At 44.1% G+C, this 288,358-nt stretch overlaps 1 protein-coding gene across 5 annotated transcripts; it reads left to right on the forward strand.

Annotated features, from left to right (window-relative positions):
• Positions 1-6,217: 6,217 nt before the first annotated feature.
• GRIN2B (glutamate ionotropic receptor NMDA type subunit 2B) lies at positions 6,218-214,160 on the forward strand. Of its 5 annotated transcripts, none has more exons than XM_066319846.1 (14): positions 6,218-6,309; positions 7,173-7,623; positions 43,376-43,804; positions 92,999-93,597; positions 137,318-137,432; positions 183,182-183,390; positions 183,708-183,879; positions 184,541-184,694; positions 186,219-186,344; positions 189,173-189,402; positions 205,161-205,321; positions 208,207-208,394; positions 210,165-210,403; positions 212,258-214,160. In XM_066319846.1, exons 3-14 carry the CDS (start codon positions 43,394-43,396, stop codon positions 214,154-214,156), a joined length of 4,503 nt encoding a protein of 1,500 aa, XP_066175943.1. In that variant the 5' UTR covers positions 6,218-6,309; positions 7,173-7,623; positions 43,376-43,393; the 3' UTR covers positions 214,157-214,160. The 5 variants fall into 5 exon arrangements, with proteins under 5 accessions (XP_066175943.1, XP_066175942.1, XP_066175947.1 ...); XM_066319845.1 differs by lacking the exon at positions 6,218-6,309 and adding an exon at positions 6,547-6,626; XM_066319849.1 differs by lacking the exon at positions 6,218-6,309 and adding an exon at positions 6,685-6,756.
• The last annotated feature ends 74,198 nt before the right edge of the window (positions 214,161-288,358 follow it).

Genomic DNA, 288,358 nt, shown 5'->3' on the forward strand with positions numbered 1-288,358 from the left:
GATAGCAGCAATACTGTAGAACTTTGACCCAACTTGAACACATAGAGCGAGGAAGTGGCCTGTTATTAACTATTATATTAACTACAGTGAAGCAAATTAAAAGGTGAAAGCCAGGGAACTTAAGTGACTGAAACTTACTGCTCTGTATATTTGTAGTGGACAGTTTCCCTTTTCCTACTGAAGGCTGGGAAGTTTCTTGGCATGTGACGAGTTGAGCTTTTGCCTTTGTATGGATATTGCGTTAAAGATGAGGCCATCTAGGTAAAGCAGATCCCTGAGGATGTTTGCAGCAGCTCTCAATGGCATGAGCAGTAAACTAGATAATTGGTGTGTTGGTTCTCATCCAATAATAACTTATTTCCTGGGAGCAACTTCAAAGCTTAATCCTAGAATTAAATCCCCTATTCCTCCTTGTGATTTTAATTTAGTTTTGAATGCTCTGATGGATCGTCTGCTAGAACATTAAAGACAGCTTTCAGACATAAAGGTGATTTTTCTGGCTGCTGCATGCCCTGTATGGAGAATAGGTGAATGCAGGTACTTTTCTGAAGAAACTCTTTAGTTTTTCATCATGATAAGCTGGCAGAAGGCACAGTTTATCTTTTACTGAAAGCAGTTTTTCAGTTTCCTTTAAACCATGAAGGCAATCTGCCTAATCCATTTTGCAGCTCTTCCAGTGAAGAGAGTCATCACTTGAATCTGGAAAGAACTAATATGATTTTCATCAACCAGAAAGTTGATTTTAGAAAAAAACCCAAACAAGAAACCAAAACCAAAAAACAGGTAATCTGTTTGTCTTGTTAGGATTGGAGCAGGATGGAGATGACTGCCAGGAGGGTTGTGGTTTCCCATTCATTCAAGTATATCAGGAAACTGTATCTTGTTAAGACCAGTGAGATGGAGTGAAATCTCCAGCCACTGGAATGATCTTTACACCCCAGAGGTGGAGAAGAAAAGCATCTTCCTCAGAGTAATGCAAGGCAGTGAGTGCTTCAGCTTTTCCTTTCTGCTTCAGAATGGCAGGATCAAAGGGATGGCATCTATTGCTAATGTTTGTGCCATGCTTTGATGAAATACCATACAGCCTCTGATGATAATTACTGTTTATTATTAGATAAATGTGGTGCCTGTTGACAGATAGGTTCTTCAGTCTGGGTGTGTTATAGGTAGAAGAGCCATATATCGTTTTAGAAAAGTAATGACATTTTGAAATCCTGTCATTGTTTGAAATCAGTTTGTACTTCTGCTGTTCAAAAAGAACACATTTCCATCTGAAAGAACAAACTCCACAGTTTCTTAGTTTAATGTGCCTGTATTTCATAATTAAATGACCATCTAGGAAAACCAATTTCAGTGAGCTGGACATTCCATACTCAGAAGAACAAAACAAGTCTATATAAAGACACAGAGAAAGCTATTTCTCCTTTAATCTACTTCGCTTTTTTTCTTTTGATTCTTCATGACAAAAAAACAGTCTGCTAGTTGTTAGGATTTCTGGGGACAGACTGACCATAGCAGAGACAGTAGGGGATGCTGCAATTATTGCAATATAAAATGATGGGAGCTCAGCTGAGTGTCCTGATGTGAAAACTGAGACAACATGTGTAACATTTCAAAGCAACTGCAATAGTGTTCACAATTTGTTTCTGCTGGGCTGCTGGCAGGATGAGTGTTCTTCAGTAGTAGTAGACTGATCACTAAGTGGTCAGTTTCCTCTTGCCCAGGGGTCCTTGCAAAAGACTAAAGAGACCTCCTCACCCAGTGGCTTCTGGCTCAGTCTTGCTCTAGCATCTCTTGGTCCTGAACCACGTGGAAAAGAAAGGAAAACAGGTTTTATGCCAAAATTTAGCTGAGTCCTTCAGCCAGATGGTTGTACTATTGTCAGATGTGTATGCTTGTTTCTCCATTTGCTTTCCCTTTAATTAGCTGATAAAATTTCTTCCATGCTGTTCTTAATGCATATGACATGGCATCCTTGTTTGTGGACCTCTGTGGCCAGTGTTATGGTCATCTTCCAAAACTGACACAGGCCTGGTATCTGAACACCAGGACATGGGTGTATGTCACAGTGTGTCTTTTCAGAGTGCAGCTACAGCCTTTCTAAATCCCAGTCAGCCTCTCTGTAGAGAAACTGCTTAAGAAGTATTCAGGCAGCAATCAAGCTCACACAACCTCACATTACCAGGCTGGCTCAACAAGAGAGGCAGAAGGCTCCCAGCCCCAAATAAATTTCCAGCAATTGTTTATTCCAGTGTGCTGACGGTGAATCCAGAGGTCAAGAGAGGGACCATGTGGTTTTCCTTAGTTATATAGGGTCTCAGGTTCGTGGGTGGTACAAGGGGCAGGGCAGGGGGCAAGTGACCATAGGGAAGGAACAGGACACCAACCCCCATAGCCACTGGAGAAGCAGGGAAAGGGGATGCCATGGGGTGGATGATGGACTTGTGAAACCCAGAGAGAAGATTGCACAATGTCTGCAAGGATCCATAGGAGAGAAGCCTTTTTTTTTTTTTTTTCCTACAATCTGAGGTATCTTAAACTTTTCCAGGGAAGGGCAGTTGGAAATTCCTTTAATGGTGTGAGGGTCTCCACAGGTGTGTTCAGCCACTTTATAATCAGACTGGCTGAGTAGAGCAGGGCACAGAGCACCATATAAAAGCAACTGGAGTCTTGGTTACCATGCTCTGCAGCCTATGTGCAAACTGCCAAAGGAATACTACTATGAAAAACTACTATGTAAATTATCCAAAACAATTCATCCATTTTCATTGATTATAAGAAATTGTTTTTCATAGACATGGCTTTTCTTCTACTAATGCAGGAGCATCTGTTTTTGGACAGAGGACCTATGAAATGGCAGTCTTTTCCTTTAGCTGCAGACCCTATTTATCTAGAGCCCTGGAAATAGGCTCTGATTTTATGAACTCAGCAGGGCATTTACTAAGGGTCAAAGCTACTATTGGGCCTCTGGTCCCTGTCAGTGCTGGCAGAGGCTATTATAGAAGCTTCTCACAATAGGAGAGGTTCTATTGTGACAGTATGGCCGTGCTGTATTGCATCCTCCCCAACATCATCACTGCCACATCCAGCCCTGGTTGCTCTTGAGAACTTCCATTTACAATTTTTTTTATCTAAGGCAGGACAAAAATAATATAGTCCTTAATTTATAGTAAACATGACCTGTTTTAAAAAAACCCCTTCAATTTGTCTTACAAATGACATTTAAGTGTTTTTGAATTGAAGAGGCTTGAAAAAATGTTTCCTATCGGAGATGCTATTTGTTTCATTTCATGCAGTTCATTCATCTTACTTGATTGGAGAAAAAATAAAAGCCTACCCCAGCTAGTGAGAGCAAACCTGACACAGTATTGTGCTGCTGCAGATTTTGCAACATTTTTTATTTGGAGGCAACCTCGACACGCATTATTTACAATAACTATTACATCTTAACATACATATATAAAAAGAGGGTTAGATGCTGTGCAAAATCTTGAGAAGATAATTCTGAATCAATTGGCATTTTTATGTGCCTGATTTCAAACTTGTAATTGAGCCTTATTTCTTTGGTCAAGGGGAATGCACACATTTTGTCTGAAAAATAAGGGTTGAATTGGACACTGAGGCCCCTAATCACTATAGGGAACTTAGCCCTTATGATTTATTTAAGAAAGAATTATAAATATACATATGTATTATGTTTATATAAGATGTGCATAGACATCTATCAAATAGAAAGACAACTAGTCTCATCCTTAAAAGTAAACAAGGCTTTCAGGTACCATGTAACTGTGGAGTTGTGTAGTTTTATAAAGAAAAATAGTTGATGAATTCCTTCATCTTAAGATCACAGAGAATGGTAACCTTAAATATTGCTGACTTACCTAAAATGATTGCAGCCTCTTGTCAGAAATTGTTCCTAGAGATACTTCTTAACCCTCCATTTTGTGTTTCTAAGTAATATGCTGGATGAAAACCACTCCCTCTCTGTTTGTCAAACTCCTTGTTCGCTTGTTTCATTCAGAAGAATGCAGGAGGACTTGCACAGTCATAGTTTATCCCTTCTTGCCCTACAGAAAGGAAAAAACATCCCTTGGCCAAATCATATCTGTTATTCCTGCATCACTATTATCAGTGAGAGGATGGCAAAGTCAAATGACTAATCTCTTCAGCTATTAGCAGCTTCTGTATGTAAGTATCAGTCTACAGTTCTTTCCTCCAAATGTTCTGAGATAATTTCAGATTACTTTAGGCTTTGGCTAATATGTCTTCCATTTTTACTGAAATTAGAATGAAAAATATCAGAGTCACTTTTTTTAAGCATGCCTAAAAATGTTAGGAAAATCTTTCTAACAGGAGAATCGCCTTCACCAGCACCCTCAGGAAGATCCAGGCTGTCAAAATGAAAATACTGGTGTCCGCTTTTGTCAAAGAACTCAAGCACAGATTGGTATTGCTTGTGGTCACTACAGCTACATGAAAAATATCACTGTACACACACTGCACATGGAAACAGAAATTCATTCAAGCTCCAGATGGCATATTGATATATATGCATGCAGTGCTACAGCCACATTACTGTCCATAACCTTCTCTACAGACCAGCAAACTCTATTTGGACCACGTGGATCAATTCTGAGGTACAAACTGAGAGAGGACCTGGGGGTAAAGAGAGAGTCCACAGCTGCTTTTAGGAGGCTCCTCCCTCAGAAATCTTGGCCAGATGCATGTTTAATCCTTGCAAATCCATACCTGCAACAAAGGTCCAGCATTGAGTGCTGGTATGCTCGCTGGAACACAATTCTTTGGCATATGGGATCCAGTCCTCCTTGCCTGTCTTTTGAGCAGCATGTTCCTCACTGCTCCTGGATACAGAGTGTGCTAGGTAGGTCCCAGAAACTGTGTATTCCTTGGAAGGTGCTTTCAGTGAGAGGGATGCAAAGGCTGGACAATGCAGTCTGCATCAGCACTGAAGTGGAGCATGTGATGTTTGGCCTGGGGTCTGATTTCCTGCAAGGACAAGTGTAGCTGGTAGGGAAGCATGGGGAAGGAAACAAGAGGGAGTGCTCTGGTTTCTAGGGGGTCATCAAGAACCATCTGAGCTCCTTCAAATCTCCTACCAACACTCAGACGTTGGCAGGGTGGGCGTTTGCAACCATAGAGTGACTACACGTCTTGAAGGCTGCACTTGACACTTCACCTGGAAAGGGGTCTGCTTTGTTACCCATTCTGGCTTTTCCTGGTAGTGGGCAAGACTTACCCTTAGGGCTGTTCTCCGGTGCTGAGGAGGGTAGGTGGGCACACTCTGCTCAGGCCGCCCACGGCACAGGAGGGGACAGGGATGGATCTGTGACCAGAGAGTGGATCGCCCTGCCGCAGTGAGGCTGAGAGCACCAGGGGCAGCTAGAGTGCAGGCATCCGTGGGCAGGGCAGGATGAGGATGAAGACACGTGTTCCTTTCTGTTCAGGCTGATTTCACATTGCTTAGCTTCCGAGGAGCTCTGAGAATACCAATTAAAGCACGGGGCTTAATTGTAGAGTATCCAATTTGGATATTAGCGTTATCTTTGCTCTCACCGCTTTCTTTTTGTTCGGATTCAATTCTGCTGCCTTGCCTGCTGGCTGGGTTCCTGTTCCTTTTTCCCTCGTTATTACTATTTTATGGTTATTGTTAATATATATATGTATAATTTTATGCATTCCTTCTCTCGGTTGCTTCCAAACAGGCGGGTCCGGGAGGGCACCGGACGCCGGGAGCCCGGGGTGGTCACGGCGGGGCTGCATGGGCAGCCCCGGGCCCGGCTCGGCCGGAGGCACAGGTGCCTCCCGGGCACGGGCTCTCCCTTCGCCCCCTCCAGAGGCTGAGACCTGCTTCCTCCGGCAGCGGGCAGGGGTTGGGCTCCCGTTGCCCGTACTGTCCTTGCTGCTCGTCTTCTCCCCCCGTTTCCCCCACTGCTCGCTGGCACAGCTTCCCCTCCCCGCCCCTCGATACTTCCCCCTCCCCACCATTTTCCGCGGGTATATTTAATTATTATTAATTATTAAGCTGCCTTATTAATTCACCTTCCCATGCTTTTCCCACCTCCGGGAAGCATTCTCGGGGCTTTTATGTTGCAGAGAATTTTTTTAAAAAATGTATTTTTAGGGTGATGCTCTGAGCACTTCCCCCTCCCCGCCTCGCATCTCCCACCCGGGCAGTGGCAGAGCAGAGAATGAAGAAGTTGAGCATGTCTGAGGCGGATCAGCCTTGCAGGCAGAGAGGGGGGCAGTAGCTACTGAGAGCAGCCCGAGTGCTTGAAGCAGGATTTGCCGGTATGTATGTGGGTCTGGATTTTATGACAGCTCTTAAGTGTGAATCTTTTACCGAGCGAGAAAGGAGGGGAAAAGAAATAAATATCTTCGGCTTCATTAAATAAATGCCTGCATAGCTGTAAGCCTTGTCCGGCTGTGCTGGAGGAGGTGGAGGTGCGGACACTCCCAACCATCCACCCACCCCTAGGAAGGAAAAAAAAAAAAAAAAAAAAAAAAAAAAAAAAAAAAAAAAAAAAAAGCCCAAGCGAAGCCCGGAGAGCCGAGGGTTGTGTTGCCGGGGGCGAAGGAGCGCGTAGAGCAACCCGGCCCCGTGGCAGGTGAAGCAGCTCCCCCGGGCCTCCCCACCCCCGTGGCGGTGCGTGTGTGTGTGTGTGTGCGGCCAGCGCGCCCTGCGCTGCCCGTGGAGCCGAGCGCGGCGGGCAGCGGTGCCGGCAGCACTGCAGAGGGGTGGGCACGGCCCTCGCCAGCCCTCGGGGGCTGGGCCCGGGGGTGGGCGAAATGCTGTGCGTGCATGGGGAGGGGGCTGCGGGGGGGGGGGAGTCGCTTTCTCTCCGCGATTCACATCGCGCCAGCTTTCGCCTCTCGTATGCATGCCTATCCCGGGAATGGTGTAGTCAGCCCGTATCTGAATTATTTATAGACTCGTGCCAGCTGGGTTTTTATTATTATTATTATTATTATTATTATTTTGTTGGTTTTTTCTTTTTTCAATTTTTTTTTTTTTTAAATTCCGCTTGTGTGCACTATTGGGAAATGCGTTTTGCCTTCCTTTCTTCTCAATATATTAATGTCTTTGTTGGGGAGCGTTTTCTATCCCCTTCAGATTCCTCTAATACAAAATTGATGCTTATTTTTCCCTTCAGGAAGGGGACGCTTTGAGGATAATCATGCTTCACAGAAGAACAGCACCGACCTCCAGTTGCATTAAACACAACCTCCTCCACTAGGGCTCCAGGAAAAAAAAAAAAAAAAAAAAAAAAAAAGAATAATCATAAGAATAATCATTAAAAAGGCAAAAGGAATGCTTACTCTGGAACCTGCATTTGACGATCTTCACCACTCGCGCTGAATATCCTCTGAAGTGATTCTCTCCAGCTTTTGAATTTGCACCACTTCAAGACGCAAGATTGCCACAAAGAAACCTCTATTCTTTTTACAGCCAAATAGGATTGTTTTTTAACTCATTCCCCCACGTTTGCCCCCGACCCTTATTCTTCTTATGTGGATATGCAAGCAAGAAGAGGAGACTGGACATTCCCAACATGCTCTCTCCCTTGATCTGTCCGTCTAGAGGTTCTGCTTCTACAAACCAAGGTAGGGAAATTCCTGTTTCTGCGGTTTTGCTTGCAGCGTATTTTAGTACACGGGTTTGCCCAGGGAAGATTACTCACGGTAGAACAAAAGGTTTAGAGATGCTGCTTTTAGAAGCAGATAGAGGGGAAAAAAGCTCCCCAACATTCACCAGACATGTTGATTCCCTCTTGGCCCATCAAATAGGACATGAAGAGAAGGGGAAAGGGTTTGAGTTAGGTACAACGTTGTGAATCACAAGTCCCTTGTGATTTTTTTAGCGGGCGGGGCTGGACAGGTGGGGTCGGGGGAGACACGGGAGGAGGGACACGGCTTTGGAAAGGGGCGAAAACGAAAATAATTTTCATCTATCCACCCGCAAACTGCCTCCTCCTTTTCACTGGTCCCGCGGCTCCTTGCCATGCTTTGATGTGAAAGCAGAGCTGGTCAGGAACAACAGGACGTAGAAACCCGCTTGTTGCCGGGGAGGGTGGTGCATTACTGAAAACCCACGCCGGCCTCTCGATCGTGAGCGGCCTAACGCGGGGGCCGGGGCCGGGGCCCGGGGAGTGGCCGGGGCCGCCCCTGGCACCGCGGCAGGAGTCCGCCCAGCGCCGGGGCGAGTGCGCCTGCTTGCGTGGAGGTGGAGGGCTATTTTAAGTCCAAGCACGTCAAGCGACTTAGCCTGAACCTACGAGGCGCTGTATTCGGGCGACTTCACGTGTTTTAATTTATGCCCGTCCCCCTTGGTGCTATCAGCGGGCATCGTGGCCCCTCTCCGCCTCGCCCCATCCCTCCCCGCCTCTCCCCATCCTTCCCCCTCCCCATCCACCGCGCCTTGCAGCCCCTTCCCCAGCCCACTCGGGAGGGATGCAAAATGGCTATCGAGCTGTTCGGCTGTAGATACGCGAGAGATACCGGTGCATCCCGACCGTAACGTGACATGTGAGTCTTTCCGTAAGATGGTGGCAAGACAAAGGGAGCGGAGCCGCCGCGGGGGTGCGGGAGCGCCGGGCACAAGGTGTTGCGCGTCTCGGGGTTATTTTAAGCCTCAGCCCGTGCCCGCCGCGCCGCTTCGCCCGTCACGCGTGGGTCTGCGCGCCCCCACGCCGGGAGAGGCGGGGGCAGGGGTGAGCTCCCGCACAGCCCCCCCCGGGGGCGGACCCCCAGCGCCCTCACCCGCATCGCCAGCCCCCCGCCCGGGCTCCCCCCAAGCCGCCTCTCCCTCCCACACCGGGAGCCTGGCAGTGGGCGGGGGGCGGCAAAGAGGAGCGGGAGGCGCACCCCTCACAGCAGAGGGAGGGAGAAGGGTGGTCATCCTCCAGCCCTGCTGCGGGGCGAGGAACAGCCTTGAGGAACTCTCAGCCCTCGATGCATCCGGAGCGTGCCGAGGCGGGGGCGCGCCTTCCCTACCACCTCCTTCGACCGCATCCTTCCAGCAGCTCATTGCCACATTTCTGAGGGGGTTTTGTCGGCCTGTTGTTAAAAACCAGGAGGGGTTCCGCGTGAAGGGGTTGAGAGCCACCTTTCCTGACATATTCTGGCTGTGCTTCTATAAATATCTAAGGCTTCCCAGGGTATCCGCGCCTGGATCCTCCCTGCTTGAGCTCTCCCTCCCTCGCCGCGAGTGGGAGTTGAAAGTTTACCTGTGCGGAGAGGAGGGCGTGTGGGAGCCTTTCCCCCGTTTTCCGAAGGATTTTCTCAGGCCTCGCAGCTCCCGGATTTCCCAGGACCCCGGCGCCGAATTGGTGGGGGATTGTAGCCCCCTTCGTCGGCCATCGCTTACCCCTGAGAGCCCCTAAAAGCACAAACTCCAGAGGGGATGCACGGAAAGGGGAGGGTGTGCTCAGTCCCTGCCCCTCCGCCCCCTACTCTGGGTTTTGCAGGCACACCGGGCGGCAGAGGGGAAGGTTATCTCGGGTGCCTGGCCAGGGTGGCAGCCGTCGGCAGCGGGGCCAGGCTGCCTGCTCCCTTAGAGAGAGCTGTGCCCTGTCTGCCCGCTGCCTGCCACCGCCGCCAGCAGGGCACCCGGCCCGGGCGGGTGCCGCATCCCTGCCACAGCCCTTCCTTGCCATCACCAGCGCCAGGCTCGTGCAAAGCTGGAGCAGGGCAGGTGGGGCTTGGGGAGGGGTCTTAAAGCTTTGGTGCTCAGCCGTGGGAGCCGGGAGCACCGGCCCTCATCCTCACTCCTCTTTACTGCCCAGCCTCTCTGGCTGCTACCTTTGCCTGTGACATTTCCTCATCTTCTCTGCAAGCTCCAGTATGGGCGAAAGGAGATGCCCACTAACATGGCTTTCCCTACCATCAAGCACAGCTACGTCAGGCTTTGCAAGCAGTGTATGGAGGCAGCTGATCCCTCCTGTGCTGCCCCTTGGGCAGGCAGGAAGGGCTGGGTATGCAACACCCCCAGCTCGTGGGTTGCTGGTGCTGTCGCACACCCCAAGGCCCTGGGGAGCAGAGCAGGGACACAGCACCCTGCTGTGTTGGGTGACCTGATGTGCCCCAGTGGCAGCTCTGTAGAGAGCAGCAGTTTGTTCGTGGGTGCAAGGTGCTCTTCAAGAGGGGAGGTGTGGGTATGGGCAATTTTCAACTGCTCACCCACGCCACCCCAAAGCAGCAGCTCGTGTTGCCTTGGTAGAACCTGCTTTTCTTTGGTCCCTCACCACACCAGCTTGTCTCCCAGTCCTGGGTGGAGGTCTCAGAGGGTTGAGACATGACAGAATAGGTTGAGGGCAGAGTCCAGAAACAGCCCAGGGATGGTGAGAGCTGCTTCAGCGTTCTCTTGGCCCCACCATTGTTATACAGAGGCAGATCTCAGCAGAGAAAAGGAAGGAAGCATGGTCAAAGCCACAGCTCTTCTTCCCAGGGACCGTGGGCTCTGATCTGTTGGCATACACCTGCTGCACCAGCCAGTTCAGCCTGTGTCAGTCCTGGTGCCTCTTGTGATCCCTGTGCCAGTGAGACCATTGCTGAGCAAAGGAAGGTAGCAGCAGCAGCACCCAGCCATCCTGTTCTGGGCAAGGGTTTCAGGATACCAGCACAATGGCAGAGTACTATGTTGCACCTGTACGTGCCAGAACATCATGCAAAGAGATCACGGAGATCAGGGGCAAATCAGGGGCAAAAATCCCAAGCTGCCCTCCCCATTTAATAACTGATGCTTTAACTTGTATTATCCTCATTTCAGATTACTAACTGTCCCTGTAGAAAAAGTCTTATCAACCTATGAACCAGCACCTGATCCCCAAACCCTAACCTACAGGGGGAAAAGGTGATGGAATTGATTTGTTTTTCATCTTATTGGGGCTGTTTCTTGTGCTTGGTTTGGAAAAGGGCAGGTGGACCTCACTTCCAGTGCCAGAGCTGTGGAGCTGCACTTTGATTCCCTCATTGGATGCACATTGCCTGGGTTGGCACCAGGAATCAGTCTCTCTGCAGTACCATGTGGGAGGTCTGGATTTGATTCCTGGTGCTGTTTTTTCATTCCTCCAATCTGGCAGAGGGTGGGAGCACTGTACAGATAGCACTGCTTGTATCTGCAGTGGGCTCCATTCCACATTCACATCTTTAGGATGCACAAAAATTGCCTATGAGATAGTCCAGACCGAGGACTGGTCCCTAGAGGTTTAATCTTGGCCTTTAGGGAGACTGCAGCTCTACCCTGCCTGTACTCACTCTGCTTAGCAGCGGGGTTTGGTGAGCAGGGGTGAAAAACAGCTACCTTGCAGCTGGAGAACATGCAGAGTTTTTTTTAAAAATTTTTTAAAATTTTCTTCGTGTAAGCTGCAATTAATCACAAAAAAATGGATTAGTTAATAGGAAAGATGGACTAGATGATCTTTCTGAGCATGATGGCTCAGTGTATTGTGATTGCCTAATCCACCGTGGAATGCTTGTAGTATCCACTCTGCCTGACATCAGGGCTCTAGGCCTGCCTGACTCTTCTGCATTTCTGTGATTAGCTTTCTTTGATATTTATTTACACTTGAGAGAAAAAGCACGAAGTGGTTGGGAGAAGCATGGCTGGTCAGTTACCTGCTGTTGCCCTGATCTGTCCTCTGTCCACCCATCCACAAGAACTCTTTACACCAAAGTGAGTCAACTTATTAATTGTCGCTTTGCTGCAGTCAGACTCGCTGCTACCTCGGGTACCTCCCTGCGTAAAATGAAATGGCAGTTTGAAGATCACAGCACTGAAATATGTAGAAAGGGAATCAGAGGAAAATAAGATATTTGAAGCTAAGCATGGCCCGCCTGCTACTGCTGCCTCGTCCCTTCTTATGAGTTTTGTTTTTCTGCTTCCGCAGAGTGCCTTGTAACACGAACTAAAAAACCTATTTCTCCAACAACAAAGGGGGCTCCACCATCTTTCTGACCTAGCTTTCTTGCTTCTCTGTTTATCTAAAGACAGGAAAGAAGGTTCCTAATAGGTATGGACTGGCAGTAGCTTTGGCAAAATTAGTGGCACAGTGCTAAGTGCCTGGGAACTAGGAGATTGACCTGATCAGGTTGAATGTTAAAGCTACCTTTCATGTTGGAAAAAAAAAATTCCAAGCAAACCCATCCCTTATTGCTCAGGAGTTCACAGCTTCCTAAAGCTGCAAACCACAAGCTCCCAGCTAGAACTGTACATCAGAGTGTGAACTGGTGTGTGCAAAAGTTGACCAAGTGCAGGGTGGTGATCTGTGCAAACCAAGTGGTGTATCTCCATGTGCCTGAAGTCACTGAAGAGAAAAAAATATCTCGTCTCTATGCACTCACAAACGAATGTGTGGCACAAGGCAATGTGCAAACTGTGCAAATTCAAATTCAATTCAAACCATGGCTAATTTGGACCTCTCGAGGCAAGGATGTCTTTTATTCAGTGTTTTCTTGGAAACAGAAGAGAACACTGACTCTGGGCAGGAAAAGGAACAGACTTCTCTTTATAAATTTTTTACATATACATTGAATATGCTTTATGTGAAAGCATATTCTTTTTCTGTACCCCCAAAAAGTGAAGCGTGAAAGGGTATGTGTTCTGAGACTCACTGCCAGCTCATTCTTCCCAATACAGCTGGTATTTTTAGACTGCAAAATATGCTGGGTGGCTCTCTTCCCTTTCTAACACAAGCAGTCAAAGACTATGTTTTATATCTGTATATATAATCTAGATATATCAATGGAGATGAATTGATTAAACATCTGGGGAAAAAGAAAATTTGAATGAGAGTGGTTATTGGCTCAAAGTGAAAGGGATACTAGCCTGAGATCTCTGCAGCATTAACTCTCTATACCTCAAACCCCATCCACAAGGAAGGTTCAGAACTGAAAAGACTCACTGAAAGTAGCTCAGGTAAAAGGTTATGTTGCTAGCTCTGAATACTGAAGATTTCTGTATTCCCAAAGCATGTACAGTATTACTAACATTGGTGTGCAAGGCTGTGCTGAAACATTTATAGGAAAGAAACACTCCAGGGAGAAAAATGTGAATTTGATCTTCAAGTTTGGTGGCTTATCTGTACTGATTGCTCCTCCACTAAAACAGGCGCAAGGCCACCGGGTTATCTGGCCTAAATAATCTATGGGATGTTATTCTGTCACACCTGCACACCCCGGGGGTTGTAGGCTGGGGTTGTAGGAGCTCACCTTCAATTAACTGTCCATGTGACAAGATCTTAAGTTGCTTCTCAAGATAGCAGTCAGCCTACACTACTTTGTCTGCAGGTAGCTATTCAGCTATGGAACAGTTCTTGCTTACTGTACTTTCAGTCTGGATTTTCAACCACAGATCAAGAAATGAAGCAATGTAGATACCACCATCCTCCTCCAAACCCACTGTCCAACCCATGTGTGAGCTCTGTATAAAAAAAAAAAATCCTTGTTTGTTCAAAATAGTGAAATGATCTGTATAGAACATGTTTACAAATGTGTTTTAGCTCTACTTGGGTAACTGTGTTCTGTTTGAGGGTAGCACTTCTAAGAGAGGGAAGGACTGGGGGAAGTGTGCGGGAGTGAACTAAGACAATGATCACAGAGCAGAGAAAACAAGACCTGAAAAGAAAGAATGAGAGAGACCCAGGGAAGCTCAGTCTGGAGAAAAGACAACTGTGGGTGGATTCTTAGCTGTCTGCAAATACATAAAAGACTGTTACAGAAAGAGGACAGGGGCCAATTATTCTCATTAGTCACAGAGGACAGATCAGGAAATAAATGACTTTAAGATGAAGCAGAGAGAATGCAGATTAAACATCAAATTAAATGTTTACTCACTAATGTTTTAGTGACAGTAGAAGAGCTGATAAATTTGGCAGATTAGCTGCGACTGACAATATTTAAAGCTAGATGTAGGTGCTGAACTATCAGGATTTTGTATCTAATAAAGTTTGTCTCCAGTGAACCTCAGATCATGATATTTGCACGCCTTACCAAACAACTTTGGAAGAAAGATAATGAGGTTGATTTATTCTGTGGGCAGGAGGGAGAGACTGTTCTACTGGAAGAACCTGATTTGGTTTGGCTCTATGCAACAAATACCATATGGTACCTGTAGAAGTCAAAATGATGGTATCAACTGGTGGCACAGCTTGCATGTATCAGGGGCTCCCCAAAGATGCCTGGTTTTCAAAACCTCTGGTACATTGTGACAACTCATACTGTCCAGGGGACTGGCAAGAGCTGCAGCATAGAAAATTGGGCGGAAGACGCTTACAAACATGTCCTGTGTGAATGATGCGTTAGCATTTGCAAGCACAGTTCTTGAATCCTGGGATAAGTTGGGCTGTTTAGATTAAGACCATGTTTCTCTCATTCAGAATCTTTACCTGTCTGCAGCCACTGCTTTCAAGGCTTTACACTCTCACAGCATCTGAATGGTTACTGTGCCAAAGCCTGATACTGCAAGGGGAGGGGAGGTGAGGTTTACCGGCACACACTGAATGATGTGAAAATTCACACCTTGAATGCATGATGTCATTCTTTTGTCTTGCAAGATGAGATAGTTTAAAAATACCTCCTGTTTACTCCTCTTTGCTGCTTCCAGAAGATAAAATGGGATACGGGCAGCCACGAGCATTGCGGTTTCTGAAGATCATCGCTTCACTAGCCAGCCTTCACAGTCACATCTCTTTGTGCTCTGACTTGGGGGAGCTTCCTGTACATGTTTGGGGTTTGGATGAGCAGCTCCGGCAGTGGGTTGTGTGAGGGATCTTCCTGCCTCGGGTCAGTAAAGATTCCCGTGTCAGTAGCTGAGATGGCTGAAGGGGCTGTTTTGAAATTGTGAATTTGGCCAGCATCGGGAACGTGTGTGCGGTCTAAGTCCTGTACCAGTGTAAATCCTCCTGTGCATCAGCTGAAATGGTCACTCTGTGCAGCCTTGCTGGTGGATTACACTATTTTAAAAAAGAGTAACAAGCATGTAATCCTGACCTCTGATGTTTTTTGTGGGAATCAGGAACTTTCTATAGAGATGTCCAGGACACATGCAGACTCAAATGGAGGAAAGACACAATATGCTCTCTTATTATACTTGGATTTCACATTTTCATTTAGCTTCTTCACCTGATCTCTTAGTCAGGGTTACCATGCACTGTTGGGAGATAATACACACAACTCTCTCACATGGATGTAGTTTCTTGCATGTATGACCTCTGAAGAATTTGGAGTATTTTTCAAGAGGAAACAAATGTAAAACTACTAAATTCACTACTTCAAAACAGACTAGGAGGTGAGATAGCTACTTAAAGCCAGCTGAGGAAGATAAAATCTGGTGTCACCAACCTGAAGATAATTTACTAGGGTAAATGCCGTGATTGCCATAGCTGATTGCCTAATGAACAGAAAATTGTTTTCAGGTGATAGGCATAAGAGCCTCATGGATACCCTAAGATTGCAGTAGTCTCCTGTTGTTGCCTCTGCCTGTGGACCATGAACCACAGGATACAGTGGGACATGAGTAAGTTAGAGATTGAAGTCTGTTGTAACAAGGGGCTGTGGTTTCCCTGTGTCAGGAGACTTCTGCCACTCCCAGCTGGAAATGAGGTACTAGAGATACACAGCTGTTTGGAATGGGAAAGGTGAAGGACCTGAATCAATACCACCTGGAAGTGAATTGCAGAAAAAACTGCCAGGAGCCTAAAGCCGAGGGCAATCCCAACTCTTCACAGCAGTGGTTTTGAAGCCTGTGCAGTGAGAAGAATGGCTCCACTGCTGCATGGAAGGCGTCAGGATGCTGCCACCTGCTCCAGGAGGAGGATGGAGAGGGGGTTGCTGCTGTAAATCTCGTTGTGCCAGGTAAAGCAGGATGTTGCTTAATTGTAACACAGCTGGATTGCTGGGGAATTTCTGTCACAGGGCTCTGCTTAGAAATACATTTGAAGTGCATTTTGGCAGAGGAAATGCACTAGAACGCACTAACTCGCGGCTGCTTGCACGTAGGCATACGCTTGTGTGGAGAGCACGTGGGAAGGATCTGCATATCCCTGCACCCCTCTCTCTCCTCTATATTTCTCTATTATTTCTGGCTGCTGTAGTCAGTGGCCTAAGTATCTCAGGGGAGATTCCCTCTTGTCAGACGTGTGTTTCAGCAGAGGCAAGCTGAAACATCAGAGGCTGACAATCCCCAAGGGAGAGTCTAATGAAAGCGACAGAATGACATAATCTGTTCTCATAGCCTCTCCCTTTCAGCTCTCCACGTTTTTGGTGCAACTGGAAATTACCCTCTAATTTATTACTGAAAAGGTGACTATCATATATAATTGAAATTATATAGATAGTGTCCTGAAATGTTGAAAGTCAAAGTATAAAATCAGCGTGGATGTAGTCTGCAGTACTATCTTTCTGGAAGGAAGCTTCTAAGACTCAGTCTGAAAGTAATAGTGGTAAACGCCATGGAAGTATAAATAGAATCTCAGAAAAGACATTGCAGTAATGTCATTAAGTGATGGGGCACCAGTACCCTAAACAGGAGACAAAAATTAAGTAGCTTAGAAAAATTGGATAGCTGTGGGATGGATGCCTTGAAAGATACAGTGGCTCTTGCAGAAAGCTCTTTGAATCCCTGGTTTGAAAGTTTTTGAACTTTCTAACCAGGGATTTAGAAAATGAGACAGGGATCATACATTAACTATTATTAATTTGCACTATTTCTACGTAGAGTAAAGGGGCTCCAAGGTTCTCTGAACTTCAGGATTCAGAGAACTTTGCAGGAGCTGACTGCCCATACCTTGGAGCTCTCTGAAGCAGTGGCTGTATGTCACAGAGGGTATCATACATGAGCAACCCTTTCTGTGCAATGGCCTTTTCTCTTACTGGAGAGCATAACTTTCAGAAACCAGGAGATGCATAGGAGATGAGTGTTGTTTGATGACATACCTTGCCTTAATAGTCTTGTATGTTTTTTTTTGTTTTGATGATTTTTGTTAGGACAGATTAATTCCTGACTTCAGCTTTTGACGTTAGAGGAGACGATTAATATTTTTGACAGAAGAGGTTTGGAAATGGGTTAACTGTCCCACAAAAAAAAAAAGAAAAAAAAAAGAAAAAAAAGGCACAGAGGTTTTGCTAGTTCTGTACTGAGCTTAATTAGAATGTTTGATGTGTTTTCATGAAAAAGCAGAGAATAGAATAGCTAGCAGCCTGGTGGGCAGAAAACTAACAGGGTTTTGTGTGACGCATCCTTATTCTGCATACTTTGAAGTGGGGTCTTGTCCCTGAGGTTGTCCTAGCCAAGATGAGGGCTGCAGTAATGCTTTCTCAGTTGGAACTTTTCCAGTTGGAAACTGTTCTACTTTATATAAATGCCTATTCATTGTGCTGGAGAGGGAGTGCTCTAACGACTAGGCTGTGGAGGTAGTTTGTTTCTTTGGCCCAATACAAAGTAATTACTTATAAAAAGAGAAATTACTTCAGCATGAAAGAAATGGAGGTACAGGCTCTGTAGCCCAGAGGCAGTGGAGTCCTCTGAGACATGGGAGCTAATTCTTCCTCCAAATTAGTCAATGTAGGTTTGTTCTTGTTCTGCTTTGGATGCATTTGTTTTTTTCCCAGTGACATGACCACAAAATGTTTCATTTAGCATTGAACTCCAGTGCTGATTCCAGGTGGGGAATAAAGTGACAGGAGGAGATGAATTCCTGGAAAACAAAGATCTGTTCCTCAAGCAAGTGCTCTTAAATGAAAATGAGGGATGAGAACTATGGACTCAGGAAACCAGAGTTACTGCTCCAATGAAAATTTTTATCGTTTCCTATAATGTGCAGGTAGCTCTTTACAGTTGTCTCCAGATCTTTAAAATCACTTGAGATTTTTTATTCCTGCAGTTCATATCCCTTGGTATATCCCCTTTTATTGTTTATTATACATTTGCTTTTATAAGCTTGGTGAGATGTTTGAGTTTTGTATGCTTCCAGAAGTGAACAGGCTGTGGGAGACTTGTTTCCAAAAGAGTTCCAGGGAGTCATATCCCTTGGTATATCCCCTTTTATTGTTTATTATACATTTGCTTTTATAAGCTTGGTGAGATGTTTGAGTTTTGTATGCTTCCAGAAGTGAACAGGCTGTGGGAGACTTGTTTCCAAAAGAGTTCCAGGGAGTCAGTGGAGAAAGACCTGGTTCTTCAAAGGGCAGTGTAGAGCAGGAGCCCCATGGATATGCTCCAGCTTGCCCTCTAGAAAAGCTAATCCCTATTGACTACAAAGGTAGCCTACATAGATGAGCTTTCTAAAGATGAGCTTTTTAATTATCTCTTTTGTTCTGCGTGTATGCATTTTAAGGATGTACTTCTAGCTGGGAGCTAGAAAAGACATTAGGTATATTAAATTATTACTCTTTTACCACCCAGTTTGGAAAACAGTCACGCTCCATGAGGAATCCAAAATCTCCTAATCGCCTGGTCCTCTGTCTTGTGTTTTTTCCTCTGTAAGAAAACTGGATACCTGACAGTTCATCTCATTTTGAGCACTAAGGTCTGGAGATTCCTTAGTCTGTGTCCAATGTAAATGGTTCTCAAATGTGATTTGAATTTGCAAGTAACACTAATATCCCATTAGGTGAGCTGAGCTGTGATTTTATGGATTTCTCAGACCTTGCTTTCAAACCAGACAGTGGCAAGTTGGTGCATGAGGTCTGTTGACATGACCAGGTACAGGGCTGGTCTGTGGCACATCACAGAGACCTGTTTCTCTGGATGTTACAGGATAGGGAGAGACGGCCAGGGCTTGCTGCTTCTATCACCACTGTGTCCCAGGAGGGAGCTAGTTTAAGAATGATAATTTTTTATTATATGTCTTTGTATATTTTTTCCTGCATGCATTTAGAAGCATTGCCCATCTTCATCAAGGCACATCTTTCCTAAGAAAATACTTCCTGCATGAAGAAGCGTAAAAATCAAACAAAAACAAAATTAGAGAGAAGGTTTGCCCTGACGGTCTGGGTTCTTTTAAGTGCACAGGGATATACAGAAATACAGAAATCTGTGTGTCCTCTGAAGTGACAGTCCTCTGTGATAGTGCAGTTTGGCAAGACAAATTGCAATGTGTACCTGTACAAGGGTGCAGCTGCAGCCCAGAGACTGGCTCCACTGTCTCTTAGAAATGGGGAGTCTTGGCACTGGTTGTGGATTCAGCATCAGACTGGATTGACTTTGGATGACTGCTCTGTGGTACGAGATTGCAAGGGCTTCCAGTATTTATTTGAATCGGCTGCATTTCGAAGTATTTTTGTTTATACACTTGTTCACTTTTGTCACTGGAGGAACGTCATAAAGGGCTATTTAGGTACTGCCTAGGCTGCTTTTTAGTGCCTGCTTTAAATGCTGCATTAATGCTTCATGTGAAGGCAAAAGGTGCTATTTTTTATCTTTGTGTTTGATGATTTCCGTGTTTCTTGTATGTTAAATAGCATAATGATAAGGATCCAACAGATTCTTAACCACTTCTTTTCCATGTAAGTTTTCAGGTGTTTTCTTGATTGTGTAATGTATTGCTTTTCCTGCAGTATGAAACAGGAGTAGGTGTGGAATCTAGTTGATATTCAATCTGGGATCACACTAAGTGGTGTTAGGTTTGCTCCTCCAAATCCTCATGGACTGTGCCTGGGGAAGAAAAAAATCAATGGTCTCTGGTGGAACTGCTTAAAATGACTGTATTTGGCATAGTTTAAATTTTCATTTGAACAAAATTTGAGACTTTTAAAGCATATTAATTGTGTTTTCTCATAATCCAAACTGCTTTGAAAGAGTAATATAAAATGGCTTTAAAGTTGCAGAACAAAACTTGATGGAAAAATCATATAACTTGGTTTTACTGTCAGAGATCCAGAGGGAGAGGGGAAAAAATTCAAGACTTAAATTGTCTTTAAAATTTCTGATTCCCTTATAGGGTGTCTAAATGTTTAGTGGCAAAAAGGCAGTATTTGGTCCAATGCTCCTCCTCCATAGGACAAATCTATGTGTGTTATTTAGTTGAAACCTTAGGATTTAAAGCGTTTGTATGCAACAGACTCAGCCTGAACCTTGGCTTCACTGAAATGCCACATATATTACACCAGCCAAAGAAATACAGAACTTGGATAAAATAATCGGAAGATTGCATGTTCCATGAAAGACTGGAATAGCCATGTAAAGAGAAGGGCCCAGAGATACAGTCAGGTGGTTTGGATGGAACTCTTCTGCTTTAGATATATGCAGAGGTCTGGTCTTTCTTTTCGACTAGAAGCACACCGGTCTCCTGCAGGAGGATCTTTGGGCTTCAAGTAAGTGCAAAGTGTGGGAGAGGTGTATGTGTGTATCTGTGCCATCTAATGTTTTCTGAACATACAAAGGACGGACACAGTTTTGTATTTTTGTGCAATCCACTTTGTTTTCTCTCTCTGCTGAGACAGATTCTGTTATAAATATCTTTGTCATGGTGCTAACGACTGTCGTGAATCCAGCCAATTCACACGTGTGGCTTTTCAAGTGACTTGAGTTGTGCTAAACTTCCTTTGTCCCTTCTGAGTCTTGAAAGCTAATCAGAAAACCTTCTCTTGATACTGGTGAGGAGGAGGTGAGCTGACAGGGGTTATGAGAATAGGGTGTGCCCAGAAGAGAGGCTTATACACCTTGTTGGACTTTCACTGGCTGTAAATTCTCACTCTGGTCCTGCTAAAACCTGGACCATGAAGGACTGAGAGAGGGTGGGTGGGAGTAGCTGTTGCTTTGTTTTGGACTTCTTCTCTTTGAAGAGGGAAGCTGGTGCTACAACCCACTTGGTGTGGTAGATGTGGCCCCTTCATCTGAGTCCCAGAGCAGAAGGGGAGCAGGCACAGTCAGAGATACAGTGTCAAGGACTGCCCCATTTAATTTAGACGCTGCTGAGCCACAGCTGCCTTGTGGCTATCAGAAGCTGAGCTGGGCTGAGCAGCATCTCCTCCATGGAGCTGAGCAGACATGGAGGCAGTGAATCATGCTGTCCAGGGTAGGCTCCCCACCCACTCCCACCTTTCCCTTGTTCTTCCACTTTCTTTTCTCCTCCTACAGCCTGGACAAGCCCAACTTGACATCATTCTGTAAGGCACAGCTCTGAGCCAGGGCAGTGGCTTAGTGTGGCTGGGGAGACAAAGCCGCTGTGTCTCAGTGCCTTTGAACTACTTTGGGAGCTGTTGGAGGCTCTGGTGTCTGGGAGCTCTAGGGGCAGGGGAAGAGTTTTGAAGGAGAAGTTTTGGAGAAGGGAAAGGGCTTTTTCCCTTTTGCATCCTAAAAACCACTCTTTGCACCCAAGTCCTGCTTCTATGACTACTCACTGCTCAGGCAACATCTGGTGTGCTTTGCACAAATGTGATGTCTCATGGAAAGGTTTTGAAGTAGCCTCCCAGCTCCCCACTCTTTGGAATGAAGGAGGAGGGAAGGCTTAGGTACCACTCTTTGGAGGAAGTTGGTGTTCAGACTATTGGGAAGGTGCCATGCCCACTTTGAGGGTGTGCACAGGGAAAGGCAGTGTACAGAAATGTACCTTGGAGTGATGCTCAAGCAGCACCTGCTCAGTGCTCCCAATTGTCACGGGGCCTTGCCTGGGTCTCCAGGGCCCCCTGCTTTTTCTGAGAGGAGCAAAGCTGTCACACGGCAGCCCAACGTTGGTCACCACCAAAGCAAACTGAAGCCCTTGAAAACCTTCTGGCAGTTTTTGGTGAGGGACTGATGATGGTGACCTGTCTGTGAAGAATCCATATTGTCTTGTAAGTTTAGGGATATGCCTTGACTTTACTCTGATGACAAACCCCATGCCTTGCTTTGTGAGAGTATTTCCACTGGAAATCAAAGAGATTTGAGATACGTAGCAAGCTAAGCAGTCATACCTCAGAATAGGATTTGGGGATTAACAGAGTGGATAGTAAATTGAATAGTAGGAGTTAAAATCAGACCGTGCTTGGAAATGTGAAAAATGGAATTCACTTTCCTGGTAAATTTTAAGAAATAGGTTTAAGAATAAAAAATAAGACAATTAGGAAACAGATTAAGCAAAAAGAAGTACAGCTGGCCGCAACCTGCTATTTCAGAGGCCACCTTTAAATACCTCTTCTATTGCATCAGTGTGTTGAATATTCATATTTTTCCATAAACTAATTTCCATATCCCAGGAGCTGTTTTGCATGGTCCCTCCTTGGGTCTGCCTTTTTAGAGCAAGTGTGTTTCTGGGCTGTGTCTTCATTATCACCTCCAGATTGGGCCTTGGTCCGTGCTTTCTTCAGATGGGAGATGCTGATAGTTGGTGTATCAATAGCAGAGTCTTCTTTACATGTTCACTGGATGTTATCCCAGCCAAACAGACAGTTTAGACATACTGTATCAACTACTACCACTATACCTAATTATCTTTACTAACAGCAGAAATAAAAACTTATATCCTTACCACAAAGTTATTAATCATACAGCACACATCTTGTGAAAAGCCAACTTTATAACCTACACTTGTAACAGAAAGAAAGCAGAGATGAGAGGTACACCCCTGCAAAGCAGTAATGCTAGAAATGACACTGGGGTCACACCGGTTAGCAAATGACATATGCACCCACAGTATCATGTGGCAGCAAAGAGGCTGATGTGATTTCTGGATTGTATAAACACAACTTGTGTCTTGAAGTAAGGAAATGCTTTCTGCACGTTTCTAGTGATGTTTTCTTAATGTGCCTGTTCTAAGTGTACCTAGTCTAATTTCTGGAGAACTCAGTGCCCCAAAGATGGCAGCATATTAGAAAAAAAAAAATCAGTGGAGCAACAAAAATCATTAAGATGCTGGATGAATTGATCTAAGAGGGAAGATTAAAGTAACTAATTACATTTAGCTTGGCCAAATGACAATTGAAAGAGAGATGTGATGACTGCCTTAAAATGTGTGCTTAAGAATGTAAACAGAGAGGAGAGAGAAATAGAATGAGGGATTGTTGAGTGCTGTCAGAGTGGCTGTTGGTTAGATGCCTGCTCTGCACTGCTACTGGAGTTATGTAGGAGCCCAGCCAGAGACTGAATGGTAGCTGTAGCCAAGCAATAGCAGCAAATGAACAAAAGAAAGTGCTGAATAGACAGCACAATTCCTGCTGTGAAATGTGGCAGAGGCTAAAGTACTGTTTCCAGGGAAGTGACGGAAGACTCTTGAAGCTTTGCTACAAGTACTGTCCAGAATTCTCCTGGGGAGGAGAAGGGTGTGGTGTTCCCACAGAAGTCCTTTCCCTCTGATTTGCAAGACCCATAGGTAAATTCTCCCCTGTCCTTTTGTCTGTGAATGTGTAGTGTTGCATTCATGTCAGGGTGTCGTGTTTTCAAAAAGATAGCTTGCAGTCTGAAGTGGGAGCAAGCACGAGGGTGGGGTAGATGACAGTAGACACTCAACCCTTTAAGAAATGCTGAGAGAGCCAAACGTGTTCAGTCTAGAGGAAAGATAACTGTGGGTGGAAACCAAACAGCAATTCTGTAAAGGACTGTTACAAAGAGAGGACAGGGGCCAATTATTCCCTTTGGTCCCTGAGGGCAGATCTAGAAGAAAGTGGGCCCTTGGCTGAAGCTGGGAAAAGCAGGACCTGTATGAAGAAGAAGCCTGAGTGTTGGGAGACAAGGAGGTCAGGGGGCTGGGGGAATTGTTAGGAATGTAGATGGCCAGGGGTGACATTAGACACTTGTTTATCACACAACACAGGCATTGGGAAACTGATCTCGATTCAGTAAATTTTCATGTGATTTCAGAGCCTCTAAAATCTACTTGAGGTTCTGAACAAGACAGAGCTGTGGTGCTTTTTTCTTGAAGGTTTTTTATTCGTATTATGTGTATCAACATGTTTATTAATGTTTCTGTTTATATTTTCCTTGCTTATAGATCTGTTTGAAAGCTGTCTTTTGCAATGGAATGACTATGGAGGAAATGTGTACTTACAAAAAATGCAGTGAGGGGTTAGTTTCAACAAAGTGTGGGTTAGCTGGGTTTTTTGCCCCTTTGGTATGAACTATTTTTTTTTTAGGACTAAAATAGCCTAATTAGTTTAAAAAAGTGTGCAGTTTTGTATCTCCTCATTTTGACAGGCATGGAAAAATTTGAAGCGAGAGTTCTTATCACGGTGTTTCTCACCCAGTTGTGCTTAAAAATATTCTTCATGTTTGTAGTATAAAGCCCATTCTCACATTCTAGGCTGTTTCATACACGGAAGTATTTTATCCCTGGAAATGTTAGTTTCCTGATCTGCTTTTAAGACTGAGTGCATTTCCAAGTGAGAGGAAGAAGTGAGGATAAGAAATAGAGCCGTTAGCTGGTGCAGTATCTCAACTGGTGTCTCCAGTCTCTCTGGGTGAGTAGCTGTGTTGACTGTGATGTGAACAGCATCCTAAATGTATTCTTTTGTGATACCTGTTTGGAGGGCCATTTGTAAAATAAGTGCTTCAGCATAGTTCCCTGTAGGACAGTGACTATGTCTTGGTGTCACAACTAGTTCTTGGGCAATTTTAAGGGGATTTTCATAGAGTGACAGTAGCCTAGCATCAGAGAAATGGGTTCTTGCTGCAGGTTTGTAAGGACACTTTTTATGGTAAAGGCTGAAGCACTGTGTGCAAATGTGGGGCTGTGCTGTCCTGGGCTACAGGGAAGACTCAGCTTGTGCCAGAGATAGGAGGCAGGTCATCAGGGTCCTCCTATCTGACTTTTAAATTAATCTAATAATACTAAATCTAATAACTAAATAATTATTTAGTTAACCAAGAGCTGTGGTCAGTAAAGTTGTTTTGCTTCCTTGCCCTGGCAATTTTTCCCTGCAGCAGTTCAGTGGTCTGGCAAGCCCACCTTCATTGCTGGTTGAGGATAGCATGTCAGGCTGTCAGCTGGAGGGGCTGAAATGCAGGCATAGGTCTCCTCTGCCTTGCCAGCTGCCCATGGTACCTTCTCACAAGCCTGGCGAGTTGGGCTTGGACGAGTCTTAAGCAGTAGAAGGATTTGTCAGAGCCCATGAGCAAGTCACTCAGCCTACTTGTACTGCTGTGAGCTGGGATGATGGACACTGTACAGCTGTATTCAAAAGTCACACTTCATTTTGTGCTTGTGAGGTGCCACTTTTCAGCTGATGATGCCACAGAATCGTACTTACCCTACTTGGTCTTAGCTTTCAGAGCTCTAGCCTGGGCATTCTTCAGAGGTTTGGCACTTACTGAAAGCAGGAAAGCAAGCAAAAGCACCATACAGAGCAGAAAAGCACTTCACAAAGCATATTCTGATGGAGTCAGCTCCTTGAACAGCTGCAACAGGGACAGCAAAGCAGCCAGAAATACAGAAAGCGGAATATGATGGGAGATTTGTGTTGGTGAATCTATCAGAAGATCTGTGCCTAGAGAAGATCTCAGTGCTGTCTTATCTGTGAAGCCCTCATCCCAGACTTCGAATGCTCTGCAGCCAGTGTTAGATTGGGAGATGTTTTATGTGATACAGGGTTTTGGATACAGCAAAATCCCATGTCCTGCTAAACAAGTATGGAGAATATTGATTTCTCCCTAGATTTCTGTCATGGCTTTCCACTTCTTATGTATTTCTTTATATCTATTTATTCTTTTTTTGGAAGGTAGCTACTTGGCTCATGCAGTTAGTAAGTTGTCATTGCCAGTGCACTGAGTCAACCACATGTCCTGGATCTGTAGAATTCTTAGGAAGAGCAGTATTCCTGTTGCTGGAGTACTGAATGGTGGTGAGGAACTCGGTCTGAAACTCATTATAGCAAGGCAGAATATTTTTCCCATTGTTAATTTTGGAAAATCTTACAAATGTTACATTATATTATATTATATTATATTATATACATTACATAATGTTACATTTGGAAAATCTAAAATGTTACATTATATCTAAATAAACAACGTTCTAGATGCCTTCATTTCAGAAATGAGTAGATTTGGGCAGTACAAAATGATTGAAAAGAAGTGTTTCTTTCCCCAGACTACCTCTGAGTGGCCAGGTTTGACTCTAAATCAGGTTAGAGTTGTACTTTTAAACTACAAAAGCTTTGTCTAAACACAATCCTCCTCCTTTGCAGCGTGCAAGAAGGCACTGTTTGGGAACATAGCTCAGCTGCTGGCTCAGGGACACCAGACCCAATATGGCCAGCACTGGCTCTGAAAGTTTTATGGGTAGAGTCAGCATAGGGGGAGACTGCACTGGGTGTGTAAACATATTTGTGTGCAAGCCCCTGTTAACAGGTGGCTGCCCTATGTCCCCTCACCATGCTGCAGTAGCAGCTGATCAGGTTTCCTGCCCCAAAGGGCAGTGTACCTGCCTGTGCCCCAGCTGCCCTGCTGCATTCTTGGTGCTGGCATTGGGACACACGTGTGCAGGAGGTTCTGACCTGCTTCACGCTCGACAGACGGTGGAAGCTGATTGCTGGAGGCAGCCTTTGGTCCGCACGCAGATTGGCTTCAGGGATTACATGCAGGGAAGTGTGAGCCAGTAGAGCTCCAGCATTTGGTGTGCCATGCTTCTGCATGACTTTCTTGTGCTTGAGGGACATGAACTGCGTTGTGTTAGATCTTTGCAGCAGCGTGTGTGTTCTAATTTCTGAAGAGGACAACTGGCATATCCACCTTCCCCTTTTCAACTCTGGTTTCAGTGGGAGCCAAAGCCCATAAACAGTGCCTTTCCTCTAGCCTGTTTCTAATGTTGCTAATATCCATTGACAAGATTTTTCCCTGCCCAATGCTGAAGGTTGGAAAGACTGGTGGCACCCATAGTGAATCACTCCATATTGATGTATTTACTTTACCTGTTGCTCTGTAGAAGTTTGAGATCCAGACACTGAGGTTTAAACGGCTCCCTGCCAATCAGATTAAATATTTAGCAGCAATAGGTTCTGGGCATCATGTTTCTGACAGTGTATTTCATGCATCATTTGCTGTAAACGTTGTGAGATTTTTAGCTACCGCTTGCAAAGTAACTCCCTCTCCACTTTCTCTCCCATTATTATCTTTTCTTTTCACCGTCCCTCTCACTGCTTACTTCTCTTCTTGTCCTTGCTTTCTCTACTCTGCTGTTCCCTTTCCCTTACTTTTTCTTCACTTTCTCTGATCAGTCTTCATGGGTATGTGGGTGTGTGCATTGCACCTGGCAAGGGTGTCAGCCTGTGATGGAGTGGAGGGACTGTCTGCACCTAACTGTGCATGGCCACCTCCTTGGAAAAGCGTGCATTACTAGAGGAAGGATGCAGGCTGATTAGCTTTTTGGGGAGTGGGAAGCACCTGAGGACAAGAAAAGGCAAAGCATCTCTGTCATCCCTCTCTCTGTGATGCAGCTCTATCTGCAAGAGCTATCTGCTTTACTCTTAGCATATCTGCTGGTTGCTCTGAGACTGTGACTATGGGGCAGTTCTTTTCCTTTTAGTCCCCTTCTGGGTGAAACTTTTGTAGGAAAAGGGTACATAGGCTCAGTCATCCAACTGAAAGCGTGGTCACATCCATCCCCATGAGATCCCCTTGTCCCACCAGTTGTCTGCTTGCAGCAGACTTCTGTGTCAGCTCTGCTGACATCTGGCTGACACCCTGGTGCTGGGATGAGGCCTGTTAAAACCAAAAATCCAGTGAAGGTTGTAAAAAAAAAAGAAAGGGGTATCTCTAGGTGAGGTTTCAGCATCAGATGTTACTTTCTGTAATGGCAGAGGGTTGTCTCCTGGAACAGAGCAAACAGTAGGGAAAAGACAAGGCCCTTCCTTTGCTTCCTTCAGGTGCTGGACAACAGGTACAAGTTTCACAGGTACAAAGATTTCACTTGTACAAAGTACAGTTGTCTGGTGGTCATCTGAGTTTTCAGGCCTTATGTCGAAGGAGATGGCCCCTTAGAGGGGCTCTGTGAAACAAGGGTTAGAACTGCCACTAGTGGTTATTCTGGGCTGATGCTGGGTAGTGAAAGGTAAATCCTTCTGGGCAAGTGAGCTCTGTAGGCAGGCTGGTAAGCCTCTGTAGGCCCTGCATGTTTTATGCTGCAGAACCTTCCCTAGACCTCGCCCTTCTTTTTGCTTGTCTTGCTTTGATGCTGTTCATTCTAAGCTGTGGTCAGATGGTTTGACTTTTCATTACTCTGCTCCCTTGACTCTTTGGTATGTGCGTCTTTTCCACTGCTCTTGCTCTAAATGTTTGTCTGCTGAACATGTCATTGCAGTCCCAGAGGGAGCCTGTGGTTCTTGCTGCCTCCATGTTTGCCCTGTGTGACTGCTGCTCCACATTTCTGTCATCTCACATCTGTTATTCAGCCCCAGCTGCTCCAGCTGTCCTGAACTACCAGTCCAGGAGATGATGGTTAGTACCAGGGCCAGGTTTTTCAAGCATGTTTCTCTCCCTGCTGTGACAAGTCCAAAGCCATCTGGTGAAGCATCAGCCTCTTCTTTTCACATTTCTCTTAGCATGGGACGTATCCTCTTTTCACACCAGTGGGCTTGAAGGCCGTGAGGGAGACAGGACCAACGTTACCAAAGGGATGCTTGGGAAGACACTTTGCTTTGAAAGCTGGAATGTGTATGAGATTATTTTTCTTTATGAGGGGATTGGAGTCCTTCTAGGTAGAGGGAAGAAGTGAGGGAACCCATAGATCACAGTACCTTGAGGAGATAGCTTTTCTTCTTCTCTGATCCAATGGGCAGTGAAGCCTTTTTGGCTGAGAATCTGCTGGGGTGGGATATGGCAAGATAGATGGTTTGAAGTAGGTACTGGGACATTTGGGAAACTGCTTCAGCAGAGATAGGCAGTGGAAAATCCCTGTAAGTTTTGTAAAGCAGAATAACTAGTGATGAACAACCAGGCTACTTAATTTCTCGATTTATTTCTCTCTTTTGTTCACTTTTTTTTTTTTCTCCTCCCTCCCCTCCCCATTGCTCTGGACCCCTGTAGTCCATTCCTTGCATCTGGTGGCTTATTTCCCTACAGATGTCATCTTGGCAGTAACTCAAACCCTTAGGGAGTTGATGCACTGCCTGAGTGCTTTTTCTTTCCCTAGTGTCTGGGTATCTGATATTTTGGGTTTGAGTTGTTTGCTTGGTGGTGGTTTTTTTTTTTTTTTTTTTAGTTTTTTTTGTTGGTTTGGTTTGGGTTTGGTTTTGGTTTTGTTTGTTGTTTTAAAAATACGTGCTTTTAGGCAATTGCATTTTATATATAAATAAAACTTTTAGCAGTGGGGGGAAGCTGAAAGGTAGATGGATCTAGAGAGGATGGTTCCTCAGCTGCTTGCCAGGCCTGCCTGGAAAGATGAATCATTGGAAGGGCTGCACAACTTGCCCACCGACTCACCTCAGCACCAGGGCTGGGAGCTCAGCTGTGGTCTGTTGAGTCCTCTGATTTCTTTAATTAGGAAAGAAGGAATGATAAATGGGTATTGTTTTTGAAGTACCCTGGAACTCTAGATGAAGTGGTGACAGGGCTGTGCTAGGAATATGGTCAGGGAGGTGGAAAGTCACTGAAGCTTTGCAGGCTCTGAAGATACAGTATAAAAAAGAGGAAAGAGATCCCAGGGCAACACCAACAGTGTAGTCAGTGGGTAATGCATAAGTATCTTATTTGTTCCAGCTTTTTGCCTTCTCCCCTGAGAGATATAACTGGGAGTGTGGCAAGAGGCTTCTCTCTGGATGTATGCTCTGTATGTAGATCATGAACCCCCTCCTGTGGTACACAGTGCCTCACAAAGGTGCTAGCACCTGTGCAAAGTAAGTTTAAGATGCTACCACATCAAATCAAAGGGATTTTACACTCCTCTGGCACAGGGGTAGTGGAAATAAATAGTGCAAAGGCCTCTGAGAATTTTAATATACTTTGGCGTCTTCATAAATACAGCGATTGACACGGCTCTGTGCAGAAATGCCTCCTGCCTTGGAAACAAGGTCCTGCCACAGTGTCATCCTGAACAGAACTGTGTAGAGAGGTTTTGCAGGAAGGAAGGATGGTGTCTAAGGGCTGATATTTAAAATGTATTTTAATTTGAAACTGGGGACCCCATGGGGATGAAGTTCACTTCGCTGTGGCCTGGACCTGGCTTGGATAAGAATTAAAGCGATGTTGAGTAGAAGAAACATGAAAACTCCCAAGTTAGTGTAGCCCCAGGAAGTTGGAGGGGTATGAGTGGTGTGCTCAAGGAGAGGCAGTTCTTACAAACAACTGGGTTTGCTTTATCTACATCAATTTGGGGGTGGGTAATATTTGCAGCATAAAATCTTTGGCTATTCAGGATGTCAATATTGGTACTGCCGTATACAAACAAGGGTGAGACCTAGGTAAAGACCATTGCTGACTGCTTTAATATGATGGTTATTTGCCACTAATAAGAACCTCAGCCTTGTATAAAAGTCCTTCAAAAGGCAGGACTGGCACCTCAGTTCTATTGCAGCTGTTCAAGATGGGCAGTGTTAAGACAGCCCTGACACCATATCCACCAAGCCCCCACCCACTGAGTCGTGCCTCTTGTTCCACCCCAGAAACAACTCTTGGGGGAGAGAACAGCTGCTTTGTGCTGGGTGCTGGCCCCTGGTGTAGCAGTAATATTTGGTTTTCTAACTTAGAAGTTGATTTTCTTCAAGGCCCATCCTAGATGTAAAGGGGATGCAACTTGAATGTTGTCTCCACCTTTTCTTTTTCTGTCCCAGGATGGTTTTTGAGTTTTCCCATTTTCAGGAATGCATGGATTTAGTGTGTTTGGGAACTGGTGCCATTTCAGGTCTGTCAGGAAAGGGATAAAGAGCTGCTTCTCTCACCTATGTTTCACTTTCAAAGAAATGCAGACCTGTCTCCTGGTTCAAGATGAGATGGAGTGCATTTGTACCCTCTAAATTTATATATTAAAAAATACTAACAAACCCTTTATGTTTATACATTAACAAATAAATACCATGTGTGTGCATGTAAAAATACATACACACCCTTATTGTATCTTATAATTAATTCTGCAGTGGGAATGCACTAGTCTTTCAACATTGCTCTATGGCATTGTAACCCAGGAAATGGTGGGAACTGAAAGTAGAAATTGAGTCAGGGTGGACATCACTTCTCTGGACTCCAGGACTACTCCAGCTGTCATCCTTTGTCCCTGCTCAATAGAAAAATCCCCCAAAGCAGAGCAGTTTCTCTCTGTAAATTTGTCATTGAGAACAACTACGCTGTGGCTTTCAGAATCCCTCACAACCCTCTGTGTTCTCCCCAGGTGAGAGGGGCACAGTGCAGTGCGGTTTGTGAAGTTTGACAGAAACACAAGCCTCCAGGGTGCAAGAAGCTTTTCCAGGCAGAGGGAGTACCTTTAGAGGCAGAACCCTTTTTAGTCCAAACTTAATGTCAAAATTCTCTCCCTTTCCCTGCAAATATTGGGATGCTGCAAGTTCAGAGGTGCCTGTGAGATTCACTAACTGTAGTGAACTTGTCACAGCTGTATTTCTCTCCCTGGCTTCCAGAGCTTCTAGCTGTGGGTTGCTGTAACTCATGGTCTGGTCTAAGGGCACGGGGCTGCAAAATTACATATGAGGACTTCTCTAGATTCCAGATTTCTGACACCTCTGGCACTGAAGTCCCAGACAGGACTCTCGGGGTCTCCAGTCTCCTTGATTTTGTTAGGGAATGAACCAGAGCTCCCAAGATTTTTTGTCCATACTGTAAAGCCTGGTGACTCTGGTCTGCCCACCTTCCTCCAGCTCAATTTAAATCCAGGCTCTCCATTTTAGAGACCCATGCCTAGGAGATGTCCTTTTGAGTTTCTGCAAGTGAATTGAAATGAGGCTGGACTTTACATTTTCACTGTCCAAGAGCTGCTGGAACCAGACCTCCTGGATCTGTGTCAGACCCTCAGGGCAGATCTCTTGATGAATTAACAGTTTTCTAGGTCTGGTTTGAAGTTGCCTGGAGGATGGGCCCTGGTGCTGAGAAGAGCTGCAGCTCCACCCCGGGTGCTGAAGGTTGGCTGCCCATTGCAGCTCTGCCTCCCTTGCCAAACCTATGCATTGCTCTTGTTTTTCCTTGCCAGCAAGGAAGCTGCTTGGGACTATGTGAAATATGTCATGAGTTTAGATATTTTTTGTGAGCATAAGCGTAACAAACCTGCAGTTGCTAACATGTTTCATCAAAAACTACAGATAAGCAGTGTTTTGCAATTTGAGTCAATGTGGCAAAGTCAATATTGAGTATCAGGAATTAGCCTGGCAGTTGCCAAGTATTTGTGGTATTACAAGATTTTCTTTTTCTCTGCTCCTAGCTAAACTAGGATTTATTGTTCTCAAGATCTTGGACACACAGGTTTTAATACATTCTTTTGGGATCCTGTGAGTAATGTTGGTTATGATCTCACAAGAAGACATTGCTGCCTTCGGGTAAGTGCAATGGAAAGCAGTAATGATAATCTCAGCTCCTGTAGCTTCTGTTGCTTGAGAGTCAAAAGGACTTTAAATACTATAAATAATTAAACATTCTAACTCTATGAAGCAGAGAAGATGCATCTCTGCCTTTCTGATGAGGAGAATAAGGCAAAGGATGAGAAAGAAAACAATGGCATTTACACTTTCAGAAAAGGTTTATTAATTTTAGATGGTGATATGAAGGATTAGAACAAGACTTCACTTGTTGTGGTTTGTTTCCTCCATGCTTTTAAGGTTTAAACCCAAACAATGAATGATGTGAATACAAGTGAGCTAAGAGGTAACAAGGATGGACAAAAACTGTGGCAGTGCTTAAAGTGAGAAATGGAGCCATGGAGGACAAAAAATGGATTGGAGAGAAATGATGGATAGAGAAAGCTGAGAAGGGTGGTAGAGTAGGACATACACTGTGGCTTGAAGGAAGTTGATGGGGAATATTGAAAAACTGGGTGGTTTTTTTTATTTTTTATTTTTTTTTTTATTACTAAGCCCTCATGCTATTTTAGAACTAAACTGGTCTTAAAGTATAAGTGAGCTGGGGCTACACTTTGTCCATAGTATTGATTTTTATTTATTGGTATTCACATTTGTGACAATTATCACATTCTGGTCATGTTATCTCTTGCTGCTAGTGCTTCTTCTTCCTGCTGCAAATGTAAGCTGTAGTGACTTCTGTGTAAAGGAGATGTGGTCCAAGGGAGCTGAACTGCAGCATGATGAAGTCAGTGGTGGAGCTGGGCTGGGAGCATTCACTGGCATGAGGAGGAATGAACAGTCAAATGAGCTACTGGGAAAGGTGCCTGAAGTAGCCAGCATCAATGAATTTGAGAGGTGGGAGGGGGAAAAAAAAAAAAAAAAGCATGGAAATGGCATTCAGCTGAGCCAAACCCGGTCTGTTTGCAGTGGATTGGGTCTTCCCATCCCCATCCCTGAATGATCAACAGCCAGTGATGAGCTGTGGTCTATACATGGCTTTGCCTGCGTATCTTTCCATCACTGCAGCTCTGTAAATATGATTGAGTGCTGAGCAGAGAGAGAGGTCAATGTCTGCTGGGCTGGGTCCCTCCAAGTGGGAGAGCTTTCTGGACACTGTTGATTGAAGTTCTCAGTAAGATGAATTGGCCTTGACCTGTCATACAATTGCAGGCACAGCATGGTCTGGTGCACAGCACTAATGTACTGTGAAAGCATATTGTATCCAGCTGCTCTATGGCTGGTCCCTTACTGGTCATGGAACTCGGAAAGTTAAGGAAAGGGAAGAGAGTTGGGTTGAAAGAAGAAAGAGAAAAAGGAGAAGAAAAACTAGACTGCCAAAATTTTTTCTGATTTACAGTTACCAATTCTCCAGTTATCCTGGCTTTAGTGTTTATTGTGAGGATCAAGTTTTTCTAAAGGGATAAGTGTTTTTTGGGAATGCTTCTGGATAGGGAGTGTACAACTCTAAATTTCTTTAATGGCACCCTTTTAGGTGTCACACATTTGTCTTATTTCTCCTGGGTAGATTTTTGTTTTATTTTTCAATAAGTAATGATAACAGGAACATAAAAAGTCAAAATTTTACTAAGGATCAGAGTGAGAAGAGAGGGATCAACAGACAGGCAATTACAAGAGAGGAGATTCAAACCACAGTGTTCTGGGTACTCCTCTATCATTTCTAGTGGCCTAACCAGAATCTGCCTTTGTCTCTTCTTGGCTTCAGTGGCCCTGTCATGCCTCTTTCCACATGCCAAACCCATGATGTCGGTCTCTTTCACTTCCAGATTAATTCCCTGTCTTACTTCACAAACAAAGCTGGCACTGTCACAGGGTCCCTTGGTGACTAAACCTCATTTTCCAAAATGCCACATAGCAGTGGAGAACAAGAGGCTGTGAGGCTCCTGAGGCATGCTGGTGGGTTGTGAGACGTGGCCCATCCGTGTCTGTAGCACTGCAGCTTTGTCCTGGACCAGTTCACAGGATACACATCTCTCTTCACCCCACTGCCTCCACTTAGCAGCTCTTTTGTCCTCATCACCTCTTAGTGCTTCAGGCGTCAAGTCACCTTCTCTGCCATTTCTGCTCTCTGTAACGCCTTCATAAGAGTCTGATCAGGTCTGGTGAACCCTGGCACTCTGCTTTATGGCTGTTCCACATTTGCTGTAGCAGTGTTGTCATGAGCAGAGGTGGTTCATATTTTCTCCTACCTTGTCCCTGCTGCATGGGTTCCAAAACTGAAATGTGCACCCATGAAGATCTTTCTTAAGGGATCGGCAGCTTTATGTTTTAAAACTGTATCCCGTTTATGAGAAGATAGGCAGCACAGGATGACTGTGTCCACAGTGCAAGTGTAGTCTGAGGCTGTCTCTGTCTGACTCAGATGACCTTTCTAGAATTCTCAGACTTGCAGAAGAAGGAATCACTCAATTTTTGGCCTAAAAAGGAAAAATCTTCTTTCCTGCTTATGGTATGATTTTAAAAAAATATTCTGGATTGCCTTTTACACTGTTTACATATGGCATCCAAATAATTTCACACTGTCTCTTGATGTGAGACTTTGAGTAATCAATGGAAATCTTGGCACTGGTGTGGAATTTGACAGCTGCCTTCAGGAGCAGTGCAAACTCTGTTTACCTGCTCTGTGTTTTCCCTTCAAGGAAATGATGCAGGGAATGAGCAGGTACCAAGTGAAGTGCATGTGAGAGTCTGGGATGTGGGAAAGTCCTTTCACCCTTAAAAATGAAAATTCTCATTGTTCTTTAAATTTTGAAATTCACTGTATCAATCTTTCAACGCACAAAATGCCGAGTTGATTAAAGTTGAATAGAAAACCTCAAATTAATACATCAAATAATGAGAAATGCCAAGGATGTGCTTTTTCAAACCATCCAAGTGAAGTTAAATGTGTGTTTCTCATGGTTATTAATGGATCGGAGGTATTTAAATCCCTAGCTTTTGGAAATTGCGGTCTTTAATATCCTTGTGTTATTATTGTGTTGTTGATTCCTGCTTGGAAATGAAAACTGGAAGTGGAGAATTAAGACAGGAAGGAAGGGATTGTCCAATGGATTTTCAAAAGGGTTTCAGGTCTATTTAAGAGGCAAACACCATTGTGTAGTCGCTCTGTGTAGCATTCTGCTGCCTGTTTAAACTGAGTCTTGCACTTCAGGAGGCAAAGCTGCTTTCAGCCATGCTGAAATCCTGTGGAGGGATGCAGCAGCATGTCCCTTGATTTGGATGGTCTCTCTCTGAGCCGAGATTCGGTTCTCAGGTGGGGCAGACAACAGTTGCAAGTGGGAAATGGTGTATGCCTCATAAGCTTTGAAATGCCTTATTTCAAGCAGAGCATGCACATGCAAGGAGTGACAGCTGTGGCAGCTGAACCCTCCAGGTGGTGAGGATATTTCAGTCTCTGGCAGGGAGGACCTGTCTCAACCCTCTAAACCTCTCTAAGCGGGATGCTGGGGGAAGGGTGAGATCCTGGCAGGGGAATAGTGCCTCTAGCCTAGCTCCACAAGCCAGGCTTGCAGAGAGGGGTGGCGGTGCCAAGCCTCTCTGCTCTGGCGTTTAGAAGTTGGCACTGGGCAATGCCAGACTGACCTGCTGTCTCTCTTAATGGCTTTTGTGTGTGTGACACTGAGTCCCGCAGCTCTGCATGTGTGTGCCTGTCTGGGTAAGCAGGTCAGACCTGCTCCTTTGCTCCCTCACCTAGCCATTTTCCTTCATTATCCCTCACTTCATCCTGATGGGGACTCAAATTATGAGAAGCAATAAACACAGTTGAACTTTTGCTGCAGCAGAGGCAAGTCTCAAGGGGTGATCAGGTCACCGCCTACAAGTATTTTCATGGTGGAAATGGTGAGTTGAAAGGGAGAAATGGTTTAGGCTGAATGAAGGTGGTATTATTAAAGTTACAGGATAGCCGAGCAAAGGAAAAATTTGGGCTGAGTTTAGGGATATGTTTCAAAATGTGAGCCGTCTCCTGGCAGTGGTAATCTTATTGTTTGAGTTGTTTCAGAGCAGGTAGTGTGCTAAAGCAGGTGCTGTAGACAGCAGTCCTGCAGTGACTGGGGGAAGGGCAAGACTATTAAGCCAAGGATTTTAACTTTCGATTTCTGTGAATCATTTGGTGTTGGTCTCAACAGAAGGTTGCAGGCTGTGGCTGTATAAGCTATCACCCATGATATGTAAAATACGTGGGTGGGAGGAACTGGGAAGGACACTGGGAACTTACCCTTGGGCAAGCTTAAAATTATGAGACATAGTTCTTCATCTGTTGGGAATGATATGGGTCTAATTGATGATCAAAGTGTTTTTTGTACTGCCTTAAGCGCAGGGAGAGAACTGGTCTTCTCCTTTGCGTGGGGTAGGGAAGGGGAAGCACTTTTTCACCTTACTCTTGCATACACCTCTTGGATAGACAGAGGCAAACTAGTCTCTGATGTATCTGGCACTGTCCAAGTCGGGGAGGAGTTTGTACCTGGTTTGATAAAGAAAGAACAGCTCCGAAGAAAATAAATAGAGAATAGAAGCAAACATATGTGCTATTTTCCACCCAGTGTCTGTGGAAAGAGAGCTAACAGTGAGGTAATGAGGGAGCTCCAAGTGCTTTGAAGGTTTTGGCCGGGGGTGTGTGATGCATCCCCCCAAAAGAACAAGGCTGACTTGGGAGAAATAAGGGAAAATTGGAAACATTTTTTTAATGTTAGATAGCAATGGATCTGCGGGATGTTACAGGCACAGACAAAGATACTTATTGGAGAGGGAGTGGTTGTGAGGAATAGAAAGAAGACCTGTCCCAAAGACCTTGGAGGACCATTTCTGCCACTGTCGTAGGAGCATTTATGGCTCAGAATGATAATATAAGTGATATCCAAAGCTAGTTAAAACAAAGTAAACCATATCAGTTTTCATCTGAAACTACTGAAATGCCCTTGGAGGGCTGTTTACTCAAGGTCACCATAATAAACCCTTTTAGTCCAGGTGTTGGATTGTCACATTCACCTCTGTATATGGCACTTTCTATTGTCTCTAGTCTCTGCCATCTTCCTGCTCTGAATGTATGTCGCTGTAGGACACGAAAGACTCTAAATATTTCAGAAGGCCAAAAGTATAGAAAAAGAAAGCTTTTATTGTTTAATTCTTGCTACCTTGTATAAGGTGTTCCGATACAGACTTAACATGATTGGTGAATAGGAGTGACACCTCTCTAATCCCACTGGTTAAACTAGAGAAACAGCAAACACTAACTGGACAAAGATTGTTCTGAGAAAGGATAGCTGTTTGTGGAGTCCCTTGTTCCAAGGATTTTTTTGAGAAAAAACTTTCTTGAGAAACTTTTCCTTGGGAAACGTTTGCAGCTGCTTAGCAGGCTAAAATCCTCTCAGGCTCACAAATGTATAGAGATTTTCCTGCAGCATCATTCATTCTGAAGTGTGCTGGTGCTTTCAAGGCACATCTATCGTTCCCCAGATCCATCCTCCTCTTCTTTGTGTCCGTTGACAAAATTCCTGGAACAACAGGGCTATGAGGCAGAAAAAGATTTATGGGCTTATGTCACCCTACATGGTAAGCAGTAATATGGGAAATAGTAGCTCGAGAGTTGTCAATATACAAATAGCCTGGGCTGAAGGTGTGGTATGATAACAGTTACAGCAGTGAAGATTAATGCCTCTCCAGAGATATGCAATATGTAGCATATATACATTGCAGAGTAACCATGTGACTGGGAGGATGTCCTAAGCCAAAACTTAGGTATAAATTGTGGTGTGATTTACAGCTTTAAACCCCAGCTCTTTGGAGTAACAGTTGATAGGTTCCAGTCTGTCCTGCCTTTTTTTTTTTTTTTTTTTTTTTTTTTTTTTTTTAGTATGTCCTGTTACCTCCTCCAGTTTGCCCATAAGGCAGGTAGTAGACAAAAAGATCAAAATGTCACCAGTCTTCTGTGATTGGTAAATACAGAAATAGTGTTCTTCTTTGATCTGGACATACTTGTGTTTCCTTGTGTGGCAGTCCAGTAATCATCTAGTGCAATGCTGACTTCCCTACAGCTTCTTCTAGTGCACTTAATCTCTGGTGGTGTGTTGGATACCAGCCCCGAAGCACCTTTGAGGTTTGTAAAGTATTTCAGAGGTGGGAGATGGATTTCTTTCTACCTCCAGCTAGATCCTGAAACATACGGATTGCTTTTGGGCTTATTGTCTGATGCTTCTCAAACTGTCCAAGGAATGAAGGTAAGTGTGAATTAAGATGCAGTCAAAGGTGAGCAAATGTCAAAGGGTAATGCTGAAGTCTCACACTGGGTCTGGCAGGACATTTGTCTTTAGGTTACTGAGGGTGGTGATAGTGGTGAGGCCTGGAACTGGGCTAGTGATGATAGCAGGGTTGGGAATTAGCATTGCAGTACAGATACAAAATTAGCTGTTGAATTTGGATTCTGTGGCTTGAAGTTTAAGCAGTGCTTAGAGCTCCAGAGCCCTCAGAGAGCAGAGCCCAGAAACAACTGGGATAGGAACTTCAGTGTGGCCCTCAAATGAAGGATAGGAGGGGGAGACTGGAGGCAGGGTTTTCATTCTCCCATATGAAGCCAATATCCCTGTAAAGTTCCCTTTGATGGTGGCTAGGGGCATTGTTCAGCCTCCTGTCCCAAGCATTGTCATCCTCTTTGTTGGGAAAGCTGCCTTCAAGACAGCTTTTTGTTTAGAGCTGCAGTGTTAGATGACTTCCTTTCCTCTTGCTGTCTTGAGCTTGGAGGCTGGGTTTGGGGAGCCTGCCAACACCCTTCCTAGAGGGGATTGTGCAAGGCTACCTAGAAGGCAGGGTTGCAGCAGGAGGAGGTACCAGTGTCAGCACACAACAGAACTACCCCCAAAAACCTCTGACCAGCCCTTGTTCTGCCTCAGTTTCTTTACCTGCCCTGAAGATGGCCTGGCTTTGCTGTACACCGCTGGAGTAGTAATCTGTTTACAGTTGGCCAGGTTGAATGCACAGTGACCTATTTATGCACCCTCTGTATTTTGAAATATCATCCAGAAATATCTCTTAATGCTGAGCTGTATTTTGCCTGTGCAGCCTAATAATTTTCTATTAATACTTCTCTTAGGTCTGATCCACATAAAAGTGCAGTGTCAAGTAAGGTTCTCATGATATTTTTAAGCAATCTAACCTTTGGTTCTGGCTAAATTCCAATTGGAATAATTACTGTCTGACTACCTACATTCCTCTTGCATTTTCAGTTGGAGACATTAGCTTTCACTTCCCGTTTTGAAAGTGATTGTGTAACATTGCTCTGCAGTAAGTACACATTGCATTCCTCTACAATGGTGGATATATTTTATTGGCAAGTAAAATAAGATTATAGAGGTGTAATGATTTTACTGGCATGTTTATACTTAAATATAGCTATGTCTGTAAAACCACTTTCTCTGATGGCCCTACCATATATTATTTTCCAGGGAGTCAGAGACAATATCATAGTGTGCAGTAATGTCTAAAGGATTTTTTGTACCAGTCTGGAGTTTGGGATTTACTAAACTGTTTTGAAGTGTTATAATCACAGAAAATACTTCAAACACTGTGTTGCCCCACACCACCTCTAAGGGAAAATCCTGCTCATGTAAAATACTTGGTAATAAAATATACTTGCACGTTTTTATAATCACTCTTGACTGGTGAAATTATACTGTAAAATTATTAAAATTTCTTGAAATGAAAAAGGGTAAATGCCCTGTTTTACACCTGTAGCCTTGACAGGTGCTTATGAATGTCTTAGTGTGAGAATTTCTCCATCCCCTTTTTCACTGGAAACATTAACACACTTAGAAGGAGATCTGTGTGCTCCCTCCAGTGCTTTCTTGATTGAGTACCTTGAATGTTTGCACTTGAGCACTGTAGAAATTATGGACAAAACTTGTTGCTCTGTATGCAGAAACACATTTTCACAATAGTTCTGGAGTCCCCTTCATCTGATAAGTCTCTGGTGGTTCACGCCTGCCTTGTCTCTACTAGCACACATTCAAAAGGGGCCTGCAGTGAGCCAGACCAGAGGAGGAAAGTGAGGTGAGATTGGTGTTGGGAAGTCTGTCCCTTTCTCTAACAGCCAGCACATACATGTGAGCAGATGTGTGGCTACTGATGTGAATACAAGTCAGCCCCAAGGAGGGAAGGGATTGTAACACCATGAGCATCCCTGATTTAGTTTTTGAGCAGCTCACCCCTAAGCTGCCTTGTGGGAGTGGAATGGTGAAAACCACACTCAGCCCTGAGTTGGGTGTGATTTATTGATGTTCTTCTGCCTTATCACATGTCCACCTCCCATCCTATGAGGTAGCCCAGCCTGGACCTGGTACCTGCTATTCCCTTAGAACACTGCTGTCTGGCACACTGACTGTCCACAGAGCACCTGAAAGACATTGTGAGCATGACACAGAGCACCTGAAACACATCTTGAGATATGTTATGTGTGGGTGAGAGATGGAGAGAGAGATGTCTTGGCTGATACAACACAGGCTACCTAAGCATTGCTCTGCCTGATCCAGAGAGGGCTTATGGCTGAGGATCCAAACTGTAGATGGCAGGCTGGCTACTGAGCCAGACAACCTCCTCTTTGAATTAGCTTTGTCCTAGCCCTGGCTGCTTCCTCCACATTTGGCCAAAGCCTCAGGATCTGGAGCTGCGCAGATAACTTTGTCTTGTACTGAATAGAAAAATCTGCCTGAGTGGGGCACAGACACCCAACAGATTGGCACCTATGTGGCCTTCAGGATCTGCACTCTTTTCTCCTGCATGGAGGTAAATGCTGGAGATTTATTTGCTTTGATGCAGGTGAAGAGTAGGGAATGGGTTTCTTGCCATTTTTCCCACTGGGAAAAGCATGTGCTTGGATGTGAAGACTGACAGCTGTCGTGACTGCCTGTATAGCTCTTGCTCAAACTCTATCAGAGCCCTGTAGGGTTCCTATAGGGTTGGAAGGCTTGTAGGGTTCCTATAGGGTTGGAAGGCCCTGTAAATTACTCCTGGTGGGAAAGGGGCTGGGAAAAACCTACACTCTCCTCCCTGGGCATCACAACTAGCTATTGCCCAACCAAGCATAATATACTGTATGAGTTGATGCAGAGGGACCACAGGAGACATATTTTAAGAGAACAAATATAGCATTTAAGGGAGTGAGCAAGAGGGTGAAAGACAGAGATCACACAGAGTGCATTAAAGTTAATAAAGCATTGCAGGAATGGGGACTGCATTTCATTGTGAAGGAATCTTATTTAGTGACTTGTAATTGGAGGATAACAGTCATTCTGGAATGAACTTAACTGTTTATTTTGCCAAACTCTCTAAGTCTCTTCCTTCTCCTTGTGAGCATCGCTCAGAAAATGAATCCTTCAGAGAGTTTAGAATCGATTGGTGCTTCACACCCGCAGCCCCTTTCAGCTTCTTAAGTGGATTTGGTTTCTCTGGTGCATATTTATTATCCCTTTTATTATCTGCTTATTTATCTGGTAATCTCAATGCAGGATACATCCTCTCTGCTTAGCATGCCAATGAGAGAGCAGGTGTTGAGCCTGTTCTCTTGGGCAGGGCAAGATGGAGCTTCTTGGGCCTTTTCCCTGTGGGTGGCTGGTGTCAGCTAGGGTTGGTTTTGGACTTGCTGTTTCCACCAAGTTTTACCAACATTTTCCCTGCTGCTGCAGCTTTCTGTCAATTTGATAGGGGCATGTGTAGCAATGAACAATATGGAAGGGTTCCATTCTTGGACACCCAAGACCAGAGGTGTAGCACAAAAAAGTGCAGGGGTGGTGTGTTTATTTCAAGTGTGACTGGTTGCTGAAGAACAGAATTATGGGGATGAGTAGCTGAGCAGGACCTGTTGTGCTGAGGGAGCTTCTTTAGTTTGAAATGCCTGAACTTTCTTTGGGACATCAAAGTGAGGCCCTGGGTGGGCACACCAACAGGTCTTGTAGGCAGATGGGGGGACACTGCTCTGTTGTCTCTGATGAAAAATGCTGTGGAAATGTGAACTGTTACTAAAGCGTGACTGAATAAAGAAAGAGTGAGGAACTGTCCCACTCAGGCAGATTACCTCATCAGGTTTTTTCATTTCTACTGTTGTGATTATGAAATAAAGGGGACATGCTCGGGGAGAAGATTGATGTAACATGCCTGGCTGTAGTAGCTGAGGGTGAACCATTGTAACCTCTGTTGGCATTTCTACTTCTGTGCAAACACAACTGTTACATGGAGTTGGAGGATCCTGATCCAGTTTTGACCATGACCACTGGGAAATTCTGAATTCCTGGCTTAAAAATAAAAAATAATAGAGTCCTGTATTGGTGGAAAGCTTACAGCTGACTGTACTACACACTGGAGTTGTGTGTGTCCTGGTGGTGTACGCAGTCGATACATACATACATATACAACCAATGACCTTGCTCACTTGTCCTCACTTTCCTCTGGAGAGACTGTGTGAGAAAGTAAAGTGGAGTAGTTATCTGCCTGGTCTTCTCAGTCTCCCTTCCTATACCTCCAGCACAAGTCCAAACTGATCACAAGCACCAGTCATTCCTTTGTGTTGAGGGTGAGCACTCAGACATGGGCTTGACATAAGCGATTAATTTCACAAAGAGAGCTGATCAGCTGTCAAAGGACAATTCTCTGTCTCTTTTGACTTGGGTCTCAGAGTGACATGGGACCTGAGAGATGACATGATCCCATCTTCTGCTGACAGCTGTTCTCTTCAGTGATGCCAGGCTCTGAACTAGGGGCTGGACTGGTCTGACCCCCCCAACTTTAATAGTGCCCTGAATGTAGCCAAAGGGCTAAACATCAGACTAGAAGGATTGTTGGGAGGAGAGCTAGTGGCTGAGCAAGATCAATCGATCTACCTTGAAGGCCGAGTGTGTGATTGACTTGTCAATTAATCACTTTGTTTTACTTTCCCCCTTTTTTCTTCCTTGCTCAGGGAGTGTAAGAGCTGAAGATGAGGCCCAGGGTGGAGTGCTACTCTCCAAGGTTTTGGCTGGTGCTGGCAGTCCTTGCAACAACAGGGAGCGGGGCCCATGCCCAGAAAAGCCACCCGAGCATTGGCATTGCAGTCATCCTGGTGGGGACCTCAGACGAAGTGGCCATCAAAGATGCCCACGAGAAAGATGACTTCCACCACCTCTCAGTGGTGCCTCGGGTGGAGCTGGTGGCCATGAATGAGACAGATCCCAAGAGCATCATCACCCGCATCTGTGACCTCATGTCTGATCGGAAGATTCAAGGGGTGGTATTTGCTGATGATACAGACCAGGAAGCCATTGCCCAGATCCTGGACTTCATCTCTGCCCAGACCCTCACTCCTATCCTGGGAATCCATGGAGGCTCCTCTATGATCATGGCAGATAAGGTAAATTTAAATGAGCTTCCTTCTATTGCAGACCTGTGGATCCAAACTTAAAACAAAGCGAAGTATCTTATTCTGTGATCCTCAGGTGGTGTCTTGTGGGGCTGAAGGCTTGGGGGATTAGACAGCTTCAGATTCAAAGGCATATCAAAAGAGCTAACTGTGTGTAGCTCTACTGAGAAGAGCCTATTAATCATGTGGAATTACCTGCAACAGAAAAACTGAGGAGGGAAAGAAGCAGGTAGAAGAGAGCCACAAAAGAATCAGCCCTTTTCTCCTTCCTTAAGAAGGGTAAAGAGCCCCTGAAATTGTAATTTTTTAGAAGGTTTTATTTTTGCATGTGTTTTACCTTAGAAGAGCCAGGGATCATAGCCTGGGTTTTTTTCCTGCATGTAGCTGGAGGACATTGTGGTATTTTCAGGGATGCTTAATACATCTCTTACATCTTAATTGGAATATAATCGAATCTTTAATAAAGCTATCCTCTCTATACAGTGTTCATTAGGTCCTGAAGTTAAATAGGTGATAGCTAAACTGACTAACCAGTCTGAACCAGTCGAGCTAAATCTTTCTTTTTCCACTGCACTACTTTATTCCCTCATGTCACAGATTTGTCACATGTCACAATTGTTTTCCCAGGCTCTAGCCAGTCTTCTAAAGGATTACTACACAAATAACCCATCCTGCTGGTGCTTTTGAGCAGGGCAAGATGCAGAGAGGGAGTAGCATCCTTGGCCAGCAAATAACTCTTAGTGGAGCCCCCGTGGGGTGCAGGTGGACCTGATAAAGTCTTCCACCTTTCAGGAACAGGACATGCAGCAATTCACACCTGAATGTGCATTTGGCCAGATAGTGTGGCTAACAGTGGCCTCGAAGCTGCTGTTGGCCAGTGGGAAGATGTGAGAGGAGCTGACTGTCCCTTTCCCTGCAGGCTTGAGGCCAGACAGTCAAGGCCCAGGCTTTTATTCAGAAGACCCTCTTGACCATTCTTTGTGCATCCTGAAGAAGTAAATAGGGGCACAAGCTGACAGTCTTTTTCTTTTGTAGATGGCTCTTAAGTGTGTCTGAGACATTTAACTAGGCAGAATCAGGCCTAGTTGAATTAAGGGTAAGAATTGACCTGGCCACTGTGGCAGCTTTTCCTCAGAAAGAGATCTAGTGAGATGAGAAATCCAGGCACATTGTTTTATTTACCTTGCAAGTAAATAATCCAGTGCAGGCTATTGAAGGCACTAACAAATTACTTTCTCCCTCTTTGACCAACTGCTCAGTTGCCAAATAACACACAGTATGCAGTGTTATTTTCTGGTATCAGCCTATAAACTGAAACTGTCGCTGAATAATCACAGGTCTTTTTTCTCTCACTCCTTGAATAGTTGCACATGTGCTGAAGTCACACTGCCCCATTCCACCCATGGTGAAGCTTTTCTGCCTTGGAGGCCAGCAATGCTGCATCTTGATGCTCTCCTGCCCGCTGCATTGCATGGCCCATGTCTGGCCAAAAAAGGGTTGGAAGCAGTGCTCAAGTGCTGCGTTTCACACATTTTATATCTTTGAATAAGTGTAAGAGTTACTGACAGAAGACGTCTTAAGCACTGGGAAAAGTCGCAGTGGCTTTGAACATGGCATGCCAAATTCTGATTTCAGATTGCTGTGGTGTAAATCCAGCACAACCCCATTGTCTTTGGCAGAATTAGATCAGATTTACACTGCTGTAATTCAAAGAAAAATTTGGCCTATTGAATTTTGAAAAGATTTTTCTTTCTACCTGTCCCTAGTCCCTCCTTGGGAAGGCAGCATCTCCTGCCACTGCCCTGTGTACTCCACTCTAAAGAGCATTCTGGCAGGCAGGCAGGCAGCCCACAGGGAGCTCAAAGGTGGAATCCTTATGAAGAAAGGCCAAGGTTTCTTTGAAAAATAATTTGAAAAGGCTGACCTTTACAACTTCTGATCCACAGGTGTGTAATCTTTAATGGATAATATTTATTTGACGAATTGAATTAAAATATGGTAGAGAGTAAATACACTGAAATTCTACTAAAAATACTGAAGTTAGCCTGGTAAGTCCTTAAGCAATTTATTTTTCATAGAGGACCTTGACAGAGGCTTTGCTTTTAGTGACTCTTAGTCATGTTCTTTGCAGATAAGTTATGTGGCTGAGGTTTGATCCTGCAAGCATGGATTGCTTCTTTCAGCATCCCCTCAACGCCCACAGCAGTCAGCTGTGATTGAACTTGCTCAGCATTTCACAGGTTCAGATCTGCACTTACAGCTTCGTTATGCTCCCCGTGTGTTTGTGATCAGTAGTGCCAATGCCAGCCTAAGGAATGCTAGAACCCACTAATGCCTTGATGTCACAGATAAGCCCCTCTTTGCTGGAGTTTAATGCAAAAAAAATACTCCCCAGTCAAACCACCTTTCCTGGAGTAGCATGTGAAATTCTGTTTCACCTTCAGTGAGGGTTTGTAAGTGTTCTGTTAGGACATGTGGGTGGTGTGTAAAAAGGGCTTTGTAATGTGTCATGCAACTGGTAAATTGAGACACAAAAGGGCAGGCACAAAGAAAAAAAAAATTAGGATTTCAAGCCTGAATTTTCTTTTGTCCTGTATATAGAGACAGAAATATTGTATAATGTGCACTATAAGCTGGCTTTATCTCAGTTAATATTCATCTAGAAGTTTGCTACCCACCAGCTGGAGGTCTAGGCATCAGTGGAGAAGGAGGCACCACCTGAGGACAATTCACCCCACCCAATTCAGGGTGCAGTGAAACGCTCATGAGACAGTCCTGTGTCTCCCCACTGATTACTGAAGAAGGCTGTACCTCAACATGTTCATGGTGCCTTGAGTTAAATGCCATGAATCCTGCCCTAAATGTGACATAGCAGGTGGGGGTTATGTTGCTGAAAATGTAACATCTGTTTTTTCTGATTCTGTTCAAACTCACATTCTTTAATTTTATTTGATTAGATTTCGTAAGGAATGTTTATATTGTTTGTTTTACCCGTGTTTTGCCTTTTTCCTCTGAAAAATAAGTGTACAGCAATTTACATGTTTTTGCTGTTTTTAATCCTTGGTGCTTGTGTCTCTAATTCCACCTGCTTACCTGTTACAGAGTGTTACATTTAATTTCTGACTAATCTTGCATAAGAAGACTGTGACCAAATGATCTGTGTGCACACTGTGATCTGGGTTTAGTTCCAGGAAAACGGTAAGCAGAGACACGTGGTGTGCCTCACTCGAGCTCTGGAGAGGCCACGTTGCTGAGTGAGAGTTCTGTCACGGCCAGTTCAGTCCCTTGAGCTTGATAAGCATGCCAGCAGTGACTCCAGATGGAGTGAACTGCAGCAGTCCTTTTGCTGGGGCTGGGTGGCCTGGGAGTGATGTCTAAGGGGGTCCAACACACCTCATATTAGTTCCTCTCACAGGAGTGAGGCTGTAGCTCTGGGACAGCTCACACTGTTTCAGCCCTGTAAGAAAGCACCTTATTTTGGTGCTGGTTCCTTGAAAAGGACTAGGGCAATAGCATCATCTCACCAGAATCTGTGATTAGAAAGAAAAGAGCATTGATCGCTGATGATCTGTTTTTAATCAAAAATAGATAAGATGGAGAGGAGAGAAATGTGCACCACCACCAGTGTTAGGCTTCTGTGGTCCGAAAACTTTGCTTGTGGAAGCTTGCTGGTCCCTTCAGTTTGCCTGATGTTGCTGCAATGACCTGACTTTGAACGGCTTTGTGTTTCCTAATTTTAAGCATTAGTTTGCATTGTCTAGAGGACTGCAATGAACTTTTGACCAGAGAGCATATATGTTGGCCTTCCAGCGTTTAAAATAATTTCATGTTTCTCCCCAGTTGATCTGAAAGCAGCAATTAAATTTTATGAGGATGCCCTGTGTTAGGAGACTGATGGTGAAAGTAAATCTTCAAGACTGCAAACTAAGCTTCAATTCAGATAACCAGACAAACCAGTATCTTGGGTTGCAGACCTGAAACTGGAAATCTGGACTAAGCTTTTCTTTGTTATCATTTCCATATTACCTAACATCAGTTCTGCTCAGAGCTAGGAGGTAAAGGAGCAGTCACAAAAAAAACCCAAACAAAAGGGAAATAACATTTATGACTGTACATTTATAGGTATCTCAAGGGAAGGGTGAATTGTTATTCTGATTCACAAAACTTGACTGTGTTGGAAAAGATTTAGCTGCTTGCCTAAAAAATGACCACACCATTTGGCTGATGGGTCCATTTTGTACTGATAGACTATTTATTTGTTTTAAAATAACAGAAAAAGGCAACTTGGTGATCATGAATGCAGAAAAGGTAAGAACAGAAAATTATTTGGGTTCTCTTATAACACAGCTGCTGGCCATCATTTTTGTTGGAATTGTTCCTCGTTACTTCTCCACAGTCATGTTATTCTGCCCGAGTTTCTTGTCCTGTGCAGCTTTATAATAACACAATGGTGCACAGGCAGAAGAGGGAAAAGTATTGGAAGAAGAGGATGGTTATATTTACCCAGGTGAAAAACAGTCTTCTGTGTCTCTGCATTCCTTGCTCTTTTCTGCAGGCTTTCCCACACAGGGATACATGCAGTATTCATCAGCATCCTGATGGAAATTAAGTGGTCTGAAAGAGTGATCTATTAATTGGCTGTGCCAGTAATACAATTTGTTTAAAAGCTGCATTAAACTAACCTGAAATTTAAAATCTGTTCGAGGCCAGATTCTCCTTACTTTTTTTCACATAGCATAGAGCTGGCTTTTCTCTTACTCCCTCCACTACCTTGTTCTTTTTTCCCATTTATACCAAAGCCACAATGTTTTCTCTGCCTTTTTTATCCCCACTTCATAAATCCCTGTCCTCTTTATTTTTGTTTTCTGTAGAATTTCCAAGATATGTTGTCTCTCTCCTTCAATGCCAAAGGTTGCTGTGATCACTCTGTGTTTGGGCCATGCTGCTGCAGCAGTCATTTCTTTGGTATTTTGGTGGAAAGCAAGTCCAAAGTTGGACAGCTGTTGGCCAGGGTGCGGCAAAGTGATGCTGCAGGTACAGGGAAGCCAAAACTAGTTGGATAAGATGAGCACCTAGATACACTGAAACCAGGACAAAGTCAAAGACACTGGGACAGTGCTGCTAAAAGCAGAACATCTGTAATTAAAAGGAAAGCACTTTCACTCCCAGGTTTTCAAAGGTTAAGTAATAGGGATGCATAGGGAATGAAAACCTCATTTTTTGGGTGTAAATCTATTTCATTTCCATTAGGGATGACATCTGAAATTTTTCAAGCCCTTGTGTGAAGGAAATTCAGTAAAGAAAAAAAAAGAGAATTTAAAAAGAGTTCAAGTTCCCTTTGAATGGATATATGAATTGAAGTAAAATAAATTCCAAACAAAATACTGCTTAGAAGGGAGGAAAAAGGACACATTTTGATCTGCAGACATTGAAAGATTTCTATCCCTTTTTTCCTCCAAAACAAATTTATATGCAGTTCATGTAATTTCACAAAGTGTTTTCATTTCTCTAAAACTGCATTTGACGATAGTAATAGTTAAAATGTTTCTTAAACTAATCTAGGGATTAGCAAAGATGAGTTTGATTTTAAAGAAATAAAATAAAAATAAATCAGCAGTTTTCCTCCAAGCTTTTAATAATTTTATTAAGGACATGATTAATACACTTTTTTGCTTTTGGTCCCCTGTTTCCTTTTGCTGCCAAAATAAAGCTCTCTGTAGCTCAGAAATAATTAACTAAATATGTGTCCTCAAATTACAAGTCTGCTGCAAAGGTTGGGGAAGGAGAATAAAAGGTAAGTCACAGAGACATAGATAATAAAAGCCAGTATTGTATGCCAGTGTTGTTTTTCCCTTGTATACACGTGTAATAAAAAGCCATGTGGGTCTGTAATTTATATTGGCATCTGTGTCTAATCAGCCCATACAAAATATCATTTTCTTTTATTCATGTAAAGGAAGGGAATATGGGCAGCATATTTTTGGAATTTTAACACCTGAGAATTTCCCTGGAACTATTTTTATTGCTTTACAAATAAATTACGGCACTTAAAAGCCCTCAGATATTAGGAAACCTGGAAATGAACCTTTAAGAGGTTTAACCTCTCCCCAGGGCGATTAAATCCTTAAATGTGAGCACTCATTTTCTAAACAAGAGCTCAAGTACTCTCTTTAGTATTATTCCAATGAATATATGACGTTTCAAAGAAATGTATAGTTTCCTTCATTAGTTGTCCTATTAAAATAGTGTGCTTTAAAAATTTAGGGCTTTCCTCTATTTCGTTTCCAAATTTCTTGGGAGGTACTTAATTTCAAGTCATTCACTTTTTCTGGGCTTTTGTTATCAAGAGTCACAGGAAAAAAAAATCTGGAGTTGATTCCTTTCTTTCTGGTTTATGGCTTAAAAGCAAAAAGACGACCTCTTTAAACAAACAAAGAGAACAAAATTCTTATGGAAGCGTAAGTTTCCATGAAATATCCCTATCGCTCTTTCCCTCCTAATAATTTATACTGAATGCACTTCCTATTTGCCCTGAGTCTTGGACACCTGATGCTTGAAGGTGTTGCCTGAGTTTGGGTGTCACAGAATTGGAAAGGAGAAAAGCTGGTACCCTGGTGAGACTTGAGCCCTGGGATGCTTCTGTGCAGGGGCAGTGCTGAGGAGGAGGACGGCCACACAGAGGTGTGGGTGCCTTCCTTTAGCAGAACTTGTGTCAGGCAACAAATGTCAAGCAAAAGTGAAGTCTGATGCCTTTTACATCTTACTTTCTGCAGCTATTTATAAGCTGTTTTGTTTTGGGTCATAGGATTTTTCCTCCAGGAGTGCAGAGTGTTAGTTTTCTTCTGTTGTTATAGTGATGTTGTCTTTTGAGGGACAGAAGACCTTTCCTTCCCTAGCTCTGCACGCAACTTCTGCAACCCACCTGAGGTAAAGAAAAGGTGAATTGACCTTGTCACTGCTATGGTTTAAATGCAATGTTGCCACTGTCCACCTGGAAATAGAACTGTTGAAGTGCTCTGTGAGAAAAATGTAGATTTCCACCCAGCTTAAACCTGGGCATCTGTGAAAAAGTTCTTTCTTGATAGATTTCTAATCTTGATTTTCATCTTAATGATATTTAGGTACATCTCCAAATCTGTAAGCACTTACCTGAAGAAAATCTGGAAGCTTGATGAGCTCTGACCAATAGTTATTTATAATCTTTGTCACAACCCCTTTCTTCAAAACAAAAAGACCCAACAAAAAGGTCTTAAATCAATTTGTGCCATCCTCAGCTGGACAAGGAGATTAGTTTCTTCAGTCTGGACAGGCAGTCCTTTATTACAACCCCAAGCAGTAACTTGTCTCTAAATCTAAATTAATTACACTCAAATTTGTCCCGACCCTAAACTGGCCTCAAAATGAAATTGAGAACACAGAGTGTGAAATTGCCCGATGCTGCTGCTTTAGATCCGTGTGTCATTCCCCAGTAACCGCAGGACAGATAGAAACAATTCTTTCCAGGGAATCTCTTATTCTCTTTGCCTTTTATTTTCCTCATTAGCCAAGTTTGGAGGGGATAGATTATGAAGGAAGCTAAGGGACTTACATATGCTGAGGCTGGAAAAAACAGGGTAAAGAAGAAGACATAATTGTAGTCTGTGACTCTGTTAACAGTCTGGGAGAGCTGATATATGAAGGAGTGAAACAGCTGTATGTATGTACTGTAGATTGGCTGAACAATGAGTCAGGGTGTGATTTATATACTCAATGAATAGAGGTAGACTAAGATTAGGAAAAAAAAATGCTTTATGTAGCTGCCAGAAGCAGAAGTAGGAATGACAGGATAAAGTTAGGGAAATACATGAAATGATGTATTATGATACATTAAATGATAATATTAATTGATATATATGTGTATCAAGAAAAGGGCTAAGACACTGACTTTTCTTAGAAAGTACACCAGACTTCTTAGGGAAGAATATGGAAACCATGTTTCTTCAGCTGTTTTCAAACAGGACTGAACTAAGTACTGGAGAATATGTTGTATAGATGAAGCAGAGGAGAAAGAGGATCGTGGGGACAAAATAAAGGGAAAAAAAGAGTTAGTTCTGAGAGTGAGAAAAAAATACCTTAAAGGCTCTGTCGAAGAAGTTTTTTTTCCTGTGTTTGGCAATAGCTTTTAGCTGTGTCTCTGTGAGGTTCCTGATAATAACAACAAATGTATGTTTCAGAGGAAGGGGAAGACAGGAATGAGGGATGTGGAAGTCTAAGGGTGGGCAGGCTAAAAAGTAAAGGGGGGTACATGTTGTGAGGAGAGTTGATCCGAAAGGTGCCAACAGAATCCAGCAGTTCTAATAGACCCTAGTGCTCACTACAGCTCTGCTATGAAATGTGACTTTAAGACACTTGCTCAACTGCTATCTACAGCAATTTTCCCTTTACAAGAAGATCATGACAATATTTTTGTACAGTTTGAGCTCTACAAAAGGCAAAGGTGACCTAATTACTAGGAAACAATTACTGGATTTTCTAACTGAAGTAAATACAATGCTTGAGATGAAAATCTGTACTCCAGGAGGAGAAGCTTTAACCCCCAGTAGAGGTGGTGGCTGAATACTGCATCATGTTGGAGAACTCATTTTATGCAGGGCTGATACTACCATCTATTGTAAGCTTGGTCAGCATTCCTCATTATAAAATCCTCTTGGGGGTTTCCTGCAATTTTGCCAGACGATGACTGTTTGAACAAAGTTTTCTATGCCAGGTGTATGCCTCAAGCTGATTGATTTATTTTGCTATTTATTTGGAAAATAAAACATCTCTCTCTGAAAATGTGGCATAGGATGATGTGATTTATCTATATTGCAAGTGCTGTCACATTTTTCTCCAAAGGTTCTGCCTGACCACCACATGTTCTCAGAGCCAGGACACAAGTCTGGGGCAGGGGTGTCTTGTAGAGAAAAAAAAAAAAAAAAAGAAAAAGCTCCTGTGAGGAGAGGCCAAGGCTCTCCACCAGCTGCCTGGCTTGGGGCCAGCATAGTCACTGTCAGGAGTCTGTGCTGGGGGGGATCAGCTCCATGATGGAGCTGCTAGCTCCTCCATGTGTGAGCTCCTGCAGCGCAGCACTTTGTCCTCGCTCCTGCTTTGGCTCACTTGCATTCTGCAGAGGCAGAGCTGTGTCCTTGCCCCCCCTGGCTTCTGCAGCAGTACCGAGGTGTGCAGTGAAGAGCCAAAGGCACTGCCACGGGGCTGGACTGAGCAAACACCAAGTCACCAGCCCTGCTGGGTCTCAAACCCTGCTCTGTACCTATCCCCATTCCTATCTTCTCCCTTCGCCTGCTTTCCTTCCTCTCACCCTCTCCTGTCTGTCACTCTACCCATTTCTTAACTCTTGTTTGCACTGTGCTGTATAAATGTTTATTATTATTATTATTATTATTTCCTTTTAATCCCTCACTGTCTTCTCTTGCTATTGTGGCTTCCGGAGAGAACGTGTGGGCTTATGTTATTTATAGCTGTGCAAGAGTAATTACAGAAATGATTTAATTACTCAGTTAATACCTTTCTCCACATCACCAGCTTGACAAGCTACTGATCCTCTCAACACAGTCGAACATGTAGACTAGCATCCATGTCATGGATGAACGGGTAAGGGGAGGCAAAGCTTGGGGCGTGATTTGTTACAGCCCTGCATGCCACTGCTTACTCCCTCTGGGCTAAGGGATGAGGCTGCTGATCTCTGAGGGGCTTGGCCAGGAGCAGTGTGTGGTGTCACCTCAGCTGGGGCAGAGCTGTCTGCAAGGAAAGGGTGTGCAGTGATGGTTCATGGCTCCCAGCTGACTGGGGCTACCTCCAACACAAACCTGCTCAAGCTGAAGATTAAATATTTGGTGTGCTGCATTAACCAGCTATTTGCATTTACCAAAGGTCAGAGATGTGGCATGGTTTTTTTCTTTCTTAACTTCAATTTAAGCCTTCAAAGAAGGCAGGGTTCATGCACCCTACATGGGGTCAGACTATGAGATAAAATCACCATTGCCAGAAATGGTTCTTTCTTGCAGGTGGCCATGTGTCAGTCTGACCCTCTTTAAGTAAATGAGCTTTTCTGCTGAAGGGGATGGGTTCTTCTTGCTGAGACTCCTGCCGTTGGAAATGAAAGGTTTCCATCACTTCCAGTTCACAAAGACTTGTGAAGAGCAGGGAATGTCCTGTTTCTGGTGCAGTATGGAAGGAGTTTGAGCAAGGAGAGTACATGCTTTCCTTCAGGGCATGCACTGAACAGATGGTTACCAATACCTTTTAGTTATCTACCAGACACAGTTGAAAAAAGCCCCACAAACTACCTTGTGAGCTCAGGAGAAATGTAATGAAAAAGATTTTCTGATAGCACCATAGATAAAAAGGAGGGATCAGTGAATTCTTAATGGAGACAGTTGCGTGGGAACTTGGGAGAGAGCAGCTCTTGTTGGATAGTGGGATATTTGTCAGATAACGGTGTATGGGGAGAGCATCTCTCAGAGGTGCTTGCTTTCCATGTCTCCAAATTGCCTGGCTCCATTTGGGCTCCTTCATGGCCCGGGCTGTGGGCCAGGTTCAGACTGTTCCTCGACATGGCAGGGCTGCGTGGGCGGCGGGAGGGTTGGGAACAGGTGGCATCAAGGCTGGTGGAGTGCTTTTTCCATGAGGCGCTGCCTGCCAAGCTGCAAGGCACAGGACACCTGGTGTCTGAATGGGCTCTGCCCACCTCCCAGGAAGTGATGGCAATCAAAGAAGTAGGCTAGAGTGTTTCAAGTGTGAACAGTGAATGTAGGTCTTTCTTTTTTTTTTTTCAACATCCAACATGAGACAGGTTAAGGCAGCCTACATTTGAGAAAATGCTGGGCATCTCCTTCTTCTGAAAGTTGCGTCTTTCATGTTGTATCTCTGAACGGGCACTCAGAGTCCCTCCCTCACTGCTTTTGCAAATGCACCCTAGAGGCTTTTATTTATTTTTTTCCCTTATTTGACACACTTGAAATTGAATTTTATGACCTAACATCGGAACAGCTTGTTGAGAGGACAGCAAGTGGAAGGGCAATGAAACAAGTAATTTTGTCAGCTCCCAAATGAATGAATCCTGTTTTCACATCTCACAGTTAATTGACTCTTTAACTGAATCATATACTAAGGCTGTAATGTGAGCTTAGTCCATAGTAGACACCAGAATGTCCACTGACATGAGAATTTGAGCTGGGTGAAGATATTTTGGAAGAGCTGGACTCATCCTTCTCCCAGTGGTGAAGACCAGGGGCATTAAAAAGGTCTCGTTTCTTCATCCACTGCCTTGTATCAACTAGAAGATGACCAAGCCAAATAAGTGTGTGCACTCACAGCAGCTTCAATTTTTCAGGACCTGTCTATACCTCCTCCCTACAAAAATACCGTTCTCCCGAGATCTCATATTGTTTTTCTCCCAGTTTCCACTGTGCCTTTCATAGTCACTGGCTGGCACAATATCTGAGAGAGCTGTACTGTGGTGGCCCGAGGCTTCTGTGTATAGGGGCTGTCCACCACAGGCATGCTGCCAGGTCAGGATGAAGTCTATTTGATTGCCTAGTGAGCCTTTGACTGTGACTGGGTGAATCATGCACACTGCTGTGGGGTCAGACAAAGGCTTTGGGACTGCATGCAGTTGCAGACTGTATTTGGTATTGCACTGTGAGAATTTAATTCTCCTTGAGTCCTCTGCCTCTTTGTCAAATCAGGTGGAAATTGGCCAGCAGGTTCAAGAGTTACTGGGAGGCCTGACTCACCTACGCACAAACACACGCCCTAGGTTTGCGAGAGTCTTGTTTCCTGAGGGAAACAAGCTAAAAATGCACACAAAAAGGTGGGCACAGTCCTGCGCCAGAGCGTCTCAGGAGCCGTGATTTCGACCCAAGTGACCCAAGTCAGCCATCTCTTTCTGTTAGTTTTGGTCATCTGAGAGACTCCCCAAATCCATGTGACCTGCTTCTATTTCGTTGTGTAACTGTGAGGTTAGTTTCTATGTGTTTTGGGCACATCCAAATACTTGACACAGTCCTTATCTGCCCAGAGATTTGAATTTTTTTTTGATAGCCAATTGGTTCTTTAATTTGGATTTAGTAAATCACACACGGCGCGTCCCCGCCGCACTCGCAGCTCGCTGTCCCCGCTGCCGTGCGCTCCCACAGCCACTCACTGTGACTGGACCCAGCGTGTCCAGCCCCACGCTCAGGACAGAGTGTGCCGAGGGTGGAGCTGTCTCCAGGGCTGGATGTTTGTTCACACTTGTGCACGCGTGTGTGCTCCGTGACTCACGCTGGCCCGGGCTGCAGCAGCAAAGGAGGCACGGTCACGTACACACACTTGCTCAGTGTCACATGCTCCTATCAGTGAGATTTTGAAGGAGAACGTGGCATGAGGCTTGGAGATTTTAATATTTCTATCCCATGACGGACCTCATGAGAAAAGAAATTAGCCTGATGACAGCAGCATTAATTGGATTATTCTGTTAGTATCCTCTGTGGAAGAGAAAGATGTGTGCCTTTAACTGTACTCTCAATGCAGACTTAAAACTTGCACTTAAAATGTGAATTGGGCCTTTTTTTTCTTCATAACTGCCAATCAGACAGCAGACATGATCTGGAATGGGTCTGACGAAGTTTTGGTGTATGTGCATGTCTGCCGGAGACAGCACTGCTGAAGTGGAGGGAGATGAGGTGGAACTGTATAGCAGGTGAACAAGTCAGCCATCTCTTTCTGTTAGTTTTGGTCATCTGAGAGACTCTCTAAATCCATGTGACCTGCTTCTATTTCGTTGTATAACTGTGAGGTTAGTTTTGATGTGTTTTGGGCACGTCCAAGTACTTGACACAGTCCTTATCTACCCAGAGATTTGAATTTTTTTGATAGTCAATTGGTTCTTTAATTTGGATTTAATAAGTCACTTTGTGCTCCATTAAATAGACCTTAATGCAAAATGTTTAATGCCAAAGTGTGCTCGCCTGCAGATGGTGGAACAGCTTCATTTAGGGAATGACTGGGAACCTCACCAGGCTGTGCTGGTGCCCATGGTCCATTTTCCCCCAATAAGCCATGCTGCCATTAACCTTTGCTATCTCCATGTCCTGCTGTGAGACTGCAGGGCTCATCTTCACCAGGACTTGTCCCAGCCGTTCTCTCTGTTTGATCCCTCTGCCCTTGGCTGAGCACCCTTGGAAGATTTTCTGTGCGCATGTGGATTTGAAGTTTCAACTGCTTGATTGTTATAAACCGAAGCTGTGGCTGGCAGTTTCTCACCAGAGGCTTTTAAAAACATGCTGTATTACTGACCACTGGGAGGAGAAAGAGAGGTTGTGAGTGATATTTGTCTCTTGCTGTGCTTAGGGACCACATTTTTGTCTGACAGTGTCACTCAGTAGTCACTGTACTGGTCCAGCTCTGTGTCTTGAGGCGTGCCTATAATAACCCTCAGTAATACACAGTACAAGCTGTGGGGGAAGCATTTTGTGCTGCCAGAGAGCCAGTAGCCAGCCAGCAGCTCATGCCATTCTGCTGTTACACAATACGCAAATCTCTAGAATCATACATTGAAGGCTTTTTTTTTGTTGTTTGGTAATTCTGGAGTGAGTTTAGTTTTTCCATTTTTCCCTCTCCTGGTCTAGTCTAGACTAAAATACTAGGGAGAGGATTATCTTGCTTGGCTTGTTTAGGTTTCTGTGGCCAGGAAGAAATGGTTTAGAACAGGAATGGGTAAGAGCATGTAGAAGACATGTGGCTGTGTCTCTGTGTAACCATGCTTGTGCAGGAGCATATACTGTCCTCCACACTGCATCTGTCTCTGCTGTCGAGGAATCCTTTTGGCCAAATGTTGTGCTTCATTTGATAAATAAATTGGATAGGGAAATGAGGGGACATGAATACGTTAGACATGAGTGACGAGGGTCTTGCCTTGACAGTCAATTAATTTATTGCTTTGCGCTTAGGAGTCTGTAGGGGATGGTCCTCTGGGAACTCATCCACTCAGATTAGTATCTTAAGTTACGAGGAGGTAACCTCCAGAAGATAAAATATTTTCCTTGCCACTCACCTGATGTTGCAATTCTTCATACTGGTCTACCTCCATGTATTAGCACCCTGTGAGGCGCAGGCCCTGCAGACTCAGTGGGACCTCTTATAAAGACTGACAAAATGTAATAGAACTGTGCCAGGGGTAAGAAAAGAGATGGGAAGATCTGCTGAATAGGGGTGTATGACAAAGGGAAGCAGTGCAGAGGAAGGGCATCCCAAGTGTGAGGGTGGAAGGAAGCAGGGGTGTGGGATAGGAAATTTGATATGATATTCCAAGTATTTCGTAGACTAAAGCAGATAGAAGGGACTCAGGGTGAGATCAGACAATTAATTAACAACTTCCTCTCTCAGCCAGCAGTATGGGCACTGTGTGACTTATAGTGAGCATAACACTCCTGCTGGTTCTCTCACTTAGCCCATGGTCAGATGTGCTCAGCAACCCCAGCTGTCTTACAAGCATCCCATATGTGCTTTCTCAAGGCTGTGGACCAGAGGCTGGAGCTCCTGGTGGTCACTGCCACCCTGTATCATGTTGCTGCTTCTTTGGTGATGTGCTGCCACCCTGCAGTGTCCCCACTTGATTTGCCATGTGTTCCCATTTTCTGCCTTGTCCTGAGTGGTCTTAGTAGGGGAATTTAAAGGGAGGGACATGGGTTCCAGTTGCCTTTCCTCCCTCTGTTGCCCAGTAGGCAGGATCTGGGCCCACTGCTGATGAGCAGCAGACTGGGGAGGGAAGGCAGTGCAGGCAGTAAGGAGTGACTCATTCTCCCCAAACAAGCAAATGCACAAAAATGTGTCTGCATCTAAGGAGGGGGGAAAGAAAATACAGCTTAAGATTCAAAAGGTTCACTTCTGTTTCCAGAGTACCCCCAGAGGAAAGTTCTTTGTTGCCAAATACTTTCCCTTCCACAGCCCCATTATTTTTTTCCTCTTAGTATTTTCTCTTAATGGTTGAATCGTTTAACACCACATATAAAGTCGTATCTGGCCGCTCTGGGGCGATTCTGGGTTGCCATGGCAATGAGCCCTGTCTCTCCAAATTAGGACATTTTTCCTGCTGCCTTTTCTATGCGAGGCTTTCTCTCATCTCTTTTTCTCTTACTCTCCCTTGATGTCTAAAGTGCTGAGTGCTGCCTCCTCTTTCACATGCTCCCTGAAAGGGATCAGACTTTACCTGTCTAAATTAATTCCTCTGAAGCCTATGCCGGCTTGGTGTGGACCAACTTTGTGCTCCACAATGAACCTGCTGCAGGATCAGGATCAGGATCAGGGTGAGGAGGGGTAGGAAGGTGTAAAGGTGGTGAGGTTAGCAGGGGACAGCAGCGTGTCACCATGGCGTGCTCATTCCCTGCTTTGTACGCCATTGCCCCTGCTCTGCCTAGCTGCTACCAGGGCTGTGTGCAGCTCGGTGCTGAGGTGAGAGCTGCTTAGCTTAAATTATATCTTAGGACTAGAAGAGCTAGTGTAATAAACCTAGGGTGAATGTAAATGTGCTAGCATGCACAGATTTGTTGGACAGCTTTGGCTTTCCAATGTCCCATCCTCCATGGGGCAGGAACCCCAGTAGGAGTCATTTGTCTCACTGAGGAGTTGTGAGTGCTGGATCTTGTCCCCTGGAAACACTGAGCTGTACCTGGTACATGTCAGTGTGCTGAAGCAGGCAACTGGCTTTATACAACTTCTGCACCTGTATATTCCCCTTGCTGGCTTTGTATTTGGCATGAGTCAGACCCACCTCAATTTTTTCTGGCTGCTGACAGACTCCCAAGGCCCCTGTGGCAGCTGGGATTAGTCTGACACATGAATGCCCTCAGCCAAACTCTCTTCCCTGGGCTATGCATCTGACCCAAGGGAGCAGGGAAAAGAGTTGGCAGAGGCAGCACTAGAAATTTGCAGAAATTGAGGCATGCCTGTATTGGGCAGGTCCAGCTGAGTATTGTCAGGAACTGGGAGCAGATCCACTCTCCCAGAGGAGTCTTATCCTGGCAGTGAGGTGATACGTGGCAGAGCAGAACAATCCAGCATTTTCTACCCACCAGGGCAGAAATGAAAAGGTGATGAGAAGAGATTTCCTTGCTCATTCTTCCCCAGGCCAAATGGGCTACTATCCCAAGACCAGTTTTTAACCCTGTGGATTATTTGGGGAGTTTAATATATAGCAGAGGGTAGAAAATCAGGGGAGGACAAAAATAGTTGTGAGTATTTGGAGTGTAGATGAAGGTATAAGTTTTGGTTGAGAAAATGATTCGCCTCAGAGGATATTCTATCCTAGCCATGGTACAGCTTTGCTGTTTTTCATAAAAGATGCTTTGAAGTTGGGGGCAGTTGGCTGTGAAGAGCAAAGCAGAGTGATGTTCCGTGGCTGAAGTCCTTGGGCTCAGACCCAGGAGCTCTTCATGTTTGGCTGCCATGGGACAGCAGTAATGTCCTGTCTTTTCTCCAGGAAGCCAAAAGCTTTCTTTCTGTTTAATGATCCAGTGTTTAAATAAAAAAAGGTGGATGAACTTGTGTATGGGTTTGGCTGATAGTGGTAGGACCTTTGCTACACAATAGACTGAAAAGTTGTCCAGTAAAGGTAAATGTTATTTTAGATACTTTTTTGTAATGATGTGTGAACTCGTTTATATAAAAAGGTAATTTAGTCCAGGATTTTACATCCATCAGCAATTGACAGGAGATCAGTTAGACATATTTCTTCAGAATATTTTCCAAACATCCCGTGAGTTATGACTTGTAAGTCTCTTAAGATAGTCAGGGTGTCTTTGCATTTAGTAGCACTGGATGGGTTTTTCTTCCCTACCCTTACCAACATGCAAATTTTTGGCATTTGTGGAGCCAGGCATGTTTTTAACTTCCAAGAGATAATGGAGTTTCATCACTTAACTACTCAGAGGGTGAAGAAGTTCTTTGTTGGAAACTTGTTCTTTGGTATTCTCATTTTGATATCCCCTCATTCTTTGACAGGAAAAAAAAAACGTAGCCTAACAGTTATTCCCTCTTCACCTTCTCTATCCTCTCTAAGGACCTTAGAAGTTCTTACTGTCGCTTTTCTTCAGGAAAATAGTAATTTATTAATTGAATATCAGGAGGACTTTTCCAGTTGTGTCATCCATACTCAAAACTTTTTTTTGTGTCTTCTGCATCTCTCTGTGGAAAGATATTTCATGAGACTCTCCACTGGAAATGAGAAAATCTATAGGCCATGGGAATCACTTGCAGTGTCTAACTGAGCTGGTGCTGACACAGACACAAAATGCCTTGTGCTGTCCTGAGGAACTGTTTGTGACTGCCCTCTGAGATGTGGGTGAGAGGTGCAGGTATCCATCCCTGACTGAAGTGTAGTTACAAAGAGGATGGAGCTAATCTGTACTTGGTAGTGCCGGATTGTGTCGTGGAAGTCTATGGTAGGTCCTTGGACAACGGGAAAAAATTTTCAATAGTCAGGTAGTACAGTGTTGGAACAAGGGCCTTGAGGTCAGCTACAGCTCAGCAGATCTACTGCTGGTGATGACCTTATTGTGGGAGGATCCTTGAAGCCCTGTCCTGCCAGTGTTTCAGTGGGATGCCATGAAGTGACATAAAGATGCCCCAAAGATTATACAGGAGTGTAAGATGCAGAAAATTTCTATGATTGCCTATATGGTACAAAACCTCTTTGTGACTCTTTTTTCCCATCTGATTTCAGTTTACATTGGCATCGATCTGTTAGGTTTTTGTCCCTTTCCTGCATTCCTCTAGGTAGCACACAGCAAGATTTTGGGCTGCAATGCTGAGCAGGTTGGTTTTTAGTGCCCAGAAGCAGTTATCGTATCCCTGGGAAGCTGCAGCATGTGGAGTAACTGCTGTAGGAGTGCCTTGGGGTTTCCATCAGCCTGCCTGCCCAGCTGCACAGGGATGCCCAAACAGGCTCCAGTAGCAGAGAACGAAGTGTGGAACAGGGTTTGGAGTGAGTTTGGCTTGCTGAGCAGAGCAGCAGCTGGGTCACAAGGGTGGATGCAGCAGAGGTCTTGTAGAAATGACTGACGCCTGAATCATTGCTTGCCTGGGAGATGGAAAAGCCCATTAAAACAACAATTAAAAAAAAGAAAGAACAAAGCTCCTAAGAGTTCCTGTAAAAAGCAACAAATGTATCTGAAGCTTCCTCAGATGATGTGCAGTTTTTGGTGGTGTAAGCTGGCTGAAAATGTAAGATGTGCTGGGATGGGAGGCAGGATGCTTCCCAAACAACAATTCTGCTTTCTCAGCTTTCAGTACTCTCTTCTTCTAGTTGTTCTAACACACCCTGAAACTTTTCTTTCTTGTAACGCTATTCTATTATTTCAGGTACTTGTCCTATCTCATAAATCCTGTTGGAATTAAAGGTTGAATCTCTAGTCACCTTGCTTTGTCTGCCCTGACCGTACTGTTTCTGGTCACAGCACCTTCACTCTTGTGCTGCTCTTATAGGTCATAGAATATTAGGATTGAAAATGAGTGGGAAAAAGTATCCAAAATTAATAAAATAGCAGCAAGATGTGTGTTTGTGTGTGTGTGTCTGGCAGAGGTTACTGTGAAAATAATTTGTTCTGAAATGGTATGGGACTTGCAGAATGAAGGAGACTTCAAAGGCTTTTTTTTAATATTAAGAATGCTGCATTATAGATGTAAATGCCATTATTAAAGGCTTCTGGGTATTACAGTGAAAAATTAGAAGGAGAACTTTAGGGCAACTGGTGTAAATCAAACCAAATGAATGAGCTGATGGCAAGAATAAATAATTATTCCCTTGCCTCCTAACGCACCCTTGCCTTAATTTCTATGGCATCCTTTCCCCTATTCTAGAATGAACAAATAGCCCCAGAACAAAAAAGAACAAACCAAGAGCACTTGGTGCTCTAAGCATTATCTGGAAAGAGGGAACTGAAGTTCTCTCTCTGAGTGTCTGGGAGAAGTACGGGAGGACTCAGCAAAAAAACATATGAGGAAAGTCTCAGGCCTTCCTGGAAGTGCAAAGAATTTAAATTAGTGCTTTTAAAATGCAACAATGAATAAGACAGGTAGGTAAATTCTCACATGTAATACCGAAGTACTTGAAGTTTTGCCTGAGGGGGACATTTACACCCTCTTGCTTTCCTTGAGAAACAATTCCTTTTAAATTGGATTGAAAAATGCAAGATGACTCTTTATGTGTGGATTACTGCTAAAGGATGACTGCCAAAACAGTCAACTACAGTGAACAAAGTAGGAAATATAATTATTGCTGCAATTTGAGATCACAGAGAAAGAATTGTAGCTGCCTCTAGGAAAAGCAGAAATGTAGCATTTGAAGGAAACAAATTTTTAATTTTTCCAGCCATGGAGTCCCACAGGAGAGAGCTTATGGGGTTGAGGAGAGCTTTAAAAAAAAAGATGAAGTTGAGATTGCAATCCAGTATGCACATGCAATATCCACACTTTTCTGTGTGACAGAAAACATAAAGGGATGGCACACTTGGGTTCTGTGTACTGATGTAATGCCTGTGTCTACAGCTCGTCAGCAGATCCTTATGGACTCCAGCTCTTCACAAGAATGAGAGAAGCTGCTTTGCAGTCAGCCATATGATCAGAGCAAGAATGGAAATTAGAGTCCACCCATGAGCTTTTCTTGCAAAAGCTTGTGCTGATCATTTGTCATTTTAACTGTGATTGGCATTTTAAGGAGCATATTCTACCTTTTATTTAGAAATAGGCACTCAAAGTATCTGGAGATTATAGAATGTGAATAGCATATTAATATATGCCAAACATACTGGTATATACAAAACATTTCTAAATGTGTAGTAGAAGTACTTAGAAAGTTTTCCAGTGGAACTATTTTATGGTATGAAAAGTCCACCGTGATTGTGTCAGGCCTGTCACAACTGTGGATGGAAGTGAGGCAGGTTGGTTGGTCTGCAGAGAGTCTGTGCAGCTCTTCCACATCCCTTGCCTGCTAGATGAGTAGGTGACCAGCTAAAAATGCAATCTCCCAAACTGGAGTTTTTCAAGTATTTATCTTCTGTAAGTTTTCTCAAATATTTGATTTTTTCATACACGTTAGTAGAACTTTCTGCTCTCTGACTCCAAACAGAAGAGCAGTTCTGTGTTCTTGCCAGCTCAAGATACCCAGCACAATTATCAGCACCCTTCCAGCTACCAATGCAAAGCACAGCACTGTGAGGGCTGCTAGGGCGAAAATGAACTCTCTCATTCAGACCCAATACACCCCTTCAGACAAAGCTGGTGCCTTTCTTATCAGGAAAAGCTCAAAGCATGCAGGTCCTACCGCTATCAAATCTCTCTTTCAGTCCTTTTAGGCTGCAGACTTATTGGCTGCACCCCCGCATCACCACCCACTGCACAGATGCTTCCCCATCCTGGAGACATATTTAGGTGCAGCGTATAGGGTGGGATGGGGCAAATGAGAAGAGCTGCCTCCCTGCAGAAAGCATAGAGGATGCAGGGGAGAGGCAAGAAACTTTTATATATGATTCCTCTGGTGCTGCTTTCTCCTCTGGGAGTCCCCTCTGGGGTGTGGTACTTGTCCAAGCCATCTCTATCTCCATTTCACCCACTTGCTGAGGACACATGTGCCTTCTTCTGAGAGGCAATGGTGGTGGCCTGTGGGGTTTGTAGGGGAAAGAAGAGAGTTGTGGGAGTGGGGATTTGTAAGAGCAGAGTGATACACTCTGTAACAGCAATGCTGAGGAATGGAAAGGCTGAGTTTACTATGAGCAATGAGGGGACATTGAGCCTAAGCCACCAGAAATCTGGGGAAGGCAGATGGGATGGGGGGCAGGACAGGCTGTGAAGCAAGAGGTTTCCAGTCTGAGGACACACATGTTATGTGAAGAAAGGCTGTGCTTGGTGCTCAGTGCTGACTTCTTGTATAACATCCTATTCTGTTGCCTTAAGTGGGAGCTTGTGTGGGTCCAAGATATCATGTCTGCAAACTTTTGCCTGCAAATATATGTCCAGCAGGCTCTAGATAAAAAAAAAAAAAAAAAAAAAAAAAAAAAAAAAGAAAAGAAAAAAAGAAGATCTTTTTGACTTTTTTACAACATGCTGCTGTTCAGGGCGTAGTATATCTAAACCACACCTGTGAAAGAGTCAGAGCCTTTTCCCACAGAGGTCTGTGTTCTCTCCAAGCCCTGGTGGGCAGCATGGTGGGGAGAAGAGGTGCCTTGCTTGGACTCTGTATGATGATTGTCCAGAATGCTTATAATTTACCTTCTGCAATTGGACTAATCTGCAATATGTGAGCAGGGTGACCTTTGCAGATCTTGGTCGTCCAAAGAATGGCAAAGCAATGCCAGTCCAAAATACACTGCTCTGGATAATACCCAGGGATTATTGGGGTGCAGAAGTGAAAACTCTGTGAGGAGCGTGGCTGATAAAATAACTGAGCCAGACATGCTTGTTAGACAGAGTCCATCCTGAAGCTGTGTGAGCATGACTAAACCTGCCTCTAGTTTGTAATGAGGATGGCCAGTCACTCCCCAACAGCACCTCTTTTTGTATCTGCATGACGAGAAGCCCTTGAAAAATGGAGTGATCACCAGATCATTCCAAGAAAGGTTTGTCCATCACCAGAAATGTATTCTAAACCAGACTGTATATGGTCAAATCCCATACATAAGGGTAATGTTGATTTGCAATGTGTGCTTCCTTTTAGTAGGCTTTTGCCTAGTCATTTCTGAGCTGCCTGAGCAAGCCCTTGCACAGAGGACACATTCTCCAGGATGCTTTGGTGTGACCCAGCTGTAGCCAGCTGTTGTGTTACAGGGATGCTTCCTGTACTCCTGTGAAGCAGCCTGTGAATGGATGCTGGATGAAGCTGGCTCCTTGACTCTGAGTGAATATTGGAAAATACATAATGCCAAGAGTAAGAAAAGATAAGAAAATATGTTCAATAGAAGAACAGGGCAGACAAAAGCCTTAACATAGAGGAGTCTCTTTGCAGGTGCAGATAATGCAAGGGAACATGTGCATGGTAACTAACCCTAAACCTGCAAGCAAAATGAAAAGTGTGGGTAGCTGGAAGCATGGGTGGACATTTTCTCAAGGGTTTTTGTCCATATGAGCTTTCATTGGAATGGGAGTGCATAAATTCAGTGGGCCTGGAATTAGTGTAAATTCATCCTGTGGTTTTCAACCAGAGTTAAAAAAAGGACAAAAGCCTCAAGAGGGCTTGTGCAAGTGAAAAGGAGCAAGTCCTCCCTTATCTGGCAATTCTGAGATGTTAAACCAGTCCCTGATGGAAGACTGGATGGTGCTAGGTGGCAACAAAACTCAGTGAGTGTGACTGGAGAGAGAACATGAGCACAAGATTTTCTATGGTATCCCTTGGAAAAGTATTCTGTATTTCCTGATGGGAGAAACCACTGAGCCTAGGGAAAGCCTGGGTTTGGTAAGGAACCCGATATGCTGCAAAAGAAGAAATCTGCAGAAAGCTATTTGGCCACCTTCCCTTTTCAAAGTCAGTGTCCACCAAAAATGACACAGAGAACTACTGATTTTGCAGCAAGCAGCAATAACCATGACAGTGCCAGCATTTGAGAAAGGGCTGTAAGAACTCCAGCACTGAGCTTTCTTTGCAAACGCAGTCTCAATATAGCAGTGGAGATGCCCTCATCGTCATTAAAACTGGGCATTCCTTTGTAGCTGCAGAGAACAGTTTTTCAATAGCAGATGATTTTATTGTCGGCATCAAAGGAAGTGGCATACTTCTTGAAGTGAACTTGCACAGGAGTATGTTAGTCTGATGCCAGAAAAAATGACATTGGCCTTAAAAGTAAAGATAATGGAAGGAAGTGATAAAGCAGGGAAATTTATGGATGTATGGGAATGGTTGGTCTTTGAAGGGAAGTGGCTGATTGAAAGTATAGCTAAAAGCCCAACAAAATTAAGAAGGAATGGTCCATAAATTGTAAGGATTAAAACTAGCTAACCCTTCTCTTCAAGGAACCATTTGAGGATACTTTCCTGGAGTGAGAGGTGCTCCTTAGCTATAGGCTAGACTGGTAGGAGTCAAGTCAGGCCATGATTCATATCCCTAGAAAATTCCCTTTTGGTTGTAAGGGGAGAATAAATAAAAGATTTTATTCCTCTGGAAATCATCAGGTGATGAAGTGAAGTGTGTAAAGCTGGACACATACAATCTTAAACAGTAAATAAATGTTTAAAAATAGATCAGTTCCTGCTACTGTGAGGGGAAAAATTCTGAGACAGTGGGCATGAACGTGTAGGTTGCGGAAATTTTGAGCTGTATTTAAACTCCATAAAGTCATTATCAGATCTTTTTGAGGAACCAGTATACCAATGAAGTGTAAATTACATACTGTGAAGATTTGTTAATTCAGGTAGATCACAGTATTGCCAATACTGCCCCAGAGACAAGGAAAAAGTACCACAGCTTTGTAAGAAATTTCAGTGCCTCCTTTAGTTCCAACAGCCCAGGTCTTGAGAGCACTTCTGTGCAAAATGTCCAGTGAATACAAGATGAGAAACTGAAGATTATGTGAAGGTAATTTAGGGATTTAAAAGGAACTTGAGAAGGGCCAGAGAGGTTTTATCCTGAACTCAGAAGAGCAGTGATATTGAAGAGGCTGTCAAAACTTTTCATACACATACCAAAAATGTAAAATGTAGGCCACATCCAGTGAAAGAGTTAGTGGTACAAGGAGAACTGTCCCCTTGCTGCCTGGGAAAAGCAGCAAAACAACCAACACAAAAATAAAACAATTCAGTATGTACTTGTCCTAGGCTATTATTCTCACTTCCTCCAGTTAACCTTAATAGAAGACACTCCAGCGAAGTAGGTGATCATGCATACCAAATTTGTTTTTCTAGACACCATACACCTGACTTATTTAGTAACATCTGACTATAAGCTGGTTTAGTAGGCATGAATTTTAGGTAGTTTGCGTGGATTTTGACATGTAGCTGCTAGTTTTCTTCATCCATGATTTAACAGATGGGTTGAAAACCTCATTAAAATAATAAAGAACAAAGTGAAAGGGATGTGGGTTATAGTTTGATCTGTGTTAAGCTCTTTTAAGTCACAGCATGGCATCAACAGGGTGAGACGCCTCCTGCAGGCTTTTTTTTTCAACAGAAAACTGGAGTCAAAAACTGGGGTCAAAGTGACTTGGGATTTATGGTTACGTATATGAAGGGGCAAGTAAGGCAAACCAAAAATCTCAATGCATTTTCAGACTGAGAAACTTCGTTTTTTCATGAAATGATTTTATTCATGCATGCTGGAGAAGAAGAGCTAGGGGTGGGCTTGGCAACAGAGAAAACAATCTCTGTTGCAGGAGATTGTCAGGTCAGATGGACACATGTGATGGAAGACAGGCAATCTTCAAATTCCGTATGGGAATGCAGCGAATCAGTCATTTTGCTCAGCAAGGCTTCAGATGAGTTACAGACACAGCAGGTGAGAGATGTGACCCTGGTCACGATGTGACTGATAGACTCAACACTGCTCTGCACATGGAGGAGAGCTGGTTCACGTGCTGTTCAGGCTTAAGAGTGTTCACTCTGCTGATAGCACAGGTGGCCTCAGAGAGTAACTCAATGTACTTGTTTGAGTAGGCAGTGGACAGGTTATAAATATGCAAAATTTGGTATTATGTTGATATTTGTTAATTCCTGTTATTCTGATACTTTCTTGGGAAGGGGAGAGGTGCGAGTCTGTGCCTTTGATGGTCTCTGACCTAAGTCAGTTAGAACTGATCCTTTTTCCATCTGGGGGCTTACTTTGCTCCCTGCGTGTCAGATGACAACTGCCATTTTTTATAGTATATAAATCATCTCTGTATCACTGGTTGTAGGTGATTTCCAACAAAATTGGAACAAAATTATCTGGCCTATGCTGGTAACACAGTATCATTTTCTGCAGCTGTACCAGAGTCAGGGGTGTTGGTAGAGCAGACAGACTAGATTTTTCTATTGCTCTGGGTATGAGCCTTCCCTCAGGACCCATGATGGAGGTTAGTAAGAAGAGATTTTTGCATTTTGCTGCCTGTCAGTTTGATCCTTACTCTCCCTTGCTTCTCCGATAGTGTTCCTCTGAGATTTAGACTGTTTTCCTGTCCCATTCCTGGGACAGAGGGTCTAACCACTACAATTCAAACTCTTCATGATTGCCAAGCCTGTTAAGGACCGACTTATCAAGGTGCTTGGTGGATGTGTGGTCTTCCAGCCGGTGGAGATGGCTTCTAACACTCATAGACTGTGTCTCTTTGAGATGCTCAAATACCAGCAGCATGTGTGTTGTAGTGTGCACTTCCTCAGGCACTCAGTGGATGCAGGGAGGAAATAACAACATGTCTTGCGTACAGCCATTGTTTGACTTATACCTCCATTTTATGGAGCCCTTGCCATGAATATTTTTTAGTATGAACCATGGGATGGGAAGCAAAAAGAAACCCCAAACCAGAGGAGAAGGTAACTGGAAACCTCTTCTACATTCTCTAGCAGTTAATTAAATCCTTCACTTTTGTTCCTGGCAGACAAAAGAAGATAAAAGAACCCATTGAATGAGATTACTGTGTTTTCACCTTAGCATATTACTGGGTGAAATTTTACTGGTGCAATTCAACCTGAATTTAAACTGTAGCTTTTTCTACTTTTATGCATGGAAGAAGAGGAAAGAAACATGTTTTTAGTATTTTTTCTTCAAAGGATACTTTTATGCATTATGACTCAGTAAGAGGCCAAACAGGGGGTCCTGTTTTTCTTGTTTACTGGATCTTTTAATCACCAGAGGCACACAAGGAGGTCTGGGGGCTTGTGGTGTGGAGGTGGGTGCTGGGGAGGAGCACTGAGATGCTTCAGCTGCAGAGGGGCCCGAAGGCACAGATTCGCAGAGTGCAGTTTCCATGGCAGTGCTATGGAAACCAGGTTCTGCTACTCACTGCTGCTCAGGGTGGAATTTCAATGCTTCACACAGCCCTGGTACCCAGGAAACAGCAAACCCACAAACAAAACCCCACCAAACCTGTAGATGCCTCATTAGAGCACGGTTTCTCATTCAGTCTGTACACCCTACCCGCCACCCTGGGGGAGGAAAGGACGAGTGAGCACAAATCAGCTAAAATTGGAGCTTGTTACACACTTGTCCCCCCCCATCTCCATCTGGGGCCCTCAGAATAATTTTGGAGGTTCAAGTAATTTTGATCAACTCTAGAATCTTTGATCTGCTGTTATATATAGGTTGCTGAATGCAGTTTGGAAGCCCCAGGCAATGCTACAGTCTGGAGGCAGAGTGGCTGGAAAGCAGTTCAGCAGAAAAGGACCTGGGAGTGTTGGTCAACAGCGGGTTGAACATGAGCCAGCATGTGCTCAGCTGGCCGAGGAGGCCAATGGCATCCTGGCTTATATCTGTATTGGTGTGGCCAGCAGGACAAGGGAAGGGATTGTTCCTCTGTACTCAGCAGTGGTGAGGCTGCACCTTGAGTGCTGTGTCTGGTTCTGGGCCCCTCAATTCAGGAATGACTTTTGACAGAGAAGGGCAGTGAAGCTGGTGAAGGGGGAGAGGACAAGTCCTATGCAGCATGGCTGAGGGAATTGCACTTGTTTGGCCCAGAGGAAAAGGCTCAGGAAGGACCAGATCACTCTCTACAACTTTCTGAAAGAAGGCTGTGGCCAGCTGGGGATTGGCCTCTTACCCCAGGCATCCAGTGACAGGATGAGAGGACATAGTCTCAAGTTGTGCTGGGGAGCTTTAGGTTGGACATTAAGAGGAATTTCTAAACAGAAGGGGTGATTTGGCATTGGAATGGGCTGCCCAGGGAAGTGGTGGAGTCACTGTTCTGGAGCTGTTTAAGGGAAGACTGGACATGGCACTCAGTGCCATGGTCTGGTTGACAAGGTGGTGTTCCGTAGATTGAACTTGATGATCTCAGAGGTCTTTTCCAACCTAATTGATTCTTTGATTCTGAGTGTATTGCAAAGAGTGGGGATGCAGAGGGCTAAGGAAGAAGTTCTCTTCCACTCTTGGCTTACCTTCATGACCTTCTCTGAATTACTTTGGTTCTCCATGCTTCAGTTTCCCATCTGTAGAACAGAGAAGATAATGATACCTTCCCATAGGCTGGGCAAGTTTACTTCACCTGCTCAAGCAAGTCCTTGCACTACTGGTAAAGTTGTTTAGCTAATGTTTGGAAAGTAGTTTGAGGCCCTCTGGTGAAAGTGTTTAGATAACTGCCAGATTTTGCCACCCTTCAGATCAGCAGCATGTAAAAAAAAATTATGTAAAGCTTATACAGGCCTCACCCTCTCATTCCCTCTGATAAGTGTTTCTCCTGCAGGATGGAGAACTGGCACTCTGATTCAGTACATGGAGGCTGCAATACAGCAATTTTAATAGTAATACTGGGATTGTTAGGTATGCAACGCCAGAAACATCCCTTGCACAGAAAGGGAAAGGAAGATAGCATAAAGGCTGGTCTTTGATTTTGCAGCCTTTCAGGGCTGGCTGACTTTGACCAGTGTAGCTTGAAACCCAGCAATCAGTTTAGCCCACTTAAAATCTGTCAGTAATTTGCCTGGAATGCTGCTGAATATATCCCTATGCCAGTAACAATGTCAAAAAACCTTTTGATTGTTGGAGGCAGAGTCAGAACCTACAAGAGGCAACCTTCTACCCTTTCTTATCCTACTTCTATACCAACAGTGCCAGTTTTGGACCCTGGAGCTCCTAGGAGCCTGTACTGAGGTATTTCAATCTTATATTCCCAGGGAGCTGCCAGATCATCCATCGGTCACCCCACTTGTCTCTCTGAGCTGTGCCTTCTGTCATTCCAGGCAGGACTGCACACTGCAGTCAGGTCAGCAAGAGCAGCCCATGCCTACATTGAGGCACTGGTTTCTGAGCATGTGCCCTTTGGAGTGGAAAAGCACAAAGCTGCCTTTGTGACAGCATGGTCATGCAAAGTCACAGCTGTGTGGTTGATGATGCTGCATGGAGGTGGAGAGGAGGCAGAGAGAGAAGTGTGGGTGTTGAAGGTCCCACGTGCAGGTCCACTGCTCCATTGGTTGCCTTATGGAATGCTCCCCATCTTTCTGTGTTTCCTTAGCATGCTGAGGGAGCCAGACAGGGGGACATAAGCACCTCACAACCTTTGAGGGCTCTCAGAATGATGGTAATAACAAGTGAGAACTTGCTGCAAGAGCTGTCAGCCTTATAAATACAAGCCTATGACAGTAGTAACAGGATGGTTCTTAGTCCTATGTTGGGGTGAGGATCTTGGAGAATCCTTGGGAGCCCTGGCTGTGTTGTCAGAGCAGCATCCCCTCACTTGCCAGGGATGCAGGCAAAGCTGTGGGCATCTCTTATCCAGCCTTCCCTTTGGAATCAGCTGCCTCTCTTCCCCTGCAGAGGAATTGCCTTCTGCTTAATAAACGTCTGCTTGTAATATTCTGAAACAAGGAGGCTAATCAAAGGCCCCATTCTGTGGAACAGAGATGCTAAGTGACAAGATTAATTTCAGTAATCAAGCAGCTTAATTTGGACATTTTTTTCCTTTCTTCTGTGTTGCTGATGGAAATTGAGGCAAATCTCATTCTGGAGAGACACTCTTTCCCTGCCTGATGCCATCAACCTCCAGTACTGAAAATGCTTTTGTAGGGATGGGAGAATGGGGAAGAAAGAAGGGTAGGAAAGGGTCACATAGGACAGTTTCAGTGAATGTGTGTGGAGAGCTATGAGTGATGTTTCTTGAGCATCTTTCCTCTGGAAAGCTCCCAAAGTGTTTTATAGACTGCATCACAAAGGCTCCAGTCAGCACTGAAGTGCAGTCATCTTTACTGGATTGCAGCAAGTCTTTGAAAGGACATGGAAATTCAGCTTGCTAGGAGAAGGCAGGCAGGCAGGAGGCTGTGATACCACTAAAGGGCAATCATTAGACGTGAAACTGTGCAGTAGTGTGGAACTTGTCTGAAACACACCTGTGGCTCAGAGGTCTCACCCCTGCAGTGAAAAATGAATTAGTCTTCATCCATCAATGATATGGAGCACTGAGGGCCCCTTTCCTCAGGTCAGAGCTCGTGCCACCAGCGTAGCCTCTTACCATATGAGCATGGTTCTCACTCATCTGCCCAGCCACTGCTGCTGGCATCTCACCTGTCCCATGTCCACCTGTGGAACCTCACCAGACATGATGCCACTGAGCTCTGGTATCACTGTGAGCTGAGAATGGTTGTCAATTGATCACCTGGTGGTCTCAGCCCATTTTGTCCGTTGCCTGATCACAGAAGATAGTGGAATCAGCTGGTGAGAGGGTTGGGGAAGAAATCCCAGAAAATGTGATGTATGGTGAGGCAGGAAGAGCTGAGTCCCTGCTCTGGTTGTCATGAGGAAGCACTCCTCCTTTAGCTGCAATTTTGACAGGGGAACACATTTCCAAGTGATGTAGCAGAACTCAGGACTGGGTAAGGCCCTTTGGAGCAGGTAAAAGTGGTGTTTTTCTTGGGGGTAGTTTTCTGCTGGCCTAAGGCTGAGGTGTGTGCGTGGGCAGGCAGGAGAAGTCTAATAATAGCTATTTACTCATTCAAATGCCTGTGATCTGAGGAAGCCTGGACAGGCACCCAGTGGTGTGTGACAGAGCCCTCCAGAGCCAGCGGAGTGGGTTTAAGGGAATGACGTCCTTGCCTGAGGCAGTGAGGTTTCGGGTCTGGCAGCTTTCCATGCCAACCTCTCCAATCCCCCTGCCGCTGTCAGCACACTCCTCCACCGCTGCTACATCTCTTGAGTGTCCCCCTCTCCCTTTCACTCCCTGCAAGGGGGGATCTTTAATTTGGCTGCACCCCCTGCCATCTTCTGGCTATCGATTTTTCAGGGGCAATCTGTGATGTTTTCCTGACCCCCCCCCTTCCTTTCCCTCTTCTCCTTCCACTCTCTCCCTCCCTCCCACTGACTTGTTATTATGTACTGCAGCTGCCCGGAGGATTTTAAATAGACCCATAATCGCACAGCAGCTCCTCTTGGAAGTTTAAATATAACCTCCTTGTTAATCTCGCATATGGCAGCATCACAGCACCTGGGGAAGGGAGGAACGGACGAGCACTAACCCGTGGCTTTACATCAGAACTGGGAGGGCTTAGCAAAGTTATCAGGAATTTGCTTTGTTCCTTTTAACCAGAATAGTTCTGAGTCTGGTGCAAGTTGCCAAACTGATGATTTTTGCAGCGCAGAATCATTTTCTTAGGTACCATCCCAGACACATCGCAAGAGAAGACTGCCCTGCAGCTGCCCTCCCACTCTCCCTGGCTTGGGCCAGTGTCTTATCCCTGCTCCAGGAATGTCCCCCAGGAGGCAGTGGGCAGCTCAGACATCCTAAACCCTTTGCCTTTCCTCTAACAGCGTTTGCTTTTGTTCCTGCAACAGTTGAGTGTGTGGTGCTGAAGGAGGTGTTTCAATGGGACAACCTGCAGCTTACATCCCAAATTATTTTGTGATAATAGACTGATTTCAATATAGTTTCTAGTTGATTAATTAACTGATTTACCCCTCAGACTAGAGCACTGTTTGCTGAGCATCATAGTTCAGGGACACTACAGAAGAGATCACAATTAATAATGGATTTTCCCAAAGGACCTGTTCTAAAAGAGCAAATCTAGTGCTCACTAGTCCATTAAATGTAGTGAGACACTTTCAAACAGGAACTGTTGCCTGTTGCTTTAAGCTAACAGGATCCCTACTCTTCTTGCATCTCAAATGCAGCCATCTTCTCACACAGAGAGGCGAGGGATGTGTGTGAGGGATCATGTCCCAACTCGTTCTTCTGCTGTTGCTGGAAGGAGGATCTAGCTGTTGAGGATCTAGCTGGCTGTTCAGAGATGTGGGGTTGTATTTCCTCCAGTCTACTTTGCTGGTGTACACTGGAAACTTTTGACACACACACTGACACCAGAAAGGTTGTTTCTTTATTTTCCTCCTCTGTAAAATATAGAAACAAACCAAACCTAACCAAACAACACCCTCCAAAACCCACCAAAAAAACCCCACAAAAAACCCCAAAACAACAACAACAACAACAAAAAAACCCAAAGGCAAACCCCAACCAAAAACCCAAAGAAAATTAAGCAAAAAACTGTCTTTTAATTGATGTTGAGCAGTACGCAGAAAATAAAGTATTATTATTGATGCTGAATTATCCATCAGTTCTAATAATCCAGCCATAGTAATTGCTGAGCTGGGGGACTAATTCACAACACATCATTTATTCAGCGAATTTAGCTGCTTTTACTGCTCATGGAATATCAATTGTGCAGATCATAATTTCCTCAAATTTATTTGAATGTATTTAGTGAACTTCTTGGAAAATATTTACTCTGTGGATTGATACTGGCTGCTTTACTCAATTATGGTTGGTCAGTGAGATTTTTTTGGTATTGTTTCTATTCCCTTTTGAATGAGCATGCAAGCATTTCTGCCTTGAATACTTGCACGTGAATGTGGTAGATGTACACTTTGGCAAGTTTTTACAGATTTCCATACATGAATATGCAGATAAAACTCCTATATGGGAGCACTGGCAGAAAACAAACACAAACAAGCTAGGATTAAGTAATTTTGCATTAAAAAAGTGAATTAATATTTTTAAAGGGCTTAAATTACTGGGACAAAAATCGTATTTTACTGCAAAGTAACCTAGTCCTTGGTAAACATCATCTTGAATGGCAATAATAGAATGTTGAATCAGAACCTAGTAATTTTCCTCTTTGCCTCTTTCTGCTGATCAGTGCAATGGTTTCCTGTAGTAAAAGAAAAGCTTGGACATTTATTGTATGAAGACTGTTTCATTTTTAGCTGGCTCTGTTCATGTGACACTTGCTGTAAATGTGCTTGTGTCCTTCAATGGGTAGTGCTTGTCTGAATGGGAGACCTGATTTTCTCACTTCCATTAATTATCTGTTTCTAACCTGTCTCCCTAGCTCCCTCTTTCCATCTCGGAAAGGAGATGTAGCGCGGCTAAACTGAAACTTTCTAAATAATAGAATTACAATTGTTTCCAGATATTGGGCTCTGGTTTATGGTGTAGAAGTGTGAGAGATCATGTTCATAAGGACATACATGCAAGTAGTGTAGTGTGATCAACACGAAGTGTAACAGGAAACAAACAGGAAGAACTGGACATTCTTGAGGACCACAATGTAGAAGCAGGCTGAAATGCACCAGTGTAAAGTCTGGGACCATGTGGACAGACATGTGACTACAGTGCCTGTTTTGGACCCCTGATTTGGGTAGAACCCACACTAGATCCTAAAGACTTGAACAGCAGAAATTGTGTGGAGAGTGCAAGACTAACATAATTCTAATTCTTCTAACTGGTCTGGATGACTTGCACAGTCTGCTAGTCTGTATGGAAAGATTCTTTGTTACTCCTGCTATTTGATCCTAGAAACAATAGGATTATCAGTTATAAGCAAATGAAAAAGAGAAGAAGTGGGAGTATTATTTACTGATTTGATAACTGAATCTTCAATATGAGACAGCATAAAAGGCAATTAATATTCCTGGGTGCCAGGCAGGATATTCCCTGCCAAAGCAGGGAAGTGTCAGTATCATTGCAAAGGTCTCTACTGTAATTTCCTCTGTGTATAATTCCAGTTATTCCAATTAAAGCAAAGTGGAGCCAGAAGAGTATCTGGTTGGTAGAGAGAGAGAGGGAAGAACACATTTTACAAGAGGAGAATAAGACAGTGTAGCTTACCTAACCTGGCAAAATGCAGTTTGAGAAAACAGAAAAGGCTGCCCTCCACTCAAACAAGAGTGAGGTGAAAATGTGCTCTTCAAAGTAGGGAGCTACTGGTAACAGTATTGACTGGCTAGGAAAGGGCTTCAGCAGAAAGCCATCAGTACAGCAACGTTCAAATCACGTGGGAAAGTGAGAAACCTAACTTCCCTCCAGTGAGAGCATTATTGGTTCCTGAAAAGAGTAATATGGAAAGACTCTCTGGGAAACCGGGGCTGGGACATCCCTCCTAGACTGCTGCTTCTTAATGATATCAAACCCCATGCAGGCACTCTGTTCTTCAGATTTAAAAGAACCTTAATTCAGTTTAGTTCAATTTTCTTCTAAAGGTTGCTTTAATTTGGGAGAACTGTGTCCATTCAGGACTAATGTGATTTAATGAATTCATGCTAAACTCACAACTTAAGTTAATTTGGATTAATTTTTCCCAACTGTTTCTCAGCAGACAACCCTTAAGACGAAGTAGAAATGGCAAAGAAATCTTGAGCAGTCCTGCTGGTGATTCAGTTCTAAACTGGAAAGTAGATTTTTCTGACTTCAGAAGGCCTGAGGAGACATGTCTAACATGCCTCTCCCTGGAGAGGTGCTGAGGTACTGAGAAGGGTGCAAGCTCCCGGGCCCAAGCTCCCAGTGTCTCGACTGTTCTCTGGTGTTTTCCCTCCCTACTGTGGGGGCCAAGCAGAGCAGCCTGGTGATATCTTTGTTTGGAAAGAGTCTTAGTGCTGTCCACAGAAAGGTGGGCTCTGTGGTACAACCTCTTCTGGAAGGTGCAGTTGGCTGTGCTTTGTGAGTAGCATTTGGCAGTAGATCAGGGGGAGTGGGGGCTCTTTGGTTGTGCGCTACCTGCACGTAGAAAAAAATATTTACCTGTTTTTAATTCCCTGAACCGCACTCCATCGCTTATGCTTGCCAGCTTCTAGGAAAGAGAACACATTTCCCTGTAATGCTGTTCTAAGGGATTTACAGCTCAGCTGCAACGGGAGGCGTTATTTCTGTCATTGCTATTAGTCGGCACATCTTTATTCGCCTCTTTCTGGCTGGCACATCGCGAGTGGGAAATCTGCGAGCCCTAATCTGTCGGGCTTTGGGAGATGCACAGAGGGTCACTGCTGGCAGCCCCGGCCGTGGAGGAGGGCAGCGGGGAGGATTTAGCGGTGCCGAGCACGGAGCACGGCTGCGGCGGGGAGGGACCGTGATGCTGCGGGCTCTTTGCTCGTTGCTGTGGCAACAAAGATGGAGCCTTCGTCGGGATGCGTGTGGATGTGAACCCACACCGTCTGCTGTCCTTTCGGCCTCGCCTCCTGCTGCCCCAGCGTGGTTGTGGGGAAACAAACCCCCGCAGCGGCCCGCGGCCCCTTGGCTAGCTCAGTTCCTTGGGAGGCTTTGGGGGAAGAGCTCAGGGACAAGACAGAAGATCCACACGAGGCTCTTACCCCCGGGGTTGATCCAAGATTTTTATTCTCAGAGGGGAGGAGAGGGGGAAAGAGGAAGAACAAGGAAGAACAGGGGCTTATCTAGCCTGCTCAGGGGAGATAGATGGAACTCAGCCAGTCGGGCCAAGAAAGGAAGGAAGGGTCAAACTCCATGGTTCCAGGCTTCAGGGGTCCTGGGAAAACCCATTCCCCAGAGAAATACAACAGTTGTGACTGTCCTGTGCCAAGTGGATGGGAGGGGAGCTGCTGGTGGAGGGGCTCTGTGGAACTGTGGGTGCAGAAGGGTCCGAAGAGAAAAGGTTAAAATTGTTCCCTGGGCCCCGGGAGTGGAAAACACCTCTGCTGAGGTGATGGGGCAAAGGGAGCCTGAGGAGTAGGCACCAAGGGTAAGCCTCCCGTGGCAGCTGTGGTGGGAAGCACTCTGAGATATTGGGGTGTCTAGACACTGCAGGAAGGGAGTGAGTCTTGAGAAGGTCATTGCTACGTGGCAGGATGTGTGGACCCTTAGATAGCACACAACAGGCAAGCTCAGTGAATGGTACAATTGTATCATCACCAATTTAGCTCAGGGACTATATTGAAACCTCTTTGCAGCTTCAAGGTCCCAAGGTAATACTTCTGCAAGGTGTTGCTGTGCCTTACAGTCTTTCTGGGTTGTTCAGGTTACCTCTGGCATTTCTGAGGTAGGGATGTGGCATTATACAATATAGGCATGGTTTTGAGAGGTCTGAAAATGTGAGGAGGCTGTTGCTGGGGAACTAAAGCAATTGCATAGTGCACTTAAAACAAGCTTATGCAAAAATGGGTGAGCAAAGAGATCTCACTTAATGTATTCCCTCTGCACTGTGAGCATCAGTTCAGAAGAAAAATTTGCTAAATGAAAATCTTTTCAGTTGTAATACCTAGCTCAATCAATATACCAAGAGGGGAGCATTTCAGGGAAACCTAGAAGCTCTAACAAAAGCTCTTGACACCTCAAGAGGCAATAATCTGCCTTCTGAGTCCCTAAAGACTGCAAGATAACTGATAAATTCTGAGGAGGTGGTTCGGTGCAAACTGCAGGTGTTGCCTGCTTTCAGTCTTGAAAAATTCCCTACTAACATTCACCAGGAATGGTGATATGTCCATATCCCAGCAGGAAGGATTATGACCAGCCTGCTTGAAGTCCTCCTGATGCTTCTGTCTAAAATGCTGTTCATGTTAAGTTTAGACTGTGAACTTGTGCAGCATCACTGTACCCTGTTAAAATGCTGCTGTCAGGTTTCCCACAGAACTGAGGACTTCCTTTGTCCACGTCCAAGATACACAACTGACCTTGTGTAAGGAAGCAAACTGCCCTGAGAAGGGCTGAGTCCAAGACTGGGAGCGCTTGTGTGATTAATCTCTGTTGAAACAGACATGCTGGTGCTTATGGAGTGAAATGAAAACCTCCTGGGGACCCAAAAATTGATGCATAGCAATGAAACACACAAATACCAATGGGCTGTGGAAACCTCCCACCCCGCAGAAGAGAGCTGAAGGGGAATGCACAGGCCTTGATTTAGGATCCTCAGCCCTTTATATAGGAATTGAATATGCACATTGTAAAGCATACAAATATGTGAAAATATTGCCTACTTTTTCTTTCTTGGATATCCTAGAGTTACAATATATTGAGAGATTCAGTAGGAAGGCCAGTGAGAGAGAGGTTTGCAGAATGCACAGGGAGCCTGACCATATTTTCACTTCCATTTAGAGACTATGATGAAGATAGTGGAATTAGCCTGAGGAGCAAAAGCACAGAGATCTACTGTCAGCCCTTAGAAACTGCTGGGTGACATAACAAGAGCAGTTGGACACCAAATGAGCTGTAGAACACTGTTTTGATATTTTCCATGCAGTGTGCTTCATTCACCAAGCTTGCCCAGTCTGCTAGGCTGCATGCCTTCAAGAGCACCGACACCAAGATAATAAACGTACATTGTTCTTCAACTCTGCTCCTTCTACTCTTAGCACACGGAAGAGGAGAATGTCCTCTGAGATAAAGGGTGCACAGCTACTGCTGCAGGCTCCTACGCAGTGCAGACAAATGCCTAGTGTAGGAATGTACACATCCTGAAGGCGCTGAGTTAATGAAAACGCTGAGCTCCTTGCACTAGCATCTACTCTTGAAGGAAAATTTCTTCATCTCATTGCATCTCAGGAGGAGATGTTCAGAAGTTTTATATGAAAAAGAAAAAAAACTGCTTCCTACTGCCAAAAACATTACTTTGAAGCTAGATGACCAGAGTGATGTCTTTGTATCAGCTTTCAGGATTGCTTAGATGCACCCTGAAATAAACCTTTCTGTGGCTAAACTCTTCCCAGAAATAGTCCCTCTTACGACCTACCTAAAGAAAATATAATTTTGATTTTGTTTCATTTTTGGTTTTTTTTAACCCAGATCTTCTTGGAGCATATTAGTTACATGACTACTTGCCTCCATGGAAGGTGAGTCCTGAAGGACTGCATTTTGTCAGAAGGAATAAAATCTGTTAAAACTATGTCTTGCGTGTTTTCACCCATGGTTTGAAGGCATCTGTCTTCCTCTGGGCTGCGGCCAGGGCTGTGTAGTGAAGCAGCCTGTGTAAACCCTGGCTTCTCTCTGAAAACACTAACCAGAGGCTTAATTAGCTCTGAATGTGTATGTGGTGATGCAGACACTGCACTTCAGTAAGTCTGGGCTGCACCACCATCTGATTTCACAGGGCTCATTGTCAGATGCTAATCCACTTTGGGTGCTGCCAGCCTGCATTGGGGTGTAGCTGGCACTTTGCCTACCATGTGATTGCCTTTGTACACCTGGACATGTGTCTGTAGAAACACACCCACACCTGCATGCAGTGAGAAACCAGGAGTGCAGGAAGACAGAAAATGACTTGGAGTGATGCAAAGTGGAAGGAAAGACAAAACACCACAGCCTATGGTTCTTCTCTCGCAGCAAGTGCAGTGCTGGACACGGCTTTTTGTTTTCTCCCCTCATATGGTAATTTGTTCTTCTTTTGTCACAGGCCCTGGATAGGGCCTGTGAAGAGCTTGTTTCTCCCCTGCTTGCTGTAGCCCCTGCTGATGCTTCCATCTACTTCCCACTCCTCCATCGTGCCAGGGTGTGTGGTGAAGAAAGAAGATAGGCAGGAGATGCAGGAAAACAAGATGTATCAGCTTTGCCTTTGAGTCAGTCAAAGAGCTGTTTCTATACCGAACACATCTCACTCTGGCTTTTGTTCTCGTAGATGCTTTTGTTACTCTTATTATTAATGACCAGCAGAGGCAAATTCTTTTGCTGCTCTATCGTTCCCATTCTGTGCTGTGTCAATCCTCGACAGAAATCTCAGTGTCTCGTGTGTGTGTGATCTTGAAAAAAGATATGGCAGTTCAGTCTCAGCCTCGGGTTTTGTTTAAAAAAAGTACAAAGCCTAATATAGAGAGAAAAATTTGAATTCAAGTACAAAAAGTATCTTATTTATTATGCTGCTGCTTTCAAGTTATGTCAAGGGCATATTGAATATATGGATAGACATTAATGTGCAGGTAAGTATAGAAAAAACCCGAATTCAATTATGTATGCTTCAGCACAGAGTTAAGCCTACTGGAAATGGACTTCTTGACTTTCATCATCCAAGCAAAAAATACACAAAACTGAAACTTGTGTCACCCTTATTGCAAAGTCAGAGGGACCAATTTCGACTTCCAGATCCTCTTCATCAAATCCTGAGGAGTATAAATGCTCATGTGCTTAGATCATGGAAGTGGATAGAATGGTCCTTACACCACCAATCACTGTTGCAACTATGAATATTAATACTTCAGGAACTGGGGAAGATTTCAGGCTCTAGCTCTACAAGTCTCCAGTGGTCTCTGGTCTTTTACCAAGAACAATTTCCAATTCCTTGGAGTTCAGAAATGGCTGTTCCATCAACAGGGATTTTGCCACAATTTTTGTCTCAGTCTCATAACAACAAGAGCTGTGAAAAACAGCTATTAATCATCAGGGCAAAGAAAAGGAATGGAAGAGCTATGATCCCAAACAAAAATAATAGGAAAAAAAAATGTGGCAGCTGTGGATTTGGCAGAAGATGCTGCATATGTTTGGATGGGCCTGTGTGCATGCAGGAGACCATGTATTTGTGAGTGTTTTTATCTGTAAAGCTGTAGAAAAGCTCCTATTGAGTTTTTGAGACTTAATAATGGGAGCTCAAGAAGATTTGAGAAGGGAGCTTCTTTCCTGTCTAGTACCTGTGTAAATAACTCCACTGGTCTCAGAGTTTCCAGTGGGGATAAGGAGAATCAATAATTGTTTAAAACTTTGTGAATCAATTTGATAAGCAAGACAGACATGACAGCAACTTCCCAACAGCTGTCACTCCTCACTGGTTCGTTAGGAAGGAGAGCTGGGTAGAGAGTAAGTCAGTGCAGTTTTCCTTCATCCTGGAACACAAGAGGTAACTATGGCCAAAGCAAGCTCTAATGGGGATCTGGTCTTCAAGCATATTGAAACCCTCATTGTTTCAGCCAGGGACTCTCTCAACACACTTCAGTGATAGGGTAGCTTTCCAAAGCAGGGACTTAATGCAGAGGCCTTAATTCAGAGGCCTCTGAATCCATCTTCTCCTCAGACTGGGAACATCCCCAGCTAGATCTAACACCAGAATAAGGGTCACCAGGATGGTGCAGGCTGGGATTTGAACTAGTTAGCTCTCCTGATTTGGCAGCTCTACTGGACATGAGCTGAAGCTTCCACACAGTGCTGATGAACAGATGCCTTAGGGCCAGCGCATGGTTTCTGTGCCTCCTGTTGCCTGGTGCAGACATACATATTCTGTGCTAATGACACAGCTGCTTGCCAGCAGCATGTCCAAACAAAAAATGGATCAGGGTACTGTTTCTTCATTTTATGCCCAGATTATTTCATCCTGTTCTGAAAGTATAAGGCAGGGGGTAAAATCCCTCTTTAAATAAAACCACACAGAGCTGCCCTCTTTCCTGGTATACAGAACAATGATTTGACATTCCTCCTGTTCCAGCCCTTGCTGTAAAACACAGGTTTTATTAGCTAGGTTTTATTTAAATTAGCTGAGGTGAGTCAGGTTTGGGAGAACTCAAAGCAAGAAGGAATTGTACTCTGAGCAAGCAGCCACCTCCTTTCCATAATGTTGGAATGTGACCTGGAGGGTGCGGTGGAGGGAATTGTGGATGCTGAGTGTCTCAGACCGCTGTGTGACATGGCCGAACGCTTACTGCCAGGCTCCAGAGGAGGCGAGGTGGGCTCCCTTCCTTCCGAGCCTCAGTCCCTCTCCCCTTCCCGACCATCTCCAGCAGGCTCTCGGGGGATGAGCCCCGCACTGATTTGATGTCCAGCCCTACTCTTCGTAGCTACTACGCCGACAGCCGTGCCGTGCCGTGCCGTGCTGTACAGTGCTGGGCCGTGCCATACAGTGCCGTGCTGTGCCGTACAGGGCCGTGCTGTACAGTGCTGGGCCGTGCCATACAGTGCCGTGCCGTCCCGTGCTGTACAGTGCCGTGCCGTGCCGTGCCGTGCCGTGCCGTGCCGTGCCATACAGGGCCGTGCCGTACAGTGCCGTGCCGTGCCGTGCTGTACAGTGCTGTGCTGTACAGTGCCGTGCCGTGCCATGCTGTACAGTGCTGTGCCGTGCCGTGCCGTGCCGTGCCGTGCCGGGCTGTGCTGTGCCGTGCCGTGCCGTGCTGTACAGTGCCGTGCCGTGCCGTGCCGTGCCGTGCCGTGCCGTGCCATACAGTGCCGTGCCGTGCTGTACAGTGCCGTGCCGTGCCGTGCCGTGCCGTGCCGTGCCGTGCCAGGCTGTGCCGTGCCATACAGTGCCGTGCCATACAGTGCCGTGCCATACAGTGCCGTGCCGTACAGTGCCGGGCCGTGCCGTGCCGTGCCGTGCCGTGCCGTGCCGTGCTGGGCCGGGCCGGGCCGGGCCGTGCTATAATCGCTGGTGGGCGCGGTGCGGTGCCTCCCGGAGGGATGCTGACGGGCGGGAGCTCGCGGCTGTTGCCAAGGAAAAACTGTTGCTGTGTGCTCTGTTGCCAAGGAGACTTCGCAGCCCAACTAGGACCAGAGCGGTGGGGCAGGACCGGTTTCCACCTCTGTCTCTCTCTCTCTCTCTCTCTCTCTCTTTTTCTAAATTTATTTTTCCTTTGAGATATATTCAGAATATAAAGTATGACTCTCTTAGAGAAGAGGCAGCCAGGTATGAGGTAATGGGAAATCTGGAGTCTGTGCAATCTAGTCAGACCTCAGCTCTTGGTTTTGTCCACTTGCTAGAGAGCTCTCCTGTTTAAAATGAGTGTTTTGTTTTTCCTTCGAGTAACAGAATTGGCCCTTTACTGCTGTCCAGGATGGATGAGGCTAAAACCTTTTTTTGCTCCTGCCTTAATGAAAGCAGAGAGCACATCTATAGATACTTTGTGTGCAGGTGCTCACTCATTTGTACTCTAAGACAAGGCAATGCCCTAAGGGTATGAAAGTTATAGCAATGTGTTAAAAATTATCTAAACTGGTTAATAATACCAGCCTGTGAGAAAAGATTGGATCCTGGCACAATATTACTTTGAACTGACCGCCTTACTTCAGCTGTAGGTCTGTCCGTCTTAGAGCATAGGCACAGCCAACTTCACTCTGCACATAAAGGCTGACTAGACCTTGGCATCATCAGGACTGCAGGTGCCATCTCTTAGGACAGAGAAAACCACTAACAGCTTAGTCTGCAGAAGGTTAATGATTAAATAAGCAAGGCAGAATTTGAGAGAAAGGGGGCATCACTGCTTTATGAGAGAAGAGTAATAGAGGCACTTAACAGATATGCTCTGACCTGTCCACAGCTGGACCATAGTGAGCTCCTGAGAGGCTCAGGGGGCACTGGATGTGATGCCAAACTTCCAGGACTTATCTAAATTGACTCTGTGAACTTTTGGAAGTTCAGCTCATGTGAAGGTTTGCTCGTAATAAGAACCCAAATATATACTTGATGAAATGGGAGAGCAGCTAATTTAGAAATGATAAAAAGAAATAGCATTTCAGCCAGGATAGTTGATTAGAGAAATTTATTCAATGACATCTTGCCAAATACTGTGACTGGACTTTTTAAAAGTGCTGGATAGTTTTATGGCTGCTATTGATTAATAAGGCTATACCAATGACACCCCATTCAGCTTACAGTCAAATTCAGTCCTTAGTCTGGAGGGTAAGACAGTCAGAAAAGAAGAGCCAGGCAAACACCATGATGTAATCAGATGGATGAGTAATGGGGCAGTCTGACTTTCATTTTGTTTTGGGCTGGCAATGTCAAGATATTAAACCAGCCTAGTGGGCTTCTCTGAGTTGGGACAGGGAAACTGGTCCTAGGCTGTCTGAATTGCCTGCATGGTATAATATCACCTAGTGGGTGGAATCTACTCAGCGTGGCCAGTGGTCTAATCCGTCCATGTACTTTCATCAAACAAGGAAATACACACCTGCAGAGGTGAAAATGGAAATGTAACATTCCCGGTGGGAAAACTGTTTATCCTGGCAGCTCGCTAACTGCCATTTCTCCTCTGTGGAAAAATGCTGGCATCCATGTATGATGCTCTAAGAAGCTGTTACAACACACCATCATGCATTAGCCGGCTTTTACCAGTCATTGTTTATAAAATTCACAATTTTTTCACACTCTCTTTAGCCAAAAAACTGAATTTCTCTGAATTGCATATATCAGTCAATGGCCCTGGTATGTTTGACTCTTTCATCTTTTTTTATTACCTGCATGTGGTGTAGAGTGAAGCAATACCAAGATTACAGAATCTAGGTTATCTTGTGTTTCCTCTGCTGCAAAGTCTTTTGAACAAATTATTTTTGCAGACCATTAAGTGGAAAGTGGAAATCACTTAGCTCTTTTCAGCCCTTGAGTCATCTTTAATTGGAGGCCTTTTTGTTGCAGCTCTCTGGAACTCCTTGGTGGTGGAGCACTTGGACTGTTGCCCCTGGGTTAGGGCTCTGCAGCAGATCTGTTTCCACTGCTACAGAGAGATTAATGTCCAGTCCATGACTGGGATCTGTGTGTATGATGAAACTTATATGTGTAGGTAATGTCATTATACGTGTGAATTTGGTATATTTGCTATCATTTACCAGGGTAACAATTGAACTGTGCTAACCATTTCAGACTCTTCATTGCAATTAGTAGCCATCACGGATTGTGGCTTCCAGAGAATACGTAGAGAGGTGACAACCATTGTCCTAGTTAATTTGCCATGATGTATCGTCTCTGTCTTTCAATCAGTGGTGACATTGAACTGGGTCTCTTGCTATCACTCATCCACCAATTTCTGTAACAATCAACTCTTAGCTATGTATCCTTCTGTCAGATAAGTCTAGTGTGTTCAGTAATTATTGCAAGAACAAGGGAGGGAACTGATAAATGATATGGCTATATAAACCACATTTGTTCATCTGAGGAATTTGAACTTCCTACTGATAGCACACTCCCAGGGCAGCTTGGAGGATTTTCACTAAGAATGATCCACTCATCAGTGAACCAGAGCATGGGAAAAGGATTGCAGGAGGTCATCTTCTATGCAAGTCAAAATTATTAGTAATGCAGGGAACCTGTTTCAGTGAAACAGGAAAGTTTTGAAATCGGCAGTCATTAGGAAATGACACAATCCAATGTACTCCAACTTTATGTTGAGTAGGTTTTGATGTAAAGGTATTTGTGGAAGTGTGAGTGTGTGTATGTGTGTGAGATGCAGAGATTCTGTTTTAGATGCCAGTTCCACCAGTAGAACATAATATTAAGTCTGTAATGTCACCATGTTCTCACAGTCCCTACTGCGAGCATTCAAGAAAGGACCCACACGGCATGATACAGCACGTAATATAAAAGCCAGAGTTTTATTGTATTGAGTTGTTGAAAACTAAATAAAAAAATTAAATTTGGAGAGAAAAAGACAGACCAAGGATCTGACTGTAGGCTAGCCTGAGGCAGTAATGGATTTGTGGTAAGATAAACAGAAGTAAATGAACATTTAAGCAACAAAGGTCCTGATTTCCTGTCAGATATGTTATAACAAACGGGACTCAGATATATAGGAAACTTAATTATAAGACATTTAACTGTTGTGGCATTTTCTATCATGACCAGTAAAACTCCCAGTGAATCAAGGATCCCACCAAGACTGTGACAAATAGGTACACAGTGGTGTCTCAGTTTTGAAGAGAAGAAATATGTAGGTAGGGAAATGAAAGCCTGTGTTTTCCCAGAAGGTGTTTGGAGCTTGCTCACTCCTTTTTGCCCTCCTGTCCACCAAACCTGTGTGGTAGACAGGACTGAAATCTAAACAAGGGGCAGCCCTGTATGATTTGGCTGTTGGTCGTAGAGTAATTTTGCAAATCAAGACTGTACTAAAGACACATGAGCAGCTTTTCTTCTAAATCAGGAATGTGAGAAGAGGGCTCTGGAAAGTGATCCTGGTGTGAGTCATTAGGACCTGATAGGATCCCCTCTGCAAACTGGAAAGGAAGAGTGGACCCCAGTTGTTAAATTATGGCTGTGCAGAAAGCCTAATGAAGCAGCAAATGGGGTTAAATATACAGATGTTCCCAGAAGCCTAATAAAAAGGGGCTACTAGCCTAGCAGCACAAATTGTATTTGTCTTGCACCTATGTGGAGACAGCAGAGTAGGGCATTTTGCAATGACATGGTATATTTCTCAAAATCCTGGAAGCAAACAAGTGCTCTGGACTTGCTCCTTATTCAAATTCCTTGTGCATAACTTGACACACCTTGCCCTTGTGGGGTCTGGCGCTTTGACTGAAGATAAAGGAGCTTGCCACCCCTAGCAAAAATGTGTTCATGGACCAGCCACCAGAACATGGAGCAGAACCAGATTACATATAGGTAGAGTCACAGAATCACTAGTTTAGAAGAGACCTTCAAGATCATAGAGTTCAAGCCAGCCCTAATACCTCAGTTAAACAATGGTACTGAGTGCCACATCCAGTCTTTTTTTAAACACATCCAGGGATGGTGACTCCACCACCTCCCCAGGCAGACCATTCCAGTCCTTTAGCACTCTTTCCATGAAAAACTTTTTCCTAATATCTAACCTGTATTTCCCTTGGTACAGCTTAAGACTGTCCTCTCGTTCTGTGAGTTGTTGCCTGGAGAAAGAGACCAACCCCCAGCTGTCTACAGCCACCCTTCAGGGAGTTGTAGAGAGTGATAAGGTCACCTCTGAGTCTCCTTTTCTCCAGGCTGAACAACCCCAGCTCCCTCAGTCGTTCCTCATATGGCTTGTGTTCCAAGCCCTTCACCAGTTTTCTTGCTCTCCTCTGGACATGTTCAATCATCTCAATGTCCTTCCTGGACTGAGGGGCCAGAACTGGACACAGCCCTCGAGGTGTGGCCTCACCAGTGCCCAGTGCAGGGGCAGAATGACCTCCCTGCTCCTGCTGGCCACACCATGCCTGATCCAGGCCAGGATGCCTGCACAGAGGAAACACAGCATGCTGATCTCCTCTCGCCAAGTCAGCAGTCAGTACCATGGCTCAGTGGAAGGCTGGCCAGTTCTTCAGTGTGAGCAGACCACTGCAACTTTTTTTTGGGATCCCCTGCTTTGTGGATGCTCCCCAGTCTGCCCCATGCCGAGAAGCAGTTTTGCTCCAGATTGTAAAATGCTGTTTGTAAGGCAGTAATTGTATTTGCTTGTCTGGGGAATCTAGAGTGCCCAGAAGGAACTTGTGAGAAAAACTCCCTGGAGACGTCTCCTGCCACATCTGAGGTAAATGGCTCGTTAAATGGCAGTGATTGGTTTCAAATGGTATAGCTGGAGGAGGGCTCTTGGGAGGGTTACCTGCAGCCTTACCAAGGACTTACATCTTCAGTAGGTCAGACCTGGCCTGTCTGCAAGTCTGAAGAACTTAGAAGCATTGATGATAGTCCTTGGTCTTCTCTAAACCTTGTCCTACCTCTGCAAACCCTCTTCCATCCACATAGGAAATCACTAGTCACCAGTCTCCAAGAGGAGGCTTCATGGTGAGTGTGTTTGTACCTTCACTCTGTGCAATCCAGCCTTCTTATCTGAAGGGTTAAACGTGCAGGAGGAGGAGGCAATACTTGTCCCAGCATTGGTAAACTTGGAGCAGATTTTCTGTGGGAAGCCATCTGTCAGCTGGGGAGTGGTGCTGTGTCAATTGATCAGCTCCACCTCCATCTCAGCTCTGCAAACTACAGATCCCTGACCTTGTAGGGTGACAGTGCGGGAGTACTGGGATCTCTGGATCCTGTAATGGAGCCTCTGCTATTTCAGACTGTGTGAGGGACATCCTGCAGCATCTTGCTGTTTCTTGCAGCAGGTAGCGATGGAAAGCCTGAGCTTGCAGGTAAAAGGGCTGTAGGAGAAAGACAAGCTTTTTCCTATACCAAGGGGCTTGTATTTCACCTGGATGATGTGCAATGTAAGGGCCTTCTGATTAAAACTCAACCTATCCCTATCCGAAACCTAAATGTGTCTCCCAGTGGCAATGCTGAACCGTGTTTTGCCTGTTTCAAGGTAAAAAATGTCAGTGGAAAGTGCAAAAATTTTTTCAGGAGAAAAATAGGAACTTAAAATGTTTTTAAAAATCTGTAATGTCTGGAAGGGTAAAATACTCCTTTTTGGTTTTAGACTGTAATAAAGCAATAATGATTCTGTAGGTTATATGTGTGTAAAAATGGTAAAACCACCTTAGATCTATCTCCTAATTTAAAAACTTTCATTGTAATACTACAGTGAGTCAAATTCATACTCTGATAGTCTCACTGTTCATCAGTTCAGCTCTTTCTCTTTTTCCTTGACTTTTCATCAGGCATGCCCAAAAACAAGATTGGGAAGAAAATTGTGGCTTTTGGACATTTTTCTTAGTTTGCTTTTTGTCACCCTAAAAAGGCAATGGCTGAGATTTCTATCCAAATCTATCAGCAATTCTCCTGATTTATTATGAGAGGGGCGCTTCTTCTCTACTATTGTCTGTCTTTCCTTCTTCAACCCTCTCTGAGTGCTGAGTTGGTTAGAGAATGGAAAACATTTGGCTAGCCCAGCTGTTGGGGTGATTAACTGCCAAGAGACATCTTGGCAACCCAAAATCTGGACTGGCTTGTGCCTCCTTAATGCTCTCATCTGGAGTATAGGTTGCCTCTTCTTGCTGCTTCTGTGATAGAAATGCCAACAGTTGCCCAAGAGCAATCATTGCATGCACAGCCAAGTGGCCTGTGTCTTTTGATTTAATGTGGGGTGCTTCCATTTCTCAGTGCAGTGGAATTGTTTTCTTGGGTTGTGATAAAGCTATCTATTTGGTGTATTGATTTTTGGTGTTCTGATACATGCTTGTTAGTGAGGAGCTCTGAATTTTCTCCCGAGTCTTTTGGGGCTGAATTCCTTTTGAGAGTTAGGTGATGCACTCATGTGGAATGAACTGTCAGCAGGCATTTTAGCTTGACCCTGTTTAAATCACTGGGAGGGCATTGCCTCCTGCACCTTGCTATCATGCCTGCTAACTCCTGAGAGTGTGTGTATGTAGCCTTGAAATAGTAGTGGATTTACCATCCAGTGTTCCCTATTTGTCACTGAGAAAGCAACCAGACAAGATTTCCAGACACTGTGTGTCAAATGTTCCTGTAATTCAATAACCAGACCCTTCAGATCTTGGACTCTCCGCTAGAAATGGTGAAAAATTGCGGTCAGTTCAGAGGCTCTTATGCATAAGTGTGGAAAGGCTCTTGTTGAACTTAATATAAAAATAAATACTAGTCATTGGTGTAGCTGTCTTGCCTTTTCATATTGCAGTAAGGCTAGGTTTTCACACTCCAGCATTCGGTTTGCTACAAGTGACTTTCAAAGGCACTGTGCAATGAAGGGTGTTGGAGATGCTTGTTCAGGATTTTTTCAAATTCTGGCAGATGCTGTGACAATAGTATGATTTTTCCTCTGTCTTTTCTGATTTTCTGCATAAGCTTCAAAGACATAAAGTATCTTTTTATTAAAAGAATAGGTTCTTTTTCTGAGCACAGTTCAGAGAGAAGGGGTGAATTCCAGCAATAAAAAATATGATATGTTTTCCATGTATTGAGCTGCTCCTGTTTCTTTGGGAGTTTTTTTTTGTTTGGTTTGGTTTTGTTTAAAACTGCCTTCAGTTTGTTGCTATCATCTTTTCCCTTTTCTTTTTACATACATTTATTTTTCCACTAAGCAAAGAGCAACCCTAACAGTGCTTTCACTAGTGGGTGGTGAGCTGTATGGAAGAATTGAACAGAATTTAATCACCAAACCTCATAAGAGAGGCATGGGGATCTGGGAACAAGCACTCTTCTGTATAGGATGTGACCCATAGGAAGCTCAGGAAAGAGAAACAAGCAGCTTAAGGCCGGGTACGGGATCAGGCCTTTATTTTTTTTTTTTTCTAGAGTTGCTGAGCTATAGCATCTTTTGTCAATATAGGAAATGGCTATAGGTAATCAAAGTCATGACTAAAGGATGAATGGATGATTGATTAACTGCATCCCTGCTGAAAAACAGCTTTACCTGCCAGGCTGTAGGAGACTTAATTTGGTAGAGAGCTGTTCTAAATGTGACTATTTTGATGTAATGTCTTGAGGCACAATGAGTTTTCCTAGGTCTCAAACTCCTGAGTACATATTTTTGTATCTCTGGTCCAGTTTTTCAGGCTTATTAAAAGAAGGTGAGACTGTTCTCATTTCTTAAAGTGGTGTTTGGATTTGGAGAACTTTCTTGTTATAATGGGAATCTCTACACAGAGAGATATAATTTAATTCTGTTTTTTTGGTGAGTTTCCTTTTTTTTTTATTTTTAAATTTGTGGTTTTTTAATGGTCTGATCCTACTCTACAGAAGTCAGCAGGAGTTTGCAATTGATTTTAAAAGATACAAGATAAATACAAGAGGCCATATTGGTAAATACTTTTCTCCACTCCTTTCCTTCATGAATTGGGCAAAAGCAGGAATTTGTGTTTTTCTGGTTCTATCATAAATTGAAAGCCTGGTGTCTGGTGAAATCCCAGGACAAGAAAAAGATTTCCCCTATGCCACTGGAGAGCTGAGAGCTGTATAAAACTCCCTTGGAGTCTTTGAGGTTGTAAAGTGGTATTGCTCTCATATCATTCTACCATAGAAAGTTCATCTGATTTTTGCAAAGATGAACTTAGTATATGGTAGAAGGATATGAGAACAATACCAAGAGAAATACCAAACTGACTGACATGTCAACAAACCTCATTGTGGGTTAGAAATCTCTGTTTTTTTTTTTTTTTTTGTCTTGTTCTGAGACTGAGAAGACTGAGAAGAACTGTACAGAACTTTGTGCTGCTGCTGCTTACTTTGAGAGGAGCTAGCAGGAGAGATTGTCAGAGCTATTTGTATCCAATGATTTTGCCTACTCTATTTGTACTTTGGTCTGGATACTCAAACCAGAGTGACTGTCCCAAAAATCAGTATCAAAACTGCTGTGCATTTGTTTATGCTACATACAAAGTTATGAGAATCCTGTGATTAAAACTCTTAATTTCATGGAAATATTTTGTACGTACTCTGTTTTTCTGTCCTCGCTTGTACACCGCTTATTCTCTGTCTATTAGAATCAGCCCTAACAGCTGAAACCTTTAAGTAATTTTGGCAACCTGCCTTTAAAAGTCAAGTAAGGACAGCTGGTCATAAAAAAAATTTACTTCCTTCTCACTTGCCTCAGTTAAATTTTAAAAAGTTAAAAATCTTTAAGCTCTGGCCAAGATATGAAGTAAGATTCTGACTGTGTGCCTACCCCTTTATGCTCAATGGATTGACTGGGAATGCTGTTTATTTCCTTTGACCTATTCTTGTTTTCTTTTTTTCTCTCTTCTTCTCTTCGACTTCCTATTCTAGGATGAGTCATCTATGTTCTTCCAGTTTGGCCCATCAATAGAACAGCAAGCTTCTGTCATGCTCAACATCATGGAAGAATATGACTGGTACATCTTCTCCATTGTCACTACTTACTTCCCTGGTTACCAGGACTTTGTGAACAAGATCCGCAGTACCATTGAACACAGCTTTGTGGGTTGGGAACTGGAGGAGGTCCTTCTGTTGGACATGTCCCTGGATGATGGGGACTCAAAAATCCAGAACCAGCTCAAGAAGCTCCAAAGCCCTGTTATCCTCCTCTACTGCACAAAGGAAGAGGCCACCTACATTTTTGAGGTGGCCAACTCAGTGGGTCTGACAGGCTATGGTTACACGTGGATCGTGCCCAGCCTGGTGGCAGGGGATACAGACACAGTGCCATCTGAGTTCCCCACCGGGCTCATCTCTGTCTCATATGATGAATGGGACTATGGTCTTCCTGCCAGAGTAAGGGATGGAATAGCCATAATCACCACGGCTGCTTCTGATATGCTGTCTGAACACAGCTTCATCCCTGAGCCCAAGAGCAGCTGTTACAACACCCAGGAGAAAAGGATTTACCAGTCCAACATGCTCAACAGGTAAGGGAAAGAGCTAGGCCAGCTGTACAAGGTTCTTTGGGGCAGCAGATGGTGTTGGTCAGAAGCTGGGCAAGGGGAGGTGAGCTGATAGTGGGATCCATGTTGCTGTGCACCATGAGTTCCAGTGTTGTCACCCCCTTATTAGAAAGCCTTCATACAGCACAGAGGGCAAGTCAGCACGAGGAAAAGGAACAACGAAGGCATAGTGCAACAATTCAAGTGTGCCCCTCAATGCACAATTTTTTTGTTTTCATAACAGTACTGAACTTCTTGGGGTGTCTTTGGATGACTGGGTCTGCAGCTCTCAGGTGGGTTCTTGCTGCAAGCAATGCGAATGTTTGTGTTGAAGTCTAGAAGGCACCAGCTTCTGTTCCAGGCACTAGCACTATGTGAGCAGGTGTCCCTGATAGGTGATGGTTGTGTAACCTACCTGGAATAGTTTCATGGCAACTGTTGTCTGAACACCAAGTGTCCTGCCATTCATTAGCTCTGAATTACAGGATTGAAGGAAGCATGAGGAGATGTGGAGAACTAGAGCTGCAAAAAGAGTTTAGAGCCATCAACTCTGCTCAGATCCTGCTTCATACTCAAAGTCTTTAAAGACCTTGGATGTCTTAAGAATCAGGTTTACCTCAGAGGGGGGCTTGTATGTCCCCCTGCTCTTTGGCACTTCACTGGCTGTTGTCTGCTGGGTGTTTTGGGTGTTTTCTTGTGTACCTTTTACAGAAAGCCTAGTAGCCTCAATTAGAACAGCAAGTTTTTCCAAATTGAAAAGGGTGTTTAAACATAGGGAAAACCTGTTTGAATAAACATCTCCTTTTTTTTTCAGTTTTTCCTAAGGCATTCCTAAGGCATAGAGGAAGCTTGTGGTGGAATAGCCTCTAGAACAGCACTCTGATTACTAAATGTTTCTTTTTGTCCCAGATGGAGTTATAGCATGTAGCAAAGCAACCCAGATAATTAGACATGGAATCCAGATGCCCCCTGACCTGCTCAGCTGTCACTGTCCAATGTTTTACATATAAAATCCTTGGACATGTTAGATCCTTTCTAGTGAGAAAAGGAGAATCCAGGCAGTAGCCATCAGGCCACACAGAGCTCAGTGTCTTTGTTCATTTGTCATATTGAGTCACTGAGCAGTGCAAATGTGATGAATTGGTATGCATGCTGTGACCCCTCGCTGTCAGCTTCACTAGGCAGATAGAGGGACTAAGGCACAAGGAAGCAGATTTTTGCTTTGCCTCAACGTTGGTGACTGTAAGAGAACTTTATTCTTTGGCCCAATATATTACCCATATTGCTATTTGTTCTTTGTCTCTATGATCCATTGGCATATTAGCAGGTCTTATTGCTTTTACTTCCTGCTCTCCATGCTTTTTTTTTTTTTTTTTTTTTTCCTCTCTCTATGCAGGCCTTGAAACTACCAAAGGTGCTCAAAGCTTTTATCTCTTTCCTTCCCAGCTAGGCTTAGGAGTAAGGGTTTTTTCTGCTGCTCTTTTGAGTCATCACTGAAATGATTAAGCAGGGAAAATATATTTAGTGTATACAAGGTAATGAGAAGTAACATCAAGGCAGGCTTTTGTTCTACCTTTCCAAATGAAGAGGGATTTTGGGGGGAGGTCTATTGTGTCTTTTCAGCAGTTATCTAGAAAACAAAACGTTCCCTGCTATGTGATGCAGTGTTCTGCAGAGACCTTCTGCTAATGAGTTCTGTTAACACTCTGTTAGCCTATGCATAACATCACACCCAAGCAGCTATGCTGCTTCAAGGACCTAACATAATCTCTCTGCAAAGCACATTTTTGCATTGTTTAGAAGTCCCCAGCTCCGAGACTCTGGAGTGTAGATGTGACAGCACTGTTGTGCTGCGTAGATATGCCCTGAAGGCTGGGCACCCCACATGAAAGCAGTTCTTGTCACTTTTGAAGATCCTAGCTTTCTTTTCACCTTCATGGCCCAGATCATGCTGTTTCTTCTCCCTTGTCTGCTTTGGGTGCAGCATTCACAGGAATGAGTGCCAATACGTGTAGGTACACCCAGCTCAGTTTGGGTATTGACATCAGTCTCACTGAGAAGCACAGTCAAATCAGCCTGTGCAAAGCTCTGTTCTGCCACTGTGTAGATTGCTGCAGGCACCCGAGCTAACTCAGAAATAATTATACTTTTGTAGTTACTTGTGATCACAGTGCATGTATTTGCTTTGTCTCACATGGTGTGGGCCTGTAAGGGGTCTCTGACCTTGTCTTCTTTCCCCCTCATCTGCCCATGTTTCCACCTTCTCTATATTTCCAAGTGATGGTGAACTTCAGTGGGTTGGGTGCTTAGTGTCTTATTTAAGTCAAATTACTTTCAGGCACCTTTTGAAGTTTAAAAGCTAGTAGTGTCTGAAATAAGCCAGTGCTTTTACAAATCCAAGGGTTCAATAAAAATTGGACGGCTGCAAGCTCAGCCTCACACCTGAAGTTGTGGAGGAGGAGAGGTGGAGGAGAAGCACAAGATGTGGAAGGAGGCAATCGTGAAGATGCGAGTTCACCTCACTGAGCCAAAATGCACAGAGATTAATAGCTGCAAGCTGTGTTCATACCTTCCAGTTCCATTGAATTTGCTGGAATTTACTGTGTGCTAAGCTTTAAACCTCTCATGATATGCTTTGTCTGCCTGTGATAACACAGATTCTGCAGACCTGGCTACTTCATACTTTTCCTAACCCCTTCCACCTATTAGGATCCCACAGCACTTGTGCACTGTGCACACCAGGTAGCAGCAATACCTGCATGTCTGGAACATGGTTTGGCTCATTTTGGACTGGACAGCAGGTTCTGGAAAGCCAATTTTAGCCTTGCTCTGGACCCAGCAATACTATATTCAGCCATCTGCAACTTACAGTTCCCCCTCCACATGCCTACACAGAGTAGAGAAATGCATGTACGTGGGCTTGATGTCTGGGGAGACAAAGTGTATGTGTATGTGACCTCAGATAAAGCATCAGTATGTAGCTACTGTTTCAGAAATTCTTGAAACTAATCCAAAGTGGTCTGATTTACTTCAAATCCATAGCTGGGGAGGCAATGAAATAAAGTAATTTCCCATTTCATTCTATGGAGAGTGACACTTCCAACTAAAAAAAAAAATATGTGTATTTTAGTTCAGCTGGGGTACAGTATACACTGACTGTGAATTAGTAATTTTCCAAGCTCTTCCTTTGAACTCTGACCACTTCTTACTTTTTTCCTTGTCTTTCTAAAAGAGCAGTTGCTCTGAATGCAGCTAAAATCGAATGGTCTTGCTCAACATGGTGTCAGTGGTTGATCTGGGTATATAATGCAGTAAGGAGAAAATGAACTGAATGTTGTTCAGATTCTCCATATCTTTCCTTCTTTTTATATCACTTGTTCATTTTTGCAAGAACTTGTGCAAACAAAGTTTTATTTGAAGTATGGCTGCAAGCACAAAAAGAAACAAGACAGACTGTTATCTAAATGCCATTTCTTCACAATGTAGGTGTTTGGTCTGCATCGTCTTGTATCACTAATGGTCTCATAGCAACTATTTCTGTCTGTTTTGGAACTGGTTCTCTTTTGTGTTAGAGTGGAACTGCAGAAGTACGATCATGACCACTGAACATTTTGGATTTTGTTCAATGAGTGAACCTGCTGATGAGATAACTCCACTAAAGAGTAGTAAAATGATACTTTGAGAGAGTTTTGTTCTACAAGGTTCGTTAGTTATCTTTTTGAATTATTTTTCCTCTAGTGAGGAATTTATCTCAATTTATGCTGATAATAGGTTTAGGTGGTAATTTGGAGTCCAAATATCCAAATGCTGTTTCCCAGTTCAATTACAATCTTTAATCCTTTGTTCTGTTTGTAATAATTACCTATTCATTTATTCTTTCATTGTCCCAGAAAAAAAAATCTGATCTGAATATTTCAGTCTACCAAGTTTATAGTAATCTCAATATCTGGTCTTCTGGGCACCCGGCAAAAGCACTGTGTGCTCTGCTCTTTTCTACTGGATGAGCAGATCTCAAAGGTTGGGAAGGAAATGCTAAGATGAGGAGTTCTTACCTCTTGGTTCTTCCTAGGAGAGTTGCTAGGCTTCTAGGCATCCTGCAAAGCTCATCTTTTTTGCCTTCACCATGGCTACTGAGGAGTGAGTGGGCAGAGGTGGATGTGTTTATAGGCAGCCTTCTGCTTATCTCGTTATTTTAATTGATGGGACAGATTTCCTTGAGCTCTGGATTGGTGCTTCTCATTACATTTTAGAAATGGGAAGAAATAACTAAATGACAGAAGTATTCTTAGGAGTGGAATTCAGAGATGAGTCATGAGAAAAGAATATAATTTCTGACACATATCTGAGGAATGGAAGCTCAGCTGTTTTGTATGGATATTCACAGTCTTTGGGCTACATAAGCTGTGGTTTTGTTGTAGCCTTCAATGAGACCTGGGTTCATTCTCCTTGTTGTCATGGCTGCTTGTGAATGCTGGCCCATAACTATTAGTTTGTTGTTCTAGGGTTTCTAATGAGTTCTCTACTCATTGGCTTTAATAGCCTCTCATTTAACACCAGGCTGCACACAGCAGACTTCATTTTAATAAAAAGCGCAGTGGAGCATTTGCTTTGGAGTTAAAATACAAATGTGGAATTATGCCACCTTTGCAAAGAAATACTTTTAGAAGGAAGGAAAGTTAGGTTCAGTTCTGTACCTTAGATTCTTCAAATAGGAAAACAGCTGGCAAGCTTGCTCAGTGCATTGTTTGGACATGACACTTCCACTCTGGGGGAAGTAACATTCATATGTAGTTTTACCTTGCTAAAAAGATAAGAAATGCAGAAGAACCTTTAATGAGTGTTTGGAAACTGTTTTCCCTGGAACAACCAGGGCAACCTCTGCTCTCACATGACTGCATTTCCCTAATAGAAACTAGGAACTGCTGGAGCTTAGATACCTGAACAGTGAGTCAGTGAGCAGAGAAAGTTCTTGCAATTGGATTGTAAAACAAATTGCTTCCCTGGAAACTCAAGACTCTATGGGCTGTACATATCCCTAAAAAAGTGCAGTGCCCCTTTATGGGATTGTGTCCCCCTGATACCTGTGAGCATCACCATACCTTGTTTTCCCCAGGTCAGTGCCAAGGACAGTGCCCAGGCAACACCTTTTCTTGTTTCTCTGGTCTCTTTTAACCCACCCTCCTGCCCTCTTCTCTCTAATAATGGCAGCCAGTGCCATCCACGCCAGACACAGGGGTCATCCTGTGCCATTTGCAGGTATTGCTATGTTGTCTCCTAGTTGAGCGGGTCACACACCTTCACACAGTGCAGTAGGGGAGTCGAGGGCAGGAATGGACAATGGACCATTTCCACTGCTCTTCCCCATTCACAGGTTTGTCAAGTTACCCTCGTACTAAGAGACACCCTGTCTCGCTCAGTTCGGCAGGGCTACATCCACCTACTTGGCAGCTGGCTGGAGAGCCCTGCTCCAGCCCTTGAATCCTGTGGTGCTCCAGCTGTGGGAGGCACAGTGCGGGGACTTGCTTCTTAATGCTGGGGAGGTGGCGAGAGAAGGTATAAGTGGCATGTTCCCAAGGATGCAGAAATTGCCCTTTTCGGAAACTCGGAGGGTGAGGGAGCATACGTAACTTCTGACCTTTTGGAGCCTTTGGGTCCATGTCTAGTTAGCAGCTCGTTATGTTCCCTCTGGTTGGTGTGTCCCTCTGCCATCAGGCCAGTGCAGAGTGGCAGCACGTGGCGTGAGCGCTGCTGACACATTAGACATCTCTGCTGCTGAAATCTGCTTGTTCCTGTCACTGTTCCAGCAGCAGCTGGAGGCTGGGGCTGGCCCGTGCCTCCTGCCTCTGTCAGGGTCTCTCTGCCTCCCTGCATCCCTTGTTGTATGTCATCTCACTTTCTGTGGGTTCTGCCATCCCTTTTTTCTGTCCCTGTCTTGCATCTCCTATTGCATTTCATTTGCCCTGTGTGCATTGCAGCGGTGCAGTGCTGGTGAAAGGTGCTGGGTTTGTCGGCTTGGGGCTCCTGGTTATTCATGTTGCCTGGTCAGGAGGTGAGCAGTTGTGTGCCACAACATCTTGGAGCAAGTGTTGGCTTCCTCTGTCTCCTTTTTTTTCCTATCACCAGAGAGGAATGCTGAGGGCAGTTTTTAACATGCTCTTGATCCAAACCTCCCCCATACAGGTGGGCTGTTAGGGGTGCCTGATGCAGAAGGGCAGTCTGTGTCTGGCTGTCCTCCTTGCTCTGCCCAGCTTTTCAGCAGTCCTGCTTGGGCAGTGGGAAGCACAGCTGTCCTGCAGTGGAAAGTAAAACATCACACTAACTTGTGTGCTGGTAGGATGCAGGAGATCCCTGGCTTCTCAGTGGGGGTATATGATGGCACAGCAAAAATGTTTGTTCCTCAGCAGGCACCACAGGATGCCTTAGTCCTGCATAGCTGGCCTTTGTCAGAGGGAGAGAGGAGGTACTTGTTCTGTGTGGACAGTTGGGTGTTTCTGCCTCTTTGCAATTAAAATAGGATCACAGAATCAAAAATATTCTGAGTTGGAAGGGACCCACAAGGATCATTGAGTCCAAGTCTTAAGTGAATGGCCTGTACACGGATTGAACTTTCAACCTTGCTGATATTAGCACCTTGCTCTAACCAACTGAGCTAATAGAAGGGTTCGAGTGAAGTGATGGGTTTTTGGCAAGGGTTATCTTTTGATTCAATGATGTACCCTTTCATAAATGCCTCCGGAATCCACCAGCTGGGAATGAATTTTGGTATGCACCATCAGTTTCCAGATGGGAAAATGTCCGTGTTCTGTTTCCAGCCCTCTGAGACATCTTCTGCTCTGCAGCCAAGTCCAATTAGTGCTAGTACTGTGGCAACTTCACTTGCTGGCGACAATATGTTTTAATGTGTGCCTTCAGACTCTCTTCACTCCTCATGGAAAGAGAGTCAAAGTCCTCCCTCTGCGGTGGAACTTTGAAACCACAAACCCAGTTCAGGCTACAGTTTAGCATCAGCTATGCCAATGCTGATCCTGATCTGATCACAAAATGCATTTAGGGTGCTGTGGGCTTGAAAGCGCCTCAGGGAGTTTGAAAACCTTCTTTAGCAGAGCAGTGGAGGAAAGGTGAGAAATAGCCTTTTTCCTTCAAGAACAGGCTTGATGGGGCAATGGATGTTTTCTAGCTTGCACACCTGCACACTGATGGCTGGCCATATGTGGTTTCATCACTGATGCCTATCAGGAACATGTGCAATTTTTTTTCCTTTCTGATAGAAATGTAGCTTTTTTTTTTTTTTTTTTTTTTTTTTTTTTTTTTTTTTTTTTTTTTTTTTTTCCCCTCTCCCCTCCCCTCAGACTTAATGTTCTTACTATCTTTCAAGTTTTTTTTTAAACTGGAACTGCCGTGTTGCCATGGCTCCCTCTGCAACTCTGGAGCAGCTTTTTCTTCTCTGATGCAACTTGGGTTCACGATTCGGTTTGACAAGACACCTGCGCTGCTTGCACCTAGTGCTCCCTCCTGGAAGGCAGGGCGAGGTGGGGGAGGCACCACGACAGCCTTTGTATTGTCAGAAATTCACTAAAAAAAAGCGAAAAATATTAAGTCAGGCAACCTTTCATGGAAGAGAGTGGAGGTATTAACCCTGGTGTGTCTGGGATGAGATTGTTTTTTATGTTCTGCAGTTTTAACACTGTTCCTCTGGTTTAACTTTCAATGGGGTGTCCTTCTCCCCTTTCTGTCCTACACGCTTGTGTGATGGAGCTGAGCCCTGTCAAACAGCTGCGTGCTCCCCTGCAGAAGCACCTGCTGTTCAGTGGCTTTTGCCATCTCTGCTTTGTCCAAGAGACTGTGTGTGGTTAAGTGCTTTTCTGAATTGAGGCTTAGAGCACTCCTGACTAGATGCTGCTGATGAAATTCCTCTCAAAGTCATTGCTTTAAGGGTTACTCAAGTCTTGCATCCATATTTTGGGAAAATGTGAATCTGCATATCTGTGGGACAGCTGAATACTTATCTGAAAGGAACCCTACCAAATTTTGCACAGGTAACAGGTTTTGAATACCTTTTACCTGTGCAGAATCCAGATTTCCCTGTACTGTATACAGATTTCTCCACTGGCCTCTTTTCAGGTAGCAATAATTTTTGAAGTACATTTTGTTTTAATTTGCAAATTTTATTTTCATTCACGGTCCAAAGGTGAACATTTTTTGAAAAATCTGAGCCAAAAAAAAAAAAAAATCTCTGTTCATCCAATTTTGAGTTAAGAGAGTGTGAAATGAATGAATTTGTTCTGCTTTCAAATAATTAGCCAGCAGTGGGGTTTCTGTTGGTATGGACAAATAACTCAAAGATAGCTTCACTTCAAACTTCGGAAATTGGTTTGCAGTGTAAGACAAGGGATTCCTGCTTTGCTAAGGCTAGAAAATATGATTTTAAATTGAATATAAACATTTGAGGGTGATGTATGTTACCTTAGCATATTTTTTTTTGTATTGTACATTCACTGTGCACTATAGTTCTTGAAGTATTTGCATGGAATAAAACCTAGAAATGTGGCATTTAAAATGCCTGAATGTGAGTGAAATAATGACAATGAAAATAGAAACAGCACAGACCTGTCAGCTTGTTCAGTACACCCTGCTCTATCATTTCTGCAGCACGTTCTCTCCTGATTTAAGTAATAAAAATGTCCCTACTCAAGCCTGCAAGCACCTTAATACCAAATGAATATTAAAATCTAACCATAGTTACCCTTGAAATGATCAATCAGACTGAATGCTGCCAGCTATCTTCATACAAAGAAAGCTCTTTCCTGCCCCTGTGGAGAGATTTCTGATGTTGTTATGTCATACCAAAGAGATCTCTACCCCGTCTTGATTAAATAAAGATAGTAAGGTGATTGGGCCTTACTCAATGTAATGTACCATGAGAAATGGTGGTAAAGCAGCTTTGGTGAACTTGTTGGTCTTTGTTAAGGACCTGGAGAGACAGGGGATAATCAGATGAAGAGTTCACCCTCTTGACGGTGTGGTCATAGTGGAAGAGAGCTGCCACAATGGACTGAAAACCTGTGAATCTCTGTAGCCCAACAGTGGCTAAAAATGCACAAATGCTGACTTGATTCTGACCTTTCTTTTTCTTGGTTTTTGAAGCAGTATTAAAATGAGATGGAAATGAGTTTTCGGTGTCTTGCCTAGTGTTCTTCCCTGTATTATTAGTGTCACAAATGAAATCATTTTTCAGTAAGATGTCTACCTCCAGTAGCAGTGTCAGCATATTACATTTATTTATGACAGGCTCTAGCATCTTTTATCTGCAGTTCCAAAGCGCTTTACAAAACAGAAGGGGATGGCTTAATTCACCAAAAAATTTCAGCCCTCTCTGGGGTGAAATAGAGCAACTGTTTAACAGACTATAGTACGAAGTGGAAATGAATACTGCACCTCACTGGAGCTGCACAAGAAATTTCAGCTGGCAGAATGAATTTACTCGAGGTGGAATTTCGCCAAGACATTGGGGGTGTTTAATGAGCGCAAGATATTAGCGGCGGTGCCACACATGCCTCTCTCATGCCTTTGAAGCAGGCAGCCAGCAGCTCCAGAAGTGGTTTCACATAGGAGGTTAGCAGCTTTTCCAGTGTACAGACTTCATGAGCAAATTATGTCTAATTTCAGTGACCTCCCTCATCCCAAGAGAATGACATTTTTTGAATGAATACATCTAGATTTTACATTGATTATATGCTTATTTCCCCTGGAGACAGCCCTGGGCAGAGGAAGATGTCCAACAAGGCTGCTGTGGTTACAGACTGGTTACAGACAAGTGATAACCAGAACTGGATGGACATCAAATGGGTTGACTGCAATGAAGCTCTGAGAGGATTTAGAGGATGGGCAATAGATGTCATATATAACAGATGGTCCTCCCAAAAGGATACTTTTCATTGCTTTCTTCCCCCTTAAATAATGTGTCACTGACAGATTAAGCCCTGTGAGTGACATGAGGTGCCTCAAAACAGATTGCTACCAGCACTATCTTCTTCACAAAGAGGCTGATGTTGCCCTTCTGCATCTGAGTGGTGATGTATGGTATGGTGAGAGCATACAAGAACTGGTACTTGAGCCATGACAAAATGCTCTTCAGCATCACCAAGGGACTGTGAAGACTTTGAGGTGCAAAATACAGATGCTTACAGCGTCTGAATAAATTTGAGCATCTAGCAACTGCTCTTCAGTGTGCCTAGTCTGTATTCATGTCAAAAAGCTGTTCTGCAGTGGGATATTGGGCTTTCCAGCATTTAACTTTCCCAGATTTGGGAAATGCAGCAGAACCATTATTTTAGAGTTCTGCATGCTTTGCTGTCCTTGTCTCAGTTTCCTTTTCCTTTCCTTGGAGGGTTGTAGCTGAGATACTGGGAGGGTTTACTTGCAGATCTCTTTTGGTTTTAATGTAGCTTTGAGATGGAGAAGGTCTTGCCTTTTTGCGAATGTGAGACTCAGATTAGTCACAGAATGGTTTGAGTTGGAAGGGGACCTTGAACATCATCTAGTTCCAAGCTCCCTGCCAGGGGAGGGGACATCTTCAACTAGACCAGACTGTTCAGAGTTCCATCTGACCTGGCTTTGAACACCCCCAGAGGTGAGGCATCCACAGCTTCTCTGGACAGTCTGTTCCAGTGCCTCACTACCCTCACAGTAAAGAATTTTTTCCTAATAAATAATCTAAACTCTTTCAGTTTGAACCCTTTCCCCCTTGTCCTGTCAGTACGTGCTCTTGTAAATAGTCTTGCCTCACCTTTCCTGTAAGTTCCCTTCAGGTACTGGAAGGCCACAATTAGGTCAGCCCAAAGGCTTCTCCTTTCCAGATTGAACAATCTCAATTGTCTCAGCCGTTCCTCACAGGGAGGTACCCCAACAAGAGCCTTGGAAGTGGCACCAAGCCAGTTTCTCTGATGGCTGTGGAAAGATGATAGTTCTGGAAAAGGCTCCAGTTTGACTGTCTAGAGTGAGAAGTTTACTTATTTTATTGATCTGTATTTTTTTTCTCCAAGCAATTTTTCATGGAAGGCTCAAGTTTGAATTGATGAAGTCACAAGCTTAGCAACGTTGTGAAATTGATTTGGAACAGTTTATTATAGTTCCATGAAATTGCTTAACAAGAAAGTTTGGCAGAGTGAGGGGGCCAAATGAGAAAAGCATGGCCCTCCCAACAGTGGATGGTACTGGGAGTACAGTGTAAGCCAGTGTGGAGGGTGTGTAGGCATTCAGGGGTAGGATTAGCCACAGGGGAGAGGAGAGCTGCCCAAGTGAGAGGCATCCTTCAAACTGCATTGCAGATCAGGCTGGTTTGCATTGCTGCTGGTTTCCTCCCTTTTTGTCACCCCCTTCTGGATCCTCACAAAGCCTGCAGAGGGTGTTCTGCCTCTTGGTGCTCAGCTGTGGCAGCCCAGAAACATTTGTCGAGGCCATCAGTTGTCACTGTGGAAGCAGGTCCCCGGAGAAGGGCACTGTCAGAAAGGGAGTGTGGGGATGTGGTGCAGATGGAGGACCACTTGGGGAAATAGAAAGCATCACTGGGCTTGGTTTTAGAGCACTCTAAAAGGGGCATGCAGCTGGTTCTCTAAGTGAGAGGGCTATGGGTGACTCTGACTTTCATTCCTCTGTGTGGTGTGGAGCTTGCCTTGCCTTTTCATCAGATACCACAGGTCAGAGCAGCAGTAGTACCCAAAACTAGGCAGTTGCATGGATGCTGTGACTTTGGCTGTGGCCATTCTGTTGAAGCTGAGCAGTGAGGACTCCTATGCCAGGAAATCCCTGAACCTCCTCTTGTCCTCTGAGAAGTCAAGGGAAAACAGCCATATAAATTTGTTACATTTGTGACAGAAGTTAGTGCTGAAAGTTTCTTTAAGGATCAAAGAAAGCTGTGTGGTAACACCTAGGATGTCATCTGGAGAGTCCTCAGTCCACTCCCCTCACCATTATAGAAGAAAGGAGGTGTTAGGCTGGTCAAGGAGACAAACACTGCTGTGCCTGTATCTATTTACTTAATTACCACATCTTTAGGAGGCTGCTGCACAAGACCATGGGGCTCACCCAATACTCTGGGTATTAAGGGTGTTCTCAGTGTTGTGGTAGCCTGGTGAGGTGTCAAGGAGCTGGCTTGGTACCACCTGGGAGCTGTGGAACAAGTTTTTGTGTAGTGGCATATGCTGGTGGCACTGTGAAAGATGTGGACAAACTGAGAGGTCTGTTTTACAAGAATGGCTCTCTGGTAACAACTCACACCTTTACTGATGCAGACCTGTGTCAAAAAGCTTGTTTTCCTAATCAAGTCCTTATGCCTTGGTTTTGAAATGTCTGCAATGTATTTCACCACTAAAATTGTATTTCTTTAGGTTCCTTCTTCAGAACAGGAATCTTCTTTTCCCCCTCCTTTTGTCTTGTCAGCAGGCATGGAAATAGTGTGCTTGTTCTGGCCAGTGGGTGCCAGAGGAGATTTAGAATGTATTCTTCTGCATTATTCAGAATCTTTTCTTCTGCAATGCTTCTAAAGAAGGATGCAAATGGTGGGTAGTTAAACAGAGGAACAGAGAGGATGGAACAAATACTTCGATGTTTGAACTAACAATTTTTATAGTTCCTCCTCAACCTACTGATCCTAATGGGTTTCCCACTGTTTGCCTGAGAGTGCTGTGAGAGGTTGGGAGTGGGACGCTTGTGAGCTTGCCAGATCAACAGTAGTCCTTGCTAACTGACATTTCATCCTTCTTTTTCAGCATAATTTTGGGGCAGGCTTGCAGATTTACATGGTAGAAGAAGAGAACAGGAGGTTGCAGGGGAGGCAATAGCCCATAGGCAAAGACTATTTGCACTGGTGTTTCCATGATTCCATGCTCATGGCATTTTGCAATTTTGCGGGGATGATCCTACTGCTCCTGTTATCAGTCATGCCCCCTTTGTGTGTTTCTGTGTCCTTCCATCACTCCCAACTTCCATCTTCTTATCCTTCCCTCAATAGGTGATTCTTTTCTATAGAAATATTAAATTTTAGCTTAAAACAGAAGAACCACCCCATTTTTTCCTACCCCCTTTCTTTCCTCTCTTTCATCTTTTTTTCCCATGGAAGTGTTTGAAGTAGCACTAGCTCCCGAGAAAGGCTTTTTTTCCCCTCCCTTTGTGCTTTGGCTCTGTGTCCCTTCTTCATTATATCTTCCCTTTGTTATTTTGTTCTGCCTGCCTCCTCTCTCTGTTTTCTCCCCATCTCTCAACCCTTCTTCAAGGCTCTTTCTTCATTAATATGTTAATTTCTAGCCCAGGAATGCTTCTTGCAGCTCACTGTTCACCAGGGAGAGCCAGAGGAGAGAGCCAGGAGAGAGAGAGAAAAGAGAGAGAGAGAGAATAAGAAAAAGGAATGAGTCAGTAACTTACAACAGGACAGGACAAGGGGTGTTAGCAAAGAAGAATCTTGCACTGACAGGTGTCATGATGCCAGGGAGAAGAGGATTATCCACAGTTTGGACTGGATTGGTCTTTCTCTATTGTTTTGACATTTTGAACTTCTGAAGCTTAATATTAGTAGGAAAAAAAACCCCAACAAAACCCTTGAAAACTAAAGAAGCTCTGAACTCTTTTTTTCCAAGTAGTTCCTTTTTTGGCAATTTCTAAGTTATCTTTCCCACTGCACAGAATTTTTTTAAACATCAGGCCCTACTCCCACTCTGATATGGTCTCTTTGTTTCATTTTATGCAAACTTGTCTGTATGGTCTTTGCATAAGGCTTTGGGCATATTTTGCAGGATGAACAAAACCATATCAGAAATTCTCTGAAGGGAGTTTTACTCCAAAAGAAGCTTTCAGGTGAGAAGTAGGGAATGTTTAAGCTGCTGTTCAGGTAAAGAGGTATGAATAAAGACTATAATACTCCAGAAGTTATATAGCAGTGAAAATTAGGGAACCTGAGGTTATAAGAAGCATGACAATTGCCATTAGAGACAGATGTGATGAGTCAAAGTTTTCCTTTCTACCGCCCACCAGTACAATTACTGGGTGGAAGGTTGCAAAGAAAGAAGAGATGGAGGCAGGCACCTCTGCATCATGGACCAGATCTGGGAAGTATGCAGAATGCCAACACTATGGCAATTTTGCCCTGAGATTAGGATACCTCTGGCTATCGTATTTGCTGATTTATATCTAATGAAGCGAGACCTCTGTCTTTGCTCGTAGTCCTCGGATAGTGATTGCCCAAGCAAATAATTAACAATGCAGCAATGAAAGCTGGTGCTGGGGAGCTGGCAGGGTGGGTGGCTGCAGGTGAGGAAGCAGTTCTGAGGAAGGGCATGTGGTAAAGGAAAGAGAGACAGCAAAAAACAAGCTCTGATACTGCGCTGCAAAGCTGGTGTGAGCTGGAAGCAAAGTAACTGGGGAGGAAAACTCAGAGGGGACTGCTGCAATGTTCTGTGAAGTCCAAAGCCCCCGAGCCAAGAGCCTTTCATATATTACGTACACACAACAGTGTCAGAAGAATATTATTTAAGTTCCAAAGGCAAGCACTTCAAACAGAAGAAAATGCCAGAATTAAGGCTGCAATCTTAATTTGGCATTCTTGTGTCTATGCATTACAGAGCAGTGGTTTCAGTACTGTCTTTCAAGACAGGACCCCTGCCTGCTTCTGTGTGCAGGATGGGTGACATTTCCTGACTGAGCAGTATTTTGTTTCCTTTGCCTTGCTTAGCGTGTATCTTTAAGCTTTTTACTGCGTCTGCTTTCACAGGCTGCTGAGAATTGAGGATTCTTTGTCTCAAGGTGTTATCTGTGGCATGTTAGGCCGGTATCTTGGTACATCATGAAGTTCATGGATTTTTAGCCTATTCCTGTGAGATGAGAGGACACAAACTACTTTATGTAAATCCTTTGTATAGGAGGGGAACTGAGGTGCAGCAAGATTAAGGTCAAAAATGTCGATTAATTTTTCATGGCCCATCTGAGACACCTCGAATCTCATTATTCAAAGTACTGATCATTACAGAATGCTTTCAGTGTTCAAAGCAAATTTCTCTTTGTCTTCAACTCAGCAATTCTTCAATTGCCTCCTGCCAAGTCTTACGTAGGACTGAGTACCATTTTTCATTGATTTTTTTATTAATGTAGAAATGGAAATTTGGTGACATACAAGCTATATGGGCTGTTTGTTTATATGCCATATAATTGTTTGTTTTGCAGAAATCATCTTGAGCCCAGGAGAAAAGCAAAACAGTCTCCAAACCACTTCCCTTTTTTAATTTTAATTTGAATTATTTCTTTCAATATATTTGAGATGAAACACTGGATTTTGAATTCCAATTAGTTTATAACTTCAATATGTTTCTTCCTTTTATTTGAAAAAAATGTGCTTGAAAATGTTCGGATTCAAAGGAAGACAGGCTAAATATATATATATGTATATATATATACTCGTTCAACAAAGTCAAAACTTTTTACTTACTTATTTGCCAATACAGTTCTTATTTTTGTTTGGAATTGCCACCAGACCAAAAAAAGGAGCCAGAGGACTTGTCCAGCTTTTGTTAAGTATCCAGAAAATGGGGTGCACAGATTTAGAGACTGCTTGTAAAAAATCTGGTTTAAGAGATGTTACTGCTCTCTTCTCCCTGGTGTCCAGTAATGGGATGCATGTGAATGGTTTGGAGCTGTGCCATGTGAGGTTTAGACTGGATGTTAGGAGGGTTTTCTTCACTGAGAGGGTGGTCAAGCACTGGAACAGGCTTTTTGGAGAGCTGGTCAATGCTCCGAGCCTGTCAGTGTTTGTGAGGCATTTGAACTAGATGATTGCTGTAGGTCCCTTTCAGCTGAAATATAATATTCTGTTCTGTTTAATTTCTACCACCAGGGCCTTGTGCAGGGGCTGGGACAAATCCAGCCTTGCAGTACACCTTTCAGCTGGCTTAGCAATATGGTTTTCCTGTTTGTCCTAGCCATTCTCAACCTCTCACTTGATTACTGCCCACTTTCCAAACAGCTAAGTTTCATTCCCAAATTAATCTGTCTAGTGCGTTCAATGAGATCAGGGTCCCGCAAGAAAAATTGTTGATTCAGGACTGATTCTTAGTCATTATGCAAAATGGGATGCATTCAAATTGGTTGAATAACTATAATGCTGATGTTTTCCCTCTTTTTCAGTGCTTGACTTGGTGCCAAATGAATAAGCCAGCACTTTGCCAAACTTCATGGATTTAGTGGTCATGAACTTGTTAGCTTTTCTCTCCCACTGCTGACCTCTTTTGTCTTGTCTCCACCAGCTTGCCGTGTCTGTTCAGCCCTTCTGGCTTCTTGTCCCAGTCTGGTTCTCACTTAGCAAAGTTAGAATCTACCTTACAGACAAAGAATCTAAGCTCCAGGACCTGGATCTAGAAAAATCCAGCCTCCACTGCTGGACTGTGTCACTTATTTTCATCCATTTCCACTTATCTCACGTTCTGACCCCTTTTCCACTCTGTCTTCCCCTTCCCTCAGGTCCCACAAGTCACAGTCTCTTTGTTCAAATAGTCCAGGTGTCACACCTCCCGGTTCTCTTCCTCCATGCAGCATTTTAACCCCTTACTTCTTGCAGTGTCCCAAGTCAGTGTATCCTGATTGCCTTCCTGGCTTTTTCCTACTGCTTCGGAATTAGCCAGCCTCCTTTTCCAGCGATCCTTCTGTGCAGGGAGCAGGCACCATCCTGGGAAATACAAACCCAACAGATGTATTCCTCTTTCTTCTGCTCCCCCAGTCCATTCATAGGCCTTACTTGAGCCTTAGACTGCAGAAGGCCTGGTGAGAAGAGGAGTTTAAAAAGGATAGGGTTTTTTTTTTGAAAGCTCTAATAATTTGTCTTGAACAACTGTAAATTGATGTTTTTCCAAAGGGTTATGACCTGTCTAGGTTTTCACAAGTATGGGAAAAATCAGCACGAAATGAATATTTGCTTTCCTCTCTCATCAAAATTCATGTCCCTTGAAAGCAGAGAACTATGGGAGCTTTTTATAAAGGTCACAATCTTTTTCTTAATGTTGGTAAAATAGCTTTTTTTCCTCTTGTCTGTTTTTGGAAAAGAATGGACCATTTTAACTTCAGTCTTCGTCAAATATCAGACATGACATGAACATCTGATATGGAAAATGTCATTCTTAAAAATAAAATCTGGCATAGCTAGAGGAATCTATAGGGAAGGCTTTACCTTGGGAAGAAGAGGACAGCTTGAAGAGATGGTGATACCAGCTCCAGCAATGCAAATCTCTCCTCTGTCTGTGGGCTTCCTGAAACATTTTTAGGAGGTCAATGTAGATCTGTTTAGTGGCTGAATATGTTCTGTTAGGGTCTTAAACTTGAGTGTCAGTCAGCAAGAAGAGAAACGAATTGTTTTATTTTAGTTTGAATTGAATATGATGTTTCTTAAAAAAAAAAAAAAAAAAGTGTCTACCACAGTCTTTCATCGCCTTTAATGTTCATTTAAAAACATATGTCACACAATGAAAGAAAATCAGTGCCAGGCCCCAGCATGGAACTAAAACCAACCATCCAAACAGTTAAAAAAACAAGTGCAAGAGTGGAAAAAAAATCCAATCCTCCACAGGCTGTCCTTTTCTTTCTTCTTTTTCTCTCCCTCCCTTCTTGCTTCAGCCATGGGTGTTCAGCTACAGGGCTTTTTTTTTTTTTTTTTTGCAGTTCTACCTTCACCAAAACAGATTAACTCATGCAGCTCATGAATCATCCAGAAACATGGGAAGCCTTAGTGGGGGAAAAAGCAACGCAAGAAATACTGGTTTTTCTCAATTTTTTCTAAGATGTTTCTAGGAGCCAAGTGGCATGTGGAGGTTACAGGCTCCAGATAAGAGCTCTGGCTGAGAGCTACAGAGTGTGGCAGACTGGAAGAGGCAAGTTTGGGGTCAGGATGCTGGGAGAGATTTGGGAAAGATTTGGCCGAGCATCTTCTGACATTTGATGCATCCTCCCTCAGTCTCTTCTTGGAGAAAATGTATTTGTGAATATATACTACTTCTTGGTGAAGAATACTACTTCTTTGGACTCCATGACAGGCATTCTGTGTTCTGGGAAGAGATTTCAGAGTAGATGGTGCAGCCTTGAACCTCGCCACCAGCCTTAGCTAAACATTTGTAGAATCAAAGTATCATTTAGGTTGGAGAAGAGCTCAGAGATCATGGAGTCCAGTCATTAACCCAGCACTGCCAAGTCCACCAGTAAACCACGTCCTTAGTGCCCCATCTACACATCTTTTAAATACTTCTAGGGAGAAATGGCTATACCATTTCTCTGGGCAGCCTGTTCCAGTGCTTGACAACCCTTTCAATGAAGAATTTTTTCCTTATATCCAATCTAAACCTTCTGTGGCACAACCTGAGACCATTTTCTCTCATGATATCACGGCCACTTAACAGCAACGTTGTGGGACTTGTGAGATGAACAAGATATCTCAGTCTGGTTCAGTGTTGATATTATCCCTCTCCTGAGGCCGTTATCAGATAGTTCTTGTGAATTGTCTGCAGCATAAGGGGTGGGGGTTTGAGTGGGGCTGGGTTATGAACTGCCTTCTCACGACAGGTAAGTGATACTTACAAGTGGAGGTAACTTTTCTGGCTGATGCCCATTTTATACCTTTCTCAGGGATAAATAAAGTTCTCCAGGGTTATTATAATTCCTCCTCGCATGAGCCTGAAATGTGCTGAGTATAAATTGAAGAGAAAGAGGAAACAGGAAAAAACACCAGCATCGCAAATGATGTGCAAGAGGCCTGGTGCCTGTGGCACTGCATGTATTCAATTTCAGTGAGCTGTATTTACTTCTGTTTCCCTTCTGAAAAGACAGCCTCCAAGGCACTTCACTAAATGGATTGAAAGGTTTGTCTGGTTTTAATGATGCTTCTGAAAGAACTTGTGTGTTATTGCTGCACTCAAATACTTCAGAGAGACTTTGCCTCTTGGTAGATCTTTTGCCTCTCTTTTGCCTCTTGGTAAATCAGGACATTATGAATACCTTGGCATTTAGGGGGTAGGCAATTATCTGTTCTGGGACTGCTTTAGAAGGAGTGACTGGGGTTAATAAGATAATGTTTTCTGGGAGAGGGTATCCTAATCTGGGAGAGTATGGGAACAATCAGTATATTAATTAAGGTGTATGGTATGAACATTTAACTTTAGGAATCATAGGAATTGGAAGCACAGTTTCAGCCTCAGGTGGGATACTGTGCCAGCAGTAGCCAAAACTCTGGTGTGTTACCAGCTCTTTTCTAGGTACCAAGGCAAAGCACAGCACGGTGAGGTCTGCTGTAGGAAAATGAACTCCATCTCAGCCAGACCCAATACAAAGCTCTACCCTTAATTATAATGGTAGAAATCTGTAATATCAGTGTGTTGAGGAGTGCCACAGAAGAACTGGGCAGCAGAGGAAAACTAAATGGAGTCACAGGGATTTACCTGCGTAGCTGAGATATAGCTTTGGCAGCAGAGAGGGGAACTCAGTGATCTGGGTGTGAAAGGATTAAGTTCTGTTTCCTCAGCATGATAGTCATGAACCAACGTGCATGGGAAAAAAATTGGAGCAGTTTTATTTTCTGCTCACATTCCCAGGTAACCTCAGCTGCCTATCGGTGATGAAGGATGGGAGAGCTTAAAGGAGAAAAAATTGATTTGGTCCCAATGACTGATATTATTTGTGCATGCAAAATCCTTGTATCAGAGAAGAAGTTCTACTTGCTACTTCTGTGACCTCAAGGAACAACTGCTCTAGGAGTGGCAGATGTATTTCATTACCAGTACAATTACATCTGTCCTTAGCCAAGTTGGGGCCGGCACTATAGCCTGCTGTGATGACACTGTTAGATGCCACAGATTCAGGCTTCAAAGAGTCATAGAATCATAGCATCAGTAAGGTTGGAAAAGACCTCTAAAACCATTGAGTCCAATCATTAGTCTAAACTGTCATGTCCACCACTAAACCATGACCCTAAGTGCCACATCTCCATCTACCTCCAGGGATGGTGAAACCACCATCTCTCAGGGCAGCCTGTTTGCTGGCTCAGCTTGAAGCCATTTCCTCTTGTTCTATCTCTTGTTATCTGGAAGAAGGGTCTGGCACCCACCTGTATTTGACCTCCTTCCAGAGCAATAAGATCTCCCCCTGAGCCTCCTTTTCTCTAGGCTAGACACCACTGGCTCCCTGGGGAGGGTTTAGCCTGGTGGCACTGTGGGGAAGGGCTCTGTCTGCAATCCTAGGGCTGCTGCCTGGGCTTGGTGGAAGTATCTTTTCATAGGTGGGTTTCCCTGCCCTGAGGACAGGTTACTCACTTTTTGTGCAAATTGACTTATCATGCACAGATCATTTTTCACACCTTTTTGGAAATGGGTTAAAGGGCTTTGGAAGGCTTGGGTGGTCTTGATCCCCCCTTATAGTCTATAGCTGCTTCTTGGCTTCATTCCTGCCCTTACTCTGTACTGTATTGTGTTATCTCCAGGAAGTACAAAAAGGATGTTTGTTTTGAAAAAGTGCTGCCTTACTTCCTTGTGGCCCCTTCCCCACGCCATGTTATTACCAACAATCCATGACTGGCTCTGCAGCCAGGGGCTACAGGGATGCTGTGCAGGTTCAGGGCCAGCTGCTGTCCTGGGGACCCACCTGGTGCAGACAAGTGGGGTGTGATGCAGGGGCACCTGTGCAGAGCCCTGAGCCCCCTCCTGAAGAGAGAGGGCCATTGCATGGGGACAGCTGTAGGTGAAGGCTTGCATTGCAAACACTCAAAGAGCAAGCTGTCCTCCCAGCAAGTGGCCTGTCTGATAGACTCAGTTTCCCTTAAATTCCTCTTCACATCTTCTCTGATTTGGTAAAAACATTCTTCCTCTGACTCAATGCCTGTGTGTCCCTGGAAGATTAAGATCATTGGCTAGGGGTGTGTGTGGTTGAAGATCTGAGTGTTCTGCCCATGCAGAGTGTGGTTTTTTATGATAGAAAATTATTTCTGAAAAAGAGATTTAGAGAATTTCTTCTATATCGGTATATATGACATCTTCAAATTTAGGACACCTGCCCAGAGAGACTTTACTTGACATCCTTATCTAAAGTCAGGCATTTAGAATTTGAGGACCTATTGCTTTAACTACTGGGCTTAACTAGTGGGTTTTTTCCAGAGAGGAAAGGAAGGCCTTGGTGACTGACTAGAGGAAGGCAGGCAGAGGATAAATGCATCCAAAAGACTGTGAATAATGATGTAGAATAGTGGACATGAGTTGTAAAAGGCTGTGTCTCTGAAGAACATCAGCTTGTCTTGAGCTCTGAAGTGTCTGAAAACACTTGCTGTAGGAGAAAGGAATACAGGTGACCTTGCCCCAATAAGTAACAGCTGTGTTAATTACCCAATAGAGCCTCACCCCTGATGAGTCACAGCTATATTCAATAAGGAAAAGTGTGATAAAAGGGAGTGGGTTAGCTGTTGAGGGAGGATCATCATGGAGGAGGAACCTGGAAGATCATGAACGAGAGGCTCATGAAGAAGAAGGTTACTGGGGAGAGAGAATCACTGCTGTGAGATCATTGTGGGTCTGCAGTCACAGTCTAACCAGGTAAATCCTGTATTCAGAGTCTGCAAACTAATACATGCAGCCATAGTTTCGCAGGAAATAACCAGCAGTCAGAGGCTGCAAGAGAGACCTACAGATGGAGATTGCTGTAGCCTGAGTCAGGGAATGGTTGGAGTCAGGATGGCTGAGCTGTAAGGAAGAATAAACCAGCATCCTTTTCATGCTGTGATAAACAAAAAGTCTGTGTCACAGCTCACTTCTACCCTCTAAGAGGAGGGCTGCTGCAACAACTTGCTATTTTGCACCTTGTAAAATTTGAGCTTTGTGTGTGAGCATTAACTTTTAGAATTTGGCAGCTGAGCCTAAACTCCTAGTGTGACTTATAGTACCATGTGGGCATAGAAGAACAGCCTGTAGTGGAGTCCATTGCCTGATTTTTGCTCAAGTGAAAGATAGTGATGCAGATAGCAGTAGTTACTCTGTTTCTAAGAGGTATCATGTTAAAGAGCTTGTTAATACCCTCCTACCTCCTTCCCATCCCTTAGGCAACCAGCATGGGCAGCGAGTATAAATAAGTAAGGATATGCAAAAGGTGAAATTTCATTCCAGCTCAGAGCATGTTCTGTGATGCAATGAATAAGCACTTAGAGGGAAGGCTGGGATGGAAATCTGCAGTGCTCCTTTCCAGAGCTGGAGATAATTGTTAAAGGCAGACAGAGTTGGGGTGTGGATGGAACTGAGTGGGACTGCACGAGTGGGAGAAAAGCATGCCTGACTGACTCTGGCAATGGTGAGGGGTACCTATTCTGGCAGCAGGTGGGTGAGTGTGTGGGCTGCAGTGAAAGTGTGGTGAAGATGCATGATTGAATTATTAGTTTGTTATGCACATGGCTGAGGCAGCTGGGGAGAGGAAGGTGGTCAGTGGAGCAGGCTTCTCCTGTCTGTCTGGTCATGGTGCAAAGAAAATACTGAGGCCAGCATTTGGATTGGGCTGTGAGTTTAGAAGGACTCCCAGTGAGCAACAGCTCAGTATTGAATCCACCTTTTCAGCTCTCTGGGACATGACAGCATCCTCGTTCCCTCTTGGGCTTGGCAGACTAGTTTTCAGCTATTGTAGATTGCTGCAGGACAACAAATCCATTTACATCTGGGTAATAGAAAATATGAATTTTGTGCCATCTTTCTTGTGTGTCCATCTGTCTTACTTTGCCACCCTTTCTGCTTTGTCTTTGTTAGCTCTCCCTGGCTGTTACTTGAAGCTGAAATGAACTTTCTGGTTTCCTCCATTGGTTCTTCCTTTCAGATATGGTTAGCAGTAATCCTGGATTCTGGGCCATGTATGACTGTGCAAAGAGGCTGCACTGTGCCTTGGGGAGAGGGGAAGGCAGGGCTAGCCAATTTATGATGAGAAGCACCTAGAAACCAGGGTATAAACCAGTCTGAAAGCAGCAGGGATATCTCTGAGCATGCATGCTGGAGCCAAAGGACTGGTGGTGACCAGACCCAGACCTACACAGAGGGGACTCTGGGGATTAGGGTCCTCTCCTCATGTAGAGAGGATTCTCTTTTTGGCCTTGCTGTGGGTGAGGCTGCTGTGCTGGACCATAAAGGATGGAGCTAAAGGCCGTGCCACCCTCAGTCTCTTAAATCACAGAGGTTGTAGTGGGAGAGCCTCTAGCTTCAAGAGTGGGAAAGCTGGAAGCTTAGAGAGTGATGAAGAGAGAGAGATATGGGGAAGATGTGGGTGTTCCTACCCTGCATGTGCTTCCTACAGGAGTTGTGGCTCCTCTTCAGTTTGAAGTGAGTGGCTGTGTTCTTGTTCAGGGACTGGAAATGGCTGACATCAAGAAAGCTGCCCTCACCCCTGGAGTTGGAGAGGTTGATGATTTCCAGGCTAGGACCAGTTTTCTTCTCAGTTAAGCACTTCTCGCTGCAGAGCTCTTCCCTTTAGTCTATCATTTGGATATCTACTCCTCCTTCAAACTGTGGGAGGCTGATGGAGTGTGTGGTCTGTGTTTCTGCTGTGTGTATGTGAAGAAAACACCCCATCCAAATTAGCTTCAATAAGCACCGAAAGGCTCTAGGGCAGGAAAAGCAATTGATATTAACCTTGTGCATTCTTCAGCTGTTGGTTTTCTTTTACTGAATGAATATCACATGTCCTTCCTTCCTGCATCATCCCCCCACCCCTCCCCCTGCTCTGGGCTTTACATCAGACTCTTTAATAGGAAGTGCTCTGTTTTTAGTCTTAAGTGAGTGCTGAGCCCTTTGCTGCAATTCTTACTGTTGCCTAAAGCTCTCATCTGAAATATCAAACTGGTTCCTCAGGCATGCTGCACACTCCTGGAAGAGCCATCCTGTCTTAGCTAACCCTGCATTTTGCATGTAGGCTCACAGCTTTCTTTTACCCCACCTCCACTCCTTTTATTCCATATCATCAGCAATCACTGGGAGATAGGAGTAAAAGGCAAACTCTCCTGATTTGTGGTTTATAATAAATTTCTTCAGGTAGTCAGCTACCATACTGACAATCCTAGGAAAACCTCATAAAAAATCAGGGGTAAGAGGACACTGTTATTAAAGGAAATTGGCAAGGATACACCTCTGCTAAGCTTCACTCAGGACTGCCGTGAGTGCAGTGGGAAAATGTGTCCCTGTCAAGTGGCACTGACCTGAGCACATGTGAAGACGTTCATCCTTTCTCTCACCAGTGATGCCTTTGCAGGGTGCTCTCAAGGCAGTGTTTCTTCCATGTGTTTCCCATGTGTTTCCTTCAGCTGCCTCCACCTTTATATTTGAGAGTTTGTTGATATTTCTTCCATCTCAGTACTGATTTCTTGAGACTTCCTTGCTTGACACTACCATACCTTCTTCCATATTCTAAGAACAAATAGTATTTCCTGAGGTAGAATATGTGGAAGGCAAAAGGCTAAAAAGAGGAGACTTAAAGATAGTCTCTTGTTAAAATATGAAAATAGCTGGAATATTATGACAAATAGCTTAAACAGAAACCATAATGGATCGGCCAGTTTTCTGAATAGGACTAACCCCAACTGTTACACGGGGCTTGATAGGAGCAATAAAAGCTCACATATCAATTCTGCGGAGACAGGAGGTTCATTTGGACAGTCATGGGAGGGAATGGTAGATGCTCTCCTATCTTTGCTCCAGGTTAGGAATTCTCAGTCATCATTGTCATCGCTAATGGTGAAACCGATGCACAGAGCAGGGCTCTGAGGTGGAGAAAGGCTGATCTTTAAATCACACAGCCTGGTCCTTTGCTTACCACTCACTGAGCCCTTCATCCCTCTGTTTTCTACCATGTGTCCTGGTGCAAGGAAAGCAATGTCAGCTCCCCCTCCAATGTCATCAGCTTCACTCTTACAGCTGTGCACATGAGCTGCTTCTGCTCTGCCTGCACTTATTGCTGCCTCTTGACTGGGATGGTTGGAGACCAGATAGAGTGGTCAGGGACCCCAGCAGGGAGGTGGCACTCATTGAGGCTCTGTGGAAAGGAGACTCCAAACCCAAGGAAGTTCCCTTCAGTATCTAAAATATGGCTGCTTAGCTCAGCTGCCCATACACATTGGCTCTGAACTGCCGAGCTAGAGAAATCAGAAAAATTAATCCTTGCTTGTGAAGTATTTTATACTTCTCTACACTTCTGTCACAGATCCAAAGGTTCCCCATGCCACAACACTCCACCTCTCTGTCCAACCATTCTACAGTCACATTTTTTGCCCTTCCCTCTTTCCTTTCTTGCTTGAACCTTCTTTCCACTCTTTACCCATCACACCTAACTGCAGAATGCTTTAGTGTTTTTGTCCATTTTTTTCTTATGCTATTTGTTAGAGTAACTGAAAAGACCTGTCATTTATTTTTTGAAGATGGAGCTAAAAAACTCTGTGTATGTGTCGTTTGAATCTGTAAGAGTGGGTGACTGTGACATGAAACAACAGGTGACAAGTAAGCCAAGGATCATAGTTTGATGTTTGTTTGCTTCATTGGAAAATGAATGGGAAAAGATTACGTAAGCTGGACCTCTTTTGAGTGGAGGGCTGTGTCAGGTCACTTGCAGAGGTCCTTTTTAACCTGAATTTCCCTGTGACTCTTAAAATCCCGTGTGCTGTAGTGATATTTTCATCCTGAGGTGTGTTTTTATTTGCTTGTCTCACAATGTGTGGCATGGTGGGACTGGACAGTATCTGAAATTTTGTTGTCTAGGCACAGAAATCCAATCAAGTGTTTCTTCTTTCATGTCCTAAACAAATTTTACTTTGCAGGAGAGCAAAACATGACAATTTGAAGAGCTCATCTATAGAAGTGTTTTGCCAATCAAGGGCTGTAATAACAAATGGGGTCAAAGCCTTTACAATTTCAGAGAGCTAAATGCAGGCTTGCAGCTGGAAGTGGAACTACAAAGCTGAAACTCGATCTATATGTGAATTTTGCAGTACAGTTCCCTATTTTTTCTGTCAAAATGGCTCCCTTTGCAAATCTCTGTAGCCTGCACTAGGTCTTAGTCTCTGAACTGCCCATCATAGCACCTCAGCTTCTTCGTAGAAACTCGTGACTTTTCCCATGTCAAAATAAAATGAAGGGTGCAGTGTTCCTAATGATTTCATATTCTCATTCCAAGACACAGTGATTAGCCACATGAGCCTTGCTTCTGGCTTTCTGTAAAGACTCTGAGAAGGATTTTCAGATATATCAAATGGTTTGATTTTTTTTTTTTCTTAGACATTAAGAAAGCAGGGTTAAGAAACTCAATTTTGAATGACTGGCTACTTGATGTACCATGGCAATTGACCCTCTGGAGGCTCTGCAAGCCTAGCTTGCCTCTGATGTCCCTTCTCAGCTACGCCTGTCAGAACTGCTCTGGAAGGACTGAGTCTGGGATTGACAGATGACATTTGCAAGTCGAGAGGCCAGGGATGCTCAGAACATTATTCCAGGGCCCACTCCACTGAGCTTCGTCCCTGCACAACCTCAGCTGCATAAACTTCCTCTTTTTCCCCTCACTGACTACTGGTCTTGGTGGCAATGTTTGTGCATGGGATTCAGGATTCATGAGGGCCCTACCCCAGCTCTCAGTGTTCTCCTTGACCTGCCCAACAGACCCCAAAGAAACCTGTAGCTTTGCCACCCTATCTCAACCTGTTTTCTATCACCACTGTCATATGTGGCTGTTTGGACGCCAACTGAGGCAGCATGTTTTGGAGTGGGTCAGCCTCCCCTCCTTCACAGGAGCTATTGGAAGAGCTGACTGCAAACAGATTTTCACTGCCCCAGTGTGGACTGATGTCAAACAGTGCCCAATGAGAGCTGACAAGCTGACAGACCCAATCCATCAGTGCAGGATGAGGGAGGGGAGAGAGAACATCTCTTGCGCACGCCTTCAAGAGACACAGAGCAATTTCACAGATGGGCTGGAAAAGCTCCTGTAAGTGATACAACTCCATATTTAATAGCTTATCCATTTCTCTGGAGGCAGGTGCAGATGCAAGGGATATGGGGATAAAAAAAGTCAGTGCCAGGCACAAAGTAGCCAATAGGAGTCCCATTTCCAGGGGCAGGCTCCTTTTTGGTACTGCCTCTGAGTTATTTTATTGGTAAATAACTGGGAGTGAGCTGGCTGGGAGCTGAGCTCAGAAGTAGGTGGTCTCTGAAACCAGACTTCAGGCTACAAGAAATAAATCTGCCCCCTTTTGACTTGTGCATCCAGTGTTGCAGAGTATTCCTGAAGAGTAATTGCAATGGCAAATTCAGAAAGAAAATACCTGATGTTGCTCCTTTTATTGGTGCACGGTTAACTCTTACGTGCATAGTGGGCTCTGGGCTGTGCACTGTCCTCTCTTCACCTTTATCTGAGGCTAAGATGCAGTTTTGCTGCTCTTTTCATAGGGATCACAGTGGTTTCTCATCCAGTGGGAGCCTTCATGCCTTTCTTCTGCCTTTCTTCTACTTTGTCCAGCCTCCAAATCAGACCACATCTCACAAAAAAGACCCAAACTTCAACTCATCTGGGCCTACTACCTTTTCCCACTAGCAACTCTTATATTGGCCTACAGAATGACTCCCAACATCTTCCTTCAAGATTTCAAAGGGCCCCAGCCTGAAAAGAAATTCCCCTTGTGAGATCACCTGCTTGAAATTGGTCCCAAAAGAACAGACTTGCCAGGGACTTCTCAATACAGACCACAGAATCATAGAATGGTTTGTATTAAAAGGGTTCTTAAAAATTATCTAGTTCTAACCTAGCTGCTATGAGCAGGGATACCTTCAGTTAGACTAGGTTCTCATAGCCCCATCCAGCCTGACCTTGAGCACTTCCAGGGATGGGGCATCTTACAAGCTCTCTGGATAACTTGTTACGGTACCTCACCTCCCTCACAGTAGAGAATTTCTTCCTTATATCTAATCTAAACCTATTCTCTTTCAGTCTGAAGCCATTTCTTCTTGTACTATCACTCCATGCCCTTGTAAAAAGTCCCTCTCCAGCTCTCTTGTACCCCCTTTAGGTACCAGAAGGTGCTATAAGGTCTCACTGGCGCCTTCTCTTCCCCAGTCTGAACAATCCCAACTTGGACTGTTTTCATAAGAGCAATGCTCTTCCCTGCTGATCGCTTTGTGGCTCTCCTCTGGACTTGCTCCAACAGATCTATGCCTTCCTTGTGCTGGGAACCCCAGAGCTGGATGCAGCACTGCAGGTGGGGTCTGAGCAGAGCAGAGGGGGAGAATAAACTCCCTCATCCTTCTGGCCACAGTGCTTTTGATGCAGCCCAGAGTATGGTTGGCTTTCTGTGCTGGAAATGCACGTTGCCAGGTCATGTTGAGCTTCTTGTCAGATCTCGTCAAATCTGGAAATCAGCACTGAGTTGGATTTGATTTATTGGTTGTTTCACAACCAAAGATCATATGAAAAAACTAATCCCATGCTGACTCTTTTCTGCATTGACTTGTTTACTGCTAAAGCCCAAACCAGGTAATTTTTATAATTTCCTTTTTCTTCCTCCAAAATGTTGACTGGTTTTAGGTCCCATCAACAGTTGAAGTAAGAGTTTGACCTATTAGTGACTTTTCTGATGCTGAGATTGTGGAAGCATTATTATGGTGTATTGGTAGCAGACACATAGGAAGTTTTGAAGCTCAGAAGAGTCAGTCAGTTCTTCCCTCATCAGGAAAGTTGGAAAAATTCTGCTGCTGTCCATGCTCATTTTCTTTGTCCCATATAATGTGACTAGATAATCTTAGAAGTGGTCTGAAGGCCTGGGCTTCAATCTCAGTAATAAGCAGAGCAGTGCAGATGTATCACTTGGTGGTCCAGTAGAGCTGTGATTGGGCTCAGAGCACAGGGGCAAGGATTTTTTTTTTCTTCTTCTGTTTGAGCATTGTCTGCAGGCTGGTTGTTTTATTTCATCAGTGCAGATCATTTAGAGGGATGAATGATCAGAACATAGAGCACCTGGGGATCCCAAGCTCTGGAATATATGTGGGAAAACCAAGCTGCTGTTGCAATGAAAGTTAAACTACTTCATTGCTGTTATACTATCAGTAGTAATCCAAACACATAACTTAAATGCATACAAACCAGGCCCTTTCTGTTTGGTCCATGTCCTTTTCTGTGATGAGTTGGAAACTGGCATCTCCTTGCTTTATTACTGCCTGATTTGCAATCTCTCTTTCCCTCTTCCTCCACTCTCACAGCAGCCTGTCCTCATACATACATTGTGCAATCAGATGGGTGATAACAGATGCTTCAGGAGAAGGGAATCTTCCTCCACAATTTGCTTAGCCAGTTGTGTGGTTGGAGTAGGAGTCAATTCCTTCCTGCCGTCTGCAGCCTGAAACGACTCATCCATCCCTTACCATGCTAGGGGTACAACTATAAATACTAGCAAGGGTTCATAGAATTTGCCAGCTCTTTTAAAGTTCTTTCTCCAAACTCTGTCTTTGGCCAGTTCTTACAGCACCGAAAGGCTTCTGATAAAATGTAGTGTGTGAATGGTTATTCATTTCTGTCTTGGGTTTTGTAACCAAAAAAAATGTTTATTCTATTTCATCTGTTGAAACCTGGTTGGGGAGATTTTTTCCTTATCTGTTGTAACTCCAAAACTGCCTTCTCTAATAACAAGCCAGCTCTTAAACACTGGGTGGGGCATTGTTTCTTATCTCTGGTCACCCTCCCATTACCTCCTAAGGCAGCTGTTAAAAGTGGGTGGAGCATTGTTTCATTCTTCCACTACCCCCATGGGGATATCTTCTGTTAATGGACCATTAAAGCTCACCGATGACATGGCACATTACATCACCCCATTGTGAGATGCTCCACCCAGGGAAGAGAAGCCAAACCATCTTCACCTAATTAAAAAGGAGCCACAAGTGTCACCAGACATCCAGTGTTCCCACAGGAATCCCAAAGGAAGACTGGACCCATCTCTGGACCCTTGGCTCCATGGGATCATCTCTGCTTCCAAAAGATGCCACTCCAGGAGGGCTGACTTTTTGGGCTGTTTCCAACGCCCTGACCAAGAGGGAGTCAGGCTATATTTCTGACTCTTTCAGAGTTTTTCTAGGATTTCTTGTTTGTTGGTTTGCTTGCTTATTCTTTTGTACCACAACATTTGTATTTTTAATATCCCTAGTAAAGAACTGCTATACCTTTTCCCAAAATCGTTGCCTGACAGCCTTTAAATTGCAAATTTATAATAATTTGGAAAAGGGGGGGAGGGGGGGGCTTACATTCCAAGGGAGACTCCAGTCTTCCCTGGCAGATACCTGTCTATCTAAACCAAGACAATTTCACTGCCTGCTCTCCAAGTGTTGCAGATGAGAGTTAGAAGGCAGAATTTACGTATTTTCTTTGTGAACTTGATTTCCATTAACGGAATCTACTCTAACTTTTGCTTGGCCACAATATTGTGACATCTGTCATGTTTTAGTGGTAGGTTGGAACATGTGCTCTACTGGGTGGGACAGATACAGTTGAAGAGGACCTGGTCTTGTGCAAATGTGAACCAAACAACAGCCCTTCTTCCTTCCTCCGTGGCTAAGTTTGCAGGGAAGTAACATTTCCATCTTGATTTCAGCGATTAGGAGTGACATCCTCTTTCTACAGCCATCTGGGGTGTGAAAACAAATAATCTGTGTGGTCCAAATCGATCCAGAAAGGTGGAAAGAAAACCAAAGGCTATCAGAAAAATTATCCCTCTTTGCCTCACTGCTTTCCACCTGCTCTGGTTGTTTCATTTGCTGATTTGTATTTCTTCCTATTCTTTAGCTGGGCCAAATTTGGCTCTCTCTGGTGGAGGCGAGGGGAGAAGCGGTGGTCAAGGCTGTTGGGAAAGGGAGAGAGGCAAGGGACTGGGGTTCTTTGGGTTGAGGTAGCCTCAGGGCTGGCAAGGTGACTCCCCAGCACCTCCCAGGCCTCACTCCAAGTTCACTTCTAGGATCCTGACTGACTATGGCAGTTGGTTGCTGATGGAAGAGGGTTTCCATGGCAATGTACAAGTGCTGCTTGCTCCCTCCTCAGCACTCTGCCTCCCATTCCCTCCCTCTCCTCACCCCCCTCCCCAGCCCTCCTGTTTCTCAAGCCTGTTGCCATGGAAAAGTCATAATCCACAAAGAATTTCAGATTCCCCCCACACCCATTGAGGTTTGGGTTTTTGGTTTAGTGTTTTTTCATGTTAAAATTTGCTTTTCAGTTAAATGTGTGGGTAGGGAAGGCTGTATCTGCCTCTTTGAAAACTTGTGCCTGGGCAAGAGGGAGGTCTTTATGTTGGAATTGAAGGTCCTCCTGGATGGAGGGTGGTATGAAGCTCTGGATGGGAGCTCCAGCTAATGGGGACCCCATTAGGGTTATGGCTTTGAGATGTGCTTATGTGACATTGAAGTTTCTGACCAGTTTTTTTGAAGACACTGTGTCGTTTGGCATCTGGAGTCTGAATCAATGATATATAAGCACCCAAGACATGTTGGAGAAAAAGGGGGAGTGAGAGATTTTGGAAGAGTGCCTCCTCTTGAGGCTGCTGCTTCTGAAGTGATTTTAGTGACTGCTACCAACAGAAGAGGGTGCAGACAACTCATACGCTGGCACAATATGTGCATAGCAAGAGTTGTGGGAATGATGCAGCTGAAGGTACTGAATGAGACCAGAACTAGAGCCCACATTATTCCACCTGGTGCTCATGCTAATTCCCAAGTTTTCAGGGTATGTCCACATCTATCAGGACTTGTGTATGAGATTTGTGTGTTATTTTTAAGTTTGTTAGCTTTAGTAGCAATTAAAAGTGAAAATAGTTAAATTTCCGAGGGCTGGTTGAACTGGAGGGAGCTGTGGCATGGTAATAGATGTGAAGCTTTACCCTTTGATGTACTTTCCATGGAAATGTTCTCGTCTCACTCCTGGGACACTTGTTTCCATCCATTCTGTGTTCAGATTTCCCACAGTGGACACTGGCCTGGAATGCTCAGATGCTTGCTGGAAAACCATTTTCACAGTGTTTCTAGGACCAAGGAGTCCTGTAAGTCTCCTGAGCAAAGAAATATTCTTGTCAGATTTCCCATTCTGACTTTCAGGAGGGAGAAGGAATAAGGTTCAGATAATATATCCCAAATTTGGACCTTGTACTTATTTTAGACCTCCTGAGAGTCTTTTATTGGATGCAATGTTAGTATCATGCCTGAGGCTTTTTTAAAGTGACCTTTTCTCAGAGAAGAAGCAGAGAAGTAATTCAAGATCAAATGCAGCTCTAGAATAAAATGGCACATTTATTTCACTGGAGATGAAGCAACATGGGCTGAAGTTGACTCTTTTCTTGCTTCAGGAAAAGCTGAGGATGCATGCTCTGTTTCATTTTTATATAAGTGACTACATTCAGATGGCCTGCTGCAGTCTTCTTATCTACTCATCATGGTTACCTTTCCCACTGTCTGTGTGTACCAGTCACTTGCTGCTCACCTGACCTCAGATGCTGTAATAGTCATGGAATCTAGCCTGGACATGTGGAGTAAGGGGTGGAGTATAACGGAGTCTTTTCAGACTGTTAGAAAAAACTATTGATTTACAAAACCATGAAGTCATAGTGCTAGGTCATTTTAGAGGCTCTTTTTTTGGATTAATCCCTGGAAGGTGATGGATTTCCAACTGCCACATAATGTGGTCTGCCGCAAAGAAAGCAAAAAGCTTGATCTCTCAGCAATGCTTGCAAAAAGCCTAATCTGTCAACAGAACTCCATCTTTTTCCTTGGCAATATGCCTTTACTCTGTTCTAGACAAACAATTTCTTCAGTTCCATGCCCTAGGTGATTTGTCTTCTTCCAACTGCAACCTCTTTTCCAACACTGCTGAGGAAGAAGCCTAAGAAGTTGAAGTGCTGTGTTGGGCACCTATCAGGTGGACTCCATCTCTGTGTTTCACAGAGGCTTCTGAACACTTAGCAGCAATTGGAAAAATTATTCAATCACTACCAATCTGGTCTAAGAGTTGAATTATTGACCTGAATGTGAGTATTTCCCTTCTCTTTTCACCTGTCAGGCCTCAGGGATGGATCCCAAAAGATTTTCCAGAATACTATATGAGAATGTAGGAGTGCACTGATCATATCAGCAAACCAGTCCCCCTCCTTGTGCTTAGCAAGACCTTGTGTAGCCCTGGATCTTTCTCTCTCTTTTACTAAAAGGAAGAGAGAGAGGCATGCAGGTTGATTTAATAGAGCCTGGATTACAAACTACACCACAAAACGCTCTACGAAGTTAATAATACAAGGCACAAGTGGGATATGATATAAATGATGTAAATGTGTGAACTCTGAGGAGGACTTTGGCAGTGTTCCCAGCCATGTTCAAAATGTACCCATGATATTTCTATCTCCCATATTAGGAACCCACTAGAGACAGGCATAAAAGACTGAGGTTGGGTTTATTATCCATATTTATCATTCATTTTAGAATAGCATCTTCCTCCCACACTGATCCATCCTCACGGCACTACATATGCACCCAGCTCAAGGCAGGATTCTTCACACCCTGGCTTTTGGGGCAAGAGTTGAGAATGGTGAGATAGGCTTGAAGTGTGTGTTGGGAAACCCAAAATAGATGGTGCAATATGGACTCTGTAGCTATACAGGTGGAATTGATGGAAGCAGTTTGCAAGCTGTTAGGACATGGGACTTAGGGGCAGAGAGAAGGCATGCCTGAGTATAGGAGGAACCCATGTGAAAAACTGGAAGGAACATCTTGGTATTTATGTCTGTTTTATATTTTCCCAGTGTTTGAAAAAGGGATGATGTCAGTGAAGGAAGAGCACAGAGGTGTTATTGCTGTGACTGGGGTGGGTATAAGCAAAGGCTGGGGGCTGGGGATTTGCAGGATAATTTTTGACCTGGGTCTTGGAGTCCAGGGAGCACCCAAATGGGGACATCTTGACTTTCAGAGCCTCGTTGCCACAGTCAGAGCAGGGAAAGTACCAGTGGTGCAGTCGAGCTGGCTGCAGTGTAGCAGCAATGGCTGTGTTGGAAGTGCTGTTGAAAGTGGCAGATGCCAGCAGAGAGCCAAAGGGAAGCATGGCAGACATGGCAGGTTGGGTGGGGAGGCAGCCACACAGGGAAGGTGCTGATGGTGAGGAGGCTACTAATTGCACTGAGTGTTGTCGAAGTGCTAACTACAAGTGAGGGCAAGGATGACTAATTACAGACAGGATTGTGAAGAGGAAGAGGAGGCAGGCATGAGGATTAGTGGGGAGTCTGTGATTATGGCACTTTGTAATGAAGAAGATGCTGATCAGTGTGTGACTTGGATCTTAGCTCTGGTATTAACCAAAGCTGTGTTCTTCACATGTGCCAGCTTGTGGCTTTCTTGCTTCTCCTTCTGTCTTACTCTTCATTTTATTTGCTACTGCAGCATTTTCCCTCTTTGCATGTAGTGTGGAGAGAAGTGTATAAAGGGTTTAATGTAGGAGAAAAAAAAAAAAGGAATTAAGAAATCTTAATTTAGACACTACCCCACTGGTGATGCATCCTGTGTCCCTTGTCAGACAAATGTTAGCTGAGAGGTCTTCTCAAAAAGAAAGAGGTTTTCCTAATGCTACAGCGGAAAAAAAAAAAATCACAAGAAAGCTTAAAGGGAAGGGGGAAAATAATAATAAAAAAATGAACCCTAATAGTTCTGAGATTTTCCTCAGCCCAGGGAAGGGTTAATGCTTTAAATGCAGTGTAATTTCAGCGGCACTAAAGAACATGTTTCCATGGAAACATCAACCCACAGAGGGAGAGAAAAAGGGAGAAAAGAGAGGGAACAGCAGCAGAGGGAGAGTGGCTCTTCTGGCAAAGGAAGAGCAACCTCCAGACCCTCCCTTCCCAGTTACAGATAGGAGTGATTATTTATTTTTTGAATCGATTCCCCTTTGGAGGTGTTATAGGGAAGAAAGTGATAGGATGCTGACTTGGCCAAACTGCTACAGACCCAAGAAAATCCAGTCACAGTTTTTGGAGTGTGTCTCCTCCCAGGCGTGACTCTGCTCCTGCCAACACTGTGAATTCACTGCCCCTTACAAATGTGTGAATGTCTTTAACACTTGATAAACTTGAATAACTCCAAAATCACTAGTGGTTTCTCCTCGGGTCAAAAAAGTTGAGCTAGTTTTCTCTTTCTGAGAATATAATAGAAGGATTTATTTCGGTCTCCATCTGGTTTAGTCTTGCCTGGATTCTGTCAGTGAGAAGGAACCAGATTTGAATGGTTTTCCACAAGCGAAAATGTTCTGAATGCTCTACAGGAAAACTGTTGCATTCACCTGTTTGGTGGTCTTGACTCCAGGACAGAAACTGGAATGAGCTCTGGGTAAATAGCAAGATGCCCTGATGGCTGACTCCACACCAGCATATCAGCCACCTTCAGAAGACCAAAGATGTCGTTGTCATGCACATCTGCTTGGCCAGGTTTTTTTAGCCGTGGTCCACTGCCATGTGAGAGATTTCAAGGGGAGGTACAAAAGTTATTAAGAAAAATCAGGCTGCCGTCAGCAGGATTAAATTCACTGCATAGGGACAGTAGTTCAACTGGAACATTTTTTTTACAGCTCTTCAAATTGGCAGACCTTGAAAGACATCATCCTGAGTGAAAAATCACTGAAGAGCCTCCTTTGACTTGTGTTCTGTGACTGCTTCCCCTATCAATGATTGTATGACTATGCCTTAAGACAGATGAGCATATCTGAAGGGTAACTCCTAACCTTTCAGTATTTGCCTTATTCTAGTGGTATGGTTTTCATCAGTGACCTGTTAGTTGGTGCCAAGACATAATTATGACCCGTTGTCAGCTGTTGTGACAAATACAATTCTCCATGCCTTTACTGCCCCATGTAAGCTGATTTTTAGTCCTATCAGATAGAAGAAATGCATTGAAAACTATTTTTGCTTTGGAGAAAAGTGATGTGTTATCTGTACCTAATCAATAAGGAAGGATATAAAGATGTATCAATAAAAAAGTAATTGGCAGGAATTTAATAACTCTGTAAAGCTTTCCAGCTTCATCCAGTTTTGTTCTGAACATTTTGTTTTTATTTTATCCAGTGACTGTAACAATTTTGACCTTAACACTAATTTTCTGTTAGTTATTTTCTGTTACTTAAAGGTTTGGTGAGTCAGTTCAGAAGTATATTTGTTTTTTTCAAAGCTTTTCTGGCTAAAAAATGCTTTCTGAGAATAGACTGATTTCCTATGACATTTATAGAAATTTCCAGCTTTAACAGACTATGCTCTTAGAACACTTTTCCTTATTTCTGTTTTATTTCCAGTGGGGCCAGAAGATGTAGAGGTATATTCCCTAGGTACTTAGGACTGTGTCACTTTCCCAGAAAAAAAAAAAAAAAAAAGAAAATAATAAAAAAGGAGATAAATTTAAAAGAAATCAGAATCTGTAAAACAAGCATTTTGGATTTAAAAGGGAACATTTTGACATGGAAATCCTATATGCTTTCCCTTGTGATTAGGAGCATGGGAATTTTGTATTCGTATTTCGCCTTCACAAAACTTGAACTAAATCTTCAGTGATATTCCTTCCCCTGCTGAGGTGATGCTGTTCCTTGTAGGATTCTTTCCTAGTGTCACATCACAAATGTGTTTTAATTGGGACTCTTGACCACAGAAGAAAGGGTGGAAGGTATCACACAACAGACTGTGTGGGAGCCTGATGGTGGACCTTAATCTTAAGAAGATTAATCTTCTGTCCAAAATTACTGCAGTTTTCAGATCTTCTGTTTCTTTTCCGTTCTAACAAAATGTTGACCTCTTCCTGAGAAAGTGTGGCCATGTTCTTATCCCATTTAAAAAGTGGTTTTGCCAGATAATTTTTCATGGCTCTGGCATTTGTGAAAATAGGTTAGTCGGGATGTCTGAGAGAAAAAAAAATTGTCTTTAGTTGAAATTTCAAGATATTGCTGTGACCAGCATAGCACACAGGGCAAAATGAAGATTTATCTTGCTCTTTTCCCTATGAACAGGTTACCTCATCCTATATTGTATATTTGTGTATCTTACAAGTCACATACAGTCTGGTTTTGGTACTGTCAGCAGCCCCTTGGCAGGGGGAGTGTGAGATGCCACTAGGCCTGAATGGCACCTCTTTGCCCATTAGTACAGAGGGCAGTGACTGCATGGAATGAAAAGCAAATGGGAGATTGGGTCCTGCATGACATTATGTATGTGGAGGAGAAATCCATTATGAAAACTCTGAAACTCGCTGAAGCAGCCTTCTACCTACGTGCCATTACTGTCATGTGTGTCCTAGGTTGGAGCTGGCCCCATGTTTCTTTTTGAGGGGTGATTCAGTGACCCTGCACAATGACTCCCCCACCCTGTCTGCTTCCTGATGGATACCTGTCTGTGAGGCAAACCCCTGTGGTGCAATGATGAGTTTCCCCTTACATTCATTCTCAGGAGGGAGGCTGCGGGCTGTACACACTGTGGGAAGTGAGCTTTGCTTCACGTTCTCAGGAATGGTCCTGTCTCATTAGGATCAAGCAACGTGTGTAGGAAAGCAGCCCTGCCATTGCTGTGGCTCCCTGCATCCTCCGAGGATAGATATATCCTCACTCCACAGGAACTGTCATCTCAGAGTCTTTTTGAAATGACAAAGCTGTGGTAGATAGATAGGAGAAATGGGAAATAAACTGGAAGTGTAATTTTTTTAAGATTAAGAGAGGGATTGATGGAGAAGATTAATCCTTCCACTGTACATAGGAGCTTTCACTTGGAAGTCTCAGCACACATACACATTGTTTTCAAAGCAACTTTGCTAAATATGTGGGGGAAACAGCAAGGACAGTTCAGCAGAAATTTGTCTTCCACCAGAAATGGTTATTTCAGAGGTCAGGATCAAACACCAAAAAAATTCATCTTCATAGAGGTGAGGGGCCAGTCTCAGGGGATTGACCAATATCATTCTATTGATGTCAGGTGAATATCACTGATTTATTGCAGCCCAGTAGCTGCCTTCTTATCTTCTAAAAAGGTAAGAGACAAACCAAAGTAATATCTTATATCTTTGTTATCTTTTAGCCTGAGGGATATTTCCTAATCTAGATGATCTCCAAATCTTTTTGCTTAATGAAAACAATTTTGAGCTCTGGGCATTTCTCTAAGGCTACTGGTCAAATTGATTCCCAGAAGTCATTTAGGGTATAGTCTGGGCAGATCATCTGGTGTAGGATGACTGTACAATTTGGAATTTGGTAGCACTCTTTTCTACACTTTCTTACAGCGCATCTCCCCATATTCAGTGGTACCACTGACAGTGAAAGAGAAAGAAACAAATGCAGAGGAGTGACATACTGTTCCCTTAAGATTTAATTTTCCTAGTCAATGGTTGCTTCTATTTTTTTTTTCCTAACTTGTTTCGGTTTTGTTCTTCATAATAGCCTCTTGTTACATAAAATCAGCTGCACTCATGCCCTTTGCATGGAATCCTTTCACTCTAAATTGTGCCTGACACCAGGCGGATGTTGCACAGATAAAGCCAGATGTGCCTGCCTTTCACAATTCCATAAGCCACTGAGAGTGCAGCAGCATAAGGGACAGTGCAGGGCAGTGAGCTATGGGAGAACCTCTGAAAGGCTCAGCTGGCATCAGCATTTTCAGAACAAATTCCATGGTGAAATTTGATCAAAGGCCTAGGCAGAGCCTTTTTTTGCCTTTTTTTTGGGGGTGAACAATTGAGTTTGATATCCTGTGGAGCCTGTCTTACCTCAACAGACCTTGTGCATGCACAGCTGGGTCTGGATGGCTCTTGTGTGTGAGTTGGTTGTGCACTGAGGTAGAGGCAGCCACAGAAATTTTGGACAATGGTATAGAGAAGTAATATCTGTATCATTTGAAGCTTTCTGTGGGTTTGGAGAATGGAGATATAAGTCAGAAGTAAAAGGGATCAGTTGCAGTTTTCTCATTTAAAAAATCAACACTATATCTGTCACTCAGATGAAGGCATTAATAGCGTAGTTAGTGCTGGTTTAGTCTTTAATCTGTCAATTACTTGCCCCTTCAAGTTCACAATTCCCATTTGTAGATAAATATGCTGGTCTTAGACTCCTTTTTCCCTGTCTCTTGAATCCACCCATCCTTTTGTCTGTCCATCCTTGTTCAGGAGCAGGTGTGAGGGATGGGCAGGACACTGCTGCAGGGCTGGATTGATGTGCTCTTCCCTGGTTGTTTGCATCAGGCAAAGCTGGGTAGGTCTTGCCGGTGTTGAGAGAGGGAACATGGTTTGGAGCTGTGAGCACTTCTACTAAAATGCAGTAACATGCTTTTGTGTTTTTTTTTTTTTTTTTTTTTTTTTTTTGCTCCTTCCTGGGCATGAAGTGAGTCTGTTCCTTGATACCTCAGACTGGTGAATTTTTAACACTGTCTCTAGGGGTGGGGGAGAAAAAGCTATTTCACCATGCAGATTCTGTGGGGTAAAGGCCTTTCACTGCTTTCATCTCACTGCTGTTATGATTGGCCTCAGTGTTTCCCATTATAGTGAGATTCCAGACAGGATGATAGTGGTCTGCATCCCCAGCCCTTTATCACAGAAATTTATCATATTCCACCTGCCTTTTACCCTGCAAAGGTAAAAGGTATCCCATAGTTTTTCTTTCCCCACCCTCCACCTCCACCCTGTTTTTCCCTCGTGTTCTGGGCTGCTGATATGACTCCCCAGTGCTGACTGTGGAGAGGCTGTTTTATTTATATGGTCTATCTTATTCGGGGAAGCGATCGATGTGAGGATAATCACGCCATTTCAGACAGACTGCTTGTCTCACTGAAGCATAACAAGCACTGACAGGGCACAGGGGAGGGTGTGTGTTTGTGTGTGTGCTGCACACATATGAGGCAGGGAATGTGAGCCAATGCAATGTCCAAATTTGCCCCTCCAGTCAGCAGGCTTGGGAGGAGCTGATTCCAAGCAAGGCACTGGAAGCAGGAGTGGCTAGTGCTGATTTCAAATGCATCTCCTTCACACCTGTCTCTGGGGCAGAAAATAAGTTGGTTAGCATCCTTTCTGTGTTTCCTGAAGCCTCCTGAGCCCACACATCTGCCTCTCCAGGCTTTCTCCATCGTTGGCTGAAACCATTTAAAATGCCATCATCTCTCTGCTGGTCCTAAATTGGCCATCTGATGTGGTTTCAATGCTCTATTTGCTATGCCAACAAGCCTTTAAAACACTCTCATTTAACTTGCAGGGCTGACAGCCTTACATCTAGGATGGGTGATGTTACCTCAGAGCCCAGGATAGGGACTTAGGTCTCCCTGGGTCTAATTTGCTTCGTGCCTGCTTGTCCACACCACAGGGCTCACGATGTCAGCCTGTTTCCACAGGCTGTGTATGTTTTGCTCTCACCCGTCTGAATTTGGGCATTGCATCTGCTGCATCGCCACTGGGCTGGTAAAAGGCTCAACCCTTCTGTGCTTGCATCAAGTAGTTCCAAGAAATTGCTACATAAGCAAAATCTTTTGCTGAAAGGTACTTCTAGCAAATTAAATTAAATTGCCCGTGTCAGCTCCCACCATGCCCCCTTTCTCTTTCTCTAACTCTCTCCATCTTGGAGTCCCAAACATGCAGGGATTAAGATTTTTACAGGCATAATTTCCTCCTGGTTTACATCACCTGCATGCACAGCCTGCTTGCCCTCATGTTGTGCCCCTGTTACAGCTGGTGGCTCAGTTCAGACATGTCAGGGAGTTTCTCATCCCTCTGCTTGCCTGTTTAGGGACTGTGCGTAGGCTGTAGGGAGGAACCAAATCCCCCTGGCCAGAGCAGGCAGCAGTGGTGCTGCCAAAGGGGATGACTACTGCTGCAGTAATGATGGAGGGCAGAGCCACTTGAGTGTGGCTGCCTTGCAGCATGCTGCTGACTCGGCCTGCCTGGGAGTCCTTCAAGCCCCGATGCTTTGTCACACAGGCTCAGTGCACCAGAGCAAAGCCCTACAGCTCTTTGTGAGCTACTCTTGCCCTGCATCCCTGCGTTAGGTGGCAGGATGGTACAAGAGAGCAAGGAAAGCTGGGGGGGGATGCCACTTCTTGTGCACTTCTGCAAACTTTTGTAAACGTATTTTGCTAATGGGTTGGAGAGAAAAGACTCTGAAGAGTTATATTGCCAGATTTGGAAACTAATTTCAGTCATTAAGGTGTGAAGCAAGAGATTTAAGTGCTGCTTTAAGTGTAAATCTCAAGGCAGCTCCAAGGATCGGAGTAGTTGATGATCCCACCTTGATTATTATTATTAGAGGTTCTAATCTTTCTAGTGAAAATGAGCATAAATGACACCCTCTTGGCTCATTTCTGTTGCTGATTTCTGTGAACTCTTCTCGTCAGGCTGTGCAAGGGAGATTCCTGTAGTGGAATCCTTCCTTGGTGTGAGGAGAAAGAGGGTTGAAAGTGGTTTAATATTGGTGCTTGCTTAATTAGACATTGGCATTGCTTACTCATTACTGACATATAAAACTGCGATTGCCATCAGGCTAATGGCATCCTCATGTTCTTGGAGCCTTTTCTTGTCTTTACTTTGGTGGCCAGGCCAAAGAAGTCATGAAGTTATAATCTTGGTCCACTGGAAGATCCCTCCCACCACCAGAGCCTTAACTAGGTCTTGTTGGGTGCACATACCTGGCAATAGTCCGTGCCTGGCATTCCTCAGTACCTCATAACAATTCACACAGCTGGGGGCGGGGGGGGGGGGTGGGGAAGGACAGAAAAAGAGCATGTGTGGTCCTGACATGGTATGTTTTATGCCATTGCAAAAAATTGTGTGGCAAAGATTTTCCAGGTGGAGGATGTTTTGGGGTTCACTCAATGTTTGGGGTCCAAATGGCTTTGGTTTTTGGAAAATAACTGATAGCCTGCCTTTGAAAATTGTCCTGTTGCAGATGTTTCATGCTGGGCTCCCTTATGGCTGTATTTCCAACGCTGAACATGTCCCTTGAAGGTCACAACATGGAGCAAGTGTGGAATTTCCTTTAGAAATAAACATAATTACTGATTGCACTTGGCGATGGGGAGTTAGTAGATGAGTCTGGTTGATTAATGGAGTTAGAACAAAAAATTTTGAAAAAGGAAGAAACTAAAATTATGACCTGCTTTTTTATTTGTTTAAAGAAGTTTCCCTGATACAGTGCTTTCATTAGATTAGAAGGGAGGTCTCTTTTTGCAGATAGTAGGGAAACATGAACCCACTGAAATAACGGATTTTTCCCCCCTCTTATTTATTTTCTTGAAATTGGCTCAAATTGAGTTCATAAGGGACAAATTGAAGCTGAATATTAGGAAATATTTCCTGATGTCATAGTGTAATAGAGCAGAAGAACCTCTCATGTCTGTAATAGAAATGTTGCTTGTGCAATTTATAGAACTGTGCAAAGTAGGGGAGGGCAGAGTCCAGGGGCTAGCCCTGCAGGCAGCTTGGTCACCTCTGCCTCTCATGGTGATATGATGCTACTGGTGCCAGAGCAGATTTACAAAGGTAAAATCTACTTCATGCAACAGGATTGTGAATTGAAGTGAAATATATAAACAGGGTAAACTGTCAGAGTCTCTGTCACGGAGATGTCATATAAACCGCTGAACTGTGTATTTACCTCCTCTTCCCTACAGTGTATTTCTAGATGGTCTGACACTTAAGAAAACAATAGACCTGATTCTTATTTACAGCAACACCCCTTTAACATGCTCTCACAATGCAGCAGGCCCTTGAAATGAGTGTAGCTGTAATCTCAGTCCACTTAAAGGTCTTCCCTATTGCCAGAGCTGAGTAAGGAGGCTTTCGGATAAACAAAATTGAAGCCTGGACTGTTTAACTTTTGTACAGATGACATGAAATGCCCCAACAGGGAGCACCTTCTGCAGAAGTGATGGGGCCTTTCCAGACAAAGAGAATAGCTGATGTTGGCTGTAGGGCCGATCACCCTGATTTTTTGATTTTACTGGGTTTTACTGGCTAATCATTTGATTTTCCTGGGTTTAAGGCATGATTCTGTCCCTAGGAAAAAGGATTTTCACTGAGGTCCTTAAACATCCTTATCCCTATTCCTAAGCTCCTTCACAGGATCACTCTGGGCCCCATGAGGTATGCTGGCTCTGACAGGGATAGAGCTTCTTGCAGGTGTTCTGCTCCTTCCTCTGGTCTCCACTGCTTCCCTAGTCAGTGCCTCGATATTTGGGCCGGGGGGAAGCTGTCTCCACTGCTTCACCTGTCACCCATCTGTCCTCAAATGGCATGCAAAATCCCCTTTGGAGAGTGAGCAAAGTGTAGTCTGTGGAGTGTGTTTACACAGCTGATTGCTATGGATCCCTCTGCCCTTTGAGGCAGAGGATAAACCGGGGACTGTGGGCAAATGTGTGTGTGTGACTCTTAAAGTGCTTTTAGGAATTCAGTGACAGCCAACACAGTAAATCACTTCCCTATCCCAGTCACAAAATAGGGGTAATTGCCCTGCCTTGCCTGATGGTCCCAATTTCTGGACTAATTGTACTGTTTTTTCTAACACCTTTCCTCTTAGATTTTCCATTGTTTACACTGTGCTCCTTCCCTCCTGATGTGAGCTGAAGAAGGGAGGCAGGGTCTCATTTGGGCTTTGGTTTCCAAGCATTAATGTTCTCCTTACTCTCTTCTCTCTCCTGCAGGTACCTGATCAATGTCACCTTTGAAGGCAGGAATTTGTCATTCAGTGAGGATGGATACCAGATGCATCCCAAGCTAGTCATCATCCTTTTGACCAAGGAGAGGAAGTGGGAGAGGGTAGGATATGTTTGGTAATTCTCAAACTGTGTCAGGGAAGAAGGGGGAAGGCTCCAAGCAAATAATCCTCCCCACCTTTGTGGACTTGTTGTCAAGGGCTGACAATCTGCTTCCTGTGTCCTGGACCACTGGTATCTCCAATGCTGTCTTCTCCGTGCAGGATGCCATTACAGTCTTCCATTAGCATGCAGAAAATATTCATCAGCTTCTTTCTGTAAACTCTGAACATAAGTTTTCCAGCCTTTCAGAGAAGATACCTCCACTGTGCCATGAGTTTCAATGGCTGAGACAGAAAATATTTCTCTCTATGGCTTGGTGGCAGTGAAGTTCTGTGTGCTAAATGACTGTGATTGAGCTACAGCCACACTTAGTAATTTATGCCAGTATTAATAACTGTGCCTGATATATCTGGCCAGTGTCCCTCGCAATTGGATTGCGCATTAAGTAGGATGTGAACATGAGATCATATTGAGTTGTTCAAAGATCCAAATTTGCATATTTTGGAATAATTTGCATGTAACCCAGGACACCAAATTAGAAATGGTGTGAATTTCTGAGTTAGTGGGAAGTTTTGGTTCATTTCACCTCCCACATAAATGTCAGTGGTCTAGGCTCAGAACAAGCATTCCCAAAGGGTTTCAGTTGAAGCAGAGGGGGTAGGTTAAGGGCTAAGAAAATGAGATAGAAAAAAGTTATGGGTGTGAGAAATCAGTGCAAAGGAAGGAGAATTCATCAGAACACTTGATAGATATGAAGCAGAAATTGGTCTGGATGTGATCATGTGTATGGCTTAGTAAAATGCCCCTTTGTCCCACCATGCACAGAAAACTCTCTCTTCTTGCCTGCTTGCTCCCTGTATGGACTTGCAGGTGGCCTGCTTGGTGAAAGTGAAGAAGAAATTAATGGGGAATGAGAATGAAATGGAGAGCGGTCAGGAGAAGTGCATTCCGAAGAGAGCTGTAGGAATAACTTGTGAATGAGACAGAAGAGCAATCACGTTAGTGCCTGGCAGGCACTAAAATCTCCCAGAAGTTGCAGAAATTTGGGAAGAAGGTGAATGGCTCCAGCCTGTGCCTGGTTTCCAGGGGGACCTGTCTATCTCATGGTCTTGGCACTATTCAGACCAGATGAGGTTGTGTGGTCTGGGAGAGTCAGAAGAGGTCTCAGTGGGGCAGGAGTGTGAGGAAAGAAAGGGCATGGCATAGCATGTGTGGACAACTCTTGGACATCTCTGAAGGCAGGCTGTCTAGATACTGCACATGGTGAGGACATGCAAAGCTCAGGCTGTAGAGACCTCACGTCAGGCTCGGTCTGTCATCAACTTCATTAAATCTCACCAAGAAAAGTCCAGGAGGATTTGTTCCTAGCTGGCACCAAATTTGTTCTCACGGGGGAAAATGCCGTCATCAGAGAAGGAAAATGAAGCGGTAGCAGCATGAATCCCCCTAGGGGTTATTAGCAGGGCTGGCTGTGGGAATCTGTTGCTGGAATGCTTTGCAGTCTCTGGGGAGGCACAGCTAAATACAGTCCTGATTATATCTTGCCTGTCACATGCTTCACATGTTGCACTCTCAGTGAGGGCTTGGTGGCTTCCATCAGTGGTAAGTAGGGTTGTTCAGTCTCTGAGAGTGTATTTGTGATCTCTCAGATGAACCAGACAATTAGTAGAAGGGATCCTGGTGATAGGGAGTGTTGGGATTAGACCTGTGACCTGCTTGAGCCTTGCTGTCTGTGGGGACTACTTGACATCCATTAAACCAAACCAGTCCTTCATTTCATAGGAGCTGGGGCTGGACCGAAATGACACTATGATGAACTATGATATTAGTGGTAAGAAAAAACCTGTAGTGCTTCCTGGGCACAAATGTTTTATCCTGAAGTGGGTGTCTTTCTCAGAGAGGATCAGATTATTATAATCAAACCCTGAACTAGTTGAATTTTATGATGGCAGGTTCTTCCTGGGAGACACTGAAGTCATCTCCAACATGTTCTGATCACAGACCAAAACCTGTCATACCTGGAACCTCATTCTCTTATTCTTATTTTTTTATTCCATTCAGCAGAAATGCAAACATTAAAAAAAAAAGCGTGAAACAGATATCTTTGTAGCAAAGATAATAGCTTTTTTCTATGTTTGCAGAGAGTCAGGCAACACAAACTGTTGGCTCTTAACAACTGCTCCCAGGCAATGCCACAATACAAGAAATTATTAATATATTTTTAGCACATAATTCCAATACCTTTATACGTGCTTTGGAACATCATCCAAATTCTCACTAATTTTATGTAAATAGCAAGCTGCTTCATCAGGTCAACTTTTAGGCAAACACTTAGGCAAGTAGGAGACATGAGATGAAAGGCTGCATGGGACACACTGATTTGGTGCAGTTGCATTCACTGTAGCTCAGTCTTTACCCACTTTTATCTGTGACCAGATGCTATACCTGGAAGGAATATCAAGAAGTCATCAAGTGCGTCCCTGTGCCCCATGAGAGGGTTTAACTAGACTGAAATTATTCCTGGCAGATGTTTGTTTCACCTGTTCTGAGAGACCTTCAGTGCTAGAAATCCCATGAAATCCCAAGTTAATCTCTTCTGTGGCTTCTTTCTCCTTACTGTGCTAAGTTTTTCTAATGTCTAGCCTAGATTTCCCTGGCTGCAATTTAAGCCCATGAATACTTTGTGTCTCCCTAGTGGACATAGGAAATTGTTTATTTTCTACCATTTCTTATCTTCCCTATGTGGGTTTGAAGTTTTCTATCATGTTGTCTCCCAGTCATCTCTGGTGCAGGTTAAACAAGAATTTGTTCAGTCCTGCTTGGTAGGTCAGGTTTTCTAGTCTTCTGATCATTTCTGTTAGTGTCCTCTGGGTTTAGTAACACAGTTTGCAACTCTGTACAGCTTGGTACATTTGATTCTTGAAAGATGGCAAATGGATTTTGAGGGTATGTCTCATGAAGTGGAAATATATAAAAAGATATGTTTAAAATAGGTGTAAAGTGTTCCATTTTCTGAACAGTAAAGATCCAGACAGTGACTGAACTGTTTCAGGATTTCAGGTCAGTGAAATCTTCTGCAATTTTGATTTTTTTCCCCAGTTTGTGAATAAGTATCTTCACAACCTCACCAGTTATTTCGGAACAGGAATTAATTTTCCAGAGAAGCTGTAGCTGCCCCCAGACTCTGATGATGATAAATCTCCTCATGAGTGCCTCAGACAAACTGAAGCCTTGTAGGGCTGACAATCATGAAAGCACAAGAAGAGAAACCACTTTCTACAAAGGGACAGTAACTTGAGCTCTCCTGCTTGTCTTAACCATGAGTAATGATTCATCATGGTAAGCACATGTGCTGAATTTAATTCACTTCTCTATATTCTGCTCCTTGGGGACAGAACACTGCATGCCTTTCCTCACTACCTTTTCATCTGCTGGTTAGTAAAGCTCTTAGCTTCACTGGCCAGTTAGCTGAGATGTGCTTTGGGGGCCTAGATGCCCCTGTTGTATTTATCATAGAGGTGCAGGTGTGCAGATGAAGGTGGTGAAGAATGTCTACTCTTACACCCCATGAAGGGCCATCCTCGGTGCAGTGATGAGTGGGAGCCAGATGTCTTGCAAAGTGAGCCAGAGGGTCAGTACTACACTAGGTTTTGTGTCAGTGGGTTGTGATATTTTGTGTGGGAAGAGTTTTCATCCAGTATTTTTCTTCACTATTTGCCTTTTTCTTCTGCTCTCCTGTGATCCCACATATGATGATGACTTAATTCTGGGTTCATGATCCCTTTTTGAGAACTAGCAAGGGCTGCTATCTCCAGCTCTTGATCACATCCTCCTTCTCTACTGAGTCCTACCCCACTAGCTCCCTGCTCCTAGATCCTCCCATCTGCTTCCTCATTTTCCCCCAGCAAACCTGGGGGTGACACAAATGTTATGACCTTTGAGGCCCTCTTTCAGATTCTTTCTCTAACTACTAGTGAGTTTTGCATCACTTCTTATCGCTAGTTTGTGCTCAGCCTCTCCGATTTGCTGATGCTTCTCTGCCTCGTCTCCTCGGTGTGTTGCTGGGGATTCAAAGCACCTTTCCATGAGGCTCATGACACCAGCTTCTTGTGCCTCCCCACAGACCCCTTTGATTCACAAGCTCCCTCCATCTCTTTACCAAGCATGCTTCATTCACTCCTCTTCCTGTTTGGACAAGCAAAGGCCCAGGTGATGGTTTTGGTCGGGTCCCACTACAAGCCATCTTAGAGGACAGATGGAAAACTTACGTTGGAAGATTCATTCTCCTTGCTGTATGTACTAATCCTCGGCCCCTATCAACCTTCCCTGCTTGGCAGAGAAAATGTTTGCCTGCTGCTGGTGCTGTAATTATCAGCATTTGACTTTTGAACTCCTCAGCTCCAGCAGGGTCTGTTCTGCTTCCTCTCGCCATTGGTGTGACCATGACTACAAACACACGGGCAGGCTGTTCCTAACCTGTCCCCTTACACCATTGTACACATTAGTGCTCCCTGGGAATGGGCCCATTTGCTGTGACATCCTGTCAGCTGCTTCAGTGACTGTAGACTTCCAGGACTTCCTAATGCTGCAGGGGAGTGGAAAATAGTGCTACTACTCTCTGCCACATGGGATCTCCAGAGATGTGTTCAGCCTCAATCACAGGCTGCATTAAGATGAGTTTGTGAACTTCTGTGACCCTGTCTCCAGCTTGGGACAGAGCACCATTATGCCCATCCCTGCCTGGGAAGGGTTCCCTTGGGATATGGGAGGGAGATACAGAAAGGAAAAAAGAATTTAGAAGAGAAAAATGAAAAATGAATATTTCCCTTAACTAAAAAAATGAGGAAAGAGAGCAAGATAAATTTTTGGACACATAAATGATTGTTGAAAAAGGACATGCTGATCAGCTGCTTTTCATGCCCCAGTGAGGAGAAAGAAGTTGTCTTGCTAAATTTTCAAGCAGGAAGATTTCAGTTAGATATGTAGGGAGCTGTCTAATTATTGGCATGGTGAAACATGGTGAGGCTCATTTGCTGGTAGAGGTTCATTTGCTGGAGGACATAGAGAAAAATATCCAACAGTGCAGGATCTCAATCTATCTTGTCCTGTCTCTGAGCTGGTGGATGCAGTAAGTGATCTCTTGTGGTTCTCTTGCCAGCCTACATATCTGATTAGATAAGCAAGAAAAATCTGAAGAGTATCTCACATAAAACAGCTTATTTCATAGGAGAGACGACCTGGGTTAGCTGATCAGCAGAAACTTCAAGCCTGATCCAGTAAGGACATAATTTCTTCAAGCTTCTACCATGAACGTTTTGTATGAGCAGGCAGTTGGCATGTGAAGGCTATTGTGCATAGCTGTGAACAAAAGCTCTTACAGAGGCACTTGTCACCTCCTGAAGACTGCAGCTTTGGGGAGCTAATGAACACCACAGAGATGCTGAAGAGGCTGTAGCATTTGATGATGATGCAGCCTTCAGGCCTGAGCTCAAGTCTTACTGTGCATTAAAAGAAATATTCACTGTCATCTCTTTGTGCGCTTCAATGTCCCAGTGACAGAAATAACAGGGAAGAGGACTGAAAATACTGATCAGTGTTCTTATCTTTAAGTAATGGTCCATGTGGTACTGACCACTCCGTGAAGAATCAATATGAATCATCTTATCCTGTCTGTTATACTGTTTAGCAGAAGGAAGGACTTAGATTTTTTTTTTTTAGTATCACTTTCTCGGAGAATAAAAACCTCCTTAAAAAGGCCCTTTAAAAAATAGGAGAGGAACAAGAATGTGAGGTGAAAACTGCATCTGTACAAATCCAAGTCTTCTCTGAAGGCCTTGCCCTGCCTTTGGAAAGATGATTAGATTTTTTTGAGACTGTTTCTTCCTTGTGTTGTCTGGTGCCTACCTAGGCAAGCCTTTCTGATCCCTTCCACATGCATGCACATGTATGCCTGCCTCCATGGGGTAGAAATTACTGCCTTTGGTCAGGTTCTGCTCTGTGTGTGGAGTTATGGCAGCTTGCCTGTAAATCCAGCAAGGAAATGATTTCTTATTCCACTGACTCTTTTTACAGTGCAACATGATTGGATTGTTTTTGCCAATCAGTCTTGTTTTGCTAATTTTGCTAATTTGTATGTGGAGATATTAATACTCATTGTCCCTGGGGAGAAATGTCATAGAAGTTTGTTTAAACCTACTCAGTGTAAGTGACTGATTCTGTTCCCACAGAACCAGTTTTTAGAAGGATATAGCTTCTCTTAGGGCAGAAGGACTGTTCTGGATTCATGCACGTATGGCTGAAATTAGAACAGGAGTCTACATGCATTTACCCCCTTATTTTTAAAGTGTTCTTTCTGGACGTGTCTCTAAGAGACCACAATTTTCTGAATGTCTTACTTCTCATTAGACAGCAGACTTGCATCAAAGAATACATATTTTATGGATATCCCACTCCCAAGCGAGTGTCCCTTAGATACCTGATCTAGGTCACATCTGATGGGTCTGTTTATGACCCTGATTCAATCAGACAACCAGATGGCTTTATTTGTGTACCAGTGCTGCACCCACTGCCAGGATTTGGCCTGACTTCTCATAGTTGTCCAGGATCTAACTGTGCGTATTTGTGGCTAATTATGGCCATGTTAATCTTACACTCACTCCTAAGGAGAAGGGCAAATTCAAGGGTCACACAAAGCTTTTCTTAACAGAGGATAAATGGAGCAATCTTTCTGAAAAATCCTTCTATGTAAATCTTGGAGACATGCTGGTCAAACTGTGTCTTTGCTGGATTACTGCATCCTGCAACAATAAGCTAGTCTAGCTCTAACCAAAGAGAACATATTGGGTGTCTCTTCCTAACCACTGCATGTTATGTCATTATAAGCTGTCCGCTCTGTTTGCTTCTTGCTGAAGCCGTTCCTGACTTTGCTTGAATTTTGGAGTGTATTTGTATGATTCATGAGCCTGCAGAAAAATATTCTGGCTCTTTTCCACCAGACCCTACTCCCTTGCCACTGGAGGGAATTCTTACATTGAAACAATGACAGCTTCTTGGAGAGACCTTGTCCTCTTATGCAAATCTGATATTGGAATATCTGGAGATCTTTATTAAGCCCAGGCTGTAGTTAGAATGCCTCCTACCATTTCTGTGCTGGTGTAGCTGATGAGGGTGATGGCAGCCATCTGACCTTTACTGGGGTTACCAACCTATCTCCTTGGAGAGAGGATCCCGGAGAATTGTGCTCAGTGTACTAATGTGAGAACAGCATCCAGCCACAAGAGAAGACTGACCTCATCTCTGTTGTATTCTGGATGAGAACTCTTGTCTGGAGCTTTCTCTCAGCTGAGAGGTGCCACTGTAACCCTTTGCCGCATGTGTATAAGGTCACCTCTTGCACATCATCATTACTGTCCCCAGCACCCAGTTATGGACTTGGGACTCTGCTCTGCAGGGAGCTGAGTCAACACTAAAAAAAAAGGTGGCTCCTACCCCAAAGTGGTTACACTTTAATTACAAGACAAAAGGTAGCAGATGGGTACAGATGGACCAATGGGGGAGTACAAGGGAACAATCAGACAACATTAGTCAGCGTGGTAGGCAGCAGGATTTACACACCAACTGCCTAACTCTTGTGAAGGCTCTGATAGGTAGCAGAGAACTATAACTGGCTTTGTGCAGGCTTATGGGAGCCTCACTGAGAGTGTGGAGGCTAGACAGGGAAAAACAGTAAAGGTACTTGGAGAGCTTCAGCTGAGAAGGTGAAACAGCGCAAAAATACCCAATGCTGCTGGAAAATTTCCAGGCTTCTTAATATCTGAGAGGATATTCCTAACTTTACAGAGAACCAAAAACCTCTGGTAAGGCCACAACTTGCAATGCAGCACGAACTCCTAGTACAGGGCTGATGTGCTAGTGCCAGTCACATTGCTTCTGGCTGAACCCCTTCCTGTTTGCCACATTAATTCTTGTTGAAACCCCTCCTGCTTTCCAGTGGCTTGGAGATTTCCATGGCATGTCAGATGCTGCTGTGTATATGTGTGCCTTTAATCATGACCATTTCACTGATTGTGGGAATGTTTCATCTCGGCGTGCTGAAAATAACCATCCATATCTTAATGCAGGAGATAGCTGATTTGCTGTGGGAAGATGAGTTTTCAGGTATGGGTACTGTAATTACATATTCCTATCACAGCACAGTACCAAGGATCCATCCTATCATCATCCCTAATCAGTCCATAGTATCCTCAAAAAAAAACACCAACCCCCCAAAAAAACCTGCAGACCAGGGAGGGTGATTTGGTTTTGTCCCTAATTTCAGTCTGAACACCAGAATGACTTTTCCCCCAAATTCCAGGTACAAGTGAACTGACTTGAAGTGGCTGAGGTCATTTAGCTTGTTCAGCCTGGAGAAGAGGAGACTGAGCACAGACCTCATAGCAGTCTCACAGGATTCACAGAATCACAGAACATTCTGGGTTGGAAGGATCATTAAGTCCAACTCTCCCTCACAAGGGGAAGCAGCCAGGCAGAGACACTGATCTCTCTTCTCTGTGACCAGTGACAGGACACAAAGAAATGGCATGAAGCTGTGCCAGGGGAGGCTTAAGCTATATATTAGGAAGCGGTTCTTCACAAAATGCATGGTTAGGCACTGGAACAGACTCCCTTGGTCACAGCACCAAGGCTGCCATAGTTCAAGAAGTGTTTGGACAATGCTCTCAGGTACATGGTGTGGTTCTTGGGATGGTCCTGTCCTGGGCCAGAAGTAGGATGGATTTCAGTGATCCTCATAGGTCCTTTCCAACTGAGGATATTCTAAGATTCTGTGATTCTGTGACTATTTATCAGCTCAAAGGTACTTACTTCATCTGTGCTCCACTCAGGAGTGATGTGAACAGGTTATGTATCTCAATACTGCATAGATACACAGCATAGCCACTTTCACTTTCCCTTGCTTGGTGCCCAGTAATCTACTGGAAATCACTTCAGGGCGTCTGCAGCAGTGAGGAACCACACAGGTACCATTGGAAGGGGGAGTTTATTTCCTGTTGCTTTTGGTGGCCAGACTATGCCACCCAAAAGGCAGCTGAAGAAAGCACGGGAATTTAGGCTGCTTAAGATTTGAAATGCGTGAAGAGATGAGGACACAGAAAGCTAGCAGTCAACCAAACTGAGTCTGGAGAAAGAACTAGCAGAGCTTCAGCTGAAGGAGACTCACAGTGAGTGAACATGCCCCCAGTGCCTGAGGGCGTGTTTTCATCTGTTCAGTTGCATTTACTTGAAACTGTCTCATGTCAACGACATCTTTGCTTGTCCTGTGAATTCTCCGCTTCTTCTATTTTTACATTATCTGAAAGTTATTTACTGGAGGCTCTGTTTTCCTTCCATAGGACTTGAGAGAAAGGAAGTGCTATATATTCATAGGACCCTATGTTCTGCCTTTTTCTTTCTCTTCCCCCTCTTCCTCATCTCCATTTGTTTTTGGTAAGATTTTGGTAGTTTGATTTTCCTGCAGTAAAATCTGGCCACATTTGCTTCGGAATGAATTTGAAATAAGATTTTCCTAATATGAAATGGCTCAGAAATTTTTCAGTAAGAAATAGATTGTTTGTTGTGTCCTTGGCTTGGTTTTCTTCTCTCCTCTGGTGTTTGCTCTGGCCAGTGTTTGTTCTCACATGCTCCTTGTTTTGCGTTTGAACCCTGGTTGTATGTGGCTGACTTGGCTTGATACTGAACCACATCTTGATGGTATTTTTTACTAGACCAGGACAGTCTTTTCCCTCGTGGTCTTCTCTGCACTGTTACGTGTAAACTTCTCTGCTGTTTTTCGAGGGTATTTCAGTGTTAAAGCTGTGGTTATCACTGGAGCTACTCTGTGCTTGAGTTCCTCTTGCTGCTCATGAGCTCTGGCATGCGCTCAGTGTCATTGATTTGAGCACACAATATGTTCAGCATCGTTTGTTTTCCCTGGGCCTGAACTGCGTTTTCCCCAAGTCTGTAGTTTTTTCAGACTGCCTTTGGGTAATGTTAGATCCCAGCTCTGACTCTTTCCTTGCCTTGCAGTGGTGTCTGAGTTTCTGTCACCATCCTTTGGCCTTTCTTCCTCGTGAAAGGACCTGGCATTTACTGACCTGGGTTTAATTCTAAAATGTGCTGGGAGTTGTGCTGTCTTCTGCTGAGTCAGCAGTTTGACAGTCTTATTTAATTTCCTTCTGCTGAGCTGGCTGCATGCTGCAATGTCTCCCACCATGCCAAGCCTGAAAGGCTCTTTGACAGCCGTTTTCTTGTTCCTTTTTAAGCTTTCAAATTGGTCTGCATTTTGTGTGGCAGCTTCTGGTGCTTGTTTCCCTTAGGTTTATTTCCTCAGTTCCTGTACACAATAATGACTTACATTTCTATTGTTCCTTCCTTTGAGAAGAATCCTAAGCACTTTGCAAAATTAACATAGAGGCAACATTTCACTATGAGTAACATTCAGCTGCTCGTGTGGCGGAATGGGGTTAGGCTGTTCAATGATGCAAAATAGCACTGCACAGGCATGTAAAGTAAGGAAAAGGAATCTCTAACAGGAGGAGGTGAGGAATTTTTAGTTAGATTCTGGTTGACTTTGTCCACAAAGTCTGCTTGTGGGGAAAATGACATGGATCATTAAGTAAGAGGAGTGATAAGGCCTTTCCAGATGATAATGCCCAAGCCTCAGAAATACGGTGGGAAGAACAAATGAGTCTGTGAAAAAACATAGTTCAGGATCAATGAAAATATTAATTAAATTTTGACCATATATGGAGGATTTATTTTGGAAGCTTTGTTGTTGCGAATGAAAACAGACCTCTTGGTGTTTTCATATAGACTCACAAAGGCCTTTAGGTATCATTCATAAAGGTGTTGTGGAGGAGAAAATGGCAGCATCTTCCCCCAGAACCCAGAGCCTCATTAGGCAAACAGTGACGACAGACTACTAGGCAGTGGGAAAACTGTACTCAAATCATTTCAGCCTGAGTCAGAATGGAGACTTAAACTGCAGTCTCTGTCACCTCTCATGAGAAAGGTCTAGCCTTTGGGACTGGGATTTTATAGTTTATTTTATTTTTTTAATTGATACTTCATTGCTAGTGAGTACATGAAGTGTCTCTGCAGATGTGTGTTTCAATCCATATTTCCATCGCTTTTATTATTCATGTCTGGTAAAGAACATGATTTTTTTTGTGTGTGTTGTGAATGACTGAGTTTGATCAATGGAAAATTCTAAAAAGCAAACACACCTGGGTTTAGATTTAAGAAATACCTGGATTTAGATTGAAATAATACCTTTACATTTCTTTAAATATATATATATATATATTTTTGTATTCTTCACATCTTGCTTTGAGAAATTTTTGTTTGCACAACTTCATCAGGACACCACTTTGGTCAGTGGTGGAGCATGAAGTCTGGGCCCTTATGTGACTGGAGAAACTGCAGAGTGAAATGTCAGTTCTAACACGTGTTGCACATCTTTTTGTTCTCCCCTTTGATTCATTCTGGTTTATGTAATCGTATGGTTTTTGAGAGAAAATAATCTTTGCTGGCAAATCAACTTATATTTGGTGCAGCACTGGACAGCAGAGACGTGCTGCAAATTTTCCAGCCTAAACAGTGCCATACAACAGTCTCACCATCCAAGCTGGGAGATGTGCAAATAACAGAAAGAGTCCATTCAGAGATCAGCTCTGGAACGCTGAGTTAACTGTTTGCTCTAAGCATCATCTGGGTGTTTTAAGAATTCAGGATTGCTCAGGTGATTTCTTTCAGCGAGTGCTTTACTTTTGTTCTTTTTTAGAAGTGCGAACTATTTGCTTTCCTTCTTAGATGTGTGCTCATTTTCACCGAGGCCAGAGTTCTTTGTATTGCTGCATTAAATTATGTTTGCCTTGTAAAGACTGCTGGGATTATGGCAGCATCTCATCTCTGTAGCTTTTTTTTTTTCATCTTTGACAGGAGCTACCTGTGGACAGCTGCTTTTCTTGAGCTAGTCCTGTGTGTATGGATCAGCCTGCATTTGTAGTTTCTACCAGGTTCATGCCCTGTTCCTTTTCTTATGGTTTACTGCTGTTTGAGGTCTTGGATTTTGGAAAGGCTGAGGAACAGATCCATAGGGAACTCCCTGTGTCTCTGTTTGAACACTTGTTCAATCCATGCTCTGTCTCCTATTTGGGTCCAGAATAAGTTCTGTGTTTGTATATATTTTCCTGCTCATTGCCCAGACACTTTGCTCCAGCCTGGGACTAATGGAGACACTGTCTTATAAAGATTAAAAGAGTACAGTCTAATGAATTTGGCACTAAGAACTTTGTACCATTAAGTCCCTTGTCTCAAATAACCACTCTGAAGAATTCCCAAGGTTTATTGTGCAATGTTACTTGAACTTTAGTTAAAAACTATTTTCTCTGGCTCACCTGTGTCTCACTGGACCCTTGCCTTTTTTCAGAGGGTAGACTTTCCCCAAATATATATTTTTGCTAGATTAGGAGTATGATAATTTTCTGCAAGTGTTTGAAGGGAATATTCAATAAGAAAAAGGAAGGACTTCTTTAAGACAATCCAAGTGAATGTAATTAAAAACTAATGGGGAGGCAGGGGGCAGAGCAGAAGTGCATTTAAATGTAATATCAGGAAAGAGTGGGTTCTTTTAGAAGATACAGAACAGGAGCCTGATGGATGTCCTGGGAGCCTGGTTGCTGTAGCTGTTGACTATGGGACAGGACAGACCACATGGGAGGGAGGTGGAGAGGAACTGACAGCAGACATCCACCAGGTTTTTTATTTTCATTGTTCTCTGTCTGTCAGTGTGTTGCTCTAGAGGGAGAGCAGCACAGATCCCACCCCCCAGGAGAAACACTCCCTCTCCTGGATATGCTCTGTCCCCAGTAGCCCTTCTTGCCTTCCTGTGGGCAGGAATGTAGAAGAAATTTCCTTTGCTTGATGGGAGCGGGCCCAGTTGGTGCCATGACAGAGAGAGAGGGCTGAGAAGCCTGTGATACCCTCAGGAGGCTGGCAGGTCTCTGCACTGCCTGCTTTGTGCCTGTACGGGTGGAATTTTCCAGGATCATCCCCCTCTGCCGCCACCATCACTTTTCAAATTCCAAGAAATGCAACTCATGAAAATGCATTCTTAGCACACAGCTGACATGGTCAACATCTGCTTTCCAAAGAGAGTGCTGTGAGAGATTTCAAATTGCTGCACTGTGGAAAAAAATGACTTGGGGTAATTATAGATACCTAACAATACTATTTAATTTCTTCTGCCATATCTTTCCTAAAGAGTGTATCTGGTAATGCTTCAGAGAGCTGAATAATTCTGACAGAGGGCAGTGAAAGGGGTAGGTAAGGGAGGAAAAAAGTTCCCTGTGATTTCAGTCGGTATCTGAAATGAAGGAAATGTGAGCAAAAGATTAGGCATTTTCAAGTCCTGCTCCAGAAAGGGGACCTTTGCCTCTTTTGTGCAGTGCCTGCAGGAGTAGGTAGAGGATGTGGATGGTGAAGGCGTCTGAGGAAAACAGGACCTCCAAGCACAGTCCCACAGGATGGGAGAGCTCAGCACAAAGCCTCACCTGTGGTACCTGTGGTGCTGCTTGATGCCACTGCTTCTGAGCAAGGCTCAGAGCCTGGGACACCAGGAAGAAGAGAGGCAAAATTTATGAGGTTGGACCTGTGGTCACTTGTGAGACTGACTCTTCCAGGTGGAAATTCTAAGGACCTAAAAGTCAGCCCTGCTCAAAAGCACCTTTGTTTCCTTGGTACAGGGAGAGCCTGAAAAGACCAACCTCAAACATGGTCAAGTAGGATGAGTGTGAGTCCTGGCAACATCTCCTCTCTGTTTCACGAGTTCTGTCACTCTGTTGGCACTACATTCCAGAGGTCCTGGATAAGCTGTGTATGTCCACAATAACGATTCCTCCTGGCAGCACAGGGCCAGCTGCTGTGATGACCTATGCCCCAAGAAGTGTTCACATTCCCTGAGGACTGCTGCAGTGGAGAGGCCACCAGAGGGGAGACTTCAGAGGAGGCTCAAGGGTCAAATACGTGGACCTGTGGGAAGGTCAGAAGATGGTTTAGGAGAAGCCCTCAGAGACTTAAGTGGTACATGTGAAGGGCACAGTGAGAACCATGGAGAGCAGAAGTGAGGAGCTATGGGCAAAACCAGAATTTGGGGGTATTAGATGTCAGTTCTGGCATCAAAATGAAGGCACCGAACAGAGAGGGGCCTTGGGGACTGTTGAATCATTCTGTAGAGCCAGCACTAGGAGAAGGATGTTGTCTTGGTTTGGAAAAACAGGTGCCTGCTAGGGAGGGCAGGGACCTCCCTTGGAATAGAGAATGCAAACCCCCTCCCTCCGAATTATTACAATTTTGAAATCAAGGGGCTCTCAGGCAAAGATATGAGGATAGAAATAACAGTTCTTTAAGAGCACGTATAACAGGGCAAACAACAACTATCGGCATTACAACACAACAGAAGCAGGAACCTGGTGGCAGCCTTCTGGGCCGAGACGGGCAGGGATGGAGGAGAGGCTTTGCTGCACAAACCCTGGGGCAGGCTGGCCCCTGCAGGACTCTGGGCACCGAGGGATGGAGGAGAGGCTTTGCTGCACAGAGCCCGGGGCAGGCTGTCCCCTGCAGGACTCTGAGCACCGAGGGATGGAGGAGAGGCTTTGCTGCACAGAGCCCGGGGCAGGCTGGCCCCTGCAGGACTCTGGGCACCGAGGGATGGAGGAGAGGCTTTGCTGCACAGAGCCCGGGGCAGGCTGGCCCCTGCAGGACTCTGAGCACCGAGGGATGGAGGAGAGGCTTTGCTGCACAAACTCCCGGGGCAGTCCTGCCCCTGCAGGACTCTGAGCACCGAGGGATGGAGGAGAGGCTTTGCTGCACAGAGCCCGGGGCAGTCCTGCCCCTGCAGGACTCTGAGCACCAGGCTGGAGCGGCAGGAAGGAGCAGCAATCCCGGGCTGGGGGATGAGATGTTCCAGAGGCTCCCTGGTGGTAGCTGACCCGCGGCAGGTCCCCGCAGGGCGAGGGGCTGCGGGGCCACAGCGCACAAAGCCCCAGAGCAGCGCCCGAGAAGCGGCGGGGCCGGGACAGGGCAGGAGGAGGCGAGCTCAGAATTCCCGGGCACACGGGCAGATGGTGGTAGGTCCCTAGGACTGGACTCCAGTGATGACAGCGAATTCTCCCCCAGTAAACAACAGCTTGACCCTTCTTCCGACGCCGAGACGAAGAGAGAGCGCAACTGCCCCCAGCCCTGTCCTTCTTCCTGTCCCCAAAACCTCACGGCATCTCCCCCGTGGGAGAGAAACTCCCAGAGGCAAAAAAGTGCAGCCAGATGCTACCCTCCTCTCCCGACTTCGGCCACTTCTTTTGTTTTGCTTAAGTACGCATAAGTACCCAGTAGTTAGTTTCCTAGCAACTTATGGGAAAAAATTCTGTAAGTAAAAAAGAAAAAAAATCCAACCCCCAACAGATGTTATGGGAGGTTGCTGTTTGACTTGGTGTGCAATGCTTCCAGGGTCAAAGTGGATAGACAAGGATGCAAAGGTGAAGATGGTGCCTGTGTCTCAAGCCCTTGTGATGTGCTTTCTGCCCTTGTGCTGGGTGCTCTGTCCCACCCAGTTGGTTTCCCTGAGACAAGTAGAGATGTGCAAAGTTGAAGTGAAAGGCAGTGGAGGTTTTCTAAAGGGATGACAGAAAGTCAGGCAGAGACTTCAAGCTGGTGACTTCTCAATTGGTGTGGCTTCTACTGGTAAATTATCCAGTGAAGGCAAACTATTAAGTGTAATCTCATGTACAGAACTGCACCAAAAGGGGTAAAATGAAGATATTCATATTATAGAAGTGTGGCTGATATCCTGGCTATCATCCCTAGAAGCACTGGTTTGTCTATCCTGCTCATTCAGGTTTTGTCACAGAGGTATGTAGCCTGAAGAGCTGCTGATGCTGATTTGTTACAATACTTAAGTGTAGGCCCTGGGAATGAGCCCTACATATGCAAACATATAGGTTTGAGTTACTTTGGCCTGAAGAAACTTGTATTGAATTAACTTGCAGAAAAAAATTCTCTAAGTTTTTTTGGTGGAAAATTAGTATTTCAAATTTTTTTTTTAATTTGAAGTGCTTATTTTCATTGAGACACCCTAACTTTTATTAGACACCTGAAAGATTGAAAAGTGACACTCTTGAGTCTTTTATGGCTACAAATGGGCACATTTTTTTGGTTTGTTTTGGTTTTTGTGTCAGATTTTTGACTACTGTTTTGAAATTTTCAGCAGCAGAAGTTAGGGACCTCCTCTTATTTCTATTCAAATGGATATTTTTGTGTGTTTCAGGAAGCCAGAAACCTGAACTAGGTGATTCTGGTATTAAAAAAAGAACATACTCTTAGCCACTGTACCTCCTTCAGAGGAAATTATCAAGTCTCTCTGCTCCAGAAAGTTTGGCAATGATAAATGCAAAGCTGTGCAGATGCTGATGGAATAACCAAACCTTGGTTTCTGAGGAAAAAGCTAGGGATGGAAATCGGTTCAAGGCTGAGATCCTGAAAGCAGTCAAGGACAGTTGGATGGGGTTTTGAGAAACCTGATCTAGTGAAAGGTGTCTCTGCCCTAGGCAGGGGGTTTGGGACTGGAGGATCTTCAAGGTCTCTTTCAGCTCAAGCCATTCCTTGATCCTGAACAAATCTGAAGCTGTAAACACTGTTGGTGGCTTATGAATGGTATGGTAAACATGAGCACAGCTGTGTGGCAGGAAGTGTACAGGAATTATTGGAAGGAGGTATAAGAATGAATGATAAATATTTAGACAGCATTACAACTTTGCAAGATAGTTCCTAAAAAATAAAGCAAAAAGAGAGGTGCTCTGTTCTTGAAATGGCTCTCTCACAGACCACCCAGACACCACCCTCTATAGTGACATGCAAAGTGTGTGCCTTTTCCTTGTTGCCTTCTGCTCTCTCCCACTTCTGTTGCTGCAAACCAGACTATTCTGAGCTCTATTCATGCTGTAAAAATGGTGCTGCAGTTCCTGACCCAACCCCTTTTTCTGGGGCACAATAACAATCTCTGTACACTGGTAAGTTGGGACAGCAGTTCTTGCCTGGTTCTTCATGTGAGATGCACGTGCTTAGGAAGTGTTTTCATGTTCTCCCAACACTGTCCCTCCAGATACTGCTGGACAGGATTGTGGTGGAAAGCTCAGCTATGTCAGAAAAGGAAGATAGCTAAGAAAAGGGAGAAGAAGTTGGGAAGGTTTAAAATAAATGACTCTCATGTTGAAAGAAAGTTGACTGCATCCTTGATTACAAATGTGTATCTTGGGGAAGAGACTAAGTCAAGGTTATTGCTGCTTGAAATTCTGCAGTTGCTGGTCATTTATTTTTGCAGCACTTTGCAGAGCTGTGAACTGAATACTGACTGCCATGTGGCCAGTCAACTATCTACCTGCAGCATAGCACTGTCAGCACTGGAAACTGGAACTGACTTAATGGATTTTCTGGCATCACCATGGCCTCTACTGAAAGAAAAGGAGACAGGTTACCAGCCTTCTGTAAAAAGCTCTAAGAGATACTGCAAACACCTATCTTCCAAAGTAGATGACCTCTCCCTTTATCTCCCTGCCTGTCAGAGGGTTTCCTTGCAGGTAAAGGTAGTTCCTGAGCTGCCTGTGCAGAAGTAGATCTGAAAAATCTCTGATTTTCTTCACCTGTATCAGCTTGGGTTTGGGAACAGGGAAGTTGTGAAGGTTGTAATTACCATGATCCAGTTGCTGAGTCAGACACAAGCTTTTCATTAACACCTCCATTCTGTTCAGCTTCAGGGTATTTTGAGGTAATTGCTTATCTCTACACAAGGATGGCTGGTCTGGGGATAAAACCTCCATGTGAGTGTGAGCAGCATCTGTTTTTGGCACTTTTCAAGACTCAGACTTGACTGGAAGAGGCCACAAGAACTCAGAAAAGCACTAGACAGTGTTCAAATTTGCCCATGAAATGAGACTGGATGGCTGATCTCCCGGTACCAGGGTGTCCCGTCTATTTTGTGTTGGACATGCAGACAAGAAATAGCCCCACAGCTGTTTAAAAACATATTTGTTTTGATTTTACTTGTTGTGTTTTGTTCCCTTCTTACTGCAGTCATTATCTCTCTTGCTACTAGGTGTATAGGTGCCTGTGCCAAAACCATAGTGAGGTTAGAGATATTTCATTGACTAACACTGACCCTGCAGTAGATATCTTTTTCAGGAGTGTATCTACCTTGTATTGTGTTTCTGGTGCAACTGAAGGTAGTGAATCTGTTCCTCAGAGCCCTCTGTGGCTTTGCATCCTCACTATGTTATAGGTTTACCTTTCAGCCTGGATTGAAATCAGGTTTGTGCATATAGCTTAGAGGCGGTGTGGTATTCACGCAGGGTGCTAGACACCGATACTTTCTTCCATGCTCTTGGTAAAACACAGGCAAAAGGTTGCTGACTTTTATGACAAGTTGCACTGCCTGCCTGCTTGCTGAGGCTATTTTTGAGATGTTTTTCTTCTTTATGGGCTGTGGAGGTCTCTAATGTAATTTTTCTGACCTTGTGTTAATTGGAAGTGTTTCCGTGGATGTTTTTCAATTTTATTGCTATTGCACTTGGAGAGATTGAAATAATACACAATACAGAATGGGAAATAAATAAACCTAATGATCTTATGAGGTTTGGCACATGTTACATCTGTGGTGCCTGAAGCGTCCTTGTTGGCTAATAAACTACTTGTCCTTCTTTTTCTGGCTTCTCTTCTGGAGAAAGTGTTCTCATAGAGTCTTTCTCATGCACACAGTGAGTCTCACGATTGCTAAGGAATAGGAGGGAAGGCAGGGGACAAGGGCAACACTCTTCGACTGGAGGAGATGTGGGGTAGTAGAGAACTGTGAAATGTGGAATGTACGAAGTCGCATATCAAAGTGGAAGTTCACTCCTTTGTTAATGAAGAATTCAAAAGAGAAGGAATCAATCAGATAAAGTGGTCTCTGCCTGGGTTAGAACAATTCTTTAGCTAATTTCCTTAGCAAGATGACTGATGGGTTGCTGGCAGCCTGCCAGAAGAAGTCCCAGGAAATGGGACTTTGTCAATAAGGGGGGAGCCAAAAAAACCCAAAGGGTTTTGCTGCAGTTCACTAAAACTGTCTGTGATGATCTCTTTTCTAAATCCCCCTGAAGAGGACACAATTTTATTTGCTTTGATTTCCATCCTTAGGTTTTTGACAATATAGTTTACAAAGGGGCATATATCTGGGATAAACTGGTTCAATATTTATTGTCCCAGAATGAGAATTTCCTCTGTACTGCCATTTCCAACAAGTTAGTTTACTTGAGAAAAGGAAAATTTTGACATCTTGTAGTTTTCTGTCCTGAAGCCATGCTGAGGACCAATGATCTTCTGGTCTGTGGAAAAATGTTCTTTTCTTATTACCTGTTTTACAGCAGCAGTTTTAACGAGGAACTCTAAGGTGTGGTTGCCTCTGAAAGGATGATGCTTGATTGTTCTAGTTCCTTGCAGCCTTGATGGATGGCATGTGGTATAGACTAATTAATTCTTAAATCTGTGCACTAACTCCCCAAGAGAAGCCAAGGGAGGAGAGGTAGAGCTGTCCTTGTGACAATTCTCCCTACCTGAACACAGGAGCCAATTTTCCTGGCTGCTGAGGAAGATGTATTTTGGGAAATGGCAGCTGAAATTAAACTGTGCCCAGAGAAAGAGGTGGTAGAGGGAAGTGCTTTTTGAAAGAACACGTTAAATCCTAAAGAGCTCCTTCAGTCCAAAGCCTCTGCCACTTAACTTCATAGTGAAGACAGACCAAGAGACTTCCACTGGTGATCAGAAGTAGTGGGATTTCTTTCAGCAGCTGCTATGAAACCTCTGCTCTATGCTACAGGTTTTTCTGCCCATTGCTAGAAGCATAACGTCTCCATAGCAGCTAGTGTTTTAATGTGGACAATGGATTAAACTTCAGACTGGCTCAAGATATAATGTCCCATTTTCTCAGTAGCAAGGCAGGACTGTTGCTTTCTGGAGAGCTGAATGAATTGCATCTTCAGGCTGTCCTTCCATTCTCCTCCAGGATGCTGAGAAGTGTTAAAAATGCCAGTGGACTAATGTGTGTCCAGTGATTTGGACTTCATGTATAAAGCTTTGTCCCTTGGATATTTTACGTGTGTGGTCCCCTGGAACCCAGGAAAAGAAATAAAGCTGTTCTAGGGACAAGCATTTTTCTGGCATAATTCTATGTTCAAAGCTGTGTTCTTTCAGTGTTTCCCATAGGCCAGGACACTGAGCAGAGGTGGATTTACCTGTGGAATGGCTTAAACATAATTGAAAGACTTAGACTTCCCATCAGTGTTATGTCTTCAGGGAAAACAGTCAAAAAAATAGTCAAAAGTGTTTTTTTTTGGAAGTCCAAGTTTTTAGTTTTGGACTGATTTTTTTTTCCTATCCTCTTTATTATCTTGTTCTGGCTGCGGTGTGGGACTTATGTTCAATGGCCAGAGATTTCAGGCAACCAAAAATGTGCCAGCTGTGAAAGTCTGATACAGCAATGTTGTGTTCTGCTTGACGCTTATCATCCGGGCTAGCTTCTGGCTTTTGTCTTTTTCTCCACTCAATACACCAAATGCAAGCCTAGAAACAAACCTCAACATGGCTGTGAACAGGCAGTGGTTGGTCCTGGGTGTGAATCTTGACCGTTTTCCCAGTGTTTCCAGGAGATGATGCTTCTGTGAGGTGCTGTAGGGCAGACAAAACTTTCTGTGTTACTCTTTGAGGGGCACAGGCGAGTGGTGTTTGATGTCTGCAGGAAGTTATAGACCTGTATATGGATAGCTGGGCTTAACAGGGTAGATATGGAAGTGAACTGGTCCTCTGTGTGTTTCGGTGTGTGTTAGGAGATACTGGTCCTTGCAGTGTGTGTGGAGCACTTCCTTATTAGTTGTGTGTGCAGGGCCTAAACCCACCGTCACTTCTTTTGGTCTTGATTGACCACGAGAGTTTTTATCACTCATATAAATGCAAGTTTCTTTGTCTTTGCTTCTTTCTAATCATTGCCATTTGGAAGTGTTTTCTAAATGTGGGAATGCTCAGTCCTTTCTTCAGCATCAAGCAATGTTCCCTATTGTTGTGCTCTGACAGCAAGTTCCATAACCTCGTGCTCCAGTTTGTGGAGAAGTATTTCCTAGGTCCCAAAAAGTATGTGTGTGTGATCCTAAATGAAAGACACTAATAGAAATAAATTTGAACTACTTCATAGCCACTTTTAAAAGACTTCAGATTCAAAACATAAGACTTTCTGTTCTGAATTCTAAGCAATTTGGTTCTGGTGTGGTCTTCTATAATTGTACCTCATCTTGTACAATCTTCTGGTTTAGAAAGCCCTGCCATTTGGGGATCATGGTGATCCAAAATATTCTTTTTCTCTATGTGCTTGACCAAGCATTTCTTTAAAATTTCAAAATTGTAAAAAAATATCTTGTATAAAAAGCATTTAGAATTTGACTTTACTTAGTATTTTTCAAATTCTATTACTGTGAAGAAAAAGATACCTCTTTTTAATAAAGAGACACTTTTTAGTGCTAGTATAATTCTGTGGTTGGTCAAATTTTAGCTTCATGCTTGTTATGTGGCTTGAGTGACGTTTTACATCCAAGGAAATCTAGTTCACAAATAGAAATGTTCTGAGTGATTGTGAGTGAATGCTCCTTGAGATTGCAGCTGTTCCTTGAGATTTCTTCTCATTTTCTCTTTTTGGAAGCACATCAGCTGTGGATCTCCTGAGAGAGCTGCACCTAGACATGCAATTTTCTGGAGAGTTCTGCTTCATGTCCAGAGCAATGGTGATGATGAAATGCTAGCTACAGCTAACATTCATGGTGAAGTGCAGTGGATGCATGGGCTTGTGCTGTTAGGAGAGAGTCTTCTATCACATTCCCTTGTGAAAATGGGCTTTGATAGCTGGGGTGAGAGTTTAAATGTTGGTAGCTCATTTGGAGTAAGAGCTATCTGTGTTTTTCCCTAAATGGCCATTGACCCAGAGGAGCTGCAGATGTTTCACAGTTCACTGAGCTGTGCCATAGCCTATGGCAGCTTTTCATAAAGCTGTGAAGTCCACTGAGGTATGGGGCAGTGCAGTGGTCAGGATGTGGTAACGGTGCTGCTGGGGCGAGGACGGGTCCTTGGCTTTACCTAACTCCAGTCCAAGGTCTTCTCTGCAGTCCTGGAGCTGGCCTCAGAGGGTATGGGCTGCATCCTGAGGAAAAACAGGAATTTCTCTGGAAGGAAAAGGGTGATACTACGGCGCATCAAGGAGCCTTTTCTGCACCATGTATGATTTCCTTTGGCAAGGGGAAGGCTCTTCCCTCTTCCCTCTTCCCTATCTTTTCTTATTTCCCTCTCTGCCCCCCACCTCCACCTTTCTCTTTCCTTCTCACTGGCTGGAGAGCCCGAGCTAAGAGCAGCCCAGTTGGGACTGAGGTAGAATGGCAGACTGGCCTCTTGTGCCGTTCTCCTAAATGCCTTTTCAAGCAAGCTCAATAATTGATGAGCACCTGAGTCCTTGTCTGCACTGAAGAGTGCACACAGTATTTAGTACATGAAAAAGCTATTTTGCCCATCACAGCTCATTGTTGGAATAGCACTGTTTCCCCAGCACACCAGTTAATTGATCTCTCAGTAGTTATAGAGAAACTTCCTTTCTCCAGTTGTCTCAACTTCTTGACTTCTTCCAGCAGAGAACTTGTGCCTGCTGTTGACTTGCACTTGTCCCACCAAAGCACAGTCCAGCTGCCTTCTTCCTCCAGTAGGTTATTCCCTGATTGCTCCTGTCCAGCCTGTCCTCTGCTGTAACAGGAACAAATGTAGCAGACCTCAGATCATCTCCAGGGTTTCCACAGCTTGGGTTTTCACACTGAAACATTTCACAACTTGTTGCCTGCCCAGGACTAGCTGCTTTTGTTGAGCTGAAAGATGAACTGACACAGCTGTGGGTGCAGGAGAGAGCAGGAAATCAGGTTTGAAATGTCTCAGAAGAAATGGAGAAGAAGGAGTGAGCATTGTGGTTTAATGCCAGCCAACAACTATGTACCAAGCAGTCCCTTGCTGACCTCTGTCAGTGGGGTGAGGAAGAGAATCAGAGAAAAGCTAAGACTGATATATTGAGATAAAAACAATTTAATAATTGAAAAAAATTAAAATATAATAATAATAGTAATAACAAGCAATATAACAGAGGAATAAAACCCAAGAGAAACAAGTGATGGACAATACAATTTCTCAGTACCTGCTTGTGGAGTCCTCTACCAGCTGAAATACCTGCTGACCAATGCCCAACCCATCCCTGAGCTGCAACTGATGACTGCCAAACAATTCCTCCCAATTTATATACCAGGCATGACATCCTCTGGTATGAAATATCCCTTTGGCTTGTTCAGGTCGGCTGTCCAGGCCGTGCTCTCCCCAGTCTTCTTGTGCACCTGCTTGCTGGCAAAGTATGGGAAACTAAAAAGTTCTTGACTTCAAGTAAGCACTACTTAGCAACAACTAAAAACATCAGTGTGTTACTAACAGTATTCTCATACTAAGTCAAAACCATGGCACTGTGTAAGCTAGTAGCAAGAAAATTAAGTCTATCCCAGCTGAAACCAGGACAGTGGGTGAGAACTGTCATATTAGGGAAGGTGCAAGCCAACAGCTTCATATTAGTCCCTGCTGAGCACACAGGGTGGATAGAGTAAGCAGGACAGAGCAGCTGGGGATGCTGCTGAGCAGGACAGAGGCATATTGACAAACTGTGTTGGAGTGGGAGGAAGGACTGAAGTAGTTGAAGTGCTGCAGATGGGGTCATAGATACACTGGTTAAACTGCTTAGTAACAACTTCCTTTCTCCTGTTGCAGCAACACATTACATACAAACCTGCTCCATTTTCAAAGCAAATTTACAGAAAGTGCATCTGCTGACGGCACTGCATTGAATCTGTATGTGTAAAGCTGACCCAGCTGGTAGTTGCCAAATACTGGAGAAACATCAATGCCTGTCTTTAAAAAAGATCAGAGGGAGCAGAATGGAAAGGAGCTTAGGAATTGTAGATTTATGGCATCAATGTTGCTTAACCCCAATTCTAAGAAAAAATATGGAATGAATTATCAACTATATTCTTTGTCAGCACCTGAACAATGACATGGAGACTTGTAGAAGTCCACCAAGATTTGTTAAGAACAAGTCATGTCAGACCAATGTCATATCTTTCTGTAACAGGGTAACAGATTTTGGACAGAGGTGAAACTCAAGGTGTCATCTACTTGGACTCCAGCAAAGTTTTTTCATGTCTTTTTATCATACTTTGCTAGCAATCTAGAGGAACAAAGTTTTGAGGAGAGTGAATAACAAATCCATGCAAAAGGAATAAGAATGTCAAAAGGGAAGGAATGGACTGGAGTTCTGTGAGAGTCTGTCCTGTGCTCAGTTCAGTTCAATATTTTCCTTAATAGCCTTGGTAGTGGATGTAGAATTTGTATTTTAAATTTGAAGATGACAGAAAGCTGGGGGGAGTGTGAATTTATTGGAGAACAGGGTTAGAATTCATAATGCTTGTGACAAACTGGAGGCACACTGAAAAATTGTGATGTAATTCAATAGAGACAAGTGCAAACTATTGTACCTTGGCAGGAACAACAGACTACATAAATACAGTGCAGAGAAAGATCAACTAGATCACAGTTCTGCACAAAAGGATTGGAGGAAAGGATAAAAGAGGATCACAAGCTGAACATGGTTGTGTATTGTTGAGAAAGAGGCAAATGCTGTACTTGGACATATAAATAGGAGTTTAGCCTGCAAGGCATATGATGTAATCTCTGTGCTCTGCTGGATGATGGTAAGGCTTAAAGTCTCTCTGCAGAAGCACTTCACAAAAGTTCTGGACAAACTAGAATGACATTGGGGGAAGCAGCGAGAGTAATCAGGGATGTAAAAAATAAATCTTGCCAATAATGATTTAATGAACTGGCATTGTTTAGGTCTAATTTGGAGAACTGAGGAGGAAGGGGAGAGACTGCACAACTGGACTCTGGCAATGGACTCTGAATCTCAGAGCTTCCCCATTTGCAGCAATCCCTTTGGCATAAGTGACAGCATCGGTGACAGTGTCATCACTTTTACCTGGTCGCCAATGGAAGAAGCATTTCTGTGATGTGGTTTGTATGGTTAGTGGTTCAGGTGGTTCCCATGTGTTGGAACACTTCCTTTGGACCATGGTCAACACAGTGGCACTGGAGGCTCTCACAGGAAAGAAGTAGGGGGCAAGGAATCTCTCTCACTTGAAACAAGTGGGTGCATCTAGGCCAAGGGTCTGCTTGGACTCAAGAGCTGTTGCAGTCACTCGCTGCCAGTGCTGTGTGCCAGCTGGTGTCTTCAAGGTGAGTTTGGAAGGTTGGCAGGTCATCTGCACAGCATCTGTAACCCTGGAAGAAGGGTAAAGGCTACATATTGTCTCTTCTATTTTTTTTTCTTTAAGCCAGGATTTGCTCTTTATTGCCTTACTTGGCCTTCTTGTTTTTTTCTTCCATCTCTATCTTCTGTGTGTATACATCTGTCTATCTTTCTCTCTATCACCAGTATATATCCACAGGGATTTAACTGCCTCAACTTTGAGTCTTCTGGACTTCTTGTATGTGTCTTCTGGGTTGCTGTAATTCCCTAGGACTTTCAACTCTCTCATCTTTAGTGTCATTATGGTGTCTTGTGTTAGGCACTGCAAAAACACCTTCCAGAGGTCAGTCTCTCAAAATGTTGAAAGGAGATATTGCACGCTACAAGTAGATAAATGAAACTTACATATGGAGAGAGTGGGAGATCTTTGGTGCAATGAGGAAATGAAATACCTGTATTATAGCATAATGAATGGTGTTTGTAACTTGCTGTCTGAATAACTCCTGCGGATGTTAAAGCTGAAGAGAGTTTGAAGGCTGAATGTCATGGCATTTAAAATTATGTCTAGATTTTGCTGGATGCTGGAGTGCCAATTTCTGTCTTCTCAAAGGAACTGGGAAACAAATTTAGTCTTCCATACCTGAAATTGTATCCCATTAATTTCTATTTTTAAAATTTCAAGTGTATTCACCACATATTTGACATACTTTTCTTTTTTGGGGGGATGGTGGTGGTGATATAATATTCATAGGCAGTTATCATCTGCATTACTCTTAATATATAAGTCTGAGGCCCTGTGAACTCTTTGACTAGTCCTATGTGGCAATACTTAGGAGCTATATAAAGTAACCTTGAAATTCAGAGGCAATATTTGGGCATGGAAGGACAGGTGTTCTTAGTCTTTTGAGAAGATCTAAAGTCTGTAGCCGAAGATAAAGAGGGCAAGCAAGAAAGCTCCTAGGAAGTCAAAAAACAGAAATGCAGCATTTTTATGGATGAATGCGCCTTTATGAAGTTGCTTTTAAAAGGCAAAATTATATGGCCATTTGCACTGCCTCTTGATTGCTCAGTGCACCAGCTATTCTTTATGCAGCATGCCATTTTCTGCCTTGTATTTAACTTCACAAAATATTCTGGGATGCAGTTTTCATAAAGAGGCCTGTATTAACACTTCTGTACTGTTAGATGGGGGTAGGATTTCCTCCTGTGTGGATGCTCATTAACTACCAGTATTTCTTGCCCTTGTTTTGTGCCATAGCTGAGCTCTAGGCTCAGCTGAGTAGTTAGCTGAGCTCTAGACTTGAGTATAACAGATGGTTATTCTATTGCAGCATTTTTTGGCCCTTTTTCTCTTCCACTCATGCCATAGCCTCAACATGAGCTTTGAAGGCTCATTATCTAAATCATGGCGTAGAAAAGTCCTTTGGGAGCCAAATTCACCTCTGGCATAAGCACTGCAATTCCATTGACTTCAGAATAGGTTCACTGCTTGACGTCAGGAGAAAATTTTTGCAATGTAGATATCAAAATGAACAGGTCTAAGACATAATGGACTGCTTTCTCCCCCCAAAAAGACCCATTCACAGGCTTGGTTTCTTGTCTGTGCTGCACTCCACCCTTGCATATTGAGAATCCCTTTTCTGTTTGTTTCTGTCGTGGAATTTTCTTTTCTGCTCCATGTTGTATCCTCCCGAATGCCTTCAGATCTGCTTGTCTGCAATCTCACACTTCCTCTCCTCGCTCTTTGGAGGTGGTTGTGCTGAGTCCTTGCAGCATGTGTTGTTGAGACAAAGCTGAAACAGCTGTCCCAGGGTCATCAATGCCACTAGGCCTTGGGAGGTTGTGGAAGATGTAGACTGAAGGCTATAAAGCTACTGCAGGCCAGGACTTTTGTGTCTCCCTTACACAAGGAAGCAAAGACAGAGAGGACCCCTGGAAGCCTGGTCTACTGTAATTTTTACAAACCTGAGGTAGTTTCAGCAACCAATACACAATTCCTGGTGGTATTTAGAGCCTTGCTACCACTCTGGAGGGGACAAGTTTTGTCAGCAGCCCCTGCGATAGGGGAGGACAGTAGAAGTGCGTGCTGGCAAAGCCTGAACTGATTGACTTATTGGCAACAAACTATTTTTGGGAGCCAATGATGAGAACAGCCTGTACTGCTGCAAGTTTGACTCTGCCTTGCAAGGTTATTATCTGTGAGTTTAATCAGTCTGTCACATGCATGGAGTTAGTAGCTAGGGTGTGCTTCATGCTGGGATAGGGGGAAGGAGAGCTGAGGGATGGGCAAGAGAAGCTTTTGAGGTATGAATGGAAAAAAAAATAGACACTTCTGGAATTTCTGCCGTTTTTTTAAGTGCCTTTAAATGCATATAAATTACTTAGATAAATTCAAAATGGACTTCCCAGATACCTATGAACTTGTTGTGGTTGGGCAAAGGCAAATCAGCAATAGGAGGTCTCTTATCTTCCCTGAGCCTGGGGGGTCTCTCAGCTGTCTGTGAATGAACTCTGTTCACAGAGATTGCTTTGACCTCTGTAGAGATGTAACTGTTCTGTTTTGGGATGAGATGTGGCAGCGGTTCATCAGTGCAAAGCCCTGCTAACCGGCCATTAGAAAATGTGTCAAAATGGAGGGGTAATTAGGGAAACACACACTGTAATGAATAGTGCTTGGGCTGCAGTGTGGCTGTCATTCTCTGTCATGCAAAAGACAGAGCCCTGCTTAGTTTGATTTATTAACTGTGCAGAACAAGCTTATGGTTATTTTGATTATCTGTGTTACTTTATTCACTGAAAAAGCCTGCCAATAACTAGTGCCCTGTTGCACTGCAAGCTGCACAGAGAGACCTAGGTGATGGCTGTAGCCACAAAACACTTACTGGGTAAATATAAGCTGAGAAAACGTGGTCACACAGACAGATGGGAGAGCCACTGCACAGCAAATGCAGGCAAGTTCAGAACAGTAGTAAATATCCAGGATTCTCTTGCTCAGCATACTTTGAGAAAAGTCTGTAAAGAGATGACATATTTTATCCACTGATGGCAGTGAATATTTTTGCATTGACCTTCTAGAGAAATATGAATTGTAAGTGGGCGAGAATTTTGAGTTTTGTGGACTATAAGCTTAACATATCAGCAGCCTGACTGTTGCAAATTATCTGCAGCTTTCTTGGCAAAAGTGAAGCTTATGGTAGAGTAAGACAAAAAGCAATGACAGAAATTCACTGGTGTTCATGGAACCTCCCTCAAGAAGAAGGCCAAAACTGTGAGTCTCTGAAAAGCTCCTGAAGAAAGTGGAATAGGTCAGCATTCACATTTTGTTACTGACTGAGGGGTTAGAGGCATAAAGTGTCTTGGAAAAAAGGCACTCTATACAACTGAGAAAGGAGGCAAAGGGAGACTGAAAAGAAAGGGGAAAAATTGTATCAGGCAAATAATCTCTGAAACAGCCTTTAGAATGGATGTGCAGGGGTGGGGGACTGAGAGGCATTTGCCATGGCCAAAGTGGAAGGAAACATGGTAGAGTAAGGAAGGGAGCAGAACCATTAATGTCAGTGAGGATCAACAGACCTGGGTTCTAATCCCAAACCTCAGACCTTCATCTTTGAAGACAAAATGGGGTCAGGAACCTGGCTGTGTTTCCCTCCAAAACCAGTCTGTCCAGAAGCAGGGTTTGCTCTTTTTATACCCAGGAGTTTGAGCATGGAGCTCTCCTTCACCCCGTCCTGCTGTGCTGCTTGCTGTATGTCATCAGACTTCTGTTTTTTGGAGATACCTTGTCCAGCTCTCATGAGACCTGGCTTTTTCTAATCTATGAGATTACAGACACCTCTGACAACAGCTTTGTAATGACACAGTTACAGAAGTGCAATAACGTCCTGCAGGAAGCAGACAAAAGTTTTTACGGGTAGGTAAATGCGTGGATAGTGAATGGAGCCCATAAGCCTGTCAAAAATTCCTGTTGGTTCTCTATATTAATGTCTGTTCTGTTTGGGAAGTCTGAATTTTTTAGGTAAGAGGGTTTTGTAAAGTGAAAAACAAGAGACCTGGGAATATACATGTATTTACTACAGTGCTGATGGGTGGAGTTAATCACAGACAGGGAGGTGATAGGTGGAAAAGGCTTGAGGCCACACAGAAAGCAAACTGCAAGAAACCCAATGATGCAGCAGCCACTTTGGGGAATCATCAGCTGTGATGGCTGTGAAAAATCCCAAGGGATCCCAAGTGCACAAATGCAGTTATGATTTGACATCTGGATGACTGGATTGACATTTTGGGAAGGATGTTTTCATTTTTCACTCTGCTTATAGAGAAGTGGGAATGGGTGGAAGGAATGGGCTGAATTCTCATGTTCAGTGCAATGCACCACACTGACAGGGCACCTCCATCTACTGCTCTGGTGGATGCTGCTGCCTCTTCTCACTTTTCAGATTGCAGAGGGATGGGGTGCTTCTCCCTGTAATAGAAGAAGGTTGCCTAGGGAAGGGGTACATTTCTGTATACTTATTGCACAGACTTCAGGTAAAGAAATATACCCTCTCCCATTCCTCTTGAACACTCTGGTTTGCATATGTGCAAAGGCTGGGTTTTTTGATTTCTTTTTATAGATCGGGTATTTTATTTTGTTGTTATCAATAATGAGCTTTTTAACCCAAGGTGTCCTCCTTTTCTAAAGGGCACTGATGTAGAGCAGGGTAAAGAAAGTGATACAAACCCATCCTTCTGAGGCAGAAGGAAAAGCTGCAGAAATTGCTGAAACAGAGGGAAGAAGTGACTTTGGCTGATTGCATTCACTTTGGGCCCAAAGGTCTTGCTGATGGCTTGCTTCTTACCACAACTCAAATAGCAGTCAGAATCTTTGTACCTGGAGGAGAAAATAGTACTAGTCAACCTGAAAGGGGGCCTTCCTTGACCTTTCCTTCTCTCTGGGGAAGTAAAGAATCTGGGACATACTCCTGAAGGAAAGTTCTCCAAATCTCTCTGAAATGTCACCCTCCAACAGCTGCTTGCCAGTGCACAAATAATGCCCTTTGATCATACAAGTGGTTCTTCAAGTATGCTGGTGCCAGCTGTGGACTCTTAAGTTTCTTTGCTGGAGTGTACTCTGCAAGAAGGTGTCTCTTGACTGATTTTCTGAGAGGTTTTTAGCTCTCCTGGATAGATTGGGAAGCATACAAATAGTACATGGTTTCCTAGGGTATGGCATATTTTACATGGCTATTACCCTTCAAACTGCTGTCTGCAGGTGATATGAGTGGCCAGTTGTATACCCTATTCCCTAGAATACCCATTTTCAGAACAGTGTTTCTCAAGGAATCGAGAAAAGATCCAAATGTTCCCCTTTGATATCTCATAGATACTTGTGAGATCTGCACAGGTACAAGTAATTCTGTGTGGATGTAGGATGCCTAAGCTGGTGAGCCTGGTGGGAGCTCTTACAGGGACCTCCTGGTACCCATTCAGAGGGCAGAGGAGCAACCAGGTCTGGGTCTCATGCCTGGTCTCTCTCTGTGACAGACCCAACCAGTCCTCAGAGGTGAGCCTCCAACCTTCTCCTGGGCATTCGAGGCCTCTTTCTGGACTGTGACAACAAACTAGGAGAACAATGGAGTACTTAAACGAAAAAAGACTCAGCATTAGTAGTAAGATTATTAGCTGTGTCTGTGATGGTTCAGTTAAAAGCTCTTTCCTCTATCAGCCTCCCAGTATGACACATTCTTGGCTTTTGGATTTATGCACCTGTACTAACACAGACCTGTATTCTATCAGCTCTGGTCTCAGGGTGAAAACTGTGCTGGCTGGGTTCAGAGAAGAAAAGGGGATGGTTGTGTTTCCAGTTCAAACCCTCCAATCCATACCTCTGTTCTTTCTCCTTTGTGCCCCTGAATACTGTAGACAAGTCTCTTGCATGCTTATCTGTATCTTATGTGATTTAGTGACTACTTAAATATTTATTTATATAGAACTTACCCCCAGGGATTGTCTTATGAATGCAGAGGAGAGGTGTTGTGAGAGGAGGGAATGAGCAGTCCCTAGAGGCCTCAGTGTTGTCTATTGCTGAGAGGCAGAAACTGCAGGAACAGGCTTGTCCTGGAAAAAGATTAATGTGTGAAAGAACAAGCACACACCTGGGCACACAAACATGCACTTACACATGTATAAAGACAAACAGAAAATTGGCAACTGAATACAAAGAGAAGGAAAGCATTTGTGTGAGTCAAGTGATTAGAGTCTGTCTTATCTGTTCAGTTGTGGAATTTGCTCTCTTTTGACCCATAGGACACAAGCGTTTTTACAGACCTGCCATCCAGAAAATGCTGCAGAAAGATGTATCAGGCAGCAGGGATGGCCTGAGATGCTGCACTCAAGAAAAGGCTACCATAAGTTGAAGGACAGGCTGTATATCATTGAAATACGAGTTTCCTGAGGTTTGCAAACGCACTTGAATTTGGCCATTGATTTAAGTGTTAGCAATCTCTTTGTAGATAGCATGTCGGAAAATTTGGAATCTTTTTTGCTGTTATGCTTGATATTGCTTGAACTTTAATCATATGCAAGAGGCAGCTAAGCTTGTTATATTCATTAATTGCTAAGGCGTGACATATTCACTTAATTGGATTCTCTGCTAGGGAGAGATGTATTTGTATGTATTTGTATATGTCGTTAGTGTATATATTTAGCTCCACAATAGATGATATTAATGGAATGTTCAGGTTGCCTGGTGAAATAATCAGCAGACTGGGAGGGATAAATGTTCAGTCATAAGCACGATCTTTTCTACTGCAAAAAAGGGTAAGGCCTGGCTTCCTGAATATTCTTGGCACAGCAGTAAAGCAGCCAGGCCTATAAAGCTGGCATTGAGGAAAATTTGCACTTGTATGTTCCTTGGGCTGGCTGTGGGGCTCTGTCCCACCACAGTGCTTGTCTTGTCACTGAGGACTGCTGGTCAGTCTTTATTCAAGGCTGTTTCTCCTGCCCTGATCTCAGAGGCTTCTTCCATTTCATTGAGGAAGACAGCACTGCATTGGTGAGCCAACAGCTCTCAGCCATAGCTGGGGACCATCCTTGGAGGTGGCCTCTGAATAGTGCAGGACAGGAGAAGCAATGCTGCCATCTGAGGAGGCTGCATCCTCCTTCCCTCCCTTCCACCCACATCTCACCTCTGTGTTTGGAGAAGTACTGCGTGGGACCCTAGATGGCACAGTGGCTGCTTCAGAGCCATCAGGGAGAGCTGTGGCCAGGGGCCTCAGCTGACTGAGCTTTATCATGTTGAGTGTGGGAGATGAGATGCATCTGCTTCCTGGAGGCTGGAAGGGGCAAGGCTGAGTGCCGCTGCATCAGCCTGAGCATCCGTATGTTCCCTTTTCCAGGAAAGGTATTTTCAGAGAGCGAGGAAAGATAGCTGTTAGGTCACTTGTGTCTCTTCAGCTTCCAGAGCAGGTGAAGAAAAAACCCAAGAATGTTCTCTTGTGCTTTAGTTAATCTCCTGCATCAAAGCTAGTCCTTAGCAAGTACCATATAAAATGCTGCTGTTTTATTTAAAGCCGCTGATCCACATGCCTGACTCTTGGTGCTGCTTGCTCTATCATTAATCATCACAATTCCCCCTGCTGACTGCCATCATGAACAGCTGCTCTACACTAACCACCACCCTTCTATAGCAGAGGTCCTTCATCTGATGTGGAGCATAAAGGTGGTGTAGGTGCAGCCCTGAGCTGCACAGCTCCTCTGGAGTGGATGAACTGAGGTATCTCCTCACTGCATGGACCCTTGTTGTTGCTCCCAGCTGTCAGGTCCATGTTCACAGTTCTTGCAACAAGAGTCTGATTATTCAGAGCCTTTAACAAAGGGAGAGCTGAGCTTCAGTGGCTTGCTTAAGGTTGCAGAGTAAGCACAGGACAAGATAACAGCCTTCACTCCTGGGCATCTGAGGAGAAAGCCTCTGCTCTCTGCACAGCTGCTGCACAGCTGCTAAGGGCAAGTCTGCCCTGTGAAACCCAGCTATGTGTTGCCTGTGCTGGCATATGCTTGTGATGGTAAATCCATATGGTGCAGAGCAGTGCCACAGGGGTGCATCAGCACAGTGTGGTCTAAGGGAGCTGTGTAAGCCTGGCAAGCTGCCTTGCCTCTCACCTTGGCCTTGCTGGGCTAACATGGCTACATGGCATCTGGACTTGCATCCACCCCTACAATGGTGCTTCTGCCCTGAGGTTACACAGACCAGACCAGCTTGGTGCTGTCCTCACCTTCCATGCAGCACAGCCCTCAGTGCTCTCTTAGTCTCTTATGAGCATATTGCTGCAGCACGAGAAACCTGTCTGCAGCATCATCTGCCTGATTAGTGCTTTCCTTTCATCTCAACTTCTGGGCATCATGACAATGCCCAGACCTGCCAGCTTCACCCTCTTCCACCCTTTCTCCAGTTTGGCTTCTGCTTTCTTTGCCTCATTCAATCCCTTGGAAAGGTCAGTGCTGCTTTTTTCATCATAAAACGGGATTGTGTAATCTCTACATTGGTTGGTTTTCTTGCTGTCCATTGCTGCTTCTTTATTCCTCTTTCCTCTGTCAGTGCTTGGAGATTCATGGATAGCTCTTTCTCAATCTTCACTGATACTTTCTTTGCCCATTTATTGGGTTTGTTATAGCTCATGCACATTCAAGCCATAGAAGCAATTACATACTGAAAATAAAAGAACAGTGATTCAATTTTTACCTTATGAAGTCAAGCTGGGAAATGCCAGTCTTGTTTCCTTGGCCACCTTAATTCTACTTCTTCAAGTTTCTTTGACATACAAGTGTTGAGGGAGGGACTCCATGGAGAGAGCTGCATTCACTCATTAATTAAAATTTGAATCGAAATGTCCACACACAAGTGGGATGGAAGAAAGGCTGAAAAGGAAACTGTAAACCTGTCATTTTCTAATACTTCAGCCTAAATAAATTACCCTTAATGTAGTTTGTTTTGTGGTTTGGTGGTGGGTTTTTTATATGTGATGTGTTTTAATTTGTTTCTTAAGAGGAAACCCCAAAACCTTTTCAGTAAAATAAATTGCTCATTCTCATGCATGCTGAGCTTTCAGCACGGAGTCTGACTGTTTAAAACAGTGACTAACCTGTACTTATTTCACAGACATTGATGAAAGCTCAAAGTGGTTTTGCCTTTCTTCTGCATCCTGAGTAGTGGAATGCAGGTGACCTTTTCACACTGAGGCACATTTAAACAGATAGAAGAGAACCTGGATGATTTGTCCACATTTTGTGTGTAGCCTGGTTGGACCTTTGCCTTTCTCTTGCTCTGCCATAGCTCAGGTGTGGTACTCACTGATTTACTGAGGTGTTGGGTTTAGCTCTTAAAACATTTATGCTCAGATGCTGTTTGGACTGTCTGCCAGGATTTCTGCAAGAAAGTGACAGAAAAGAAATTGTGATTATTCAACAGTTTATAATGCAGCTAAGACAGAATGGGATTTGATGAGCCAAAGTAAAAATCATGTCCTTAGCCTCAGGGTTTTTGCCCTGCTGACTTTGAAATGCCTGTTGCAAAACATGGAGATGTTGGTTTTTCTCAGAGAAATGGTCTGAAGACTCTTGTAATGGAAAATGTCAGAGAACTTAATTACAGGCTTACTGCTTATCCCCTTCTAACAGAGGTGGCTATGCAGTACACACACATTAAATACACAAAGCCATCCACCTGGTTCTAGACTGAGAGAAATCGCTCTGTGTGTGGACTTACATGTCACCATAAAATATATCCTGACCCCTGCTGGGAGCCTTAGCTTTGTCTTCTATCTCCAAGACTGCCTCTGTCATGCCTCTTCTCCTACTTTTAGACCACAGAAATGGCACAAGATCTGTTTTGTGTTGACATGTTTATGCCTAAAATGGCACACATATTTGAAAAGTGGGCGTGCCTGGGGTCCATCAGGTCTGAGAGAAGGGAAGATTTTTATTTATGGCCACGCTCCCAAGAAAACAATTCTTGGCTTAACTCTTCTTTGTAAGCTGGGGTTGGCAAATACATAGCCTCCTCTTTCCTTTCCAAATCACTGATTTCAAGGTTTCTCACTCCCTCCACATTCCCTCCACACTCCCTCCATTGTCTGGTTGTGCTCCTTTTGCAGAGAGATGCCTTGCAGCCCAGATGGCCTCAGCTGGGCCCTTGGCAATTCTGCTTGGACTTCAAGCTCAGATGGACTTAAGATGACTGCTGCTGGGGGGTACCTCTGTGTGTGAGGACCTGTGTACAGCACGGGAAAGAAGAAAAAAATCTTTGGCAGAATCACTCCCTGATGCTCACAGAGCACTTGCTGGCTACAACTGGTGTGGCAATAATGCACATGTGTGCCATGAACCAGCTGTCCTGTTGGTGGGCTCCATCCTGGTTGGGTCTTATCTGTAAGGTGTAGGTAGAGCTGGCAGGTCTTCTCTAATGCTTCACTCAAACTTGGCAGAATGTTTTTCAAGCAAAGCCCAGCACTTGGCTGTAGCAGTGGGTCAGGTGGGGATCTTGAAAACCCATGGGTGCTCTTCATGGAGTTGTCATCCATCAGAAAGTCTGAAGCTTGAGCTTCTTAGGCAGGAGTCTCCAGATGGAGAGTACAGCCTACACTAACTCCTGGGAGGCCCCATCTGGCCTGGCAGTCTCTGCTGTATGAGAGGTTGACCTGCAGCTGCACAGGCAGAAGTACTCTGGTAAGCCCCACTGCTGGTGAAGACATACAGTGCTCACATAGCTGTAGCTTGGGCCAGCAGTTCATTTCAGGACAGGGGTGGACACTGCTGGGATGTGGAAAAATTGGTCCATATCTAAGTCAGTGGGAGCCGAGATATGGGGAAATCTCACTGCAAGTTACTCCCCAAACCATTCAGGTTTCTCCACTGCTTGCACTGGTCTCAGTTCTTTGTCTGACCCTGGCACAGGGGCACCAGACTGAAGACGTGATGGAGGCAGTGGTTAGGACACAGATCTGTGCAATGAGGGCTGTGTCCATGGTGCACAGCAGTGACAGGAGGGGCATGACTGTGGGTGGGAGGTGGGGTGCTGATGAGCCAGGACATGAGGGACCAGCATCCATTTCTGCTTACACAAGTGAGATGGAGGCTGTCTTCTGCTTTCCCCTGTCCCCTGTCTCCTGTGTTTATTCACTCAGGGGAGCACCTGAGTGAATAAAAGAAAGAAGGGGGAGAAACTGAATCAGGGCATGAGGATATTTACATGCCTTCTGCACAGAGGCAGATAAGGGAGACTGTGGATAAGAAAAGGAGCAAGAATGCAGTAAGCAGCCCCTTAACCACCCACGGGATAGAGGGAAAGTGTCAAGGGAGTCCCTGATTGCTCCTATCCCACAGCTTTGCTTCCCATCCTGTCTCTTTGCAAAGCCAAGAAAACAGACCTGACAGAGAACCAGGATGCAGAGCAGACCTGCTGTTTCAACTCAGTTTGGAGATCTGGTGACAACCTGGAGCAGTGTCTCAGTTTTGCCTACCCCTTGGGATTGCCCTAGTGCACTAGACAAGACTCCCTGCCATGAGCCAGCTTGAGGGGGGCTGCAGACATGCACCCTTAAGATTTGGAGGTAGTGGGGCTGGCTGTGGCTATGCCAGCATGAATCCAAACCCAGGATCTGGACAAAGGGACAGATGGGGACAGCATTTGCAATCAGCAGCCTAGTGCTGTCAGCAGCAGGAGAAGAAAGAAACGGGGACTTGTGGCTTTGTAACTGGTTTCCCCGGAGCCTGCCTCTCAACACGTACAGTAATTCCTCTGGAAGAGGTTTGATCCTCCCCTTTCCAGCAGCGAGAGGAGAGCTGAGCACCCTGCATCTCTCTGCCAGAGGGGCATGCATACAGCCGTGCCAGTGCTGCTCTTGGCAGGCATGCAGCTCTGCACAGGGACAATGTGGGGCTGCCAGGCAGAGGGCAGAGGCTCTGGCTGCTGTATGTGGGGTGGAGAGGTGTTTCACCCACTGTGACATCCCCCACTGAAAGGTGAAGGATTTCTCTCTGATATTCTCAGAGATGTTTTTCAGTTTTACTTGCACAGCACAGAAAACAGTGAGATATTTAGGTAACTCACCCCCTCTCTCTCTATGTTTTCTCCTCTCCTAACCCTGCTGGGGCCAGTCTCAACTTTTAGCTTTTCTCAGCACAAGGAAATGGCTTTGGCCTTCTTCTGCATCTGCATTTTTGAACATTCCCTCAGCTTCAGATCCCAAGAGATTCTGGGAGAGATATTCAATCAGTGTAAGGAGTAGTGTCACTGCACACGTGTCAGGGTTTTGTACACTACTGCACCGGACCCACTTAGCATCCAAAGTGTTTCCCAGACTGTAGAGTGAATTGGCAAGCATCCCTCCCTCTGTGTAACATGCTTTAGGGGGAAGAAAAAAAAATTCTGAGTGAAAGAAATGAAAGCTCAGCAAAATGAAATTCAAACCCAGAACTCAACAGGGAAAGCCAAGAGAAAAAATTATTAGAGGGCATTACATGCGTGGACACGTACTGGATGCAGACAGACACCTGCACAATGCAGATGCACTCCTAGAGACTGCAAAATGCTTACATAAAGCATTTAGATGCCTATACATGCACATAAAAATACATTTTCTTTAAAACCTTTGTGACTCCTGAAACACCTGGGACACAGAACATGCAATCTTACTGGTACCCCTGCTACATTTTCCCCTACCTCACAGTTCTGCAAGGGAGAGCACTAAAGATGCTCAAGGTGAAACCTTCTTTCACCTTAGATGAACAATGATAGGGACAGTATAAGCTCCCCGACTTTGGTTTTTATTTACCAGACCAGAATAAGAGAAGACTGATTTTTGCTGGAATTTGGGACATTTTTAAGCTCCCCTGTCCTCACACAGTCATTTCAGACAGGCATGATAGCTCTAAGTATGCAACACTATTAAGTAAGAGTCTGAGTCAGGTGCTGTCACTGCCAGTTAGCTGAAGGTGGGTTATGTTGGATGGTAGTCAGTTTTCAGTATTTTTTAAGATACTAATTTTGTTCTAATTCTCCTTCCCAAATCATAACACCTGATTTGCCCCTGATAGAAGCTTAGAGTTACATACTCAAGCCTACTCAGATCATAGCCCCTGCTACCATTAACAGCTTCCTCTCTCCTCATGTCTCCTATTTATCCCTGTGCTGTCTGCAGTCTGCATTTCCTTAAATCATGGTTATGTATACATCAGGGAGCACTGAGGTCCTTGAATAAATATGTCCCCCTGGCGACCCTGTTGCTCCAGCTTGAGTCAGCCTTGCCTGGATGAACCACTTTCTGGGATACCAAGTTAATGCTCCCTCCCATCAAGAACACCATCATCTCCCAGAGAGGCTAGTTTTATACCTGTATTGAATTCTTGGTGCCTTCTGGTCTGGAGGAATGATTTAGCAAGGCAAACTCTGGCATTCTCACAGCTCTGACTTTCTTGTGACACCAGTGGAGCCCCATAGTTCACTGACTTTGTGGAAGCCAGAAGTGCTCAAAGTATACCTAATTAACCTTCTCTGGCTAATCATGGCAGGGAACAGGACCTTAGCAACTGCAAAAGGCATATAAGTGCACCAGGGAAGGTTTCAGCAAAAATGGCAGGAGTTGTGTAAATGCCAGACCTCAGTGAGATGGAAGACCATGTTTCTGCAAAGAGCTTTTATTCCCAGAATTGTAAAGCAAGAGCAATGCCTCACCCTATCTGTATTCTAAGCTCAGCCTCTCTCCTCCTGGCACATGCTAGGTGCTGTATAAATATAGAGTGGAGAAAATTACACCATCTCCTGCAGCCTACATTTTTAATTGAAAGGCTATTAGAAGCAATTCCTGCTTCTGCAGGTGCAGTCAAGAAAGCATCCTTTCCCAGGTGGTTGTGGAAGGTAAACTTGAGGTTCAGGAAGGAGTATTGTTTTTGTGTTAATTAATTTTACACGTGGAGCATTCACAACCATTTCTTGCCTGCTTTGGCTGATGTGGCTAATTGGTCACCTTAAAGTGTCTGTAAACAGGGGATTTTTGCTCTTTGTGGCATCTCTTTCCCACCTGCTGTAGGCCAGCCGATGTGAGGATACAGACCTGTAGCATCACAGGGATTATATGTTTGGTAGTGGCTGTGTCAGCACTGTTAGTGTGAGACTCATAACTAACCAGCTTGGGTGAAGGCTGAGAGGAATGTTTTATTCTCAGGGCACTTAGAGAAGGTATTGCTGCTGAGTGAGAGACTAAAGGAGTTGGAGGTATAATTTTCATGAGTCTTTGTGTTCATGTGGGTAAGCTAGGGGACAGAGATATGATGATTAAGACTGAGTTTTGACATTTTGCAGACTGAAAAATTGAGGGGGAAAGGCTTTTCACAGTGGAATTCCTCCTCTCGCTTCTGCTTACTTAGTGTCACTGGACTGGAAAGGCTCATCTGGTCCCATCCCTCTGCTCCAGGCAGCAAAATCATATAGCCCTATGCAAACCAGTTGTGCTTCTTTTTGACCCATTTTTAGTTGTTTTCACAGCTGCTTTTGGGCAGCTGTTTCAAAATTTCCCCCTCTGATGGTTAAAATCTATCTTATTTTCAAGGCAAATTTCCTTACAATCAGTTGTTCTTTTACCGGCATTGTTTTTCCTGCTTAAAAATCACTTTCTTTTCTCCCTTGTGTATCTGTCCCCTCTTTATTTATACAGAGCAGTCATATACCCTCTTGGCTTTCATTTATCTAGGTTAGACAAGCTTTTTAATCTCCTTCTTTAAGACAGGCTCTCTGTTCCCCTAATTGCTCAATCCAAGGTTATTTCCAATAACTAGCTTTTCTGTAAGGTTCCTTGCTGCTTAGCCCAAACTGAGCGTAAAACGTCACGGCCTCTTGCCTGTTGAGTAATTTTGGGGTTAAGAAATATGCCAACTATCAGATGCAGAAAAAGAAACATCAGGATGCTGCTGTGAAAATTTGCATTTCTTCTCCATCTAATCTCTGTGAAGCTAAAGATTCTCATAATAACTTAGTTCCTGATAAAATTTATCTTTAGAAACAGTAATGACATCTCTATCCAGACCGGAAGCCAAGCCTGTGGAGCTACAGTAGATCTCTGTAGTTCAGTCCTCGTGGAATATCTTACACCAGCCTTCCAAAACCTGTTTCAATCCAGAATGATTCTACTTTATTTATGCATGATTTATTTCTTCACAGTGTACTGCAGCATTAAGGTTTCCTAGGTGTACCTTTTATTTTATGTACCCTGAGTAATGCCCACTTCCATTGGCCGTGTCCCAGTTATAGCTGCTATTTCCATGGTGCTTCTAGGGTAGCCATTTTCAGGTCCTGCCCAGTTGTTCTGGTTTTCCCATGTCCTCATTCAGGATCTGTACCAATTCTACTGACAAGTGTCTTATTTCTCCTTGGACTTGCCCTGCTTCCCAAAGGGGTTAAGTATGCTTCTCCATCAGCTATATTACCAATAACAGTCCTATTTTCTGCCCCTTATCCAACATCCTACCTTTACCTTTTCTATATTTGATCTTCCATTTTTCATGTATTTAAACCAGGTGTAAAACTTACGTAAGATTTTTCCAAATATGGAAGACAGGAAGTTTTCACATTTATATACTTATATATTTAAACACATTTATACCATTCATAGATACACACTGTATATGTTCCCTCATCTAGCTCTAGACACATGTGTGTGTCTCCTCACTTCCACAGTATCTGTGAGCCTCGTGGCCTTTTCTGTGTTTATCTACCCAGTGTACCCCTGATGCAAAAACATGCCATTATCTCAGTTTTACACAATGTGCAGCCACAAGGGTGCAGATCGCATTACAGAGATTCTTGGTGGAATAGGGAATTTCTGCCTCCTAATTCATGCTCTCTGTTGTTGCTTTAGTGTTTCCCCACTGGAATGAATAAACTCCACAGCTCCTGGGGAAAAGGAAATAAAAGAACCAATAATAAGGGAGGAAACATAACGCTTTTGGGAAAATGCAGAAAGCAGTTCAAGTCCTAAGTGAGTTTGGAATGTCCCTTTTTTTAATTCTGCAGATGAAACCAAGTCTTCTTTGTTCCTTTTGCATTTCTTCTGTAGTGGATAGAAGATTCTTCTATAGTGGGGGGATGGGGGCGGGGAGGTGGGCAGAGAGAGCAGGAATTGAGATAAGATTGTAAATGAAAAGAGAGTGATGCAATGAATGGTGGAAATAGGAGCCTGAATAAAATAATAACTATCAAGAGACTTTGCCTAGCTAGTTTTCTTCCAACCTGTTGAAAAACAAGCACCTGAAGGTCCAGGCTCCCTCCTGAACCTTCACTGGAAATACCAGGGGAAACTGCAGTGCTGCTGAGTATCTTGCCTAAGAGGCATATCTGAACATTACTGGTTTAATTCAGAACTGTATTCTCCTGCCTAGCCCTTGAAAATCAAATTTCTGGGAGGTTTTAGTTTTCCATCCGTTGATGCTAGTTATAGGTCTCTCCAGATGCTCTTGTGTTTTGAAGTCCTACCTTGCCATATTCAGAGGAACTGCAGGATTTACTTCTGCCTTTGTTGGATGATTTTGGATGAGGAGTAGGTTGTACTTGTCCATACTACCCATCTGGTTAAGGATTTTCTAAATGGTGAGGCTGGATGCTGGTCATTTGAACAGGTGGCTGCTTTTGCCAGTGTAGCTTATGAGACAGCCACTGAATGAGTGAGACTATCAGCTCCTCTCTGTTAAAAATATCTTACTGACCTGATAACACTGAAAAGAGCACATGTAGGAGAACAAGGAAATACACTCTCCTGGTATAAATTGCAGCAAGAAGATTTAGGTTAAACATCAGGAGAAAAATCTCACTTTTTAATGGGAAGGATAGCTAAGCACTGAAATAGATTGCTTGTGGAGACCACAGACTCTCTGTTAGTGTAAGGACAGGTTAGAGAAACATCTGCCACAAATGGCTGTTACAAGCCTTAGCTTCCCTTGGGAGGAGAGAAAAGCCTCTGTTAAGAATTAGTTTCAAGGAACTAATGTGATGCACCTTTCATTAAAGATGCGCATTAACGTACTGCAGAACTCTTTTATTCTGGCTGCATTATACCACGGTTAAGACAATTTGCCAGCAGGCTGGAAGTCCTTCAGAAGGCTCCCATTTGTTTTCCCCTTGCACAGGCAATCTTGCCTTTTGTCTGCATCGGATAACTTACATGCTTAGACAAACAAATAACATGTGTGATTAACTTTCTGTTCTACAGTAATTATCCCTTTCTTTCTTTCTTTGCAAATGTGTTGGACTTCTACTTCAGGTCTTGTTATCTAAAATAGGATCTTATACTTACGGTAAAATTTAGCTACTCCCCTCCCTCAACACCCTCAAACTCAACCCCAAACCAAAGTGACTTTATTTTCTTGACAAGATCAGATAGAGCAAGGAGCAATTAAGGTGAAATTCTCCTTTTTAGGGAGCTGTGTCCTGGCATAAAGTAACATTACATAGGGATTGGAGAATATGATTAGAAAGGAGTTTTTATAGATCCCTAATATCTTTACTTTTACTGATTCTGTGATCCTTCAGAACTCCTAGTGGGAGTTTGGATGACTAGACTGATTGAAGAACACCCAATGGGTCTTGAAACTCCAGGGTGAGCAGTATGAAGGATGCCTGGGATAGTTTATTTTTCCTCTTTTTGCTGAGGCAAGCACTCATCAAAACCCAAGTAATAACAGTTCACAGACTGTTAGTACAAAATATCCTGAGACTTCAGAAATGCCTTGCTCTGCTTTGCACAGCTTGGTAGGTTATATTCTTTGTGCGTAGGCATTCTTACCTGGACAAATCTGTGACATTTAATTCTGCTAACTTCTGTCCCTACAATTAATTGCTTCTTCCCTCTCATGGCAGATTATCTAGCATATGGTACACATTTGTGTATTTTTTATCTTATATTGTCCCCATCCTCCCCATCCACATGTTGCTTATGCTTATCCTTCTTTAAATATGTGGATATACATTTGACCTTTGTATGCATAAGCATGTAAAGAAGTCTGCTCTCTTTTAATTCACTATGGTTTTCTAACTTTTCTGATTCATATCTGTACATGTATGGAGTTATATGGCATGTTTGATTGTTCAGCTTAGCAATAGGATGTAACATTTCCCCTATTTTTGAGACAATCCATAGCTGATTTGGAGATTTAGCTCAGAACATTTATTCACATCCCGTTTTTCTTCCTCTTTGGACAATATAGAATTATTTTTTTGGGATAATAAGGAATGGATGTGTACTACTGTATTTGCAGGTGAGATGATTTAGTGCACAGAAGGCTGTGGCCATGCTGTCATTGTTATCCTAATTTCATAATGTTTCTGTGTAGTACAAGACTGTGAGATGTGCCTGGCACAGAGCCTTATGAACTCCCCTTTCTGTCCCAGAGAACTTCTGGGTAATTATGGGTTGTGTTTTCCTATCTGATCTAATTTATCACTCAGGGGGTTATATCATGCCTGTTACTGAGATATCTAAGCGCTGCTGAGATTCTGCGAGATGTCTCTTTCATCAGACACTTATTTCTATGATAAGTTAATGTTACTGAGCTGAAAACTGGGCTGTTCTGTGCAGCATCTTAATCACCGGTCCCTGCTGAGCCTCGTGTGGCAGTTACTACTTTTGGGGATTTGAGCTCAGTTACTTGAGAGCTAAAGTGGCACTGCAGAAATCTCTGGCTCAGATGATGATAAATTGACCTGCTTGGTGAATGAGTGGGAAGTCCAGGGCTGAGCAGACCCTGGATAAGCATGTGAGTCCACGTTCTTTATTCCTTTAGAAATTTGCTTTCCAGGCTTAGAAGCATGAGTGCAGACCATCTCCATGGGTGGAGGGAACATTAAGGGCAAGCTCTTCTTGCCTTTTGGGAAGGCAAGCCCAGCTGCCCAGACACTGTCCCCATCTTTTTACAACCTCCCCTGCCTTGTGCTCACTGGAGTGTTGTGTTCACCCTGAACAGGCATGGAGGATGGATGTGGAAACTGCTGTCTCTGGGTGATTTCTTCTGCCTTTCTTCTTCCCCCACAAGCCCTCAGAGTGGCTTTTTTCTTTCATGGCCAGATGAAGCATTTGTTTGTTTTGAAGGTGACAAGTTTTATGTGAATTCTGGATACTCTCAAATGCCAAACTCCAGCTGGGCTTTGAGTTTCACAGATTAACCACTGACACCCAGTGAGCCTTTAATAAGTGTTTCTCCCTCCTGTTCTGTCATTTAAATAAATAAATGACTGAAATTTGGGCATGGTGGGAGTGATGTTGGACTGGAGTGGAATGAAGCTTTTCTGCTTACCCACCAAGAAGGTACACCACTAAGAGCAGTCATGCAAGCTTCCCACACACCCACACTGCCTCTGCCATCAAGTCAGCATGTCTCAGTCCTGGCCTGGAGGACTTGCTTTGAGGATCATGCAGGAAAGCTTCTTCTAAAGCCCAGTTAGCTTCTTCACCCTCTCAGCTTTGGTTGCCAGCCAAGGTGCTAATTACTGTCAACTGTGATGGTGGGAGGGGGAATTGAGAACAAAGGTGGGTCTTTGATAGTTGAAAGTACAGTTGATGTTCAAGTTTTCTCTTTTCCTGGATTTTTCTTTTTTTTCCAAGAAATGGTCTGCCTGGGCAGTGGGTGAGCTGTTAAATGTGTTGTCTCCTTAAGGACTGCGGGAGCTTCTAAACAGCTTTCATTCTTAGCAGTAGGTATAAGATAATTGAGTCCCAGTCCCTTTTTTGACTACTGAAGAGATGATCTCTATTTACTTCGGAAACAAAAAATGAAGTGTTCTAAAATTGCAATAGAAATTTGTGGAAGTTATGAGAATTACGGAAAAATAGCAAGATTTAAAAATCATCATAGATACTCCTTGGTATTAATTTTCATGCATCAGAACTGTAAAACAATTCCTTGTTTCCAGCTAAAGGTATGTAACCAAGTCATTGGCTTGTTTGGCTGAAAAAGTTGAAGGATATAAGTCTGTTTGACCATAATTACAGTATTCCCATGGTTATCCACTCACTCTCCCAGAAGGTGAGACCACTGCAGAGATGAGACAGCTCAGAGATCTTTCTTGTTCTGCACTTCCCTCTTGTTTGAATCCACTTACTCAGAGCTTTCTCCCAAGAAATGTCGCCACCTTGCATGAGTCATGAGTTTGGGTACTCCAGAATGGTCCTCTTACCCAGTCCTGTTGTGGCTGTGGTTAATGCAAAGGGGTGGGACAATTAAAAGTCTGTCTTCTGTGGTTTGTGTCTCTGCAGGTGGGGAAATGGAAGGAAAAAAAGTTGCAGATGAAGTATTACGTGTGGCCACGCTTTGAGCTGTATCCTGACTCTGAGGAACGTGAGGATGATCACTTGAGTATCGTGACTTTGGAAGAGGCACCATTTGTCATTGTGGAGAACGTGGACCCCCTGAGTGGCACCTGCATGAGGAACACGGTCCCTTGCCAAAAGCGCATCGTGACTGAGTATGCACTCCTGTGTTTTTCTGCTCATCTTGGGCTCTTCGATCTCAGCAGAATGCAAAGTGTCTGTTGGGCCAATACCATCAGAATCCATAATCCTTTTTAGAAATTCACCTCCATTTGCCAAGCCTGTCCCATGTCCATTCATGATGGGCCCCTTTGGGTAAATCTTTGTAGAGTGTCTCTTCAACCTCCAGCACAGACAGCACAATATAAATTGTCCACATTATATAGTGTGAGGGGGAATGCAAACTGACAACAGAGGGGAGTTACAGGAGTTTCTCCCAGTCTTTTAACCCATTATTATTGTGATGGTTCAGGAACAAAACGGACGAGGAGCCAGATTACATGAAGAAATGTTGCAAGGGGTTCTGCATAGACATCCTCAAGAAAATCTCAAAGTCTGTCAAGTTCACCTATGACCTCTACTTGGTGACTAATGGCAAGCATGGAAAAAAGATCAATGGGACATGGAATGGAATGATTGGAGAGGTCAGCAGCAAAGGGAGGGCATGGTGGGCTTCAACCCTGGGCTGGGTGATGTGGGTTAGGTCTAGCCTCCTATCATTATTGGGTCCACTGCTGAGGCAGGGACAGAGGTGACTCTAGAAATGATTGGCCTGCATTCTTTCTTGGCACTGAGTGCATTAATCTGCTCTGACACTTCAACCATGACAACCTTTCTTGTCTGACCATTAATTATTATTCTCTATGGTCTCACAAATTTGGCCTACAGTCTTAGAAAGAGGCTGATATCCATTCACCAGGGTTGCTGCAACTTAGATTATGCTTAGGTTGTACATAAAGTGAAAAAAGAATAAGACTTTGCGTATTAGAGGCAGGATAAAGCAAGGACAGAAAAATGAGATAAGATGTCTTCTCTGTGGATGATGTGTTTATCCTAAGACCTCTGTGGATTTATTTTTTGTACACATACCAGCTTTGAGGGGAAGATTAATGTCTATAGGTTTTCTGAAAGAAGAAGGTGTCCTGATGAAAGATTAGAAAGGAGAGATGTTACAAACAATATAGGGAATGGGATTACAGGAGTAAAAGGATTGTGTTGAAAGGCAGGGAGATGAGAAGGGGCTTGACTGTGGTGCTTGAGGGCTTCCTCATATCTGTGTGTGATCTCTTTTTTTCCTTCCTCCAGGTTGTCACCAAACGGGCCTATATGGCTGTGGGATCCCTCACCATTAATGAGGAACGTTCAGAAGTGGTGGATTTCTCTGTGCCCTTCATTGAGACGGGAATAAGTGTCATGGTGTCACGTAGCAATGGAACTGTCTCACCTTCTGCCTTCTTAGGTATTGTTTCAATCTAAAATTAAAACTTCACCCAGTGGTCATAAAAAAATTAGGTGAAGGTTGCTTGTGATTCTTAGCCTGAAAGCTCTTTTTTGGGAGTACCTGTGGGAGAGGTGTATAAAAATATACTGTGATGTTTTAGAACTGAATCCCAGACAAGCAAAATCCAGGCAAATGCAAGTGCAAATAGGCGCTCCCTATGAGTACCAAGCCAAGGCATTTTCCAGCAATTGTATGCCTAATCCTAGTAAAATTGGGCTCACTCAGAGTTGTCACATACACCACGGCATGTGGTTTCCCAGTGACTCAACTAGTACTATGTTCAAGGACTGTAGGCCAGAAGAAAATTGATTCAAACCTTATAGCTGGGATCCCATAACACTTGGTGATAGCAATTGGCAATAAATGGTTGCACATTGGAAGACATTATTTGTAAAGACATTGTTAACTTGACCCTCCCCTGACACCTTGTATAAATTAGAGAACTGATTGAGCTTTACAAGAACATTTGGGCTGTCAGTCTGCTGTGACACTGTGTCTTGCAATAAAAGCATTTATAATGTCCTTCAGTGATGGAGGTTGGTCAGAGAATATGGAAATGATAATGCATTTCCCTGAGACATTCATGTCTTCCTAATGTCTACTATTTGGCTTTATAAAATGCTTTGTGACGCCGCAAATACAGTATATGAGTTTTATAACTACTGTCTGCTCTCTGCCAAAGTCCTGAGAACATTCACAAACAGAAATATTTTTATATGGATAATGAAATTTTCCTAGACCTTTCTAAATATGATTTTCATGGCTACTAACTCTTCAAGAGTTTTTTTCCCTTAGCAAGTCCACCGATATTGCTGGGGTATGTAAAAGCAATGTTAAAATTATCTCCAAAATTTTAAACTGCAATTTAACTGAAGTTGCAATATTGGCTATACTCTGGAGCAAAGTTCTTTGTTTTTTTTGATCTGGTTCAGTCTTATCTTTTTATGTTCATGCTGGGAGAAGGAGAAAACCTGGCAGAGATCAAATACTTGCAGAACATGAACACTAACATTTCTAGAATGAGCTACTGTTCCCATTGCTAGAGGGATGGAATACTAAAAACCTACTGTCATTGTGGCTGAACCTTAGAAATTTGGAGATGCCTTTTGGCTCAATAGCATCTTGAAAGTCTGAAACTCTGCCAGTTCTGCCTGATTTTCCCCACTCTCTCCAGATGGTGCTGGAGGACTTCCTGGGAACAATCTTTTATCAATGTGTTTTATTTTATCAATGCATGCCACAATGGCTGTGTGTGGTTCCAGATGGAGGCATGTGTCACAAATGTAACAGTACAATGCAATGCAGTCATTACAGAGACAGAAACTGCAGTTTTCCCAGTTCAAGAAGTTTTTCAGAATCAGGCTGAAGACTTTGTTTTAATTTTAATTTTCCCCAAGCCAGATTGCCCCGCCCCGCGCTGGGCTTCTCTGGAGAGGTGAGGTGTTATCAGGTCTTTCACCACGGTTTTCTCTTCCTCTCCAGAGCCTTTTAGTGCTGACGTGTGGGTGATGATGTTTGTGATGCTGCTTATCATCTCTGCAGTGGCTGTCTTCGTCTTTGAGTACTTCAGCCCTGTGGGCTACAATCGGTGCCTTGCTGATGGCAGAGGTAAGGGGAGCTGTTTCTTGCTATGATCCCCTCTGGTTTCCAATTTCTGTTTATTAGGGTGTTCCTTTGCCTTGAATGTGATACAGATCTAGCCCACTCTGAGCTCTGCATTCAGACTAAAGAGGACAAGGGTGGAGGCAGAGAAAAGGCTCTGAAGAGAGCAGATGTGTATAATGGATAATTTGCTTGGCGTGAGAGACGGAGCTGTGTTGCCTTTTATGTCTAAAGCACATGCCAGCTTCAACTTGTTTCTCATTGAAGGAAAATGGGCCCTGGTAGCCAGTGCTGGCAGGGCCTTCAATGCTTCACTCTCTGAGACAATCACAGGGCTCAGCACTGTCAATCCATCCTTCAGTGATACGTCTCCCTGGAGATCAAGCTACTCTGCTGGCCTCCTGGCATAGTGCTATGTCTTTCAGAATCCACATCTGTCACCTGGTCAGGTTGTTCCCCTACTTGCCTTTCTGGCTTTCTAAGACCAACTGAGAGAATAGGAAACTCATTTTCTTGGGAGTGGGTAAAGAATTATTTTTCAAGGACGGCAGGAAAGTTGGGAACAAGCAATGATAAATCTCTGTGGTTCTATCTTCAGAAGGCAGCCAGATGAATTAAAGACAGGCTGTCTGTCCTTCCTAAGATACAACCTTTTTTCCCTTATTGACATGAAGACAATTAGCACGTTGAATCCTCTGTCATCTGCACATCTTCACCCAGTGGTGAATCAGCCCTTCAAACCTTTTTGGATTTATTGGTTCATACAGAATAGCGGGAGAGAGACAGTTACTGGAAAATGCACTCATTTGCTCCCAAGTCTAGTGCTTTGGGTGAATTTATGCCATCAAATTAGAGAAGAGTGAAAATAAAAAGTGTTAATGAGAATGCAGGCAGAACCATGTACATGGTGAAGTGGAGAGCCTGTCTCTTAAGATGGAGCTGTGGAGGGCCTTTATGGCACCTGATCACAACCCCATGGATCTGTGGGCACAAGTACTGAGAAATCTGAGTCTCTTAGGAGGTATTAATATAGATGTGGAAGTGGAAGCAGTTTTTAGTACAGGCGTGCAGTTGTGCAGTTGTAGCTGCAGTTTGGCTAACTTAACAAGTATCAATATTTCTGAGTAATTATGAAGAGTGTGGCATGATCAGACAGATATTATCCCTGAGAGATGAAATATGAAGATACAGAAATCTGCTGCAGAGACTGCAATGCTGATTTTGGTAATGAGAACCCTGGCTAATGTTACTTTGGCCGCATTTGAACTATGAAAGCATGCTCCTTACAGTATGCCTCCAACACCTGCAGTTCCTCTTTATGGACATCAAGGCTTTTGGATTGAAATCTTCTATTACGATCTTGGTGTGTGTCTGACAAAGTAATTGTGGTAATACATGGGGTGATCAGTGGAGAGGGGAAGGCTTTTAGAAAGGAACTTCTCAAGATTTCCTTCCACCTTACAGTTCCCACTGATGTTTTTCAGGCCCTGCACCTGTATGTCTTAGGGCACATTAGGTAGAGAGGGATATAAAAATACCACTCCAGCATGTAAAAAGACAAAGACTGCCAGACTGTGTTTGTATTAAAAACTTTATCTCCCTGGAATTTAAAGGCACCAGTTTTTCCAGGTGATGATTCTGCTCTGAACTTTTTGGGCAGCTCCCTGGGTAAAACATGAGCTCCTTGCGTTGCTCAGTTGTATTTAGGGTAACACGGTTAGTGTTTCCAGATAATCTATGCTATTTGCTGTTCAGAGGTTTGGAGAGACGTGTCAAAACTTAATTCCCTTTTGCTATTTTGCTGGAGTCAATTTTAACCACAGGCAGCAGCACTAGGATCCAATCAGCCTGCCCAAGGAGATAAAGCACGGGATGCTGACCAGGTTGGCACCATTGGAGAAAGGATAGATGCTTGAACTGTTCCACTGAGAAGATCCTTCTAAGAGGATCTCCTTCTAAGAGGATCTTCTCAGTGTCTGAAGAGTGATCACATCTGCATTCTCTCTCTGCTCTTCTTGTGCTCAAGTTGAGGAAATTCTGGGTTAGGTCCCCATTAATGGATCCAGCACATGCTGAGGGTACAAGATTGCTGGGAGACAGGTGCCATCTCACATGTTTTCAGACGTAGTGCTCCATCAGCACACATGGCTTCTGGGGTATGGGTGAGCTTCCACACTGTAAAGTGAATAAGGGGAAAATAGGAGCTTTTAAAACACTGGATGTGCAGATTTTCTTAGGGTAGAACAAGTATACGTCACAGTCATATATCTTAGACACAAAATATGGGTAGAAGGAGCTGTGCTCTTCTCTGGTTCATGGATCTTCAACAGACTGAACAGTGAAACACTAATGCAGCAGTATTTGTACGGCTCTGGTGCTCTTCCTTGTACCTTTACAAGTACAGTGAGAGCCATGTTTTACACAGGTGTATGCTGGGAGTTTGAAGGCATCACTCTTGAACAGCTGGAAACAAAGACAGAGTGTTTCTGAGCAAAGTCTGTTTCTGGGGACAACACTTCAACCAAAATTAGATGTTTGGGCTTCTAGATACTTCAGTCAAATGAAAACAAATGCCCTTGTATAAGGTTTCAGGGGAAATCTCTGAGACAGAAAAATATGGAAACCAGTGGACATTTTTAAAAAATATTTTTTTAGGTTGTACTTTGCTGAGATATGGTAGCATGAACTTAGGGGAGTGCAACTGCAGATACTCACCTCACAAGTGGGAATAGATTCTGCTGTTATCTCTGAAATCAAGATGTGTATGTGACTGGAAATGCAGACCACTTGCTCTCAGATGCTCACTGTGGGATCATGTTTCTCAATCACTCTAGAACCAGGAGGTCCCTCTTTCACCATTGGCAAAGCTATCTGGCTGCTGTGGGGGCTGGTGTTCAACAACTCTGTGCCAGTACAGAATCCCAAGGGTACCACTAGCAAGATCATGGTGTCAGTGTGGGCCTTCTTCGCTGTCATCTTTCTGGCCAGCTACACTGCCAACCTGGCTGCCTTCATGATCCAAGAGGAATACGTGGACCAGGTGTCTGGCTTGAGCGACAAAAAGGTAATGTATCCAGCCAAACCCTCTACCCTCTCTTCTTTCCTTTCAGATGGAAAGTGGGCAGGTGTTTTCAGAGTCACATCATAGCTTTAGACCCTAGATTAAATAGCACAAGTGTTCATTGGTATTCAGTTGCACTTTTACATGTGTTAAGCACTTCAGGAATGAATTATGAACAGAACTGAACTGTGCTCTCTTGTATGATCCTGAACTACATCTTTACTGTCAGCAAGAGACAAATTAATGGAGCTTTGGGGATGGTGTGTATAATGGTTGTAACCTGTTTTTTCAGGATTAAATTATTTGTCTTGGGTAGAAATGCTGGCCATTAGGCTAGCAAATATGATCTGTTAATTTATTCTGAAAACAAGTCCTGTCCATGGGGGTAAATCACTCTGTCTTTGATGATTTACTATTGCTTGTATTTGAAGTTATACTGTCATTTTTTCAAGGTGTTTGGAGGCTTACCACAAGAAATAATTTTTTGTTCAGACTTCATTTCAATGCCTTGTTTACCTGCACAGCATTTTGTCCTTGCAGAGCATTCATTTTTACTGGACTCTGAACACTTGAGGATTTTGAGAAGATTGCTGATACATGCAGGGTAGCACTGTCTGGCTCATGAGGGTGTAATGCTTTGCACTGCGTTATTTTTGTTTTGTGGTGAGGCTACTCACAAGGAATTGAGTACTGTGAGGCTCAATTGCCCATGCTGAACTTGTTACTCAGTCACTGGGGCTGCTTAAGGGGTCATGCCATTGCAGGGCAGCCAAATAGCAATGGGTTGCATTCATTGCTATTGTGGATAGCAGCAAGAGGAGGACTGCAAGTGTCAGTTGTGGCTGCTAGGTTGGTTATTGTTACTGACTCTTATGTCCTTCATGACAGTCTAGAAATAGTTTGTGGCCAGGCCTTCTGTGTACACAGCGTCCTGTTCAGCAGGCTGGAAATTCTGTGATGGATTAATCATAGGAGTTTTTCTTTTTTTTTTTTTTTTTCCTGGAATGAAACATGACACATAATGCAATCCAGAAGCGCTCCTGTTGTTTTAATTTTGACCTTGATTTGTTTCACACTGTCTCCTTATTTGCAATGTGCTGTGTTGAGGATGGGATGGAGGGGAGGATGTTTTCTGTCAGGAGACATTGCAGCAACTCCTTAGAAGCTGTGAGCTCCTTTGGACTGAAAGATACTGTTCAAAACCAGCCAGCCCTATCAGAGGTACCATTAGTTTGTCATCATTAGGTTTTCAACTGTCTGAGCTAAATGGGATAGTTGGTACCTGTGATGTATTGTTTTAGGCTGTGCCTAGGCTCATGGAGAGAACATGCTGTCATCTCATTTCAAGATATTCTCCATACATGCAGAGATATGTGTATTGAATATTATTTGAAAGCAGTGACTCCTTCAGCTTCACAGAGCCTTTGAACACAAATTTCTGGGCCTGTTTTAGTTGATTTCACCATAGGACCATCTTTGCATATTGAATTGAGGCCATTTTCTTCTACTTTTCTCTGCCAATGTACCTGTATTTACTGTTGCTATGCTGAAGCATATGTGCTTTTTTCCTTGGGGAAGAGAAAGGCCATATTATTGTGATATGCCTCAAATGTAGCTGCTAGTGCAAGCACAATATTTGGGTAAGATTACAATCTACCAGAGCATCTGGAATCAAATGAAAATTGGCTGGTGAAACTAAAGGCCAACAGCTGCCTCTGGGCAATAAAGGCAGGTGGGACTAACTCCAGCCAAAATAAGTGAGTGAATGAGCTTGATCTACTGGGCTCATGGATTTTATTCTCTGAATATGCAAAGGGCCCTGTAGGATTTGGGAGCAGTCATCCAGACATTTGTCACACTGCTTCAAGATCCCCTGGTTTGGGAGGAATTCACTCTTCTGAATCTCATCTTTCCCCTTTTCCAAAGCCTGCACAGTGCTTGCAACTCACTCACCCTCTCAGTGCACTGCTTGGCCAGGATGAAGGGCACAGCCACATCTAGGGCACATGGGAGGTGTGCTGTGTTCTACCTCACTTCTCTTGCCTGTTTAAAGCCGGTTCAGGCTTTCAAAACAGGCAGTCACTGTTCAAAGCCAGGTGGTAAAGACTTTTGCCAAGAGGTAAAACTGTCGCTTCCAATCTCTTTTATCCCCTGTGTATGATCTGGTGTCCACAGCAAAAGTCAGGCAGATTAGTCTCCTGGCCTTCTCCATCAGCTGATAAGGACACCTGTGTCCAGCACAAGGACTCAGCTGAGGATGTAATCCAAGCCAATAGGCAAAGTGACAGTAAGAAAAAGATATTGTTCCTACTTGCCTAGACCCAGAGCTGCTTGCAAATGCCTCTGTAGTTCAACAGTACCTGGGGAAGGTGTCCCACTGACACTGTAGAGTAGCCAAAATGCCAGATGCACTCACAAAATCCATTACTGGGCCTGGCTGGGGTGCACTTGTCAAGGTCAGACTGGCAACACTCTGCATCAGCTACTCTGAGGATCTGTCCTTGGACCCTCTTCCTCAGGTCTTGTCTGGGAAGAACCACTCCAAGAGGTGCCTACGGCTGCCAGCATGCCACTTTCCCAGAAAAGCAGACTGAAATGCTCCAGATGTCTCTGGACTTGGACGATGCCTTGGCTGTGCCCCAGCATCTACTTCCTAATGGCATGCAAGACAGTGACTAATGTCATGCCCCTGCTGTGCTTCTGTTCTGTGGATACTTGAGCACGTGTGTCTGAGCTGGGCTGGAGTGGATGCCTCTGTCATATGGTACCAGGTTGAATGAGGGTGTCTGGAGGCCCCCTGGATGAACTTTGGGACCTCTGCCACTCTCTGTCTCTGTCCCAGGTGATGCTCACCTTGCTGAATGCCACCCTTTGAGCATAGCTGGCTCAAAACAGGTGCCAGAGCTGATGCAGGAACCCACCTCATGATGGCTTAGTTCTCCCATATTAACCTTGGCAGCTGCTAAATCATACATCAAGCTTTAGCTCTTAACTCTGTGGCAGCCATGGGCAGTTTGAGGTAGGGGAAACGTGCTCCTGCCTGACAGGAGCGCTGACCTTGTGAATTCTACAGGAAAAGTCCTGCTCTTTACAGCATCTCCTTTCCAGCTCCCTGTGCTTGTGGCATGCTGAACCACTTTCCTTCTGTGCAGGGGCTGAAGCAGCACCTTCTGCCTCTACTGGTCCACCTTGTGCAGCAGAGGGGCTGGAGGTGGTCCTGGCAGGGGCAGTGCCACACTGGCCATGTCAGTGCCCAGCAAGCCCACCTGGAGCATCGTGCTGCTAGGCTGCATCCATCCAGGATCCACGTGGTGGGTGCTGCTGCCCTGACCCCTGTGAAAACCCCAGTGGTAAGAGGGCCTGTTGCAGAATACTGCAGTCAGCTCCTGGGTCTGGATTTCATCTGAGTGTAATCAGAAGATATAATCCAATTTCCATTAGCGGGAGAGCTGCAGATACATTAGAGAAAGAAGCGCCTGCGGTATTTCAGTCCAGCGAAGGCAATGAATAGAGGAAAGATTATATGAAATGAACTAATGTGTGGAGTAATCTAATAGCTATACGTAATTTCCATTCATATGCAGTAGTAATAGAATAAAAGCAAGTGTGGACAACCAGCAGGGCATTTAAATCGAATTATTTAGAAGGCAGTATGTTAATAATAATAATAAAAAAGTATCCTTTCCTATAAATTAGTTGGAAATGCCGAAGATGCTGATAAAATAACAAAATGGTAAAATTTTTAATTGACATGAAAAAGAGAGAAATGCTTTTCTGCATGTGTGCAAGTTAATACAGATTACTGGAATTTCACACGTTTGACTTATTTGCTTTTTAAGACATTAATGAAATGTTTATTTTTTCAATAGATATGAGTTTATTTCTTTTTTATAAGATAGGTTTTGAAGTTAAAACTGGCCAGCATTTTTACTGAAAAATACTTGAGGAGAGTATAAAAAGGCAGAAGGAAATCCTGATATTTTCCAAAATAGCTCATTTTAGTATACTTTATACAAAATACTTTGATATTTTGACATGTCATTTTCTAAAGGCACTATTCATAAAATTGACCTACATTTAAGGGTGAAAAAAGTGGAAAAAAGATTTTGGTAACAAAGGGAGGGGACAGGCGGAGATAATTGCAAGACAAAACAACATAGGTAGATCTGAGGTGAATGGAACATTTCAGGTTGATACAAAACAAAAGCCTCTCTGAAAAACCTGTGGAAATAAAAGGATCTGCTCTTTTCTGGCAGTAATAGATGCTTGGCTGTGAAACTGAAAAATGAATTATTTCCCACATCGTACTTTGCAGCACATTAAATGGAAATTATACAAAGATCCCAGATATCGCGGAATGCAGATGCACTTTAGCGTGTGCTTTACTTTGTGCTCATGAGCGGTGACATTAAAGTCAATGGGCTGTTATTCACATGACTGAAGTTAAACGCTTCCCTGAGCTTGCAGCATTTGTCCAACAAATACCTGTTCTGCAGAAGTCCAGGGAAAATGCAGAGCAGATACCTTCAGCTGGACATTTTTTAAGAGGACTAAAAGTGAGGGGCCAGTCTTGTGCCTTGTGAGATCTGTAAGGCAAGTTGTCTAACTGGATGGCTTGGAGGCAGTACAAATCTTCCGCAGGACTAAACATTTAGTGTTAACTGACATTTCTGGTACTTCCATACATTTTGGCAGGATACAAAGGAAGTTTTACGTGGCGGTGTCCAAAGGCAGAAAGTACGCCATCTTTCAACAGCAGTATGATTTTTATTGTCAGGACACCTTTGTGGAGATATGAGTTAGGCAGACAGAAGAAGGACTGTGCCACTTCCAATCCTGTCCTCTTGTGATAAATCACCACCTTTTCCAAAATGTGTAAATCTGATGCACCTTACTTGGCAAAAAAACTCCCCAAATGAAGAGGTTCTTGAATCTCCAGACCTTATGTCGTGAGGTAGAGTTGAATTTCTTTCAACAGTGCTTTCCTAGGGGTACATCTCCCTGTAAATTAATTGAACTGTGCCTTTTGCTTAAATATGACCTTTATCAATAACAGTGGTATCAACTAGCGCTTAATACAAGAAACACCGGTTCACAGTGAAGTGTAAAAAACTCAGAGCTCTGATACTCTGAAATTTTATGGCTTAAGATCTGATTATTTCTCTGCATCTCCTTGTAAATCATCAGGTTATAGTATGAAGTATTTAAAAATACTGTGTAGGGTAGCTATATATTATGTGTAAACACACATAATGTGTGTGTACTATGTGTAATTACATATGATGCTAAAATTTTCTTACAAATAAATAGCTATTAAATAGCTACAGCATATCATATGTTAGTAATAGATCTTTCTGATTTGTGACTTACATTTATCGTATACATAAATATAATCTCAGATAAATTTTTGCAGTTGCAGATGAGTGTGTTTATCATAGATTTAGACATTCTGGAATCTTTGTATTGGGATAATTTTTATGCTTTCTCAGCTCTTTGTAACAAACCTCTGTGCCTCTGTGCTAAAATGTGATTCAGTCATTTTTAAGACTATAAATATTTTAAGTCAGTGGGTTTTCAAACATGTCTTGTTTCCCCCCTGCTCCAGTCCTAGTTTCTTTGTCATTCTCCCTCTTTTTCTTCAGCTCAGCACTGTACAGTGTGGAGCAGCAAACAGGCTGCAGCATGCTTTAGCCTTCACTTGGTCTCTCAGGATTCTCTCTTTTTCTGTTTATCTGGATGGACTTCTCTGGTATTGAAACAGACAGGAGGTTGAAGGGATCAAGAGTAGCCTTGCCAAGAAGGACTTAGGAGTACAGGTGGACAAGAGGCTGGACACAACCCAGCAATGTGCACTCAGAAGGCCAGTTGTATCCTGGGCTGCATCCAAAGGAGTGCAGCATGGTGAGGGAGGGGATTCTGCCCCTCTGCTCTGGTGAGACTCCACCTGCAGTGCTGCATCCAGCTCTGGGGTGTTGTCTTCTCAACAAAAAGAACATGGACCTGCTACAGCGAGTCCAGAGGAGGCCACCAAAATTATTAAAGGGATGGAGCACCTCTCCTGACAAGGAAAGGCTGAAACAATTGGGATTGTTCTGCCTGGAAAAGGGAAGGCTTTAGGGTGACCTAACTGTGGCCTTCCAGTTACCTGAAGGGAAACCTACAAAAAAGATGGAGAGAGACTTTTTAACAAGAGCGTGTAATGACAGGACAAGAGGTAAGGGCTTCATACTGAAAGAGAGTATGTTTGAGTTAGGAATTAGGAAAAAAAATCCTTTGCTGTGATGGTGGTGATGCACTGGAAGGGGTGCTCAGAGAAGTTGTGGATGCCATATCCCTGGAAGCGTTCAAGACCAGGTTGGATGAGGCTTTGAGCAAGTGGTCTAGTGAGAGGTGTCCCTGCCCATGGCATGAGGATTGGGATTAGATGATCTTTAAAATGTTGATCTTTAAAATGATGATCTCTCTGGGCTTTGTTTGAGGTACAGATGAGAGTCACTGGATGAGGGACTTTGGTGATTTGGGCTGTGGCATTTTCCTTAGCTAGCAGCTTTTGCATTTCCCCTGCACAGCATTCTGGCCTTTCCCAGGCCTTGGCCACCACTGACCCTTTCTTTTCATCTGCCTTTTCACCAGCTCTTGGAGCTATCCCCCTTTGGAGGTAGTGGTTAAATTTGGTTGCTTCTGTGCTAATTGCTTGGCAGTCTGGAAAAAGCTGTCTTTGAGAGTTATGTAACGGGCAGAGGGAGAGAGGGAAGCAAAGGATTGTCCTGCTTCTCACATCAGGATAAGTCAGCAGAGAGGGAAACAATGAATATTTTTATTTATTATTTATATGGTGCCATAAATGTACTTGGCACTTTGCAGTCAAATAAAAGACAATGGTCCTGCCACCAAAATTTGGCAGCCTGAGAGATGAGAGCTGGCCTCCTTTAACTGAATGATCAGGGCTGAATTACTGGTGAGGAAGGGATAGGAGTATGAGTTCTACAGGATTAAAAAAAAAAAAAAAATACAACAGCTGTGCTCCCACACTTTCATTCCTGATGCTTAGTGGCCGTCACATTTGGAGTTATATATGTATACATATACTTGATAATTATTTGGCAGGTTCTATCTTTCCAGGCATTACTTCACTGCATGGAAAGAAGCCCAGCTTCTCCCAGGCCTTTGGCCACTCAAGGTCAAACTTCCCCTAAATCTTGGTGGCCCAGTAGACTTGTTTATTTCAGGTGAAGCTCAGTTTCCCAGGACTCACATGGGAGTGATATGGCCTTCATTTCTCTGTCTTTCATTTTCTGGTACGAGGCAGCTTTCATCAGAAGGTTAAAGGAAGGCATTATCTCCCAGCTCTGGGAGGCTGCTGCTCTGTCTGAAATGCCCTGCTTTTTTGCTTTGCCTCTCTGCCCTACACACGTGCTTAAGAAATTGCACTAATGTGATTACTAGGCTTTAAAAATTTCTTGGTTGAAAATTCTGACCCCTGTGAAGTCTTTTGGAAGCTTGCCAGGCTTGTGCAGGTTTTCACCCTGCTGCCCAGTGGACAGTACCCACATAATAGTAGGTTGGCTGTTAGCACTCAGAAGACAGGAGGATCTGACCTTCCTTTGTTAGAGGAAATGGGTGAAAAATGGAATTCCTTTCCCATCAAATCACTTTTTTGAATTTCTCAGAGTATTTCATAATTTGTTAACCAGCTGTCTCATGTGCAAACAAAGCAGATTTCAAATTCCTCTGTACTTAGCTGTCACCTCTCCTCTCAAGGTCTTTTTAATCAGTTAATTTTCTCCCTCTGAATGAACATCTACACTCCTAATGATATTAACATCACTGTAGTAAGTGGCATCTTTCTGCCTCGCGAATTTCTCTTTTGTGTTTGCCTGAGATTATTCAGTAGATACCTTTTGTCCCACTGTGTTTAGCTTCCAAGGAAGCTGACTTTCAAGAATGAAATACGTGGCATGATTTGATGCTGGATAAACAGATGATCTCCATCCTCTACATGCATGCAACCAAAAGTTAAGTGTACCATAGCTGTGATTTCACTGTGCCCTTCATTGCAACAGGTATGGCTGTGGTGTTCAGATATCATACATACTAACACTTGAGCTCTGCAAGCAGCTTTTGGCTCTGACTGGTGAAGCTCAGTGATTGCACTACAGATTTTTGGTCAAGCTTGAGAGACTCCTAACAGTGACTTGAAGCCTATATACTGCCAAATGTGTCCTGAGGAATATTTAAGGCTTTAATATTACCTGTTGGGTGGAGAAACTGCACAGAGCCTGTATAATGCTCAGGCACTTGGCTGTCCCAGAAGACTCCTGGCGTGCTGGTGGTGGGTGGACTCTCTCTATGTGTGATAGTGTGGCTCCTCAGACTGGGTGTATCTGTAATGCTCGGGTCAGCATAAAGGCAGTGTGGTGGCAGCATGCACAAGTAGGTGTGTTTATGGAAGACATGGGATCCCTGACATGCCATGTGTTTGGGATGATGCTGCACTGCCCAAGGTTTTCAGTCTCCTGCTGTGGGCACACTGTACATAAAAGTCCAACTTGCAAAGCTGGCACACTGTACATAACTATCCAGCTTGCAAAGAGGCTGCACAATCCTACTGTGTGCACTGCTCTGGCAATAACTACATGTGATGGAGGCTTCTTCCACCAATTGGATTTCTGCTTTCATCTCAGTTATTTTGCAAGGACAACTATTTTTAAAGTTGCTATATTTGAACTCTTTTCTTTTGCTTTCACCTGCCCCCCCTCACCTCTACATTGTCACTAGGTTGCTCTGTTCCCTTTCCTGACTCGCATGTGTCCATATTTCACCAACAGACATTCACAGATATTTTTCTTTCTTGTTTGTGGGTCTGACCCACACTTCATCTTCCTTTAAAAGGGACTTTAATTGAATTCTTTGCCAACTTCACTGCAGTCAGCTGCACAAACTGATAACTCCTTTCTTGGATTTATCACCAATTCATGGGTGAAAGTGCTATGCAAAGCAAGGCAGAGAATTTGAAACATCACTGGGTACTGAATAATAAGATAAACCACAAAGTCAAAGTCTGAGGGAGCACAAGGTAATTTTATGCCCTCCCAAAATCATCGTATTGGATTTGGTGCTGTTTGGTCCCCTTTATTTTAGCTTCCTTTTTTTGTTTCTTTATAAATCAAGATATGTTGTTTGACTAGTGAAGACAAGAAATTGGGGTTTCAGGAAAAGTTGATGTGGCAGCTGGATTCAGAGCTGTGAGGAGTCCCAGCCACTGCTGAGGAGGCAGAGGATGTTATTGTGAACAAATACAGGAAGGAACTAAAAAGAGCTAGGGTAAAAGGATGGTCTGAAATCTTATAGTCACTTAGAAATGGCTGAGAATTCCACCTTGGAAATAAAAAATGTCTGTAATCTCAAAACTACATGACTGTGAAGAGGGGAGAGGAATGCTTTAGGAATGAATCTCAAGAAGTATATGTACAAGAGAGTCATTAATAATAGAGATTGAGCAGCACAGTCACTTTAGTCTGCTCTCCTCACAGACTTGTACCAGTGCTAGGATTTAGGTCTGCAGTATGATTTTCTGCCTATGCTGTTGGGCTGGCACACTCCTAGCTGGGATGCAATTTTGTTGATTTTAAAGGGCCTACAGCACCATGCCACCAACAGTTGCAAACTCTGTGCTCAAAATCTGCAGGGCACCTCCTCTGCCTGGGCAGTGACTGGGGGCATTGGTTTTGTGGATGTGCCTGTGTGCACAATCCAAGCTGCATAAGGAAAAGAATACAGTAAAAGCCCTGAAGATGGTGCTGGCAGTGATGACTGACATTCCAGAAACAAACTGATCACTACCTGAATGCAGATCAGGACACAGTTGCAGCTTTGAAGAACTTGCAAGCTGAAAATGAAGGATAGACAAAACATGATGTAATGTGGCGAGGTGTTGGGAAGAGTGATAATGAGCATGAACTCTCACTAGCATTGTTTGTATTGTCTTACTGCAAGCCTTTTTACTGTAATCTTCTCTCAGCATCTTTGGGTCTTGATCAGATTGTTCTTGATATGGTGGAGAGCATGTTCTCCAGCCAAAAGTAAGTCCAACAAAGACCTACAGAATGCAGCCAAAGGACAACAGCATGAATGGGTGCTGGTCCATATAATACAGCTTGCAGAGAAAGACTAAAGAAACTGGGGCTCTTTCACTGCAGTGAAAGAACATGGAGAAGAAGCAGCACAATGGTCTTTAAAAACATAAAATGCACTTTCAGAGAAGAAGAAAGTGTTTGGATTTCCCTGACCATGGACAAGATAACAGAAAATATTGCAGATGTATTTGCAGCTGGAAGGCTTTAGTTCAGATACTTTCCAGTAGTAAAGCTCTGGTGGGCTTTGTCCAGGGAATGGAGGAGACTCCAAGCACCAGCCATCTTTCACAGTGGGCTGGATTAAGAGCTGTCAGGAATGGTGATATCCAGGAGAGACAGAGGTGGAAGGGACATCTTCTCAGGGTCAAATCCAGGTTTGTGATTCTGTGGCGTTGTTCGTGGTGTAGCCTGTGGACAAAAATAATGTATTTTGGGGATAAGGAAAAAAAAAAAAAAGCTTTTTCTCTTTGAGAGTCATCCTCTGTCTGCAAAGTAATTAATTTCCTGGCTGAAACAGAGGACATAGAAGGCAGCTAGGGCAAGACTTGGTGTCTGGACATGGGTAGCCTATCAGGGCTTAGGTACCAGCACAGAGCTACCTCAGAGTTAGACCTGAAAACCACTGACCCACTCTTCAACTTTTAAGGTTCTGAAGGAAGCTCTTGTGCAAACAGCCTGGTTGGATTTTCAGGCAATGAAGAAAGGTGCAAGCTGACTGCAGTGACAGGCAGTTGAACCAGAACGAGAGGAGACAACCAAGGGTGTTTTGGCAATGCAAAGAGATTATACATTAGGAGGGTGGTGGGCACTTCAGGCTTCCTGCTAACCATAGTGGTTGGCTCCCTGTACTTTTGGTGGGAGAAGATGTCCTGAGGGCTGAATGGCCCAGTGGCTAGATTTGTTTGGGCTGATGTAAATGCCTAGAGGTATTTCAGGTGTACTGGAATGTCCAAACTACCCTCAGGTGGCAGGAAAATTTGACACAGAGCTATGAGAGACCTGTTCCCAGGGTGAAATTCCCTAAGCATCTCAGCTTAGCACTTACTTTTGGGTAAATGACGTGAGCTCAAAGTATCTAATATAGGCTTTAGCTCTTTTGGACTTGCAGCTAGCAGAGGAGCTGAATTTGTGGCTCTTAGTTCGATGGGTCAGAGCTGTGGAGCTTCCTGTAGTGGAAAACTTTAACTGGTCATCTGGGCCTTACAAAATGTGAGGAGCTCTCTGAGAAAAGCTGTACAAGGGTAGAGCACTACACCCACACACCCACCCTTGCACCGAGTCCTGCCAGCTCATTATGTTATTCAGCAGTGGATTGATTTGGGGTTTTTTAAACAGTGTAGAAGTAGATTGGCTGATAAAAAAGAGCCTTTCTGTTGCAAGAGCTTGCTGAGTTTGGGAAACTGCTTTCAATGCTATTGGCAAACACTTTACAGTGTAAACAGGGCCTACATCAGGCAGATAAATAAGTGCAGATGTGCTTTTCTGTAGGATCCATTTGGTGATAGACAATTTATTGAAAAAAAATTCTCATCAAATTAATTGTGGCAAATTAGACATAACCCCTTCCCCTCATCTCTAAATCCCCTCCAATTGCTGCTGCATGAATGGGAAGAGCTCCTATCACCTGTTTCATTATGCAGATTGGTATCTGAACATCTGAGAACAATGCTGCTTTCTGCACGGCATGGCTCCAAATTGCTAATGAAACAGCTCTGCCAGCCGAGTCACTTAAACCCGCTTTCACTGCTGCTGCTGACAGCTCTCATGGTGATATGTGGAGGGGAGTGGCAAAGGAGCTCTCCCCCTGAATGTGCTAACAGCTCCCAGCCTGTGTGTTTATTGCTCTCCAGAGGGGGAAGATTGCTGCTCTCTGACTCTGACAGGTTTCTTTCCCAAAGCTGGGGTCTGCTTTGCACTTAGTGCTCGTTGATTCCAGTTTGTGGAGTGAGGGGTTGAAGAGGCAGGCAGCCACTGGGCTCTGAACATAGATATCTCATGTCCCAGAGCTACCCCAGGCTTTCAGGCATCCTCAGTGTCTGCTTTCCACCCCCATCTCTCCCATCCACCTTCACAATTGATGTGAAATAATTGGGACTTCTTTCACGAGTGAGAGGATGTGCACATCACCTTGGGGACATAACAGGGGAGCATCTCACAACAGAGGTTCCACTGTGAATGAGTGGGAGGATGCAAGTGAGATACATCTCTGCCTGGGGCTCTTTGGTACAGGACTGTAGCTGAGCCCTGCAGGTTCCCTCACAGGCAGTCACTCCTTGAGGTAGGTAAAGCTGGCCAGCAGGTCTCCTGCTACAGGCAAGTGTAACGTGGAGCTCCTACAAGTGTGGACCCTGTACAGCTGGGTTTTCTCAGCAACTGATGTAGTTGCTTATCTTCCCTTCCCCTATTACCACGACTTTTTTTTTTTTTTTTTTTTTTTTCCAGAACCCCACAGGACTCCTCTTTGCAGATGCCTGGAGTGGAGTGACTTATTTGCGACTCAGGGCTCTGGCAGGAGAAATATTTGCATTAAATAATGGGACAGTTGTCTCATTCATTTACATTCTGACCCTTTCTGTCCATATCTGTGGTTAATTCCTTTGTGATTGTTCAGTGCAGCATTGAGGTTCTCTCTCCACAGGCTTTCTCCATGTAATGGCCCCTGCACTGTGCATCAGCTCCTCCCTCATGTCTCAGACTCCTTACAGGCCCATCTGCCAAAGAGCCCTGCTTCCCTGGGGATGATACTTGTGATCCAGGCCCACGCTCCCAGCCCCTAGGAGAAATCAAACAAGTGGCTTTCCTTACTGAATTCTTTGACAATCTGTCAATTAACTTTCCTCCTTATGGTTCAGCTCCAGTTCCTCCACTGTGTTGGCAGGAGAGGATGCACTTCTTCCCCATCTGTCCCATGAACTTTCTGGGAAGGTTCACATGTCTTCTTGTTCCCTCAGCGTGAGCTGTGTGGGACAGAAGTTAGTTCAGAATGATACAAAAGTTTTTAACTCTGGGGAGTTCACTGGAGATCCCTTCAACCCTGGACTGAGCTGTGCCCACTTCCTGCCAAGAAACACACATGGGGATTTTTGAACTGCTATCTCCTATCAGAAAGCTGCATGCATCTACTGCTATTACTTCCCTAATATGGAGAAGTAGCTCCGTATCTCTGGCTGCATCAGCTGTGGAGTCAGCTAGATATTGGTTACTTTCAGCTTTGTAAACATTAAGCTTAGTTAGCTGCGGATCTGTGTTCTTCTCGGGCACTCAAGAGGAGTGGCATTCAACTAAAATTGTCTGGTGTGGGCCCCATATGAATCCTTTCATATAGTTTCCTGTCTTGCTGTTCACCAAACTATTGCTGAAGTGTGTGTACATGCTGGTGTGTGGAGAGTAATTTGTATTTGAAGATCTGTTCTAAGGAATGAGCAGGAGGTAAGGATTGGTGAGCGAATGAATAGGATGAGAATTTGTAGAAGTCATGAACCTGACTTCTTTCTCTAGAAATGTGCTTTTCCAGTTGCCAGAAAACAGCAATTTCTTACAAAGGAAATGTTTCCATTTATTTATTGATTGCCCAGGAGATTAAAAATGAAATCTGGATCCTTTCACCTGTGGCTGCTATTATGGGCTCTGGAACAGAGTGGTGACAAAAGGTAGTTCAGAGTTGGGATTATTTCCCTTATCACGGGGAAATGCCTGACTTCATAATCCTTCTTACTCCAGTTTGTAGGCATCATGATGGAAGCAGACAAGAGTAGAGATTGTGTCACTGGGAATGGAGGGTGGAGGTATAACATGGACATGCCAAAACTCAGTCACACAAGTGTTGGTCAGGTCTGCTTGTTGCTTCTCCTGTTGACTGTACTCTGTTGGAGGGCTCTGTAGGAATGGGAATGTCCTGTATGCCTTCAAGGTGGGGTTCTGCAGCCTCTGGAAAAGCAAGTTGCCCATGCTGCAATCTCCTGGTTTAGCATGTCAGGGGAGAGACTGTTGTTTCTTTGTGTCTGGCATGGCAGTGCCCTCCTTGTGATGGGTCCCCTAGGCTGCTGCTTTAATCAGCTTAGTAAAAGAGAATAATTTTAGCATGCTGCGGTGATTTTTCTCCCATCAAAGTTTGTTTTCATTACAGTCTTTGATAGCTGTGAGTTTGTCTTCCTCCCTAGAGGGTGTGACAGATTTCTAAGAGACACCTTACTGTCTGTTTTATGCTATGTGAAACTTCTGTTTTGCTGGTGATGCACTAACCTGAGTTCAGAAAAACAGCCTCAATGTTTTTTTATTGGCTTAAAGCAGTAGAATACGTGTTCTCTCTCACACACTCACATGCACATACAAGTTAGCCCATCTTGCCATCCAAACTGGAGAGATTAGTTGACTAGAACACAGAAACAAGTGAACTGTGTGTTCACCGACCCACAGACCCAACATCTGGCTGTCCTCATAGCTGAGGTGTGAACAAGACACACTGCTTTAAGGGCTCTGGCCTCCTCAGTTGAGTTGACCAAGTTCCAAAATGACTTTAAGCAGAGCTCAAGAACAAGGCTCGTCTGCATGTATTTTAAGCTAGAACTATCTGTAGATTCCAGCCCTGTAGAAGGTGGCAGTGCATATTCATGTACCAGGTGCACTCCTGCTGTTAAGTAATTTTGGTCTGACCCTTAGCACGTTGTCAGCATGCTTCTCAGGATCAGAGAAACACATGGTCACAGCTGGGAAATAACACCAGGCAAGCTACTGCTTGATATACCCAGGGAGGAGGAGGCTTCCTTCCATTTAACCTCCCTTTGCATTTATTTTTCTTTACTGCTTATTCAGTTCCTGGTTTATAGTTCTGTGCTCCTTCTCATCTGCTGGTTCTAGGGGTTTTAAGCAGTCTTGATTTTACTCCTCATAAAATCCCAGAGAGCATTGATTATGACTTGAGTTAAGCAAGTGGCATATGAAATCTCAGAGGTTTGCAGCCATGGGGGAATGTTATGATGAATGTATTTCTTCTGAGCAGCAAAAGCTTTGGGGTATTTTGCCAGCTCTGTTCTGGGTCTCAAATGTTACTAGTAACTTGCACTCGCTAGCAACATTTTACTTGGGGCATTTGCCCAAAACTTTGAAGCTGATCATTTGTTTGGTGAAGTGGGTGTGTGAAGTATGTTGAGAGGCATCTCTCCTCATTAATTACTTTTCTACCTCTGTCAGAACCAGGAAGTGTAAAGGCATCCACAGAGCTGAAAAAGATACTTCTTAGGAACTAAATGACAGTTTGTGGATAAAAAGCACATCACATAGACTTTATTGGGAACTGTTTCTTGACTGTGTTCCAGCACCACTGTTACTTTTTCCTTTTCCTTTTATCTAACCCCCTATTTAATCTCTGATCACTGACTATTTAATGCACTTAATCCAGAGTAGAGAAAAAGAAAGAAAAAAAGCTTGCTCCGATTTACTTCTTGTTTCTTAGGTATTAACAGGAGATATTCATGTTTGAAAATAGTGAAATATAATATCTTCTCAATTATGTTTTCTACATGATAGCAAAATAAAATCAGATCAACCTTCTGATGTTCTCCCAACCAGATGACTGCTTCAGTCTGAAGGACTGTGAGAAATATCCCTTTTTTTCTGTCTCTTCAGTTCCAGAAACCAAATGACTTCTCACCCCCTTTCCGCTTCGGGACAGTTCCCAACGGCAGCACAGAAAGGAACATCCGCAACAACTACCCTGAAATGCACAGCTACATGGTGAAGTTCAATCAGAGGGGGGTGGACGATGCACTGTTCTCGCTGAAAACTGGGTGAGGCTTTCTTTCATGCTTGCTCGCCACAGAAAACTGACTTTTTACATGCTTGTCTGGAAAATTTACTTTTTAGGGTTTGAAAAATAAGCCTCTATTATCGTTCCGTGGTTAAAAGTCCACACGTAGCACAGTAGCACAGGAGAGTAACTCTGTGGTTCTTTTTGCCAGGTTTTTCTATTGACAACTGTATAAGAGTTTCTGGTTCTGCTGTGTTTATAAGAAATTAAAAAAAAAAAAAAAGAAAAAGAGGATCTAGTGTATTTCTGTGTACATAATCCAAGCGTGTATTGGTCCCAAAGACCTTGCTTCATCAAGATGTTTTATAGTGGTGGGTTTTTATGCATACAGAGGAAAAGCTCAAAGGTCTCTGTGGACAAAGTTTTTTTCAGAGCATTTATATTGTCATCTGGAAATTCCTTTGTTTTCCCTCCTTCTGTGTATAAAAGATTATGTTAATCAGGAAGCTCTCAGACTAATCCCACCCCAGTGTATCATCAGCTAATGTAATGTAATGGAAGGTAGGTTTGAAGCAAATAGTTTGGAAGTAGCCTACTCTCTGGAATATTTTAGTATCAAGGGCTAAACAAAACATTATTTGAATAATATGAAAGTATGAAAATGTAAGCATTTCCTTGGGTAATTTTGGAGATGTGGGAAAAATCGCTAGCAAAAAAGCATGCTTGAATAGCTCATCTTATTTTAATAACAGTGAATCTGCAAAGGATCTAACTCAAAATGACATTTTGCAAGCCTTTGTCCTTTGTAATTAAAGACCTCCCCTCAGAACTGACCATTTTGGTTGTCAGAGCTCAGCCTCAGTGAACAAAAAACGTTTTTGCTTGCACTCATGTTGCACTCTTACCAGAAAGTTCTTTCCAAAGCAGAAATTAAATGTTTAGCCCATTTAATTACTAGATTGACTGAATATTCCTAAACCTGTTTGCCAGGTTCAGAGGCCCACAGCCCATTACAAATGGTTGTACCATTGTTGGATGTCATCCTGGGAAGGGACATTTGCCAGGATAGTCATCATTCAGGAAATAAATATTCACTGTCCTGGAAATATATGGATGAAATAGAGCTCATCACTTGTGATAGATGTCAACCTAGCTTCATATTCCCCCATTGGACAGACATCCTCACAGATGAGCACTTGAACTGTAAATATATGTGCAGGAGATATACTGTAAGCATAGTATCTGAGAGAGAATGTGCAACTGGAAGGTCTTAGGTCATTTGCCATAAAATGTTACATTTCAGATCTAGTGGAAGGATTTACTCCTCAACTCTCTTTGGGTTTGTGGGAGATGCAGCCTCCTGAGACTGCCCCTCACATCCAAATCAATTTGTTGCAGTGTGAAAAGGCTCTCATCAGGCTGTTGTGCTCTCTACACAGTCCATAATGGGGATTTCTCTGTGTTGAAACAGAATTTTTGTTGTGATTTTCACCTGAACATTCTTTAAGAAAGACCAATTCAGCGTGGTAAACCCTAAAACTGTTGTTGTAGCCAGTTGACACTGGTAAAGATCTTCTCACACTAACTGAGGGGTAAAACAGTGTCCTGACTGTATTTGATTTGAAAAAAATACATTTTTCTCAGCTAAGTCATGCTGACATTTGAATTGGAGAAAATATTTTCCTTATTTAAATCCCTACTTTGCTGTCTAATATTGATATATTTTATAAGGCATTTTAGATTCTTTTGAGATGAAAGGCAGTACAGAAATATAAGCTATTCTTAAGGATATAGATCCCGTTGACTTCATCTTCATTCATCTTTATCTTGCAGTATGTTTGTATTCCAAATTTTCTTTAAGATCAAGAAATTATGATTACCAAATAGTCAGAAAAAAAATAGATGATCCTCATTTATAACCCAGGTCCACCTATAAAACAGCTTTAGGCTTAGATTTTATTTAGCTATGGTGAGGATGAAGATGATTCCTGAAAGATGAGATACCACTGAGAGGGACCTGGACAGGTTCAAGAAGTGGACACACGGGGATTTAATGAGATTTGACAAGGCCAAGTGCAAGGTGCTGCACCTGGGTTGGGGCAACCCCTGGTATCAACACAAGCTGGGGGATGAAGGGATCAAATGCAGTCCTGCTGAGGACTGGGGAGTGCAGGTGGACAAGAGGCTGGATACCACCCAGCAATGTGCACTCACAGCCCAGAAACCCAGCTGCACCCTGGGCTGCATCCAAAAAGCAGTGTAGGCAGCAGGATGAAGGAGGGAATTCTGCCCCTTTGCATCTGCAGTGCTGTATCCAGCTCTGGGGTGTCATCTTCTGAACAAAAAAAAACATGGACCTGCTAGAGTGAGTCCAGAGGAGGCCACTGAGATGATTAAAAGGATAGAGCACTTCTCCTGACAAAGAAAGGCTGAGAGAATTGGGATTGTTCAGAAGGCTTTAGGGTGACCTAATTGTGACCTTCCTGAAGGAAACCTACAGAAGAGCTGGAGAGAAACTTTTTATAAATGCATGTAGTGACAGGACAAGAGAGAATGGTTTCAATCTGAAAGATTAGATAGATAAGATATTGGGAAAAAAATTCTTTTGCTTGATGGTGGTTAGGCACTTTACTGTGAGGTGATGAAGTTGTGGATGCTCCATCCCTAGGAGTGTTTGAGGCTGGGCTGGATGGGATTCTGGAAAACCTGGTCTAGTGCATGGTGTTCCTGCTCATGTCATGGGGGCTGGAACAAGATGGTCTTTAAGACTTTTTCCAACTCAAACCTCTCTATGATTCTACATAACATATTGCAGTCCATCTGAAAGACGTTAATTTCTTCCTTAGCTACCTTAAAAACACCTTTGATTTCATGCAGATTTTATGTTTTCTGTACTATACTCTCTTGTTTATTGCATCTATGCAGGAAGCTGGATGCTTTCATTTATGATGCAGCAGTGCTAAACTACATGGCTGGCAGAGATGAAGGCTGCAAGCTGGTGACAATTGGGAGTGGGAAAGTGTTTGCCTCCACTGGCTATGGCATTGCCATCCAAAAGGACTCAGGCTGGAAGCGCCAGGTTGATCTTGCGATTCTACAACTTTTTGGAGATGGTAAGTGACAAAAAAAAAAAAAAAAAAAGAAGTGCTGGAATTTTCCTAAGAAATGCCGAGTTTTGCGTGTAAGAAATGGAAGTTTCTAGCTCTGGCACTTCAGATGTGAGTTGAGAACATGGAATTATTAATGGGGATTTTTTAGAGCCAACACACCAAAAATGCGAGGATATTGCTTCTTTCATGTTGTTGATGCAGGGTAGCGATATCATCAAAAGCAGTGCCAAAAGCACTAAGTATTCATAGAACAAGCTCAGATGTGTGTTTGAAAAATATCTTACGGGAGAAATGTCTTGTAAAAACAAGATTTCTGGTGTGAATTTTTCGGTAGCTTTGAGGTTTTGCCACGACCAAGCCCTCTAATTATACCAGACTGTCTGTGGTTATTCCATACTTTATAACGCTAGACAGGATCAATCCATGCGGAGTTTACAGAATTAATGGATAAATATTTCTGGATGAAGGAGTTAGATCAGATTTTCCAAAACCAAACCAAAACCCCAAACAAAACAAACCCAAGGAAGAACCTGAGACTCAGAAGCATATTTTGGAATGAGGTTTTAATTAGAAGATTATGGTTACCTAGTTCACCTCTTAATTTAATAAGAAATTGCTAGTATTACCAAAAATTGTTCATGGGAAAAGAAATTCCTTCTTACGAAGTATTTTCTAGTCTTTCCATTTCACATTACATTTTCCTATGTCTTTTTATGAATAAATAAAATTTCACAGGTTATTTTATTTTTAAGTATTCTTTCCCCCCCTGAAATCTGAAAATAACATAAAGATTATAAATATGGAAAGAACGTAACTTGGACATACTTCAGAAAATTGGCCACCTGACAGATAGGTTTTTTGTTTCTTAAAAAGCCCAGTATGTATTATTTCAGAGAAGGATGTAAGTTCTTCACAAAGCTTGAAAGAGTCTGTTATGGCACTACTTAAATGTATGGATTTTTTTCCCTGCCACTGGACTGGAGGCTGAAAAACTAACTTTCCTAACAACATGAAATAATTTGTCATCCTGCAAAATTAGTTTGTTATAAATGTCTCAATATATGTGTGTGTATGTGTGTTTACTTCTCTCTCACCCTTCGTGAAAGTACCATAATGGTAGTAAGTGATGTATGAAATTAGCATACAGAACATTTGCTCCTAGCTGATACAAATTAGTAACGTTTTCGATTGGTCAAAGCCTTTGGAAGTGTTGAATTTGGACAAAATTGAAGACGAGAAAATCAAGTAAAAACACTCAAATATTTTTTGGAACATTGCACCTGGTTTTAATGAGCTATTGATATGATGGGAAAAAAACTATTGAAACCATCAATATTTTGATTCCAAGTTGGAAACATACAATGTTTTCATCTAGAAGTGATTAATTTTTGTCTACCACTATCAGTCACTAATTATTTCCCCTTCATTAATTTAATGAAAGTGGATGTTTGTGAGGCCAAGTTTTCCGTCATTTGGTGGTCAACTGTCTCAGGATCTCGGTGTAGACATCCAGCAAGTGTCACAGAGGTGTCCTGTAGTACAGCTTGTTATGGCTAATATCAGACTGTGGAAAAATCCTGTTGACTTTCTTGTGACAAATGGCACTTTCCCCCATCAGAAAGGCAGTCAGGATATTTTACGGATGTTGTAGATGTGGCAAAATAACGTGGAGACTGGAAATAACATTAGATCAGCTTCTTGCTTTCAGTCTGCCCCACTTTGAGTGTTGCAGGATTATCTAATCTGTTTCTTTGCTCCTGTCTGTCATTCTAGGGGAGATGGAGGAGCTGGAAGCTCTCTGGCTCACTGGCATTTGTCACAATGAGAAGAATGAGGTTATGAGCAGCCAGCTGGATATAGATAATATGGCAGGTGTCTTCTACATGTTGGGAGCAGCCATGGCCCTCAGTCTCATCACCTTCATCTGTGAGCATCTCTTCTACTGGCAATTCCGCCACTGCTTCATGGGGGTCTGCTCTGGCAAGCCTGGTGTGGTCTTCTCCATCAGCAGGGTGAGTGCCATTAACTGTCAGGGATGAACAGAGGCTTTATTCAGACAGTCCTAGGTACTGGAGATGGGAATATCCACCAAGACTGTCTTATACACTGGTGGCAGTCTGCACAGTGTCATCTTTGCACATGTAATGTTGCAAAAACGTGTTAGTTTTTTTTTTCTGGGACATCTCTGGTCTCTGCTGGATTGTGGTTATGGAAATGGAAATTTCACATGGACGTGAAAACACAGGAAAAGACAAGTCAGCTGTTACTGTTTGCTCCCCCAAAGTGAGTTGTGAGGAGGCCAAATCTGGGGACCCCCCCAAATGTAATCGAGTAATGATGGATAATATGATTAGAAATTTGGGAATTTTATATTGTCCTCTGAATTACAGCTTTTCAGCTGAACTTTTGTTAACTAGAAGTGTGCTTTCATTGACAGTCAGAAGTCCTTAACTGAAAGCCATGCCCTGAGCTATGCAGAAATCTTTCCACAGAGGATGACCACATAAACTTAGCAATAGCTTTATGCAAATCTGCCTTAGGGTACAACATTTACATATAAAGCAGATTCTAGCCATTTCTGAGTCATCTTCTACTATAAGTGTTGCTAGCAGTATCCCATTTGGAGCTTTATTTTCCTTCTTTCAAGCCACTGGTCCTTTCTCCCGATCCATTGTGAAATGAGGTCAAATCTTGGCATTTTTTAGCTCAGCATGTGATGTAGCAGAATTTACTTTGATTGACCAAGGAGTATATAATTGCTGCATAACAGATTGAAGAGAAATGACAAAGCCTTTTGAATGCAAGGGCACAGCCTCTTTTCTATGTTGTTAGTTTCTAATGTGGTTTAGTCTGGAGATGAGATGGGGCATTGTGTTTGGTGACCCTTAGCTAAAAAGAGATTCTTTCATTCTGTGGTTTTCTGTTAGACCTGGGCCAGGTTGTTGAAAGGTCTAAAAGTGTTAATCATCTGCTAGCTGTTGAGAAACCATGATAACATGGTGTGATGATGTCCATTTCACAATTGGCATTAATCATCAGGCACCATTTGGCAGATCAGGGAATAAAGGAGCCCCTTTCTCATTCTGTCCTTTGGGATAGCTCTTGCAAACAGTTATGGGTGAAATGAGCTTGTGGAGAATGTGGAGGAATTGGGTCCTTCTGTTGTCTGATTTGAGTTTGAATAGAGGACTTTTGCTTTCAGGGATGTCATTTTGGAGCCTGTTATCACTGTTAAATTTAAGTGAATGCAATTAAAAACACTGTTGTACCTCAGTCAACCAGATGCAAAATACCTAAATACCTATTCAAGAACTCTGCTCTTTCTCTGTTTCCTTTTCTAATCCATGCTGGTGATAAATGCAGCTAAGTTTATGACAAATGAAGCTGTTCCCTATTTAAGATGGCTCCTGTCTCGTTGATTCACTGATGCCCAGATGATTTTCAAGGGCCAAAACAGACTTTCATCCTCTCATCCACACAGAATCATTTGTCTTGATTCTTTTATTCCCAAGGATATTATTGTCCCCATTTGCAATTCCGTGTTATACCTACTAGATTTAACTAACTCTTACAGATGCAAGCAGGCATTCCTGCATCCTGAAGATACAGCTTGAAACAAAGCAGAGGAAGAGGAATGGAGGGAAAAAAAAAATGTGAGGGTCAAGGAAGAGAGTCAGAACAGAAAGGGTTGGTGGAGAAGATTTGCTTTCATTTGATTTTATTGTGCTCCATGATGGAAGGCTGATAGGCCCTACTATCCTACAGGAACACCCTCTTGGTGCACAGGGTGCTTCCCACTTCAGGTCCCCTTCTACGTTTTCTTTGCAGGACTGCTCACCTTCCTTGCTTTCGCTCTCTCATTTCAGGGTATCTACAGCTGCATCCATGGTGTGGCCATTGAAGAACGCCAGTCAGCGATGAACTCCCCCACAGCAACTATGAACAACACCCATTCCAACATCCTCCGCCTGCTTCGGACAGCCAAGAACATGGCCAACCTGTCAGGGGTCAATGGCTCACCACAGAGTGCCCTGGACTTTATCCGCCGTGAGTCATCTGTCTACGATATCTCCGAGCACCGCCGCAGCTTCACTCACTCGGACTGCAAATCCTACAACAACCCCCCCTGCGAGGAGAACCTCTTCAGTGACTATATTAGTGAGGTGGAAAGGACCTTTGGCAATCTCCAGCTGAAGGACAGCAATGTGTACCAGGACCACTACCACCACCACCACCGCCCCCATAGCATTGGTAGCACCAGCTCCATCGACGGGCTCTATGACTGTGACAACCCGCCCTTGTCGCGCTCCATTGGGAAGAAGCCCTTGGACCTGGGGTTACCGCCTGCCAAGCACAGCCAGCTGGGTGACCTTTATGGCAAGTTCTCCTTCAAGAGCGATCGCTACGGGGGCAGTGGGACCCACGACGACCTGATCCGCTCAGATGTCTCTGACATTTCCACTCACACGGTCACCTATGGCAACATTGAGGGCAACGCAGCCAAGAGGCGGAAGCAGCAGTACAAGGACAGCCTGAAGAAGCGCCCAGCCTCCGCCAAGTCCCGGAGGGAATTTGATGAGATAGAGCTGGCCTACCGCCGGCGCCCGCCCCGCTCACCTGACCACAAGCGCTACTTCAGGGACAAGGAAGGGCTACGGGACTTCTACCTTGACCAGTTCCGGACCAAGGAGAACTCACCACACTGGGAACATGTGGACCTGACGGATATCTACAAAGAAAGGGGAGATGAGTTTAAGCGCGACACGGGAGGAGGAGGGGGTGGATCCTGCACTAACAGGGCCCATCACAAGCATGGCTCAGGCGAGTTTGGTGGAGGCAATGAGCACAAGCATGGCGTTGTGAGTGGGGTCCCAGCGCCGTGGGAGAAGAACCTAACCAATCTAGACTGGGAAGACCGGAGCGGAGCTAATTTCTGCCGCAGTTGCCCTTCTAAGCTGCACAACTATACGCCATCAACAGTGGGGCAGAACTCCACCCGCCAGGCCTGCATCCGTTGTGAGGCTTGCAAGAAAGCGGGCAACCTCTATGACATCAGCGAGGACAACTCACTCCAAGAGCTGGACCAGCCGCCTGCCCCTGTGCCCGTGGCCACCAGTGCCACCTCCTCCTCCAAATATCCTCAGAGCCCTTCCAATTCTGCCTCTAAGGTGCAGAAGAAGAACCGCAACAAACTCCGCCGGCAGCACTCCTATGACACCTTTGTGGACCTGCAGAAAGATGACTCAGCCCTGGCCCCCCGCAGTGTCAGCCTCAAGGACAAGGGCCGCTTTTTGGAGGGGAGCCCCTACGCCCACATGTTTGAGATGCCAGCCAGTGAGACCACCTTTGCCAACAACAAGTCCTCAGTGCCCGCCACCAGCTACCACCACCACAACAACCCCGGCAGCAGTGGGGGCTACATGCTTAGCAAGTCGCTCTACCCTGACCGGGTCACCCAAAACCCTTTCATCCCCACTTTTGGGGATGACCAGTGCTTGCTCCACGGCAGCAAATCTTATTTCTTCAGGCAGCCTGTGGTGGCAGGAGGGCCCAAAGCCAGGCCAGACTTCCGAGCCATTGTCACCACCAACAAGCCGGTGGTCTCAGCCCTTCATGGGGCTGTGCCAGCCCGTTTCCAGAAGGACATCTGTATAGGGAACCAGTCCAACCCCTGTGTGCCTAACAACAAAAACCCCAGGGCTTTCAATGGCTCCAGCAACGGGCATGTTTATGAGAAACTCTCCAGTATTGAGTCTGATGTTTGAGTGAGAGGGGAAGAGTGCGGGGAGGGACTGGGGATGTATGTGGAGCATGGGAGGGTGGGGTGGGATCAATCCCATCAGCTACTCTCCTGAGTTGTCCTTAGTTTGTGGGATACTGGAGTTGTGAGTAGTACAGCACTGGTGACAAGTGCCACCTCTTTGGTTTCCCCTCTTCCTCCTCCTTTCCCAAGCCTCCCGTTTTATATCTTTTTCCATGTTCTCACTCCTCCCATTCTCTTCCATTCCTGGCCGTTGCACTTTACAGTGATGTCGGAGTTGGATATCCTTGCTTGTGGTTTCAGGAAGCAGAGAAAAAGGCAGGGAAGGGGTGGGCTGAGGAGGCACAGCAGTGACTTTACTGTTCGCTTCTGCTGACTCCCAGCAGGGAAAGGCATGTGTGCACACATCTGTGTGTGTGTGTGGCAGGAGGAGGCAGCAGCAGCAGTGTAATGGACATGCAGGAAAATATGCTTGCTCAGGCAACTCTTCCTAAAACTGCCTAGAAAAGAGTAGTGTTTGACGTGGAGAAAGTGAAGGGAGAATAACAAGACTAACTTGATGATGCACTTATATGTTAGCTATATTGAGGTTCTTGATATATTATTTTGTGAAGACTATAGGGCTGAAATATATATATATATATGTGTATGTGTGTATATATATATATATTTGCATATATGCAGAGAAATTTTACGCTAAAATTTTGAATTGTCTGCTGGGAGTGTGGAGGGAGGGAAGATTTGTCTGCAGGTCAGGCTAGTGGTTTCACTATGGCTATTACAGCCATTGAATCTATGGCAGACCAGTGGGAGAGGGAGAAAAGAAATGCAGTCTGAGTTTGAGAAAGCTGATCAGCAGCCTCCCTGACTCCAGGGTTGGTTTCCCAAACTCAAACAAAAGATGCTGGTTTGCACTGAAATAAGAAAGATTTGAGGAAACAGGAACAGTGTTGGTTCATTTGCTATGAGCTGCTTACTAGTTCTGATATTCCTCAAGGGTGAGGGCAGTATATAGTATGGGTTTGCCTATATGCGAGTATATATGATAACTTTATACTTGAAATGTCTGTGAAGAAAGCAAAACAAACCCACTCTCCTATGAGGTGTCTGGAGAACAAACACAGTAGAACAGAACTCAAGAGTAGGGAAAGGTGGGGAGTTTTTTCACTGTCACTTCAGGGGACACCAAACCCATTTTGGCATGTCCTTTCAGCAAGGATGCGAGAGAAGGAAGGAGCTTAATCCTTCTGCTCTCTCTGTGCTTGGCCAGCAGGTTGGAACAAAAAGAATAGGGTGCCCTCTGCCAATGCTGGAAAGGAAAAAAGAAATGCCATAGAAGGGTGCGTGTGGTGGCGGTGGTGTTGGCAGACTGTTTCAATGCCTCCTTGCTCATGTGGAAATGGGAGGAGGGTGTATGCTCCCATGGGAAATACATATGTATATTTACTATTGAATGTACAGAGGAAGTACACAGCCTGTCTTCCTGGGAAGAGATGTGCTTGAGTAAATGCCAGAGAGCACAGAAACTTGTGCCGAAGACTGAAGATGTGTAAAGCTGAGATGTGCGTGTACATGTGCGTGTGCCTCTGTGTGAGAGAGAGAGAGATACTAGCACAGGTGTAAAGCTGGAATAGCCTAGGGTTTCCCGTCCCTGCAGTTGTAGTGACAGCTTTCCTGGTGCACTTAGTATCAATTAGAGTGTTTTTTCTTTCTATTGTATCATTTTAGATGCAAGTTAAACTAAAGGAAAAGGAGCAATGGTAGGAGTGAGAAGCTGAACACACTTTTCATATGTCATCTATCTCCTGAGGTGGGGATGTGGACCGACCTCTCCCATCCTGAGAGATATGGCAAAGTCTCTATGGCTTATCCTGGGTCGGTCCCAGTGTCACAATCACCATGGCTCACTAGGTGAAGGGTTGAGAGGGTCCTGTGCTGAGAGCATGGGGACACTGCTGAGGATAAGGGAGATGGCAGCCCCATCTTTATGAGCCACATCTCTTGGAGCTGAAAGCCACCTCTCTCACATTCCTCACCACACCATGGTTGATTTTATCTTATCGTTCTCTTTTTAAGCCAACAGATGGCCTTTTATTTATTTTTTAAGCTGAGGCAGGGGGGAGGGTGGGATTTACCTGTAAAGTCAAAGTGTGTGAGAAGAGGGTGGGCAGGGTTGGTGAGGGGAATATTTTCTTATATTTCACTGAAGAAATTAAGGAGGAAAGAGGGGAAGAGTCTTTGTGATGCCACCCCCTACTCTTTGGGGTAAGGGAACTTCTTACTCTTTCTCTCTTCTCTCGTTACAAGGACAAAAAGAAAAAGAAAAGAGAAAAAAAGAAACCAAACAAATTAATAGAGCGATCTGCAATCCAGAATACATGGCAGCTTGTCAGACACCTCTGATAGCGGCCACCAAGAAGGCGTTCCTTTCATTTGTAAATATTTCTTTTTTATTGCGTTTTTGTATAAATTGGTGTTTCTCTTCTCGTGAATATTCAGGTTGTGGGGTGGGAGGGAGGGGAAGTTTGTTTCCGTTCTGTTTGTTTTCTATGACTTTTCAGGCTGCATTTTTGGAAGCGGTTTACGCAGGTCGAGGCCGTATGAATGAGGAAAAAAAAAAAAAGAGAGAGAGAGAGAGAAACCCATGTGTGTTGTGTTCCCCCGAGGCCCCCTGTATTGCCCTGTCACCTTTATCTTCATGAACGGAAGACGCCGGAACATCACTTCAAGCCTTGCCAGCAGGGTTTCATGTTTTGATGGGAACACCCCCAATTCCTTTTTGCATATAAACTCTCTGTACCAGCATCTCTGTGGAGTTTGGGCCTCAAGGCGCTACACTATCTTGATAGTGGTGGGGTGAACCATCAAGTTGGCCACTCAGGTTGGACCATCACTTTGACATTAAGAGACTTCTCCAACGCTACTTTGGTTTAGAAATCTTGGACCTGGGAAAGCTCGTGATAATTTCTGGTATTTCCTAAGGGCTTGGGGTTGGGAAGCTTGACAGCTGACAAGAGCAGCTAATCTCTTTGGTGGTTATCTTGGTACTTTTCCATCCATCCCCACCTGGAACGAGGAAACCTGGAGGGTGGCTCTGCAGGGAAATTAAGCTGAAAACAAACCAAAAAAGAAGTTAATGGAACTTTTTTCAAATCTCTTCTTGAAGGTTCTGATTTTTGTGTTCCGGTTTGAAAGTTGGTTCGTATTTTCTCTGAACTGGTCTGTCCCTTGTTCCACTGATTGGCAAATGATAGTTTGCCAAAATCATTATCTAGTATTTTTACTGTTGTAGCACTGTTAACACTCCGAGTGCTCTGCAAATATTAACTGTGCCACAAATCACTCGAATGCTCTAGGGCAACCAGAAAAGAAGAACTGGAAATTCTGGACTGAACCACTGGTCTAACCACAGGAGTCTGGTATTTTGCCTTCTCCCATAATATATTAGGCCACGTGTCCATCAGGTCAATCCTTTCTCCTATAAGTGATCTTTTCTGGTTGCTTTGTTTATTTTAGTTCTGACAGGTCAACAAGTTTTGGGACAGAGACGAAGGGGAAAGGGTGGGAGGGGGGAGGGTGTAATTCATAATCAAGAAAATAAATCAATGATGTTATTAAACTCTGATTATATATTTAGAATTTTAGATTTGGTGTATTTTCATTACAAGTATTCAAGTGAATCAAACAGGTAATACTAGCAGCAGGTGTTGTCTATACTAGAAAGCCACCCATGTGCTGTTTATTACCTGTCCAGAAAATAATGGGATTTCATACTAGAGCCTGACAAAACTCCACATCCCCTGCCTTACCATTTCTCTCTCTCTGCTGTAGAAACACCAGTATTTTCTGGGGCAGTGGCTGAGAACATTTCCTCTCTCTGAAGTTTTCTGCACACAAGAATACTGAGCAAAAACCATTGTGTCCTCTACAGCTGATGACCTCTACTGAATATTTGCAGACAGCCTCCCAGGAAAGATTAGGCACCTTTGGCAATGTTTCTGACATTTACCTCCTCGCTTCTAGCCAGAGGCATGGCTCTCTGAGAGGTATTTTTATGAGCCATGTTCTTCTGAAATGGTATTGGAGTGTATATATTCAGCTGAAGGAAGATGTCTATGAAAGAGATGGAGGAAATATGCAAAAAAAAAAAAAAAATGTGCCATATACAGTGGAAAGTGGAAAAGCAACTGGCAGGTAGAACTTGCAGCCATGGATCTCCACATCATAAACCTTGTTGGAGTATTCACACTGGCTTTTTGCTGTAGTGCAACACAACACAGGCTGGTGTAGTAGTTCTGTCTCCCATCATGCCTCCCAGTGAGGGCAGTATCAGAACTTGCAATGTCAGATCCTAAACAGGCAAGAAAAGCTACAGTCAGAACTTGTTGTCAGTTGAGACGATGAAGCACACCATCCCCACCTCAACAAGAGCAACAATGAAATATCCCATTCTCTCTGAAAATCCAGCATGCATTGTCAGAACTCTCCAGGTGAGAACCCCAGTGGGTTCAAAATGCTCAGCAATATCAAAGTATGAACTTTGCCTGTAGGGAACAGATACTCCAATTTCCTGCATATGGAGGGAGGAAGGTTCCTTTGTGATGTTGCAAAGTATTTGATGGAGGGGTTAAGAGTTGCCAGGATGGCCTCTTCTTCAGCAATGTCTGCTGATGTTAAGCTCCTCATTCTGAGAAGACACTAGCGTCCATCTTGAATAGTGCCCCTTTGAACATTCAGACCAGGCTGTTGCTCACAGCAAAATCGCCAGCAAAAGAGAGAGGGGGAGATAAAAAATGAATATGATGGTGGTGACAGGTTGGAGTGATCAGAGATACCTCAGGGATCTTCATAGGCAAGTCTTTGCTTTAGAGCTTTCTATCAAATATGGCATATCCTCCGACCTCCATTGCTTATCAACAGATCGAAGCAAGCCTGGGAACACAGCCAATGATCAGACTTAGGCCTTTCACACATCCTCCACTCCAGTCAAACAACCTTTGATGAGCCCTTCTCATGGAGAAGGGTGGGAGATTGCACTTCCCCACACATTTTTGATTGCCAAAATAAAAGGGAAAATGGAAGTGGATAAAGATCAGGATGATCTTTATCATGTGTTGATGAAAGGATTTTGTGCTGACCCTCTGTGCCCTTGCTCTGTGGAATTACACTTCACCCTTTCTTCTCACTCCAAGCTGGCAAAGAGTAGGGTCCAGTTCTGCTTCCTTTCTGTGGCAAATGCCTGGTCACCACAGGAGCCCCTGGGAGCTGTGTGCGAGAAAGGAACCAAATTGCTGGCAACAAATGGGGACAGACTCCAAGCCATGATCCCCATCTGCACCCACTCTTTCCCATAAGTGCTTCCCTGCTGCTGAACACACCTGGCGTGTCCACCTGGAACACACCTACCATGCTGCTGGATGCTGCAGGTAGTTACATTGAGAAAGTAACTAGTGGGACCTGATTGTTGTCCCCACAAGGGCTTATTTTCAATTTGCAGCCAAATAGATTTCCAAGCCATAGACCCTAGCTGCATTCACCTGCACTTCCCTGTGGCTTCCTCTCTCCTCCCCCAAACAAAGGCAAACTGGGGTGCCAAGTGTCTCACTGACAAGATAAAATACTATTGCTTCATTTTCATCATGGGCCCTCTGGACCTCCCTGGGGCTGACTGCAGACAAACATGGGTGTCTGCCACTAGAACAGCAACAATGAAAACCACTTTGCAATTGGCTTTCATTTTTTTTTCTCTGTTTCTTGAGATTCCCCAAATTCCTTTCCTAGCTGTGCCATTTGAGTGAATTCTGGCACCCTTCTGCCATTGCTGACAACAAAACTGACACAGCATAAACTTGCTTGTGTATAGAAAAAGACAGTGAAACCATATTGCAGAGAGCAGGACTCATGTCTGCCAATGTCAAGGGTACAGTGCCCCTAGTGCTGAGGTAGAGAGGGATCTCTGCAATGCGTTGGTAGTTCAGATCTCTTAACCCGCTGTCTTCCTGTCATTAAAGGTTCACAGCAAGCACTAGTAGATACACCAAAAGGTCAGAAAATAATTCCTTGCTGTGGAACAGGGGTTCCTCTGGGCACGCACACACATATGAGACATTCTGGGGAAGTGAGACATACATGAACAAACCTGAGACAGCAGGAAGCTGTGAGGTTTGCGTTCCTGTATGTACATACACACACACACACACGACACATAGTACATTGCAGTACACTTAATGACTCTGTCCCACAACACATTTTTGCCAAGTAGGAACAGCGTGACCTTTCCTAACGTTCTGCTGGTAGTTATTTAATTTCTGTATTCACTTTGTGACTTTTACATCATCTGCTTTATTGACTGCAGCATTAATGTGTAAATACATGTGTATATATGTACAGAAACTAGCTCAAGCAATTATATTCAGGTTGGGAATAGGGTGGGTTTTATATCTGTACAGTATTTCCTTATTAAATAATGGCATGGGGGGGGTTGGGAAAGTTAACTTCTAAATTGTGGTTTTATTGGTCTGTGGTGTTTGAAGTTGTTTCAGTGGTTGCTTTTGCTGGTTCAGAAAGTTTATCTGGATGTTATATGTGTGTGCCAAGAAAGGGTCCCCAGAAAGGGGAGGTTTGGGATTGATAAGGGTGGTGGGTAGCAGAGGGTGTTAATAATTTCCTGTAATAAAAGCCGTGTTGATTGCTAGGGACTGTTTGTGTGAGGCACAAGGCTGTTTCCTTCTCCATGTGCTTTGCGCTTCGATTACTTCCTCTTCCCTGGTCCCCATTGTCTTCCCCCTGGGATGTCAGCAGGGTACATTTGTTACTGTGGATTACAGGGATCTCCCTATGGGCTTTGTTCTCCTGGCCAACTCTTCCTTCCTCCCTTGTTTTGCAGTCTTTCCAGTACCAGTGAAAGGGGAAGTGGCATGGTCTCAGACTCTCTGTGCCATTCTTGACGACTTTATTTCTTCTGCTCTTTGTCCTCCTCTAAGCAGAACCTCATTTTCAGGTGTTTTGATCTCTCCAGCAGCTTACTGCTTCATCTCCCTGGCCTCTTATCTACTTTCCCATCTTACACCAATTCTTCAACTTCATCTCGAAGCCTCTTCCCTCAGAATTACTTAGGTTGGCTGTTTGCCCACTCTCCTTCTCTTATTACTCTCTTGCTGCTCTGTTGTCTTCATCAGCCTGTGCAATGCTGTGTAGAAGATGAGTGAAGGGCAGGCATCCACTTCTTCTCTCTTGGAAAATTCTAGCCATGACCAGATTTTTAGAAGATGATATTTTGTAGATATTTTTGACTTCTCTGCCATGTTCACTGAAGTAGTGTTCTGCTCTTGCACGCTCAAGAAATAAGAAATCATCAGCATGGGAAATTTCCCATGTGAGGGAGCAGTGAAATTGTATTTTCTGAGAAAACTCAGAGAAAGGACATAATTTATGTCCTTGACGGCTGACAGATAAATTCCTAGTAGGGAGGTATACAGTTTTTATCCATTCCAGGTTGACCCATATCAGGATCAGTTTCTTTGCTTTTACTCTATGTGAATAAAGCAAGGCTGCTGGAGAGAAGTATGCTATCTTTTAAAAGCACAGGGCACTTTCTTTATTGCCTAGAGGCTTCTAAAGACGTATGTGAAGTTCTGCTGTGTTGCAGACCTAGGAGTGAATGCCCAGTAGTATTTGGTCCCTTTCTGTCTGACAAGTCAGTATGAGCTGGTACTTGGCATTGTCTGCTAGGGTTTGTGGTCTGATGTCACAGCAGTAAGGAGAGTGATAGGATGGTGAATAAGCATGGAGAGAGCCGATGTTAGACTGGTAGAGGCTCTAGGCAGATGCCAAGACATCTCCTTCCTTCCCTTTTTGACAATTTGCATTGTTCCTTAATCAACCCACTATCCTCAATGTCCCTGGCACTGACTGCTTATCCTTGAAGACGTGAGGATCTGCTGGCCACAGTCTGAGAAAGGGCCAGTCAGTCTCTGTGTGTGTAGTGTAGTTGTATGAAAATACACGGGCAGTGCAGGGAGCAATGTGAAGGGTCAGGACAGCCAGAGGTTATTCAGAGCAGCAGTCTTCTCCCAGCTGCCGCTAACTCTTACTCAACCTGCCATTCCATTGCTGGCCTGTGTTTCTGATTTCTGGGTGAGAAAAACCACCACAGCCACCTGGGGATGGATCTCTGCTCACTGGTGTGAGGAGGGCAGTCAGGCTTCTGATGTACCCCTGCTATGATGGCATAACTGTCCCAGCAGGGTCCACAGAGGTCTGTGTACCTGTAAATACATGGCTACAAATACCTGTAAGTTTGGGAGGAGGGGTACGTTTGTACATTTGGGTGACTCCGGGCAGAACTCTAAACATAAGTGGAGTTGGAAGTGCTGGCCCATTTAGTGCAACCATAGTGATAAAGGCAGGTATCTCCCTGGGAGTACATCCCATAGATTAATTTATGGCCAAATAGTGAGTTACCTTTCTGAACATCACGAGGCCCTTTGCTGTGTTTCCTTTGCCTATTCCATGTGCCAGAAGTACAGCATAATGACAACACTGCAGGATGTCCAGAGAGAAGGCGTCCATTACACAAGACTTCTCTCTAGGCCCTTGGGCACTGGCTGGTATGTCCCATGTCAACTGGAAAAAGGTTATATCTGTCACTGAACAGACAAAAATCAGTGAAGGGGATAAGATTCAAGTTTTGTACTTTCTCCCTCTGCTTTCCTTGCAGGCCTTGGAGCCAGATCCATCTTCACAGGCAGCTAAACTCCTGTGAAATTCAAGGAGCTTTCAGAATAGCTACTTAGGGATTTAGATGCCTGGAATGGCTTTTTTGGATTCTCTTCCTTGCGTGGGCCTCTTCCTGCAGTGTATTTTACCAGGATTCATCTCCCAGGAACCTACCATGCTTGAACATAGCTTAGAGGGGTTCCCTCTGCTTGGGATCACAACGTGTATGTTGCATGCTTGTTGTTTGCTACTTGTCTGTATTTCTTGCACGTGTCTACTTGTGGGGGACAGGGGTGGGTTCATGTTGGTATGTGTATTTATGCAGCCTGCACACATTTGTATGTGTGGTGCCACTGTGCGTGTGCTTAGGTGTTTGTACGCACGTGTTTGAGCTGAGACAAAAGTGATGGGAGCTGTATGCTGCTAAAGCCAGATGATGGGTACCTGCAGGTAAATTGGCAACCCTCTTGTTCCTTCCTGGTACACCCTGGCTTGGCTGCTTTTTTGGATTCTGGGGGACCAGCTCTGAATCTGTGATGAGACTAGTATGCAGGCCCCTGTAGAGTTTTTGACTACAGCACCAGAAACCCATTCCATGTGTTCGTTCACTTCTGTGCTTCATCCACCGTGCCACATTCCCAAACCATTGTGCCACACTAATTACCTACTTTGGCCTTAACTGGTAGGTGGAGAAGGAAGACAATCACACACTGACTGGTAAGGTCTTTTGCAAGAGAGCTGGTCGATCTGATCTGTGACTATAACAAGACTGTAACTCCCTTGCTATTCATTTTCCTGCCTCCTAGGGCAATGCAAGCACTGAAATTCCACTTGCAAGGAAACACTAGCCTGTCCTTTCTTGCTCTTGTGTCACACAGAGGAAAAAGCTGAGCTGAGGTGAATTGGTCTCTCATCCCATTACTTGGAAGAACATCACTTTTGGTGCTCAGAGCTGAGTAGGGAGCTTGCAAATCCCACAGTCTGGAGGGGTTCCATTTCTTCAGAGGGGACAGTGAAAAGGGATAGTAGAAGGGAGTAAACTTTCTGCAGCCATTCTCCATCCCATTCATTTCCAGGAGAGATCACAACACTACTAGCACCAGAGAGGATGACCTGCTGGAGGGGCCCCACAGTGCCAACTGGCACAGCACTTTAACTGGCCAAACTGCTGAACTCTGTCCTCTGTCAGCAGCCAGAAGAGACAATCAGGACCTGATGAAGAGATGCCATGATTAGTCAGACAAGGAAGGAGCAACATTTAGGGGCTAGGGCTCTCATCATTTAGCCTGTCGTAAATCCGCTTAACCAGCACTTCAGTGCTGGTGTCACTGGGCCTCTTTGATGATTTCTTTTTCCTTATATATATGAAATGTAAGAGAATAATCTGTGGTCTCCAATGACTCATTCTATCAGACCACTTCCATCCACCTCCTCTGCTTTCTTCCATGTCCAGCTGCTCTTTCCTCTCCATCAAATTGTATCCTGTGCTCTGCTATGTTTGTCTTTTACGGAAGAGAAGATGTATGTGTGTGAATGTTTGTACACATGCGTGTGTGTATTTTAGATATTACTGCTATTATCAACATGCTATACACCTAAAAGCTCCTAGCAAGCTGGAGCCTTCAAGAGGTGCTGTAGGAAATGACCTTACCACTGGGCAGCAGTCAGTGTGAAGGTTAGCACAGAAAGCTGCTAGCTTTGGAGGCCTCTTTGCCTGTCTGGTTGCTTTTCCTATCTTTGGAGCAGGCTGTCTCTCACCTGTGGTCAGAAACACAGCAAACTGCTCTTTTTAGCGTTGCATTTTCAAAATTTCTAACATTGGGGGGTGGGAGGGGGGAAGGTTTATGGTTTAGCTGTTGATTTATTTCGTTTGTTTGTTTGTTTGTTTGTTTGCACAGTCTTTTTAGTGGGCACAGGGAGGTGTTTTCAGCAATACAACTTTTCCAAGACCTCAGTTCTGTGTGGTTATTGTTTGTATGGTTCAGCTGTATTTGGGGTCTTTCCTTTGTACATGTTTTTCCTGAATGGCAGGGCTATCTTGAAACGTCTCTTTGCCAGTGACCAAAGCACCATCTGTAATTGGAGGTGAGGGCTGGTATCTAGTGGAGGCAGCAGCCTTTCGGGAAATAGCTTTTTACTGACTTCCTTGTAGAGTCACAGAAGACAAAATATTTAATTGTTGCACAAGTGGGCTTTGGAGATTTTTGTTGTAGTTGTGGTTTTTTTTTTTTTTTTTTTGTACTCCCTCTCTTTCCTTCCTTTAAATTTTTTCTCTTTTTTCTCCCCCTTTAAAAAATGTTAAAATGTTTCTTCAGTGAGCCTTGGCCATTGCACCAAAGGCTGCTGCAAGGCAGGGAGCCCATCTGACCCTTGGGTTCTGCCCTTCTGAAGCCATGCAAGATTGTCCAGGTGAGGAGGGAATTGGCAGTTTCCATGGCCATTCTTGGGACAAGAGCCCTGCAGCAGAGGGGCTTGACCCAAAGGGAATGGTCATCTGCAGCAGATGATCTTCTAGAATGTGTGGACTGTGAATCAGGCTGGAGGGCAGGCAGGGGAAGGTGGTTCACTGACCCCTCACAGTCCTTCCCAGGCATGTAGGTCTGCAACAGTGACAAATGAATGACCCTCGGTGGGCCAGAGGTGTTCAGCCTTGCCTCTCCTGACCTATTTGCAAGTAGATAGGAATGACTTTCAACTTGGACAAGATCATTCAAGGCTGAGCAGACTCTCACAGACTGTAAGTAGGAATTAAAGGTGATGCATGGGCAGCTGGCCAGCTCTGAATATCATGAACACCTAAGGGAAAACCCAGCACCTTCATCCTTTGGCACTTGGAAGTGGCTGAGGACAGCAGTGGAGGACTGTTGTGTCTACTAGGGTTGGGGCAGGTAGCGTCTCTAGACCTGGCACAGGTCAACTTCAGCTGTATTTTCTTTCTAACTAATGTACATTTACTTTGGAGAGCATCTTTGATAAGCTCAATCTATCAACCAAAACGACAACAACAACAAAAAAATACTCACCTCTAGTCTAAGTCTTCTACTGCCCAACACTGCTACCTCCTCTTCTCTTGAGCTGTTGGTACCTTGTGGTGACCCTGGCCACCCATCAGGCTGTTGAACACAGCAGATGTATCCTATCCGCTTCTGAGACCATCTTTGCCTAAATTTTGCCTCCTCTTCATACCTTTTATGCATGCATATATGTGTACACACACACACACTCACACCCTCCCCCGCCCACACACCTCCAGCCACTTCACTGCTGAAAATAAGAGCCACAGAGACATGAGTGCCAAATGACTTTTTATTTCTCAAGTAAATGATATTAAAAGTTTTGTTATTTTTTTTTTTTTTTTTTTTTTTTTTTTTTTACATATGCAAATGTAAAAGGGAACCAACAGTGAATTGGTGGTGGCGAGAAGAAATGGGATGTTTTGTAACCCTAGCTGCAGTAAAAGAAAAAAAAAGAAGAAATAAAAATACATTAAAAATATTTAAAAAACACAAAAGGGAAAAAAAAAACTTGAACTATTTTGGAAATATTGTGAATAATTTTTTGATATAAAAACTAATTTTTATGTAGCATGGAAACCACCAAAATAAAATGATCAAGAATAAAAGTTGTGCAAAGGGTGTTTTTGTTTAGTTACTGAGGGAAAAGAAGGAGGAGAGAAGCACTGCTGTATGAGAGAGGGATACTGCAGTCATGGCTTTTACTGTGAGATTCACAATACATAATGTTTTTCTTCAGTCTTGGTATTCAGTCTTGGTAGCTGGAATCTTGTGATTATGTAAAAAAAAAAAAAAAAAAAAAAAGGGAAAAAACACAACTCATATGAGAAGGTATTTTTTATCTCTGATTGCTGGGATGAAAGCCTTGAAAATAAGAACAGAATGAATCCCAAGGACTCAAAAACACAAAAGGCAAATTGAAAATGGCCATGAATTGCTTTTTGAGCATTGCATTCATCATGATTTTTTCTTCTTGATTTATGATTGTTGAGTAGTTGAGGTATCAATAGTGGGAGACAGGTACAAAGGAGGTAATACATTAATGAAGGACTGAAAAAAAAAATCTGCCTTTTTTTTTTTTTTTTTTGTAATGTGAATCATAGGTGTTAAAACAGGAGCTCTTCACATTTCCTTCTGAGTAAGAGAATAAGGTAGTGTCCTTTTGCAGGATATGTTGGTGCCATTCTTCACTCCTTAGAAGAAATTTACTCCTCCCCCAGGTTTATTAAAGGAAGCAGACTGCCTCTCGAAATTCCAGACAAACACAGTATGTCATCTCTGCATTCCAGACCCTCTAGAAATGATGTCTGAGATTCTCTGCTCCCCTGAAGGTGGTGAGGTACCAATGCGCTTTATCTCCACTGGCTGAAGCACCACATTGCCTTTGAGGAGGTGCTAGCACTCGCCCCATCCTGCTGTGGCTCGAGGTGGTTCCTCGGCATACGCTGTGAATCTTTCTTGCTTGGAAGACAGGAAATGCTGGTTTCTGGAATAGTCGAGGAAAGTTGGTAGGTTGCTCTGTTCATTCTACCTTGAAGGTATTTCACACGCCTGGGTGAATCAGATCTGCAAATGAATTTCAGCTTCACTCCCTCATGCTCCCATGTCCCACACAATCATTAAAACACTGCCCCACCAGCTAGCAAGGGACCTTCTCTGTTGCTCCTGTCCTTTTTGTATGGGTGTCTTCTATGCTGTAGGCTGGAAGGGAGGAGGCAAATAGTGTACCATATAGCTTAAAATAAGCTATTAAATAAATTGTGTTCAGCACTGACAGAGAAGTCTGAAAAACAATAAAGTCTCAGTATCAGCCTAGGCCAGAACTCTAGCAGTGAGCAGGAAAAGAATCCTGGAAAAAAAATTTATTTTGTGCCCAAGTCAAAATAGGCTTGGTTGAAGTAGACAAAGAGGACCTGGGGGGTAATGATGGTGTAGACCAGTTAGACTGGTGGGTTCTTGAATTCTGAGCCAGGTATGAAAGGGGATCCACGAGAACATTACCTCTTGGTGGAAAAAAGAGGGGGAGAGTCCTGTTAGCATAAAGAAGACCAAATCCTGAAGCATCTTATTGGCCTCTCTCTCTCCAGTTAGCTTGTCTATCCCTGTTGCCAATCCCTATGCCATGCACTATTTGTGATTGCTTTTTGACTCCTACAGGGAAGAGGAGATTTTGTCTGCTTTATGAAGCTTTTCTCATTATTAGTTACAAATCTAGGCTGTTCCTCCAGTGAATATCTGGCTATTTACTACTCTTCCCAGTTGTTCTGTCTGCTAGTCCCATTGCTTTTGCCCTTGCATGTTAAGAAAAAGGGCTCTCGCTCCTTTATGGGAGACTGCTTTGTGTCCTTCAGTGACTTAAGAGGGCAGAGAAGTCATTACACACAACTTAGGGGTATTGTTTATCTTACTTTGCTCCAGTACCTTGAAGATTCCACTTGCTTCCTTACGAAGAATGTGGTATCTTCCACCTCTGGCCATTTTGCACTAGCTCTTTCTTTGTTACTGGCGGACCCATAAAGTGGAACAGAGTTGAATCAGAAGCTTGGCCAATGCTCTGAAGATTCAGATTTCCAAGCATAATGTCTCAAACTCTGGAACCAGGGCTGTGGCAACGTGCTTTGCTGGAAATTCAGCCAAGTGCCATTCTACTCCAGCCTCTGTGCTCCATCACCTTCCCTTGCCTGGAGTGAAGCAGCAGGCTCAGCTTCCCTTAGATCCACGGAGCCTAATGATGAAGTGGAACAGCTTGCTTTCCCACCATGTCTCTGCACCAAAACTGCTCAGATATCAGGTCTTTCAGGTAGACATTCAACCATGCCAGAGGGAGGACAGAGCTCCTTCCAGCACATACATACAGCAAAGGCAGGGGTTTGGAGGTCTGGAGCACATGAGCCTTGGGTACTCTTGAAACATCTCTGTCTTTGTTAGCCAGCACTGCTGGGTTATTGATTATTTGCGTGACCACCAGGAAGCCAAGATTATGTCAGTGAAAAACAGCTATTCAATGTGTCTTTTTGACATTTGAGCAAGGGACTAGGATTGTAGTTACAGAAAAGGCATCTGCAAAGGGCTATTTCCCCTACCTGAGGAAGATTATCTAATGTTTTTTACTTATTGAAGCAAACAATTTCAGGGCTTCTCTTAGGCCTTTCACATGTAAGGACTTTTCCATGTAATGAAGACACTTCCACAGGCTCTAATCCTTTCCTGCACACAGATAGATGCTCCTTTTTCAGCTCTGGAGGCTGAACCTTGCTGTACTGAGATACAGTTTAAAGAATCCTATTTGGAAAAAGAGCTGGTTGTAATGAACCAGCCACTTCTTCTAGCTTTGCAGCTTCACATTGCTTAGGAACTAGCTGTTCAGATGTACTTCCTCCTCAAGCCACTTTAGGATTCTCTCTGTGCTGCAGCGGCAACCAAGTTTGCTGCCCATGCTGACCTTCCCCATTTTACACACAGGGAGTGAGGGCTTCATGGGCGTGTTCTTATCTGAGGCATTAGACTAAAACTGGAGAAGCACGATGCTTTGGACCTGTCTCTCTGGATCTTTGATTAGTTATCCTTGCTGAGGAGGCAAGACATCGAGGCCTGCCAGCTGCAAGGTGAAGCTTTGGGTAAGCGCTTGCCCTTGCGTGCTCGCCACTCCTTCCAGGCTGGTGCACACACTCACAGTGGAAGCAGAAAAGAAGGAATTGGTTTCTTCCTTCTCTATTTCCCCAGCTCCCAAGAGAAAATTTCCTGGAAAGGAGAAAGGGAAGGTTCTTTCCTCACTTGGAAACTTGGACTGTTGTCTCTCCACTCAGAGTATTATTATGCAGTGGTAGAAAAAAGCAGATCTTTGGTGCTCAAACGCAGCCTCTGGGCATGTTTCTACATGTTTTTTTTTGGGGGGAATAGAATAGTTTCTGCCACAGAGGGCCCGGTGAATTTTCCTCGGTCTCAAGGGATGAGCCCTGAGTCCAGAGTCTCAATCACTTGCTTGGCTCTGTTCAAGTCTGCCTACTACACATCCTGGGCCTAGAGCACCCCAGGCATCCCCATATGTGAGCCATCAGCACTGCATGTTGGGAAGAAATGAACAGTTAATGCTTTTGCCATCTTTGCATTACATAGGGAAAACTTTTTAGAAGCACACAAGAAATTTATTAAATCAAAACTCATCTTATTGAAAGCCAATAGTGCTTATGTGCTCAGATGCCTTTAGAAATTTCTCTTAAAGAAGCTAGAAATGTTTATTCTTCTTTAAAATCTCTTTATGAAGGGGCTGGAGTATTTAATACTGAGGTAAACTAATTGAGTTCTCTTGAGCCTAAAATATCATGATATTAATCTCAACTACCAACTAATCTTGGAGGATGCCCTGCCTTGAGCTGAGGATATGAAAATCCCTTGAGAAGATGCAAAAGTTCCCTCCTCAGTAGTACCTGTTACTGAGGGGGAAGTAGGTAGCACGTTGGGTAGGATTTCATCAGAAAGCTTGGGGATGTGCATGAAATGCAAGCAGTGACTGGTAGATTCAGGGGTAATTTTCTGTTGATCAAAATTACTCCACCTCTCCTAACAACACTATTGCTGCAGAGTTGGACTGTATCAGTACCAGTCATTAATTTGGGAAGCAGCAAGTCAAATGAACTGCTGTGCCAGCAGGGTGAAACTCTGACATAAAATTGATCAAAACCATTTAGGTCCTGTTTTCAGACAAGATTTGTCCGTTTGATGCTTCATTCTGCCACAGTCCTTACTTCAAAGAATTTGTGATTTTGATGCTAAACTGAAATATGTTAATATTAGCATTTACATTAACAAGTAAATTGACAGATGCCATAGTTTACATATATTATGCAAATATCCTGAAATGTTGCATGCATTTGCATCTAATTTTCTTGAGGTTAAATGAGACACACATTCTATAGGGGAAATTATTGAGGCATCCAGACATGATAAGCCAGGTGACTTGGTATGACTTGTATGAACAGAGGTAAAGACTAGGAGCAGAGGAAAAAGACATCTGGCATTTTCATTATGTTCATGGTTGCTGTTTGGAGAAAGAAGTGTAGTAACTTCCTGGGATGCAGTCAGAAGTTGTGCAGGCTGTTTGAGCTGGGAGACTTGATTTGGGATGTTGACCTCAACCTGAGGAGCCAGTCAGAGTCTCAGCCTGGTTGGATTTTTTTTGTTGTTGTTTCTTTTCAAGATTTGAAAGACATATACTTGTCTCTTTGCAGCACTGTGCACATACCACCCAACTGAGATTCCCCCCATGCTCTGTAGTGATTAGGTTTTCCTACGCAGGCAGGGGAACAGTGAGGAGGTGAATCTGTGATCCACTCAGGAGCAGGCCATAAGATCCCAGAGACACCACTTCAGAACCTGGGAGGATCTTTTCTTCTTACACTCCTGGAAATGATGAAGGTATGACAGCATGCTCAGAGCAATCAACTTCCGCTTCAGGTGAGTTTGGTGAGAAATCTTTCTATTCTGGCAATGCTCTTGTTTTCCAGCTTCATTTCATTTCCTCCATTGGGCAAGGCCTTGAGGATTTTGTAACTCATCCCAGCCTTGGACAAAAAGAACCTGAACCACAAGTTGTGATTTCTCTGTGCATTTTGAATTAGCTCTACTTTTACAGGTAGCACGGGAAAGTGCATGTATGGACGTAAACCAGAGAGGTGCTGTGCTGTAAACACTCTCTGAGGATGTGTGCAGTGCACGGGGCTCAGCCTCTGTTGCCAGTTTGACCTAATTTCTCTCAGCTGAAGCTCTACCAGGATTCAAAACACAACTAATTTCCCTTCTTTGGAAACTTGCACATCAAGGTCTTACTAGACTCCTCACAAGTAGTCTTGAGCATCCCTTTGCTCCTTCTGTCAGGCTGCTACAAACTTTCGGCATTTACAGGGAGACTGTCAAAATATTGTATAGAAAATAATTCTCTTTTTTTTGGTTCTGCCAGTGTGCAGTAACACCTCAGACTGTCACATTAGAGAAGGCTTCATCAAGAACCTCTTTGTATCATGCAAAATGCTCATTCAGCTTGGCAACTCTTAATGAATTTCATCCAAGACATCCTGGTCTATTTGAATAGTGACTGAACTTTCTGGCCAACTTCTTGGGCATTGCTTTCAAACCTTGAAGGATGGTTTGAAGTGCAAACATACAACTGGACAGAGGCTGACCCAACTTCCTTTTGTTTTCAAAAGTCTAGCATGATAAAGCCAGCTTTCCTAGAGTTACAGATCAGCTTAGTTCAATTTCTAGGCTAATTAATTGTCCCAGAATTTTAGGTCTATCTTGCCAGAACCTCTTTAAATTATGTATACTCATACTTACACAGTCATTGCCACTCTTCAAATATTCAAGAGTTCCTTACATTTAATTTTGGATGGTTTACTCTCTCCAGGGAGGAGGCAGTGTTTTAAAAAGAAATTGCTGACGGATAAAGTAGAGCTTACATGACTTGAAGCAAACAGCAAATTGAGTTCTCAAGAACATGCATTTCTTGGACATGTAAATTTTACTCATTTGCATTTAAAGGGCACGTGACATACAACACTGCTTTCTCATCCAGTAACATTATCATCTAGTGACATTTACTTAATGGTTAATGTCAAGTTTTTATTAACATTTACAAGCACATTGGGAGATTAATTTGTTTCCTCGCATTATGCAAAACTGATTTAAGATCGTGGTCTGGATTTACACACATTTACATAGTGTTTCCTGATAAATACATTATAATACACACAAATCATGTGGAAATTGCAGGCTGAAATCTGCAACACCAACTTAATATTCTGTAGTGTAAAATTTGACTTATCTGGCAGAACTTTTCCAGCAGGTTGCAGTTGAAGTCAGGATATTGTAAGGAGGGAAGGAAGACGGGGATCAGAGGTGGATTTTCTGTGAAGTCTCTCCATAGCTCCTGTTACTTGCCAATACCCTGCAGTCATGAAACAGAAGGAGAGGGTGTCAAGGTTAGCTGGCAGCAGGATGAGTTTGATGTAATGGAACCTATGGAACTGGAGTTAGGCTCCTGCAAACACACAGTTTACTTGAGCACTCAGTGACTTTAGACTGGAAGTGAAATGGGTGAACAGCAAAAGGAGCCAGAGGGAGGGAAAGGGGCAGCAACCATTGCTGCCAGCCATGGATCCATGTGAAGGGGCTCAGCTGGGTGTAGCAGAGACCCTCGAGGAACTCCTTCTGCTCCTGGTAGTATCTTTGGCTGGAGATGCCCAGGGCTGGCTGGCTGGTGTGACAAGACCAGCCAAGGGAGGGTGTGGGGAGAAGGGCAGCGATGAACACCGAGCACCTGGTGTGGGGCTGAGACAGGACCCAGAAAGGCAGCACCCTTGCACTGGACACGGGGGCAAGGGGACACTGAGGACACTCCCCCAGTGCAGCGTCTTCCTAAGGGAAAGCCCAGTTGAACTCAGGCTTGCCTCACCTCTCCGAGGCCCTAATTCTACTGTCTTTTCTCCACCCATCACAACCTCATCCTCTTTCCTACACCCTCACCCTCCTCCGGTTCTTCTTTCTGTAAATAACTTTCTGATTTTGGACAAGCAGGGATCAACAGATTCTGGAGGGGGGTGGGGAAGACACTTGTTTTGGGGTTTTTTTTTCCCTTTCTCTCTTAAATTTTGGGTGTTTGAGCTTCAAAAAATAATATCTATTAATATAGAAATATATGTATTTAAGCAAATGGATTTCCTGGAGACTTATGAAAGGAGTTAATTTTTTTCCCCTTTGATTTTTCTTGTTTCTCATTGGGGTTTGTTTTTTGGGGAAGAGGGTTTTTGTGAACTGTTGAGATTTCCAGTTCAGCATTGTTTAAAGGATGCGGAGAAAAAAAAAAAAAAAAAAAAAAAAAAAAAGGAAGAAAAATGAACAAAAACATGAAAATCTTTGTGATGTACAAAACCTGTAAATAGTCAAAGATACTTTTTCTTTTCTAACAACAAATTATTTCTGTCACTTTATATTCAAAAATAAAGAAATGTACCACAGAATATCAGGGTTAAAAAAAATGGAACCCATAATCAGAATATTTTCTTTGTTGTCTTCATTCATTTTGTTCTTACCTTGGAGAATGCCTGAGAATTTTGCTGCATGAGTGATGTTTTAAAAGCCTGAAACGGGGCTGAGTTGAAATTAGGATGACAATATTACTTAAGAGGGGCTCTTGTCCTGGTGTCACTATTAGCTGTGGGTTGAGGCTACACTCTTGGGGTTAGATGATGAGAGTGAGTGGATGAAGGAGCCTGACCATATTCGTGAAACACAAACAACACTGAGGCAGAGACAGGAACAGGAGATTTTCTCAATGGGTTGAATCTCCCTTTATACCGCCTGAAAATGTTTGGGGGGGGGGAGGGTTGCATGATGAAAGCCACCAGAAAGTTGCTGACATCACAGCTAACCAACCTATAAGACTTTGGAGGTGTCTTGAACCCCTCCTGTCAGCCAGCAAGTGACAAAGCTTTGGCACAATGTTTACGTAAAACAAAGCTCAGATTAAAACTACAGAGAAGTGGCAAAGACGGGGTGACAAAGATGGTAGGGAAGTCTTCAATGATGTAATTTTATCTTGGCACCAGCAAGATAATTAATTGCCATCCTTGAGACTACAGAAAAGTTGAGGGAAGGAGTTGATCTTTGCAGAGGTTACCCTGGTCCAAACTATGGAAGAGGTTATTTATATAGAAATGCTAAGAACTGACAAGTTTTAGAAACACAGGACTGTGTATCACCTTTAACGGTGAGAGGGCAGTCAGTTATTTTGGGGGGAGCTAAAAATAAAAAAAAAATGGACCAGCTGAGCTAGTCAGAGAATGCTAGACTACCTGTGGGGTGCAATTAAAAGTGTGGAACATAGCAGAAACACTCCGATGCACTAAGTCAGATTCAGAACAGGAAATGCAGTGTTCAGCTGAGAAGCTCATAGAAACAGACACTAATTAAATGTTACCAAATGAAGATAATTTGTAAGGTGAGCTGTGAACCAGGGAAAGAAAATCTCCAGCTAGTAAACATAATGGTAAGGATTATATATACACAAGCTCATGTTTGTTGAAAATCCTGAAAACAGATGTAAGTACTAATGATGAGAGGTAAGTCAATAATAGCACAGGAGAGACTGAAAGGCTAAATACTCAAATTTTATATGAAGCCTGAAGAGATAAATGAGTCATCACCCATGGGTCCATTACTCCCAAAGGAAGTGGGACATTATCTGAGACCCAATGAGGGCTGCAACTCCACTGTCACAGCTGCACCCCTTGATATACCTGCCCCGTTCCCTTCTCCCAGCAAGTCACTGGGCTTGCTGCAGTGAAATTACTCAAATGCTGCTTGTGTGGATAGCCTTGTGACAGTGGTTCTTCCCAGTCTCAAAATCCACCAATGCACTAGAGACCTTAAAGATACCAGAAGAAAAAAAAAAAAAAAAAAAAAAAAAAAAAAAAAAAAAAAAAAAAAAAAAAAAAACCAACAACAAACCAACCAAAAAAACCAAAAAACCCCCCAAAACCCCCCCAAAAACCCACCAAAAAACAAACCACCAAAAAAAGTGAATATGGAGGTTTTGGTTTTCAGTCTCAAACCATAGTTTCATGTGCTAATTTAACATACTCACCCTTATATTTCTGAGTTCCAACAACACTATTTTGATGGGTATTAATTATCTTTTTGATAGTGACTTAATGTAAAAATGAAATGTGATTTTTGGACCAATTCTGCCAGCACTTGATAATTTTTGTTAAGAAAACAAGTTTCTGTTTTCCTAGTCTGGAATGGAGCTGCATTAATTCCCACTCAAATGCAGGATACTGTCATCAAAATTGGTTAACTGCCAACACTTAGCTGAAATATCATATCGCTTATTCAAACTTTAGTTCTTTGCCTTGTTTCAAGTGCCAGAGGCAGGCAGGCATTTCACTAGATTTCTCTTGCTAGCCAGAATGAATTCTTGGCTGGAGGTGCAGGGAAAACTAACAATTTGAAAGTTTCAGTGTTTTGAGCTTTTATCTTTTCAAAACAGAAAGATTTTTTACATTTTCAAAACCATTCCAAGAATTTACTCCTTTTTTTCATTACTGATATTTTTAATTGACAGATTCTCATTTGAAGATAGAAATGTTTGCCAATTTAATTTCAGGTCTGAAAATACTCACCTTTTGGCCAAGCTGCACACTTGAAAACTCCTAATAGACTACAAGTAATCCAAACAGAAAAATAAATGGAATTGTGAGAGAAAAGTAAAGATAATCCTCACATGGGACTGAAGAAGCATTCAAATTTCTTCAGCAGAAAAAGTAGAAAAGTATTTCTCAGTTTTTTTTTTTTTTTTACTTCTGTAAATTTCACTGAAATAAAATCCAACCACAACTTTTTAAATGGCTCAACTGACAGTGCTTTAGCTGAAGCAAAAGATTTTTAAGAAGTCAGGAGATGCTATTGGTTAATGGGATAGCAACCAAAAAAAATCAGATTCCCTCTCTGAATCTCCCAGATGGACAACAACGTGCTGAAACTGGGAGAAGATCAATTAACTTTCCTCTGTAGATTTTCTTCTTACTTTCACTTCAGCCACAATCTGGTGACCTGGGACTAGGTATGAAAAAGTGGGTAAAAATGCATAGGGCAATAATCACATTATCACTGGTCTTACGATACTCAAGTATTGACAAGTAAAGGTTTATTCTGATGTCACCAGCACTCACTGACCCCTCTGGTTCTTTGAAGAGCCAAGGTTTACAGAGGAGCTTTTAAACACAGCACAAGAACACAGTGATAGAAAAGAGCTATTCACTGCTCCATCCAGGTTCTACTACCCTTACCACAAAGGTGGGGATACATCTCCCTAATAGGGACACCCTAACCAGTGTGTAGTGGGATATCTCTCAAGTCTCTTTCCACCAAACAGTAAGCATTTCTCAAACATATGCTGTGGTGGCCTGGATAGGAGGCACAACTGCCTTTGGGAGAGCATTTCTTTTATAATTGTTCAGGTGATTTTCATTGGAGTATGTGTATGTTCATATGTGTGTGCATATGTGTGTGTGTGTGAGTGTGTGTTTAGAGGCTCACCTAAGATTTAGGGGTTCAAACCTCAGCTATATACTTAGGTATTCACTGGGAGCTAGACTCTGTCCAGTCAGTGGACTATAGAAAAGTATTTACATCCTCTCCAAAGAGATGTCGCTTTCGGTTCAGAGAAATCTCCCATCAAACTCAATGTCTGGGAAACATCTGCTGGAAGTGTGGACCCAGTAGAAGACACCAAGGACAGATCAACAAGAACCCACTGCTTCTGTTCATTTGAAGATGGCAGACATGACTGGAGGTAAATGCCTCCTTTACAGGTGAGTTACACTGAGCAACAGGCCCTGAGGACAGAGGTGTGATTGGAATTCCCTCCTTGCCAAGTCCTTTGATGCAGGGTAGCTAAAAATGTCAGGCACAGAGGAGGGGAGGGCTGAGTGATGTAAAATGGGAGCGCAGTGAACTGCAATGAACTCTATTGTCTGAGGCATGTTTTGGCGTCCTCTACTCAATGGCAGATCAATAAGCAGCAAAAAGAGTCAGAAAATAATGTATGTCTTTGGGGGAAAATGTAGCTGAAATCGAAGATACTTATGATTGCAATGGCTGACATTGTCTTCAGTACAGCAAGGGTCCCAGAACATGGCAACTCTCCCACCATTCAGGACATAATCCCTGACACTCTCCACAGCACTAACTGTGCAGCCAGTTGAGAAGGACCTTTACTCCTGCACCTGCCTTGGGGACCAACTCTCCTTTGCTGAGTGCACCATGTCTCGTAGGTGTCCCTCAGAAAACACCGGCATGGCGCTTCACTGATCAGGAGCGGGCAGGTTTCCCAGCACCTCTTGTGTTGTGTGCACTGCCTTCTGTCTTCCTATTTGTGTCTTCTCAGCATTTATCCCAAAGTATGTGGAAATACGTTTGCCCCAGTAAAGGTCCTGTTCCAGCTGCCACATCCTCGTGTGCAGGGTGAGGGGGATGAAATCACTCCATCATGTGCCAGCGGTGAAATTAATGGAGCAAAGAGGGCCCCTTTCTCTACTGCACAAACAAGCGGAAGTTTAGCAAGGAATTAAAACATATTAGTGTCCTCCCCAGCCTCCGCTATCCTGGGCTGCCCTTTTCCTTGCCTGGCCTGAGGAATGTGAACCCTTCAGTCTTCATTATTCTCAAATTAAGGAGGCTTATTAGAGAACCGTAAAGCAAAAGTCATCAGTGCGGTGCCTTGCATGGGATAAAGCCTCATTGGGAGAGGCAAACTAGGATCCTGCAGGAAGATAATTGGTGTGAGAAGTACTCACTGCTTTCCATCAGGAATGAAAAAGAAGAATGAGGTTGCCAGCTGCAATGCTGTGTTTCCCCTCTTATCCCCCGTTTTCTGCCACGTGTGTTGTAAAGCACTCTACAAGTAGAGAGCTTACAAGTCCCTGTGAATTGCTCCACGGTGTCAGCTGCACAGGGATGTTTCTTCTATCTAAGTCCTGGTGAGCCCTCTTCTCAGCTGGAGTAGCATTAGCACAAATGGCTACAAGAGCCTGAAGGACAGCAGTGCCTTGTACTTGTATGCTGTGTTCAGTCAGAGATTGGATCCAGACCGATCTAGCAGAGCCCTAGAAAAATTGCATTCAAAAGCATGATGTCCCATGACAGTAAGACCAGGGTGACCTGGAGGAGGCTGTGCTGGCTTGTTCCTTCTCTCACAGGAAAGTTGTGCTCAGATTTGTGTCCTGTGACTCAATTTGCTACGAGCATGTTCAAACACGATAATGTAGGGTAGTAGAGAAAAGGACAGTGTCCTGGCCCAGTTCCAGCTTGTATAATTAATTTCTTCTTATCTAAAAATTCTACCTGTAATTTTAAATGTGTGGATGGATTTTTTTCATCTTTTCCCAACTACAGCTTCAAACAACTTTTTTTTTTCTCCTATAACTTCTTAAATATTTTGTATCTTCTTTACATACATGCATGCATGCTTATTTATATCCCTCTTTTTATCTTTTCTGTTGTTCTGCCAACAAAAGCTGTAATTCACTTTGCTTAAATTACTGCATGATCATGTGGTGTGCTATATGGGGCTACATGCAATAATATCCTGCCAAGAAAAAAAAAAAAAAAAAAGGATTGAGCATCCATATATTAAAAACACCCTGAACTATCCAAATCTCCCAAAGACTGACTGCTTATTACTGCATAGTTTTCCTTGCACCACCTATCTGAATGCTGCTCTTTATTCAGTAATCAGATATATACTCAGCACTGCATATGCATTTGGATATGTCTGAGCTCAGGAGATGCAATCAGAAAAAGATTATTCTGTGAGAGGACACCTATTCTTTGCAGGAATATTCTATAGTTAATAATGTGGAGGAGAATGACTGTCCTTGGTTTAGTGCCTGACTGCAGAGCTGTTGTGCTTATTTTCTGACTTGAACCCTGCCATGGGGAACTGCCTACTTTAAACCATTCATAAGAGTGGAAGAACGCAGCAGCTCTGGCATGGCAAAAGTGCTCCGCCCCACTCTGTTCAGCAATGTGCTGTGTAGTTAACGTAGCCAACACTGAAACTGTTTACATTAACATATATGCTGTGTGAACAATAGCATTAAACATTTTCGAGTGAGGAGATGCTTTGTTTGACTGCAAATGAGGCATACCCAGAAAGCGGTGATTGCTTGAGCTGTCAGGGTGCTCTCCCAAAGCACTTAGATGTGTCCTTCTGTACATCCTTCTTCTCATCTCTGATGCCAAGTTGTGACAAGCTCAGTACTCAGGTAGCAATGACTGTGGGAGGTGGCTGTGTGTTAGTGGTGAGTAAAATGGTTTCTGTATGTCTACCCCCTCACACAATTTGAGCTGGCAGAATTTCCACTGGCCCTTTTGGAAGCCCACTAGGTACTTAGACTAGATTTTTAGCTTGTGGAAGATGTTACCAATGGCAGAGCAGATCCCACCACTGGGCAGATGTATGAGGGAGGGTTATTCAGTATGGCTGAAGAGTGCAGAAATAGTGTAGATGGCTGCCTTCTTTAGCTTGTGGATAGTGTTGAGAACAAGTTTGACAGTGATGTCACTGCTGCTGCTGGGAATAAAAAACTTCAAACATCTCTCCCAAGCCCTGTCTCCTCTTCTTTGTGCATCACGTAAGGAAGGAGGCCGTAGCTTTTCTCTTCACCTGCCCAATGTCTCTGCTGTCCTGCTCACGCCCACACAGATGTGTGGTGCTGATGTTTGTGGCCAAGCAGGCCTTTCTCCTCCCTGAGCTCAGTCAAAGGGCAATGTGCATGTGTGCTGTGCTAGGTGACTGAATGTCTGAGCCAATTCCTCAGTCAGCAGCGCCTGTGTAACTAACATGGCATTTTGACGGCTGTTCAGCCCTCACCAACTAAGCTGTTTCAACACCCTGTCATCATGTGTTGCCAGGTGGCTGTAAAACAAGCAGAGGTGTGCCGAGACCAACAGAAGAATAAACATAGGAGGGAAGGAAGGAACAGTGTAATTAATGAGGAGTGCAGAAATCATAAAGGTTCAGTGAAGGGCAATTCAAATGATCCAAAGCAAGAGAGGCTGGGGAGCTGTCAGGGGATGAGCAAGGAGCTGATGCATGGTGAGATTAGGGATGCTGGAGACCAAAGTGTAGGTAATAAACAGGTGCATGATCAATGATCAAGAACCGGCCAACAGACACTCCAAGTCACCCTGGTAGAAGAGAGGAAGACATAAATGTTACATGCTTTTCCTTTTTATTGATTAAAGGCACTCACATTTCTCACCCTGCAATTAATCAGTCCCTGGGATTTGTTCTTTTTACATACTTCAAATATATATAATGTAACAGATTTTGTGGAAAGCCAGGCAGGCATTTATTAACAGCAAGGCTCCTGGGCAATGCCCTTAGAGACACTTGCAGCTGTTTTCCACATCAGTCCAGGCGGCTGGAGTTCTCATGGCTCAAAACACCCCTCAGAGAGGAACAAATCCATCAATTTCCACCTGTCCAGGTCAAAACCAGTCACAATACAGCACAAGGAATAATAAGTTTACAGATTGGACAATAAGGTAGGAATGTTGTGCCCCAACAAGGACTTGCTTGAAATTTGCCAAGAGCAAAATCAAAAGCATAAAATAATCTCTATTACAGAGAGGAAGACATTAGAAGATTATCCAATTACAGATAGTGTAAAGCTCAGGTAGGGAAGAAAAACTACCTCTCCTCTTGGGGTGTCTTAGGCCACAGGAAAGACAAACTGCAGAAGAAGGAGCGTCTTCTCTCTGAAGGATCACTCAGGTGCATCGAGATGAGGAGGATGAGTCTAAAGCAGCCACCTAAAGCATGCTGACTATTGGTACCTGCACACAACATGAACGGGCCCTGTGTTCTTACTTCTTCACCATAAATCCTTAAGTGGAGACAGTGGGTGTCTGTGATGTGATTCTGTCACTGCTGACATTAATGAGAGGATGCTGTAGGTACCCTTTGGTGCTGGACCACCCAACACCATGGTTATGTAAGCTATGTAAGTAAGCTATGAAGAGGGAGGAAAGGTAGCTGGAGCAGAGGTGTGTATCTGCTCCTTCTCCCCTCCATCTTACTCTCTCTTGGCTAAGACTTCTCTTTCTGTGATAGTTAAACAAGTCCTTGAGAGAGGCTAGGCAGTGGCTATGCCATAACCACAGATTATCCTACTGCTGAGGGGCCAGGAAAGCAGAGCAGCTGCCAGGGCACAGGTGCAAGGCTTGAGAAGGGGATCTCCACTCTGTGTCCCTGTGTTGGCTCTCCTGCCTCTTTCCCAATGGATGGGCTATGCCTCCTCTGCCAGTCTTGCTGTGCCAGCAGCTTCTCACCACGTCTGGTGTGCAGGACTCATACAGGAGAGATGAGCTCTTGCCTGTGTTCACGCAGCAGTTATCAGTTTGCTGTGTGCTGAGGTTGCTTCCAAAGGTGAGCTACAGTGCAAAGACAGTGTGAGCTTCTTGAAACAAAACAATGTTTTAGGCACTTACATCACATCTGTAAGTACTTCAATGGGGGCTCAGTCCCTTGTGAGGCTTTTGTCTTCCAGTGGAAGAAAAGCAGAACTCAGAAGGGCAGGCTAAATGTTTTTAGAAACAAACAGCCATACAAAACCACATGGGCCCTCTTGGAAATTAATCCCAAAACGAAAGCAAACTCATGGAGTGGGATAGCAGCTAGAGGCAGCTCTGCATGGGAATTCCTTGCTCTTGGGACTAACATGGGATCTATCCCCCTGGCAGGGTATTTATGTGATCAGTGTTAGAGCTTTTCCTGTTTGGATGGATTTAGACATTTTGCTTGCACTCCTGTACTGTTCTTACTTCAGCTGCTTTGCTTTCTTAAATACTAAGGGGTCCTGAATGGAAACACTGGAAGGGAAGAATATTCTGTAGGGGGCTGACATGAGGCAAGAAGTCCCCTGGCACTGATCTCCTTGTGACAGGCACAGAAGGAACATGAGCCAATTCCACACTCTCCTGTGTCCTTGTGGCTGCAAGGATGAGGAAGCAGGTTTGTGTGTCTGCCCAAGGAGGGCTGTAGCAGGGCCAGTGCAAACAGATCCAGCCTGATCCCCAGTTGTATGTACACAGGTCTTAGCTGTTCTTAATCCTGCAGATGGGGTGCAAAGGGGCCTTGAGACATACGAGCCTTTCAACCTTGCTGCTTCCAAACACAAGGAAATACCTGTGTGTGCCTGAGAAATCTCTCTGTTTTCACACTGTAATATGGGAGTGTGACTCTTCAGTGACACACATTCTGGTTCCTCTTTGTTAATGTGGCATTCTGTTATTTTATTAAAGCACCTAAGGGCATATCAAACCTGTAATCATGAATAGTACTAGAGGTAATTTCGGTCCAGCCAACAAAAGTCAGACAGTGCAAAAAGGGCATTATGCTGACGAATGAACCATTCCCAGTTTACCAAACTTGTATTTTCTGGGCACTTCGGTCACTGGCTTGTTTCCAGTAGGTAGAGAACCTCATTTTGGGCCATGAAGGATTGAGTTATGCAGACACAGAGCAGCCTTACTGGCATTGCATGAGTCCTGGAAAAGGAGGTGCAATCTTCTGTTTCTCTCAGGGGGTACCTCTGAGGGACATCTCAGACATGCCACCTAGACGTGGGTGGCAGAGGTGTTTTACCAGTCAGTCTTTTTTATTTCTTTCAAAATCTATTTGCCCTGCCCTTAGACCTTTGATCATGCTGTGATTTCATCAGTGGCAGGCTGTGTTTTAAACTAGACCCATAAACAGCTTTCTATTTCAAATTCTGTTGATGCAATTTGTCTTTATACAAACATGTCATGGTCACTTTTGCCACATGGTCTCATTTAGTAGTTATGACACATCAAATTCTTTCTCATTTTTCTAGCAAGTAATAGTTTGACCCCTTTTTTAGGGAGGTCTTCTGTGTCTTCTGGCACAAAGCAAAGGTTTATTTCATAGCAACTTCAGTATTAATTAACCTTGGATCCAAAAACTTTTTAGACGATGGCAGAATTCCTGTTTGAGAATCTCTGAAATGGTGACTCTCATAATGTGCTGTCAGATATTTTGTTCTCCCCTAAGACAGATCATTTGAATCCAATAGGACTTCATCTATCCAGCACTCTTGTCATTTGTATGGATTTCTCGTTTGCCCTATTTGACTCTGCATTGATGGTGTGCTTGGAATGACACATCCAAGAGGAGCACACAAATGAATCACTACTTATTAGGAATGCACACAAAACTTTGTACAAAACCCCCGCAACTTTTTACTTCTATTAACCCTCATTCCTTGTTGTGCAAAGCTTGCTTCATAGAAATGAGAATAGTTTTTTCCCTTTTCATTCAATCTGAACAGTGCCTGGACTATGGACAATCAGTAACCTCTAGGAACATCATGGGTCCTTTGCCAATTTGTCTCTAGGATTTTTTATCGAAGACATAGATTGACAACCTTTCCAACAGGCCTTTCTCTGTGATTTCACATTAGCCAACACCTTGGACTGCCAATCTTCGAAGAGAAATCTTTGGTATCTTCTACTTCTCCAAGGCTTTTCCTCTTGCCAGTTAGGTTCAGAGAAGCACAGAATGTCTGAGGTAGGAAAGGGTCTCAGAGGTAATTTTGTCCAGCTTCACAGATAAAGCAGTGCCAAGGACAACCTCGAGCCAGTTGTTCTGGACCATACTCAGATGGTTTTTGAGTAACTTCGTGGATGAAGATGCTGCAGCCTCTGTGAGAAACCCATGCCAATGCTCAGCTGCCCTCACAGTGAATAAGTGTCTCCTGGTGCTAAGAGGAAACTCCCTGTGTTTCAGTTCGTGCCCATTGCCTCTGCTCAGCGTTCACCACCGAAAAGAGCCAGGCTCCAACTTCTCTCCTTTCAGCCCTTTGTGCACATTGACGAGATGGCACTGAGCCTTCTCCAAGCTCAGCGAACAGCCAGAGCATTCTCAGCCTTTCCTTATAGGAGGAGTTCAGTTGCAGCAACTCAGCTGCAACAGAACAGAAAGACCTCATGTAAGTATTACTTTACCCGTTATTTAAAGTCCTGCAATTTAGCAGATTTTTTTCCCCATTACTAACATCTTTCCAGGATTTTTAACTGCTTTTTTTTTCACAGCAGTTCTTTTTAAATAATCTTATTCATTTGTTTGTTTATGCTCCATTAAACAGTCTTATCTTGGCATGCAGCAGAGAAAAATGCATAAAGTTCTGTTGATGAGAAAACAGAAATTAGGGAAAGAAGGAATTTTAAGAAAACACACCCATAATCCCCTTGATGGGTGCCAAAGGGAGCTCTGTTTCTCTGTGTAACATCCCAGGTAAAGCAGTACCATTTCCAGTGGCAACTCATTCTGTAAACTACTAGGTGAGGCTGCCTACTACAAACTCTATTTCTATGATTTGTCTTGGTAAAGGCAAAGATGTTAGGCTTAGTTTTGCTCCATGGACCTCCTGGGAAGGCATTCCAGAAAATTATTTTTATCAAAAGAAGTGCTTGCCGTGATGTAGATGTGCTTGGCTTGATCTGTCATGTTTCCTTTCCTTCTTTGTTCCTTTCTTTCTGTCAATCACACACCAGTTTGAGGTAAAGGCTGGTTTCAAAACAGCTATTTAAATCATCAGCAGGGCTTTGTGCTTCAGAGACATTTAGTTAACTCATTTTACATTTCTTTCTGCTGAGAACAACATTTCTCTCCAATGGTTTTCTAGCATGCATGATGCAGAGCCATTGTGCCTAGATGCCGTTCTGCTGTGCTGAGGTTGTCTCTGCTTTAGTGCAGGGCAGTCTATCCACCGCTGTGTCCCTGCCCTATTTACCACAGCTTTTTTTAATTAGGTGTGTATTTGTTCCTGCAGTGTTAGCTTGTGCTCCAGTCTGGGCAGTAAATAACCTTAAGCAGTTGTCAGCTAGAGTGCTAAAACATTTATTTTTCACAAGTGCTGTGCTGTTGTGGCCACTGCTACAGACACATCTCAGCTGTGAGTTAATATTAAAAAGCAAGCCAGCTCAGGCCTGGCAGTTGTCTGATTCTGCTCACCAGAAACACAGTACTCGCTGGCATTACAAGTACTCATGGTGATTCCAAGGTCAAGAGACCAAGTCCCCTTCTGCTATGTTTAAATTATATTTCAGCATTAATTATCTTTCAGATAGCTCACTTTTGAAGATTTTTAAATACTTCAGATTTGTATAATACTGTTTTATTTCCCTACTACATTCTCTAATGGGATCATCTATGTTATAGTCTGCTAGCTACTTTATGGCAGAAACAGGGCAGCATTCTCAGCCAGAGCAGAAAATCCTCTAGCAACTTTTGCTTTGCTCTTTGCACACACTGCTGAATGGCAATCCTGCTGATACACACACACACCCCTTGGCATTGATATCTACCTTGCAGTGTTTTTCAGTGCCTGTGCATTTTTAGGCAAGATCTGTATTGCAGGTCTCCACTGCCTCTCAACCTGCCAGATCTCATCTCTGTCCGTGTAGTCGTACGTGTCGTCTCCATGACACAAACTGAAACTGGAAATGGGACAACTTTGCAATCATGATCAATGCTGTAAGGATCAAATGCAAGCCATCAGAATGGCTTACATGAGCTAGAGGGTTGCAGTAGGCTGTAGTATGTGGTGTCCTCTGCACAGTGGCACAAAGACACTGTGATCCCTTACCTGCCAGAGGTTTACACCATCTCCTCCACCTGTTCTCTTTCCCAGGAAGAGAAATTTATGTGACCTGTCCTCCATGTGGCACTGCAATGATGAGAGCTCCTCTGTGTCACAGTCTGCACATGATGAAATGGTCCCTGTTGTGTGATGGGAATTGGGAATATAAATGTTTAAACTCCATTTGCAAGAACAGAGATCAGTTTCATCTTTTGGCAGCTTCACATCCCCCTCGCTGAACACGGATTTCTTTTATTTTATGTTACAGTCCAAAGTCTCATATCACTGAGTATCTCGAGTTTCAGTCACCCAGAAGACAACTGCAAATTTTCGAGGCACAGGATCATTATAAATCTCTGTGTGTAACTTTTCTCAAGGAAATTAATGTTTGTGACAGGGGCAGAACACAGTGACCTAACTCTCCCTCTCCCAAAAGCTGTCTAGGCATGGGGAATCTCTCACCACTCTCTTCCTAGGTCAAAATAAAGCTCTGCTATGTGGCTTGTGGAGCACAGTAAATGACTGGCTATGTTGAGAGCTGGACCTACCCCTACACGCAGCGCCTACACCTTCTCTCTTCCCTCCCTATATGTCACAAGCATCTGGAATTGCCCACATCCACACTTCAGCTCTTTCTCTTTTTGCCCCACTGCTGTGAGCCTCACAGGCTGCGCCCTGGCTCTGCACCCAGCTGACACACTGCTATCGCTGCTGCCAAATCACCACCCCCTGAGAATTCAAACCATCCAAAAGCCCTTTCCTGGCCGCAAGTGACCTTGCCAACTTCAGAACCCTTCAGCACCCACATGGACACACATCCTCCTCAGAGATGAGTGTGTTTCCCCTTTCTGTATGTCCTCAGGGCAGTTTGTGGGCTGTATCTTCAGCTGGCTGCAGGACCCAGAGAGAGAACACAGGATCTAATTATCTGCTTGCCAAAAGGGCTGCTATAGCTGTGACATGACACAGATCTCCTCTGCTGGGAGATTTCCCAGCTGCAAAGCATCAAGTAAGGGCAGCTCTGCTGTCTGCAGCTTTGCATGCTGCAGTGATGTGAACAAGTTTGGGACATGGCTCCTGTGCTGTGTGACTGCGCTCAGCTCTACCAGCAGCAGTGTAAGCAAGTGCCAGAGGCTTGGGGCACCAGGCCAGCTGATCCCTAAGCAAGGTGAACAGTTTGAGAACAAATGAATCCTCAAAATAACCAAGTCCCTCGGTGACCTGCTTCCTTGTATTATTATATATGCTGGCATGTGACAGCATGGGTTCAGTGCTGGTGCAGGTGGTGTGGGGCTGCAGAGGCTTTTATTAAAGCTGGACTGATTGCAGGAACATGAAGTCCACTTAAATCTCAGGTTCTCTTCATACCGTGGTTGCTTCATCCCTGCAAGGGAGGACAGGTCCTGCTGAGCAGGTTGGTGCTGCTTGCAGGAAGGAGTTTTTGCTGTTGTGGTAAAGAAAAAAAAAAAAAAAAAAAAAAAAAAAAAAAAAAAAAAAAAAAAAAAAAAAAAAAAAAAAAAAAAGTACAAACCCCCATCCCATACACAACAGAAAAAGAGAGTTCATGTGTTAAGAAGGAGCAAAAACGTATGGTGTCTTTGCAGGAAGGGGAATACGCTTGCAAGGTGAACAGTGAAAATTCTGGGCAGGATGAGCCATCTGTGTAGGGGCCAAAGAACAAAGTGTATTTAGTGGTTAGACATCTTTGGTGCCTCTACCCAAACACCACAATGCTGGGGCTTCCCTAGTGTCCTGGGTTGTAGTTTAGGATGTATTCTATCACCATCTTCAGTTAATGGCCCATCAATGCCTTCTGCATGACTCAGAGATAACTCCCTCCAGGTGTTATCTCTCTTTAATGGGCCATCAAGGACCTCCTGTGTGACTCATCATCCCATTGTGAGATGCTCCGCCCAGGGGGAGGAGCCAAGCATTCTCACCTGGATATAAGCTGGGATTTGGGACAGCACAGGCAGCTCTCACCCACTGGATTCTTAGAGGATCAGAGCTACCAGACCTTTCTATGGGAATACTGCTACAGGAAGACCATCTCACCTGGACTGCTTCCATCCCCCTGCTCAGGTTGTATTCTGACTCTGTCAGTGGTCTTTTTTTTGTATTATTGCATTGATTTTATTTTTTCCTTTTCTTCTCATTAAATTGTATTTCTGACTTGGAGCCTCTCATTCAGTTTACTTTCAAACCACAACACCTAGACACCCTACTGTGCTGCCACCAGCCCTCTGCTACCACCACAGTGCCTGTACTGTCTGTCTTCATCAAAGGAGTTCTTTGAACAAAAGGCTTTTGAGGACAGACATCCTCCTGGCCTCCATCAGTCATGCTTTTACAGGTCCAATCTAGGGGCTTTTGCAGCCCTCCCTCATCTACACAATCTGGAGAGCTGGACTTTTACTTCACCTGTTTTACTCTTCTGCTGCTGTGGAATGACCCCACAGCACTAAGTATGAGGCAAATGTTCAAGGGACTAAGCTGTGGGAGAGCCCTGTAAGGCACATCTATAACTTTGACCCTGGTCTCCTGCCTGCTGCAGTACTCAAGGTTTTCTGTACTGTCTCCTCTCTGAGCCCCCAATGCAATTTTTCCTGCTTTGTCTGGGGTTTGATAGGGTGACAGCCCAAGGGCAAAGAACTTCAGCACATATTCTTCTGGCACAGCTTCAAAGCTGCCTCAAAGGCTTCCTCATTAAAAACAAAATGTTTTACATAGGGTTTCCATGTTGTGGATTTTTTTTGTTTTCCTTATTTCATTTTTCAAAATTGCTTGCTGTAAAGGCCAATTCTCAGTTAGGAGAAGCCAAACTTGATGGACATTATGCTGGAGGAAGCCTGTTTACAGGAGATGCATCACTGTGTTTTCCAGCCTGGTATTCCCTTGGCCTACAGACATGAGGGAAACTGGGACAGCACAGTACAGCAAGACCCAAGATGTAAGACTCAGAGGATGGGAGGGAGTGTGTGGATTTCATACACTATGCTCTCTCACTATGCCAATAAGAATATGTTATGGCATACTCCTTCCATATGAAAACGATAGGAAGGCCCTGGCATGAAAATGTGCAAAAGTATATTTACAGTCTTCCCTGAATACTATTAGTGATTGATTAAGTCTATTGAAGCCACTAACAGCCCCACTGTCCATGGCAAAATACTTATCCTGAACATTTCTCACAGAAAGAAAAGCTTGTAAGTCAAGAAAGAGAGCTCAAACCCAGAAAGAAAGGGCCTGCAGGAGAGATAAAAGCTTTACTGCACAGTTCTGAATGGACTGGAGGAGGTAAACCAGCAGTGCCTGTGGAGAAAAAGGTCTAACACTAGCAGAGAAAGGGTCATGTGTGTGCCCATGTGCCCTTTGAATGTCTCAGAGGTGAGTTTGTCCCATCAGCTCTGAGGAGCAGCAACAGAGGTGACCACCAGCATGCAGGATCCCTCTGCTTTCCATGCACACAGCAGCTGTGACCTGCAGAGCTCAGCCCTTCCCGTGCAGTGGCTTGCAGGATGTCTCCTGCCAGCCTTTAACTGCCTTTACCTTGGGGATCTGGCCACTTGGGCTGGGCTGGCAGCTCGTACACATGGAGATTGCTCTGGAAGATGCATTGTGGCTCCTACCCAGACTGTGGCTTAATTTTGAGCCTAACAAAGCATGAGCAAGTAGCATTCGCTTCCCCACAATGCTTATTAATATCTATGTGGCTTCAGCAGACAGCTGAAGTCCTTGCAAGACACAGGCAATAGAATGAATAGGCTGCCTGTGGAGAAGCAGCTGACTCTGTTTCACCACCTCAGAATTCCCTCTTCCCCCTAATCTTTCTTTCATCTTCATGGGTTACAAATAAGAGGTCTGAAAGTGAAGGCACACAGCTCTACCAGAAGACAGGAAACTTAATTCCTTATGAAGAAAGAGGAGGGTCCAAGTCATGGATTTAAAGCCATGAGATTATTTCCACTCTTGAGAGTTTGCTTGCATTGTGGACTCTCTGGGAATGTGTAGGGATTTGGGGCTTTATGAAGAATTATTTGACACTGTGTTTCTGTTAGAAAACTGATTCATGAGTTGTTTGGCCAAAGTGCACCCAATTGGATTAATCCATGGATGGAACTCAGATATGTTAAATACTTGTTTAGAAAAGCAATTGGCTACTGCATTGCCCCTCACCATGGCTGCCAGCCTCCTGCCTTTGAGTCCAGCAGCTGTATCCAGGCTAGCAATCTTCTTTTGTTGCTTTGGGTTTGTGGTTTTTTTTTTTTTTTTTTTTTTTTTTTTTTTTTTTTTTTTTTTTCTTTTGGTACCCAAAGGGTAGTTATCCCTTAGCTATTTTTACAGAATCACAGAATGGTTTGGGTTGGAAAGAACCTTAACATTCTGAATGTTTAAATTGGCAGTGCCAGAGGTTTTCCAAACAGTGAACCAGAGGATTTTAGAGCCTTCAGAAAATGGTGGTGCCTCTTAGATGAATTCCCATACCTAACTGTGTGCTGACACATCAAATATATTGCAGGGGGGGAAGGGTTCACTCATACCTCTCAGTGCCCCTGTCTGCATGCTTTTTATTTATGACTACACAAAGGAAGGTAGTTTACAGGGATGGTATGGGAATTCATACCATTTACAGCAGAGAGAAAAATCAAGGAAGAAAAAATTCCTTAACCTGGCTACAGACAATAAGTACCTGGGCTCTGACCATGCTGACCTGGCTCAGCTTGGCTGTGGAAACAAAGCATCTCTGGGCTTGTCCAGCACTCCACACATGGGAAAAGATAAACGAAGTTATGGGAGATATAGGAAAAAAAAAATTGAAACACTTGATGGTAGTTTGACTACAAAGCCTGTGTTAGTCAGACAGGCTCCACCAGAGCCAGTGAGCTGATGGGTGGGAGGTGGGGTAGAAGCTTGCAGTGGACAGAGTACAGAATTGGTGCAAACAGCTGCACAAAAAGCCCTTATTCTTTGGAGTTTAGAGCCTTTGGCTGTCTGTAGGTGAATCTGCCTCTGCAGAGTATATAAAGGAAGGAGGTCCAACCATGCAGCACTGACAAACCAGGGCACTGTCAAAGCTGTATGGAGTGATGGACATGAGCAGCTCTGTGGCAGCTCATGAACCAGCTCAGTCATTCCCAGCAGTTCTGGGGCAGTATCTATAATTGAAGAGCTCTGGGAGGCTTGCAGGCTTGTGGTTCTTCATCAATTAGGACTAAAAGGTTCCACTTATTAACAACTGGATTGTTTAAATAACAGCTCCCATCAAGGGCTTTTGCTGTTGAGCACTCAGAAACTTGAGTGCTCGGTGAGTTGTGCAGTGCCTTGCACATGCCTCTCTCTACAGCTCCTGTGCCAACCCCCCTGACCCCTGCTCCTCTCCAGTGCCCTGCTAGAGGACACTGATCCCTGCCCACCAGCTCTTGCCCCCATTTCCAGAGGACCACCTTTCTGCCTGTACACACACAGACCCACAGCACTTCCACCATGGTAATGTGCTCACACTCCTGTGCATCAATTAGGCTGCTTTTTGGAGGAAAAGTGGGTTTCATGTTCAGTGCTGGCGCTGGAGGGACAATGTGTTGGATCTTGATGGAATAGATGATGTGTCACGTTTTGCTTTCTTCTCCACTAGTGCTCCTGGGATACATGTGGTGCTTGCACTGCTCTGGCTTAACATGTTTTTCCACTCTTTCCTCACATTTTGCAGTCTCATTGCCCTCTCAAAAAAAAAAAAAAAAAAAGAAAAAACCAAACCCATACTTTCAGAGTAAAACTTTTACCAGAGCATGTCAAGGTCTGACCAGGACCCACACAGATGGAGTCCTTGCCATATGCTTTTGAGGCCGGAACAATAATACATGACAACTTTGGGATGTCTACAGCTAAGAGAGAAACTGCATCCTCAATCACCTTCCCCAATCTGGGATTTGTTGCAGGTTTATTGTGCTAAGCTCAAGCAGAGTTCTTCACCAGCCAGCTGAGGAACAACTCCTCCAGCAGTAAGAATCATCACCACATCCTGGACTTGTGAAGGCAATAACACGAACTTGAAAGAGACAGGTGGTCCATTGGCCACAGCACAATCTAGGAGCCTCTTTCTTGATTTGTGGGTTCCCATGACAAGTCTCAGACTATATAATCAGCTGTGTCAAGCACAGGAGATCCCAGGATGGAGGTAGGTGTGGAGTGAGGCTGGGGCAGAGGAAAGAAGCTCTGTTGTTGTCAGGTTTGTAGAAGAAGAATGGAAGAGGTGGAAGATTCTGGGCTATCAGACCCTTGTGGCACATGCAATGCCCTCTGTGCCTGGCCATTGTCAGAGTCCTTCTGTCCCCTTGATCTTCACTGCTGTAACAGGCTCCTCATTTCACTGTGTGAATCCAGGTTTTCCATGTTTTGGAGTGTGTCTGTTCCTGTTAGTGTTGAGTGAACAACCTCTTGAAAAGGGACTTGCTATGGTCCTGAAATTGTCAGTCTCAATGACAATCTGGTTTCTCTGCTTTTCTGGATGGATGCAGCCCTCAGCGCTGTGCTTTTGCAGCATGGTGCTGGTATGTCTCCAATGCTGGAACACTTGGCATGAGAGGAGCTGTGAAGACCCCTGACTCTCAGGTCCATTGTGCAACTCTTTGTCCAATCTTTCCATGCACAGGCTCTTCAGGGAGCACAGCAGTTCCATTTCTCTCTCTTGAGTATCCCACAGTCTGTTTCAGCAAAATCCACTTGCTATTGTGAGCCCAAATAGGCTCAACCCTCTGCCAGATCTGCTCTTCCACTGCTTCTTCTGCTTCATTCTGAACCTCTCTTATGCACAAGGGACATTTTAGTATGTCCTGCACTCTCAGGCCCTGGGGAACAAAAGTGGAACTGAAGTTTATTGATAGATCTAGTGAAGGCCAGAATTGTCCAATGCATGCCATTTGTGGAGACAATTTTACGGCAATCCCCATGGATGCCTTCATGCAAAGAAACCTAGCTCGTACCTCTCCTCCTGAGAGACAAGATTGCACACACCCCCCTCTTGCCTAGCTGTAAAATATTCCTTCAACCCCAATGGACCTCTGGAGCTCTTCAGATTCTGACTGGATTCTCTTGCCTGTGGCCACTGTCCAGGCTCTAATGTCTGCATAGAAGATGAAGAAGAAAGTTATGCAAATAGGGAAATTATTGTTTTCCAGCTCTGTAAGCTTTTTCACGTGGTCAGCACATGTGCTTATGCACATACAAAACTAATGGCCTTCTGCAGTTGGAGCTAACTGTGTTCCTGTTGGCAATGTCTGAGGAGATGCCAGGGGTGGAGAAGTCTGCCTTCCCTCGGACAACAGTGCTGAAGCATCAGGGGGAGAAGGCTGCTCTGTGCCTCTCCCCGAACAGGATTACATTCTGAATGTCAAAACACAAGTATTCCTCCCTGGAAACCAGCAAAATTCATTCATTGTGTAGAGTAGAGGAGGGCAGGAGCTCCTGAGTTGTCACTGTTCGCTTGGGTCTGGTGCCTATTAAACAAAAAGACTTCTTTGAGTCCTTCCAGAATGGCATATAATTCCTTTTTTAAGAGTATCTCCTTAGTTTCTCTGTGGAGTACTTCTTGGGCACGGTTTGTGGCACTACTCCCCTACCCCGCCCTTAGCTGCCAGTCAAACAGAGGAAAGGCAAGTGTTTGCTGTAACTGCCCTTCAGGCTGTGCTGCTGGGCCATATTCTCAGCTACAGAGGCAGCCATGACCTTCCTGGGTCAAGACTAGTAGACCCAGAAAAAGAGAGAAATGAGAAAATGGGGCTGGGCAGAGCAGTGTGTGAGCTCCTACTTGGCACACACTCTGCATTGAGTGATGGCACAGACAAATGTCTTGTAAAGGAAATGATAACTGCATGTTTCTTGCCTCTTCCACTGAAGGCTGTGGTGGTTCTGAGACTCTGGGGCTTTGTCTACAGGGTGTGTGGGTGGTAATCCTCTCCTTTCCTTAGCTGTCTGTCCTGGGCTGTAGTATAGGATGTATTCTATCACCATGTTCATGAACTGATGGATCCAATTGTTGGAGCAGGGCTCTTCCCAAACCTCCCCTCCCTCTGGGGTGCCTTCAGTTAATGGCCCATCAATGCCTTGCCATGACTCACAGATAACTCCCTCCATGAGTTATCTCTCTTTAATGGGCCATCAAGGACCTCCTTTATGACTCCCATCATCCCATTGTGAGATGCTCCACCCAGGGGGAGGAGCCAAGCATTCTCACCTGGATATAAGCTGGGATTTGGGACAGTACAGGCAGCCCTCACCCACTGGATTCTTGGAGGATCAGAGCTACCAGACCTTTCTATGGGATCACTGCTTCAGGAAGACCACCTCACCTGGACTGCTTCCATCCCCCTGCTCAGGTTGTATTCTTACTCTCAGTGGTCTTTTTTTGTATTATTGCATTTATTTTATTTTATTTTTCCCCCTTCTCATTAAATTGTATTTCTGACTTGGAGCCTCTCACTCATTTTACTTTCAAACCACCACACTGTCCTTTTGCTGGGGCCATGCTGGGCCTTGGGAGGAGGGCACTTGGGCTTTTGAGCAGTCTTGATCTCTTGAGCGAAGGTCAAGGCAGCCCCCTTGTCTCCCCCTGGAGTGGCAGTGGTCCTCCCCTTGCAGCAAGCACAGTATCTTGCCATATTTATAGGCTTTAGCACAGGGCTTGTGTCACTGGTATCCTCACTATTTTTTGTTGCCAGGTCAGTTGTGCATTTACGCGGGTAACTGAAGCTTTTAAAAGCTCTCTAGCTGTGGGGAGCAAGTTTCTCTCTTTCACAAAAGCTGCCTACCACTGTGCCAGGCTCCCCTTATATCCATGAGAGAGGAAGGGCATGATTTATCTCATCCTTATGTACCTATCTCAAAAAGATCAAAGAATCACAATGTAAAAGTAGCTGTTTCTCTTTGACTGCAAGTAATTCTAGCCCCATTTTCTATGTTATGCTTTTATCTGTGCTTATACATCAAAAATTACATGGCATGAATCACACCTGGGCATCTAGCTCCTTCCCCACATCACAAGTGGATCTTCTGCCACTTCTGTTGCTCTCATTTTCAAATGAGAGCCTTTGCCTCCTAAGGAAATATTTGTGGGCAAAATATCCCCCGCCGAGCTGCAAGTGGTACAGAGCATGGAAATGCTGACCACAAATGAACATTTGTCAGGGAAAAAATTCACTTTGCTCTGACCCTGTTGAGAGTTTTTATAGAAGACTGGACCAGCCTTGGGGGTGTGGGCTTTTTTGCTTGTCTCTGGGACCTTCTGGCACTCCAAATTGCAATTGCCTTTAGGGTTTCATCATAAAATCTGAAGTCTTGTGTCCTAAGGTTTCTGTGGTGTGAGGGGTTACCCTGCTTCAGCACACCTCAGGAGCTTTTGGTGCTAAATACAGCTTCTTTTAATTATGTCCTTGCTTGTCAAAGAGAAGCCCTGCTTCCTTTTGATCTCCTGAAGCCTTGTTTTGTGCATGAAAATACAGGGCATGAATTCAGGGAGATATTCAGAATGTTTTCTGTTGTTTCTTTCTTTGTCCCTGGAGTTGGTTTGTGGTTGTTGTGGCTGTTTGGGTGATGGTTTTTTTTTTTGGTTTTTTTTTTGTTTTTTGGTGTGTCTGGTCCTTTTCACTCACCTGGGGCTGGGTCAACCTATCTCTGCCTCTTCCTCCTCTGCCCACACTACCTTCCAAATCTTCCTGTTTCTTTTCTCATCCTGTAGATTTTTTTTTTTTTTTTTTTTTTTTTTTTTTTTTTTTTTTTTTTTTTTTTTTTTTTTTTTTTTTCCCAAGGTCAGTGTGTGTTCAACCTGGAAGGAGTAGCCCAGTACTCCCTGTCTCTTAGGCCTGCAATGATGATTCCTCTTAGGAATTCTCTGGAAATGTCCTAAACAACTCTGCACCACTCTCCTGAAAGACTTGACAGTCTCCTTCAGTACTTGATAATGCTGGCTAAATCTCTCACATATCACATTATGCCTCCCAATAAACTGAGCATCAAAGGCTTTCTTCACCTTCTCATAATATAATTTTTTATTTCTTTCCTTCCTGGGAATGTCAGCAGCATCCCAGCCGAGAGATTACTTGAAACCATTTGTATCCCACATGAGACCTGGTGTTTCCTGAAGTGCCCATGCCTCCCCAGCCAGGTGATCCAGCTTTCTGGAATCTGTCATTAAATGTCCCAAGGGCCCAACTTGGCACAAGAAGTGCAGGTATTGTCCCTGTTGTTAACAGAACAAGCTATTATGCGTAAGCAAGAGATTTTCCAAGATTATTTTCCAGAGTGTGCTCCTCTTATTCACTGCCTGTGGGAAGGGCTGAATGATCAGACATGGCCAGTGTGCCTAACCCTTCCCCTCTCTGTTTAAAATCTGCTGCTGAGGCCCACAAAGCCCATGCCACTTTCCAGTGAGTGGTGATGGGGAAGGGATCACTGTGAAAAACACACACTTTTTAACTTGCCTTTGCCAGTGTTGTAGGCTGAGCTGATAAAAGAAAGGTATGGTTCACATGAAATCCTTGGGAACAGTTGATATGTGGCTGTGCAAGGTGGAGGCAGAGGAGCCTCCCTGTTTGCAGTAATGTACTCCTGTCCACATCTGCTATTTAACAGGAGCTGTGCATGTGAGTCTCCTGGTTAAAGGGTGAGCACTCTCTCCAAATCTTACGACCAGGATCTGCAGTTCCCTTGACTGTCTTTTCTTGACCTTTTTCCTTCTTTGGCTATGTTTAATTGGTTCTAGTGCTGGATACTTTGTACGTCTTTCCTCAGCCTTTGTTCTTCTTGCTGCTTTAACACAGTTTCTGGGATGTATTTTGGATCATCTCTCCTCCCATTCCTTTGCTTTATGTGCTGTGGCTTCTGTGGACTTTTTTTGTCCTCATGTGGGATATTTTCTTTTTCCATTCAATATGTAAAGCAAAGCTGTTTCTCTTTATGCTTTCCTTCACTGACTCAGGTCCTTGCAGTCAGGTTGCTGCTGCCTGGTGGGCACTGAAGAGCACAAATTCCTAAGGCAAAACATCTGTTTCCAGGATGATCTGCCAGGAAGAAGCATAGCTGTGTCCTATTACCTCTCTTGGACCCGCCTTCCCATTCAGCACTGTGTGGATTGCAAACATCAGTTCCTGCCCATGTCCCCTCTGGGAAGCAAATGCACATGAGGTAAATAGATGTGGCTCTTTCTGATCGAGAATAAGCATGTTTTCTCTGCCCTTTCCTCCTGCTGCTGCAGGAACAGAGTGACAGCTCTGCCTAAAGAAAAAGCCTGAGAACAGAGAAACCATTTGTATCTCTGAAGGCTTCCATGAATGATGCTTTCTGGGTGGATGGTGCCAGATTTGCAAAGTGGGGGGAACATTGATCCTTCTCTCCCATGTTCAGACCCTGTTCTCCCCACTGCCAGATAGCCTGGGACATGAGCTCTGCTTAATCAACCTTCATTGAAAGAATTACTGTCTCCAGATACCATCATCTGTATTTACCTGATGACAAAGTTCCCTGTACAGTTTCTTAATTGCAGACTTGTTCCAAGGGAATTAATTTGTTCGAAATGCAAAGGGGGGTAAAAGAAATCTTTGAAGAGCAGGTAGGAAATTTAGGCCATGCCTTTTCCTATTTGGGGAGATAATATTAGTGCAGATTAGCTAGGCAGCGTGCTTCTGCTTGCTCCCCTATAGGAGACACTGGAGAAAACCAAGAGTAAGATAAGTGACTCCATTTATACCTCCTCCCAAAGACCTCATCAGCACATCTGAAATTACTCTGGATTTTTGTGGCCCAGAGCAGCTCCTGCTATCCTGCTTTCCTGATGAGGCAAGAAGCCATCAAGTGTGCTGCTTGCTTGTCCCTGTGGCAGGGAAATGGACAGAGAGCGAGGCAAGAGGGGGACCATGCCAAGCTCATGACTGCCCCAGAACTGTTTGCATCTGTGGTGCTAACATGCTGGGGCTGTCTCCTCAAACAACACAAGAGGCCTAGCAGAGACTGAAGACCCTGCATTCTTGACCTCCATCCCTGACTGACAGGCCAACAGAGGTTAACACTCATTCTGCACCCCACCCCAGTCCAGGGAGCCCAAACAAACCATCTGTGTCTGTCTCTTCTCAGTTTCTCCTGTCTGATGGATTTACCATTTAGCAAATCCCAACTTTCGTAATGCACACTGAAATTTCTCATCAGGTTTCAGAGAGGCTTTATCAAGGATTTGTGCTATCTTCAAATATACTCTTCATTTGCTCTTCCATTTTCAGCTTCTTAATACAGCAGGGGAAAGCCTCCTCTCTCTTTCCTGCTTTATCACTTTACTGGCTAAAGAGCAGCAGGACAAGAGTTGGTTATTTCCTTCCCCTGATCCATTCTTTTCCTTCTACTTGTCTTACAGTGAATTTTAGCAGCCATCATGTGGGGAGACTTCAACACTGACTTAGTCAAGCCAAGGGAAAGTTTCTGTGGGTGCACTTAACCCAGCCATTAGCTCTGTCCCAGGGACTTCAAGGACATTGGAAGGTGCCTCCTCTGTGTCAGCCTCTCCATCTTTGTTGGGCGCAGTTCAGACACCAAGCAAGGAGACAAGCTGCCTGAGGTAATCCCTGGCTAATGCAGAAAGAGGGGCTGGGATCTGGGGATGCCTCTTTTTTTCCCTTGCAGTCCACAGTGATCCATGTTGGCTCTGGCATTGGACTGGTGGACAGAGACCCTGTACTGCAAGTCCCTTCTACTCTGTCATGACCATTTCTGCTTTAACATCCAGGGATCCCTCTTGCTGGTCAGGGAAATGGTCACTTTGTTTCCAGGGGCCTTATGTTACTTACAACAGAAGGAAATTTTTCATAAACAGTTATTCAAACAGTTCTAGGGCACTCAACCAGCTAGAGCAGCTTAGGTGAATGATTAAAGAAAGTGGAAAGAGGAAAAGTAATGCAGCATAATCTAAATGCTCTTATTGGAATTAGATGAGAAAGTCAGATTAGACATCATGTGACGCACATTTCACCCTCCAGATCATAAAAGACACTTCTTCTTTTGGTCATGAAAGAAAAAAAAAATCAAAATCTACAGGGATAATGTATTTACTGTCTGCACAGGATAAGAAGTTCCCTCCCTTCTTCCCTGCATCACTGCAACACCTTGTCTCCCCTTGCTGACCAGTCCTGCTACTGCTGTGAGGTCTGACAAGATTAGAGTCCAGGTGGTTTGGCTGCAAGTAGAGTAATTCTTCCTTTTATGGAAATTCTTCTGCTTCTCCCCAGACAATGGCCTTCAGATCCCTGCTTAGTAACAGAGAAGATTTTTCTTCTTCTTTGGAGTCCTCACAAGAACAATCTCACCCATGTAGAAACCACCTTGCCTTCTGCAAAGAGCCACTGCTCCCAGCTGTCTCACCGCAAGAAGGTTCCAGCTGTTAGAGAGGGGAAAATGGAGTGCGCAAGGAAGAAATATCCCTCCAGTCCCCTTTACTCATCATGATGCTAAAGTCACTGGTGTAAGGACAGAGGTGTTAATCTTGGATCTGCTGAGTGAGGCAAACAAAGGATTTTCCAAGTCCTCAGATCATTTGGGTACAATATTTTGCTGCTTCTTATAGACCATCGCATAATTTGGTGATAGCTGCAGCTAAGATTAAAGTTTACTTGCAGAATGTGCCAGTGGTACATACACCACCAACAATATCTATACTCATAGAACCAGGGAGGATTCACTTTCCCATCTGGCAGCATCCTCACCCTATTTGTTCTTTCACATTATGGTGGTGCTTTCCATCAATCTGCCAGCTTCTTCTTTTAGGCTGAGATGAGATTTTATGCTACAGATTCAGACGTTTTCACTTAAGCACCATCCCTTCCACCTACACCCCAAAATAACACTAATTAAAAAAAAAAAGAAAAGAAAAAACAGTGAAGGGATCTGCCCTGCCTACGTAGGACTGGAATAGCTGTCATGAATTCAGTTAACTGAAATCATAGGTGAGCTGGAGGAAACCAAGACAAAGAAGCAGATGTGATTTGGCAGAACTTGAGCCCTGCTGGGTCTTCCTGGCAGGTATCTGCCATTGGAATGGCAGCTATGGCTTGGCAGTGTGGCACAGAGAGAGGAGGAATTTCTGGCATGGGCTGGGCATGAGAGCAGAGGCTACAAACAGTAGCTCTGGAGACTGGACTGCTATGCCCTGTATGGCTTAGATCAGGAGACTGATCAGTTCTAATTTGCTGCACCAGTGAAAATACAGGTTGGCTGTGAGACCCTGACAAAGGTACAGGATGCCAGTTGGCTTGCTGTGAGCACTGGTCCAGAATCTGTTCTGAGCTTCAGGGGATAAAAATGAGGTGAGGTTTCACACGTCAGAGTTTGGGAAGGGTGCATAGCTCTTTAATGTGATGCAGACAGATTTAGCTTTAGCATTGATTTGGAGAGAAGGCAGCATGTGCTAATTCATCACCAGCTGTGGGATATTCTTTCATGTTGCTTGTATTTGAGCTCTGGCAAGATCAGAGCTTGAGGGGTAAGGGTGTACTGTGCTTAGGTAAAGATGTTCCCTGGGGCTCACATGAGGAGTATCTAAGCTGATGCATTCTGCTGGTTGACTCGTCCTCCAGGCCAAATTAGAAATTCTCGAGATCTGAGTTTCTATTTATTTGGCAGCAGCATTTGCTTTGCAGGTTCCCTGCCCACACATCACTGCCATCATGGATGTCTTCTCCTAGCTGTGGAAAGATCCACTGCTGAGATGAAAAGGCAATTCAATGATGTGGTATCTCAGCTGAATGGTCTATATCACATTATACCCCCAGCCCAAAAGGCAATGCCTTTGAACAAATTTATGGGACTCTGTATGATGTAACATTTTGCTAAGCATCTGCTTAGATATCTCTGTACTAGACTGCCTGAGAGTTACCCTTGGATTCATCTAGGATGTTTTCCCTGTGCCTTTTTAAGTGGAACTAGGAAGTGCCTTTGCACACAGGTCACCAAAATGGCACTCATCATGGAAAGGATTGCTCTGTAGGACGGTGTTCCAGGATGGCTTGCAATGGCAGCTCCCAATGTCAAGTGTAATGTTGTTGCCCCCATTTGCTGGAGCTTCCAGGGAACGCACAGATTTCATTACATGGCACTGAACATAGCACCAGCTCACACGTGTGAGCCATACCTCTTGCCTAGCAGCTAAGAGAACCTCTGAGGTTTTTGCTCTGCAAGCTCAGATCCAAATTCATGGTCTCACTTTTGCTCTACCCTGCGGATTACTGCCTTAAATTTCTCCTTGCTTGTGAGCAACATGTGGTTTGAAACAATGCCAAGCAGCACCCCACCAGTTACACAGCCACCCATTGCTCAACTGTTCATGGTTCAGTAGGCTGTCCAACAAACATTCCTTCTTTTCCTGCTCTCCATGTTGACCTCACTGAAACACAGGAGAGCCCTGGCTGCATGACGTGGTTGACCATGTGCCCTCAGTTACTAAATACCAGAGAAATGAGGTGAACTGAGCTTGGATCTCCGTGTTGCATGCCTCAACACATGCTCCTTGCATTCAAGGCTGCGTGGAGAGTAGCGTCTGATGCTGGCCCATACCTGGACTGTGATGTCCCTCAGTGGATGTCACAAATGCTTTGCAGTGGGCTGCTGCCCAAGGGTGTGTTCTCAGTGCCAGCAGGGTGCACATACAGCTCTTTCTGTGGCAGGGCTGTAAAATGAGTGGGTTTTACATTACAGGTTTTGCTTTTGATCATAGAGGATAGATATTGGGAAACCTCAGAGATTAAAAAGGGTTTTTTTTAATCCTATAGGCAAGCTGGGACATAACCTCTTATTCTTTTTCCAGTGTATAAAATCAAAAAGAATGGAGTTATAAAAACAGTATGAAATCTAGAGGAAAAATGAGGATGAGGAAAGAAAGAAAGGAACAATTAAGTGATGAAGCTTAGGGAGCCAAAGAAAAAGGTCAGTAAGCTTTAGAAAACGAGGAAGTTGTGCTAGATCTGCTGTGATGCTTTCTGAAGCCCAAGTATTCCTAAAAAAGTTTATCAGCAGTTGCATTAAAAATAAATTGTTCTTATTCTGCCAAGGTCCAGGATTACTCCTGAATGTTTTCATCCTGTGCACAGCAAGCTTGATGGAAACACTTTGTTGGGTTTCTCATAAAGCCTAGATTTGTCTCATCTGGTGTTAGACACTTAAATATTATACTGAATGAAATATTGTAGAGCCATCTCATAACTAATGGGGAGATCAAGTAGGCAAATTACCCTCTCTCCCTATTTCTATTGACTGCAAAGGGAGACAGCATGATCTGGTTTCTAACTCTGGCAGATGAGTCTGTGCACATGTGATTGCAAAAGGAGGAAGAGGGTTTGGAGGGGAAACCAGAAGGGGCTGAAAAGAGAGGGGGGATGGCAAAGTGTTTTTCTGAAGAGCTCAGATTTCTGTCAAGGGGCCAGGAAAGCCTGGAAAGTGGCCCATGCACTTGTGTCTGCAGCACACAGGAGGGTGTCAGATTCCAGAGGTCTGTGCAAAATCAGCTCCTGTGCAAAATTCTTCATGATGCTTTATTCTGACACTTAAAAGAAGCACTAGGAAATGGTCCAACTCATTCAGAAACGGCCCCACGTGTTTCCTCTATGACAAGAGGGAACAAGAAGAATTGAACCTCCGCAGTTGGCTCCACATGCTTCTCTTCTTCTTTTCAGTGTCACGCCTGTTGCACATGATGTGCCCTTTGCTGCAGATTCATGGGGTGCAGGGGGGTCAGAAGCTCACAGCTTCCTTGCTTTCTCTCTGTATGCCTTTTTCCCTCTCCCTTCTCTCTGTCTGCTTTTTTTCCTCCTTTCCTTCCCTTTTCCCTGTTGGCAGCAAAATAATGTCTTGTCTCTGAGTAATGTTCATAGCGTATAATTTACAGCCTATAAATAGATGACTGTTATTAAGAAAAAAAAAAATTAAAAAAACCTTCCACATATTTTATTCCCTAAGCATTAACCAAAACATTTCAGACACAGAGGAGCCACTCGCAGTGTAAAGTGTGTGGTGCCCAGCTGAATGGCCAGGTCTCCTTCTCCTCTGATTTCTCATTCAACTTGTTCCACTCCTACTCTTCATCCTCCCCCTCCCTCCAGCTTTTCCTTTTCCCTACCCTTGCCCCCACCATGAAGTCCCTTCTCCACCATGTGGAGCCAGCACCTGTCTCCACCGCTGTGCTCTCTGCTCCTTGGTCCTGTGGGTTCAGCTGGAGCTCCAGCTCTGGCCAAACCCCAGTGAAGCTGCTACTTGAACAGAAAAAAAAGCAAGAGAGAGGGAGGGAGAAAAATTCAGGGACAAGAATGAGCAAGCAGAAGAGCTGGCAGCCAGGAGCCACGCTGTAAAGCAGTTGCCTCAGCAACAACAGCAAAAATTGCCACTTCTTCAAGTTTTTCTCCAACTTACTGGCAGCTCTGACCTTCCACAAATCTGTGGGAAGGGTTCCCTTCTCATCACGTATCTCTTCCAGCAGCTTTCTTTTCTCTTTGTGTGCCTCTTTCAACCCTTGGTTGTCTGGGCTGTCCTCTGGGTTGTCCTCTGCAGCCACCCAACTGTGTACTTTCCCCAAAACCAGCCACCCCTCCCAGGCTTTGGGGACACTCTGTGGAGGCCTGTTTGGGGTGCCAGGGAGGAGCAGAGGCAGGAAAGCTGGAAAACAGGAACCATCTCCATGTCAAGGGCAGTGGTCACCCAAGAGGACCCCCAGGGATGTGCTGGCACATGGTAAGGGCAGCTGGGAGAGGAATGGGGAATGTGATGGGTAGAGGGTAAAATGCATTTACAGGCCAAGCTCTGCAAGGTGGCTGCCAGTGTAGAGGGGTCAGTAAAAGTGGCAGAGGGATGTTCCCTTTGCAAGCTCCAAAGAAGGGCTGGAGTGATCACACTGTGGAGAACTAGGACCAAAGGTGCCTTGCATTTCCCACAGTGCCTTCCCTGTATGCCCAGCAATCTCACGGGGGGTACATACACTCCACAAGGCCCTTGTTTGCCATCAGGGGCTTATTTTGTATCTTGAACTAAGTGCAAGGCTGGCCCTATTATCTTCCACTACACCCCAGGCTCTGGATGACTGGGTGTGAGCTTTGCACCCTCTGTAGCTTTTTGGGAAGGGATTGGCTCACCTGGAAAGCGACAGAGAAAAAAAACCAAACAGAAAAGTCAAGGGTTGTGTCCCCTCAGCTGAGTCATCCTGGGGCAGGGCTGGGACTCAGAGAGGGGCTTGCCATCCTCAGGACCCACTCCTCTCTCCAGGGCTGCAGGCAGCTGAGTCCCTGGGGTGCAGTCCAGGCCCAGGGGACAGGGACACAGGTGTCAGGACACACATCCTCTGTGTCAGGACGTGTAGTCACAGGCAGGCAGCTCTGTGACTCTGTAGTCACAGCTTGAAAGGCCAAACCTAGGAGGATGAATCAGTGTAGCACAAGACTGCATAGTCCTTGGAGATTTAGGTTATTGTGTTCCAGTTTTTAAATAATATCCTGGACCCTTGAAAGGTTTGCACAATAAGAATAGTGTAGCCTTTTAAATTTTTATCCATGTTTTGTTACACAATTTATGTATTTCTCGGAGTTACAGGATTTAGCATCCTGCAGTGTAGCTCTGAGCTGCCTTCCTGGGCTCTTGAATTTTAATGTGGAAAAGGAAATCTTGTGGGAAAACTGCCAGAAATAGCACATTGAGTCACTGTTGACATGGATGGCAGGGGATTCTCTCCTTTTCACCTCTAAACACATTGGCAGAAGGGGGAAGAAGCCACAGTCCTGAGGCCAGGTGCTTCATCTTTGCAAGAGACTCTGCTGCTGGGTACTGGGCATGGCATGAGACCTGGGTACAGACTCCAACTTTCTCCTGAAGCCCAGGCAGCTCTGATTTGTTTTCACCCCATGAGCTGAGGGTGGACTCCTAAATGTGTCAAGAAATCTGAGGAGTCTCAGTGGAACCTATTCCAAGGGGTTAAAAGGGTAATTTAAAAATTACACTAAGAACAAACTGAAAAAACAAAATTAAATGTTCCAAGTACCAACAACTATGGTAGAAGCTCAGCAGGGATTGGTCTGGATTCCCATCTGGATGTTGGCCGAGAGATACCCTTTTCCAGCTATCCTAAGATGGTTTTGGCCTTTTGACTTGGTATAGATTTATTGTCTTCTGCATTTAGACAACTGCCTCAGCTTTCAAATTCAGCTCTGATCCCTGTATCGTGCTCAGTAAGGAAGAGTTTGAGTACATCTTGTGAGGAGGGAAGATATTCAGAAAACAATAATGTCTGGACTCAGAGAAGCATCCCATGTGAGACAAGTTTAGACATGCCTCTGACAATTTAGTGTTCCTGTGCTGGGCTTTGTGTGTGTACTCTACTTGCATTTCTGCCTTTCAGATGCCTGTGAAAACTCATCTGGCAGTGTGATACATTATTTTCACACAGAGTGGTTGCTTTATTTGACCAAGGGCAGGTATTAATGTGCAGTAGAGATAGCACAGCATCTTCTGTTACTGCTGATTGCTGGGCTGTAATAATGAATTGTGTGGATGCTAATAGCTCACGACAGATGGGAGATAAAACATCTCAGTTATCATCGACATGAAAGTGCATCTGCACAGCTTTTTGACTGGCCAGAGAAGCTTGATACAGTCAGGCTTGCTGGGCTGTTGCTCCTGTGCCACCAGATACAACTGAATTTCCACTAGGGTTAGCAGGGCAGGTAGCTTGCAAAGGAGCATTCATTCAAAAGCCAGGGATGGCTCTGCTGGCAGCAGGACTTCTGCAGAGCAAACTGCTGCAGTCACCTGAACCCACTATGCTGCATGCCTTAATTGCATTGAAAACTGCACTGATGGCCTCCTCCCCAGCCTGTCTGAAAGGCCCCATTGATTTTTACCAGTCCACCCGTCTTTCCACTTGTGTGTGAGCCTGCCCAGCTACAGCATCAGCATCCCACTGGCATGTAACAGACAGGTAGATAAAACCCCTTTGGAATATATAATTAACTGGTTAAAACCAAGAGAATGTTATTGCCTAGAAGTAGTAAATCAATGTAAGTCCTAATGTTCCACATGAGCTATTTTACCTCTGAAGGCTGTGGGCCATGCAGGAAGATTATTAACATTCCCAGGGGACAAGTCAACAAATGCAGAACTGACAGTTTCCAGCCTCAAGCCTTGGTTTTGCATCCCAAGAGGTGACATTCAGGTGAGAGGAAGGAGGAGCAAAGTCTTAATTTTGGGATATAAAGCCCTCTGTATTAAGTCAGGGCTCCTGATGGCTTCCTATTAGAAGACTGGGCAGCACCTGAGCATCTGTAGCGTGCACATGGGTCATTCACTCAGGCACAATTCTGAAGGGAAGGACCACCCTGTGTCAATGTGCCTTAAGGATGCTTTCTAAAATGCATCACTCCCAGCCGTGATGCAATTCCAGAGTGAAGGCAAGGCCATCTCCTCCCTCTGCCCCATGGTCAAGGGTCCCTGGGTGGTGCTACCAGCTCCTGGGCGCTGTGTGGAAGAGGTGGTATGGCACAGAGAAGTGTGGTGGCAAAGCAGTGATGCCAAAGTACCTCTGACTGATCACTGAAACACTGCTGATATCTGTTTAAGAGTTTAAAGGGGCCAGATGTTTTTGTGGACCTGTGAACAGAGCAGGATACCTATGGGAATTCCAAGGAGAAAACATGAGGAAAAAGACTGGAAGAGGCAGAAAGGGATAAGAGGGGAAATACAAGAGGTAGGAGAGAAAAACACATTATAGAAGCAGAAGGGAAAGGGAACAAATAGGGCTGAGATAAGGCAACTAAGGCACACAAGTTACACTTTGGGGTCCTTTTCTTTTCCCCTTTGGTGGGCTTGGTAAAACCTCTTTTAAAGTTGCCTCTCTCCCAGAAATGAGATGACAGAGGTGAGATTATGGGGAAGTGAGAAATGTCAGTGTGGGCTCTGGGCATTCCTACCTGTCCTGATCTCCTTCTCCTCCTGTCCAAAAGAAAACTCATGGCCAGAGCTGGAGTGACTGTGTGCACGCCCAGCACCACACTTAGCTTGGCTGACTCTCATATGGGCCATGACTTCTCCACCCTTCTCCTCTTTGGCTTCATAGTCACACTTGCTGGGCATTTCTGAGTAGAGAGGATCTAAAACAGGTGGCAGAAGGAGGCCAGTGTGAGAGATGCTAAATCTGGACCTATTTTTTTGACAAATCCTCCATCCCACCACTGAGCTGAAGGCTGTTGAAGTGATGTTGAGTATGCAGGGCTCCTCTTCTCTCTGAACTGTGACAAGCTGGCATCCCATTTTGATTTGTCTTACCAGCAGAGGATCTGGATGCCTCTCCAGAGCTCATCTGAACCCACTCAGTTCTCTCGCCTGATAAAATTTCTGTCTGAAATGAGACTGATGAGAGTGCTTGACTGACACCCCAGGAGACTCACATTTCCCTTTCATCACCCCTCCAGATAAAAGCTCCAGCTGCAGCACAGCAAAGACAATGTGCACCTCTCCTGGCTGACCATTTGTTGGAACAGGAAGGAAGTTCGTTCTCTATTCTAGTGAGCCCTTTGCCTTCTGGGCTAAAGTTGCCAGCAAAAAGAGGAATTGGATTCAGTTTTTGGATACCCATGGTAAGTCATAGCACCAACAGGAACATGAGATGACCATTTTTCACTGGGTGATGCAGTGGCATTTTTTTCACTTACTGTATGAACTGCAGGTGAAAAGCTCACAGGCATTATCACCCCAGTCTGTTTCACCCTTTGACTCAGGGAGGAAATAGTTGAACTTCATTTAGACAGAGGTCTATTTCTGTACTGTGCCCATTTCTTCCTGCAACCAGTCACACTGGTAGATTTCCAGCAAAGATACAGAGCTCATAAATTACTGAGACATCAATAAATGACTCAATGATTTTAGAGTGACTAAAATGAAACATGTCTTATTTATGTTAATGAAGATGACTTACATCTTGAAGAATCACTCACTGCTTTGCAGACTACATACATTCAGCAATCAGACACAACTAAATGCAGCTACCTCTGGGATGGATTGTGCTACATGGCTTAATAATGTCTGGAAACGCAGTGAAGATGTATAGAAGTAGGCAAAATCAACACTTTGTATGGAAGCCAGTAGGGCAAACCTGAGGTAGACAGCGTGTAGCAACGAACTAAGATCTAATGAGATTCTAACCTTTTTTTTTGAGCAGTGTTTGACACTGAAATCACAGGACTTTTCCATTAGGAAGTTGGGGAATGAACTCTGTCACCACTGGGAGTCTTGCGAGGCAATTGCGTGTACTTTATGTGTGTAATGATGGCAGCTTTGCATTCAAATGAGGCTGAAAAAATGTTTGCACCTGTAAAATGCTCGGTTTGTACAGGCACTCAGCAATGGCAAATGCCATTTCAGAACTGGGCAGGCAGAACACATGTGCCCCTGTGCTCTGCTTCTGCAAACCTGAATGGGCTGCCATGAGCAGGCACTTGGCTTCCCATGCCATTCAAAGCCCGTGTGTTGCATATCTTCCCTGTCTGCTGTTTCTCACAACTGTGAAACAAAGAGATAGAAAATTAAGTGTTTTACCAAGTAGTTGAGAGAGATGTTTATGGGTTTGCTTTCAAATCACTTCTGTGTGTACCACCTTAGCAAAGCTGTGGATTACTGTAGGGCAAAACACATCATGTTGCTTGGTGCACGTGCATGAATCACATTTCAAGTGTCGTGATGGGCAGGGGAGAGTTGGAGGGGTGAAGAGCCTCCTCAGTTTTGCATTCCTGCCATTTAAGAGCTCTTCATATTAGGTCAGTTACACCCTCAATTACGGAGGAAAGCGCTTTAGAGGTTTGGAAGGTGTGAAATTCTCAGGTTTTTTCTTCACCCAAGATTCAGGTGGTTAAGAGTTTTTTGTCTTTGAAAGCCCTGAGCCACAAGAAAGAAGTGGAGTCTTCAAGGACTTGTTTTTCTTGATTTCCTGTGTTTCTTATTATTTCATATCTCACAATTTTCTCCATGCCTCGCTGAGATCTGAACAGCAGCGAGGACACGAGGTGGGATGTCCCCCTGTGGTGGGACATCACTGTCCTTTTATACGGATAATTATGAGTCTATTATTTACAATAATAAATATCAATAAATTGGAATTCCGTGCCAATGCCTATTACCTATACTAAAAGGGTCATTCTACTCTGACCCAATCCCCTTAAACTACTTTGTGCCATCATCACATCAGAAGATGGAGGCCAGGGAAGAAGAAGAAGAAGAAGAGTCCAGGGCACTGCCCTAAATCCTCCATCTTGCTCCCCTGGCACCTCCATTATAAGAACCCTGAAACTACAATTTTTTTTACCCTGTGCTAGGATAAACAACTGTTTTCACACCTTTGTGGTTTGTAATTCTTCTGTTAATGTTGGAAGCCGTTCCATGGGCTGAAGTCAAAGCCAGTGTCTTCCTGGGCTCTGTGCCAGGGTCTCCACCCCCTCTGGACTGGCTCCACACGCCCCTGTCCAGGTCTCAAACCCTCTTGCTCGGGTCCCAGACCCCTCTGCTGAGGAACAGAACCAGAACACAATCTAAGCTCTTCATGTATAAATGGGAATTCATGTAGGGAGGCAAAGGGGTCTCCTCTGTGCCTGCTGCTGAAGACTGCAACCCATAGGTTCTTGTAAAACAGAGGCTGTATTAGACGCCTCAACAACTGGCAAAACTTGCTTTCCCCAAATAGACTCATCCTCTCCAGCTCTGCCCCACAGTATTAGAAAAACTCCCTCTAGAGTAAGGCAAAAAAACCTACCCCACCTTGTCCTCTCCAGAAACAAATGGATGCGAAACAGCTGTGGATGCTTTTTGTCCTTCTGAATCTGAGCAAGGAAATGGCTGCTGCCCCAACACCACGCTGCACTGATGGAGAGCCCAGCAGTGCTCACTGAGGCGCCTTCCCAAGGAGAAAGACTCAACCATTTTGCCTGAAACAACTCACTGACTGCAGCACGCACTCTGGATGGATATATACAGCTGCTTTAAAGCAATCTCCCTCCTTTTCGTATGTCAATGCCTTTTGCTCAGCAGATGCTCTCTGGAGCATGCAGTGTATACTGAAGGGTGCAGACCATGATTCAGATTATAGGGGGGTGTGTGTGTAATTCACCTGGCACACTTGCATTTCCTAGCTCCACACGGTGTGCGAGGCCAGGCCCTGGCCCATGTCCCCCTCCCTTGTTGTGAGATACACACACAAGTAACTCCCTGCACTTACAGATCCCCAGGCATGTCTGTGCTCTGCTCATGCCCTGCCTGCAGAGCAGCTTCAGAGGGGCCCCTGATGCAGAACTGGCAGAGCTGTAAGTCAGGAGAGGGAAAAGGAGAGAAAGGGAGGGGAGGAGAGCTGCGGGAGATGACATGCCACTCGGCTGCAGTCCTCAGCCACTCCTTGATGCAGCAGCTCAGGCAATGCACAGGCTTCACCTTCCACGGGTTCATCACCTCTAGTCTGCCCAAAAGAATTGTAAGGGAGACAACTGGTCACCGCTAATAATGAAGACAGTCAAATGAAGGTAGAGACAAGAGGCAGGGGAGCTGGCAGAAAGAAATGTCAATCCAAAGAACAGGGTACCAAGGTCTTGGGCACAATGTCTTGCCTGATCATCCCTTCTCCTTTGCACCCATAGAGCCAACCTGCTGTCTGCTCTCTGACTCAAAGCTGGACAGCTTTAGCTCTGCAGGTATTGTGGTGGGAAAACAAGTGATTGCCTAATTTTTGCATGTCTTGCAATCCCTCCCTCCCTATTCTGGATGAGACCACGGTCATCCTGACAGCCCGAGAACTGGGGGCAGCATCTTGGCTGCGTCATGGTTCCTTATCTTCAAGTGAGATAGCACAGAAAATTTAATTTACAGGAATCTCGACTCTCAAAAAGCCCCCTGAAACTCAGGCTGTGTTGGATCAAACGAAGCCATCTGACACCAGCTTAAAAAGGAATGCAGTAAGTGAAGTGACTCGAATGGAGTGCACTGTAAAGACCACATAGCTTAATAATGGGTGTGAACAAGATAAGAAAGAAGATAACAATTATGGGTTTAAAACCTCAGTAAATAAGACCTTAGATGGATTTACTGCCAACAGATTGGGAATTAGATGAAGTTCTGCCTCACTCCTTCCCAGATGCCTTGATCTTTCCTCAGGCCAGGTAGAGGACTGCCCCACATACTGTTCCCGAAGGGCTGCAGTGGCTAGACTAGACCTGACTTGGAAATACACAGTTTAAAAATATCAAAAACCAGTCTTCCCCTTTTGGCCAAAGGATCAAGGCGTGCTTTCAGTAACAGAGCTTTCATACTCATTCAGTCCTCATTTACTGTTCAGGAAAACAAGACTGGGATGTGAACACTGGTGCCAGTGTCACCTGCATTTGCAAGGGAGGAACTGGACGTGGTCTTCTTGCTTAGGGACATCTTCTGCCCTCCTTTCCCCCAAGTCAGCAGTGTGCTGTTGGTTGGCTTTTGTGTGAGCCACAGGAGTCATCCTCCTCAGCCAGAGACTGCGAGATTGCTTAGCTGCTCTATCTAAATTGTAGCATCTCCTTCAAATTAGAGCCAGTGTTCCTCTTGCCGTGTAGTGGCAGGCAAGCATTGCGAGATCGTCCCTGCTGGGCTCTGAGTTCTGTGCTTTCTGCAACACCTGAAGGTGTCCAGCCAAGGGGGGGCCGCTCTTTTACATCTCTTGTTCACACTTGGGATTTAGGTCTGCAAGCTTCTCCTGCTGTTCAGACATTAACTAACTGAAAAACCTGGATAAGGCAGCGAGGTAGGTGGTGCAGGGAAGGAATTTGTGCTGGAGTCAGAGGATAATATGTATTTTAAGACCGCAGGGAAGCCGTAGGATGTATGACCTTTAGTAATCTCCTTGCTTTCAGGCTCCTTTCCTCCCCATTGAGAGCCTCTCTCAACTGTTCCCCAGGGGATTTCAAGCATTGCTATTATATATAATTGCACAAAAAGAGGAGAACGCTCTGGCCCATGAAAGGAGGGTAAACTAATTAATTCCAGGCCACAGAAGTGGAAAAGAAAGCAAATACTTGGCAATTAATCAGGGGCAGCTGAGTCCTTCTCTCCTATCAGATATGGCAGAAAGTGCTAATTGCAGAAGATAAGCCACACAGTGGGATGCATGAAACTGCCTCTGAACTGGGGACAAAAATAACACGTTCACTTGCTAGTACACAGAGGAGAAGGGGGGGGAGCAACAGGCACCCTCCATTACCGTCATCACAAGTCCTAGTATGAGAGTAGCACATTTAAAGGGGTCTGGGCTGCTCAAAAGGAATTGGGAAGGGCTGGAGAACCAAGGCAGTAGGGATCTGGATGGCAGATTTGACTGTGAAATAGTCCACCTCTCTGTGCATCACTCCTCTCATCTGTAAATGGGATTTGTGGTTCTGTCCCTGGGCTGGCTGTGACCAGGGAGTGTGTGATGCTGAGAAGAGCTCATGGGAACCCTCATAAATCTCCCAGTACATCTGGCTTCAGCAAGGCCAGCCGAGAAGCTGTGGTTCTTGGGGCAGGTAGTGCAGCAGTGAGTTTGGTAGGGTCCCTTGAGGTACGCAGCAAGCATCAGGGTGGCTGCTGTTGCTCGTGTTTGGCCTCACTGGGTTTAACTTCTGGCTGAAGGACTTTCAAAGAGGATTTTCCAGGGTCTTTAATCACTTCAAAATGAAGGTAGTGTAAATGACAGTGAGGTTTTGAGGTGCCAGTGCAGCACTAATTTCAAGCATTAGAGCTTGAGAAATCCTTATTATGCCCCTCCCTACAGCACAAGACGTTTTCATACATCCTTGTTTCACATCCCTGGAAGTGTTCAGGGCCAAGCTGGATGGAACTTTGAGCAATCTGGTCTATGGAATGCATCCCTGCTCCTAGCAGGGGGCTGGAACTAGATGCCATTCAAGCCAATTCTTCCAACACAAACCATCCTATGACTTTATGAGCAGGGGAAAAACAGGATGTTTCCGTGACTTGGAAGACTGAGAAAAGACTCTTGGCGCCTGACCCCTTCTCACTTGTGCCTTTCCTCTCTCTAATCTTGCCTGATGCTGACCACTCTGCCCCTGCTGGAGAATATAGGTTGCCTTCTCAGATGCAGGAGTTTTAGAGCATTTAAAAAGGGATCAGTAGCTCTTTTGGGAAAGGGCTGTGGTTTGGGACTCCAGTATGCAGTGATGTTCGAGGCCTTCTATCTCCATCTCTTCCTACCTGAATGTCAAATGCTCAGGAACAGCCACAGCGCTTCACTGGGAGGCCTGTTAACAATCCTCACCTGTTTGATGTTCCTCACTTAGCACTCAGAGTCCAATTACACACACAGACTAACAGACAGCATCACTTTGTTCCTTGGAGGATGCAAAGAAAAGCACAGCTCCCTAAATGTTATGGGTTCTCGTTGGTTTTCTCCTTCCAAGTGCTCAGATCCCCTGGGGGCAAGTCTTTTACATCAGACCCTGAGAGAACTGATTACCAAATTGTTATGCATGATTTATTCCTGCCAGAGCCCCATGGAAGCTGGACATGTGCAGTGATGCCTGGGATGGCAGAAGGCACTGTGGAAAACTACGTGCATAAACCACCCCCCGATGGGAGTGTAAATCTGGAATAGCTCCCCTTTAGTTTCACTAGCTACAGATTTACATCTGTGCTAACAGTAGCTTGGCCCTCCCCTATAATTCAAAGGCATAAATTCCGTGTAAAGAAGCTCCCTACTTGGGCAGCATGTTTTTGCCTCTTGCTTGGGGAGCCAGGAGGGTCAGCACTGCTCGGGGCAGCTTTCCTGCCCTGCCACTGTCTGCGCCTGTGCGCAGAATCAAACATGATCTGGCAGCTGCTGCAGCAGCCCTTGTATTTTGCTGTCCTGTGCCTCCTAGGATTTCAACACATTTGCATTCCTCCTGCTGAAAATGAACTGCAGGCTTCTTCTGCAACAAACCTTCATTTAGGGGAGCAGAATTCATCAATATTTCATGCTGAAGGGGGAGAGGAATATGTATATGTGCATATATACTCTTAGAGAAGGAAAAGGTTAGTGTCGTGAAAAGAAGTAGACAGAGCTGAGGAAGGAAGGAGGGAGGTTTGAAGGGTCCATTCCTTCCTTTTTGGCCTCTCTTTGGTTATGTATAATCCTAGGGAAGGAAAAATCCATATGACATTGAAGAATCCCTTCTTAATCATTCTTTCATTTGTAGACATCAGTACGGGTAGTATTTCATGACAGCTGGGCAAGGACTGCAGATCTAGATAGGTGAAGGGAGAAGGAGAGAGAGAACAAATGACATGGAGAGAACAAGAGACAGTGTGAGTGAGTAAAACGTGCACACATGGACTGGGGGGATTTTCAGCAGCAAGGCTCCTTCTGCTAAAGCCCTGCAGCCCTTACTCAGCATAATGTGGTGAGTCAAGTGAAAACGATGCTTTAAAAAGTCTCTGGAAGCCCTTTTATTAAAGCTTGACCACGAGGCTGGGTTATAAGTAATTTGATATTAAACACACATGTCAAAGAAAAAGGTGGTGAGGGAGGAAGTTTGTTTTCAAGCCACAGAATAACTGCTCGGGTATATAATTTTAGCTCCAAGCGTCTTGGGGGATGAAGAGGCAGCACAGGGTGAGGGAATGGTGAAGAGTGATGGTTTCAGTATCAGGCAAGACTGCATTGGTGCTGGCTGCAGCACAAGGTGGGGTTGCCAGCTGGCTGAGGTGCTCCCATGTACTGCACAGGCAGAGGCTCTGCTGCCTGTATTTTACAAAATGGGCTCAGAAGTGAGTGTCTGGGCTTTCACTCACTGCCACAGAGCCTTTGTGTGTTGTGTACCTCTATCTACCCTGAATGCACGCACACACACACACACAGAGGGTTCATACCTGGGTCTAACCTGTACACACACACACACACACACACACACACACGTCTGTATGCTGCAGATGCTAAAGGAAACTCTTCCAGCCAGGACTGCTGATGATCTGCCTTGCAAAGGACAGGCTACAAGGGTTAATAGTATCTCTTGGGAGGCAAATATTCCGTGTGGGACTGTGGGAAAGGAGACAGAGAGCAGGGATGATGAGCAGCCCTCAAAACCCGATCGGAGGAGGGAGGAAACACTGTGGGATATGCAGTGAGACTGCACACTGGCATGCTCCAAGAGGGTTTCCTTTCACCTGCAATGCAGGGAGGCCAACTAACTCACTGACCCACCTTCTTGTCCCCTCAGCATGGGGACTTGAGCACAGCCCACAGAGGGCCTTTCCTTCAGCTGGTTCAGTGGGACATGATGCTTTCCCAGTGCTGTGTGGGGCTTCATGCCAGGGAAGTGCTGCCCAGTGCCTCCCAGCTGTTTGCAGCAGCCAGCTGTCCTCTGCACAGCCCAAAGTGCTAGGTGTGTGGTTACCTTAGAAACTGCTTTTCTTCTTCTTCCTACTGCTGTGCATAAGTTAAGTGATGGGTACATGAGGAAGAATGCGAGATTCTGCCTCCAACAGGAGAAAAATGCTCTGCAGACTGGTTATATCTCTCTCTGTAAAGGCACTCCTGGCTCTGCTGCCAGAGTGAAATGTCCTAGTTTTCTGTCATAGCTTGGCCAAGGCGACTGTGGAGGAGGAGGAAGAGGGGCATAGAGTTTTTTGGGTGCTGGATACCACTGTGGATGCTCTTGTCCATAAGGCAATTGTTTTATAACCTGGGGCATGCATTTTTAACTGAAGTGAGATTAATTGAATAAATAAACACGCTAAGCTTTATGTTAAATAAAATTTATATTAAATAAAGCTAAGTCACCTTCATACTTTTCACAACATAGAAACAGTTTTCCCTTCTCTTAGGGTTTTTTGGACTGCTAGAATGAGATGTGGACTCGGATTTGCTCTTAGATGGGCATTCATAAATCTGGAGCTGGTAAGGTAATCAGTGTTTATGACCTTGGAACTGACAGTTTTTTAACCCCAGGGCAACGATGACAATGACAACAGATGTCTCCCTCTGAAACAGGCTGGTGGATCTCAGTCTGATTTCCAGGTAGGAAGAATAGCACCATATCAAACTACAACTTAATAGCTAAATGCAGTCTCAGCAGGAGATGAGGGACTGAAAAGCAGTGAGCAGTTGATCAGTATTCCCCACTAGTTCTAAACAGAAATCACCTTAGTCTTTTTAGAAAATGGATGAATAAGCAAAAAGATCTCAAGCCCATCTTGTGCTCTACTAACATTCTTATTCCATAATTATCTGAAACTGAGATTTAAAACAAATATTTATTTACTACCAATGTTTAGATTTTTTCACTGGCCCATTCACTCACCCATGGGATTGGGAATAGGTGTCCACAGATTCTGGGGAGCGGCAAGAAGAGCAGGTGGCATCATTTTGCAGAGCACTTGATGCATTTGGCTCACATGTAGCAGGCAAAATGGAGGGTGGGGAGCCCAGTGGAGAGCTGTTTGTTTGTTGCAGGTTGGGATTTTATCTTTGTTTGCCTTGTGGGTGGTTCCCCCCCCAATCCGCTCCATCTTTGCTTCATGTGGCTTCAATTACCCTGAGCATTTGTGTGGCTCAGCGCTCAGGGAAGGCTCCGGATCATTACTGTGTTTGATCTCCCCTCGCCTTTCCATTTGAAATGGAAATAACTGCTCTTGTTAGCTCCTCAGGTCCCCAAGTAATCATCCCACCGGTTCCTTCGGCAGACTCCCTCCCCCTCCACCACTCGGAAGAGCTAATGACTACCCTACTCCACCTCAGCAAGAGGTTTTTTTCCTTTTCTTCCAGTGTACTTTTGATCCAGATTTGATAATGTCTGGTTCTTCTCGCTGCCAGCAAGCTCCTCTTTCCAGTGGTTCCTGCTTTGCCCTCCTGCCTCACAGGGTTTGGTTAGTTTTGGCACCCCTCAGGAGCAGAAACACAATTTCTTCCCTTTACATTGCAACTCTTCAGGATTGTACAAAGAAACGAGATCGCCTGCAAATTCACTCCCCCATCTTTTTACTTGGATTTTCCCTTCACTGGCACAACTGGTTGAAGATGGTCGTTTTTATTTGTGGTTGGTTGCTCATCTTCTTCACTGCCTTTTTGTCTTCCAGACAGAAATTGTTTGGCAGTCCCAATTACTGTATTACTCCAGCTCAGGAACATGGAGAGGATGTATTTGTGTGTTAATCTCTCTCACTCAGGCAACCTTTCAGAAGAGGTGTCCTGCTACAACTTCAAGCCATAGAAAAAGAAAGGAATGAGTTTGCGGTGCTGGAGAGGAAGAACTTGACTTACCCCATAATAATTTTTTTAAAAATCTAACTGTCACAGCATTTGAAAATGCTTAATGCATAAAGGACCACTAGTTTCTCAGTTTCTGTAGGGCTCCCCAAAAGGAATGCTTTATCCCTCTAGTGTCATCTTCTTCCCACTTCATGATCATCTTCTTGTGTTTTCCCTCACTAGTCCCTTCTTCCCTTCTTTTCCTGTCACAGCTCTCCCCCATTAGGCTGATGGGCCTGCTTTTTGCTGTATCCTTAACTCCCACTGAAATAAACGAAAACAGTGGTCTCTTTATCAAACTGTATTACTTGATGTAATAATATAGCAAATTATTTACGTTATTTGATAAAGAGAGTGAGCAAATCACAGCGCTGCGTGCGTGAGGGGTCTCTGCCCCAAACAATGCATGGATTCAGCTCTCAAACAGTGGTCTCTTATACCATTCTAGCCACTTCACTTCCTCAAATTTTCAGTTATTTTTTAACTTACTTTTCTTCATAATCAGCAGTTGTGGTTTCTGAAATTTGTTGGGGAGGTGGTCTGAGATGGTCTTCTGATGTCTCTCCAGTCTCCTATTTTTCTTTTAAAATATCATTTTCCACTAGCACTATTTTTTGTTATACAGTCTGCTTAAGCGAGAATATATATTTTGTTAGTCAGCATACATTTTGCAAGCCTCTTCTCCATTACTACCCAACTTAAATCTTAACATACCTCAACACCTGTTGAGGGCTCCTCTCTCTGAGTTATTACAAAATCCTAAAGTCAGCATGTTTCAAAATATCTTTGTAGAGCCTTTTAGTTTGTTGCTCCCACTTCCCCTTGTTAGAGGTTTGCAAACTCTTCTATACTAAAAAAACAACTAAAAAAGGATAGTTTAAAACTTATACTGCAAGGTAGTTTAAGGCTTATATTGCAAATAATTACAATTTTGTCGTTAAAACAAACTGTTAGCTTAAAGCCCACTGTTGTATAGTTGCCTTGCTAAACTCCACTTCCATGTCTTACTCAGCTAATTAATTAATATTTTTTTTAAACTCTATAATAATCCCATGGTCTCTGTCCACACTGCCCACAGACGCACATGCTCTTTGATTGACACGAATCACAACCTGATTTTTCACACCATGGCATGAGAGATCATTGGCTGCCTCCAGCTCCACAGCAGGTCCATGTGCAGGGTTTCTTTGGGCTGCACATCAGCATGGAGGAGCAGCAAAGAAGCTGCCCCAGCCATAAGAGCGCCTGCTGCAACCCAAAAGCAGAATCACAGAACATCATTAACTCTGCTCATGAACACTCTCTTATCTGAAACACAAGAAAAATGAGCTGTGGGGAAGGGAGACGGGAGAAGGGGAAAAATGGGGAAAAAAAGGAAAAAAAATCTCTCTCCCTGTTTTTGTTTGGCAGTGTAGCAAGGCAGCAGATGGGCAGCCAGCATCCCGTGATCCGGGCAGGCACAGACCAGCCAACCTGTGCCGCATCCCCAGCACTTGTTCACAGCCAGACAGGGTCAGGCCCCTGCTCCCCTTTGGGGATTGAAGAGCGCTGATGCTCAGCAGGGCAGCTTGTGACTGATGCCTCCTTCCTGCTGTGAGGTCCTGGCTGCATGTAGCATCCATCTCCTAATCTGGGAGATCATTACTGCCTTCCCTCCCTCTCCTCCCAACACAGCCCATCTCTCCTAAGGGAGGGTTCCCCCTGTTATAGATAGTTGGCTCTCACAATTAAGGGATAAATATTATGTGTATGTTAGAAGAAGTTTTGCAGATGTATATTTATGTTATTGTGATATATCCTCCCATAGTCCTCTTTCTCCTCCCCCTTATATTGTTGGGATGGCCTTGGTAGTCAGGGCATTTGGGGAGGGCTGGATTGTTACCATGGCAACAGCTGGCCTCCAATCAAGATGTAGGAAAGTGATTTCCATCAATGGATGGCAAAGAAGGGGTTGACTGACACGGCTTTGGGAGGGGGCGAACGCTATAAACAGCAGAAACACCCACTTTGTAAACGAGCTGCTGGTTACAGAGACTGCCGGGGCTGCTCTTTCTCCTTAGTCAGTCCTTCGTTGTATTTTGCTAAGGTTTAACGTGAAAAACGAGTTCCACTCTCTTAGAAAAATTTATAAGTTTAATAAAAAATTAAAATAGACAATTGGGAGACAGAAAAGCAAAAGTATCTCAGTTGAGGGTGCTTGGCACAAGGCCAGCCAGGAGCACATCTTCACCCTTTCAGATGTTTATTTTAACATATTGTGTTGCATATTCAATAGATCCCAACACGTGATTCAAACATTCTTTTCGAGCTCTATCTGCTTCAAGTATCCCAAATAATTTTATCTGGTAGATTCATTTGTGCGTGACTCCACTCGGTCTGGTAACATGGGTCTCATAAATCTTTCTCCTGAGGTTTTCTGGTTTTTTTCATTTGGATGAATGAACAGAAAGTTAGTAGTCTTTATGTAGGGTTACAAGGTAACCTCCCCCTGCCCCATACCTTCTGGCTTGGTCAGTTTAGATGTTACAAAGAAGAAAAAAATACCAGTCTTTTTAGTGTTAACCCTCTGGTACAATCAGAAAATATACATTCACTACCTTTCTAAACTCTATTAATAAAACATAACACCGTACAATTATACATATAGTCTTCATGTTAATATTTGCAAAAAGCCAACTATATAATATGCATTTATAACATTTAATAAACCTTCAAAATTTTAAAAAGTGAGTGTCGTTTCTCACACCCCCTTTCTCTGAAGATGGGGATGTTAACCTGTCTGAAGTGTGAGTAAGGATCTGCACACTGCAGTGCACATGGTGTTGTTTCCCATACAATATTCTTTCCCGATTCTGGTTGTTGAAAACAAGACCCCACCAGCCATTTCTAGTAAACAGTCTATTTTTGAAAGAATATGGTCATTTGACCTCTTCTCCCATGGCTTCGAATACTTTTTCTTGGTGGTTTCCCTCTAAGCAGGTGTTTCTTCCTCTGGTGGCAGCCAGAGGTGTGCCGGTCCTTCCTTGCCCAGAATGCCCGACACAAGATGAGGATGACAGGCTGGATGGCTGAGGCTCAGCACACGGGGATGAGGCACAGGATGCTGCAGGAGCCACTGAGCGCATCAGCTTCCCGCATTATGTCACACTTGCCAGCTGAATTCACAGGAGCTCGCTGTGGGCTGCCCCTTGAGTCCCAACCCAACTTAATAATTGATGCAGTAATCTTCTGGATTCCCTCATTAACAGCCGCTAATGGCCATCGCGTTAACAGTGAGCAGTGCGAGCAGGACCGATTCAATTAAGCCTCTAATAAACCCATTGTAAACGGCAATAACCTCGGAGTTCAAAGGCAGGATTTACAGGAACTCTTCCCAATGGCATGTGACAGCAGATGGGGTGTGCTCTCGCTCTGATTAATTGACTGCAATGGACTGAATGACTTATTTGGAAGCCGACTGGTAGGAAGACTAGGAGACGTGAGGAGGGAGGCAGGCGAGGCTGTGATTTCTGCACTGCACCCATCAGAGCCTTCTGCACCCTCCCGAGGCTCTGCTCTGTGTGCTGGTGTAGTGAGGCATCAGTGCGGTCACAGAGCGCGCACGACGGACGTGACTCTGAGAATTGCTCAAGAGCACGTCGTGGTTTCCTCGCACACTTAATTTGAAATGACTCGGCAAGTGATTTCCAAAGATAATTTGTCTGTCACTCATCCAGAAGATACTGCAGTGAGTAAGGCTAGGCAGAAATGTCTCACTGAAAACTTCTCTGTTCCGACGGTTTTGTGGGGTTTGTCTCTTTGTTGTTCTGCTATTGCCTGGATAAAAGTTGAATGAATCTTGTAAAATTCCTTTTTGGAGATTGTGAGATAAGAAAACTTAAATGTGTAAAAAAAAAAAAAAATCAGAATTTGCCAGAATTGCAATTGAAAAGATTTTTTAGAGATTCATCTTCACTACTTTATTCCTATTATTTATGATGTGAAGATTATGCATGTTGACATCATCATAACTTATTTAAAAGCTTTAAAAGTACCCAAACTGGAAAATTAAAAAGAAATAAGAAAACTGAAATCATGATTTTGAGATGTTTAAGTAATTGAGACATTACATGTTCTATTTCTTGAGAAACACTGGCATATTCATTTCAATTTCTAATTGCTGTAATTAATTTCATTCTGCATTTGCACTGATTAGACTGGGTAGGTAGGTCTTTGTTCTCTTGTTGCATGTGTGTGATTCCTGGAATCCAGTTTCCTCATGTAAATTCTGACTACAGAGGGTCTGAAATCTCTCTTATCACATCTCCTTCAGTACTCATTTAAATGTTGCTGGTTCTGCAAACACACTCACGGCTGAACTCATGTCCTAGAAATACGAAAATTACTACAGACAGGGTACTGACACGCAAAATGATTTTATAATTGAAATTAAAGGTTTCAGTTGATAATTTTTTGCCTTCCCCCCCCCCCCCCCCCCCCCCCCCCCCCCGCTTTCTTAGGTTCTGCAGCCTCCTCGTTCTAGAGCCTTCAGACTTTGCATCACCTTGAAGACATACCTTGCATGAGCCATAGCTTGGGCAAGCACAGAAGGAGCCCAGGGCCATGTGCATTGCCGAGCCTCCTGTCTTTTGTCCAGGCTCACTGGCTCACAGCCCTATTGTCTGCATTAGAAGATCTGATGGTGCAAGGGTTTAACACCAGGGTTTGCCCAGTCATGGCCAAGGGTGAGTTGGGAAGGAGCTGTTAGCAATAAAAAGTACATGGGCTTGATCTGTAGTCAATCTCAAATGCTTCTGAATCAATTGGACATTCTCTCTTTTGAACTCAGGGATTCCAGTATATCTTACAGACATGGGAGTTAAATGCATCATCATGCAGTTCTCCTTCCAGGCTTGATAATACAATTACCTTCTCCGGACAATTCCTAGCACGCAGGGAGAGTTTGGAAGAGCTGTTAACACTTGGTGAACCTGCTCTGGCTGGGATTTCAAGGTAATGACTCCCTGACACCTCCTCTGTATCCCCAGGAGAAAAATCTATTTACCACTGCATCTGACTCAGTGCAGGAATAACAGCAGCCTTTTATTCTCTGCCAGTAATGCCCTGGGCAAAGCTCTTAACCACCTTGTTGATGCATACAAATCTGAAAAGACTCCATAAGAACCAATTTTAAGTAAGTTTTCTATAAAAATACAAGGCTTGCACATAGCAAAAGAGAAAGAGAGAAAGAGAAGAAAAGGAGATTGACAAGAAGGCAAGCTGGTCCAAACCCAGCAGCAGGAACCTCAGCTCCACTTGCTACAAAACTTAAGGACAAGTATAGTTCTCCTCGCTCCTCGTGTGAGAAAGTGAAGCCATCTGTCTTTCATACATGCTCTCACACTTTCTTTCCCTACCACTCCTATATTTACTCAGTCATTCTGGCTGCAGTAGTCTCAAAATTATGATTGGATAGTCTTCTGGATTTTGAGGGACCCCTCTGTCAGAATTCCTGGGCATGAAGTCCCTACTTATTGAAGTTGAGAGTTGAGCAATTTGAGGATGTTGGGTAAATTAACAAGAGATTCAATAAAGATATGATTTTCTGTTAATGTAGAAATCCTCTTTTACCAGTAACTACTTTTAAGGAACCAAATAAATACACTTGCACAACCATGTTCTTTATTTTCTGTCAAATAAGATTCTGACCTCTGTATTGTGATCTGTGTGTGCCTCACTGGGATTTTGGACCTTAGCCTGTGTGCTTGCCAACCTTGACCTTGGAGATGTACAGGCACCATTTGAATTTATTTCTCCAAATCCTTTTAATTTTTTCATCATTGAGTGTACATGTGCCTGTCAGTCACATGCAAAGAAAGCATGTAATACAGAGCAGAGAGGGCTGCAGCACTAAGAGAAGTTCTCCCTGGGCTGGAAAAGCTCAGCCTGCTGTGTCCACACTAGAAAGATGGTCTGGATGCTGCACGAGTGTATCAGAAATCAGGGCAGAGCAGATCAGGGGGGCAGGCAGGATGGGGGACAAAGCGTAGGAAGGTAGCTCTTTCTTAAATTATACCCTTGGAGTGCATGTCAGCAGGGACAACACTGAATAACTCTGAGTTGTAACCTTGCCTCTGGGTGCCTGTCACCACCTCCAGTTTCTGTCTTGTCTTTTTTCCCTTACCCTTACTTCCTGCACTCTTTTGTTCTCTTAATACTTGCTTCTGAAGAACACCGCAGCATTCATATGCAAATTGCACCTAGCGCTGCAAGGGGGAGTGTGCCTTAAGGAGAAATACATGCCATCCTCCTCCCGTTGCATTTTCCACTCCTCTCTCAATCTAGGAAAAGAGGCAGGGATAGGACGTGTGCGGGATGGGGAGATCCCACGCATGGCCTCCTCCTGCATTTCCTTTGCACCTCCTTTGCACACGGGGCGCCTCCACGCTCCGTGTTTCTGCAGTTAGCAATTAAAGCTGTTCTCTCTCATCGCGCCCACAGCATGTGGGGCGGTCCGTACTGCAGGTACCGCCCTGCAGCAGGGTCATCCCAGGTACCAGTCTGTCACAGCCCAGAGCTGCAAGGCTGCCCCATCCCTTTGACACAAATGTGATGACTGTCATAGTGTTGTTGTTTGTACAGGTCTAAGTCAAGCAGAAAAATCACATACAGACACGCACGGGGTGATTTTTATTCCCTCCCCCCCCAGGAAAGGGATTTTCAGGAGAAGTCTCTCCCGGGGGACTGGAAACAGAATTACTTCATGTGTAGGCAGTGTGCTGGCAGGTTTTTGTCACTTTCATTCACTCCCTAGATAGGTTACTGGGGGCTGAGAGCTACTGCTCTTCTCTTCCCTGTCATCTCTTAGCCAGATAATCGGCTTCAAAAATCAAAGATTTCTGTCCTGCAAGTCAATGGAGCAAAGCCATGTAGTGCAGCCTGAGAAAGGAGCGGAGATCTACCTGGACAGCTTTCCTACTCTGCTTGATACTGGCACATTTATTCTCACCGCACACCATCATCCAGATTTAGCTTGTTCAGCCATGGCAACCCAGCTGCCTGGGACTTGTGCTGTATTTTCTCCCAGGCTGTGTATGACGTGTTCCCTCTGCTCTGCCCCTCCTTGCCCCTACTTGAGGAGCAGGCTCTGAATTTGGCACAGGTTCAGGAACGTTTTGCACCAGCGACTCACCCTTTCAGCCAGTGCTGCCAAGGTTTCTGGACCGAAATATCAGTGCAGCTGGTTGGAGACAATCACCTTTCTGAGCCCAAGGGATGGTCGTGCAATATGAATGAGGTGTTGCTTCGTGAGGATGCTGGCTTCACCAGCAAGGACTACTCCATGCCAGACCACTACAGTGGTGAGAGGAGCAGCAGCACCTGCAAGCCTTGCACAGACCCAGGGTGCCATGATGGAAACAATGAATGCTCCCTGGAATCACCCACTCATCCACTGGTAACCTTAAGAAATCTGATGTTGACTGTTGGCAACTGTTTTGACTTTGTTGTTGCAGTTGCTGGTCACTGATGTATCTGATGGTGGGCCCCAATCCAGAGTGCCTTCAGATTAGGGGAGACATCCCTTTGTGTTCAGTGGATTTTGGCTCAGAGGCATGCTGCTGGAAAGACAGCACTGGACTGTCTGTTCTTTGGCTGCCAAGGTGGCTTACTCTGGTTTGCCTCTCTCACTCCCTGCCCGTGCTGACAGGGCCTGAGCAGCCCTGTGGTGAACCTGCAGGACACAGGACTGATGCAAAGGGAGATGCACCAGTGGACCAGTGGAAGGGGTGGTGTTGGGGAAGATGAATCAGGGAAACCTTATAAATATGATTGTTTGGCAAAAGATTCTGAAAATATGAAACCTATAATCGAAATAGAAATGAGAGCTTACTTTGAGTTGTAGGATACTGAGTCTTAGTTACTATAGAACCTGAAAACAATGGCCTAGCTAGCTGAAGGAGAATCCCTTTCGATTGAACAATACCTTTCTGCTGGCTGAGGGATCCAAAGGTCAATGTAGCAAAACAGAAGTCTAAAGAGTAGTTTTTAGAGTTTAAAATATAACACAGTATGGTAACATAGTAGTTCTTACAGGCTGTATGTAGATTCCATAGGATTTTGTGTCTTGTGTTGGTTGGTCACTGTAAATTAGAATATTCATCACAAAAGAAGATATAATGTATTGTAACAAGGACCTCGCTCTCTTAACTCTCTTACCTCTCAACTCTTAACTCTGTTACCTCTCCTCTGAACTCCTCTCTTCCCCTTCCTCTTCCCCCTATTCTCGCTCTCTCCTGCTCTCTTCCCCCTGCCCTTTGCTCTCTGGCTCCCTTCTCTCTCAGCTCTCATCCTGCTGTTCTCTCTCCCTCTCTCTTTGGGACTCCCCTCCAGCCCAGGCTGGTGGCTGAAGGCAAGGCCCTTTTACCCACGACCCTTGCAATAAACCCACATGTTCTAGAATATACAGATCAGCAGAATTCCTTGTCCCCAGCCGTCCACAGATTCGCCTACAGGGTGGAGGGATGTGAGCAAAGGATTTCAACTTGCAGTAGGGCTGAGATCAGCTTTTGATGAGTGCGTGGATGCAATACAGTAAAGTCCTTTTCTCTGTGATGCATCTGAGGTAGCTGAATGAGAAGGAGCAGCTTTTCAAAGGATATTTCTCTGCAGCAAGGCTGAGCACAGCTGGCAGGGCTGGATGCAGAGATGGGGCAGCACTGCCTCTGGTTACTCTGAGAGCAAGGGATGGAAGCAGGGCTTGCAGGGAGATGTGATTCTCAGCAACGTCACACGTATGAAGTGCCCATTCATTAGGAAAGAAGCAGCAGTTTTATGCTATGATGTCAGCTACTGATTTACAGTGATTTATATCAACAGCTACAACATGTATTTACATAAGATTTCTCACAGGACTGTCAGGGCTCTGTAGAGGAGAGGAAAAAATGATCTTAGGCTAAAATTGTAAAGCCAGAGAGCCAGGTTCTTTGCAGGACTCTGCCGAAGCCTCCTGTATCCATTTAGAAAGGTTGCTTTAAGCTTAGCCCTTCACGCATGAGTTTCTCCAGCTCTGAAATGGGGACAATAACACTTTTCATCTTCACAGAGGGATGGGTGATGGAAACTTCATAACATGTGATTAAAAAAAACTAAAAGCTGTAAGGTCTTGCAATAGGAAATGCACAGCTCCTAGCAATAACATCCCTTGGGTGAAAGAACACACTAAAACCTTTGTTAATCCTGCCTTTCTCTGCGCCTGTCTCCAATGAAGACACTTTGTCTCAGGTCTGGATTAGATAGAAATGCCCAGGCCAGGATGTATTCCTTCCATCACTGCTATTTGCATGACCTGATACTTAAAGACGTCAAAAAGGACAGGGTGGGGGCACAGCCCCAACCACAAGGAAAGGGCTGCCACTGCCCATGCATGGCTGTGATCTCTACTAGAAACTAATGTGCCCCCCTAACAGTCCCCGTGTGCATGCAGTGTGTTCTCCTGCCTCTTTCAGACCCCAGCGCCTAAGAGGCACCACTGCTTCATGTGGGGACCCTGACTGACAAACCTGGCCCCTCTGCAAGGTGCTGAAGTATTGGAACGGGGCTGTATGTGTCACAGGGAGTGAAAGTTGCTGTTTTCCCAGCCAGGTGGTATGCAGGAGGGAAAGTTCACCCATGTGTCTTCCTGCTGGGATGTTTAATTTTATTTTTTTTTAATTTCTTTCTTAACATGGTTGTATTTTTTAAGCCTCAATGAACAAATTAACCAGCTTGAAAGATTAGCCATTATTTACTAAAATAGAACTAAAACAAGACATTATTTTTGGCTCATGATAGCCATAGCTGGACTCTCCCAGTATAAGCAGGGAAAATGAGTGATTTTCCTTTACTGTGCCAGGTCCAGAGAGGACTATCTCTTCTCATTTCAGGATGACAGTGAAAAAACATGGCCAGTAAGAACAGATTTGTTGAGCTCAGCAGATCTTCCTTTATCTTAATGTCCAGATTCTGCCAGCCCAGAAATTACTTGTCTGAACCAGGCCTTTTAATTACCCTCTTTGTGCAGTGGAGAAGCATCTCAAGTTTAAGCTACATAAGGACATTCCAGCCTGCTGCAGCTCTTACCCATGGTAGATGGGGTTACCAGCCAAGACAGAAGAAGCTGCTGGCTGCAATGTGCAAGCAGATACACGTGTTTTGTCCCACAGTGGACTGTGGTGAAGATACAAGAGTGTTACATGATGCAAGAGTATTATGCGAGGCTGTATAATGATGATATTAGATAACAGTGTTCTGTATAGCAATTCTCTCCCAGGCACAGAGCTATGTGGCCCAGAGCACCATTCTGGCTCTGCATCATCAGAAATGCTAAACAGATGAAAAGCCTTTAGTCCATATGTCTTGAAGTTGGCCACAAGTAGAAAATATTGATTTGTGGGGACAAATTTAATTTCTAAATTAATTGAAGAAAGATATCATTCTGCCTCAAGCTGTTACATTTGTATAAGAATGAGATCACCTTAGACAAGAACAAAGAGACCCTTATACAGTGAATTATGCAAAAAAACCCCACAAACTAGCTGGAGGTGGGAGAGTTGAACAGCCACTGACAGGACAAAATTAGCTAGTCTGCATCGTAACTGTTACAGAAACAACAAAGCAGAAGGAAAACAGACCTTTGAAGAAAACATGGATTTTTCTCTGGAAAATAGACTCATGAAGTACATTTTGGTACACTTCACTTGACTGATGAATGACCTAGCAAAACATGCAGCACTATCTCCCAGTCCCATTCTTGGTTTGGCGCACACAGCAATTTGCAGAACACTTTAACATCCCCTAGGAAAGGTGTTCCAATCTCCACTTTTACCCATAGGTCTATTTATTGAAATGTTTATGTCCATGCAAGAGGCAGGTTTTAAAGTATCTCTGGCACATTGCCTGCATAACTTATCAGTTATAGGCATCAGATTTGGCAAATTTTACTG

Source organism: Sylvia atricapilla, chromosome 5, assembly GCF_009819655.1.
Source record: "Sylvia atricapilla isolate bSylAtr1 chromosome 5, bSylAtr1.pri, whole genome shotgun sequence".
NCBI lineage: Eukaryota > Metazoa > Chordata > Aves > Passeriformes > Sylviidae > Sylvia > Sylvia atricapilla.

What these genes read in the sequence shown, in the direction of transcription:
- GRIN2B (XM_066319846.1), top strand. Translation starts at nt 43,394, where the DNA reads ATGAGGCCCAGGGTGGAGTGCTACTCTCCAAGGTTTTGGCTGGTGCTG. An exon ending in CTATGATCATGGCAGATAAG is followed by an intron (nt 43,805 to 92,998) that starts GTAAATTTAAAT and finishes TTCCTATTCTAG; the next exon opens with GATGAGTCATCTATGTTCTT. An exon ending in TCTACAACTTTTTGGAGATG is followed by an intron (nt 208,395 to 210,164) that starts GTAAGTGACAAA and finishes CTGTCATTCTAG; the next exon opens with GGGAGATGGAGGAGCTGGAA.